Source organism: Trichomycterus rosablanca, chromosome 8 (assembly GCF_030014385.1).
Source record: "Trichomycterus rosablanca isolate fTriRos1 chromosome 8, fTriRos1.hap1, whole genome shotgun sequence".
Classification (NCBI taxonomy): domain Eukaryota; kingdom Metazoa; phylum Chordata; class Actinopteri; order Siluriformes; family Trichomycteridae; genus Trichomycterus; species Trichomycterus rosablanca.
The window spans coordinates 32,310,575-32,598,932 of NC_085995.1; the positions used below are offsets into that span (position 1 = coordinate 32,310,575).

The 288,358-nt window shown below is 38.3% G+C and overlaps 13 protein-coding genes and 1 long non-coding RNA gene across 21 annotated transcripts; 6 read left to right on the forward strand and 8 right to left on the reverse strand.

The window, feature by feature from the left end:
* The first annotated feature begins 251 nt into the window (after positions 1-251).
* armc10 (armadillo repeat containing 10) lies at positions 252-9,402 on the forward strand. The gene is made up of 6 exons (XM_063000068.1): positions 252-555; positions 4,259-4,404; positions 5,067-5,201; positions 5,667-5,843; positions 6,137-6,208; positions 7,220-9,402. The coding sequence occupies exons 1-6, from the start codon at positions 303-305 to the stop codon at positions 7,469-7,471; spliced, it is 1,035 nt and encodes a 344-aa protein (XP_062856138.1). The 5' UTR covers positions 252-302; the 3' UTR covers positions 7,472-9,402.
* Positions 9,403-10,590: 1,188 nt separating this feature from the next.
* cax2 (cation/H+ exchanger protein 2) lies at positions 10,591-25,124 on the forward strand. Its single transcript, XM_063000069.1, has 19 exons — positions 10,591-10,661; positions 13,642-13,748; positions 13,862-13,970; positions 15,337-15,453; positions 15,552-15,613; positions 15,765-15,920; positions 16,705-16,890; positions 17,276-17,369; positions 18,276-18,417; positions 18,517-18,700; positions 19,084-19,183; positions 19,301-19,425; positions 20,063-20,100; positions 20,562-20,674; positions 20,789-20,931; positions 22,111-22,205; positions 22,727-22,805; positions 23,754-23,862; positions 24,410-25,124. Exons 1-19 carry the CDS (start codon positions 10,604-10,606, stop codon positions 24,481-24,483), a joined length of 2,091 nt encoding a protein of 696 aa, XP_062856139.1. The 5' UTR covers positions 10,591-10,603; the 3' UTR covers positions 24,484-25,124.
* A 614-nt stretch (positions 25,125-25,738) lies between these two features.
* parietopsin lies at positions 25,739-27,300 on the reverse strand. The gene is made up of 2 exons (XM_062999658.1): positions 25,981-27,300; positions 25,739-25,894 (listed from the first exon to the last, which is right to left on the reverse strand). Exons 1-2 carry the CDS (start codon positions 27,298-27,300, stop codon positions 25,739-25,741), a joined length of 1,476 nt encoding a protein of 491 aa, XP_062855728.1.
* Positions 27,301-32,392: 5,092 nt separating this feature from the next.
* On the reverse strand, positions 32,393-53,704 carry nt5dc3 (5'-nucleotidase domain containing 3). The gene is made up of 14 exons (XM_063000071.1): positions 53,361-53,704; positions 45,568-45,752; positions 45,307-45,381; positions 45,172-45,227; positions 43,310-43,400; positions 41,764-41,901; positions 40,270-40,330; positions 39,409-39,511; positions 39,154-39,255; positions 38,586-38,667; positions 38,358-38,444; positions 36,168-36,308; positions 35,887-35,951; positions 32,393-34,052 (listed from the first exon to the last, which is right to left on the reverse strand). Exons 1-14 carry the CDS (start codon positions 53,626-53,628, stop codon positions 33,800-33,802), a joined length of 1,707 nt encoding a protein of 568 aa, XP_062856141.1. The 5' UTR covers positions 53,629-53,704; the 3' UTR covers positions 32,393-33,799.
* A 1,202-nt stretch (positions 53,705-54,906) lies between these two features.
* On the reverse strand, positions 54,907-56,909 carry LOC134319082 (ubiquinol-cytochrome-c reductase complex assembly factor 6). 3 transcript variants are annotated; one of them, XM_063000074.1, is made up of 3 exons: positions 56,839-56,909; positions 55,227-55,370; positions 54,907-55,134 (listed from the first exon to the last, which is right to left on the reverse strand). In XM_063000074.1, the coding sequence occupies exons 2-3, from the start codon at positions 55,332-55,334 to the stop codon at positions 55,045-55,047; spliced, it is 198 nt and encodes a 65-aa protein (XP_062856144.1). In that variant the 5' UTR covers positions 55,335-55,370; positions 56,839-56,909; the 3' UTR covers positions 54,907-55,044. The 3 variants fall into 3 exon arrangements, with proteins under 3 accessions (XP_062856144.1, XP_062856143.1, XP_062856142.1); XM_063000073.1 differs by having other exon boundaries at positions 56,787-56,873; XM_063000072.1 differs by having other exon boundaries at positions 56,793-56,869.
* Positions 56,910-57,864: 955 nt separating this feature from the next.
* On the forward strand, positions 57,865-65,637 carry tdg.2 (thymine DNA glycosylase, tandem duplicate 2). Of its 2 annotated transcripts, XM_063000077.1 has the most exons (11): positions 57,865-57,963; positions 58,426-58,489; positions 59,297-59,478; positions 60,126-60,325; positions 60,548-60,617; positions 60,699-60,834; positions 62,213-62,295; positions 62,374-62,468; positions 62,562-62,733; positions 62,983-63,093; positions 64,337-65,637. In XM_063000077.1, exons 2-11 carry the CDS (start codon positions 58,434-58,436, stop codon positions 64,465-64,467), a joined length of 1,236 nt encoding a protein of 411 aa, XP_062856147.1. In that variant the 5' UTR covers positions 57,865-57,963; positions 58,426-58,433; the 3' UTR covers positions 64,468-65,637. The 2 variants fall into 2 exon arrangements, with proteins under 2 accessions (XP_062856147.1, XP_062856146.1); XM_063000076.1 differs by lacking the exon at positions 57,865-57,963 and having other exon boundaries at positions 58,066-58,489.
* A 3,984-nt stretch (positions 65,638-69,621) lies between these two features.
* LOC134319519 (uncharacterized) lies at positions 69,622-71,519 on the reverse strand. The gene is made up of 3 exons (XR_010013522.1): positions 71,380-71,519; positions 70,871-70,981; positions 69,622-69,908 (listed from the first exon to the last, which is right to left on the reverse strand). It is a non-coding gene; the product is annotated as an uncharacterized LOC134319519 (long non-coding RNA).
* On the forward strand, positions 69,921-76,918 carry tdg.1 (thymine DNA glycosylase, tandem duplicate 1). 2 transcript variants are annotated; one of them, XM_063000742.1, is made up of 11 exons: positions 69,921-69,964; positions 71,410-71,468; positions 73,015-73,184; positions 74,150-74,481; positions 74,593-74,662; positions 74,752-74,887; positions 75,229-75,311; positions 75,396-75,490; positions 75,585-75,756; positions 75,853-75,984; positions 76,456-76,918. In XM_063000742.1, exons 2-11 carry the CDS (start codon positions 71,410-71,412, stop codon positions 76,587-76,589), a joined length of 1,383 nt encoding a protein of 460 aa, XP_062856812.1. In that variant the 5' UTR covers positions 69,921-69,964; the 3' UTR covers positions 76,590-76,918. The 2 variants fall into 2 exon arrangements, with proteins under 2 accessions (XP_062856812.1, XP_062856811.1); XM_063000741.1 differs by lacking the exon at positions 69,921-69,964 and having other exon boundaries at positions 71,336-71,468.
* Positions 76,919-78,154: 1,236 nt separating this feature from the next.
* Positions 78,155-84,548, reverse strand: LOC134319518 (patatin-like phospholipase domain-containing protein 2). 3 transcript variants are annotated; one of them, XR_010013521.1, is made up of 8 exons: positions 84,316-84,548; positions 83,544-83,776; positions 83,296-83,361; positions 82,649-82,858; positions 81,423-81,483; positions 80,657-80,845; positions 80,427-80,534; positions 78,155-78,451 (listed from the first exon to the last, which is right to left on the reverse strand). XR_010013521.1 is itself a non-coding variant. In XM_063000744.1 (8 exons), exons 1-8 carry the CDS (start codon positions 84,494-84,496, stop codon positions 78,442-78,444), a joined length of 1,074 nt encoding a protein of 357 aa, XP_062856814.1. In that variant the 5' UTR covers positions 84,497-84,546; the 3' UTR covers positions 78,155-78,441. The 3 variants fall into 3 exon arrangements, 2 of the variants coding, with proteins under 2 accessions (XP_062856814.1, XP_062856813.1); XM_063000744.1 differs by having other exon boundaries at positions 80,427-80,550; positions 84,316-84,546; XM_063000743.1 differs by having other exon boundaries at positions 80,611-80,845; positions 84,316-84,546.
* A 2,106-nt stretch (positions 84,549-86,654) lies between these two features.
* Positions 86,655-96,278, forward strand: samm50 (SAMM50 sorting and assembly machinery component). Its single transcript, XM_063000078.1, has 15 exons — positions 86,655-86,786; positions 90,103-90,213; positions 90,389-90,490; positions 90,683-90,770; positions 90,850-90,956; positions 91,234-91,364; positions 92,567-92,654; positions 92,804-92,932; positions 93,036-93,107; positions 93,314-93,400; positions 94,091-94,161; positions 94,277-94,344; positions 94,759-94,905; positions 94,981-95,122; positions 95,978-96,278. The coding sequence occupies exons 1-15, from the start codon at positions 86,766-86,768 to the stop codon at positions 96,021-96,023; spliced, it is 1,410 nt and encodes a 469-aa protein (XP_062856148.1). The 5' UTR covers positions 86,655-86,765; the 3' UTR covers positions 96,024-96,278.
* Positions 96,279-98,339: 2,061 nt separating this feature from the next.
* cacna2d4b (calcium channel, voltage-dependent, alpha 2/delta subunit 4b) lies at positions 98,340-147,979 on the forward strand. Its single transcript, XM_063000747.1, has 38 exons — positions 98,340-98,452; positions 100,960-101,041; positions 103,098-103,214; positions 103,933-103,992; positions 104,287-104,449; positions 108,066-108,197; positions 108,319-108,379; positions 114,070-114,220; positions 114,315-114,389; positions 115,082-115,171; positions 118,532-118,645; positions 118,862-118,940; positions 119,308-119,441; positions 121,171-121,329; positions 121,698-121,772; positions 121,915-122,001; positions 122,191-122,262; positions 122,965-123,026; positions 123,787-123,854; positions 123,960-124,005; positions 124,686-124,783; positions 124,883-124,976; positions 126,044-126,136; positions 126,260-126,390; positions 126,996-127,064; positions 135,728-135,789; positions 136,287-136,301; positions 136,483-136,527; positions 137,107-137,169; positions 138,534-138,604; positions 139,088-139,163; positions 139,533-139,585; positions 139,664-139,719; positions 140,798-140,818; positions 141,570-141,687; positions 142,602-142,717; positions 143,835-143,917; positions 145,796-147,979. The coding sequence occupies exons 1-38, from the start codon at positions 98,340-98,342 to the stop codon at positions 145,886-145,888; spliced, it is 3,297 nt and encodes a 1,098-aa protein (XP_062856817.1). The 3' UTR covers positions 145,889-147,979.
* A 2,596-nt stretch (positions 147,980-150,575) lies between these two features.
* On the reverse strand, positions 150,576-206,590 carry met (MET proto-oncogene, receptor tyrosine kinase). 2 transcript variants are annotated; one of them, XM_063000745.1, is made up of 21 exons: positions 206,331-206,590; positions 201,791-202,968; positions 187,449-187,640; positions 183,286-183,420; positions 181,745-181,924; positions 180,932-181,092; positions 179,786-179,888; positions 179,297-179,433; positions 178,932-179,096; positions 178,117-178,222; positions 169,806-170,024; positions 167,328-167,474; positions 163,790-163,946; positions 163,253-163,393; positions 162,661-162,894; positions 159,857-159,937; positions 156,411-156,592; positions 156,161-156,270; positions 155,381-155,546; positions 153,658-153,794; positions 150,576-151,895 (listed from the first exon to the last, which is right to left on the reverse strand). In XM_063000745.1, exons 2-21 carry the CDS (start codon positions 202,958-202,960, stop codon positions 151,685-151,687), a joined length of 4,134 nt encoding a protein of 1,377 aa, XP_062856815.1. In that variant the 5' UTR covers positions 202,961-202,968; positions 206,331-206,590; the 3' UTR covers positions 150,576-151,684. The 2 variants fall into 2 exon arrangements, with proteins under 2 accessions (XP_062856815.1, XP_062856816.1); XM_063000746.1 differs by lacking the exon at positions 163,253-163,393.
* A 19,717-nt stretch (positions 206,591-226,307) lies between these two features.
* On the reverse strand, positions 226,308-243,703 carry cav1 (caveolin 1). The gene is made up of 3 exons (XM_063000079.1): positions 243,630-243,703; positions 242,687-242,854; positions 226,308-228,469 (listed from the first exon to the last, which is right to left on the reverse strand). Exons 1-3 carry the CDS (start codon positions 243,660-243,662, stop codon positions 228,128-228,130), a joined length of 543 nt encoding a protein of 180 aa, XP_062856149.1. The 5' UTR covers positions 243,663-243,703; the 3' UTR covers positions 226,308-228,127.
* A 6,798-nt stretch (positions 243,704-250,501) lies between these two features.
* cav2 (caveolin 2) lies at positions 250,502-258,421 on the reverse strand. The gene is made up of 3 exons (XM_063000080.1): positions 258,238-258,421; positions 256,004-256,191; positions 250,502-252,443 (listed from the first exon to the last, which is right to left on the reverse strand). The coding sequence occupies exons 1-3, from the start codon at positions 258,379-258,381 to the stop codon at positions 252,293-252,295; spliced, it is 483 nt and encodes a 160-aa protein (XP_062856150.1). The 5' UTR covers positions 258,382-258,421; the 3' UTR covers positions 250,502-252,292.
* Positions 258,422-288,358: the final 29,937 nt, after the last annotated feature.

Sequence of the window (288,358 nt, forward strand, 5' to 3'; positions counted from 1 at the left end):
GCGACGTAAACTCAGTGAAACGTTCCGATTGGTCAGTGATGCAAGGAATTGAAATCGGTTGCGTGTCAAATTACACGTGGTTTTCTTCACCTAGTGCACTATAGTAATTCAAGGGGATCACAGTCTGCGTTCTATGTAGTGCAGTAACGTAACACGGAAAGCGCTAATTAGAATACGAACAGAGTTTAGTACCTTGAAACTAGTGCGCAGAAATGTAACCAGTTATGGTCTTTCAGAGCGAGCTTTTCTTAGAAGAAACTATAATTTTATTATTATTCATGAATTCTGGCGGTTATTAGAGGATGGGAGAAGACGGTGTGCTACAGCGGCTGTGTAATATGAAGGCTTTATTGGGCATTTTAGCAGGAGCGGGAGCCTCGTACGGACTGTATAAACTGTTACTGCGCAGCCGCAGTGAGAATAATGTGAAGAGAAACAGAAGGAAACATGAAGAAAGTGTAAATATACAACCAGGGACTCTTCTCTCCAAAGTTTCTGCTTTTAATGTCGTTACTAATACTGTTAGTATGAATCTGACAACAGAAAGGACCTCAGGTAAGCAGGATAAATTTCTCTCCAAGGCTGGCTAATGTGCATATACCTAACAGGTGCAGGTTCTTCATTCTAATTCAGGTGGTGGATCAAAGACAAATCCTAAGTAAGTTTTATTGGGCTGATTGCCAGTTTACATATTTTATTAATTGTAAGATAGATAGATAGATAGATCACTAGATCACTATATTAATCCCAAAGGGAACGTCAAGTATTACAACAGCTCAAGGTACATCAGAAAAAAAATATTAAGTGAGTAAAAGACTCAAGGTACATTAGAAAATGTATTAAATAAGTTAAAGGCTAAGTTAAAAATTATTAAGTAAGTTAAAGGCTCAAGGTACATTAGAAATATTAAGTAAGTCTTACAGTACAATGCAAGTAGGTAATAAATATATATATATATTTACATTTTCAGCATTTAGCAGACGCTTTTATCCAAAGTGACTTACACAATGAGCTGAACACGATGAGCAATTGAGGGTTAAGGGCCTTGCTCAGGGACCCAACAGTGGCAACTTGGTAGTGGTGGGGCTTGAACCGGCAACCTTCTGTTTACTAGTCCAGTACCTTAACCACTGAGCTATCACTGCCCATATTTGCAATATATATATGCAATATGTGATATAATAGACAAATTATGAAATATAAATTAAAAATACTTCCAAAATTAATCTTTTTTTAATTTTAAAATGAGGCAACTAACAAAGTTCTGAAGAGGCCCAATTGTGGGTCTAAATTGCTGGTTCATCGTGGGCGGCACGGTGGCTAAGTGTACTGTGGTAGTACTGTCACCTCACAGCAAGAACGTCCTGGGTTCGATCCCCAGGTAGAGCGGTCCGGGTTCTTTCTGTGTGGAGTTTGCATGTTCTCCCCGTGCCTGTGTGGGTTTACTCCGGGAGCTCCAGTTTCCTCCCACAGTCCAAAGACATGCAAGTGAGGTGAATTGGAGATACAAAATTGTCCATGACTGTGTTTGATATAACCTTGTGAACTGATGAATCTTGTGTAATGAGTAACTACCATTCCTGTCATGAATGTAACCAAAGTGTAAAACATGACGTTAAAATCCTAATAAACAAACAAACAATTGCTGGTTCATCAGGAACACAAACTGAAAATGATATATCGAGTCTCATCATGATTTTAATAGTGAAATCAGCATAAAAGAACAGTGGTCAAGTCACAGACAGGAATAGGCCGCCACAAATGCACCATTACAAAAATAAACACAATTAAAAAACACCTCTATATTGAAACTACGAAAACTGTTTTTAATTACTTATTTGGTATTCGTGGCAGGACTAGCTTTCTTATCTGCCTTTTAATATCAAACTATTTCACAACGCAAACTTTATTTGAGGAGCTCAAATCTTGGACCCCTGAGCAATTACTAAAAGTAAAATAGGGTCTCCGTAGCCTAGTGGTTAAGGTACAGGACTAGTAATCCGAAGGTTGCTTTTTCAAGCCCCACCACTGCCAGGTTGCTGCTGTTGGGCCCTTAAGCAAGGCCCTTAACCCTCAGTTGCTCAGACTGTATACTGTAACTGTAATGTAAGTCGCTTTGGATAAAGGCGTCTGCTAAATGCCAAAAATGTAAATGTCTCAACATTACTAACATTACTACAGTGTATCACAAAAGTGAGTACACCCCTCACATTTCTGCAGATATTTAAGTATATCTTTTCATGGGACAACACTGACAAAATGACACTTTGACACAATGAAAAGTAGTCTGTGTGCAGCTTATATAACAGTGTAAATTTATTCTTCCCTCAAAATAACTCAATATACAGCCATTAATGTCTAAACCACCGGCAACAAAAGTGAGTACACCCCTAAGAGACTACACCCCTAAATGTCCAAATTGAGAACTGCTTGTCATTTTCCCTCCAAAATGACATGTGAAATGTCGTGTTACTAGGTCTCAGGTGTTCAATTTAGTAGTACAGCTCTCACACTCTCTCATACTGGTCACTGAAAGTTCCAACATGGCACCTCATGGCAAAGAACTCTCTGAGGATCTTAAAAGACGAATTGTTGCACTACATGAAGATGGCCAAGGCTACAAGAAGATTGCCAACACCCTGAAACTGAGCTGCAGCACAGTGGCCAAGATCATCCAGCGTTTTAAAAGAGCAGGGTCCACTCAGAACAGACCTCGCTTTGGTCGTCCAAAGAAGCTGAGTGCACGTGCTCAGCGTCACATCCAACTGCTGTCTTTGAAAGATAGGCGCAGGAGTGCTGTCAGCATTGCTGCAGAGATTGAAAAGGTGGGGGGTCAGCCGGTCAGTGCTCAGACCATACGCCGCACACTACATCAAATTGGTCTGCATGGCTGTCACCCCAGAAGGAAGCCTCTTCTGAAGTCTCTACACAAGAAAGCCCGCAAACAGTTTGCTGAAGACATGCCAACAAAGGACATGGATTACTGGAACCATGTCCTATGGTCTGATGAGACCAAGATTAATTTGTTTGGTTCAGATGGTCTCAAGCATGTGTGGCGGCAATCAGGTGAGGAGTACAAAGATAAGTGTGTCATGCCTACAGTCAAGCATGGTGGTGGGAATGCCATGGTCTGGGGCTGCATGAGTGCAGCAGGTGTTGGGGAGTTACCTTTCATTGAGGGACACATGAACTCCAATATGTACTGTGAAATACTGAAGCAGAGCATGATCCCCTCCCTCCGGAAACTGGGTCGCAGGGCAGTGTTCCAGCATGATAATGACCCCAAACACACCTCTAAGACGACCACTGCTTTATTGAAGAGGCTGAGGGTAAAGGTGATGGACTGGCCAAGCATGTCTCCAGACCTAAACCCAATAGAACATCTTTGGGGCATCCTCAAGCGGAAGGTGGAGGAGCGCAAAGTCTCGAATATCCGCCAGCTCCGTGATGTCGTCATGGAGGAGTGGAAAAGCATTCCAGTGGCAACCTGTGAAGCTCTGGTAAACTCCATGCCCAGGAGAGTTAAGGCAGTTCTGGGAAATAATGGTGGCCACACAAAATATTGACACTTCAGGAACTTTCACTAAGGGGTGTACTCACTTTTGTTGCCGGTGGTTTAGACATTAATGGCTGTATATTGAGTTATTTTGAGGGAAGAATAAATTTACACTGTTATATAAGCTGCACACAGACTACTTTTCATTGTGTCTAAGTGTCATTTTGTCAGTGTTGTCCCATGAAAAGATATACTTAAATATCTGCAGAAATGTGAGGGGTGTAATTACTTTTGTGATACACTGTATATTTACTTTAAGACTGGTTTATGTTTGAGGAAAATCTCACAAATGTTTCTACTGCCAATATAGTTTAAACCCATAATGGTGGGCAGCACAGTGGCTCAGTGGGTAGCACTGTCACCTCACAGCGAGAAGGTCCTGGGTTCTTTTTGTGTGGAGTTTGCATGTTTTCCCTGTGTCTGCGTGGGTTTTCTCTGGGGGGTTTGCAAGTGAGGTGAATTGGAGATACAAAATTGTCCAGGACTGTGTTTGACATTAAAACTTGTGAACTGATAAATCTTGTGTAACCAGTAACTAAAGTTTCTGTCATGATTGTCATCAAAAGTGTGTAAAACATGAAAAGTGTGTAAAAAAATGTACAGAACCAAATGCATTTTAATGAGGTGGTCATAATTCCACAATGTATATAAATAGACAATGCAAACTGTTATATGCATTGTTTTTTGTCTTGACCTTTCTAGGTGAACTTCTTTCCAAATCTCCAGGTAGTTTGGAGCCTCGGCACCTAGGCATGCTTCTTTCTCTTTTGCAGAGCAGCCCGAACCCAACAGAGAGGCGAGAAGTCCTTGTTACTTTAGGAAACTCTGCTGCTTTCACAGTAAACCAGGTGTTACATCCAACACTTTAGACCTACTACTGTAGAACTGTGTATGTGTATCCATTTAACAAGCTTTTAATTTATAGTTTGGCTGGAATTTGTTTTGACCCAAAACTACCATTACCCCAAAATTCATTGCATTGTTCTTTAGCTTAGCATAACAAATCAGGTTTGTGTCAACTCAACATCTGATCCTAATACCTAAGCAGCAAATTCTTATCATTTTAGAATTTACTGATAACTAATCCCATACACCAGCGGTCCCCAACCTTTTTTGCACCACAGACCGGTTTCACATAAGATATAATTTCACGGACCGAAGGGGGCAGGGGGATTTAGAATTGAATAACTATAAAATGGAAAATCATTGTGAATCCTGAGCTTTTTTCGCTGCAACGAGACGTGATTGGGGACAATAACACCCGAAGAGTATTGAAAATGTAATTTCTCTTGTAGCGATCTCTAATTATTTAGTTTTTCTTGGTGGCCCGGTAATAAATGACCCACGGATCGGTACCGGTCTGTGGCCCGGTCGTTGGAGACCACTGCCATACACCATAAAGCAACTGTGTGCTGTGTACTGTTTTAAAACACTTTGTTTGAAAGCATGATTTTTATTGAGTTTACTGTATGAAACAAACTGTTCCTTTGCTACCACTTTTTTATTTCAGGATCTTCTTCGTGAATTTGGAGGCCTTCATATTATTGCTGGCTTTTTGTCTGACCCTGACCCTGAAACAAGAGTGCAGACACTAAACGCCTTGAATAATCTGAGCATGAATATCCAGAATCAAGAGCACTTGAAGGTGGGTTTTCTAGTGTACTAATATATGACGTACAGCCATATTTGGCTATTTTTAGTAGTGGAGAATAGTTTCTGACGTCATTGTTTTTATTCTTGACTACTCCAGCCTTACTTTCCACTTTCTAGCTTAACAACAGCCCACTTAGCCCATCCTTACCGGTATGCCAGCCTGATTGCCGGCCCATCTAGCTGAAGTAGCTGAGATTTCCATGACTCAGTCTTATGCAGCATAATGTGACTGTTCAGGTTTTTTGTTGAATTTGGCAAGGGACCACTGTTCTGTGTACATTTTATGGGTGTAGTGAAAGGCTTATTTATATGGTCAGAGGTAAGTTACTAGCTATAGTCATTCATAATGACTAGCAGGGAGCTTTTTACACCACAAAACAACTGTCATGGCTTACAAAATTGCATGTAAATATTTACCTTCATCTCTAACAGTAAATGTTATCTGTCCTCTTTTTAGGTCTATGTGCCAACAGTGCTGGAAATGATTGAGATGTCTCCAGTGAATTCGGATCTTCAGCTGGCAGCACTGCGACTACTGACGAACTTGACTGTGACAGATAACCATCAGCATCTGTTAAAGAGCTCAATTACTCTCCTTCTATCACTAGTTGTAGTGGGCAATGATGCACTTCAGGTACTTAAATTTAGTGAATGCAAGGTAGAAACCTTAAAAAGGGTGCCAGTCCATCATAGGGCACACACACTTACATTTATTTACTCCTTAGTTTGGACAGTTTACTCTCTGCGTTTTCCACTACTCCATACAGTAATCCATACTTTCTACTCTAGTGAAAACATTGCGTAGCGTGATCCTCCATAGAGTGCCCACATAAAGTGTAAAAAAGAGAAAATTTTATGTAAACAGTTTCAGTTCACATAAAAAAATTGTGATTGTATTTGTAAATATATTTTCACCTTTGCCTACAGATCCAGGTTTTGAAGGTTCTAGTGAATTTATCATCTAATCCAAATATGATTGATGACATAGTACAAGCACAGGTAAAGTATAAAAACTCGCCTACATAAATTAATATTTTTAAATGATTTTCCCTGTCCAATTGAGACATGCAATGTAGGGCACATACAATGATAAGTCAAAACATTAGGACCACCCACCTAGTATGTTGTCGGACCTGTAGCTTAATGGGTGCAGTCAAACAAGATCTAATTTTATGGGGCGAACCAGCTGTAGTACCACTTACAAAGAATTAGGAGACAATGCCACAAAGGTTTTTTTTTTTTTAATTATGTCACCACATCTGTATCAATTTGGGTAAAAAAAAAAACCCTTTTTTTTGCCATACACAAAGCTGATCCATATATGAACTCGCCTTGTGCAGGTGAAAAAATGCAGTCGGCTACTGTACACGTGTCAGTCTCACTCTCCTCAGTCAGGGCGGGGATCGGCACAAGTAGAGAGGAAGCATTATACAATTGGGTAATTGGATACGCTAAAAATGTTGGGAGAAAAAGGGGAGAAAATGCATAAACAAAATAGGTTTGTTTTCAGGTTTGTTAGCATAAACAGTTGAACTTATTATTTAAAGGTTGCAGATAATTTTGCACAAGGGTGGTATGGGTTTAAATAATCTAAAGTCATTTCATGTTACATATATGCAGTAACAGAGGAAAACAGAAATGGAGTTATTACTTTTTTCACTTTGTTTTAGCTTCTTTATCCCTTTAAGCACCTTCATAAAACTAATACATACTGAGAACTAAGGACTTCCATAGGTCGGAAGGACGTAGGATTTACGAATTAGGAGGAATCAGTTAAAGTAGTGAGATGCACCCAACACTGCCAAGATGACTGAGTTTCTTTAATGTTCATTTGAACATTTTTGCTTAGACATTTATATCCTTAAACATTACTAACTGCTTTTTAGTTTGAAATAACTAACTTTTAAGATCATATGTCTTAACAATGTCATGTCACTCAACAAAGTCATGTCATGTAATTTGTGCACGAACAACATTTCATTAAGTTTAGTTGTAATTTTGTTTGTACAGGCTCCTGCTTCTCTGGTGCTCCTCTTTGATTCCTCTACAAGCACAGAAGTTCTGCTCCGCCTGTTAGTGTTTGCAGGGAACTTGCTGGCCTGGAGACCATCTGCACAGGTGGCTGAAGCTCTGAGGAGGCGACCAGACTCTCTGTACTGTGTGCTGCTGGACAGCTGCTCACAGTTACACAGCAGACTTCCTCTACTCCTCTCCCACAGTGATGGAGAGGTCAAAACACAGGTGGCACGGCTCCTCACCTAGCCTAACCGCTAAACATCCCTAGGATATCCCTTGCCTGACCAGTGCACTTAAAACATATGGGTGTTTCTCCCAAACCAGTTATTAATAGATTAATATGGGTCTATATAAAGTGATACTTGAACAGAAATCTTTTTCAAAAGCTTTAGTATGACTTTCAAGTTTTACAGTAAAGCTTTTTCTGTATTGTCCACAGATATCATAGCCATTAGTAGCCATATTCCAGGAAATCTTGCTCTGTTGGGCAGGAATTTCAATCCTGTCTCCATATCACTCAAAGCAACACCAGGCAATCTTGGGTATGTGAGCTTATTCGAACTGTTATACACTGAAACCCTAGCCTGTTTTGAATTAGGGATTACTGAACACTTTGCTTGTTGATATTAATAATAGGGCAAGTTTTAGCCTAGTGGTTAAGGTACTGGACTAGTAATCAGAAGGTTGCTGATTCAAGCCCCACCACTACCAGGTTGCTGCTGTTGGGCCCTTGAGCAAGGCCCTTAACCCTCAATTGCTCTGTATACTGTAACTGTAATGTAAGCTTTGGGTAAAGGCGTCTGCTGAATGCCGAAATTGTAAATGTAATAAGGCCAACATGAGTTTATCTCCAAATTCAAAGCAATGGGCTTATCAATACTAGCTTAGTGTATGGAACTTTGTTATCTCAACTGCCCCTTAGTTCGGCAGTCGAAAAGCAGATGTCAATTTCTAAATTCTAAACCAGGTTTCTCTGGCAGCATTGGGCTTCCTGGTGCACCTTGTTTTTTTTGTGCAGACACCAAATCCCAGCCAGTACAAGCAGTGTATTTCAATCTTTGTGTATGTTTTTTGGTCAGGAGTATTAAATCACTATTTTACTCACATACAAATGTGGATAAGAGCCCTGAACCAAGCTAGAAAAATGGAGCCCATGTGCTTAGTCAAAAAAATGCAGTTGCGCTACAACCACTCCAGATGTAAGTAAGACCAAAAGAGTTTAAAATCGATGTCACGTATAGATGCTGTCTAATAGTATTAGTACCCTTCACTGACTGTAAAACTAAGGCATTCTTCTTTGACAGTGCATAAGAAGTAGTCAGCGAAGCATGTTGATCTACCCATCAGTGTTGCATGAGCTACAGCTGAAGCAGTTAACTGTCTTCACTTGTTGAAGGAAGCATGTACCAGACCTGACCCTCCCAGACTGATAGCTGTTGTTTGACAGGGTGAGGTAGGAATTTGCAATGACTAAACTGGGGGAAATAGTTTAAAATAAGCATAGCTTTACTGTTAGCTAGAAGAAAAGGTTTCTGTGCCAATTAAAAGAGAGTCTTTTTTGGAATTTACTTTAGTGCCTGTACCACTCAGGCTTTGTCACAGTGGATGGTGTTTGCTTAGTGAATGCCCTTTAAGAGGTGTCTCACATTTCCCCACATTTAAGGCTCACATTTCCACTGCCAAAATATTTTATACCTGTGAATGTTTCACTTAAGTTCCATAATATACAAAGTGCTTCCTTTTCTGGTCCAGCTTAAGAAAAGACTGTACTGTGTGGTTGCTAATGCACTGCCTTTGTGACAGACGTCAGACAGGTTTAATTTCTCCTGTGATATTTCATATTTTTTTGCATTTTATGAAAAGTGTTTAACCTTATGCTGCGATATGCAACTTATGTAATTTAAGGGCTTTTTTTTCTTGTAACTGTACTTCCAAAGCCGGAAATAAATATGCATTGTAGTTGTGTATTTCAATGCATGTATTGTATCTGCTGCTGCCTCTGCTAGTAGTGTGTTGTGTTGTGCGTAGTATCTGCATACAAATTCAACCTAATTTTTTTGACTTTTTAAAAAGAGAATTCTTGTAAGCTTTTAAAATTTAAAAATGGATTGCTTGCTGTTTTGGTGATTTTAATTTATTTTTACTAAAATGTAATAAAGTGTTTAAAAATAAAACTTGGAAAGATAATATGAAAAATTCTAGTTATTCTCCAAATATTAGCTAACAGTTAATTGCATGTGGCAGGTATTATGATTTGTGTTTGGATATGCCACATCCACAAGAATACAGGTACAGTATTTTTATCTCTGCATTTTGGCCTCACACTCACATTAAATACATGTTTTAGGTCAGTTGTACAGATGTGTTTGTAAGTGGAGGAATTTAGTCAGTACAACGTCACATTCTGGCAGTGTCTAGGTGTTTTTAAACCATTTTATGGGGTGGCATTGTGGCTCAGTGCGTAGTACTGTTGCCTCACAGCAAGATGGTCCTTGGTTTGATCCCCAGGTTTGGATGTTCCGGGTTTTTTCTGTGTCTGCGTGGGTTTCCTTCGGGAGCTCCGGTTTCCTCCCACAGTCCAAAGACATGCTAGTGAGGTGAATTGGAGAGAATTGGAGATACTAAATTATCCATGATTTACATTAAACTTGTGAACTGATGGCCGCTCAGGTGGCACAGCGGTAAAAACACACGCTGGAACCAGAGCTGGGATCTCAAATACATCGTATCAAATCTCAACTCTGCCTGCCGGCTAAGGCTGAGTGGCCACATGAACAACGATTGACCTGTTGTTCAGATAAGCTGGATGGAGTCTCTCTCTCATGACTGGTGCAATTACGACCTCTGCTGGCTGATTGATGGCGCCTGCACAGAGATGAGAAAAGCGTGCTCAGGGCGTGTCTCTTCGTATACAACGCTGAGCTGCACTGCACTGCACTGGTCAAAGTGTAGGTGATAAGATGCATACGGCATGCTGCCCACGTGTCGGAGGGGGGCGTGGGTTAGCTTCGTTCTCTTCAATCAGAGCAGGGATCGGCATTGGTGGAGAGGAAGGATGATGATTGGAAATGCTAAAAAGGGGAGAAAATGCATGAATAAAATATATTAAAAAAAAACTACTTGTGAACTGATGAATTTTGTGTAATGAGTTACTACCGTTTCTGTCATGAATGTAACCAAAGTGTGTAAAACATGACGTTAAAATCCAAATAAATAAATAAATTAAACCATTGTTTGACCTGCCTCAGGCTTTAACGCTATTAATTGATAAACTACGTTTCCCATAATCCTTAGCTTAGCGTTTCAGCTCGCGCAGTGATGGACGGTCCTGAAATCACATGACATTTGTTACTGAAGCCGGAGAAGCGCAGTGCTGAAATGTTCTCAGATACACAAACTCGGAAAAGAACAAGAAGCCTTGACGACGGAACTCAGGGTAATTTTTACATTATTGTTTACATAAAGTGATACGTATTTTTTGTGAATGACGACATTGTTTTAGTATGTTAACCTGTTTCAGCGTGACCGTCTCACAAACCGCATACTACCATACTAAGTAGTATTAAAAAGTAGTACGGTTATATGGTAGGTTACATTACGGTGTGCAAAATACATACATACTATGTAGTGTGTTAGTATGATTTTTGGGTCGCAGCCACTGTTTCCATCGATGATGCCCATCAGGTGAATAACAGAAAGCCTTCAGCAGGTCAGCAGGTGCATTGTGTAATAAAAACGTATATTAGAGTGTATTTTATTAAACAGTCACCACCAAATGTACACATACGTTGTATTTGTTAATATGGACAAAAAAGTTTATATGTAGAAACATGCATAAGTTCTAGATATTACTGCTGCAAAAATGTGAAAAAAGGCTCACTTACAAATTACACCTGGTTTAATTATACAACATTGGATGGAAAGATTTTCCTCAGAGTATCAATGATGGTGAAGATAAAGAAGCCTTAAAAGTTCAACACATAAATTAATGAACCATACTTAAATAAAATTAACAGCTACAGAGCCATATAAACCATTTAAACCTTCCTGTTAATAAATTGGTTTGATAATCTGTAAATGAAAATTTCACTTGACCAAACCTTACCCAGACAGGTGCACCAAAGCAAGATCTAACAGTGTTTATTTAGACCAATGATCGACAAATAGAGCCTTTTGGCAATAATTCAGCTTGTTATATTGAAGAGAAAATGTACATTACACGTCATTAAAGAAAACATAAATAGAACTGTGTACCAGGATGTATTGTGGATACTTGCTGTTCTTCAAAAATTTAAAGCTATTTGCCAAGAGGAACTGGTCAAAATGGAACTACAATGCTGCTGTTTCCTACTCTGATTGTCTTGGAACTTGATTACCAACTTGGACTTTTGCAACAAAGTGCTAATGTTTTTTATGTGAAGCTTGTAAGTACTCCCTTTTAAAGTTTTGGTTTTTGAACATATCTTCATTAATGCATTTACTTAGTACATATTTTTTGTTTATATTTGTAAATACAGTTAAATGTGTGTGTGTGTGTGTGTGTGTGAGAGAGAGAGAGAGAGAGAGAGAGAGAGAATTTAGAATTCAGATCTGTTCACTGTAGTTATATTAAGTAAAAACACATGTTTTTCTCCCCTGTATGTGTTAGACTGCGGTGTTAGATTAGCAGTATTTCACATCTCTGTTCTGAAACCTCAAGTCTATTTACAGTTCCTCTGTTTTTTTCCTGCCTGTCCACCATTAGCATCTGAAACCCAGAATAAATAACAGTGGTATTAACTAAGAGAGGTCCTTTCTGTGTGGAGTTTGCATGTATTTTTAAACGGTCACACCACAACACTCACCAATCTGCTACATACATGGCTGCTTTGGCTGCTTTAAAAGGGATTAGCCCTGTCCAGGGTATATTTTAGGATTGTGTTTAAATTCCCAGAGGTTTTAGGCCAAGTGTTACTAAAAGAGTGAACATACTTTTTAAATGTAGATTTATTTTTCATAGAATTTCAGGTTTTGTGGTGGAAATTTACATGAAATGTAAACACTACCAAGACTTGAATGTACTCATGCAAATACTTTATAATTCACTGCAGATATTTTATAATTTATTTTGTCTGCACTCACAAGACTCTGGGAAACTGTTTGCCAAACCCATATAGAAATTGGAATAAGGTTTTATTATTAATGTGCATTTATAATTCATGTTATAAATTAATTATTTCATTTTGTTATTAATATTACTCAACATGTAATGTCACTTTTAAATAAATAAAACAAAATACAAAAAAAACCATTCTGAATTGGAAATGTTTAAAAATAAATGCTTAAATACTTTAAAACAGACATATGTTTGACCTTTGGCTTTGTATTTCTTGTCTTTCCATTATACGCTCTTATTTATGTTTACTACAAATTTTATTTAAATTTTAATCCTTTATTTATATTTTTTGGTAGGAGTATACTTATTGAATTGTGAATAAATCATTTATAAATGTCAAATTTATGCTTTATTGCACAAAAAAAATTGTGATCCTTAAAGTCAGTGGTTCTTTTCAGCAACTGCTGCTTTCCTTTCTTTCTCCAAACCTGTGTGACTGGGTGATTATTTTTTATTTTATTAGTTTATTTTTAAAACTGACTCTGACTAATGTAGATATTGTTTAGACACTGGCTTGTGAGGAGGTTGCAGGAAAAGTTTTCTTCTGATTTCTGTAATGCAATTCCACTCCGTTGTCTGCTAATTTTTTCTGAACGGTTTTTGTTGCCAAAGGTGAGTTTTGTCTTGCTTGTCTGTCCAACAAAGGAGGAGTTCTACTTAAGTGTTTTCTTTCTTGCTTTGACTTGCTTTGCATAAGTAAGAACTTATTTAGATCATAAATAATATTAGTACTTTATTGCACATAGTTTATTGACAACATATAAGCCTTGACAAGATATTAAAGCTCATCAGTTTTAGTTATTCATATAATAATTTGTTCAAATGTGTTGTTTAATCTCTACCTGACTCAGAGCTTCCACTGGACCAGAATAGCCAAGGTTTTGTTGGTGGTAGAGGTCATCACCCAGACTCCTGTTGTGACCGGTTGTGTAGAAATCAGCAGAATGTTAGAACCCCTGACTGTTACCTGCATTTGTCCCTGCACACAGATCTTATTCTCTGAATTTCTCCAATTTGCAGTTTTTCTGCTGTCTGTCACCTTATCTTCAACTATTCATTATTTTCCTCTTGTTCTAAATACTGAGGTTTTCTTCTTTCAGTGCTGGTACTGGTGTTCATTATGTCAATTTACTGGTCAGATATTTAAAAACAACTATGAGAATTACTTATCTGGGAAATTAAATTAAATGGTGTGTAATTCATAAAACTGTATATTAATGTTATTTATTTGATTAGTTATGGTTATTGTTTTCCTTTGTAGATGACAGCACACACACAGCTGATGAACTATGGGAGGAAGTCCCATGTAAGACCACTATAAGTGCAGAGAATGAGGTCGAGGCACAGAAACTTGCTAATAACTACAAGGTAAATATGAACTAATTGCATTTAGGATTAGAGTATGAGTATCTGAATAGTCACTAGAGTTGTCTCACTTTTTGACATGGATATTTGTGTCTGTGTGATCCTTCTTGGTCTAGTTTGGATTTAGAAAGTGGAAAAGCCATGTGACTGAGCGACCTTTTGAAGACAGATCACAGATAGTGAAGGAGCTTTACTCAGAGCTCAATGTTATTAAACCACATACAGGTCAGATTCACTTACTGAATGTAAACCTAATGCAAGTCAGATTTATACATTATAATTAATCCAGAGACTTCTCCATAACAGTTCTAATCCAACTGCGTTCTAATCTTGCGTTTCTGAAGTAGTTCATTGTGAATGTTTAATGTATGTTTTGGATCAATGTACTGCTATAAAAGCCATAATTGCTTTCCCTTGTTCCTTTGATATTTTTATAGCCTTTTTGTACTTTGTAGTAATCAACTATCTTTATTAAAGAGTCCAGAGGTGTTAAGTTTTAGCACAAGGTTAACACAGGTAAACATTAATAGGACATATTATAATATACACCGATCATCCATAACATTAAAACCACCTCCTTGTTTCTACACACATTGTCCATTTTATCAGCTCTACTTACCATATAGAAGCACTTTGTAGTTCTACAATTACTGACTGTAGTCCATCTGTTTCTCTGCATGCTTTGTTAGCCCCCTTTCATGCTGTTCTTCAATGGTCAGGACCCCCACAGGACCACTACAGAGTAGGTATTATTTAGGTGGTGGATCATACTCACCACTGCAGTGACACTGACATGGTGGTGGTGTGTTAGTGTGTGTTGAGCTGGTATGAGTGGATAAGACACATCAATGCCGATGGAGTTTTTAAACATCTCACTGTCACTGCTGGACTGAGAATAAGTCCACCAACCAAAAATATCCAGCCAACAGCGCCCCATGGGCAGCGTCCTGTGACCACTGATGAAGTTCTAGAAGATGACCAACTGAAACAGCAGCAATAGAAAAGCGATCGTCTCTGACTTTACATCTACAAGGTGGACCAACTAGGTAGGAGTGTCTAATAGAGTGGACAGTGAGTGGACACAGTGACTGATCCACTCATACCAGCACAACACACACTAACACACCACCACCATGTCATTGTCACTGCAGTGGTGAGTATGATCCACCACCCAAATAATACCTGCTCTGTAGTGGTCCTGTGGGGGTCCTGACCATTGAAGAACAGGGTAAAAGCAGGCTAAAAAGGTATGTAGAGAAACAGATGGACTACAGTCAGTCATTGTAGTACTACAAAGTGCTTCTGCATGGTAAGTGGAGCTAATAAAATGGACAGTGAGTGTAGAAACAAGGAGGTGGTTTTAATGTTATGGCTGATTGGTGTAAATTTTCTTCAAATATGACATTACTTGGTATTGAATGAAGTAACCACACATATATTTTACAAGATCTTTACAAAGGGTGCCAATAATTTCTGAACTGACTATATTAGATTATATGTCATACATTTCAATGTACAGTACATATAATAATCACATATAATGAGATTTTCCACTGTTAATATCTGCTTTCCTCTCTTACTCTTTTAACAGGATCTTTATTTACCTGTGGCAATTTTCTGTATGTGCTTTTATTTGGTTGGTGGCTCTCTCTTGTGTACGTTCTTATTGGTATACTGATGTTCATCACTATTATTGGAATTCCTCATGGTAACATATTGTTATACAATCATTATACTTGTATACTGTATTATATACATTGATATTGTAATTTTCTACTTTAATATCACCTGTTTTTGTCTTTTCAGGAATATTGTGTTTCAGATTGTCCTGTTATTTCCTGTGGCCATTTGGAAAAGCAATACAGAAGGTTCTACTCCAATGACTATTATTTAAATAGTGCAAACAAATGTCAGCTGAATGTTAGCTTGTTTTTCTTAAAACATGGTTTTAAGAAGAGTGTTAAATTGTGCAATAGTGTTTAATTATTCACAAAGTTTTTCTGTGTGTTTTTGTTTCAGGCGAGCGAATCACTATCAGGTCTCGGAGTTAAACTGAACAGTGAATCTTCATTAGCTGAGGAGGATGAGGGAAAATCATCCTCTCCACTGCTTCTATCTACCACAGTGGTACAGAACATTGAGGAGTCGCCCAGACCTCCAGAGCAGCAGTACTGGGTAGTGTTTTATAGCTATGCCAGTTGAGATCAAAAGTTAGAATTTAAAATGTAAAGTTAAATAAATAATCTGTATAAATAACTAAGTACAAAGCACAATATTAATCTTTTTGCCAAAGTTGAAAAGAAAACCCAAACGTAACAGTTTGGAGTTTTTTGGCTACAAAAAGTATTTTAGAAGAAAAATGTGGTTCCTTTAAACCCAGCATGCCTGTTGTCATGCATGGTGGTGGTAGCATTATGCCTTGGAGTGTTTTCCTGCCAGTTTAACTTATGCATGACAAAAAATAGACAGAATACTGAAGAAGGAAGATTACCTTAAAGTTCTTCCATTTTGGATGCAATTGGCGTAGTGTAATTTGGCATATAATTTATTATAGTAGACCTGTTTAATCCTTGGCTGCCAGTTTCTGTCCATGTGGAGTTTTGCATGTTCTCCCACTTTGGTTTCTTTATGGTTCTCTGGTTTCCTCCCACCCCCCAAAAACATGTGCAAAGTGAATTGACCGCTCTAGGTCGAGAGTATGTTGAGCATTGATCTTGATCATTATAAAACAGTTCAATAAATCAATAAATCTAGATGACAGTGTATTGCAAGTGGGAGTGTGCAATTTAAGGGCAAGTTTTTCTTTTTTCTTACTTCTAACATCTCACCCATGTGGTATGGCAAGTTTTGAACTGAAACCTTGAGAGTAAATTGAAACTGTGAAACTTTGTGAATCTGGTCAGTTAAATTAAAATAGGCATAAATGTGGTATAATTCTGTTTTGGTGTATATTTTTCAGAAGCAGTTGAGTGTTTATGTTTGGCTGCTGCTGGGATATCCTCCTCTGGTAGTTATTCATGGTGTGCAGTTTCTGCTCTGCTGGCTCCTGGTTTTTACGATCCCTGTGGCCAAAATGAATGTCCGAACCTTGAGCACTGTTCTGCTAATGTCCCCGGATCAAGTTCTAATTACCAAGACCACTGGGGTAAATCTTCCATCAAACAAATTAAATGTTATACACTATAATAAACTGTGTCAGAGTACCAAGCATTGTCAGTACACATCTTGCCTTGTAGTGTTTTTATAATGGCATGTCAACATTAGACTACTTTTATATTTAATACTTAAGGATGATGTGAGATAAAGTGTGAGTGTGCAGACATTGCTAAATGAGGTAGAAGAAACATTAGTTTTATTTGTATGCATAATTGTAACCCTGTACCTGTAACATTGTTCCAGTTAAAAACTAAAAGGCAAACATTTGACATTAAACAAGATGTTTTGAAGCGGGAAAATGTGTGAATATGATTTATTAAAATGAAATAATTAAACCTTTTATTGTAACCTTGTTTCTTTTTATTATATCTAAGGACAGTGAGGGCCAAGCCATCCTGTGCTGCTACCATGCAGTGAATATCTACTACTACAAGTATACAGTTGATGGGATTAATGTTTTTGCTGTCAGTATCCTTTTTATTGAACAGGCACATACACAACTGAAGCTAGAAGATCCAGTAGCACTGGATGCTTTAGACTAAGCCTTGTGTTTTCAGTTTTATATAAAGTGTTTTTTATTAGTAGTAATTAAGCATTGGACAGTAGCAATGCTACACAAAGTAAAGTTATTGGTCATGGTTTAAACGTGATGAGTTTAAACAAAAAAAAAAAAGCTTGTGCTAGCCCACCACTGCTGGGATCAGGGTTTTAATCTCAGTTGTGCTATCAGCCGCTCGGGCGACTACATCATTTACACAGGCTACATGATTGGCTGTGTCTGCAGGGTGGGGAGATGGATGGATGGGGGCATTGTCCAAGGTATTCCTGCTCTGTATCCAATGTTTCCCAGTTGAACTTGACTTACTGTACCGGACCTGCTGAACCGAAATACCAGTTTCTACAAACGCCTAACTGTAATTTTTAAAACTCTTACTCTGTTCCACTGACCATGAGTGCAAAATATACTAAGTTCTCACATAGGCAGGTTTATTAAAGCTCTGCTTGTTTTAGCTTGTTATTGTTCACAGTGGATGTAAAATGCAGCTATATTTTGTAGTAATTGACTGAATTTTATGCGTATTTCTTAACCTTGTTGATGAATGATTTGGGGACTTTGGCCTTTGCGTCACCTTGTATTTATACCTGTGTAAAACAGAAAGCCGTATTTCCCAAGCAATCAGGTGACCTTAATTAAAGTACTTAACATAAGTTCGAAGTTTATTTGGCACATACAGGTCAAGTATTTAACGTCATGTCACTCATCTTCTTGACCATAAAGTATCTTAATTACTCATTTACAGGTAGAAAGCAGTAGAAATGTTTGAATGAATTTGTTTGTTCATGTTATTTTCCTTAGATAACTGCTTCTTCTAGATCTCGTCCCCCTAGTTGTCGTCTCGCTTATAATTGGCTATACGGACAAGAACAACCGGTTTGCCAGTCCCGAGGTTATGTTTGCTCTGGCAATAGGTTCAATCATCCCACTGTCATACTATATTGGAATGGGCATAGCTAGGTAAGTAAATGCACTCATGCGAATTCTCACCAGGTTTTCACACTGCAGCTGAGCCAAGCTGATCTGAAATTGACTTGACCTGCCTCTGTTTGTTTGCAGTATATCAGCTCAGAGTAACTTTGCAGTTGGTGCTGTGGTTAATGCCACTTTTGGCTCCATAACTGAGCTTACATTTTACATCACAGCCCTGCTCAGAGGACATCGGCAGAGCAACAAGTGTCTTCAGGAGATAGTAAAGGCAGCACTGACTGGCACACTGCTTGGATGCATCCTTTTTATCCCAGTAAGTGTGCAAATCTAAACGCATCCCCACATAAACCACACAATCTACTTTATACACAAAAAGTGTATAAAGCTCTGATATAGCAATTTTATTACAAATTAAGTTGGCATGAGATTCCCGTTTTTCACTGGGTACTCTAGTTTCCTTCTACCTACCCCCCTTAAAAATTACATAATTTGTATTGGCTACCTTAAATTTTCCTGTATATGAGTGAATATATGTGTGTGTGTTGCCGTGCAGTGGATTGCTGCCCTGTTTAGGTGGTAAGCCCACTGTGACCCTGTCCAGGATGAAGCTGCTAATGAAAATAAATAATGATTAATGTAATACATTTTCATGCATGTCTCACTATGCTTCTCTGGCACACTTTACTCCACTTGCAGGGGATTTGCATGATTATTGGGGGGATAAAACACCGGGAGCAGAGGTTTAACAGTCGGTCAGCAGGGGTCAGCTCTTCTCTACTCTTCATATCTATTGGAGGTGAGTATTTTTTCTCTCTCTCTTTTAATCTCTTTTTTTTATTCTTTTATTTAAAACAGCACATTTAAACTGTATTGATCAAACTATTCCTCTGATCTGTTTGCTTTTTTGTGGCAGGTGTTTTTGCACCCACACTGTTCTCTAAAGCTTATGGGAATCTGGTTTGTGAAGACTGCACTAACTACACTGCATCCAGCAGCAGCAATGGCACCTTTACATGCAGAAACTGCCACTACGACCTGGTAAGATGCTTTTAGTTAGGATACTGTCATGTTTATATGTTTTACTACCTTACAATAGTAGCAAAACAATTTATTTTCATTGTTTTACCACTGCGTAATCCTGGCCTGGGTTGTGGGTGATCCGTTTTTCCCGGAATCACTGGGCGCAATGCAATAACACACTCTGTACAGGGCACCAATTCATCGCTGGGCCTCTGCCATTCCCCACTCACTCAGACATAGCCAATCTTGCCTGTTTGCAGATGCCCGACCAGCCTATAAGGCAGCTGGTGTTTCAAATTCAGCATCCCAGTAGTAGTGGACTAGCATAATTTACCACTGCACCACTTGAGCCCCCTGAGCAGAAACACCTTTTTAATGTCAGCACAGATTGGTAATGTTACCTGAAAGAAATAAAAATAATTTTTACATTTAATTCTGATATAATGTCTCAGATTAAATTGCATTTCCTGTTTTGAAAGCAAATGTTTCAGTTCCACAGTGCTGTGGCAATTAAGTATAACATGGACAAAAAACCCACAATAGCAGTGACTACTACTGATAGTTATTAATTAGTGAACTGATAAGTGATCCTAGCCCTGGTTATTTGACATTTCTGTTAACATTATGCTTAATTCTGTCTGTATGACTTTTTCAGAGTGAAAACAACTACAGTCTGTTTCATAGCCATATAGAGTAAGTAATGTCATTCTTTGTACCCTGACTTATCTGTTTTACATTAAACATTTTGTGATAAAGGACACTAAGGTGGCGCGGTGGTCTAATACACTAGCCTACCACCATGGAGAGTTCAGGATCTCAAATTAGATTTTTTTCCTTTAGAGAAGGATGGAACATCAGAGAGAAGAGACATCAGCCGTCTGGCTGAGTGGTGGAGAAATAAATAAAGCAGAGCAAGACTCTCTGTATACATTGCCACTGTTTGTGAACATTTATTGTAGTTGTTAAGACGTGGCCGTAACCGCACATATGACGGAGATGGGGGGTGCTAGTGTGTAACTCTTGAGCATGAGGGTGGTACAAAAGACAGAAAATGAGTAAAAAAATTTGAAAAATGTGGGAAATGCAAAGAAGAACATAGAAAAAACAGTCTAGAATAATGCTGTTTAATTATTCATTGTTTTGTTTTTTTACAGACCACTGGTGTACACTGTGTCAGTTTTACTGCCCGTGTCCTACATAATTGGCCTGCTGTTCACTCTGAAAACTCACTCGCACATCTATGACATCCATGTTGCTGATGGAAGTGGTAAGATTGGTTACCAATGTGAAGGACCGATTCGATTAATCTGATTCTATATTGCCTACCTCCCATGCCATCATGGAGAAATCACTGAAAAGGTACTTTGTGTGTGTGTGGCAGGAAGCCATCCTGGTGCTGTGGCGCACTGGTCTCGTTGGAGAGCGATGCTCATCCTTATCATCGCCACAGTGCTAATGTCCGCCTGTGCTGACCTCATTACCGAGCACATCCAGCCCATTCTCACCCACCCAGGCATCTCTCAGGTATGCCCCGCATGCAGTTACACACCCAGCACATCTAGCTCAATGTATTGCAACATCTGATTGGTAAATTTGGCAATTTCAGCAATGTTGATTGTTAACAGGTGCAAAACATTAGCCATACAGCCATGCAATATCTATAGATGAACATCATTTACGGTTGATTATTGTAAAGTTGAAATGTCTAGTAGCAACAACAGCTTAAGTGAGAACAAATGAGACCACATAGTGCTAAAATGCACATAGTGTAAAAAATGTTTTAGCCTTGCAATAATAGTAATAATAATTTCAAATTATATAGTGCCTTTCACATACCCAAGGATACTTTACAATGTAAATATTAAAGGAAGGAGCATATAACATCAAAAAAAGGAAAAAAAACACAGCAAAACTAACACGGAGAAAAAAAAGAAGAATAATGTGCAGTAAAGAAGAAAGTTTTTATTTAACCTTTGAAGGAGGAGGTGGAGGAACAGTCATAAAGTGCGGTTGGGACAGTAAGGTAGGAAGGAGCAAGGCCATGAAGGGCTTTGAAAGTAAGCAAAATTATTTTGCAAGACTCACTGCCAGACAAGTTCCAGACTGTTCCAGACTCATCATCATCAAGAGCTTTATTTACTGGGTGTTTTATTGCTGTGCGGCCACACACATGCCTAAGATCATTATTCACAATCTCAAGCGTTAGCTAAAGTGGGGTAAAGCACACCACTATTGGACTCGCTGTCTGGTGGTATGAAGGATGAATATGGGTTTGGCTGCTACCAGGTAAACTTATCTGGACCAAATGCGTAGTTCCAGTTACAAAGTTCTGGTGGAGGAGGGATAAAGGTGTTTTACTGTTTAATGGTCTGTGCTGAGTGGAAAACCTTAATTCTACAGAATAAAGTGACGTTTTAGCACACAGTGATGTTTGGGGAAGGTCTTTTTTGTTGCAGCAATACAATTTTCCCATGCATAAAGTAAGTTTGATAAAAATGGTTTAAACCCCTTCACACAAATACCGGACCTAACCCTAAACCTTTGGGATAACCTAGGCCTTATTGTTCAACACCAGTATTTGAAAAACACCAGTAACTTTCCTAATGATGGCGAAAGCTGAATTTAAGAGCCGACATTTAGTGTTTTGCCTCCTCTTTAACTTTGCCTGTATTTTTACTTACTCCGCTGTATGTGTTGTATCAGTATTTTATAGGTGTTACTGTTTTGGCTATGGTTCCTGAAATACCTGAGATAGTTAACGGCATACAGTTTGCTCTTCAGAATAAAATCAGCTTAAGGTGGGTTTTCTACACATACACACATTTAAACCCCTAATACACACAGTCTGTATCATGTCCACACTTGCCGTGCAGTTAATTAGAAATCTAAAGTCAGAGCACACAAACACTTAAATGTGGTCCAACCGGACTGCTGTGGCTTTTTAAAAAAAATCTATGCTTTACCTATGCATACGAGAATTTACATGCAATTCACACATGTATGATGTGGGTCAGGTGTAGCGGATTTAGATTAAAATTGCTTGTTAAAAAAAAGCATAATTAATTCTCAGGAATGTCACCATCATGAATTGGCCACAGTTGGAGTTTTCCAGTTAAAACACAATATTTAAGCCTCTCTGTCTCACACACACACCCATACTCACACTTAGGGCAATTTTAATAGCTCCAATTGCCCTGACTTCGTGTCTTTGAACGTTTGGGAGGAAAACCAGGGAACCTGGAGGAAACCCACATGGTAGCAGGACATGCAAACTGACAGTGAAATCAAACCCATTAATTTTATTTGTGTTTTTTTGCAGTTTAGAGGTGGGGAGCTGTATTGCTGTACAGGTGTGCATGATTCAGATTCCCATCCTGATCCTGTTCAACGTCTTTTATGTAAGTCACTTTAATGCACATTCATTTACAGTGAATGATTACAATTGTATAAATATCTGTTGCTGAATATATTGTAAATGCTGGTGCTCAGGTGGCACAGCGGTCTTTTACCCTAACCTGGGTGCTAATTTGGGTAAGCTGTGTTATTGGTCAGGTGCCTACACCATCTACACAGACATAATTGGCTATGTCTGAGAGGGGGATTAATGCTACTATATAATTTTGAGAGCTTTTTGGAAAATATGAAACATGGAGAAAAAGACTGAATTATAATTATCCTGTACCTCACTCGTTGGATCGAAAAGCAAATAAAGATTTTTGCCATGTCTGTCTCTTACTCTCCCTCTCAGTTACGTGAAGGCTTATTTTTACTTTTGCATGAGCCTCTTCGAGCAAACCTTTTCTACACACGACAAAGTAATTCATGGAATTCAGTTGCATTCAGTTGAATTCATTTTACACTTTTTATTATCCTTGCCTCAGATTTATACTTGCAATAATTGTGAAAGTATTTGATAGCTTGCACATTTAGTGTAACAGAGTGGTGGTTGGGCATAATTGAAGGATTAGTTAAACTTGAGTGATTGTTATAATCACAAATTCCCAAAGAGACCAGTTTGTCTATAACAGTATTACTATAAATTTGATTATCCTTTTTATTTGAGTAATTAATTTAATATTTAAAGCTGAATTACTAGTATATGAGTATTTAAAAATAAATTTTGGGTGGGTCAAGTAGCCAAAAAACCCAATCCCAGACACACTAAAAATTATGACAACTGGATAAATCTTCAGAAAACAATGAATAAAAGAATACCAGAGTCATTTTAGGCACTAGTTCTTCAAACCATTCCACTGACCTGTTATAGAGAATGCATCAGTGCTTTTACTATTTAATTGTAATGACCTGTAAACATATTATTGAAAGGATTTTCTTGTCTTAAACAGGATGTGGGTTTTGTGCTCATCTTCAGTGACCTTCATCTGTGGGCGAGCATCTTCAGCGTTATTCTTGTCAACTACATCTTAATGGATGGGAAGTCTGATTACTTTCAAGGTAAAAAAAAATTATAATAGTAAGAGCAACAACAACTCTACATGTTATGTCTCAGTCTATATTAATCTACTTCATAAAAGTTAAGTTAGTGTAATTGTTTTATCACTTGATTTTTTAAATTATGAATATAAAAAGTACATGTTTACAAGCATAAACAGAGATCATTTCCCACTCCTGGTTCATTTAATTATTTATTAATTTATTGCAATATTAGACACACTAAGTGGTTTCAGATCTTCATTCAAAATGTATTATGAAACAAAAGAAACATGAGGTAGCATAAAATGTAGTTATGTAATGATTATTTTATTCACTAGAGAAAACGTTGCAACATCAGTATCACCTGTTTGAATGAACGGGTAAACATAATAACTTATTGGTCCAACTTTAGACACACCTGTAACCAAACACTTCCGATAACAGATCATGAGAAAAGAGAATAAGAAATTTAAGAAAACTTGTTTTAAAAACAAAATAGTAATATGCAGATTGTGTCAGTTTAAATTTTTAGCTCTGAGTCTTACACTCTTTCTGTCTCTTTTTTAAGGTACAGCTCTGGTGGTGGTGTATCTCATTTTACTTGCTCTCTACTTCTTTGCTCCTTCACCAGCAGGTTGTTAATAGGGTGAACACTTGACTGTTCTTGCCAGGTTCTGTTCTGTTTTATTGCACTAATGGTACTACACCTAAAACTTCCATTAACATGCAGCAATGTTTTTATTATGCTTATTTATTGTAATATAGTCATATTACTTATATTTCGACTTTGCTGTCTGATGATAAAGCTGCTTTTCTTCCAGTTTTACTAAAGTTGAGAGGGTAATTTTACAATTCTGTAGTGTTACTGTGAGAGGTGGTAGTACAATAGACAGACCAACATAAATGCACACATTAATGGCAGGTATTTAGCATAATTTAAAGATGCATTCAGTGGTCTATAAGATTATAACTTGTTGGGCTTCATAATCCCAATCAGGCACTTTCAAAGATGAATGCTTCTAAGTATTTTAAAGTGACATTTCTGTCAAATGTCACCACGGACATTTATGCCAGATGCAAACTGTAGTGTACTTGTATTGACCAAATATCCAAGATAACCGTGTTGTATACAAGAACCTGGTTTTGCTAGGTCCTGTTCTCCGATCAGAATTTCTGAGCTTTGTTGTAATATAATCTTATGGACATACATGCATTCAGATGTTGCTCAAAACCTGTATTTTTTTAACCATTACATTTACAGCAATTACATTCTAATTTATTCATCACAGCACACTTTGTGTCAGATTTTTCTTTGTGTTACAATACATTTACACCCCAGTAAAACAATAAGCTGTGAATGATGATTTTTGCTTGACTCAGGAGGTTCAGACATAATTAAATTCAAGCTGCTAAATACACCTCCTTCTAAATATACCTCTAACAGAATCAACCCTTATGATGACTGAGCTCAGGTGTTTTAGCCACACCCATAGCTAACTGCTGTCTTCTTCTTCTTATGACTGCTCCTGTTAGGGGTCGCCACAGTGGATCATTCATTTCCAGCTTAACCTGTCCTGAACATCCTCCTCTTGTCACACCAACCACAACATCAGCTCCTGACTTTACAGGTCTTCTAAATTAGCACAAATACAAAATTATGTGGAAAGTCTTCCCAGAGGAGTGTATTCATATGAACTCCCATGCCCATGATTTTAGAATGGAATGTCCAAGAAGCTTTGGTGTGTTATATATCTGGACATATAGTGTTTTTCAAAAACAGGTACAGAATGTACACAATTAAGGCCATGTTGAGAATACTAATCCAGTCTTCTGCCCTATTTTAATGGACTTTTTGTATGGAATTTTTCTATGGTTGACCATTAGATTTAATATGGTGTTAAGGTTTTGTACAACATACTTTACACCTCATCTTTAGGTTGAAAAATTCAGTGCGAAACTGAGGGTTCACCGCTGCATAAATGATTGGATTGGTCAGAGATGTCATACAGGCAATGGAGACAGCAAGAACTTCTAATCCTTGAATAATCTCCATCTGAAATATGAACATTGATAAAATAAGTGCCAGATTACCAAATATACAAATTTTCAAGTTGCCATGAAAAGATAAATCAGACTTACATCTTGACCCTGGTGTATGTTTATAAAGGCATTGTGGAGAATTGTCCCAATCAGTGGCATCCAGAAGAACAAGAATGTAAATATAATATATCCTGAGCGCTTTGCCAGTTTGCCCTCTTTTTTCTTCTTGCCTTGTTCTCTGTTAGCGAGGGATGGCATCATGCAGACTGCCCCCATTACCTCCATGGTTTGATCTGCTGGAGCGTTCTGATTGTCTGCAGCTGGATCTGATGTTCCAGCAGATTTTGAAGGGTCACCGTGATTCTCAGATGGATTCTCATCTGAATTTTTATCTGGGCTGTCATTTGGAGCATTACCTGTTTTCTCACTGTGCTCCAGATCTATCAGTTTAGTTGTGTCGGGGTGCAGTTCAGAGACAAATGTGACACTTGGTTGGTTGGGTTGATCAAGCCTTTCTGGTGTCTTCACGTCAATGATATTTGTGTCTACAAAAACAGGCTGGTTTTCAGCAACAGTCTGTATCTCTAGAGCTTCGGTACATGGCTGGATTTTAACTGCAGACATATTTAACTCTTGCATCATACAGGGATTATCAGTCTCATTTGGTGCAGCAGGTTCAGGCACAGTTTCTGTAACTTTTTTTTGGTCCTTCTTGGCTTTTGAGGCAGACAGAGGCAAAACACCTTTGTCAAAAATCTTCCTGTTGTGTGTCCTCACTAGGATAAATATGTGAGAGTAAAAGCCGATGATAAAAGCCAGACATGCAGACCAGACTGGTAACAAGATGTAAAATCCAAACGAGTCATAGGTCTTCAACTCGTCTATGCGCAGACCTTTACATCGGATGTAGACTGGAGAATCTTTTGTAAATGTGATGCACAGACCTGACACAATAAAGGCTACGGCCCAGGTGAGAGGAATCCATGCCTTGACCCGCTTCCGCCGCTCGGTGGATTTGAACGGATTCGCGATGGCTTGGTGTCGTTCAGCGCTAATGCATGCCAGAGTCAACAGCTGGACACAGCTAATGAGGGAAAATGACATCACCTGGGCATTGCAGAAGAAGTCCCAAATGTCTCCAGATATATGTCCACTCAAAACAACAACTAGGAGCAACGGACAGTCAGTGGTGCATCTCAGAAGGTCAATCAAAGCAAGGTTAACCAAAAGGGCATTGGTGGAGGTCTGGAGGGATTTCTGGTAGTACACCGCATAGGTGACGAACAGGTTGGCCACAATGCCAATAAAAAATGTTAAAAGCAACACTGTACAGCTGGTGATCAGAAATGCTATTTGGAGGTTATTTTGCCATGTATTTTTATTCACATGTCCCCAAATATAAGTGAAATTATCATTCATTTCCATATAGCATGAAGTGCAACAGCACTGGATACTGGCATACCATTTATCATTACTTATCTCTTGCTGCTTGACTTAAATGTCTTGTTTTCTGCAATCATTGTTAACAAAAAAATCTTAACAATACTTCTGGGTACTTTCATCTTCCAGTATATTAAGAATAACAATATATTTTAATGTTATAGATACTTTGCTCTGAACAAAAAAGTGTAGGAATTGTCAAGTCTTGGTGGTCAGTCACTGAGGACTGAGTCACTTGTAGGATTTGTCTCTGAAATAAAATTCACACCATTCAAACAGCTAAATTAAATAAAAACTAAAAACATAATCACGTTCATACATTTAAATTTGCTAACTGAAGTAGTAACTGTATTCAACTGGTGAAAACATATAAATAAAACAATAAATCCTTGTCTACGTTATATCAACACATACCTCCAATTAGGTTCAATATCCCAAAGAGTACAAGATATATACTGTATATTTTTGTCCATAATAGTTGCTACACGATTTGTCTGACTTTCCTCCCAATTTTTCTTTCATATTCACTTGGTAAAAAAGACAAAAGTCCAATCATCGTTCCACCAGTTGGGTCGTGCGTCTTTTGAATGCCTGCAAAAGCAGACAGCATCATTTTAGCACTGAAACTCCATGACAACCGCACTGCTTACGTTACTGGGCCATTTTTCAATTAACACCCTGCCAGGGCCCCGATCAGCTGGGAATTGTTGTTTTTATAACTTAGTTCGTTAGCAGCAGACATTTAGATGTATCCCGGAGCAAACCCAATTATACACAGAGGGGGTCCTTTTGATTATAGTCATACTTTCTTAGGTAGGGCATTGTCAGGTGGTTATGAAATACAATGAATATGAGATGAATGTATTAGATAGCATCACCTGATGTGTAATCAAATGCTGTGTTAGCAAAGTTATTCCTGCTGGCTGATCAGAGTTTGATCCTTGGCTCCAGTCACTGTCTGTGTGTTTACTTTGTTCTTTTATGTCTGCATGAGTTTTCTCCAGGAAACTCCAGTGTTCTTCTAATCGCCCCAAACTTAAAAAGTATATTGGTTAATTGCCCCAAAATTGTCCACGGTTTGATTGAGTGAGTAAATGTATAAATGTGTGATGCCCCTTGCTTCCTGTCCATAGTGGGGTTTTTTCAGCATTGTGCCAATTATAGTCATTTTGGTAGCTTTAGCAAAGTACTGCATGGGCGGCCCATTTTTATCATCATCCTTATACACCGATCAGCCATAACATTAAAACCACCTCCTTGTTTTTACACTCACTGTCCATGTTATCAGCTCCACTTACCATATAGAAGCACTTTTAGATTGCCCGATTGCGTAATGCCTTCTCTCCACCAATGCCGATCCCCGCTCTGATTGAGGAGAACAAAGCTAACCCATGGCCAACACGTGGGCAGCAGCCGTATCCATCTTGTCACCTACACTTTGACGAGTGCAGTGCAAATCAGCACTGCGTATGGAGAGACACACCCTGACAGCACTCTTTTCCAGTCCCTGTGCAGGTGCCATCAGTCAGCCAGCAGAGGTCGTAATTGCATTAGTTATGATAGAGTCCCTATCCGGCTTTAATATCCCACCCCTGTCTGAACAACAGGCCAATCGTTGTTTATGTGGCTGCATAGCCCAGCCGGCAGTGTGGCATTCATCCTTATTTTTAACAGGTATGCCATTAAGTGCCTTGCTCAGGGGCCCAACAGTGACTTGGTTTCTAGTCCAGTACCTTTATTGCTTTTTTTTCTTTGTACTTTGATACTGATGTGCCAAGATAAAACATACAAAGCTTTCTTGAAATGTCATGTTTAATTAATAAATCACAAATCTAACATCATATTAAGATCACAATAGAAATACAGTAAGCCATGTCAAAACAACTACAGCATTCTATTGTCACTGGGATTTGTCCATGACACTGACCTGTTTTTATTCTACAATACATTTTAATTTTTTTTTATGACATTATAAAACCTGATTACATTACAATGAACAATTTGCTGGTCACTGAACTAAACAACATAGCAGCCAGAGAACCTAATACCTTATAATCCTTTATAATAATAACATAAAGCTGATACAAGCAATAAATAGCTGGTTTTATATTATTAAAAGTACTTTGTTGAAAATAAACACACAGCATCAACAACACAAAGCATGTAAACGTGATAGTAAGGTTCATAATATAAATCGACAATATGTACACTCACCGAGCACTGTATTAAAAACACCTGTATAATACATTCATGCATTTTATTAATTGGCCAATCATGTGGCTGCAGTGCAATGCAGAAAATCATAGACTTGGGTCTGGAGCGCCAGGTTATGTTTGCATCATCCATCAGAATGTGGAAACACGACAGTGGTATGATTGTTGGTGCCATACAGGCTGGTTTGAGTATTTCTAAAACTGCTGATCTGCTGGGATTTTGGATTTAATGCACAACAGTCTCTAAAGTTTTCTTGTTTGTTTGTTCATTAGGATTTTAACGTCATGTTTTACACTTTGGTTACATTCTTGACAGGAACGGTAGTTACTCATTACACAAGATTTATCAGTACACAAGGTTATATCGAACACAAATTGTCTTGGACAATTTTGTGTCTCCAGTTCACCTCTTTTGCATGTCTTTGGATTGTGGGAGGAAACCGGAGCACCCGGAGTAAACCCACGCAGACACGGGGAGAACATGCAAACTCCACACAGAAAGGACCCAGACCGCCCCACCTGGGAATCGAATCCAAGACCTTCTTGCTGTGAGGCGACACTAAAGTTTTCTTAGAATGGTACAGTAATGCAAACTCAACCGAGAATGGCCAGCACTGGTTCCAGCGGACGAAGGGCTACAGTAACTCAGATAAGCACTCTGTATAATTATGGTGAGCAGAAAAGCATCTTAGAATGCACAACAAATCAAAGCTTGAGGTGAGATGGGCTACAACAGCAGCAGATCACATCAGGATCAAAAAGTTGAGGCTGCAGTGAACACAAACTCCCCAACACTGAAGAGTTGAGGACTGGAAAGCATATTCTGATCGGATAAATCTCAATTTTTACTAAGGCATACAGATGGTAGGGTCAGAATTTAGAAGCAACAGCATAAATTCATGGACCCAACCTGCCTTATGTCAAATGTTTAGGTTAGTAGAGGTGATGTAATGGTGTGGGATCGTTTTCTTTTACTTTAGGTCCATTACTACCATTTAGTCAATACTGTTGCTGACCATGGGCAACTCTTCAAGGCCATAAATTACCAATCTTCTTATTGCCATTTCCAGCATGATAAGGCACCTTGTCATAAAGCAAAAGTAATCTCAAACTGGTTCAAAAGACGTGACATAATTTGATGTTCTTTAGTGGTGTTCCCAATTACCGGATCTGAACCTAATAGAACAGTTGTAAGATTCACAGGATAAAAATGCACCTAGAAAATCTGCAGTAACTGTGTGATGCAAACACGTCAACTAGGACCTAAAATTCAAAGGAATGTTTCCAACATAAAATTCATGTCATGAACAAACTGAAACTGTTTTGAGGGCAAAGGGAAGCCCGACCCCGTATTAAGATAGAGTTTGAAATAAAGTGCTCGAGGAGTGTACATGTATACAGCTTGTAACTCATTATAATTTGTGCGTATTAACAGTGCAATGTAAAATGTTGAAAAAGATAGTTGCTTTAAATGTTACCACTGCAGTAAATGCAATACTAATGCTAATTTCTGACCACTTTGGCAGTGTTACGTTGTGTAATATATAAGTGGCTGTGATGTCTATCAGATTCTATCAGGTTTACTCTGAATCATACACAGAAATATTCTTTTACCGGGCACTTAGTAATTTTGCTACTATAACACCTAATAAAACTGATACGGATTAAAAAATTGGCGCACATTCTGTGTGGATAACTTAGCATGTTCTGTACAACACTATTATTACTACAACTGTGTGACTCTCCCTCATACAAACAGTTGTATGCAAAGGTTTGGGTATGCCTGGACAGATTACATATTTTGTTCATTTTTTTTAATACTTAATATTGGATTCAAAAGTCATTTAAATAGGATTCATTTTGGCATAAGCAATAATTTGGACAACCTTTCAGTTTCAGTTATAGAATCTTAAAACTTAGTTCAACTATTAGCCCCCAATAAAGTCCTAGTAATAAAGTTAAGAATTGTTACTAGGTAATGTCAACCTATGACAATTCCAGAGCATAATAAACACCCAACTCTCCTAACCCTGTGCTGGCACTCAACATCCATGGGTTCCTCAATGCAGAGGACTAAAACATTTACAAATTGATGTCTACAAAGCAGGGGAAGGTTATAAAATGTATTAAAGCCTTCTGGATCATTCACTTCTCAAAATGTAATTAGGAACTTGCATTAAAATGTAGCTGTGAAAGTAAAGGCAAGATCTGAAAGACCAAGTAAACGCCCAGCTGACACAAAATACATGTTCTACAAACATAATCTGCATGAAAGAGGAAAACGCATCTTTGACCTCATTTAAAAAAAAAAAAAAAAAAAAAAAAAGACCTCTAGATCAGCCAAACACATTAAGTGCTGTGGGCTAACAAAAGAATGCATTACCCACTGTTAAGCATGTTAAGCAGTCGAAGTGCTCCAGTCAGCCAAGAAACTGAAGCTAGAACAAGACGGGTTTCTACAAGACAATCACAATAAACTACCTGAAGAAAGAGCATTTGGAATGACCCTTACAGGTCTCTGAATTAACAATCTGCAAGCGGTCTGCAAGAAAAGAGGGTGAAATTTAGTATTACCTTAGTACAATAGTAGGGTGTGTTTTGCATACGCCAAAATTACTATATCATGTAGTATAGTATAGTAACTTAAACTTCATAAAATTTAAATTAACTGTGAATTATCAAACAAATGCTGCTGAGATTGTTTTCAGCTTTTACTTAAAAAAAATAAACTAAAAACTTGTAATCTAAGTAAATGAGGGTGGATTGAGCAAAAAGTTTAAAGTTAATGATATTTTGTTATTGATTTAGATATACATACAGTATGATTTACATATGTTTGCAGTGGGGAAAAAATCCCCCTCAGGCTCAAACTTTTTTTTTTAATGGTTTTTATGGAGTTTTATGGTTGCTTATTTCTATGAATTCTTAATAGCTTTTAAACCCTAAACCTCTAGCAGAGCACAATTCATAGGCGGTACCAGAAACAGTTTGCATAATTGATTACAGCCTTACTATGCTAACCATTAACTTTAAGTTTTAAGCGCAAATTGTGATCACCGGCATTGTGCTGTGCTAAGATTCAGACATAGACTTCAGAAATGCACTGAATAAAAAGCAAAGCTTCAGGGCAGGGTTCGGCATAGACAGAGAGGAAGCACGATGCAAATTGAACAATTGGTTGCACCAAAGGGGGAGAAAAAATGGGAAAAAACAAACAAAAAACAAAAAAACATGTACTTTGCAGAGTGGTGTCCAAAGCCTAAAGGGTCATCTTATTAGAACATTTGTCCAGATGGTGAAACGATCTAAGAATCATCAAAAAATAAGTCTGCTATTCACATTTTCAGCATTTAGCAGACGCTTTTTATCCAAAGTGACTTACAGTACTGTGATGGTATATTGTCTAAGCAAATGAGGGTTAAGGGCCTTGCTTAAGGGCCCACCAGTGGCAACCTGGCAGTGGTGGGGCTTGAACCAGTGACCTTTCAAGTTAGGGTACAATTGCCATGTCCACAGTCACTGTCCACAATTAAGCAAGCTTTACCTCACAATAGGCTTAGGGGTCTGCAGTGCAGGAAAGCCCATTAAGAATCTGTCAATTGAGATCAATTTCCTTGCAGCATAAGGTAACAGTTCAGGTTTTCTTCCTGACCTATAGCTGTAGTCAGTCATCAATTTGAGGAAATATGAAGCCATGCCACAAAGTTAAATGGCATTACAGAACTTTCTAAACCGCTAAATAAATCCCCACTAATTAGGTGGTAAATAAATCCCCTTTGTAATTAGGAAGGTATTTCTCCGTTTGTTTGTATTGTTTATTTGCTTTTTCAAATTAAAGGTGTGTGTTCCAGTCAATAAAACAACTGAATCAGTGAATTCCCAAGAGTGCCATAACATACACGTGTCCCTTACAAGTGTATGTAAACACATTTTTAATGTACTAAAGAACTACAGCTTGTGGACATGATCCACAGTTACAGTACTATAATTATTAAACACTAAATGTTGAACACTGTGACAATTGTACAATTATGCAACTGTCTACTAAAACTGATCCCTACCATCTAAAAAAGGAACATGCAAAAAATGGTAAAACCTTCATTACTACTTTGTTGGATGGCCGTGTCATCACCAGTACGATTTGAAACCATGACCACGTTTATGTGGCTGAGCTGGTAACAGCAGCAGTGCTGCAAATGTTCTGTAATATACAACAACAATAATAATAATAATAACAATGTGTATTTTCTCTTGCTTTACTTCGATCACGTGTGCTGGTTCTGGATGGGCGTGTTCATGGCTCCTGTGTTGTTCTGCTCTGGCCACAAGGCTGCTTCGTGCTGCAGCGGGGTGCGGCGAGGGTAGAACGTGTGCTGCAGGTCGTAGTTAAGAAGGCAGCTGAGGGAGGCCATGTAAATGTCCGCAAAGCGAGATAGACGACGGGAGAAATATGTGGGGTTGTGATAGGTGCGGAACAGACTCCCGAACTGAGAGTTGAACATGTTTTTCGCCTGTGACCTGTGAGCAAGATCACACACAAACAAAATTTATAAGTAAATGTTTCCAAACTCTATGATATAATTATATACAATATAAATGTATATATTATGTAAGAGATAAGATCCAATGAAGTATTCTGTCATCAGGAATAACAGACGTGTAAAAAGTTGAGTCCTGTTTCCTTTGCAAAGTCTATTATTTTTAGAGATGGAAGGATCGATCGGCTATGTATCGAAATCGGCCGATTTTTAATCAAAATATGCGATCTGTCGATTTTTCCTAAATTCAGCAGATCCGATCGCGTGATATACAAAGATCACCTCCATGTTAAGCTTAACAGCTCAGTGGATTGATACAGACTTTGAGCTAAAAAGCGCCAACCATCGCATTTCACAATCTAAAATAACATCATTAACGTTGTGCGTCATACATACGATGCAATTTTGCTGATTGAAATATTTACTTTAAAAAGATAATTCAACCCAATCCCATCTGAGTCGATTCTATGAGCACATTATATAAATTCGTGGTTCACGTTGGTAAATCGTAAGCGGTTCTAGCTTTTGATGTAGATGAGAACAGAAAACGTTACAGAGCCGATCAGAGGCAAAGTTTATTAATAACTAAATTCATTCGTTCAGGATCATCTGCTCTGTCTGACAGAAAACGTTTAGCTCCATAGGCAGAACGAGTCTGACTCGGTTACCGCTCTGTGGTTCAATTAAGCTTTTTAATTAAGCTTTTTATTGTAAGAGAGTCACACAAAATGTTCTGTAGTAGCTGGTGTTTATTTAAAACCACAACAATAATTAAGAACAGTAAACACAGAGAGATAACTGAGAGCATAAAATGAACCGACTCTTAAATCAACCCCCCCCCCCCCCCCCCCCCCCCCCCCATGGGCCGATCGCCCTGAAAGGAGATCGAATTCGGTGCCAAAAACCCCGATCGGTACATCTCTAATTATTTTCTTATAACAAAAATGGAGGATTTAAGAAATGGAGGTTTTGTACATCTGCTTCATTATTTTACTTTAAGAAATGTGAGCTTTAACATGGAAGTTGCTATGGTTCCGCATCAGTACTTGACAATGTGGTGTTCAGCTTGCTTTTTTCAATCTAGTCATATCAAATTACTCGATTGCACTTCATCTCTACTGATGCCAACTTCCACTCATGATCGAGGAGAGCCGTGACTAACACAGAGTCTGTAACAGAGTCTGTAACCATGTACGGATGTAAATTTTGCCTATTTCTTTTAAGCGATAACCAAATATCATTAGTCAAAATTAGAGCATTTCATCAAAATTTAACACACATCACTAAGCCTAATAACAATGAGTCTTAATAATTCATTTGATGAAATATAATTCATTTGAGTAACTCAGTAAATGTGGCAGTAAAGTAGAACAGTACAACGAACATAAACCCAGTGAGCAGAACCAGTTAAGCATCATGAACGTAGATTTTATTTAAAGTTGGTGAACAGTTCATTAATAAACTTGCAAATTAAGATATTAAAGGTATATTACAGCAATTCCTGACAACAATAGTGTAGTTACACGTCTTAAGAGAAATTTTATATTAAGCTTTTCCTCTTCTATTGTATTGATTTCTTGTTTTTTAGTGGTTTTAATCTAAATTAATTATACATTTTAACTTTATTGGCATGAGTGAATGTTAATCTACCATTTACTTTATTAACAGTTGTTATAAAAAGTTGTAACTTTTGACTAGGTCGACCTTTAAACTGCACCACTCTAAGAAATTAATACACACCTGTCGGCCAATCAAAAGTAAGGATTTTCTTTGGCCATACTCTTATAGTAAACACAAATTTGCTGTTTTGTTACCTCATATCCTCCCTCTCTTTGATCCAGTGCTGAATCACTTCCTGTGAGGCTGCATCTCGATGAACCTGCCACAAACACAGTGAAAACAAATCTCTTTATATCTGTAAAAAGGCATGTTTATTTGTCATGATCAGATTTATAAACTGTGCCTCAAGTTTATTTTATCTATAACAATAATATATCTGAATAAAGCTGTCGTGACTAATTAAATATATTATAATGATAATATCTGATACCATTACAAAGTTTAAAAGAAAGATAGAACCTCTTAGTGCTCTCACCTGCATCTGTTCTAACAGGTTGGTCAGACTCTGTAGCCACGTCATGGTGTGCACATACTCCTCAGTGTTCATTATCTTGATCTCCTTGCGTAGCTCTGGGATAATGGCTCCCGTCCTCCAGCCATGCTTAAGGGTCAGGTCCTAAAAAACAGAGGTACATCATTTGTTCTAATTCTTCATTCACTATACGACATCAAGGTTCTGATGCTAAACTGATTTCTGACAGGCTTGCTTTGTGATGACTTTATTCTGGCCAGGGTTGCGGTGGGTCCGGTTGCAAACAAAACACTGGGCATGTGGCAGGAATACCCTTGACATGGCTCCAGTCCATTGGCTAAGTTCCATTGGCTAAGAGGGAGGAAAGGTCAGACAGGCCACTGAGATATATGAACTGGTTCGGGTGCCTCTATGAGTGGGGGTGGGTTGTTACATAGAACGTAGCATGGCTAACCATACACGATATGTGATCTGTGAGCAGGTTATAAGAAGCAGCAGTTTGGGTAGCTACAGCTATATTACAAATCTACACCAGCTACCCAGCACACCTTGTGTTTAACGGTTAATGACTAATTGATGGTTTAACGATTAATGGCTAATTAATATTTTTGCTGTTTTGTTTTTGACCTTACATAATGCAGTCAACAATGCATAACAGAGTATTTCTTATTTATTACATTAGGTTCACAATTAACATGTTACCCTCATAACTTTGTTCCTTCTAACACTAAGCCAAATTGCCCCACACAAATCTCTATTTTTTAAATTGCCAAAGTTAAAAGGTATTGAATTAAAAATAGACTGTATCCGGGCTATAAATATAAAAAACTAAAACAAACAGAGGTTGGGATTGGCATTTAAAAATTTTTTAAAAAAAGGCAAGGCAGCCGCTCAGGTGGCGCAGCGGTAAAAAAGGCACGCTGCAACCAGGGCTGGATTCTGAGTACGTAGTATCGAATCCAGCTCTGCTTCACCGGTTCGAAGCTGAGTGGCTGTATGGGCAACGATTGGCCGGTTGCTCAGTTGGGGGGTGGGACAAAGAACTGGATGTGGGTCTCTCTCTGTCAGAATGCGATTACGACCTTTGCCGGCTGATTAGAGGCGCCTGCACAAGAGATGAGGAAGAGTGCCCTTAGGGTGTGTCTCTCCGCATGCAACGCTAGGTCTTGCCAAACTCATCAATGTGTGGGTGGCAAAAATGCATCTGGCTGCTGCTCATGTTTCGGAGGGGATATGGGTTAGCTTCGATCTCCTCGGTCAGGGCAGGGTTTGGCATAGGCAGAGAGGAAGCACGATGCAAATTGAACAATTGGATGCCCTAAAAGGGGGAGAAAAAGGGAAAAAAAAAAAAATAAATAAATAAATAAATAAATAAATAAAATAAAAAAGGCAAGGTACACAGTAACACCCTGGACGGGTCGCCAATCCATCGCAGGGCAGACACACATACATACATACACACACACACCCATTCACCTATAGGGCAATTCAGTGTCTCCAGTATACCTGACTGCATGTTTTTGGACTGTGGGAGGAAACTGAAGCTCCCGGAGGAAACCCACGCAGACACGGGGAAAAAACAAAAAGGACCCAGACTGCCCTGCCTGGGAATCGAACCCAGGACCTTCTTGCTGTGAGGCGACAGTGCTAACCACCAAGCCACCCGTCCACAATACAATACAGCAAAAATCTATACAATAGAGCAAAATAAATACAGTGATATACAATCTGATAACTTAATACCACTAGAATGGGATGAACATTTGGGAAAAATGCAAAAAAACGCATTAAAAAGTGAAGTGGCAAGACCCAGACAGAAAGCTATTTAATGCATGATGTATAAGAATCTGTTTATGGTTCCAATTAAAAAATACTTTACCTGGATAAGCAATTAAAAACTGGATATAAAGCTGTTAAACATTATCATTTTAAAACTATTACATGATGTACAAATATTTCTTGTATGTAGTGAAGTAATTACAAAAGAACATTTCAAATATTGCCATGATGTATAGTGAACTAAAAACAACAAACATTTTATTTTTAGATTCAGAATAAATGTTACCTTATATGTATTCTGTTATGCCGCCAATATTTAAATTAGGCCAAATTGCAACCTAATATAAACATAGAAGCTCAGGTATTTTAGTACTGTGGATGTTTATAGATTATGTATGTGAAAGCATTGCTTACAGCAAGGTCACTGTAGATGTGGTCTCCAAAGTACAACACCTTCGAGCCCCTCCAGCCAGTCAGTCTCAAGAATTCATACAGGTTTCCCTACAAAAACAGGAAGAAAAGCCTTTAATAAGTGTAACTGTCTAAAAAAAACCAGCAGCAGAATGTACAAGACAAGCGACAATATGCAGGACCCCTGACACTCTTGTCATTTTTAGGTTCTGCTTAAAGAGCACACTGCACCTGTTTATAAATCTGCCCCTTCTTCAGGTGGTGAATTCTGTCCCATAGCAACACTCCTTTATCAGTAACTCGTCTGAAAGGCCTGTAGGAACAGACACACAAACAATAGCCATGGCTTAGCATTGTTACATGAAACTGCTACACAAAAAAAAAAAAAAAAACTCTTGTTATCGAATGTTGTTGTTTGAATCTCAGCTCTGCTACCAGCAGGCTGGGCGCCTATACGGACAATGATTGACTTGTCCGAGGGTTTAAATGCCACAGGGGAGTCCTCATAACTGCTGCATTACGAGCTCTGCTGGCTTATCAATGCCGTCTGCACAGAGGTGGGGGGTAACAGAGAAAGTAGTGCAGGTGAAAACAAGTGGTTGACTACTGCACACGTAATGAAGGAGGCATGCGATAGTTACAGTGTGGGTCAAGAACTGCAGAGGAAGCGAAATGTGATATGACTATAAAGGGAGGAAAATTAGGAAAAATTGGGGATAATGCTTAACGAAATCTATCTATGTCTGATTTACCACTGTGAACGAGATCTGAATTACTCACTGCAGTTTCTAAAACTTACTTTCTCCGGTCGTTAAAGAAACCTGGCTTGTCTGCTTGCACTATGACAATGTCAAATAGGTCCCGCCAGTCTTTCCCCACAATGTAACTCATTCCCCGATCTCTAAAGTGGGACACAAGCACAAACACAACACATTTAGCTTCAGTCAGGTTAATGAGAAAAGCAAATATACAGAGTGTTTTCAAATACTATAAGTGTTTGTTCATGTCTTCATGCAGAAATTCAGAATGAAAGATGTCAGGGCTTTGTACTTACACAAAATCAAAGGGACTGTTGGTAATGAGAAACATTTTTTTTCCATTTGCTAAAAGCTTTTTTAGAACAGCTTGGGTCTGTTCACCGTAACAGATATACTTCTCTGAAAAAATGTAAAACAAATATCAGTGGGGCACATCAATATCATTATAGTTAAATCAGGTAGTATTTCACAGGTAGTCAAATAAATGCAATAGATGTAGTATTTCACACCCAACAAATATATTACCAAGAGATACAAACTCATTTCCATTCATACTCAATAACTTATATTTTGTAAACATAAACACATTCTGAATTTGATACCTGCACCAAACTTAAAAATCTTGGAACAGGGCAAAAAAAAGTTAAAAGTTTATAGAATAAGCAGGTGAACTGGTAACAGGTGAGGACTCTTTGCAAGCAAAAATGGATTGTAGGTTTCAACTCTGTGCTAAACATCTTAAAAAAATTGAAAATCATTTCAAAAAGAACATTTATTAATGCAAAATTGCAAATAATTTAGGCTTTCACCATCTACCATACACATCGTTGTCTTAGAATCTTAATCCGCGAGGGCATGACTGGAAACCTCTTTTAAATAGCCCTCAGGAGACATTACATGAGAAACTGTTCTATAATAGGATTTTCACCTTGCACCTTGTGTTTGCTTGTAGCCAAAAAGCACACTGTGTTAAATCCACATATATTTACATCCAATACAACAAGAGCTTTTTAGACAAAAGTGAGCCATGACACAGTGCTCCTTCACAAGCTATATTTTAGCAAAATGTACTGTTTTGTATGCCTAATAAAATATTTAAAAAAAATTCTCTAATAAAAAAATACACAATTCAACCAAAAAGTAATCTTTTACATTACCAATATCTGCTTCCACCGCTCGATACATTATTCCCTTCACATGAACGTCTCTTATGGCCTCCTGGAAACAGAAATAAACCAGATACAAAATATCAATGGCAAGAACAAAAGACCAGTGTTTAGCATCAAAAGAAGCAGAGCAAACATGGCAACCCTTTTAGTCACCTTTGTGTGTGTCCTCTAATTAATTTACATTCGCCAAAGTGACAGCTCTGGCACTTTTATTCTAAGCAGAAAGAAAACAGCAGTGCCAATAAAGCCTTGATTAATAGTCTTACCAGAGCACCACACTAAATTTAGTTTGGAGCCCCTATGTCTGCACCATACACTCCCTATGTATGATTTTCTATGCTGTAATATCTAAAAAAAATATACAGTATTTACTTTAAATTTACTGCAGACACTTTTAATCAAAGCAACTTACAATTATCACTGAATACAAATCAAACAGTGGCGGTGGGCTTAAACTGGCAACCTTCTGATTATTACTCCAGTATCTTACCCGCTGAGATACCACTGTCCACTTGTACCATAGATATACTTGATCTCATGAAAAATGTATATAAACTCAACCTAAAGAAGGGAATATATTTGATTTAGTTTGAAAATATTTACAATCTCTCAGCAAAGCTTTTATCAGTGACTCTAAATGAGATTTAAAACATTCTGTGTTTAAATGTAGGATTCAGACACCTCATTATTAGTTTTAAATGTTAGTGCCCCAGAATGCCCATGAAGGACATACAACTCCACAGCTTCACTGCTGGACCCCTGTGTTGTATTTAATTTTTAATAACTGCTTAATTCTGGGCACTCGGTGGAGCAGAGGTCTATTACATTAGCCCACCACAGTTAAACCTGGATCGGCTGGCCGGGCATCTACACACACGATTGGCTATGTGTGGGGGATGGGCATACTGAAGCCCCAAGATGGATTGGCACACGTCAAAGCTCTCACTATCGGCCAATACTAATACAAATCGGATACAAATCTGACTTTTATTCTCATTGTAACAAAGCCTAAACAGGCTGTGATTTAATTTAGGTAAAGGTAAAGGTAGAGCTGAATCATACATCATCACACATGTTCACAGCATAAACACTGATGTTCAGTATTGAATCAGGACATCCCTAATTATGCACAAAACACAAGACAGTTTTGGTCTTTTTTGGTTGCCAGGTGTAGAATCAAGTGCACTCTAGAACTGCACTTAAGCTGGTCAGTCCTCAGTCTTTTCTAAAGTATCACCCCTCACCCTCAGTAGACGCAGATGGTGCTGGCAGAAATGCCAATCTAAAATTAGATCACTGCTGTCCGTGTTAAAAAAACCCAAAAACATTCAAGGCTGTAGATCTGTTCACACAGACAGAACGGTTCTGTTACTATGAGGACAATTTTTTTTTTTTTGTTTGACATTATGCATTGATTCCACTGATACAGATTTTGTACACTGTGTATAAGAACAAGGTTTTATACTGTTCTTCTGGTCTAACCTTGACATCTTTGTAGAGATGCACAGGCTCATAATCGATGTTGTGCTTCATAAAGTAATCGTTTACACACAAGAGCAGGGTCATCTCAGGAAGGGAGAAGATATCCATGAACTGTTTCATAGTGTGTCCATGGGTACTCTAAAAAACAAGAAAGGCTATTATTCAAAATAAAATGACAAAAAGTGTATAATCAGAAGATGCATTACAATTATGTTTTTTGTACAAATCATTTTATTTATAATGAGAAATAGTGACTAAAATGAAGCAATTTCCTTTTTTTAATACCATTGCTAATGGCTATGTAGAGCACCCAGTGAGTGATGCCAGATTCATTTTTAAAATTGTTTTAGGTTTGCTTGTACCCATGTCCCAAATAAAGCTGAATTAAAAAATGGAAAGACATCTATAACCATTAATGCAGCAATACAAAAAGCTGAATTTCTAAATTAAATTTTTGCCAAGCATTTTCATTTTGGTGCATCACTTATCAGTTAAGAAAACCAATAATTTAACCAATAATAAATAATAATACCTACTGCAATTTTCTCTTGCTCAATAGAACAAACAGCCTAAAACATCTGGTGTCCAAGTCTGATTTAGTTTTTATAACTACTAGTTTAGCATCAATTTAATAATATGTGTATAAAGATATAGGGGTGCCACTCCACCTTCCAAAAGGGCACATTTAACTACTTCAATTTCAGAGAATGTAGGATTCCACTAAACCACAGTAAGAGCCATTATCTCCAAACAGATGAAACTTGGTCTAACAGATGTATTTAGCTTTCTTTACGGTAAGAGTCCAATACTCTACAGTACAATAAAGAGACTGTAAATCTGGTGAAGGTCACTAGAGGGTCAGTCAATAGTAATTTAGTGACCTTTAGAAAAGGTGTTCATAACTTTAGTTTTTTATGTTTTAGCCACAGTGTTGTTCTGCCTTGGTTACACCTCCAATACTGGGTGCTGTTACACATGGCACCTCTGTCATGAAGCATATAGAGCGAGTCATGTTTGATGAGCTGCAGGGAATGCTTTGAAGTGTAGTTCAAAAAGGACTACACATTAACTCCACTTTGCCTTAGCCCCCAACCCCCCCAAAATAATCTAAAAATTAAAATGTAAATGTTACTTCTGTCACTTCCTGAAAACAATAACAGAAACAGCAGTCTTTGTGAATGAAATCCACTTAAATCCCTTTCAATTACCAAATTTAGTCAAAAGTAAGGTCAGATGGGCCTGTTTAGTATTTTGATGCCACATAACATGATGAGATGATAGCTGCTTGTGCATATGTATCTCTGCTCATTCATTTCTGATTTCATTTTATTTATCAGCTGTCTGTATATTATCTTTTAAGCTATAAAAAAGGCCAGATATCAAACATCCTGGTTTAGTTCTTACTCTAACTACTAAAAGGGGACAAAGTACATAAACTACATTAGTGATCAAACAGTTGTTTTAAAATCACTCTTACCGAACAGAAATTAGAAAAGGTTTAGCTATGCAAAACTTTAGAAAATCCCAGCTCATGTAAATCACCAACCTTGCCATAAAAGTCACTCATAATCTCTAGAGGTACATGGCTTCCTTCATACATAGCAATGACTTCTGTGTCTGGTACGGCGTGTAGACCCCTAGAGGAGAGCAGACACACATATATACACACACACAGATGCATTCCATTATCACACACACTTTACAAACCACTCCACACTTGTTAAATAATAAATTAATAATTAGGACAATTATAATTTTAATACATCTACCATAGTACTAAAAATCGGGAAAGAACTTCATCTATCTACACTCTCTGACCACTTTATTAGAAACATCACAGTGATTTAGGTATATGACATATCATTACTTAACTGCAGCATATTTGACATCTGCCTGTATATGCTGCATATCTCGTTTTACCACAGTTTAAAGAAGATCTATTGGATTCAGATCTATTACAGATCTAGTTGAGATTCTGTACTAAGATGCACCCATTTAGTGTGCAAGTTAGCTGCATTTTGCAAAAACAAAACCCCACTTTCACTTCCAAACCCCAGTGCAGATGGCTGGTATTTGTTGCTATTTGCAAGGTTAAAGAAAAAGACATCTGGAACATTATATGGTCAGATGAAAAATAAATAAAAGAAGTTATCTAGTCACTGTAACCAAATAGTAGTCTTGTAGAAAGAAGAAAGAGAAATTCAAACCCAACAACATTGTACCTACTGTGTAGCACAGTGGTAATGGTTTTTCTGCTTTATTTAGCTGCTAGTGGAACTGGCATGCTGTATAATAATTAAAACACACTACATTATGTAGCTTAACCACATATCTTCAGCCAGGAGCTGATACCTTGGATGTACTTATGTGTTCCAACATTACAATAATCCAAAAATGTGTTTTGTCGGAAGCTTATTGATGGCAGTAAAAAATGGCTGGTTATTTATTTATTTATTAGGATTTTAAAATCATGTTTTACAAACTTTGGTTACATGCATGATCGAAATGGTAGTTACTCATTACACAAAGTTAATCAGTTCACAAGTTTAATGTCAAACCCAGTCATGGCCAATTTAATATCTCCAATTCACCTTACTAGCACATTTTTGGACTGTGGGAGGAAACCCACACAGAAACGGGGAGAACATGCAAACTCCATATAGAAAGGACCCGGACCTCCCCACCTGGGGATCAAACCCAGGACCTTCTTGCTTTGAGGCGACAGTGCTACCCACCGAGCCACCGTGCTGCCCAGATAAAAAAAAAAGTTATCTAGTCTCTGTAACCAAACAGTAGTCTTATGGAGAGAAGAACGAGCAATTTAAACCCAACAACATTGTACCAACTGTATAGCACGGTGGTGATGCTTTTATGCTTTATTTATCTGCTAGTGGAACTGGCATGCTGTATAATAGTTAAAGCACATTAAAGAAGTTAGCTTAACCACATATCATCAGCCAGGAGCTGAAATCTTGGATGCAACTAAGTGTTCCAACATTACAATAATCCAAGTAAGTTTTGTCGGAAGCTTACTGATGGCAATTAAAAGTGGCTGGTCAAGGTAAAAAAAAAAAGCTAAAGGACAACATATTAGGTATTTTTCATTGCATCTTCTAACCTTTGTATATCTTTGTAAACCTCAGTTTAAGGCAACCCTTTGTTTACAGATAGCGAAGAGCATTTCAGTGCCTAGTAACAGTGTTCTTACAGCTGAAACCACTTACACTGCAAGCATACTGTGTTTACATTTCCGTGTGAGAAACACAATTTAAACTAAATTTCAATAAAAATTGTAGTTTCATTGAACTGTGTTGTTGAAAAGTTATGATGATAATGATTTCTTACATCTTAATAACACATTTGCTACCATCCTAAGACACAAATTGCTGTTGTCCATTAAGAAGTTACCTGTACACTGTTCCTAGCTGGATGTAATGAAAGGCATCTATCTTCATCAGTAACGCCTGAAAAAAGGGACAGTGATACAAATGACCAGCCTACATTAAACTCCTATCCAAACAAACTGCAAGAGGAGCCACACACCTTCTGAACATCGTAATGCAGCCCCCGGACCACGAAATCGGGGATGTATTTATAGTCCATCAATCCCTCAGGATACTGCACCAAAGACAAAAAAGAAAAAGGGATCAAACAGATTTATTATTTGATATTTTAATCCTATGAACAAAAAACATTATTATTAAAAAAATTATTGGTGCCCGTTCAATATAATTACAAATACATATTTTCTTTAAAGCGTACAAAAGAATACAAACACTTTCATTTCCAGACTTAGTCACTGACCCTGTGTTGCTGGACGAGAATGTCTCGAGCAATGTTGAAAATCAGAGTGTGGAGATGACTGGAGTAGAAGGCCAACGTGTAATCGTAGTCAAAGCCATAGATCTCAATATCCTGCAAGCTCATCTCATTGTTGGCGAAGATGGTATCCGGGTTCATAAAGTTGTTTGAGATTACTGGAATTAAGTCTGAGTCAAAAGAATGACAGCAAGAAACAGAAATGCATGAACCAAAATGGCAATATCAAATCCTAGCTTTGTCTTTAACAGCATGCATGAATTAAGAAAGAGTTTAGTTTTATTATAATATATGTACACTAACCTTCAGTTTGTTGTTTAGTTTTATTATAATATAATATATGTACACTAACCTTCAGTTTGTTGTTTAGTTTTATTATAATATAATATATGTACACTAACCTTCAGTTTGTTGTTTAGTTTTATTATAATATAATATATGTACACTAACCTTCAGTTTGTTGTTTAGTTTTATTATAATATAATATATGTACACTAACCTTCAGTTTGATGTTTAGTTTTATTATAATATAATATATGTACACTAACCTTCAGTTTGATGTTTAGTTTTATTATAATATAATATATGTACACTAACCTTCAGTTTGATGTTTAGTTTTATTATAATATAATATATGTACACTAACCTTCAGTTTGTTGTTTAGTTTTATTATAATATAATATATGTACACTAACCTTCAGTTTTATTATTAGTTTTATTATAATATATGTACACTAACCTTCAGTTTGTTGTTTAGTTTTATTATAATATAATATATGTACACTAACCTTCAGTTTGTTGTTTAGTTTTATTATAATATAATATATGTACACTAACCTTCAGTTTGTTGTTTAGTTTTATTATAATATAATATATGTACACTAACCTTCAGTTTGATGTTTAGTTTTATTATAATATAATATATGTACACTAACCTTCAGTTTGTTGTTTAGTTTTATTATAATATAATATATGTACACTAACCTTCAGTTTGTTGTTTAGTTTTATTATAATATAATATATGTACACTAACCTTCAGTTTGTTGTTTAGTTTTATTATAATATAATATATGTACACTAACCTTCAGTTTGTTGTTTAGTTTTATTATAATATAATATATGTACACTAACCTTCAGTTTGATGTTTAGTTTTATTATAATATAATATATGTACACTAACCTTCAGTTTGATGTTTAGTTTTATTATAATATATGTACACTAACCTTCAGTTTGTTGTTTAGTTTTATTATAATATAATATATGTACACTAACCTTCAGTTTGTTGTTTAGTTTTATTATAATATATGTACACTAACCTTCAGTTTGTTGTTTAGTTTTATTATAATATAATATATGTACACTAACCTTCAGTTTGATGTTTAGTTTTATTATAATATAATATATGTACACTAACCTTCAGTTTGATGTTTAGTTTTATTATAATATAATATATGTACACTAACCTTCAGTTTGATGTTTAGTTTGGTTATATATAATATATGTACACTAACCTTCAGTTTGATGTTTAGTTTTATTATAATATAATATATGTACACTAACCTTCAGTTTGATTTTTAGTTTTATTATAATATAATATATGTACACTAACCTTCAGTTTGATGTTTAGTTTTATTATAATATAATATACAGTGTATCACAAAAGTGAGTACACCCCTCACATTTCTGCAGATATTTAAGTATATCTTTTCATGGGACAACACTGACAAAATGACACTTTGACACAATGAAAAGTAGTCTGTGTGCAGCTTATATAACAGTGTAAATTTATTCTTCCCTCAAAATAACTCAATATACAGCCATTAATGTCTAAACCACCGGCAACAAAAGTGAGTACACCCCTAAGAGACTACACCCCTAAATGTCCAAATTGAGCACTGCTTGTCATTTTCCCTCCAAAATGTCATGTGATTTGTTAGTGTTACTAGGTCTCAGGTGTGCGTAGGGAGCAGGTGTGTTCAATTTAGTAGTACAGCTCTCACACTCTCTCATACTGGTCACTGAAAGTTCCAACATGGCACCTCATGGCAAAGAACTCTCTGAGGATCTTAAAAGACGAATTGTTGCACTACATGAAGATGGCCAAGGCTACAAGAAGATTGCCAACACCCTGAAACTGAGCTGCAGCACAGTGGCTAAGATCATCCAGCATTTTAAAAGAGCAGGGTCCACTCAGAACAGACCTCGCGTTGGTCGTCCAAAGAAGCTGAGTGCACGTGCTCAGCGTCACATCCAACTGCTGTTTTTGAAAGATAGGCGCAGGAGTGCTGTCAGCATTGCTGCAGAGATTGAAAAGGTGAGGGGTCAGCCTGTCAGTGCTCAGACCATACGCCGCACACTACATCAAATTGGTCTGCATGGCTGTCACCCCAGAAGGAAGCCTCTTCTGAAGTCTCTACACAAGAAAGCCCGCAAACAGTTTGCTGAAGACATGTCAACAAAGGACATGGATTACTGGAACCATGTCCTATGGTCTGATGAGACCAAGATTAATTTGTTTGGTTCAGATGGTCTCAAGCATGTGTGGCGGCAATCAGGTGAGGAGTACAAAGATAAGTGTGTCATGCCTACAGTCAAGCATGGTGGTGGGAATGCCATGGTCTGGGGCTGCATGAGTGCGGCAGGTGTTGGGGAGTTACATTTCATTGAGGGACACATGAACTCCATTATGTACTGTGAAATACTAAGCAGAGCATGATCCCCTCCCTCCGGAAACTGGGTCGCAGGGCAGTGTTCCAGCATGATAATGACCCCAAACACACCTCTAAGACGACCACTGCTTTATTGAAGAGGCTGAGGGTAAAGGTGATGGACTGGCCAAGCATGTCTCCAGACCTAAACCCAATAGAACATCTTTGGGGCATCCTCAAGCGGAAGGTGGAGGAGCGCAAAGTCTCGAATATCCGCCAGCTCCGTGATGTCGTCATGGAGGAGTGGAAAAGCATTCCAGTGGCAACCTGTGAAGCTCTGGTAAACTCCATGCCCAGGAGAGTTAAGGCACTTCTGTGAAATAATGGTGGCCACACAAAATATTGACACTTCAGGAACTTTCACTAAGGGGTGTACTCACTTTTGTTGCCGGTGGTTTAGACATTAATGGCTGTATATTGAGTTATTTTGAGGGAAGAATAAATTTACACTGTTATATAAGCTGCACACAGACTACTTTTCATTGTGTCAAAGTGTCATTTTGTCAGTGTTGTCCCATGAAAAGTTATACTTAAATATCTGCAGAAATGTGAGGGGTGTACTCACTTTTGTGATACACTGTATGTACACTAACCTTCAGTTTGATTTTTAGTTTTATTATAATATATGTACACTAACCTTCAGTTTGATGTTTAGTTTTATTATAATATAATATATGTACACTAACCTTCAGTTTGATTTTTAGTTTTATTATAATATATGTACACTAACCTTCAGTTTGATGTTTAGTTTTATTATAATATAATATATGTACACTAACCTTCAGTTTGATGTTTAGTTTTATTATAATATAATATATGTACACTAACCTTCAGTTTGATGTTTAGTTTTATTATAATATAATATATGTACACTAACCTTCAGTTTGATGTTTAGTTTTATTATAATATATGTACACTAACCTTCAGTTTGATGTTTAGTTTTATTATAATATAATATATGTACACTAACCTTCAGTTTGATTTTTAGTTTTATTATAATATATGTACACTAACCTTCAGTTTGATGTTTAGTTTTATTATAATATAATATATGTACACTAACCTTCAGTTTGATGTTTAGTTTTATTATAATATAATATATGTACACTAACCTTCAGTTTGATGTTTAGTTTTATTATAATATAATATATGTACACTAACCTTCAGTTTGATGTTTAGTTTTATTATAATATAATATATGTACACTAACCTTCAGTTTGATGTTTAGTTTTATTATAATATATGTACACTAACCTTCAGTTTGTTGTTTAGTTTTATTATAATATAATATATGTACACTAACCTTCAGTTTGATTATTAGTTTTATTATAATATATGTACACTAACCTTCAGTTTGTTGTTTAGTTTTATTATAATATAATATATGTACACTAACCTTCAGTTTGTTGTTTAGTTTTATTATAATATAATATATGTACACTAACCTTCAGTTTGTTGTTTAGTTTTATTATAATATAATATATGTACACTAACCTTCAGTTTGATGTTTAGTTTTATTATAATATAATATATGTACACTAACCTTCAGTTTGTTGTTTAGTTTTATTATAATATAATATATGTACACTAACCTTCAGTTTGTTGTTTAGTTTTATTATAATATAATATATGTACACTAACCTTCAGTTTGTTGTTTAGTTTTATTATAATATAATATATGTACACTAACCTTCAGTTTGTTGTTTAGTTTTATTATAATATAATATATGTACACTAACCTTCAGTTTGATGTTTAGTTTTATTATAATATAATATATGTACACTAACCTTCAGTTTGATGTTTAGTTTTATTATAATATATGTACACTAACCTTCAGTTTGTTGTTTAGTTTTATTATAATATAATATATGTACACTAACCTTCAGTTTGTTGTTTAGTTTTATTATAATATATGTACACTAACCTTCAGTTTGTTGTTTAGTTTTATTATAATATAATATATGTACACTAACCTTCAGTTTGATGTTTAGTTTTATTATAATATAATATATGTACACTAACCTTCAGTTTGATGTTTAGTTTTATTATAATATAATATATGTACACTAACCTTCAGTTTGATGTTTAGTTTGGTTATATATAATATATGTACACTAACCTTCAGTTTGATGTTTAGTTTTATTATAATATAATATATGTACACTAACCTTCAGTTTGATTTTTAGTTTTATTATAATATAATATATGTACACTAACCTTCAGTTTGATGTTTAGTTTTATTATAATATAATATATGTACACTAACCTTCAGTTTGATTTTTAGTTTTATTATAATATATGTACACTAACCTTCAGTTTGATGTTTAGTTTTATTATAATATAATATATGTACACTAACCTTCAGTTTGATTTTTAGTTTTATTATAATATATGTACACTAACCTTCAGTTTGATGTTTAGTTTTATTATAATATAATATATGTACACTAACCTTCAGTTTGATGTTTAGTTTTATTATAATATAATATATGTACACTAACCTTCAGTTTGATGTTTAGTTTTATTATAATATAATATATGTACACTAACCTTCAGTTTGATGTTTAGTTTTATTATAATATATGTACACTAACCTTCAGTTTGATGTTTAGTTTTATTATAATATAATATATGTACACTAACCTTCAGTTTGATGTTTAGTTTTATTATAATATAATATATGTACACTAACCTTCAGTTTGATGTTTAGTTTTATTATAATATATGTACACTAACCTTCAGTTTGATGTTTAGTTTGGTTATAATATAATATATGTACACTAACCTTCAGTTTGATGTTTAGTTTTATTATAATATAATATATGTACACTAACCTTCAGTTTGATGTTTAGTTTGGTTATAATATAATATATGTACACTAACCTTCAGTTTGATGTTTAGTTTTATTATAATATAATATATGTACACTAACCTTCAGTTTGATGTTTAGTTTTATTATAATATATGTACACTAACCTTCAGTTTGATGTTTAGTTTGGTTATAATATAATATATGTACACTAACCTTCAGTTTGATGTTTAGTTTTATTATAATATAATATATGTACACTAACCTTCAGTTTGATGTTTAGTTTTATTATAATATAATATATGTACACTAACCTTCAGTTTGATGTTTAGTTTTATTATAATATAATATATGTACACTAACCTTCAGTTTGATGTTTAGTTTTATTATAATATAATATATGTACACTAACCTTCAGTTTGATGTTTAGTTTTATTATAATATATGTACACTAACCTTCAGTTTGATGTTTAGTTTGGTTATAATATAATATATGTACACTAACCTTCAGTTTGATGTTTAGTTTTATTATAATATAATATATGTACACTAACCTTCAGTTTGATGTTTAGTTTTATTATAATATAATATATGTACACTAACCTTCAGTTTGATGTTTAGTTTTATTATAATATATGTACACTAACCTTCAGTTTGATGTTTAGTTTGGTTATAATATAATATATGTACACTAACCTTCAGTTTGATGTTTAGTTTTATTATAATATAATATATGTACACTAACCTTCAGTTTGATGTTTAGTTTTATTATAATATAATATATGTACACTAACCTTCAGTTTGATGTTTAGTTTTATTATAATATAATATATGTACACTAACCTTCAGTTTGTTGTTTAGTTTTATTATAATATAATATATGTACACTAACCTTCCGTTTGATGTTTAGTTTTATTATAATATAATAAATGTACACTAACCTTCAGTTTGATGTTTAGTTTTATTATAATATATGTACACTAACCTTCAGTTTGATGTTTAGTTTTATTATAATATAATATATGTACACTAACCTTCAGTTTGATGTTTAGTTTTATTATAATATAATATATGTACACTAACCTTCAGTTTGTTGTTTAGTTTTATTATAATATAATATATGTACACTAACCTTCAGTTTGTTGTTTAGTTTTATTATAATATAATATATGTACACTAACCTTCAGTTTGTTGTTTAGTTTTATTATAATATAATATATGTACACTAACCTTCAGTTTGTTGTTTAGTTTTATTATATTATAATATATGTACACTAACCTTCAGTTTGTTGTTTAGTTTTATTATAATATAATATATGTACACTAACCTTCAGTTTGTTGTTTAGTTTTATTATAATATAATATATGTACACTAACCTTCAGTTTGTTGTTTAGTTTTATTATAATATAATATATGTACACTAACCTTCAGTTTGTTGTTTAGTTTTATTATAATATAATATATGTACACTAACCTTCAGTTTGATGTTTAGTTTTATTATAATATAATATATGTACACTAACCTTCAGTTTGATGTTTAGTTTTATTATAATATAATATATGTACACTAACCTTCAGTTTGATGTTTAGTTTTATTATAATATAATATATGTACACTAACCTTCAGTTTGTTGTTTAGTTTTATTATAATATAATATATGTACACTAACCTTCAGTTTGTTGTTTAGTTTTATTATAATATAATATATGTACACTAACCTTCAGTTTGATGTTTAGTTTTATTATAATATAATATATGTACACTAACCTTCAGTTTGATGTTTAGTTTTATTATAATATAATATATGTACACTAACCTTCAGTTTGATTTTTAGTTTTATTATAATATAATATATGTACACTAACCTTCAGTTTGATGTTTAGTTTTATTATAATATAATATATGTACACTAACCTTCAGTTTGATTTTTAGTTTTATTATAATATAATATATGTACACTAACCTTCAGTTTGTTGTTTAGTTTTATTATAATATAATATATGTACACTAACCTTCAGTTTGATTTTTAGTTTTATTATAATATAATATATGTACACTAACCTTCAGTTTGATGTTTAGTTTTATTATAATATAATATATGTACACTAACCTTCAGTTTGATGTTTAGTTTTATTATAATATAATATATGTACACTAACCTTCAGTTTGATGTTTAGTTTTATTATAATATAATATATGTACACTAACCTTCAGTTTGTTGTTTAGTTTTATTATAATATAATATATGTACACTAACCTTCAGTTTGTTGTTTAGTTTGGTGATAAACAGACCACAGCCGGTCGCTGGTGTTTTCTCCCCCGGTTGTGCTGGAGCTCATGCCGGTCGCAGACTGATCCTGTCCTGTCAGGACTGGTTGTCGGGACGCGGGGCGACATGTCAGCCAGCGTGAGACCGGAGCTGTAGCTCTAAATCCAGAATAAAAAGCTTTAGGGTTAATAAAGAAGCTTCCAACACTGCTCCGGGTAACAGTGAGGCGGGAGAGGGGTAAAGACCAGGCCGGCATGTTAGTGTAGGTCAGTACTGGAGCAGAAACTCAGAACTACATGTGGTGAGAATAAATAAACCCAACGGTCCTGGTTACAGCTTTTATACCAACCACAACCTCACTCACTCTCACACTCTCACACTCACTCACTCACTCACTCACACTCAGGACTTCCGCTTTCACACTCTCATTTCATAATAAAAGTTATTTTATTAAATAATAAAAGGTATTTTACATTACCGTAGTAACTAGTACAACAAAATTATTTCTTCACATATCCCAGCTTTTTGTGTCAGAGTGCAGGGTCAGCAACGGCGCCTTTCTCAAGGGCCCAACAGTGGCAGCATGGCAGAGCTGGGATTCGATCTCTCAACCCTTTGATTGATAGCCTAAAGCTCTACTAGGCCACGGCTATCCCTACATAATAATAACATAACATAATAACAGTAACCAAGTAATAACTGTAACATAGTCTGTTATAATAAAACGCATTTTCTACATGTCTGGGTCATCTGTTTAGAATTAAAATAGGAAAGAGCATGTAGGTTGCATGAAACAGTTGAATAGAAACAGCAGGCAGGGATATAGCCTGGACAGGACACCAATCTGTCACAAGGACACTTATGCATGTATAGGGACAATTTAGTGCATTCAGTTCACCTTCTCTATGTTATTGAACAGTGGGGGAAGTACTGTGTGTGGATACTGGGAGAACATGTGAAACTCCTGTTACCTGAAACAAGCGGCAAACCTAAGATTTTAGGAATGTGAATTGTGGGTGTTAATTTGGTCAAAGTGGATGTTTTTCTATTTATCAAGGTGTTTCCCTTTCAGACTTGCCAGTTACTTTGTTGGCAAACCTGCTTTTCTCTTAAACCATGATACTGAGCTGCTCAGTCCGGTCTGTTTATCCTCTGGTGTGCAATGCACATTTATTTTTTTCTGAGAACTCACCTGGTGTTGCAGAGTGGATTGACCAAAATGCAGCATGATGGCCTGTTTCCAGAGCAGAGTCTGCCCATAAATCCACGTTGTGCACAGGCTGCGCCAGTTTATATTCTTTGGGGTTGGAATAAATCTAAGCTAAACTGGATTAACATTTGTACTAAACTGTGTTATTTGGAAAAAAACACTGCCACACCAACTACACAATTCGATATTCATCAGACCATTTACCACTATTATAAGTCTGTTACATATGACAGCTGTGAACAAAAATGTCAAATGTATTAAGTAGTATTTACTAAAATGGCTTTAATTATGCATTGATATATTTAAGAAAATGAAGGCGTTACAAATAACTTAATGCTTTTATTTTAATTTATTTAATAAAAAACAATTACTCCAGTGTGACCAACCTACTCATAATATGTTTACAACATGATGTTTTGTTTACATATATACAGATACAGTTCTATAAAAAAACTTTTAGCATCAGTGTTTCTCTGAGGCTGGCTGTCTTGCTTTCAATCCAAGAAGTTCAGTCTGCAGTTCTCCAGGTTTTGGAGGAATATTGGGGATGCTCTATAAGACAGGAACACAAAATTATTATGAACCCAAACTGGAAAACTAAATACTATTATATTTTACATATAAAACATAAAACGCAGTCTTACCAGATCTGGGCGGTAATACTGATGGACACACTCTGCGCCAGCAAACATGGATAATATGCTGGCACCAAACATTTTTAGATAACGTGGCCAGGATACACCAGCTGGCATCTTTAGAGCAGGGACAGCCAACAAAAGCAAACACACCTGTGAAGGAAATACATAATAACTGGTGGTAAAAAAGGTCAACATTTAGTCTATTACTACAGTGTAAAAGTTGTCTTAGGTAAAAAAAAGAAAAAGAGGTAGTGGAAAAAAACTTATCCTAGCTATGTGTACAGCTAAGACGAAGCAAACCGAAATTCAACCTCTTTGTTTATCAGACAATAATCATATACTTAACATACACGTACAATTTACTTGCGTGTTTACTTATGTATTAACATAGCAGATTCCTGAAACAAATAATGTAACGTCACGTTTTACACACAGTTTAATGTCAAACACAGTCATGGCCAACTTTGTATCTTCAATTCACCTCACTTGCATGTCTCTGGACTGTGGGAGGAAACCGGAGCTCTCGGAGGAAACCACACAGACATAGGGAGAACTATGCATATGCAAACTCCACACAGAAAGAACCCGGACCCCACATGGGGATCGAAACCCAGGACCTTTTTGCTGTTTGGTGACAGTGCTACCCACTGAGCCACGATGCCACTCCTAATATGCTTTTGAATACATGTACTGTAGACAAACGTTCAAGTTTCTAATTTTGTACTAAAGGTGTGTAAAATGCGGCAAATATTAATTGATCTTGGCTCCAAACAACAAACTACATGTACAGTATAACATGGGTGCATGGGTCCTTATCATGACCATCAGGAGAAAAGTAAACAACCCAGCCCAACCCCTCAGTGAACAGTTAATTGAATCTAATCTAATGACCCATTGGTATTGTCAGAAACTGAGATTTCACAGTTGTTTTGGAAAGATGAAATAAGTACAATACTTGACTGGCTATGTTGTACACAATTAACAAGCGGAATTATGTAGACACCCCTTTGACAATTTTGGTGTAAACTCTAATGGCCTGCACATTGCCCTGACCTCAACCTTACTGAACAGTTTTCTGACAGATTTTTTTGTGCACAAATTCCTGACCTCACCAATACTCTCTGACTAACTGGGCACAAATTCCCATTAACACACTCCTACATATTGTAAAAAGTCCTTCCAGAGGAACGTGAATGCTGAAGTTTTGAAACTAGTACGTTAGTGCTGTTTACTGTTACTGTAATCACTCCACTATGACCTCTAGCGTTTCCAACCTCAGAACTACATAACACTGTTCATATCTGAAAGTAAGTTTTTAAGCATATTATATAATTAATTAAATATATAATTCACAAATTATACATTAAATTAAAAACTGACCGCATATACCAGATACAAACAAACATAATCACTACTGTTACTACCTTATACTATCTTATAACCATGTGCAGCAGTGACATTCACTGGTGTCAGCTAGCTATGTAAAGCCTATACAGCACGGTCTCGGTAAATGCGTTAACAATACCTTTATCCTTATTTATTTATTAGAACATAAATTAAACTTACATTAACCTTTTAAATAGATTTGTCAGTAATAAGACAACCACAGTGAACCTACGTGTTCAGACTACTAGCTCCATGGTATCAAAATCAGAAACGCCGTAAGAAAACTGTTTGTCCCATATCTCACACCGTCTTTTTGGTAATTGGCTTTGTCTCAAATCACAGTATGTAGTCTATTACAATTGAAGCGGAAAAAAAGCAAAGATTTTCGGACTATCTAGTGCACTAAGTATGCTGTTTGAGACACATCCAACAAACACCCAACGCGCCTGTATAAAAGAAAGGCGACACCATTTTATGAACAACGGGGGTGTAGCAGGGCTTGAGCTCTAACTCAATCGTTTAAAATGTTATAACGAATGTTTACATTTTTCGTATGCTTTTACACAAGCAGAAAGCGATTCTTTTCTGACTGTTTAGTCGGCTTTGATATATTTACGTGGACTAAAGAGCAACAGAAATTGACTTGTGATTTATAACATCAATACATACAGTACATCATAACATACACAACAGGGGGAAGTTATATTACACTATTTATTATACAAGCAACAAACCAGCACATGTTTATGCACGATTACTGTTTTGTTTTCTAAATTTTATATGTTGAATTTTTTGTCCAGAATAATTTTGCTTATTTAAGTACGGCATGACACTGCCCAAAATTAAAAACACTTGACCCTTTAAAGTGTAAATACCATAATATTGTGACTTCATGCATTTCAAAGCTCTTCAAGTAAAACGCGTTTTATTATACACAGAAACAGGTAAATAAATATTTTACAAGCAGTCAGGCAAATGATACATTTACAATCAGTTTTACAGTTTTTAATACATTTAAGACGTTTTACAATCAGACATGTAGTAATTGGCATTTTAAAACTAAGCATTTTTTGCGAAGGAAAAGCTAAATTCACGTATACCAATAATGATACGTTCCAGGCACTTTATCATTATTGTTATTTATTTTATTATTCTTATTCTTATTATAACTGTATTTGCCATTGTAATTCGCCTTGTGATTTAGGCTTTTATTTTGAAATGTATATCGCAGGCTTTGTTTCTTTACTGGAGTATCAACACTGATACACTGGTTTGGTGAACCTTTAACATTTTATTTCTCCAAATTTCTTGACTTCAGTTCAGGAAGGTTTATTGTAATAAACGGTTCATTCGACAGGTAAGTTTATGTTGATTATTAAAATAAATAAGGCTTGGCTCTGTTATTGTTGGGTCACTGTGATATAAAAACTAGCTGCGTCCCAAACCTCATATACAATTTTGCTATCTATATATCAGTAAATGTTAATGGTACCATACTAACCATGGTAACATACTATTAATGACCTTTTGTGAGGTTTGAGACACAACCATAGAATGTTATTTAAAATGAATTTAAAAGAATTTGTATTTCAACAGTGTGTACAAAAGTGTTACATCCATACCCTGGTCAGTCCTTCTGGTTAGTTGTGGCTGAAATACATGAATTTAAAAATTAGAAGGATGTACCGATACCTTTGTCCAATAGTGTGCAATGCAAAATGTACTATACTTTGTGATGCATGCTAAGAAAATTTATAAAAACTGGTTACAAAATGCATGTAATGTTTGACTTAATATACCTTTATTCTGTTACATGTAGCAGTTCAGATGGAAGACAAGCAGTATGATTCCCATATGCTTCCAGTTGATTCATTTCAGCATTGGTGAGTGAATAAACCATAAACATATTTACAGTTACAGGTACTTAAAGATATAGACCAACTATTTGACATTTGATATTTAGATATTCATGTACAGGATACTTAATGTAAATGTTAATGCATGCCTAAAGTCATCCAGACACTGAGCTTCAGGAAATGTTCACGATAAATATTAAAATGCGCAACAAATGAGTGATGTTGACCGTGATGTGGTTTTTAGTGTTTGTTTGTTTATTTGGATTTTTAACATTCATGACAGACACACAGTAGTTACTCGTTACACAAGATTAATAAATTCACAAGGTTATATCGATCATAGTCATGGGCAATTTTGTATCTCCAGTTCACCTCTGTCTTTGGACTGTGGGAGGAAACCGGAGCAACCGGGGGAAACCCACACAGACACATAGCATGTTCTTTTCCAAAAATCAGTAACAGTAGTGGACACAAGTTTACTGAAACTTTCAGAAAGTTACCTGGTTTGATCAGTTTCTTCTCTGACGTGCAGGGTCAGAATTTGGCATAATCAGCATGAATCCATGAACCCAAGTCAAGCTTCTGCTGATGTTGTAATAGTGTGGGGTAAATAGTTTTTGGCCGCCCAGTACCAGCCAAGCATTGTTTGAATGGCAATGCTACAGTGTATTGTTGCTATATGTGCAAATCATTTACTAAATGTCCTTACACTGCATGTGGGAGTGTTCCTTTAATGTTTACAATTTTGGGATGTCATATTACAGCTTTTGGTTTGACTGATTGCAGTCTTTCCAAACCTCCTGTCTGTTTTTGTTCTTGATTGTTTTCCTGTAGGTATCACTCCACACAGGAGCAGTTTCAACCAGAGTCAATACCTCAGTACAGTCAGTTGGTGAACGCTGTTAATTATCAGCAGGAAGACAGAGAGTATGGCATCACAGATGAATTATCAGTCTATAAGGATCAATATCCACCTCAAAGCCAACTTCATCATCAGCTGGCTACTCAACACACAGGTACATCCTTAAAGCCCCCTGCAGCTCAAGTGTTTTCATGCATTAAATTACCTAATAAATGCAGAAAATCACATTTTGTACAAAGCCCTGTACAGGGTGCTTAGGGTTTCCCACGGTGACCCTGACCAGGATAAAGCAGTTGAGGACTTTAATTCAATTAATTCAATTAATTATCAGTGTCATTTTCAGTATTTATTAATATTACTGTTAATATTAATTACTAACTTTAATATTAGTAATTGTGGATGCTCGGCTGGCGCACTAGGCCACTACTTCTGGAATCCAGGGTTCAAATCCGGCCAGACATCTACGTACAGGCAAGATTGGCTATGTCAGGAATGGCCGAGTCCCTGCAATGGATTGGCATTCGGTCTGGGGGTGTGTTGCTGCATTGCGCTCAGTAATTCCTGGGAAACCAGACCCACTGTGACCCTGACCAGGATTAAGCAATGGTAAAAAAAAATCTCAGATCAGCAAACTAATCTATAAAATTTGTTTTGACACAACTGTGATAAATAGCTAAGAAATCATTCACTTTGTTTTAGTTATAGGACAGAAGCCTGAATCCCTACTAGTATTAATGCTGTAGTCTTTCACACTCTATACTCAGACTGGTGTTTAATGTCACTTTTATGTGTCTCATGTAGCTCTTCCTTTGACTCCTGAGAAAGGAAAGAAACGTGGGCGACCAGTGAAACAGAAATCACAAGCGAAGGACCAGGTGGATGCTGAAGACACTGTAAAAAAAACCAAAAGAACTCTGGACAGATTTAATGGCATGTCTGTGGAGGAGGTCATGGCCAGGAAACTGCCAGACATCATCACCTTTAACTTAGACATTTTGATAGTGAGTGTTTGTATGACCAATTTACGTACACCTGTTGTATTGGTATATTGCTTGATGTGTTAATGGTACAATAATCACTGGATCGTTTTCAAACCAAAGTCATTACAGAAGAAAGAAGTTTCGAATATAAATCTAAAAAGGTGTCATTCTGATTTGAAAAATGTGTAGCCAGCTGGACTCAAGATGCATTCATGAGATTGGTTTATATATCATATTTTGCAGATTGGAATCAACCCTGGACTAATGTCTGCCTACAAGGGACGACATTACCCAAATCCAGGAAACCATTTTTGTATGTATCATTATGTACGTATGTACCTGCTTTTGTAGGATTATTTGTATCATGAAATTGACTCGATATTCTGTCTCACAGGGAAGTGCCTGTTCTTATCAGGGCTTACAGAGCAGCAACTGAACTACATGCATGATCAGAATCTTCCAGAAAAATACAGCATTGGGTTTACTAATATGGTAGAGAGGACTACACCTGGTAGCAAAGACCTGTCAAAGTAAGAGCATTTAACTATTAATAGAGGTCTTGTATCTAAGGGATTCGTAATTCCCTTTTGCCCCACATAATCCAGGACATAACTGCTAAACGTTTATTGGTAATATTCTTGCTCTGCGTCATTCACACTGCACTCATTTGCACTTTCTTTAAAAGTCTTGATGCAATAATGTTACCCATGACAAATCCCACATTCACTTGATTTAATGGAATAAAATATCTCAAAGACTGGTGTTTACCACCCATCCCTTTTTTAGTAGTTGACATAGCAGATTATTCTGGTCTGCAAACCTGATTTGGTACAGTTTTTACTCCAGATGCCCTGACATAACCCTCTTTAATTCATCCAGGCTGGGGCCGGCACTGAGAGATCAGTGACAAGTGCACCTCCCATTGGTTATGCAGTTAAGCCAAAAATGCATAACTAAAGAGCACCAGGCAACCCTGACTGGAGTGCTAATCATAAAACAGTTCTACCTTGTATTCAGTTTGATGCTAACAGATTCAACCCCTATGGGCTTTAATGGTCATGCTACATCAAATGTAATTTTATATAGAGTCTTTGGGCTATCAACGGAAAGGTTGTGGGTTTAAATCTTGGCTTTGCACTGCAGGCACTGTTGGGCCTTTGACAAGACTTTGACTTAAACCTTTCGTCTCCAGGGGCGCCGTACAATGACTGACCCTGTGCTCTGACCCCAGTTTCCAAACAAGCCGGGATACACACAAAAATTGTATTATACTGCATATGTATAACAAATAAAGAAATTTTGATTGCCCTAGATCAAAAAGAAAGTGGTTACACCCGATTTATTTATTTTTATTTTATTTATGCATTTTCTCCCATCTTCTCCTGATTTAGCATAGTCAATTTGTGTTCCACTGCTGGAGGATCCCTGATTGCTGTCCAGGTGGGTATATTGCTGCTCATGCCTCCTCCGACCCGCGTGCAGCCTTTAGCGGAACCATTTTTCACCTATGCACTCTGCACAGGCGCCTCTCTATCTGCCAGTCAGAGTCCTTTCACAGCGTTTTGAAGACCCCACCCACATAGTCCAGTCATCCCACCCTAGCAGAGACGTGTCTGCTGCAGGCACTGCCAATAGCACTACACTACACTACATAGCATCCAGCCGACTGGTGGCAACGTCGAGTTTCTGAACTCCTCGGTCGCTGGTGTGTTAGCGGAATATCTTGCTGCACCACCTGGGCGCCCACCTGTCTAATTTTAAATACCTTGATCTAGTAAATGTTTATGTTTTTATGTTAATAAAAATATTATTTATATTGTTTTGTGTTGTAAAGAGTTTAAGAGCAGCAGGGCTCTTAACATTTTGGGCTTAACATGAACCAAAGTAAAGCTATTTATCTGTTTTCAGTAAAGAGATAAGAGAAGGTGGTAAGCAACTTCTGGAAAAGCTGCAGAAATACAGGCCACGTATTGCAGCTTTTAATGGAAAAGGTAAGACAGCTTTACTGTCATATTCTCTTCAACTTTGCCCTTCTATCCTTTGTCAAAAAAGACCTGTTTTTGTTTTAGGTATTTATGAAACATTTTGTAAAGAGATTTTTGGAATAAAAGCCAAAAACTTAGAATTTGGACTGCAGCCCTACAAAGTTCCAGACACAGAAACGGTAGGATCCTTAAAACTCATTCTTTTCTAGTTAATGTCTTTATAACCATTACGTTTGGTCATGCTTATATGATCTTTTTGTACACCTGTGCAGTTGTGCTTCTTGATGCCATCCTCCAGTCCACGCTGTGCTCAGTTCCCTCGTGCTCAGGACAAAGTTCATTTTTATATTAAGCTGAAGGAGCTCAGGGACCAGCTGAGGGGTGTGGTGCCCAACCAGGAGATTGAGGAGACACAGTACACATTCAATTTGGACATGGCCAAAGGTAACACTGCAGAGGCTAACATAGCAAATCTAAAGCTTACTGTATTTATGTGTGCATAGTTGAATGCTTTTCCCTTTATCTTATGGTGCAATCTCAAGTCAAAATGAAGCCCACGCACATTGGTGCAAACCAAATGTAATACGTCATTGTTGTTCTAATCAACTTTGATTTCACCAAAATTTTCCTACGTTACTGACTTGGCAGCAGATTTTTGAGTAACAAACGTTCATATTTATGTTCTCATTACAGATGATGCTAAAAAGATGCCAATCAAGGAAGAGCAGCATGACCCAGCCTATGAGGAAAGCTCTACCAGTGGAACCCACCAGTCCTGCAGCCTCTATCCTGCTAACAAACAAGGTGATCATTAATGTCTTTTTACAACCTAACCACATTTTAAGCAGAATCACCTAACAGTATATTCAAGCTCCAGAAATACACAAGAGTAAATTGCTCCTAGTATTATTGGAAGATGGCAAGGTTGAATCTTGACCATGCAGCAGCCTTCGGTAAGGGAAGAAGTCATTTGTGACTGGGAATTGATGAGAGCATTGCTGGCCTTGCTATTTGGTAGCAAAAATGGCATTGTTCTCTTACAGATGTGTTGAGCAGCTGCATACAAACCTAAGATCACCACATAAAATGTCAAACATCTACTGGAGTAGTGTAAAGCATACCACTACTGGACTCCAGAGGTGGAAAAAAGCTTTCTTTGGAGTAATGAAACATGCTTCAAAACCTGGCAGTATTGATGCTGATATTGTCAGATGCCAACAGGACCCTGTCTGCCTAAATGCTTTGCTGCTAGCTGGAAAGTTATTTTGTAACAGTAAGAAAAAATGTTTAGCTGCTCAGGACCTTTTTATCCTGCTCAGGGTCATGGTTGGTCCTGGACAGGGCGCCAGTCTATCGCACTACGAACACACTTTCATTTACTTAGTCACAACTGGAGCTCATTTAGAGAAGTCTGTTTTAATTCTGCATGTATTAGATAGATAGATAGATAGATAGATAGATAGATAGATAGATAGATAGATAGATAGATAGATAGATAGATAGATAGATAGATAGATAGATAGATAGATAGATAGATAGATAGATAGATAGATAGATAGAGAACTTTATTAATCCCATAGAGAAATTCTGTTATTACAGCAGCTCCAGGTACATTCAAGCAAAAAGTATTAAGTACAAAGAATTAAAGGACGCAAGTAATGTTGTACACACTATGTAATTGAATAAATAGAATAAAAAATTAAGTATGTCATATAAAAAACTTAAGAAGTATCCTAGCATTAAATATTTTAAGATGATATATGTAATATGTGATATACTAAACTGTTGTAGTGGTAAATAACAGTGCTAAAACATGCTCCATGACTCTGTCCTGATAGTAGTTTAGTGTTCAATGATGTCCCGAGCTAGTGAAGCAGGTGTAGGGAGGTGTAGGGAAAGCAGAGTAACTCATTGTATACTTACAATGATTTTTTTACACATTTAGCAATGCAGAGAATGGACAAAATTGCAAATATTACTGGGACTAGATAAATCTTTGTGCATCAGGACTCTTATGATGGATTCTGTTTTATTCTTTATATTGCAGGTGTCACAATTTCAGAACACTCCTCAACTATGGAGTCAGTCAATTCCAACCAGTGGACAATGCAGCCATTCGCAGAGCAGATTCCAGACATTAGGTATCCCAGCACCAATGGGACAACACAACATTATTAACCTGTTTAAGGAAGTGCATTATAAGTTCTTCTGAACTGCCTCATTTCACTCTACCAAACTTGAAATGTATGTTTTTATTACAGTTTTGTCTACCTTTTATCATGCGTCCCAAAGCCATTCCAGTTTAGACTTTTTAGGCTATTTTTTAAAATATGAATGTTGTTGTAAAGAATGCTGTTTTTATAGCAGAAACAGTTTGTAGAATAAGCAACAAATCCCACATACTCTACACTTGGAAGGCTTTAGAAGCCTACTAAATGGGACCCCAACATTTGAAACATTTTGCAAGTTCCAACACTCACTGCTGAGCTTTAACTTCTTTTGGATACAAACTGTTGGACGCTGGATGGATCAGTATTCCATGGTGGAGCAGCTGTACATCACATGCACTGACAAGCATCCACTGGACTACAATATTGCCAGATACAAGCAAGTCCCCATCTGTCTGAATGCATGCCTTTATGCTTAGTGTTAGCTGGAAAGTGTGATGGATGTGAAAAGTTTGGGCACCTCTGGGTGAATTACATAAAGTATTTTGTAGATGTTTTTATAAATGAAAAGAAGTTAAAGCAATGTTCACAGAAACATAGTCAAGCAAAGAAAAACGATTCTGATGTGTACATATCTTACACAGAATTTTTTCAGCACAAGCTCATTTCAGTTTTAATCCTTCATGAATGTCAAGCATGGTTTGTTCTACTTGCTCAATACCTCACCGTGAACCATGTTTCTTGGTGCTTATTTATGACTGTTACCTAAGTTTAATGGTGTCTTTTATTATTTTGCCCTGTGTAACACTAAGACAAGGGGATGGAGCCATGTTACTGTACAGATCATCAGCCAAGGTTTGTTAAAGCAATGGGCAACATCAAAACCTTGCTCCAGTGATTTGAAAGGCTATTTTTATGTTGTAACTGAGCATTTACAGGACTATTTATTGAAATTGTTTTGAAAATATTTTTACAGTGGTTAAGCATGTTTACATTACATAGTCATGTGAAGCTTTTTATATTTATGGTGTGATTACTTTGGAATTATAGACTTTTGATGAAACTAAGAGCCTTTTTGTTTGTTTTTTATTAACTGGGATTTTTTTTATCTTTTGTTTTGTGTTAATAATAATTAAGTGATCAAGAAAAAAGGTTAATAGAATTTGGGAATTTGATAAAATAAATAATGAAAAATATACAATTCAAATAAATTGTAATATTCTATTAATGTCGTTTTTTCTTCTTAAATTACATTGTTGGTTCTCTTTTTTTATTTTGCTTTATCTCTGAATCCAATAATTTCCATGTTTCTTAATCTATTCCTTAAAGTGTAACAGTTGTTTTTGGTTATTCGTAATAGCGAACAATATATTACAATGTAACAAAATCTTTTTAAAACCATTATAGAGTAAAATAAAAAGAAAACCAGATCACTGTATATATCAAGCAGGGGGTGACAAAGGAGGCATGGTTTATCAGTAAATAAAGAATGTTATATTATGTAGTGCCCTTAATTACAGTCCAGTAGCTCTGAACCTACCACAAATGCCATTTTTCTGAACATTTGTTTAAGCAGTCGAACAATTGCTCACAAAACTGCTTGACTATTGCTATTTTATTGATTAAATGTTAAGTTTACAATTTTTAGTATTTAGCAGACGCTTTTGTCTAAGCAAATGGTGGAGGGTTAAGGGCCTCGCTCAAGGGCCCAAGAGTGGCAAACCCTGCCAGTGGTGGGGCTTGAACCAGTGACATTTCAATTACTAGTCCAGTACCTTTTCAATTACTAGTCCAGTACCTTAACCGATTGGCTACAGCGATTAATATGGGCATTAATATGTACGGTGTCATATTTTTGCTTTATTATGTTTTACTTGACTGGTCAATTAAGAAAAGACACGGAAAGTATTAGTCCGTCTGTCATTTCTTTTAAATTTGTATTTTATGTTAATGTCAAACCACTACAGTACTTAGTCCCAGTCAGGGTTTCGGTGGGTCCAGCCTCCCCGGTATCACTGGGCAAAATGCAGTAGCACATACTGGACAGGATGATAATAATAATAATAATACATTTTATTTATATAGCGCTTTTCAAGATACTCAAAGACGCTTTACATAAGACAAATAATCAAAACAAATACGTACATACACCATACAAATCATAGTACAAAATCAAAATAGTACATCAACATCAAGAATAATTAAGATAAAAACAAAGAGAGCAGCATAAGACAGTTCATTAAAAATTAGCTAAATTATGAGAGAGAACAACAAATATAGAACAATTTCTTAAAATTAGACAGAAACAGGACAGATTTACATGCAATCAGGAAACTGAAAACTTTACAAGTTTTAGGATCTAGGACTTCACATTTCTGTCGTGATCTAAGTATAAAAACTATTAAAAAGAATAGCAAAAATAAAAGCATTTATTTTGTGTTGTTACAAGTTAAATGCCATATTGAATAGATGAGTTTTGAGAAGTGACTTGAATTTGGACAGGTCAGGACAATCTCGTAGGTGTTTGGGGAGAGCATTCCATAAAGATGGAGCAGCTATGGAAAAGGCCCTGTCACCCCAGGTCCGGTGCTTGGTCCTAGAGGGTATGGACAGTAGGTTAGCCTCAGAAGAGCGAAGGCTACGGGAGGGAATGTGCTGATGGAGCAGGTCGGTGAGGTAGGATGGGGCCTGATTATGGAGAGCTTTGTGAGTGAATAGAAGAATTTTGAATTGAATGCGTTGAGCAACGGGAAGCCAATGAAGTTTTTGTAGAACAGGTGTAATATGATCACGGGAGCGAGTATGAGTAAGGAGGCGAGCAGCTGAATTCTGGATATACTGAAGTTTTTTTAGGATTTTGTTAGATGTACCATAAAGGATGCTATTGCAATAATCAATTCTGGATGTAATAAAAGCATGAATCAAGGTTTCGGCGGCAGAAAAGGAGAGTGATGGACGTAGACGTGCTATGTTTTTTAGATGAAAGAAAGCAGTTTTGGTGATGTGATTTACATGGCGGTCAAAAGAGAGGTTGCTATCAAAAATTACACCAAGATTTCGGATGTTAGAAGACGGAGACAAAGTGTCATTATCAATGGTAATTTGAAAATTTTTTGTGGTTTTTGCCAGGGTTGTAGGACCTACGATGATCATATCTGATTTTTCACAGTTTAATTTGAGGAAATTAGCTTTCATCCACAATTTCATTTCAGTGATGCAATTTGTCAGAGTGGAGTGAAGTTCAGTATTAATGGATTTGGAGGAGATGTAAAGCTGAATATCATCAGCATAGCAGTGGAAATGTAAACCATGCCGACGTATGATGTCACCAAGGGGGAGCATATAAAGAATAAACAAAAGGGGACCTAACACTGAGCCTTGGGGAACGCCTTGGGACAGTGGAGCAATGGCAGAACTACAATTGTTGATATTAACAAACTGTTGTCTGTTTACGAGATATGACCTTAACCACAAAAGGGCAGTACCAGTGATGTTGACAGAGGATTCAAGGCGGGACAGAAGAATGGAGTGATTAATGGTGTCAAAAGCTGCAGTAAGATCAAGGAGGACGAGAATATTAATTTGTCCAGAGTCTGAGGAAAGAAGAAGGTCATTTGTGACTTTGAGGAGGGCTGACTCAGTGCTGTGCTGGGGGCGGAAACCAGACTGAAATGATTCAAATAGATTATTGGAATTTAGGTGATCTTTGAGCTGTGAGGCAACAACACGTTCCAGTATTTTCGACAGAAATGGAAGATTGGAAATGGGCCGAAAGTTACTCATAATGTTAGAGTCAAGTCCAGGTTTTTTAAGTATGGGAGTAACAGCAGCCAATTTGAGTGATTGAGGGACTGAGCCAGAACTAAGAGAGGAATTGATTATCTCTGTGATAAGTGATGAGATAACTGGAAAACAACCCTTAACAAGTTTTGATGGAGCAGGATCCAAAACACAAGTGGAGCTTCGCATCCCTGTTAAGATCTCAGATAGGTCCAAAAGAGACACAGGTGAGAACTGAGACAGAGGCTGGGTAATAAATTGAGATGAGATAGGCGGAGAAACAGAGATGACAGGGGAAACTGTCAGAAAATTGTGGATATTCTCAACTTTTGTTTGAAAAAATGAGAGGTAAGAGTTACACTTGTCAACTGTAAAGGAATTGGTAGTATTGTCAACTGGTTTGAGAAGTTTATTTATTGTGGAAAAGAGAGTCTTAGGATTTGTTGATCCAGCATGTATGAGTTCGGAATAGTAAGTGGATCGGGCTGCCGTAAGAGCGTCTTTGTAATGTTGAAGATAATCAGAATAAATCTGATAATGTACTGTTAGACCGGTTTTCTTATAAAGTCTTTCAAGCTGGCGTTTACGGGATTGATGATGGATGATGGTCCATCGAACCCAGGACCTTCTTGCTGTGAGGCGACAGTGCTTCCCACCGAGCCTCCACAAATACTGTATCCTTTATATTTGTTGCATATTATGTTTGTTACATATTTAACAAAGTCATAAACTGACATACATAGTAAACTCACAAATGTGGTTTTAGTAAAAAGGTAGATATATTTTATTTCAGACTATGACATCTTTAAGCTCATAAATGATACAGTTTGCATCTTGCAAACAGTTTTAGTGAGGGTTGCCTCTACAATCCTAAGCGATGCTTCAGTAAATGTTACCTCATTTTTCCATTCCCCCCATCCTAAAAAAGCCTGACTTGGCAACCCAAACCGTGAGCTGTTTTTTTCGTTAAGGTAAAAAATAGCAAAAATTGTTATTATTTTTATTTTCATTTTGTATTAACACGTTTTAATGATTTAAGCACGTGTATCTTATATTATTGCTTATTGGAAATAATCAAGTTAAATAAAAGCAAGATTTAGGCTATTTATTTTTTATCAACGGTAGCGTTACGAAGGTCTGGGTGTAACTGCTTGTGGTGAGGCAAGGAGCACAATGTATGGTCCTTTGTAGAGGCCCAAAATATGTAGCCGCACGCCTGCAGAAGTGTAATATGATGTATCAAAACATTAAAAGTACATTATTATATCTTCCAGCCCTACACACGTTAGTGAGCAGTAATATTCGCTATACGGGCTGCTCGAATGTAACTTTATTATGAAGTGTTTACAGAAGAAGCGACGGCCAATGAGAGTCCAGCTTTGATACATTTAAACGTCAAACTGAAAAGGAGGGGGGGTATGGTGGACAAATACAAAATAAAATCTTAAAAGAAAAGGAATAAATAAGCTAAAATATACATATGTGGAGCATAGTACAAGCTTATTAATAATAAATGATATTTATGCAGATAATTCGGTAGTGTTTGTAGAGTAAGTAGTGCAGCGTGAAGTCGACACCCCCTCCTCCACAGTTGTTGGTCTATTCCAGTGCCGGATTCGTTGCTGGCTCGCTGCAGCATTGTCGCTCTTTGTTGCTTTTATCTGTTTTTTTCTAAAGAAGAAATAATTTTGATTGGATTACTATTATTCTACGTTTACATATAAACGGTATGTATAATATCACATGTCACACATTTTTATCAAGTAATGGAAGGCTTTTTGATATCCGTGAAACGACACAACTAGCTAACAATTGACATTCATTCATAAACCATGAAATGTTGCCTTCCAAAGTACAAACTACTAAACTAAATAGTATGTAAGAATAGTAACATTATATTACCAGTGTAGAGTATGAGTACGCATACTACTTAATATTGTAGTATTTGCTTTGGTACTCTATCATTTATAAGAAAACACCGTATTTAGCTAATTAGCCCCCAATGCTAACTATTGCCAAGTGCTTTTAGAGAAGTTTTCCAGTCGAAAAACTAAAGAAATAGGATTAATTGGATGTTTAAATCTGTGAACATTTGTTGTCTAATAAAAACTATTTTAAAATCCATTCCATTCATGTTTTTGAACCAACAAACCTAAAAAACAATTCAGCTAGCCCTGTTCGATTTTATAATTTTGGATTCGACTCTGAACTCGATTCCTTATGTTGGGAATCGGTGGTTTTTCGATTCCCTGTGAAATATTAGTTATGCACAGTGCATAGATCATGCACATTTGTAACAGTATGAATGATACATGATCTTGACACATACATGATACATGAGTTTGACTTTTCCATGTATATGTTACATCTTTGTAATCTTTCTTCGATTTAAAAAATGCCAGTAGGTGAATTGGCTGCTCTAACATGTAACTGAATGGATAACGTGTAATGCCTTGCAAAAGCTATCCAGGAAGGGTGTTTAGGGGAGCCACAGTACCCACTGCAACCCTGTTTGAGCAGCTTGTAATTTGGGTGCTCACAACATGGGGTCCTGTAGACCTGGGTTCGCTTTATGTAAACTGTGACTAGCTTTACGTGCTCTCTTCGTGTCTGCATGCGTTTACTTCAAATACCTTGGTTGTTTTATTCTACATGCAGAAGGTGGATTGGCTGCTCTACGTTGTAAGTGATGGATTGGCTCCATGTCCACTGTGTGTTCCTGTCTGAACCTTACTAGAATGCAGCTGAAAGTACAAATGTATAATCTGATATAGCAGTAAAGGAACAATGCTCAATTTCTCCAACACTCTGTGGTATCGACTCAACAGCTTGGGAGTCGACTCGGCATTTGGAGAATCGACTCTCAGCCGTAGTTTAGCAGTCTACGAGTTCAATAGAAATGCAAGAATGGCAACCAAGCCGAGTAGTTAACCAGCTGGATGTATTCGACCAACTACCTAATTTCTAGACCAAATTGGTTTTATTTTCTATATGTATATTTCTCGTTTGTTTATTTTTTTTTGTTTTTCCCGTAATTAAATAAGTATTAAATATTAGTTTTTGTTACTAATTAGGTTCTTGATAGACTGGTTAGACACATACTGCTTTATCAAAGTAGCAAGCATTAGTTATTTAAACTTACATAAACATGAATTTTGATTTCTCAGTAAAGATGGATGAAAGAAGTTGCGGATCTTTGCCTCATGTCCCCTCGGATTATGTCCAGCACTGGTGAGTTAAACTCCCTCTTTGTATCAAATGGCGCCAGAACTGAATTGTAACTTGTTGCCAGCTGTATTTTTAAGCTTTCTGATGGAGCTTTGCACTGAGATGAAATTATACTGACGGCGATTACCAGCCTGTGGTCGGTGGCAAATACCAAACTGTCTGTACTCATTAAAAACAGACAAGACCTAAGAAAAAATCATTTGTTGTTCTAATCAGCTGTTCTCTGCCCATTTGAGAACTATACATGCTGATGTGTTGGCCCTGTAAACTAGTGTATTCAACTGTATATCATATAATCATCATTTGGCTACAATGATTGTCTTATTTAGTTAATTAGTTATGTACAAAATCCATTAGTTGCAATCATTTTAGATAATTGTGATTGTTTGGGTTTATCACACTACATTGTAAAATTGGTTTTACGTATGCTTTCTAATGAGTTGGCAAACCAAGCTCATCAATTGTTTTATTAGTACAATAAAATGACTGCTTTGTTGGTTGAGACCTTTAAACTATAAACCACAATGACTGTTGTTTAGTACACTTGTGGTTTCTGAAGTTTCCTTTGAACAATTATCATTTACATTAGTCTTATTGTTACATTTACTATCACCTAATTATTATTTTCAAATAATGAAATTACTATTTGGTAGGGATGTAATGATACACTCTACCCACGATGCGATATGATTCCCGATACTGGGTTCACGATACGATTTTTCCCCCGATTTTTTTAAAACAAAATGAAATTGAAGACAAATTATGACAAACTTTCCTTTTATTATTTCTCTTTAAAATAAAATAAAATACTGTTTTTGTGCATATCTTTTATTTATCTAAATAATGAATGCCCTTTTATTTCTGAGGTAGGTTAACTATGCAAAACAATGCTGGTTTCACTTTTTTGTGTAAAAAAAAAACAATAGCGCCTGTGCCCTCTGTTGTTTAAAGTGAATATTGATTTATCTTTATTGAATAACCGATTCAAATCGTGGCACATGTGCACCGATTTTTAACTGTCTTGTGGTGCATCGTTACATCACCACTATTTGGTAATTAAAAATGCACATTTTGTCCAAATTCATTTAAGCAATAGGTGACCTACTTCCAGTTCTGTAGACCAGAACTAGTTCAGCAGACAAAATGCATATTTTACACAAAGTTTGTCAGCAGCAGTTTGTCAAAGTTTGTCAGCAGCTAGCAGACCAGTATGACTGACTAACTAACTATGCTAATTCCTGAAATCTTTTTTTGCTTATATATATAATAAAAATGTGGAATAGTTTCTCTGTTCATTAAATTAACAGCCTGATACTTAGTAGCAAGCAGGCTTAACTAATTGCACTTTAATTTGTTACTCACCAGCAACTTTATTCCTGTTTTTTGTTTGGTTAAATACTTGTTTTTTTGTGACCTTGTTTGAAAATTCTGTTTATATATATCTTGTATTGTCCAAGTGTCTTTAGTATTACCATAGGATGTTTTTGCCATAATGTTTGCCCTTATCTAAATGTAAGTATTTCTGCTTAATTTCTTTTGCATTCTTCAGGGTTCAATCAGCACAGCAACATCTTCAAGCCCTCCATGCACAATATTCTCATATGGCTAATGGTAATGGTGCTCCATTCATGGAGGGAGTTGGAGAGGAGGGCATGATGCATGAAATGCCTTTTCAGCCACAGCCTGCTGCACAGATTCAGCCTGTTGCTCCCCAGCAAGGTATGAATGAATTAATTTTGCATATGAAGTTATTTTTACTTGAACTGTTAAAGGGGCACAGGTCAACATGTCATTGTTTTTACTATTGCAAATACTAGTGGAGAACACAGTAAAACAGAATTGTTAAAACAGTTAGCTAAAATGAAGTAAATTATGAGTTTGAGAAAACTGTCTAAAACAGGGGTGCATTTTAGGTGGTTTGTTTATAGTTTTTTTCTGGATTCAGGTGTTACCAGTGCTTTTTGATATTGATGCTATTTGGCTGTTTGAAATAAAATTGCCAGGAAAAAACACAACACCAAAAAAGTTTAGAAGTGCTAACCAGACAGAACTGGCATTTGGTATGAAATGGCCAAACCTGTTCAGTGTATCCCTTTCCTGTGCCAGTGTTACCCAGTGCAAACAGACCCATCATGGCCCTGAGCAGGATAAAGATGTTAATAAAATGAAATGAAAAACAAACCTAAAAAATTTTGTGTCGGTGGCATAAAGCACAACTGCAGATAGTTAATTAGGTTATGGGTGACTGGATACAAAAAACTTGTAGGGATCTCCTGATTTCATTTTTACATTTCTGATATAATACCAAATGTATAAGAGATGGCTAATAGCGTTACTGTTGTCCATAACCAAGCTTACTCTCTGCAGTAAGTTACCTTACACCAGTGGTTTAACACTGTTTATAATCTGTGTTGTATTGATCAAGATCACATTCTGTCATAATATAAAATACATAAGGAGGATTAAATCTGAAAAAAAAAAAAAAACGCCAAACCAGACTGACACCTGTCTCATGCCATTATTTGCTCTGATGATAAAACATACAATGCATCTCTAGCCATGATCGGATTTGAGTGCATTTTTGGCTCACTGTTAACTGAGATTTTAGATGTTTACAGTAACTTTTTGCATTGCTGTAGAAGGGCAGATGAGTATTTCATAAATGTACACACATTTTTTTTTAGCTCCTGCTAAAGGAAAGAGAGGCAGACAAGCACCCAAAGAGCCCAAAGCTCCCAAAGAGCCCAAAGCTCCCAAAGAGCCCAAAGCTCCCAAAGCACCAAAAGAGCCCAAAGCACCAAAAGAGCCCAAAGCACCCAAAGCTAAACCAGGTCCCAAGCCCAAGAAAGCCAAGGTGACCAAAGAGGGAGAGTCAGGTGAAGGTGCACAGGAGAAGATTGATGAAACTTTTAAGAAAGTTAAAAGGAAAGTGGATCGATTTAAAGGCATGTCAGAGGAGGAAGTCATGAAAAAGACCCTGCCAGATATCCTTACTGATAATCTAGATTATGTAATTGTAAGTATTCATTTTAATCTGGTAAACTGAGTTGTAAAAAACGTATACAGGTTTAATGCCATAATATGCAGCTAGATTATTTTTTTATTGCGCTTTCTTTTGTCCACGAAGATTGGAATCAATCCAGGATTAATGGCTGCCTACATAGGAAGGTGGTTCCCTGGACCTGGAAACCATTTTTGTAAGTTTAATACCAAAGCCTTTCAACCCTCTCAGTTCTCATAATGCTTCAAATGACATTTGTAATCTTGTTTAATTTCTTTGTTTAAGGGAAGTGCCTGTTTCTTTCTGGCTTTACTGAGCAACTGCTAAACCACATGCATGACCAGACCCTCCCTGAAAAATACAGTATCGGATTTACTAACATGGTGGAAAGAGCGACACCGGGCAGCAAAGACCTCTCAAGGTATAACTGCTGCTTAGCTACATGTGTTTACATTTACGCTGGTAGCTATCTGTATTCTTAATATCTGATTTCCACTATTAGAAGGGTCTTTATTTAGTCATACAAACAAAGTACTACAAAGTCCTAGCTTAGAATCTAAAACTAATTTGGGAACCCAATAGGTGCCTGGATTTTATTTCAATAAACTGCTAATTACACACATTCTTACTGCTTATCTAATTAGCATTGTGGTGGTATAAGTTTTTGTTAGTAGAGCAAATGCTAGCTTTAAAACTCATCTGCATCCTTGGATCCAAAGGTAATACATGTAAAACTGACTGTTCTTTCCATTGTTTATGCAGTAAAGAACTTCGTGAGGGAGGAAAAATTTTAGTGGAAAAGATTAAGAAGTTCAAGCCTCTCATAGCAGTTTTTAATGGAAAATGTAAGTGTGATTATTGAATATTAATTACTTTCACACGTGTGATAAACATCAATGTTATGCTAACATGCCTTCCTTTGAACACAGGTATATATGAAATGTTCTGTAGAGAGATATTTGGAAAAAAGCCCAAAACTCTAGAATTTGGCTTGCAGCCTCACAGAATTCCCGACTCGGACACGGTAGGACCTGTTTTTTTAAGATTATTAGCCTTATTATGCATGTCCCTTGACAAAACAAACATGGCCAACCTCTAATCTCTCGGTGGGTCTTTAGGCTCTGTACCTGATGCCCTCGTCAAGTGCCCGCTGTGCGCAGTTCCCTCGAGCTCAGGACAAAGTGCACTTCTACATCAAGCTCAGAGAACTCCGGGACGAGCTCAAGGGAGTGGCCAAACCCAAGGAAGTAGAGGAAGTTGATTACAGCTTTGATCTCGGCTTGGCTAAAGGTGAGTGGTCACTATTCGTTAATTATCCTCTGTGCTTTGTGTATATCTGTTTGATCTACGTTATTAATGCAATGCTGTGTCCGTGTGCTCCTTCAGAGGATGCTAAGAGGATGGAAATTAAGGAGGAGCAGTATGATCCTGGATATGAGGCTGCATTTGGAGGGGCATATGGGGAACCTGGAAATGAGGAACCCAATGGCCATTGTGCTTTCGCTTCTGGAGAAGCAGGTCAGTAGCATTTTTTGCTGTTGAGTTTCTTAAGCAGTGTAATGTAACTCATTTTCTAAGATGCCAAATTACCTATAAGTAATTAATTACCTGTAAATTTAGATAATCAGCCACATTAGCTTTCTATACTCACTCAGCACTTTATTAGGCACCTATAAGACCATCCATGATCTTTGTGGGTATACAATTACTTACTGTAGCACATCTGTTGCTCTGTACACCAGTACCCTATTTATCAGTCAAAAAGCACCCCCCCATAGGTCCCCCACTGACAAGATGGACCATTCTCAGCACTGCAAAGACACTACCGTGGTAATGACATGGTAGTTTGGGTGTAGCAGAACCAGGGACACCAAACATATTATTGTAATAAATGTGTAAATCACCCCACTTCCCCACAACAAAACCACTACATTAAGGGTAAACGAGTAGCTGATATAAAGCTTAATGACTGTTTTTCTGCATTTCTAGGAGCGTCAGTCACAGAGCCTAGAAATTTAAATGCAGCGGGTCCGATACCAGACGGCCAGTGGATGACCAACTCCTTTGCTGATCAGATTCCTGAGCTTGGCAGCTCTTCACAAGCTAAGACTGGAGCTGTATGAAAAGGAGATGACATTAGGGACTTGCACACTCAGCTCCTGTGTTCATCCACAACTCAGATCCTGATCAAGATCCAGAGCCTCTCTGAGCTTCTTCCAGATCAGAAGCCCTCAGTGAGATCACTTCAGATGACTATATTGATGATATATTTGCATCTGTTACATTGGGTACTAAGAATGTCATCCAGCAGAATAGGATACTGAGCGTGATTTGAACCATGGAGACGACTACACGAGCGAAGTTGGCTGCTGCTCTCTCGAACTGTAAACTGTACCTCAGTTCTTCAACTGAAGACTTAAATACTCTTTAAATAAAAGAGAAAAAAATAGAACTTTTCTTTTGCAATTCATTTGACGTAGACATTTTAGGAAGTAGTATTTCTATAAAACGGGGCATCACATGCATATGATGTCAAATGTTTCTTTTTGTTTTGTGTATGATGAGCATTGCTGAAAATGGTTTAATGTGATATCAGGTTTAATACTGATACTAAATCAAAAAAGTATGGTATGTACAGAGAGGTGACGAAAAGGGAAAATTAACATCATGTGCCTAAATAAAGGGTTGGGTCATCTCGTCATAGATGATACAAATTTATCAAACTGGGCTGGAGAAATGAAACACCAAGTTTTTCCAAAGGATTTTTCCTCAATTGGTCGTTTGAAATATCTCCTTAAGGTGTTTAGCTGAGTTGGGATCTGGTGACTGCAAAGGCTATATCATACAATTGACATAATTGTAACATTTATCAAATCATTTAGTGTTCCCCTATGTACTGTGGATGGGGCATCCTTTTATTATGGAAAACCCACTTTAAAAATGTGGTGTATTCATTTGCAGTAATAATAACCCCTGAAGGTACAAGTAGACCCAAACCATACAAGCAAAATGCATTTGCTTCTGTTATGTTTCTGTGGGTTTTATTCTTTTAAATTGTCATCCATCTGTAGTTTTAATTCTTTAGATTTTTTTTTTCTTGTGCAAAATGTTTGCAAATTTTTTCATTTTTGCTGACATACTTTACTCCCTTTTATATAGAAAGATAGTATAATAGTGAAAGTAGTAGATGCAATTGTTAAAATATTTGTATTCAAAGCAGTTATGCCACCATTATTTCCAGGGCATATTTTAAAATGTATTAAAAACAATCATGTGACTACTGGTGGTGTCTAGGAACCACTTAGCCTACTTCAATTCTGTTAAACCAATTTTATGACGCATGGTGCTATGTGAATTTTAAATCTGCTAAATTGTCAATATGCTGTGGTTTTACTGTTTATATGAGATATTTGGTGCTACTTTTTTTTTTTTTTTGTAAACATGATTTACATTAGTTTTTTCTTTTTGTTTATCAAAAATTAAAAATTCTGTTTTTAATTATGAAAGTGATGCTTTCACAGAGTTCTTTAAATAAAATGTGGATTTGTCAAACCACTGTTCACAATTCCAATCTGTGTCAGTCAATTTCTGATATGTTTTAGCTCAGAGAAGTCTGGAGGATTTCTGGATGTTGTTTATAATGGCTTTCACTTTTCGCTTAACTTGCATTAGTAGATGCTGCCACAACTGAGTTTACTGATAAACCCCATATGTCATTTATTATAGAATCATGTCAGTGGATCATGCAGTGCATGAGGTTAAATGCTTGAATTCAAATTAGATTAAATAAAAATATAAAAACAAGGTAAAAATAAAATAATTATTTTCAGTCTGTGGTAGAATAGAGTCTGATGATGAGTTTTTAGACATTGTAAGTGCTGCCATTGAAGATTCCCATCACGTCCAGCAAGAACAGTTTTGATGGCACTGCAGCCTCAAACCTTTGGGCTTCAGCCTCGGGTGAAAAGGTTTACATCAGAACCACCTTGGTGTAAAAAACAGAAGCTGTAGTTAAAATTTTGAAAGCAAAATGTTTAATAAGAAGAAGTCAGTTGTGCAGAGTTTAAGCGTAGAGCTAGAAGTTAACAATCATGAGAGCTCCTGGGACATCAGCGTCCACCAGGTTGTATGAAAGCATAAGTGGTCAATCATAATCACTAATGAGGATTTTAACGTGATTAGGATTTTTCATGTTTTACACTTTGATTACATTTATGACAGGTACGGTAGTTATTCATTACACACAAGGTTCACCAGTTCACAAGGTTATATCGAACACAGTCAGGGACAATTTAGTTCCTCCAATTCACCTCACTTGCATGTCTTTGGACTGTGGGAGGAAACTGGAGCACCCGGAGTAAACCCACACAGACACGGGGAGAACATGCAAACTCCACACAGAAAGGACCCGGACCGCTCCACCTGGGGATCGAACCCAGGACCTTCTTGCTGTGAGGCGACAGTGCTACCCACTTAGCCACTGTGCTGCCCAATATGAAAAACACCATCATGGTTTTAAGAGAGAAGCAGATTGCCAACAAAGGAGCCAGCAACACTGGGAGAAAGTAACTGTGAATGATCAAACACAGTAGGCATTCCGATTCATCCCTAAGGTAAATGTGTTTTCTGAATGTCATTGTAGAGACAGTGTTTCCAGAGAGTATAGAACTTCCAGACAGTATGGAACAGAGAGTTGCAATAACAACAGACAGATGTTATAAACTTCAGGACTCCATCAAATGAGCTTGTTTAGCAGTCACTCAGGTTTGCCCAGGGCAGAAATTGGAGGCACTAAGGTGTCATTTGACAATAATGCCAGATTTAACATCACTTAGCTCTTAAGTGGGACCCATTCTACTACCAATTTTTGTCTATGGATGTTGCATGGCTGTGTATTGGATATTATACAACAGTTAGTTCCGACCTTACAATCTGATTGGTTGAGAAGCGTTCTAACCGTGCTGATATTCGTGATAACAGCACGACCTTTTCACACCACAACTGTATTACTCCGCTGACGCGTTGCCAGTAACGACAAGCTTCATGCATACAAACGCGCACGCAGGCGACACAGACTTTTTTCCTGATCGCATTTTAAATCCGTTATCTGATATACAATCTAGCGCACTGTGTAGGGAACATAACCAATTGTCTAATTCACTATCTAGTGCACTATGTAGGGAACATAAATCCGTGATCTGATACACAATCTAGTGCACTATGTAGGGAACATTAGTGTGTTTGTGACGCGAACATTTAGCTTTATAGCCCAGTTAGCAGCTCCTAAAAGTTCTGTTATCATCCATATCCTTTGGTGTGTGCAAGAGGTATTTTATTTCTTTTTTCCCTTCGGAGGTTCTTGCCGTTTTCTTCTTCTTGTTCTTACCTCCCTGAAATGAGTTTTTGCAACTTGGGATGTCTGCTTTGTAGTGTTAAACTTTATATTCGTTATGGAACTACTTTTTGGCAGAAGGTATTGTCAATATTAAAGCATATTTATTATGAAATTCAGGGCTTATTCACGATAACACACTCCGTCTCGTGTCCTATTGCTTAATCATACACTTGTTAGCAATAGATTTTAATAAGTAAATCAACTGATTAGGAAATAAGACGTTCTTTTAGTTCATTTCATTTTCATGCTTTACCACTATTATACTGGACAGGGTCACCATGGGTCCGATTTTATCAGTTGATGAATCAGTGAGCACAATGCAGTAACACACCCTGGACAAGACACCACTTTATCCCAGACATAGCCAATCAGGTCTGTATGTAGATGTGCAACCAGCCAATTCCAAGGATCCTACCATTAGTGAGCTAATGTAATTTACTACTCAACTGAACCCATTCTTTGAGCCATGCTTTGTATTTTGCTTCTCATTTCATTCTGAAAAACTACCCCAAAGCTGAAAGAATGACATTTTGAGTTTAATTGATGGTTAAAGAGGCCATCTTACCTCAGAAGCGTGTAGTAGACCATCTCTACAGGTAACAGACACACCATAAGTATGTATGTAATCAACTTCACTACAAGTAGTTCATGCAGCCATCCATGTTTCTTCCTACTGGTGTTGCAAAAAACTTTAGACATAATCAAAATTACATTTTGCCATCAAGCTCTATTAATAATTTGTCACTTACATAAAGTACCATGGTGCAATCTGAACGTTTTCCACACAGAAATTACCTTTCCGGACAGACTCGGGTAGCACATTATTCTGTTGATCCAGTTCACAGTTCTGTCCTCTCACTGATTTGGGCTTCATGACTGTGTCATTGCCATTGTAATTTGTGTAGCTGTGTGTACTGTAACCACTAAATGAGGAACACATGTACTGTGTTATGAGATCAGTCACAGGTAATTCTTCTATTAAATCTGAAAGCAGAATATCAAATATTCTGTAAGCACAAAACATAAAAAATACAAATATTTAGTAGCTGAAATTATACAGTATATGGACAAAGATACGTATGTGGACACACCTAATTAATGAGCCGTTTCACCTATTGCTAGGTGTTGAATAAAATTGCTTATTTTAATAAATTATATGCTTTGTTAACTGTTACTTCGAGTCATTTGAGTCACTTGTTTATGGAAGGATCTTTTGCCTTCTAGCATGACCGTGCCCCTGCGCACAAAGCAAAACATGGTTTGATGAGTTTGCTGGGAACATCCAGTGGCTTTTACAGATCCCTGGCCTTAACCACACACCTTTAGAATGATTTGAAACATCCACTGAAAGGTATGCTTTTTTGTCCCACAACATTGCCTGATTCTGAAATGCTTTTATGCCTAAATGGGCACTTTTGAAAATCTTGTTTAAAACCTCCATAGAAGTGTAAGCTGTTATAGCTACAATGAAGGGAAACTTCATATTAATGCACATGGTTTTAAAACAGGTGTCCATATACTGTATTTATACATCATTTTGTTTTATGTTAATAATGCCCACCATTTTTCCTCAAAAAATGTACAGCATCCTTGTATCCATTTTGACAAAGCTCAGCCATAACCTGAAAAAATAAGATGGCACTTCTGTAAACCAAATTCAAAATATGTTTTTAAAGGGGCTGCTGTTAGATGGCTCATTCAGAACATATAGGCCTAATTTATTCATTGTTTGTTTTTTCACCGCTTTATCCTATTCAGGGTCACGGTGGATACAATTCACATAGGTGAAAAGTCACCAGTCCATCATAGGGAAAACACACACACACATCCAAGACAGTTATAGTAACTCTGATTAACCTGACTGCATGTCTTTGGGAGTAAACCCGTGTGGACATGGGGAGAACATACAATCTCCACACAGAAAGGACCACCTATCAACAGAACCCTTCTTGCCATGAGACGACAGTGCTACCCACCAAACCACTATGCCGGCCATATTAGCTTTATGTGATACTTAAAACCTCTTGGATAGTCGATTCTGATTATACATGGAGGGGGCCATCTATATTGTGTATATATTTACTTCAACTATACCACAAACATCTCCATTTTCCATCCTATGCATCCTTTTTAATTCTGCCAAAAAGCACAGTGATTCATTTCATTTCATTTTCATGTTTTACCAGCGCTTTATCATGGGCAGGTGCGATGGGTTTCCCTTTAATCTCTTGGCGCAATGCAGCCAACCCTGAATACCATGAAAAATAGATAAAGAACTTTAAAACTGTGAATACATCAGAGGGACCCCTGTAAATTTAGAAAAGTAATAATAATTTAATGCAGCAAAGAGTTCATTCTTGCTTTAGGTGTTTTCAATCTGCTAACATTTACATTGGCCTTTTACATAGAGATGTCCTTGGATTGCCAGAAATTTTTGACAAAGTTATGCACTGCAGAGGGTGAAAGACCACAAAGATTTGCTTGTTAAGGAGCATTGTTCTTTAACTGTTGGCATAGCTGCAAAATATTAGTAGTCTATTAGAAGTCTAATTAGACAGGTTTTTCATGTATTTATTAACTATATAGTAAAAAAAAAAAGATTATTGTATTTGGAACTGCATTTAAAAATAGAGCTGCATTTATTAGCATGTTAGGTAAAAGATTATTTGGCCATATAATTGTTACATATAATTGCTTAAATAACTAACTGAAAAAAGGGCATTTCTAATTTGTACATTCATAGATTGAAATGCACATATAGGCTATTAAACAACAATTAGTGTTTACCTCAAGGTTTGGTGGAAAGAATGCTTGGATGACACGGTGCGTATTAGCAAAGTTGATCCGAATACTAACATTGCTATGTCGCAGCTCATGAAAATAGAAGGGGCTGTCATGTGGGCAGATATCGCTTTCACCAGAGAATGGTGATACAGTAATTGTATTCTTCAAGGTAAAATAGGGAAGGTTATTACTCAGAGCTCCATCCACATAGCGCTGAAAAGAACCAGACAGAAAACGGACTTTTAATCAAATAAAATGTTAAATACATTTACTTATGAAAATGAGCATATTTGTTGAACTTTTCTTTTCCCCATGACAAACCAAACACTTCCTAATTATTGAGTGTTTTAGCCACAACCATGTGTAAAAATGTATGAATGTTTCATCAAAGTGAAGTTCATAAAAACAGAGTTTGATGAGTGTGGCGTGAAAGAACTTTAGATGCCTTTACAGTGTTTTGACCTCAACCCCAATAAACACCTTTGGGATGAACTGTCATGATAATTGTGAGCCAGGCCTTAGTCCAATTGTTTGGAATGGGATGTACAACAAGCTAACAGTCATGTGTCCACATACATTTGGCTACATAGTGTATGTGCTGTAAATTGTAGTCATTGGGAGGTAATTTTTTTTCTTTAGGTTGTACTTACAGTGCCATGATAACTTGGTGGCACCACTCCACAGTATACAGGGAAGAAACAACTACACACTACAGCCTGGACAAAATAATAATAATAAAAAAATTATTATTTATTACATTGTACTTTTGATGTAACATTAAGTTAATATAATTTAGTTTTTTTTAATATATCATATATCTAGCTTATTTGTTAACAGTGAATAGATAGTAGATTGAACAATTCTGGAGTATGAAAAAATCAGAAAGCAGTACGTTTACCTGAATGAGATCTTCCTTACTAGTAAACTCAGATACCAGCACATTCTTCCCATCTGAAACGCGGGTTAGTGACAAACACAGTTTCCCACTGGCAAGAAGATGAGCATTATCAGGCAACTCTCTGACCAGGACCTTCTGGGTTAACTTTAACAGGTTAAAGGAGGGATGCATAGCACCCAGAATTCCCTTTCGAGCCTCTTTGTATAGTTCCATCAGATTTTTACAGCATTTTGCTTCAAAGTAAAAAGTCAGTTTATTCACACAATATATTTGGTTGGACAGACATGCATTATGCTAAAAATAGGAACTAGGCCTACTACACAGTAACACTGGACTTACAGTATATGACATGGGAGTGGTGGACAATAAATTGACAAAATAACGTGCAAAATCAAAAATTCTTTTTAAACTTATATTAATTACGAATGTATTTAAAATTTGGATCATTATTTTGTCAAAAATGAAATCTAATGCAGGAAAAGAGAAAATGAATGAAATTACTTCAAAACAGTCTTGGAATGCAAAACCAATACCTGGCTGGGGTGGCTAGATTTCAGCTGTGTCAATATACAGCTGTTTATTAATAATTTTGATATCCCTTTATTTATTTTATTAATGCTTCTACACTCATGATCAGTTTCACTTGTTCACTAGTAGTCTTGGTAAAACTGCAAATTTTAAGTAGAATGTATCTTACATTGTGTTGACCATTAAAACATTAAAAATATAAAATGCATTTAATAAATGTAAAAGGGAAAAAAATCGGACCTACCCGGTGACATTTGACATGCAATCATAGCTCCAATTAGTGCCCCAGATGAAGCACCACAAATTTTACTCGTCCTTTTTACCAGATGAGGAGCTCGTTCCAACAGACAACTGTACACTCCAAAATAATAAACTCCCAGAAAACCACAACCAGCAAATGAAATATTCCACTCTGAGTAAAGCATGTTTATGTGATTATGTGAAGCTATAGACAAATAGACTATGAATCAAGGGAGAAGGTCAGTTCTCTTCCTAATCTCTGCAATAACGCTTACGCAACCTGCTGTAACTGTAAACTTTAAACCCACTGTAAAAAAAAAAACATTACACACAGATCCACATGTGCAGAGAGGTGAGTCTTAAACAGTAGTCCGAGCACTTGTGTGTAAAGATCTGTAGCTCAGCTCCCAGTTCAAGTTAAGCATCAGTTAATTGGATTTAAATTACATTTTTAACCCACAGCATCAATCAAACAGTGGCGTCTTTGTCAATTATCGGTCAACTGATTAATCATTGACATTCATACTGTTCTTATTCCCTTTAAAATAAGATATAACTTTTCAAAATGAATTATTAATTTTTAGTTTCATCTGAAGTGTCAATTTAATCTGTAGGTACTCCCCCCCCTTTTCTCCCCCTTTAGCGCATCCAATTGTTCAATTTGCATCGGGCTTCCTCTCCGTCTATGCCGAACCCTGCCCTGACCGAGGAGATCGAAGCTAACCCATATCCCCTCTGAGACATGGGCAGCAGCCGGATGCATTTTTGCCACCCACACATTGATGAGTTTGGCGCCACCTAGCGTTGCATGCAGAGAGACACACCCTAAGGGCACTTTTCCTCATCTCTGTGCAGGCGCCTCTAATCAGCCGGCAGAGATCGTAATCACATTCTGACAGAGAGAGACCCACATCTGGTTCTTTGTCCCACCCCCCAACTGAGCAACCGGCCAATCGTTGCCCATACAGCCACTCAGCCTCGAACCGGTAAGGCAGAGCTGAATTTGATACCAGGTATTTAGAATCCAGCTCTGGTTGCAGCGTGTCTTTTTACCGCTGCGCCACCTGAGCAGCTAATCTGTAGGTACTTTAAATGAAACAAAACAAAGGAATAAAAATGAGCTACAATAAGCTGCGGCAGCAGTTAAAAAGAGAAGCACAAGCCCTTTTAGGTTATCCAATTAGGGTCGCAGGAGGTGCTGGAGCCTATCCCAGCTTTTCAGTGGGTGCAAGGCACACAGTAACACCCTGGATGGGGCGCCAGTCCATCACAGACACACATACACCCACACACACATACACACACCCATTCACCTATAGGGCAATGACGTGTCTTCAATTAACCTGACTGCATGTATTTGGACTGTGGGAGGAAACCGGAGCTCTCGGAGAAAACCCACATAGACACAAGATTCATCAGTTCAAGTTTTTAATGTCAAACACAGTCATGGACCATTTTTTGTATCTCCAATTCACCTCACTTGCATGTCTGTGGACTGTGGGGAGAAACCAGAGCTTCCGGAGGAAACCCACACAGACACAGGGAGAACATGCAAACTACACAGAAAGGAACCGAACCGCCCTACCTGGGAATCAAACCCAGGTGTTGCTGTGAGGCGACAGTGTCACCCACTGAGCCACCGTGCCACCCTAGGGATGAGGAATGTGTGACATTAGTTTAAATAACTTTAAGTAAGTATAAGGAATTGACTCAAAATTCTGTTAAAATACTTAAATGTTAAAAATAGTAAACGTTACGTATACCGAAATAGACCTCTGAAGTTCTCCCTATCAAAATCTTTAAAATCTAAATTTTTTAAATACAATTTGGCACCAAAATATGTTTAGAATTTTATCTACTTTATAAAAACATACTGTCCATTTTACACATCTCAAGATGTTTTTTTCTTCCAATTTTTGGAATACAGTATAGCAATAAACATCATTGCTTCTTCATCATTTCCTGTGTATTAAAATATTATTTAAGAATTAAGAATTGTTTAAGCAATTTCAGTCTTGCAAATGTTACATTGAAAGTTCACTGGGGTTAACCATTACAACTTACAAATACTGAAACATAAAAATAACAATAATAAACAAATGCAAACACAACTAAATAGAATCTAACACACACATCAATATTTCCTATGTTCTGCTACAGAGCACACTCAGTGACCGGATCAATAATACGTTTTTAAGATTCACAAAGTGTACTAAATAGGGTGAATAAACTCCCAATTTAAAGCCTACATAGTGCGTTATTATAGGGAGTATTGAGGTATATGAGACACAAACAGGACCTCATCGTTTACAACGGGGGCGTGTCTTAACAGTGTCATGGCGCCCTTTATGTGAACGGCTAATGTGTTAGCAAAACACCTGTGAAGTTTGAACCCAGCCGATTAGAAAGTGCTCGTGTTTTCAGACACGTTTGAATGTTAACGTGTTTTTAAATATGGGGACCGTTCATGCGAGAGTAAGTTTTTATTGAGTTATTTCTGTTCGAACAGTTAAAGCAATGACCTCTGTAAACTGACAACTGCTGAACTGAAGCTCTGTGTGAGAGGTAGAGCTAATGAGACTCACAGTAAATAAACTGTATATAAATAAGTTTACATTAATTAGTACAGGTGATTTATACACTGCGCATATGAAATATTTACTATAAACTACATACTGTACCAAGGGCTTGGCGATATATGATACAGATACCGCGATATAACATAAGGTCACGATGTTCCGCACACTGCAGGCTCACCTCAGAAGAACTGATGCTTTTAATCTCTGGACTGATGTTTTGTTTGAATTTTAATTTTAAATTATAATATTATTATAACAATAATTTTCGATTATTTAAATTAAATACATAGATCATGATTTTGTGGCTGTACCACTGTATGGAACTGTTAACTGGAATTCATACATGACTGAAAGTCTTGCTTTAATTTTCTTTTATTAGTTCATATTAACGTATTACTTTATGCACGTCTGAGTTATGATGGTCTTTGGGATTCAGTGATTTCTTCAACTGTTATCTATTTTGTAAATGAAAGATAAAAAAAAAGGCAATTCTATGTACGTAGCATATAAAGTCTCCTAATTCCTTGTGAACTTTTCAACATGAAAATGAGCTGGTAATACAGCGGGTGAGGCTGGTGAGGCTGTTGTCATTAGGAATCTACTACAGACTTCCTTTCTCATCTCATAAAGAAATTCTTTTTATTGCGACAGAGATGTTCACAAGTCACAAAATACGAGTCCGAGTCGAGTCACGAGTCTTTAGGCTAGAGTCCGAGTCAAGTCACGAGTCTTTAGGCTAGAGTCCGAGTCAAGTCACGAGTCAATATAATATACACAAAACATATATTGCAAGTGTAGCATAGAAATAAACAAATATTATGTAAGTTCAGATAAAAACAACAACTAGCGACTGTATTTTGCCGTTTTACTTTGTGCCTTTACTTTCCTAGGTACCAGTTAAAAGCTTAAACTGGCATTTTGTTTTTATTGCAAATCACGGCACAGCGGCCAAAATCCCAAACACAGCAAAAAAAAAATTCATAATACTGCTTACCTGTTCTTCCAGATGCTATTAAATTTATAAGCATGTGTCCCATTAGGAATATAATCTGTTATTTTGTAAATGTGCTTATAATTAAAAACCTTCAAACTTTTCCCGTTGTGAAGTAAAACACGAACTCGTTAGAAAGCCAATCAAGCGTTTCATTGACAATCATCTGTGTGATGCTGCAAACTAAAAACATGCAAATAGCAGCATTTCTTACTAACAATTACAATCGGAAGGTCTGATTGGTTCTGGAAAGCGGTTCTTAGAATCATTAGCGCCAATTCTGTAGGAGTGTTCCATTCACATTATCTGTTACTGTGAAGTGCACTACGTAGGGTATTCCACCATTTTAAGTAGGGAGCGACGCTTCATCACTACACTGGAAGCTGGCTGGAACATTTACCCATTGCGTGCGTTGCGGTTTAAAACGGCCTGAGCGTTATTAGAGAGCAGAAACTGCCATGATCAGAATGATGTCGGTATATATATATATATATATATAATTGTCACATGTAACTAATGTTGCTGACTTTGGTTGTCCACAAGTCATTTTATGCAATTCACGAGTCCGAGTCGAGTCTGAAGTCGCTGTGTGTGCGACTTGAGACCTACAGGGGTTGGACAAAATAACTGAAACACCTGTCATTTTAGTGTGGTAGGTTTCATGGCTAAATTGGACCAGTCTGGTGGCCAATCTTCATTAATTGCACATTGCACCAGTAAGAGCAGAGTGTGAAGGTTCAATTAGCAGGGTAAGAGCACAGTTTTGCTCAAAATATTGCAATGCACACAACATTATGGGTGACATACCAGAGTTCAAAAGAGGACAAATTGTTGGTGCACGTCTTGCTGGCGCATCTGTGACCAAGACAGCAAGTCTTTGTGATGTATCAAGAGCCACGGTATCCAGGGTAATGTCAGCATACCACCAAGAAGGACAAACCACATCCAACAGGATTAACTGTGGACGCAAGAGGAAGCTGTCTGAAAGGGATGTTCGGGTGCTAACCCGGATTGTATCCAAAAAACATAAAACCACGGCTGCCCAAATCACGGCAGAATTAAATGTGCACCTCAACTCTCCTGTTTCCACCAGAACTGTCCGTCGGGAGCTCCACAGGGTCAATATACACGGCCGGGCTGCTATAGCCAAACCTTTGGTCACTCGTGCCAATGCCAAACGTCGGTTTCAATGGTGCAAGGAGCGCAAATCTTGGGCTGTGGACAATGTGAAACATGTATTGTTCTCTGATGAGTCCACCTTTACTGTTTTCCCCACATCCGCGAGAGTTACGGTGTGGAGAAGCCCCAAAGAAGCGTACCACCCAGACTGTTGCATGCCCAGAGTGAAGCATGGGGGTGGATCAGTGATGGTTTGGACTGCCATATCATGGCATTCCCTTGGCCCAATACTTGTGCTAGATGGGCGCGTCACTGCCAAGGACTACCGAACCATTCTGGAGGACCATGTGCATCCAATGGCGGTGCCGTGTATCAGGATGACAATGCACCAATACACACAGCAAGACTGGTGAAAGATTGGTTTGATGAACATGAAAGTGAAGTTGAACATCTCCCATGGCCTGCACAGTCACCAGATCTAAATATTATTGAGCCACTTTGGGGTGTTTTGGAGAAGCGAGTCAGGAAACGTTTTCCTCCACCAGCATCACGTAGTGACCTGGCCACTATCCTGCAAGAAGAATGGCTTAAAATCCCTCTGACCACTGTGCAGGACTTGTATATGTCATTTCCAAGACGAATTGACGCTGTATTGGCCGCAAAAGGAGGCCCTACACCATACTAATAAATTATTGTGGTCTAAAACCAGGTGTTTCAGTTATTTTGTCCAACCCCTGTACTTCACTATTGTAAAAAAGCTGAGGTTCTTTAAGACTGCAGTAATCAATTAATTAACAATCAAATTTGGTTCATTTACATTTACTTTTTCAGCATTTAGCGGACGCTTTTATCCAAAGTGACTTACAGTACTGTGACAGTATATTGTCTAAGCAATTGAGAGTTAAACAGTGGCAACCTGGCAGTGGTGGGGCCTGAACCAGTGACGTTTCGATTGTAGTCCAGTACCTTACCTGCTAGGCTACAACTGGTTAATTGGTTTGAGTAGTTAAGGGGGCACTTTCACACAGGCAGTTGGTGTCGAAGTAAAATAAGGTCTTTTATAAGTTTATTTTTTATTAATTATCCACTTTTTCTTCCCTAGAGTTTGGACCCTCTTCCCATGCAGGGACCGGAGCTCGGAGTGCATGCTGATGACCTGGATGTTGTGGAAGCAGAGCATGAACCTCAACAGGAGATTTTGGAGAACAAAGATGTGAGCCTACTTTATTTGACACTGTTTGTTGTTTAATACATTTTATTCACCACACATTGTGGTAGCTGTTTATAAGATCTGTAAAACTCCAGTGTCACTGCTGATATCAATCAAGATACATTAGATGCATTTTTACCAAAATCCCTGACTTTACAAAACTCTTGTTCTTGTTTAGGTTGTAGTGCAACATGTCCATGTAGATGGCCTTGGAAGAACAAAGGAGGACTTCTTAACGTACGAAATCGCAGATGTCTTCAGAGCCAAGAACTTAATTGATGTGAGTGCTTTTTAGTCATCATGGCAGTGATTGTCAATCCCAGCTCTGAGGAGCTAATCCTAACATTGTACGTAAGCTTATGAGTGGCTCGATTATTAGTTAAAACCTTAAACTGTGTGTAAAATATAAAGAATGGAGTTGGAGCTAATGACGGTATAGAATTAAAAACTCGGTAGTTTTTATGTGCTTCAGGTGATGAAGAAATCGCATGAAGCCAGACAGAGATTGCTGCGAATGGGAATGTTCAGACAAGTGGAGGTTGTTATTGATACCTCACAGGGTAGGTACATTTCACAGACAGGTGTTATTGCTAAACCTATCAACTCTTTTAAACGGATTGCTAATGCTGCATGTTGCAGGTCAAGATGCACTGCCTAATGGGCTGGATGTGACATTTGAGGTAAAGGAGCTCAGGAGGATGACTGGAAGTTACAACACTATGGTTGGAAACAATGAGGGAAGCATGGTAAGTTAAAAGCTTGTGTGATATATTGACACAATCTTACATTGCCACGATACTCATTTATGGTTATTTTGACTAGATTGTATTGCTAAATATATTCTGTCTTTGTTTAACTTCACATATGATGAAGCATAAAATTCCTGATACTTTCTGCTTACATCTATTTTTAGCTTATAATTAGAAAATTATGACTTATGATTCTTAAGAAAAATATTAATAATGAATGTAGACAAAGTTAATTACAGGAAAGCATTCACCATTGTTCTTTTTCTAATTTTAGGTGCTTGGTTTGAAGCTGCCAAATATTTTTGGCCGTGCTGAAAAGGTCACTTTTCAGTTCTCCTATGGTACAAAGGAAACATCCTATGGTCTGTCCTTTTTCAAGCCCCAAGCTGGACATTTTGAGCGCAAGTATGCAAATCGGTCTTGCTACCATCTGTTTTGTTACTGACAGCTTAGATTCAACATTTGACAAATTCTTTTTACATGGTTACAACCTATCAAACCTATACAAACACATCTCTGCATTTTTTATTTACTATGCTTTATATTTAGTATACTTTACTAAATGAAAAAATAAAGGTAAATGTTGTACTGTTAAAAATGTCTGAGCTAGTTTGCTATTTAGAAAGCATAGAGAATGAAGACAGACTGGTGATACTAATAAAACTGAGTACATGCAGGAGAATCATGTATCTAATTTTAAGGGCCACATTTTTAAATTTCATGTCTAAATTATGCAGTACTTTGACTCACACATCAGTTTTTTGCTACCCATGCCTATGAATTACCTAAATGCCTATTTTATTGATGAAAATGTTGCAAGCCACCCGATCAAAAATCAAGTAACTTTGGTCTAAACTAGGTCCAAAAGTTTTACTATACAAATATCAAGCTCTTTATTTCTATTGACTAGGGCTGGGCGGTATGACCAAAAATTTGTATCACGGTATTTTAAGATTCTGCCAGTTTCAATGTATGTTTTTTTCGTTGTATTACTGGGACTTTTTATATGTATGTGGCTTATTCTACTGTCATAAGTACATAGAATATAAAAAGTTTTAAAATCGCCATGTATATAATGAAGGTTTTGAGTACTACAAGCTTTGCTTGGCCCCACAAAATGACACAATATATGATGGAATCAGTATGCATGAAACTGTTGCAATGAATACAATTTTTATAGTTTTTTAAAATATTTAAGTATTGTACAATAACCTTAGCTCTCCCCTTAACAAATAAAACGGCGTTTGTACAAACACCACTGTACAACTTGATCACAGGTTTGTTGTACAAAAGTAGACAACTTTAAATATCACCGCCTTAGTTTGCTTATAACATTGGAATAACGACTAACATGAAGTATTTTTGTCCCGTAAGACATACCTGGAGTCCACTGTTTTAATTATTGCTCTGAAAGCTTCTTTCTTGACTGTCTTTAAAGAAATATTATATGATTTGCTGCCTACTGAAGCGTACAACTGTTGTATTAACTATGTTACGGTATGGCGGTATTTGAATAATCCATACGGTTTAAGGAATCAAAGACGGTATACCAAATGTACCGTCATACCGCCCAGCCCTACTAATGACACTCAGTTTTGGTTTTGTAGCTTTTCTCTGAACCTGTACAAAGTTACAGGACAGTTTCCCTGGAGTTCACTGAGAGAAACTGATAGAGGTATCTCCACAGAGTTCAGTGTAAGTGTTTTTCCTTGCTGTTACTTGTTACAATTATTTGCTTTATGGGCATCATTTTCTTTTTCCTGTAATAAAAAAAATTGGCATATTTATTCTTGGAATACATCACACGTCATTCTTTGAAGTTTTGCTTCTGTTTCGGTTATCAGTTTCCCATCTGGAGGACGAACCACACGCTGAAGTGGGAGGGTGTATGGAGGGAACTCAACTGTCTGGCACGTACCGCTTCATTTGCTGTCAGAGAGGAGAGTGGCCACTCACTTAAATCCTCTCTTGCGGTATGTTGCTTAATTTTCATGTGTCCAACTGTCTTGTTAGTTGCCGATAATTTGTGGATCTTGTGGGTTGAATTAAACTTTGTGACTGTTTTTCTTCCTTTAGCATGCAATGGTTATTGACACCCGCAATTCTCCTATCCTCCCTAAGAAAGGTGCCTTACTAAAGATCAATCAGGTGAGTCGCTGACCAAATACTCTGCATCCTCTAGAGTAATTAAATCTAGCACTCCAGTGACTCAGCAGTAAAATACGTGAGCCCACTACATCTGTCATCTAGGAATAAACTGGTGGTAAAACATGAAAATTAAATAAATTGAAAAATGAAATAAGTAAATAAAAAACACGTTGTGCTTGTATTAAACCAACTTTTTGGTCTTTCAGGAATTGGCAGGATACACAGGTGGAGATGCCAGCTTCTTGAAAGAGGACTTTGAAATTCAGCTCAACCAAAAACTTCTCTGGGACTCGGTGAGAAGCGAATGCTAGGACAGCTTTATTCATCAGACAGCTTACAGGCCAAATGTGGTCTTTTCTGGTGCTTTACAATGTCCACAAACCTGTAGCTGATTATTGTTTTTAATAAATGTAATAATAGAAATGTAAAACCTTAAAAATATTAAATGCAAGGGCTCACAAACAAGCAACATGTTACCAGGACTATGCATGTTGTTGAAACTATAAGCTTTTACCTTATTGCTGGGGGTTCTAACCTCTGACAGTCCATCCTGGCTGAGAGATGGACAGGCACTGCTCTCCTCCAAACTTGCTGACCAAGAACATTAGCCATAGCTTGCTGGATGCAGTTGGCTGGCTTCACATGTCTTGAAGGAAGCATGTGCCAGCCCTAATCCTCCTCAGTTTGTGGGGTTAAAATATATAAAAGAAGTAGTTTGTCAGAATAATAATTTAACATACGATTTACAGTGTAGTGGTAGTATGCAATTCAGAACAGCCAAATTGGTGGTCATTGAATGACATGATTGTCATAAAAAAACCCATAAATTTCCATGTTTCTAAGCCTTTAGTTGTGTTTCATTATGGTATTTGTTTGATAGATGTACTCAGTTAACACAGCTTCTTTGGCAGAGTTTTTGGGAGCATTTCTTTAGTCTTTAGACTTTATGGGTGCTTATTTGTGGGCTATTCTCTTTGCTGTAGGTCCTCTCCGCCTCTCTGTGGGGTGGTGTGCTGCTTCCCCTTGGAAACATACGTACATCCATAGCAGACAGGTTAGTGAATATAAATCTGCTAATATATATATTTTTTCTAAAACAGATTACAATTTAGGTGTGTACCTGTAAATATTCATTAGTTCTGTGGTCTTTGTTTGAATGTAAACATCAGATTTTATCTGGGAGGACCCACCAGTGTAAGGGGCTTCAGCATGTACAGCATCGGACCACAAAGTGAAGGTGAGAAATCCAACACAACTCCCACACACAAACAAACAGTTGCACTCTAATACGAATTCTGTCAGACCACAATATTAAATATTAAATGTAAGTTTCACTAAGCTGAATAATGTATTTACACTTGACATGTTTGCACCCTAGTATGCTGTTTTACTGTCAATAATATGATGAAACCAAAAAGAAAAATATTTGTGTATTTGTGTTTATGTAAAATTAGTAAATTCTTGGGATTTTTAAGCCTCTTGCATTGTTACTTGCATTGTATTTGGTCACCATTTAAGTTGTTTTGGATAAAAGTGTCTGATAAATTCCAAAAATGTGAAGTGAATAAATACAGCTATGTTCAATAGAGTCTGGCTACAGACATGCACGCCACCATTTCTGCGAAATTAACTGTTTTACTCTTAATGGCAGGGGATTATCTGGGTGGAGAGGCGTACTGGGCTGGTGGGCTCCACCTCTACACTCCTCTTCCCTTCAGGCCAGGCCGTGGGGGCTTTGGAGACCTTTTTAGAACTCACTTCTTCCTCAACGCCGGAAACCTGTGTAACCTTAACTATGGTGAGTTGGTCAGTTAGATGCTCTTTGGCGGTCTGACTTGTGAACCAGGTCTTTGACTCTAGCTGCTGTGTGTAGGTGAGGGACCTCAAGCCCACCTGAAAAGACTGGCTGAATGTATCCGCTGGTCATATGGAGCTGGTATCGTGCTGCGGCTGGGAAACATCGCTCGACTTGAGCTCAACTATTGCATTCCTATGGGTGTCCAGAGTGGAGACAGGTACATGGTTAAACACTACATCTTTTTAAGTGGCACTCAGGTGGTGCAGCAGTAAATACCACCAGACCAGTACTACTGAGGTCCAGGGTTACTGGAATTACTTCTTTTAGTAACCCTTGTTCTAAGGGTTATGCCTTTTGTGGTGGTTCTTGTAGTATATGCAGTATCTGGACAAACTGCCTCTAAATATAGTTTTTTCCCATCATTAGCAAGGACTACCTTTTTCATTTATAGTGGGCACAGAGAACTCACCATTCTCAAGAATTTGAGACGTGCCATAAATGTAAATAATGAAATAAAACTTTGTGCACCACCAAATTAATAGTCAAAGCTTTTGCCTCTAGTGGTTGCAGGCTAACCACAGTGATCTTGTTTTCCTTTTATTATATAGGTGTTGTCTATTTAGCAAAAAGTCTGCCATGTTTTCGTTTGTGATTAGGGTATCTCATGCCTCTTCTGACACACGTCGCTTTTTTTCACCGGCCAGAGACAATTAACACATAGTGTAAATATGCTATGTATTTGGTGTATTTATTCCCCACTCATGCCGGCCCCTGAAACAGACACTCAGTCACTGTTGGTAGATGGCATCCAGCCTTTCCTCTCTTGGGTACGCCGAACCACCGAACCTCATTGTTAGTGTATTCGACTGCTGCGCCACCCGACCAATGCATCTCTTCACTGTGTTGTGTAGATCCAGCAGCTTCACACTGTTTTACACAACTAGCTGATCAAGATATTGCCATTTTTCAGTTTTTAAGCGCTACAGTAATACACCCACTGTTAACACTGTATATAAATGAGTGATTTGCTCTTAACGTATCATGGACATATTTCTGTGTCTTTGTATTTTAGGATATGTGATGGAGTGCAGTTTGGAGCAGGTATTCGCTTCCTGTAACAGCTCAAAGAAATTAACATATCAACTTTGGACATAAAAGGGCTTTTACATGTTTTACATTGAGTGGAAACTTTATGCTTCAGTAGTTATTTTGACACCAGAAATCTGTGTTGGAAAGTAGTGTAAAAAACATCACTGCAGATAGATTGAGGTAAAAAGATGAAAATAACCTGTCAGTGCTCTTATGACTTGTCATATTTATTTGTTTGGTCAGCGGAAAAGTAAAATAAAATGGTTCCTCCCTTTATAAAAGTCTTTCGTGTTAAGTTTTCACTTCGGTGCAGAGTATTAATGCCATCTGTCAGCTCTTTTCTATTCTGCCTGACTACGCTCAGTGATGGCACACTGAACATCTGCTCTCGTTATGTACTCAAGGTGTGAACAGTTTCTTTTTTTTTCTCTTTTTTTTTCTGTATGTCGAAGATAATTCTATCTTATTGTCTTTCTGGCCACATTGAATGCAGGCTGTGTGCAAAATGGGAGCCAGATTTATTAAGAATTATTAGCTGTAGGTATTTTAGCCACACCCATTACTACCATGTGTATTAATAAATTATGTAGTTTCATTTCTAAATAAATGGCCATGGTTTTGAAATGGAATGCCCAGCAAGATTATGTCCAGTTGTCTAAATACTTTGGCCATGTGTTGTATATCACACTGCTGGTGCTAAATGAAATAATTCACATTAATCCTACCTTATAATTTGCTCTCATAAGTATCAGCCTGGCTCTTCTTTGTGTGTCATTGATTAGAGGTTTTCTAGCTTTGCTTGATTACCCCAAAAATCCTGTTTTAAACTGTCTTTAATCTGTACTTCAGCACCTCGGCTGCCCTTTGCTATTATTTTTGTAGGTCACTTGATGTTATCCAACAGTTGTTGAGTGACATTTATTCATTTATTTTATTAGAATTTTTTACAGGGCAGCACGGTGGCTAAGTGGGTAGCACTGTCGCCTCACAGCAAGAATGTACTGGGTTCAATCCCCAGGTGGGGCGGTCCGGGTCCTTTCTGTGTGGAGTTTGCATGTTCTCCCCGTGTCTGCGTGGGTTTCCTCTGGGAGCTCTGCTTTCCTCTCACAGTCCAAAAACATGCAGTCAGGTTCATTGGAGACACTGAATTGCCCTATAGGTGAATGAGTGTGTGTATGAGTGTGTTGATCTAAGCAACATGGCATCCCTTTATCAATAAAGCTAGATTTTTGGCAGGTAATAGTAATTTTTTTATTACAGTTTCTTTCAAGGTTCTACTTGCACTGTATTTGCCACCCACCTGGTCTTATTGCAAAAGGACAGTAATGCCCACAGCAGTGTTTTTTGTACTTTTCGTCATTTAACAAGATTTGATTCAGGTAACCATTTTATCAGTGGCCTAATTTAGTAGAATGAAGTCTGCTTGTGTTGGAATTTAACAAACAACAGGCCTCTAATATTTTCTGGCCAGCTGTCTCAAGCTTTGTTTAAATTCATAAGACTTTTCCCCTGCCTCTGGATACCTCACCACCAGACTGACGGATCCAATTTTTCTTGAAGCCTCCACAAATCACCTTAAAACATCTGCCTCAGCAGCTCAGCTTTTCCCTCTAGAAGGGTATGAAATTGTTTATTGGTGCCTGCGAGCAGGTACCCACTAGATGTCCTTGTTCCTTAGTGAGGCTCAGCTGTTTACTCTGATTGGATGGTTGAGATCCTGCCTCTCGAAATCACTGTTAATCCTCTTAGGACCCACAATGCTCTAACTCGCCCAATCCTCTTCCTCTCTTTTTTTATCCCCCCTCCCTCTTGCTTTCCTTCTACCATCCTCCCTTTCTCCTGGCTCTGTGAGAAGAGTGTAATCCAAGTGGATTATGAGCAAAGCGGTGGATTGAGTCTGCTGGAACTGGGACTACCTTGCCTAAATGGTTCAGTGATTTTTTTTGGTCTGTTGCTCCTAAAAATTATGAGGATGCCCATTTGCATAAGGATGTAAGCTTGTACATCCCAAGTAAATTACAACCTATTTTTTGCTGTTTTATATGAATTCTTGCTCTTTTCATGTCACATTTTCACAATGAAGAATGCTGGACAGGATTTTATGAAGCAAAAGATCAGTCTGGATCTAACTTCCCAAGAAGAAGCACCTGTCCAGGACTTCAGCAAACCATAGTGGTAGATGATCTGGAGACCAGAAGTGGAATAAAATCTTAGTTAACATGAAACTTTGAAATAAGAGTCAGTATGAGGTTTCGATGGAGTTAGTGAGGCTGGCGGTTCCAAAGGACGGCTGATTGATGTAAACGATTTGGTGGATTTAGACCACAGGGTGCTCCACTGAGATTATGGGCAGCATTGACTGTTTCAGAACACAGACTTCATGGGTCACGCTGTTCCTGATATACTCGGGCTGTTTCTGCCTCCTGACTGAAGCCCAGATGAAGATTCCACCAGAAACGTAAGATAAACAAGGTCATGTTATTATTATACAGACATTTATTAAGTGGTTATGTGGCTTGTATAAAGAAGTGAAAATGTGGGAGTGACTCTTAGGGCTTAGTGTAGGCAGGAGACATTTGGGGACCACCCAAGGACAAAAACTGGGGGATACTGAAATGTACTTTATTTGAAGCATTGATATGTATTTTATTTAAAAATATTTATAAATGCTTATACACCAAAGAGAAAACATTTTTTATTAATATAGTGACAGTAAATATACACTATATGGACAAGTATTTGGACACCCCTTTTAATTATTGATGTCGTGTTTCAGCCAAAACAATTGCTAATAGGTGTAATAAATAAATTATATAATTTATTAGGAAAGGCCTCTAACTGTTACAGCATGACTGTGCCATTGTACACAAAGAAAGGTCTATAAAGACCTGAAAAAGCTTGAACAGCTTTGGAATGAACTGGAGCATCAATTAAGGCCTTCTTGACCAACATCCGTGCCCAGTCATACAAGGGGCTCAAATTCCTACAGTTATACTACAAGTTTTATGAGAAGCCCTCTCAGAAGAGTGGCCATTGGTGTATCTGAAAGGATACAATTAATACCATTTTTTTTTATAGAATGTCCAACAAACTCTTGGTCAGGTGTCCTAATACTTTTGTCCATGTAATGTATCAACTTTACATTTACTCACATATTGTTTTAACTCTGTTCTTATAAATAAAAACAAAAGGTGTCTATTTAAAACAAAGCTTGGGTGGCGCAACGGTTTAAAACAGTTCCGTCTGCTAAAGTATTTCATCGATGTGTTTATTATCACATCTGGAAGACATAGACATGCTAGTAAAATAGTATATTACTATTTGTGTATTTATTTGCATTTACCTACTATGGACAGAAGGATGAATGAATAAACATCTAAATAAACACAGTTTTGATTTTTATTAGACAGTAAATATTTATTCAGATTAATCTGTCAACTTGTAGTCACACTATTTTACCACACAATTAATATAAAATAGTTAAAGTTCTTTATTACGAATTTACCAAGTAAGAGTACAAGCACTTCAAAGTACAAAGAAATACAAATATTTCAAACTGTTAAGTGAATGTACTGTACTACTCACATATGGTAAGGGTTTATAATGACCCTCCTCTACTACCAGTAGCAGGAACACTCCAGAAGCAATCCCTGACAATACTCATATCAGCATTTTGGGCTTGTACTAGACTTTAATTTGATTTTAATTTGTATACCCTTTATAGTGTTCATTTGAGCTTTGTGCCTAGTATGGGCTTATTTTTAGTTCAAAAACAAAACATGCCTGTGTAAATTCAGTTTCTCATGGGACTTCGACATCACAAGCGGGAAAAGAGACCGGTGCCTAGAGACAGATGCCTCTTTTATTCTGTTTATAAAAAAAACAATGTGCTTCAGGTTGTAAAGCGATATTAAGTCAAACAAACAAAAACGATGAATCAGATCAGTATATTTGTGTTCATGTTGCCCCTATGGTGCCATGTTGGACATTGCTCTGGTTAATGATACTGGAGATCAGCCAGTCAGTCAAGCTGGCACACAGAATGCCATATGGTTGTGCACATGAAGACAGGAACTTCATACTAACACTCGTGATGCTTTGGTGTGCTGTTTTTGGTGCACCAGGTCAACAACAACCATATCAGTAATGTTAAGACATTAGTGAAACGTTTGGGTGAATGAATACTCTGACATTTCCTGGGCTTTTCAATCAAGTTTTGGGAGTTTCAGAGAGTGAATTTATTAAAAGTAATACATAACAAAAACAAAAATTGATTAAATAACTGTTTTTATTTATTGTACATAGTTGTACCCAAAACCACAGGAGCTCTACAATAGGTTGGGTTTCCCAATATAAAGTGACAATGTCTTAGTAAAACCTCATCTTCCAAGGGCTGGTGGTGCTGCTGGTTTTTAATTAAGACTACATAATTATAAGCAAGCAACACAAGGCATATATGCAACCTTTTAAGGTTGCCAGTTCTTTCAGATTTCTCCAAGTTACAAAACTTATAATGTAATAATTAACAGCATTTATGAAGAAATATCAGTGGCATATAGACACATTAGGGTGTGTCCTTGAGCTTGGAAGCTATATTCTGCGATGGATTTGTGCCCTGTCCATTCCTGCCTTGTGCCCAATGTTCCTTACTGGAACCAGACCCACTATGACCCTGTCCAGGATAAAGTAGTCTTTTGACAAATTAAACTGGCACTATATGCTAGGAAGAATGACCCTGACAAATGGGTTGAAAAAAAACATTAAGGCTAGTATTGACACTAATACCCAGTATTGGATTATTGAATCTCTAGTTATCATTAAACCATAATTACTAATAACACTTTTGAGAATAATAATACTTTTCTTTCTGCCGTCTGTTTGGCAGCCATTTGTTTGATTAATTATTGTTTTTAATCATTTTATTGCATTAAGAATAAAGACCATGATCATTTTTTTTTCTCTTAGTGTTCAAAAGTGGGCCAACAGCATTTCAGAACAGCTAAACGCAGTTGCTTTGAAATATTCGGGAGCTGCTCTTCTACAAAAGGTAAATAGTGTGCCTATGAACTAATTTAATTATCACTCAAGGTCATGTTGTTACATCAGCTGTAACATCTGGTGCACAGCGAACACAGTGAATGTGTAATGTGGGTCAGTAGACCTAGCTTCTGTTTATTCTAAGTTTTTACCTGGGCCTGGATGATACATGAATGCATTATTTATTAAAGGTCAGTTAGATGAGGTCAAACCAATTTATAAATTCACTATAAGGCCAAAAGTATGTCGACACCTGACCATTTTTCTCAGGCATAAATATAATAGCCTCTGCTGCCGTAAAAAGACTTTCCACAAATTTCGAAGTGTATTTGTGGGAAATTAAGCACAAGTAATCAAAATTGGTATTGATGGAATCAGGCACTAATGTTGAATAACAAGGTCTGGCTTGCAATTCACATTCCCTCTCATCACAAAGGTGCATGCCACTAGAATTCCTTTTACACAAAAAAAGTATTTTTCACATGAAATAGAATAAAAAAATTTGATTTATAAGTTAATATACTGTAATATACTGTAATTTTTATTTTTAAAATAAAATTAAAATGACTGACAATATGACACTCCTGAACTAGCAGTTAAGTCCACTCTTCTTGAACTGGTGCTTTTTCACAACTGTAAGTTTTATGACCTTTAAGATCAGGACTTCAAGCTGGCTACTTCTACGTTCTTGGGTCTTTTTGTTGTCATTTGGGTCATTATTTTGTTGAAGAACACATGACCTTTAACTAAAACACATGCCTATTGTATACCATGAGGAGGGCTTTCTGTTGTGTTGGGATGGCTTCTAAGCTCTTTCACTAGAGATTTTAAATCTGTGTAAAGCATAATCAAATAAAATAATTCTCATTTTGGAAGAAATGTATAACTCACAGTCAGATGTCTGTGTTCCAGCTGCGGCATGATAATGACCTAAAACACACCTCAAAAACACCCAAGAATAAATGGGTAACAAACACTGGATTATACAAAGAGTCCTGACCTGATTCCTATTAAAATCTGTGAAACGCACAGTCATAAAAACACTCTGAGTGTACAAATCTCTACAAACCACTTTATGTATTGCTTTTAAAGGCTGTGCTACAAAATATTATAATAAGGGGACGGTGACTAATATTGGTCAAAGGAAAATTATTGTTATTGTTAAGCATTGTAGATGTTGTGAAATTATAATTTTGGCCATGACTGTACCTGTTAAGAGTATAGAGAATTATTACGAAATGCTACAAAACTAATCTAATTTGGAGTGTGTGTCTTATATGACAGATTGGCAGAATATTTTGATTTTAATATTTAAAAGCCACTGTTTTACACCATTCTAGCAAAACATGTTTTCATCTAATATACTGTCTGATTAGAAACACTCCAAATGTTAATCACTTAATGTTTAGCTCTTTTTTGAACCTGTAAATAAATACTCCATATTTTATGTACTTGTAAATACTCCATTTATTTGATCTGGACAGTTGTTTACTTTTCTTAATCATGTTGCTCGAGAGGATTTGATAAACCAGAACCGTTGTAGTTAGTGATTAAGGATATTGTTTGTGCTTGTTTCAAATGGTACAATTAATCCACAGATTAGGTCAGACAGATTAAAAGTAGATATGAGATTATTTCTATGGCATCTATTTTAGTCCCACTGAAATAACATCAAAATTTAACTGGTAAAATCTATTTTCAATTTGAAATGTATTTATTTACAATTATACATTTGGCACTAAATTTTATTCAACTGAAAAAAATCAATCTAATCATATAGTAGAACATTTGATGTTCTGAATTAAATTATTGTAATGTTTGTACATTGTCACTGTATTATAAACATCTGTGATAAATGTGCATAATCTACATGTTCTGTCAAGAAGTATGCAGACACTCCTTCTGATTATGGAGTCTTTCAGTGTGTATAATTCAATTTTATAACATACAAATCCCATAGTATGTTTTTAATTACTGTCTTGCTGAAAGACAGACTTTAAAAATGAAATGTGCATAGAATGTTTTAATAAATTAAATATGTCTACCACTTACATTGCTTCACCCAGAAACTCAAAGATGTGGAGCCCATTATCCAGATAAAAGAGGTAGATGGAGCTGAATTGGTCCAGGAATTTTCTGAGGAAATTGAGATGATGTTGGGAAGCAAGATGAAATCTGTTAAGGTAAATCATTTAACTGTGAAAGCAGTAATAAAGTATAATACATGTGTAAAAGGTAAATATGTTGAGGCTCATATACTGTTGCAACTAATAATGTTGGTGTGGCACAGCTCCAGAGACCCATGTGATTTATATTTCCCCAAAATATCAGAGTGTAACTAAATATGGGTCAATATTGAGTCAATAATTCAATAAACTGTCTTCCTGTCCATGGTGTATGTTTATCATTAATGTTTACTGTACATTTATTTTATCACGCCACCTAAAGCTTACAATTTATTTAGGTTAAATCCACTTTAACTCCTCAGTAAATACACTGAACAAAATGTTTAGAAATACTACTACTATTAATAATAATAATACTAACAATAACAATAATAATAAATTATGCCAGTATAGACTACTGTCTTTTAGAAGATCAATAATAAATAAAACTGTATTTGTAATGTAGGGTGTGCTTGTTCTTTAATTTAAATGGGTAACTTTGTAGTATTACAGGTAGTCTGTGGTAATTAAATTGATCAATTAAATTGATTTAATAATTGGTTGTAGATGTGCTTGTGGATGCTGGCACTGTTGTATGCATACTCTGACTGTAATAGGAACATTGTATAATCTGATGATTTAACTAAATAAACTAATAAGCCAATAAACTTGTAAATAGGGATCTTAATATAAATTTAATAATTAATTGATGTGTCTTAATGTGATCTCTTTGCAGAGACTGGCAGATACAGTGGAGGATGCAGATTTATATCATGAGTTTAACTCCAGTTTAGAGGTAAACCATCACTGTGTGACCGTGTGAGCACAGAATTTATTCACTGTAAAACAGCCATCCTGTAAAGCATATACAGTTATACAATTGTTTCAGTGTAGGCTTAAATCATTTCTTCTTTATTAAATATGCATATATTAATGAATGCAGGATGTATTATTTACAAGTGGAACTAGATGCTTGCAAATAATGCTAATCTTGAACTTTGTATCAATAAAACCAGAATTTTTGTACATTAATGGTCCTTATGAAAGATTTCCAAAGATGACATTGACATTCTTATTGTGTTTTTATCAGTTTGATTATTTTAACTCGCTGTTAATAAACACGATGGACGAGGAGAGTAACTACATTGAACTTGGTGGCGAGTTTCCACTGGAAGAAAATGAGCATTTTAACAATCTGCCCGTCAACACTTTAATGAGTGACATCCAAGTGCCAACTAATGTGTACAACCAAGGTAAGAGAACATTATACACTAATGCTCTTTACTTCCTCCTGGAAATATCAATTAAGTTGGCGTCAATCTCAATCCTTTATCTTTGATATTAAGTAACAGCAAAAATTTATTGCAATATGTTTCCTTTATTACCCACAATAAATTACATACAGTGGTGTAAATGACACTATGATAACCTTTTTATCTGATCGCCTCTGGTATTGCATGTTTGTAAGATGAAACCATCTCATCATGAAACAAAACATGATATTACAAATGGAACTTCACGTCAAGCATTATGTTATTTAATTAGGAAACTAAGCTAATTTGTAAAAGTGTTGCACTATATTTAGCAGCAAAGACTGCAACTAAACACTTTCTATAATGTGATTGTGTCTTTTGTTTAACAAAATCGCTTGTAATCGGACACTGCTAGGATTCCAGGCACGAGCTGCTTCTTTTAAGTCTGGCCACAAACTACTATAAATCTTTTATTTGGAATAATAGTAATTCTGTTTCTTTTTTTATATGCATTTTCTCCGCAATTTGTCTTTCGCTGCTGAGGGATATCCAATTGCATCCAACGAGAGCACGTCGCTGTACACGCCTCTTCCGACACGTGCACAGCCCTCCTCTTCTCGCCCCCGCCAATTAGGGTCCTCACACAGCGTATGAAGAACCACCCACCCACACATAGTCTGACCCCCACCCTGCAGATACAGTGGCCAATTAGTATCTGCTGAAGACACTGCCAATTATGCCTGCTAGATGGCGCCTTGCCGACCAGTGGCAACACAGTTTCGAATCGAGGAGTTCAGAATCTTGGTGCTGGTTTGGTAGTGGAATATCCCACAGCGCTACTGTCTTTCTGTACAACATAATTATCCATCAGCTTCAGCTCACAGACAGATTACCTAACTTCTGTTTTAGAAATTTTATTTAGTTTGTTTTTATAAATAATATAATTCATTGTTTCCTTAATACCGGTGGGTTCAATATTTAAAATGATGTATTTGCTTTTCACCAGACACAATGAGACCCTTGTTGTCTATGAATTTCCAATTTTAATCACCTGTCCAACAAGTATGAATGTATTAATTTGATCCTAATCTCGTTCACAGTGTGACTTCTGTATGGTATAAATAAATATGTTATGATTCTGTATGACAAATAAATAAACAAATCCTTAACTGAATATTTTGAATATCTAAGATACTTTTTGTAATTTCCTTATCCTTTAGACTCTACTTGGACCTGTGTTTTTTTTACTTGGACTTGGATACTGAATTCTGTATGATTTGTTGTACAGTGGTACCTTGTAACTCAACGTCCCCTAAACTCAAAATCTTTGAAACTCGACGCCCTTTGTAGAGAAATTTGTACCCTTAACCTCAACGTTTCCCTTAAACTCAACGTGTTCAGTTTGTTTCTTAAAAATTTATTTCTTTAATTTCAAATTAACAATGAACAGTCACTTTGTTCAGCGCTTGGCTTGAGTGGTGCAGTAAAATGTCATCAAAGTGTGCATATGAGACGAATTTGCATTTGTGTGGAATAACCATCAGATTCACTCTGAAAGCGTCCACAGGTATCTGTGTTTATCTGGATTTCCCTCACTGTTTCACTTTTAAACTTATGTTATAGCTTGCGGTGCTGAGAAACTGTAAGAATCGGCTTTTTATTTTAGTGTTTGTATATTATATTTGTATTATTTTCAGTGTATAAGTGTCAAAAACAACCCTATTATTTTACATATACAAATATACAGTATGTAAGTCCATGGGACCATGGACCACATTAACAGGTTTCCCATACATCCTTATGGGAAAAATACCTTGAAACTCAACGCCTTTTAAACTCAACGCCACTCCCAGAACCAACTGATGTTGAGTTTCAAGGTACCACTGTACTTAAATTTTTGGCATTCACAATAAAATATTTCTTTAGGAAAAAAGATACCATACCAGAGTAAGAGTTCAAGTCTCAAAGTCCCTTTTTAATTCACCTAATTTTGACTTGGATAGGTACATACAGTGGGGTCAAAAAGTATTTAGTCAGCCACTGATTGTGCAGGTTCTCCTACTTAGAAAGATGAGAGAGGTCTGTAATTGTCATCATAGGTACACTTCAACTATGAGAGACAAAATGAGAAAAAAAAATCCAGGAAATCACATTGTAGGATTTTTAAAGAATTTATTTGTAAATTATGGTGGAAAATAAGTATTTGGTCAATAACAAACAAGCAAGATTTCTGGCTCTCACAGACCTGTAACTTCTTCTTTAAGAAGCTCTTCTGTCCTCCACTCGTTACCTGTATTAATGGCACCTGTTTGACCTCATTATCTGTATAAAAGACACCTGTCCACAGCCTCAAACAGTCAACCATGGCCAAGACCAAAGAGCTGTCGAAGGACACCAGGAAGAAAATTGTAGACCTGCACCAGGCTGGGAAGAGTGAATCTACAATAGGCAAGCACGGTGAGAACGGTGAGCAAAAATCCCAGAAATACACGGAGGGACCTGATGAATGACCTGCAGAGAGCTGGGACCAAAGTAACAAAGGCTACCATCAGTAACACACTACGCCGAGAGGGACTCAAATCCTGCAGTGCCAGGCGTGTCCCCCTGCTTAAGCCAGTACATGTCCAGGCCCATCTGAAGTTTGCCAGAGAGCATATGGATGATCCAGAAGAGGATTGGGAGAATATCATGTGGTCAGATGAAACCAAAATGGAACTTTTTGGTAAAAACTCAACTCGTCGTGTTTGGAGGAAGAAGAAGAACCCAAGAACACCATACCTACTGTGAAGCATGGGGGTGGAAACATCATGCTTTGGGGCTGTTTTTCTGCAAAGGGGACAGGGCGACTGATCCGTATTAAGGGAAGAATGAACGGGGCCATGTATCGTGAGATTTTAAGCCAAAATCTCCTTCCATCAGTGAGAGCATTGAAGATGGAACGTGGCTGGGTCTTCCAGCATGACGATGATCCCAAACACACCGCTCGGGCAACGAAGGAGTGGCTCCGTAAAAAGCATTTCAAGGTCCTGGAGTAGCCTAGCCAGTCTCCAGACCTCAACCCCATAGAAAATTTGTGGAGTCCGTGTTGCCCAGCGACAGTCCCAAAACATCACTGCTCTAGAGGAGATCTGCATGGAGGAATGGGCCAAAATACCAGCTACAGTGTGTGCAAACCTGGTGAAGACTTACAGGAAACGTTTGACCTCTGTCATTGCCAACAAAGGTTATGTTACAAAGTATTGAGTTGAACTTTTGTTATTGACCAAATACTTATTTTCCACCATAATTTCCACCAAAATAAATTCTTTAAAAATCCTACAATGTGATTTCCTGGATTTTTTTTTTCTCATTTTGTCTCTCATAGTTGAAGTGTACCTATGATGAAAATTACAGACCTCTCTCATCTTTCTAAGTAGGAGAACCTGCACAATCAGTGGCTGACTAAATACTTTTTGACCCCACTGTACTGATATTGGTACTGAAAACTGAGGTTATTTAAATAAATATAAAATGTTATTTAATTGTCATTCAATTTAAATATGTTGGTTAAATGGGAATAACATTACTCTCTCTTTCTCTCTCTCTCTCACTTGCTCTCTCTCGGATTTCACTAAAGATCCAGATATTCTTAATGGCGTTTACATGTCTGAGGCCCTAAATGACGTCTTCAGTAATAACTTCCAGAGGGATCCAACTCTCACCTGGCAATTCTTTGGCAGCTCCACTGGTTTCTTTAGACTCTATCCAGGTACAACATGGTCACACTGTATTAAGGTCTCCAGTTAAGCCATAATTGTCCATGTACGCTTGCCACTACACCTTGTACTAAACCACTGATATATGTGTTTTTGTTTACCTCTCCCCATCAGGCATCAAATGGACTCCAGATCCAAATGGAGTGGTTTCCTTTGACTGTCGGAACAGAAACTGGTGAGAGGCTGTGCTAATACATACGAATACGAATGCGAATACCTTTATTGTTATTGTACAAGTACAATGAGATTCAGTGTGCTCTACTAAAGTAAAATATAAAAATATAAAAAAAATATACAGTGTATCACAAAAGTGAGTACACCCCTCACATTTCTGCAAATATTTCATTATATCTTTTCATGGGACAACACTATAGACATGAAACTTGGATATAACTTAGAGTAGTCAGTGTACAACTTGTATAGCAGTGTAGATTTACTGTCTTCTGAAAATAACTCAACACACAGCCATTAATGTCTAAATAGCTGGCAACATAAGTGAGTACACCCCACAGTGAACATGTCCAAATTGTGCCCAAAGTGTCAATATTTTGTGTGACCACCATTATTATCCAGCACTGCCTTAACCCTCCTGGGCATGGAATTCACCAGAGCTGCACAGGTTGCTACTGGAATCCTCTTCCACTCCTCCATGATGACCACCTTCCACTTGAGGATGCGCCACAGGTGCTCAATTGGGTTTAGTCCATCACCTTTACCTTCAGCTTCCTCAGCAAGGCAATTGTCATCTTGGAGGTTGTGTTTGGGGTCGTTATCCTGTTGGAAAAGTTTTCGAAGGGAGGGGATCATGCTCTGTTTCAGAATGTCACAGTACATGTTGGAATTCATGTTTCCCTCAATGAACTGCAGCTCCCCAGTGCCAGCAACACTCATGCAGCCCAAGACCATGATGCTACCACCACCATGCTTGACTGTAGGCAAGATACAGTTGTCTTGGTACTTCTCACCAGGGCGCCGCCACACATGCTGGACACCATCTGAGCCAAACAAGTTTATCTTGGTCTCATCAGACCACAGGGCATTCCAGTAATCCATGTTCTTGGACTGCTTGTCTTCAGCAAACTGTTTGCGGGCTTTCTTGTGCGTCAGCTTCCTTCTGGGATGACGACCATGCAGCACTGACAGGCTGACCTCCCACGTCTTCAACCTCTGCAGCAATGCTGGCAGCACTCATGTGTCTATTTTTTAAAGCCAACCTCTGGATATGACGCCGAACACGTGGACTCAACTTCTTTGGTCGACCCTGGCGAAGCCTGTTCCGAGTGGAACCTGTCCTGGAAAACCGCTGTATGACCTTGGCCACCATGCTGTAGCTCAGTTTCAGGGTGTTAGCAATCTTCTTATAGCCCAGGCCATCTTTGTGGAGAGCAACAATTCTATTTCTCACATCCTCAGAGAGTTCTTTGCCATGAGGTGCCATGTTGAATATCCAGTGGCCAGTATGAGAGAATTGTACCCAAAACACCAAATTTAACAGCCCTGCTCCCCATTTACACCTGGGACCTTGACACATGACACCAGGGAGGGACAACGACACATTTGGGCACAATTTGGACATGTTCACTGTGGGGTGTACTCACTTATGTTGCCAGCTATTTAGACATTAATGGCTGTGTGTTGAGTTATTTTCAGAAGACAGTAAATCTACACTGCTATACAAGTTGTACACTGACTACTCTAAGTTATATCCAAGTTTCATGTCTATAGTGTTGTCCCATGAAAAGATATAATAAAATATTTGCAGAAATGTGAGGGGTGTACTCACTTTTGTGATACACTGTATATAAAATATATAAACATACAAGTAGTTATAAAGTATATAGCAGTATATACAATCAGTCCAGTGGGGAAGTGTGCAAGGTGTGTAATGCTACATTTTACACATAAACAGGTGTATGTATAAGTGTACAATGAGAGTTTGTGCATAGAGGTAGCAATAGAGGATCCCAGAAGTAGAGACTCCCGGTTCCATGTAAGGTGTCCAGTGCAAAGTACAAGTACCAAGGCAATATAGCAATGGCATTAGCAATGCCATTTAACCATTAGCAGCTCCGAATATTTTAAAGTGAGTGATGAGCAATAGCGACATTAAGCCATTAGATATACTATATGGCCAAAAGTATGTGGAAACCTGACCATAAGCTTGTTGGACATCCCATTACAAAACCAATTAGTTAATATAAACCTCCCCCAGCCTTTTTTACAATTATGACATTGTGACACTAGATTTTGGAGTTTGTCTGTGAAACTTTGTGCCCATTCAGTCAATAGCTATGTGAAATCAGACATTGATGTTGGTCAGGAAGAAATGGCTTTCAATAGCATTTTTATTCATCCCAAAGATAATAGAGTTGAGGTCAGGGCTCTGTGCAGGCCCTTGGATATCCACTGTACTAAACTCATCCAACCCTGTCTTTATAGACCTTGCTTTGTGCACATGGGTGCAGTCAGGCTTAAACAGATATGGATCACATAGCGTATAACTAGGGCCCTACTAAATTCTGCCTAATTTTACGGACCTCATTTTTAAAAAATAACAGATTCATGGATTTTTAAAGAAAAGTACCACATTTTATGGCAGTTATTAAATAATATACATAAATCGAATGATAGAATAAATGTAAGCTACAGTACACAGCACAGCCTAACTTAATAGATGAAAGATGAATATTCTCATCAGTGAGATAATCACGTGTGTAGAGGAACACAATTTTTCTTTGATTATGGAATTACTGACAAAATGCACTTAACACGTAAACACATACATCAAACATTGTCAGCACACTACAGCACACTAACTTAATTTCCGTAGGATTGTTAGGACCGCCTCATATTGCGCCTTATATTTCATCACTAAACACAAACCTTACATTTTTTATTTCATGGCAAATTGCATATTACATGGGAAACAGCTCATTTCACTGTCTGTGTCGCGATTAGGTAGGGCCTTATGTATAACTTATTTCATATAACTGATTTAATATATGTGGTTAGCTAAAGGTGTGGTTGCAACACCTCAACTCAGTAATTAAGAGGAGAGTGTCCACATACTTTTGGCAATAAATGTATGCCATACTACCTGTTCTCATTATGTGCTCATCATGGTTATAACAGCTAATTAATGAGTGCATAGGTTTTCAAAACATTAGCTGCTTTAAGGAGTGGTAGCCCTTCCAGAAAGGCCCTGATCTCAAATAAAGACTTTAATCCGATCCTTAAGAGGTTAGCAGCTCAATAGCCTTGTTAGTGTCACACACATGGGCACCACATGCTGAATTTTTATACAGACGAATACATTATACTAGTGCTATTAAAAAAAAAACAAAAAAAAAACTAAAACAGCCTAGTGTTTAATTAATTATAAGCATTTCATGATTTACAAGGGATTACAGGGATTCTCAACTTTTTTGGCCAGGGTTAAGAGTTTAAAATGTTTGCAGCCCCATTTACATTTTATATTAAATTTTCGGCATTTAGCAGACGCCTTTATCCAAAGTGACTTGTACTGTGACCGCAATTAAGGGTTAAGAGCCTTGCTCAAGGGCCAACAGCAGCAACCTGGCAGTGGTGGGGCTTGAACCAGCAACCTTCTGATTACTAGTCCAATACCTTAACCGATAGGCTACAACGGCCTTCACATATTGTTTGTTATTTACATTTTCAGCATTTAGCAGACGCTTTTTATCCAAAGCAACTTACAGTTGTGACAGTATACAATCTATACAATTGAGGGTTAAGGGCCCAACAGTGGCAACCTGGCAGTGGTGAGGCTTGAACTGGCAACCTTCTGATAACTAGACCAGTACCTTAACCACTAAGCTACAGCTGCCCCCCACTCCATGATCCACAATCAACTCCTTGATCCGTGGGCTATTTTTTAGTACAGTACTGTGAATAAGTGTATAATGTGTTATTTATCTTATTTAAAATTTCAATGTAGGTCATAAGTATTGTTCATGTAGCAGATGTGTTATATATGTTATAACTGTGAGAGAAGCTCTAAATAATATGATTGCAATTAAAAATAATAATAAAAAATTCAGTCAGAAGTCAGAATCACGTTTGAGGTCTTTATTGATGAATATGTGAAAACCCCAGCTCTTGTTTTTATACTTAAATGTGAACATATAGTCTCTTCAAGCATAAATGAGGATATATAAAAAAAAAAACAGAATTGACGGGACTGTAATTACATTAGTACTTTGTTGCAAAGCAGAAGCTGCCAGTTACAGCTTTGAGACATCTACAAAACAAAATAATTAGATTTTGCAGCAATTTGATTCAATTTTGGCCTGTTCCTTATGGTAAACCATTATTCATTTTCCAAATTACAAAGATCCCTCTTATGGACATGCAAGTTTAAAACCCTCTATAACTCCGAGGGTAGCACTGTTGCCTCACATCAAGAGGGTCATAGGTTTCATATCCAAGCAGAGGGATATGGGTCCTTTCTGTGTGAAGTTTGCATGTTCTCCCCGTGTCTGTGTGGGTTTTCCTTGTGAGATCCTTTTTTCCTCCCACAGTCCAATAACATGTAAGTTAGGTGCACCTGATGGTGTTTGACATTGAACTTGAACTAATGAATCATGTGTAACCAGTAACTAACTACCTGTCCTGTCATGAATGGAACCAAGTGTAAAACATGATGTTAAAATTCTAATAAACAGACCCGCTCAGGTGGCGCAGTGGTAAAATACGCTAGAACACCAGAGCTGGGATTTCGAATACATCGTATTGAATCTCAGCTCTGCCATCCATCTAGGCTGGGCGGCTATATGAACATCGTTTGGCTGTTGTTCATACAGGGTAAGGGAGCCAGAGAGGGACCTCATAACTGATTCAATTATGACCTCTGCTGGCTGGTTGATGGCATCTGCACAGAGTAGAGGAATAATGCTGATCAGGGTGTGGCTCTCCATGCACAGGGCTGATTCGCATATGAACTCGGCTGGTGCAGGTGAAAAAATGCAGTCGGCTACTGTTCACGTATCGGAGGGGATGTGTGTCAGTTCGCTCTCCTCAGTCAGGGGCACTGGTCAGCACCAGTAGAGAGGAAGCATAATGCTAAAAATCGGGAGGAAGGCCGCTCAGGTGGCACAGCGGTAAAAACACACACTGGAACCAGAGCTGGGATCTCGAATACATCGTATCGAATCTCGGCTCTGCCTGCCAGCTAGGCTGAGCGGCCACATGAACAACGATTGGCCTGTTGTTCAGATATGGGTGGGATTAAGTCGGATAAGGTCTCTCTCTCTCATGACTGGTGCAATTATGACCTCTGCTGGCTGATTGATGGCACCTGCACAGAAAAGAAGGCTGTCAGGGTGTGTCTCTCCGTACACAGTGCTGCGTCTTAGTGTAGGTGATAAGATGCATACGGCATGCTGCCCACGTGTCGGAGGGGGCGTGGGTTAGCTTAGTTCTCGTCAATTAGAGCGGGGATCGGCATTGGTGGAGAGGAAGCAAGACGCAATCGGGCAATTGGATGCACTAAAAGGGAGAAAAATGCATAAATAAAAAAAATCGGGAGGAAAAAGGGAGAAAAAATTCAAATAAACAAACAAACAAATTCCTCCATAAACATTTAATTGTGTCCAAAATCAGAGGATTGTCTAAGTCATGCCAGCACCTTTTTTCTTCTTTTCAAAAACACAGCATTGAGTTTTTTTGGCTTTATATTTTGAGTCATTGTCTTGTTGAACTACATTTCTACAAAATTTTAATGTTGTTAGAGATGAAGCAAGTAAAGCAGATGTCCAAGTAAAGCTTTAGTCTAAGCCCTGTATGTGCACAATCATGGTATTATGGTGCTGTGATGTGTCTGTAACATGTCCCTTACTGCTACAGGTACATTCAGGCCGCTACATCTCCAAAAGACATCATCATTGTAGTGGATGTTAGTGGCAGTATGAAAGGGCTTAAGCTGACTATCGCTAAACACACCATCAACACCATCCTGGACACTCTGGGAGAAAATGACTTTGTCAACATTATTGCTGTAAGTTATCTTAGTCCATTTTTAACTATCTCTGTGATGGACTGTGAGATGTTTTTTCTTCATGTTTAAGTTTTTGGTTTTCTTTATCTTGCAGTATACTGATTATGTTAGCTATGTGGAGCCCTGCTTTAAAGGTACACTAGTGCAGGCAGATCTGGACAACCGAGAGGTAAACATTGTTTTCTACCATATTGTGTCCAACAAACTCATATTATTTAGAAAGGGAAGTGGCTGCTTGCTGGGGTGGGCAGACTGTCATCACTCTCTATTTTATCAAACTCTCATCAATCAAGTCAAAGCTAGTCAGACTAGGGATTTTGAAATAAGGTTGTACATGACTTCTTGTGTCTTTGAGGAAAACAGCTAGATTCTGGTAGGCTGGTAGCTGGTAGCCAAATGAATTAGTTAAAACAATATACACTATATGACCAAAAGTATGTGGACACCTCTCCTCCACACCAATTGTTAACAGATTGTATAATATTAATTATACAAAATAAACAAAACATGTTTTAAACTTTATGTAATCAGTTCATGCAAGGCCCTTTCCTGTTCCAGCATGACTGTGCCCCTGTTTAGGTCAGTGTGGCACTGCATGTTGATAGCAGGCAGAGCTTGGTAAGCCTGACAGGTCCATTAAACAGAGATGGTAATGATATCACGTCTGCTCCCTGGCCTCCTCAGGAAGTCTCACGATGGGATTATGAAATGTGGCTAATTTTGTCTCTAGAATGCCCCACCAGACAAATGACACAGCAAGAAAAGAAACAGGAAAAAGGCGGAAAAGTAATAAACAAAAACAACGCTTTACTGTTTTATAAGAGAGGCCTAATTGACTGTTGACCTGTTTTGCAATTGTAGCATTTCAAACTGCTTGTGGACGAGCTGCAGGTTAAGGGTGAGGGAAAAGTCAAGAAAGCCATGAAAGAGTCTTTCCGGGTGCTAAATGAGGTTAGTACTGTACATTTATAAGTACATATTAAAAACCTACATCTTTTCCATCTGTATTTAATTGAAAACAGTACAAAGACAAAATACTTAACATTTTAACAAATCAAGTTTTTAAATATATACACGTTTATGCAAAATTTATTGGCACATACACTGATCAGCCATAACATTATGACCACCTCCTTGTTTCTACACTCACTGTCCATTTTATCAGCTCCACTTACCATATAGAAGCACTTTGTAGTTCTACAATTACAGACTGTAGTCCATCTGTTTCTCTACATACTTTTTTGGCCTGCTTTCACCCTGTTCTTCAATGGTCAGGACCCCCACAGGACCACCACAGAGCAGGTATTATTTAGGTGGTGGATAATTCTCAGCACTGCTGTGACACTGACATAGTGGTGGTGTGTTAGTGTGTGTTGTGCTGGTATGAGTGGATCAGACACAGCAGCGCTGCTGGAGTTTTTAAATACCGTGTCCACTCACTGTCCACTCTTTTAGACACTCCTACCTAGTTGGTCCACCTTGTAGATGTAAAGTCAGAGATGATCGCTCATCTACTGCTGCTGTTTGAGTTGGTCATCTTCTAGATCAGGGGTGTCAAACTCACGGCCCGCGGGCCAGATCCGGCCCGCGAGAGCTTAAACGACTGTATGATTGTTGTTTTGGTTCGAGTCGTTACAGAGACGCGCTTATAATTTAATGCGCTCCTGCGCCTTTAAGAGACAACGTGACATCGTAGTCATGGCAACTAACTTTAACCTTCGCTAAGAAGCCATGTGACTTTTACGGCAAAGAGAACGCGGGGTAGCGTAGTCAGTGATGTAAACAATAATAAATAAATACAAATAATTATATTGCAATATAATACCCAAGCATTGTCTGTAAGTAGTGGCGTTTATATTCTCATTTGTTAGTAAATGTTTAGTGAGTATATCACAGCGCTTTAGTTACAAATTTACCGTAATTAAATACTGTTGTTACGTTACTATAGCAATTAGTATCTTTACACACAATTTTAACTCGTTATTTTACGTTTGGTTAAATCTCATATTGTACCAGATGTAACACTTGACTACAGCTGTGTGCTTTTACTGTATTAGGTTCTTTATTGTTTTTATTGTTTGTATTTTTACTTCATTCTGGTGCACACAGTGTATCACACAGCTGGGGAGCAAATAAACCGACTGTATTCTGAAGAGAGCTGTCTGTCTGTCTGTCTGTCTGTCTGTCTAGCTGAGCAAGGGGGATAAACTATTAGTGAGGGCAGAATGATTGTCTTAAAAATACGCTGTAAATTCCTAAATAAACTGCATCTTTCAAAATGCATGCTGATTTTGTGACCTGCAAAGTGACACATCCCGCCAGTAGATGATGTTACACATATTTACACATGATCCTAAAATGTACAAGAAGATAATTAAGAAAATTAAGCATGAGGAGGAAATTTAATGAAAGTGAAAACAAGTTTGTGCTTCAGGAAGAGAAACCGGTGTGTCTCTTGTGTTATGAGGCCGTGCCTGTGGTAAATTAGGACAATATTAATGCAGAATTCAGCCTCCAAGAAAAACAGCAATGTGACTGCAATCACAGCAGGATACGTTACAATCGGCCCTTTGAGGGCACCATAATGCTGATGTGGCCCTCGGTGAAAATGAGTTTGACACCCCTGTTCTAGATCTTCATCAGTGGTCACAGGACGCTGCCCACGGGCGCTGTTGGCTGGATGTTTTTGGTTGGTGGACTATTCTCAGTCCAGCAGTGACAATAAGGTGTTTAAAAACTCAATCAGTATTGCTGTGTCTTATCCACTCATGCCAGCACAACACACACTAACACACCACCACCATGTCAGTGTCATCGCAGTGCTGAGAATGATCCACCACCTAAATAATACCTGCCCTGTAGTGGTTTTGTGAGAGATCTGACCATTGAAGAACAGCATGAAAGGGGGCTAATAAAGCATGCAGAGAAACAGATGGACTACAAAGTGCTCCTATATGGTAAGTGGAGCTGATAAAAATGGACAGTAAGTAAAGAAACAAGGAGGTGGTTTTAATGTTATGGTTGATCAGTGTATTTTACATTAAAAAATGTGATGTGTGATGTTTAACCTATTAAGTCACCTTTCCTTTAAAAAACATAATTTAATCATTAAGGAAAGCCAAAGGGTAGATTTCTATTTGACATTTTTGCTATTTAAAACATTTTAGCTGCTTGATCGTCCATGGTTATATACTGCTCAATAAGAGACAACTATGGACTGCAAACAGGCCAGTCTAGCATCTGCATTTTTATTATGAACTTAGTGTTTTATCTTGTGCAAAATGTGGCCTGGTATTGACTTGTTTTTGCTAAAGCCAGCAGGAATGACAGCATATGGTGCATCAATTAGGTATGCATGCATCAGCATTACTGGTGCCTTCACTGGTATGCAAGTTACCCAAGCTATTGGCACTAACTCACCCCCATATCATGACAGATGCTGTCTTTTGAATGTGTCAAACCATAGCACACATTTCCACTTCGCAGCAGTCAATCTTAGATGCACCCCAGATAAGTCGGCTGCAAATGATTAAACAACACTTCACAGCAAACATTTTAAGTGTCTCTGTCATTTACATTTATAGTGTTTACCAGATGTCACTGCGGCATCACACCTAATTGAAAGGATCAGTACAAGAAGAGGATAAACCTTTTTAATATGTTACACCTTAAAAAGATAAAGAGGCTTGTATTGCCTAGTCTCCTGACATAAATAACACTTTTTTTAACACAATTTATGGAGAAGTTTAAAATTCCAAATCCATTAGAGGGACCCCTGTACTCTTGGAGGATTAAAGTCGATTTGCAGAAGGAAATGGGACAAAACTAACCCACAATACCTCAAAAAAAGCGACTTATTTCTTTTCGTAGATGTCACAAAGCTGTAATCTTTATTTGTTTTGCATAAATATATTTTTCTTTGTTAATGCTTTTATGATTTTTGTCCATATTTATATGTACGAAGTCAAAAGACTAGTCTTTCCAGTATTTCCATAGCTTTAAAGTGAATACAGGCACTGGTGGTCTATTAAATAAGTAAAGATTTGGCAGAAAAATCAAAGCTATTTATTATTCAACACTGTTTTTAATGTTTTATGGTACATATTTTATGGTAAGGCGTATACTTTAAGGGGTATTTACAAGTTAGTACACAGTCTTTTTTACTCAAAAGCTCTTAATGTGTCACTCTTTTCCTTTCTGATAAATGCACACATAAACACGCACACGCACACACACACACACACACACAACACACAACACACCCAACCACCCACCCACACACACTCACACATTCTCACCCTCTGTGCCCAGGCCACAGTAAATGGGCAGGGCAGCTTGTGCAATCAAGCCATCATGCTCATCACAGATGGAGCCATGGAAGATTTCCAGTCTGTATTCGAGGAGTTCAACTGGCCTGAGAAGAAGGTAATGAACAATCTGTTCTGATCACATAAATACAAGGAAAAGTGATTAATAACTGCTTAAAATTGCTATGTTTTCTTATTTCGGCATTTAAATCCTTCATAACATTTGTTATTTGTTTAAATAAATTGTTATGAAAGGAAATAAACATTGTATTTAATTGTAATATGAGTTACATTTTTCCCAATCTTATATTTTAAAATTGTCTTGTGTCCACAGGTGCGGGTTTTTACCTATCTCATCGGCCGTGATATGACCTTTTCTGAAAATGTGAAGTGGATTGCCTGTAACAATAAGGGTGAATTTCAGTCTCTGCTAAAGAAAGTTATGAAATAATTGGTCTGAAAATTGGACTACCCCACATCCTACTAATTATAATCGTTATTAAGCTGTGGTAGCTTAGTGGTTAGTGTACAAGACTGCTAATCAGAGGGTTGCTGGTTTAAACCCCGCCATCACCAAGCTGCCACTGTTGGACCTCTGAGCAAGACCCTTAACCCTTCATTGTGTGCATTGTATTCAGTCAGAACTATAAGTGGCTTTGGATAAAGCACATGCTAAATGCAGCCAATGTACATTACAGGGAAAGTGAGTACAGGACCATGTGTGAAATGCTAAATGTTCTATGTACTTTGTAATTAGAATTGTTTATGTTCTGAATGCAGGGTACTACACTCACATCAACACACTGGCTGATGTACAGGAAAATGTGATGGAGTATCTTCATGTTCTAAGTCGGCCCATGGTCATCGACCATGACCATGACATCATATGGACAGAGGCCTACATGGACAGTGTGGTAGGAGCAGATGCTGCCTTTCCATTTTAGAATAAAGCTTAAATGGTTTGGTAAATTATTTTTGGAATGTACACTGTCTCAAATTATCAGATGCATTTAACCCCTGCAGTTACTGTTTGATTTATTAACTCACCCCCCTTCCATTGAGATTGTCAAGTTTTGACCATTTATTCATTGTCGGTTTTACCACTGCTGTATCCTATTCAGGGTCACTGTGGGTAAAATTCACTGGGTGAAGGGTAGGAAACACCCTGGATAAGTCAGTAGTCTATTACAGGGAATACATACACACAGAGACACCCACATTCACACCTAGGGCAATTTTAGTATCTCCAATTTGCCTGACTGCATGTCTTTGGACTGTGAGAGAAAACTGGAGCTCCTGGAGGAAACCCACGAAGACATGGGGAGAACATGCAAATAGCAAGGACCCAGACCACTCCACCTCGGAATTGAACTCAGGACCTTCTTCTTCCTATCAGGCAAAAGTGCTACCCACCGAGTCACAGTGCCATCCAGGTTTTATGTGGATTGGCTACTTAAAATTACCCCTAATTGTGAAAGTGCAGATTTGTGGACTCCGGCAGTAAAACGGGGCACAGTCAAGGGTTGATAATCATCCTGCGACTAGAATTTCCAGGATTGCTTCTAGATTTGTAACAGCACTGACCAGTAGCTGAATGAATGAATGAATGAGTGAATGAATGAAATATATGAGTTTATGTACAGTGTAAGGCATTGCATCTGCATTTTAAATTGAGTTGGACTGTGTCCAGTGCATGTTGCTCTGATAATCCTCATGTCATACTACTGTCCTAAATTGCTTTTTATGCTTTCTATCTGTCATCTTTATTCTTATCCAGCTTCCAAACACTAAAGAGGTAAACAGATGTAGCACAGTACACCGGTACAGAGCTGCTCCAGTCTTTTTTTATTATGTACTGAAATACAGTCAGATTTCTAGTCCTTGTTAGTGTGATTAGATTTAGACTCACTGTAGTCTAGCAAATCAGACATAGTTGATAGTCTTGTCTGTAGAAATTGGAATAATGGCTTAAGACTGATAAGTACCTCTTTTATAGCGTCCTCTGCTGTTCATTGTGTAACATTGCAGACAGATGATCTCGTTACATGATTGTCATGTCATTAGTGGACTAGTCTCACAGGGCCAGTCATTATCTTTAACCAGATTATGTCTGCAAAAGTTTGGCTATGAACAAAGCTGAAATAATGAGTATCTACACCCACAATTTTTTCATTTTTTTCACAAACTCCATACTCACTGGGTATTGCCTTTACACTTAGCTGGCATGTTCATTTGTCATTTTCAGCCATAAAAGCTTACATTTAAGGTTAAAACAGATAGACATTGTTTACACAGCATGCTCAGATGATTTTCAGGCTGTGTTTCTGCTGCATCCTTTGTGCAACATAATGTGTAACTATACTACTGCTAGTGCACTAACAAGACATATCATTTACACCCAATAGGAAGCAGTTGAGAACGCGTCCTGTTTCAATCACTGCCATTTGTTTCCTCAGGAGGCATGAGTTGCTCATTAAATTCAACGTGTACCTTTATAGTACTTAATTTTCACCCACATGTAAGCCAGATTTTCTCTTCAAAGCTCTTCAAACTTTAAATACAGATTAAAGACTGGCCCTTACATGACAAAACGTTGATCTGTAGCCGAGAGATGTGGCTAATCATTTCTTATTTGTCCCATAGTTGTTTAACAGCATGGCTCAGAGTTTGTTGCTGATGACTACGGTGGCAATGCCTGTGTTCAGCAAGAAGAAAGAGACACTTTCACATGGTATTCTGCTAGGAGTGGTGGGCACAGATGTTCCTTTACTTGAGGTCATGATGATGGCACCTCGATACAAGGTACAATTAGGGTTTGTTTGTTTGTTTATTAGGATTTTAACATCATGTTTTACACTTTGGTTACATTCATGACAGGAACAGTAGTTACTCATTACACAAGGTTCTTCAGTTCACAAGTTTATATCAAACACAGTCTTGGGCAATTGTGTATCTCCAATTCACCTCACTTGCATGTCTTTGGACTGTGGGAGGAAACCGGAGCACCCGGAGGAAACCCACGCAGACATGGGGAGAACATGCAAACTCCACACAGAAAGGACCTGGACCGCCCCACCTGGGGATGTACAATTAGGGAAAATGCATTATGTTTGTGCTAACACAAAGAGTCCGGTAATATTGGTGGTGGTAAACAGGCACATATCTTTCAGCTGGGAGCTCATGGCTATGCCTTCCTTATCACAAACAATGGCTACATCCTGGCACACCCTGATTTAAGACCTCTGGTAAGTATTTCTGAACTTGGTTAATGTTTTCTCATCCAAGATAAAATCAGCCTTAATAATTTATACTCAAGTTTTAATACTCAAATGTATAAGTATCAATAATAATATAAATAGTATTGCTATTTATATATTTTCCCCACAGTATAAAGATGGAAAGAAGCTAAAACCCAAACCAAACTACAACAGTGTGGATTTGACTGAAGCAGAATGGGAGGACACTGAGGATATAGTCAGTCTTATACAAATATATAGTTAATTTTACTTTTATTTGTAACCAAATGCCAAGTAATCATAACAAAGTCTCAGCAATGAATATAATTGATGGCAATAATTAATCAAAAGCAGATACAGTCATGCTCACTGACAAACTGACTGCAAAGTCAAAGCTTTTAATGTAGTATGTTTCTGTTTTGAACAGTTAAGAACATCAATGGTGAAAGGACAAACTGGGACTCTAACTTTAGATGTCCGGGCAGCCGTGGATAAAGGGGTGAGTCCCTGTTACAATGTTTAGGGAGACTATAAAATAATGACTATAATTTCAAATCATGAATAATATGCTTTAAAGTTTTAGTTGGTTCTCTGGGCTGGTTTAAAATATAAACACAGCATCTTAAATTTAACTTGAGGCATGGTCTTCTAGATCTTCAGGATGACCGCAACTAATACAAATAAAAACTGAAGAGTGGTCTTTTGCCAAAGTCAGAACAAAACCAAAATGCTGCCATAAGCTAACAGACAATGTACCTGGATGGCCAGATGTAATCCAGGAACCACTGAAAAACATCTGCCATAAATTAGAGGCTGCTTAAATATGGGTGACACAATCCACATTCATGCAGGCTTTAGACTGCTACTAGCTGAAAGGCTGCTGGTATTAAAGTCAATAGTCAATGGTTAGTGGGTCAGCCTGTACAGACACAGCATTGATTTATTAAAAATGTGCATCTGGATAAACATGTCTGGATCACTTGTGGATCGACTGATGATAATCCTAACTGGTACTGGTTATTCTGTATTGCAGGGTTTTTCAAACCCTGGTCACGACAGAAAAATTTAGAATAAAGATTTTTCTTACCATATTTATACATTTAAACAACAAATAAAGCACTGTTAACTTCTTGCCTATTTATTCCTCAGAATGAAACAGTTAATTTTAAGGATGTTGTTTTGATATATATTTTATTTACAGAAAAGGCCCTTATTCCTCAAAAATAATTATTTCTACACAACCATTAATGACACACCATTTAGGTAAGTCATGCGAATCATGTTTGTCATGAAACCACTGTTATTATAATATATATCTAATTTTATGCTGTTTCTTTTTAACATGTTTTGTTCCAAGTTTTAAAATTATTTAGTGGGAAAATTTGCAATGACAGGGGCAATCTGAAAGAGGCGATTCATTCATTAATTCATTCATTCATTAATTGTCAGGTTTACGACTGCTTTATCCTTTATACATTAAACATATGTAGGAAACACCTCAGACAAGTCACCAGTCCATCACAGGGCAAAAACACACTCATAAATTCTAATAGCTCCAGTTAGCCTGACTGCATGTCTTTGGAAATGAGAAGTAGGCCAACTGTAGCTCCTATTGGGTGCAAACCAGAGGACCCTGAAGAAACCCACACAGAATCAGGGAGAACATGCAAACTCCACACAGAAAGGCCCCTGGCTGTCAGGTCGTGGAATCAAACCAAGGCTGTCTTGCTATGAGGCAACAGTGCTACCCAGTGTGCTGCTCTTTAAACATTATATTTAAGTTATTATTTGTTTCATGTCTTTAACATTTAAGGCTTAAAAGTTTCAAATACAAGTAATGTTGGAAAAAAAATAAAATAAACACTAAAAAGCAATCACTTGTATGATGTTCTGAAAGAACTGTATAATTGAGACAGACCTTACAATATGTCTGTAGGTGTTTATTATAAATATTATAAATAAATCATGTATTAGGTTTATTTTTAATGTTTTCATGACAGTCTGTTTTGTTTTGTGGTTTCAGTTTCGGGATGGTGCTGACTCAAGGTTATGGACAGTACCGTTTTGTGGGAAATGTTTCTATTGAAGAAGGTATGTATATTAAACATTAACCTAAATAAAAAAGAAGTGAAATCCTAACTTTTTACTAAGATTTGTTTACATTTTAAAATTGTTTTTGATTTTTTTTTCTCGCAGGTCTTCATGACCTCCAGCAGCCAGATCTCACCATAGCTAATGAGTGGTAGGAAAATATTTTTCAAACCAGTCTAAAAAACATACAAAAATTTATATTTAAAAGTGAGGTAATCTGGTGTAATGTCGTGTACTATTTCTCTTATTCTGCATTTGTGAAAGGAAATTTCGAGAACTGGGTACAGATTAATGTTGATTCATGTAAAAAAGAAGTAAACACAACCTTTAAATCAAGCTTGTGGGCCCGCAGGCATAGTTGATGATAGTATTAAAATAAAGTTATATTTTTATATTTTTATAAAGATCAATTTTTTCTTCGTTTCCCACAAGTCAAAAGACATGAAGTCAAATCAATTGGAGTCACTAATGGTGTTAAACTAGATATGAGTGTTTGCCCTGTGATGGACTGGTGACCTGACTGGGATGTTTCCTGCCTTTCAACCAATGAATCAGTCCCATTGCGTCCCTGACCAGGATAAAGCAATGATAAAACAGACAGTACATGAATAAATAAGACACTATATACTAATATGCACTGTGAGATCTGTTAATATATATATACTAGAGCACCCTGCTCTACAGCCAATTCAAAATGCTAAAAAAAAACACTGGTTATGTGAGAACTATGTGATTCTTTACACATGGATCTGCAGAATCACAGTAAACTAAATGCTGTATATAATATCTATATACCTGCGTTACATTAAGAAGAATGGTTTTCTATATTAGGACCTACTGTGAGACAGATATCGACCCCCATCATCGTAAACTCACTCAGCTGCAGGCTGTTATCCGATACCTGACTGGAAAAGAGCCCGAACTGGAGTGTGAGTACTACATGACTGGACAAATCTATTAAAACAGAATTTAAAAAAAATCCTATTTAATTAAAACATAGACTGTTGTGTAACATATTTTTTCTTTAGGTGACGAGGTTCTGCTGCAGCAGGTTCTATTCGATGCGGTTGTAACAGCTCCTCTGGAGGCTTACTGGACGACACTGATGCTGACTGAACCCGGGTGAGGTACATTTCTGAATCACTTGTGGTTTGTTGGACATCACTGATGCTTAGGTGGTTTTATTAAGCTTTGCCAAGCTCTGTGACCTTTTTTTTATAAACCTATTGTAAAAAAAATAGGTGCCAAATGAGGTTTACTAAAGTATACCAGTGTTTACCAAAGTAAACCAAAAGTATGTGGACACTTGAGCATGTGCTTGATGGATAATTACTATCCTTGGGCAGTAATTAAGATTTGTTCTCCATTTGTGGAAATAACTTTCAATATTTTGAAAAGGCCTTTTACAAGAATTTGGATTGTGTCTGTAGGATTTTGTGCCCATTTAGACAAAATAAATTGTGTGGGATCAGGTACTGATGATGGTCAAGAAGGCCTAACTCAGAATAAGTGTTCCAATTTATTAATGTTCAGTGGCTTAAATGTCAGGGTTCTGTACAAACCACTGAAGTTTCTCCACACACAGTTATCAAACCATGTTCTTTTGAATCTCACTTGTGCACAAGGGACAGAGTCATGCCCCGTTTGTTTTATTTGATATTTAAGCTACTATTAAATTAAACCCTTTACAAACAACAGTGCAAATGAGACTTTAATCCAAAAATCCACAACAAAATGTGCTAGTTACTGTTTTTAGCAGTTTATCAGTAATGGGGTAACTTGGTTAATGTGAACAAAGAGTTTATCATAAACTGCATCCTATATACAACTGAAATGTAGAATGTGCATGTCCACATATTCATAATACCACTGGTAGTTGTTATGTTTTTTTTCTGCACCCTTGTCGAGTCTGCAAAAAAAAATCACATAAATGTGATGAAATAAACTGCTTTGAATTTACAATGATAATTGAGAGTACGATTTTAAAATCCAGTAAATACACTCATTAGGACTGAGCTAGCCAGTTATTAAGATGCTGTTAATAAGGGTTAAATGCTGAAATATTTCTAGGTTATTAATTTTGTTTTCCTATGAACATAGTTTGTGCTAAAAGGTTCATAAGTACTTTAAGCAAATGTATCAATGCAATGTAAGTTTTATTTTTTCTGTCCCTTATCTATCCCCTGCAGGGTGGAGGATGGGATGGACACTGCATTTTTGGGGACCCGTTCAGGCTTAATGCGGGTCACCAGATACGCTGGCTCTGAGAAACGAAAGGGAAAGTGAGTAAACCTTAAATATAGTAAATCTGTTCTTTGCAAGATTAACCATACGCTGAGTACCTATTACCGACCTGCAGTGCTTTACTACCCCTCATGAAATATCTATAAAACTACTGCTTGCAGAAACTTCTTGACTTCAGCTGACAAGGTGAATCTTTTTACTCTGGACCACCACCCTCTCTGGTACCGCCTGGCAGTCGAGAGCAAACCAGGACAGTTTTATTACTATGTACCTGCCGATGACGTCAACAAGGGTACTTTAAAAGTTTACATACACTTTTTTGGCATATCCACTTAAGTCAACATTAGTGAGTTTGATTATAGACTATAGCTTGTTACTTCTTTGTGCCCACATAAATAGGGCTAGTTTAATGACACCTATTGGATAAACCTACAAGCATCACAAGTCTAGAACTTTCTGTTTATGGACAGTTGTTGGTACACATCTTAAATGCTCTCTGAGAGGTCCCTGGACTTTACTCTTGTAATGCTTGCATATTAATTCTAATAGGTGCAATCACACTAGTTCTATCTTTCGTTTTTTGAACGTTTATATGGGCACAGGGAGGTCTCAAGTAGTCTTGAATTTATGTGGAATTAGCAGGTCATGCCACAAAGTTAAATAACATAAGATTACATTTCTACACTACCAAATGAATAATGCGACTTGTCTGCAAGTCTGAATAGATAGCCAAAGCCCTGCGCTGGATTGGTGCCCTGTCCAGTGTATTTCTGCCTTGTTCCCAGTGTTTTTTAATAAAACTGGACCTACTGTGACCCTGAGCAGGATAATGCAGTAGATAAAAATGAAGATCAGTATAACTCAAAACATGTGAGTGATATATTGTCTCTCTTATAGGCAGGAACATGGTGGTAGCTGTCACATCTGTAATTGTCACTGACAAAAAGAGAACTGCACTGGCTGGAGGTACGACTTTCACAAAATTCATTTCTTGATTTATTTAAAAATATTTTTCAACATACACACATAGCATGTATAAGTTGGTACATCATGTGACCAAAACTATGTGGACACCATTTCTTTTTATTAAAGTAGATAGTTCTTGGTAGCAGTATGGGAAAAGTCTATTTTCTGCTCTATTATGACTGCCCTTGTGCATAAAGCAAGGTCCATAAAATGTGTTTTGACAAGTGTAATTAGAGCCCTAAATAGCACAATTCTTACAGACTTTACTAAAAGGTTGTTATAGGTACAAAAAAGGAAGTCAAATCTGTATTTATTGTCCAGGGTTTTAAAATTGGATGTGCAATTAACGCATGGTCAGCTGTCCACATACTTTTGGCCAAATAGTGTGTGTTTAAGTGCAGCTACTGCAGTGATCATAAAGAGTTTAGGTTAAATTTGTATTAACACTGTGATATTACCAAGGGTACTGTATATGGGGTAAAAATCCTGGGCCTGTGACTGACTGAGGGACCTTGTCAAAATCTTTTCTTTTTCCTATGCTTTTCTATCTCTTTTAAATGGAATTTAACTTCAGTTTAATATTACAGCACAGTGCATGTGAACATCGGAAGGCAGAAACTGTGCACTTAAAAATTAAATAGCCAAAATCAAACTGTCACAACAAGGATTTAACAGGAAAAAGTTAAAATGAAGCAAGAGAAGAAGAGAAACTTTGACATGTCGCCATTTTTAATGTTTTAAATCAATTCTAATGTACAATACGTTTACAGTGGGAATTACAGTGTGTGGAAATTAAAAGCAACCTGAATACAACCACCAGCATATAAAAGACAATGAAGTTCAGGGACTGCAAGGTTTTTAAAAAAAATGCATTTTCTCCCTTTTTCTCCCAATATTTTTTAGCGCGTCCAATTTTTACCCAATTGCGTTATGCTTCCTCTCTACTGGTGCTGACCCCCTCCCCTGATTGAGAAGAGTGAACTGACACACGCCCCCTCCGACACGTGAGCAGTAGCCGACTGCATCTTTTCACCTGCACGAGGCGAGTTCATATGTGGATCAGCTCTGTTCACGGAAAGCCACACCCTGATCAGCATTATTCCTCTACTCTGTGCAGGCACCATCAACCAGCCAGCAGAGGTCGTAACTGAATCAGTTATGAGGTCCCTATCCTGCTCCCTAACACTGTATGAACAACAGCCAAACGTTGTTCATATAGCCACCCAGCCCAGTCGGATGGGAGAGCTGAGATTCGATACGATGTATTTAAAGTCCCAGCTCTGGGGTGCTAGCGTATTTTACCACTGCGCCACCTGAGCAGCTGACTGCAAGGTTTTATGGCTACAATAATTCGTTTTTATGTCATTCTTTTCTATACAAAGGAAGTGCCAGAAAAAGGTGACAATATATCAGTCTAAAAAGGTTCACAAAGTGAGGACTACACTAAACCACAGCGAGAGCCAATAACTCCAAGTAAAAAATATAACCATAACACCATAGGTTATCTAAATATTATAAAATAGGTCTCAAGAAGGAAACCACTGCTAACCAAGGAAAACATCATTGCTGTTTTGTGACTTTCAAAAATTTGCCTAGATGTTCTATAAATAGAAATGGCAGTAGTAGTGTAATAGTTTGGGGGTACTTCGCTGCATCAGGTCTAGGGCAACTTAACATTATCGAAGTAATGCTGAATTCCACTATTTGTTTTTTTTAAAGGCAAAAAGATGTTAGCCCCCTTTCATGCTGTTCTTCAATGGTCAGGACTCTCCCAGGACCACCACAGAGCAGGTATTATTTGGGTGGTGGGTCATTCTCAGCACTGCAGTGACACTGACATGGTGGTGGTGTGTTAGTGTGTGTTGTGCTGGTATGAGTGGATCAGACACAGCTGCGCTGATGGATTTTTTAAACACCTCACTGTCACTGCTGGACTGAGAATAGTCCACCAACCAAAAATATCAAGCCAACAGCGCCTCATGGGCAGCGTCCTGTGACCACTGATGAAGGTCATCTGTTCATGTGTCAATAGCAGCTAAAGGTGTAATTAAAATTTTAAAATGGCATAATGACAGTCCTGATTTGAACCCAGTTAGAGATGCTGTGGAGAAACTCAAGGTCTAGACACTTTAGATATGCACAGTGTGGTCAAAAGTATAGAGTTAAGGAGTATGCTTATGCTTAAGTATATGCTTTTAACTTTAACTTTGTGGCAACAGGTTGGGGTCAGTAAAGACATGGTTTATGACTTTAGAGGATCTCCAATGACTACAATAGGATATCCTATTGTGGAGATTTTCTAAACCAAAGTCACCAAACCATGTCCTTATAGGCCTACCAATCTCGTGGTCTTTCCAAAAACTCAAACACAAACTTCTGGTGGAAGCGCTATCCATTCTGTCAGCTCCTGTGTCTTTGCTCTTTTATTCAAATCAGCTTTTATTTCATCCTCGTCCTTTTCCTCCTGCTCTACCTTGGGCTCATTTTCCATCAGTGGCCGCTGGGTGAGCTGCAGACTCTGTTTCAGTAACCCCTGTTGATGCTTGGCTGCTAGCATGGCGTAGATGCAGCCATACATGGCCGCCACCACCATCATGAGCCACACTACACCACACACCAGCCTGGCCAGCACTATGGTGGTGGGCGCTCGGCGCAGGTTCATGGTTCTCGGACGCTGCTCGAGGCAGGCTGTTGCTGAGTCAGCGGAGACCAGTAGACCCTCTGCATTGTCAGTACAGGTGGAAGGTGGGTTTCTGGAGTTTAGAAAGGGAGGTTCAGAACAGTGTTTGAACATCTCAGTGGGGATACTGCGGAGATCTTGGCCATGAAGGACAGCAGGAAAGGAGCACTTGATGGCATCCACATATCCGCCTATAGAGACAGAGAGTAACAGAGATGACTGTGGTCGTGTTCATTATTAACCCAGTTTTGCTGTTTTACCCTTTTTATATAATTGTGGGTGAATAAATGAGCAAGAAGCAATGCTTTTAGACTGATGTACTACATTTTACATTAAATTATACATTTTACCATATGTGGGACATGTACAAAAACACTGAGCAGGCCTTTTTGATCTAGAATTTAAAGACAAATTTCTCAATTTCAAGAGGAAAAGATCTAAATGACTTTAATTTTCTAATACAAATACCCCAACCCTGGGCATTTGTCTACAGAGATGGGGAAGCACATAGCTCTTTTGGCTTTTTTTTGCTATGGGGAATATTTTACTGGCATAATATACACTGATCAGCCATAACATTAAAACCACCTCCTTGTTTCTACACTCGATGTCCATTTTATCAGCTCCACTCACCATATAGAAGCACTTTGAAGTTCTACAATTACTGACTGTAGTCCATCTGTTTCTCTACATACATTTTTAGCCTGCTTTCACCCTGTTCTTTAATGGTCAGGACCCCCACAGAGCAGGTATTATTTAGGTGGTTGATCATTCTCAGCACTGCAGTGACACTGACATGGTGGTGGTGTGTTAGTGTGTGTTGTGCTGGTATGAGTGGATCAGACACAGCAGCGCTGCTGGAGTTTTTATATACCGTGTTTACTCACTGTCCACTCTATTAGACACCTAGTTGGTCCACCTTGTAGATGTAAAGTCAGAGACGATTGCTCATCTATTGGTGCTGTTTGAGTTGGTCATCTTCTAGACCTTTATAAGTGGTCACAGGACGCTGCCTACAGGGCGCTGTTGGCTGGATATATTTTTGGTTGGTGGACTATTCTCAGTCCAGCAGTGACAGTGATGTATTTAAAAACTGCAGCAGCATTGCTGTGTCTTATCCACTCATACCAGCGTAACACACACTAACACATCACCACCATGTCAGTGTCACTGCAGTGCTGAGAATCATCCACCACCCAAATAATACCTACACTGTAGTGGTCCTGGGAGAGTCCTGACCATTGAAGAACAGCATGAAAGGGGGCTAACAAAGCATGCAGAGAAACAGATGGACTACAGTCAGTAATTGTAAAACTGGTTTAAATGTTATGGCTGATCGGTATAGGTCCATTTGTTCATATTTGGACTGAAATGTTTGACTGCACTCTCTACTGCCATCGTCAACATACCAAAAATATACTTTTCTAAAATACCTCTGGGATGGATTAGCATAGGCATTGCAAGCCAGGCATTCTTATCCAACATCAGTACCCAACCCAAATTCTTGTGGAAAACCATACCAGATAAGGAAATGCTGTTACATCTACAAAGGGGGGTCAACTCTGAATGAAAGCATATGGTTTTAGAATAGAATACTTCTGACCAGTTAGTGTAGATTTAACAATACTCTGTAATTGTACTTGAATAATATGGCTTTTCTTAAAAAAAAAAAACTTGTGCTGGCTCAACATCTTACTAAGACACTTTATTTTGATGAATTCCCTAAATTGTCACCTTGTGTACAGAGTGATAAAATAGACAGAATAAAAAAAATATGTGGATAATTCCATTTAAGACATTACTAACCTCTATATAGCATCCATTCCAACCAATGTCTAAATGGCATTAGGGTGCAGCTGCAGTTCCACTGGTTTCTCTCTAGCAGAAGGATTTGTAACACAGAGTTGGGCTCCAGCATTGATCTCTCAAGCAAGCTCAGCTTGTTACCAGCTAGTGAGAGCCACTCCAAACCCTGCACTCCCTCCAGCATTCCTGGGTTCAGAGATGTCAGGTTGTTGAAGGAAATGTCCAGATGCTGAAGTTCAGGCAGATTCTGAAACAGTTTGGGCTTAAGTTCCTTTAAACTGTTGTTGCTTAAAACAAGCTTTCTGAGGCTGCTAAGGTCAGAAAAGAGATATGTTGGAAGATTCTCCAAAAGGTTGTTGGAAAGGTCTAGAACCTGCAGGTTGCTTAGGTGAGAGAAGGTGGAAGAATGGAGGGTGAGTAACTGGTTCCTGGAAAGATCTAGTTGAAGCAGGCTGGTGAAGTTGGTGAAGGCTGTTGCGTTTATTGTGGTTATGTTATTTCTGGAAAGGCTGAGGTTTGTGATGTTAGATGAAATCTGGTTCAGTAGCCAGTCGAAGAGCAGGAGGTTGTTGCTGCTGCAGTTGGTGTGGGTGATGTTGCAGGTGCAGATGGACGGGCATCCGGCCAGTGATCTGCACAAGCTCAGAAGGGTCAAGATCACCACATGAACTACAGGAAAGAGAAGATGATTTGAAAATGTTAGTTGTTAGAAGAAAATGTATGGAGTAAAAAGTGTATTGAGAGAATATTTACCATTGATGTTCATCCTGGTCCTCAGAGCAAAAAACCCAAATTTATATCATAGTCATCATAAAGGTTCCTGTAAAAATAATACTCCAGTTGAGGTAAAGATGTAAGCATTCCCTGTAAGCTTAAGGGAATGTTTTTTTTTTAAAGCAGCATTTGAAGTGAAAGATACAGCACATATTCGGGTGTTTAGGAAAGAGGCTGAGTTTAGCGTATGTTCATACGTGCATATGAGTGTACTGTGTCTAAAAGCAGCCCTGAGGCTTTTCTTTTGTAAAAGCTTTAAATAACAGTGCAGTGTACCCTGCTAAAATAAGGTTTTTTTTTTAATACAAATTTCAATTATAGGGGAGTTAGGACACTATCTGGAATGCAAATAAAAATACAAAATTTAGTAAATCCACTTTTACCTTATATAAAACAGTAAAAAGACAAGATTAAATGTTTTACCCTATTAACTTTTAAAATTAATGCACACAGCACCTTCTAAAAATTGAGACAGGAGCAGTTTCAGTAGGAGCATCATAACATAAAATAAAACAGGTTAGAATTATGGTTGGATATAAAAAGCAAAATTTAAAAATGAGCATGAATGCCTGAAGGAGCATGAATGAGTATGTATGGGTCAAGTATTGCCTCTTTGTCAAAATATTATTCACAAATGATTCATCTCTTTCAAAACAATTTAATTTAACATGTGATTGTAGAGATCTTTTACCCTCTATAGGACATAATATTATCAGAAGATTTAGGGTATCCAAGGAAATGTATGAGAGTGTGTGTAAGGGGGAATGTGAAAACCAGTGCTAAACCACTGCTTAATGTTTGCGACCTACAAATCCTTAGACAGCACTGTGTTAAAAACTGACATGCTTACATGACAAATAGTAAACATAGTTGGTTGCTGCTTCCAAAAATGCAAATGAAGACTGTACTATGCACAGATGAAGCCATATGTCAACAATATTGTTGCGTCCCCACTGAAGGGCGGCAGTCTAGGAGTGGAGGGTGGGAACAGTAACAAATGTGGGTTGTGTGGATGAAGATGTTGAACAACCAGTAACAAGACCAGCACAAATGATAAAGAAGGTTTTAATGAAATAACAAGTCAACCACAACACCATGAATGCAATCAACTTCTCTGAGCTTTACTCTACCCGAAACAGACTGATGTACAGTTTAAACATGTGTTGTTTGATAAGTCAACCTTTTTTAATTGTTTGTGGAAATTAAGGAAATAGTGTTGTCTGGGCCAATGCAGAAAAGGACAATATAAAGTTCAAAAGCCAGATCCTGTCATGTTATGGGATGTAATAGTGCCTATGGCATGGTGAGGACCCCATTAATGCTAAAACATTTTAAAGCAACATATCCTGTCTTTTTTAGGGACATCTACAATTATTTTAACATGTCAACCCAGCACACATTCTGCTGTTGTTACAATAGCATGACTGCATAATCAAAGGGTGCAGGTGCTTGGCTGGCCTGTCTGCAATCCAGACTGGTACTGAAGTCTCTTACAGTTATGTTGCTAAGAACTAGCATAAGCGAAGTGCCTATATAGTTGTTCTATGAATGAATCTTTTTAATTATTCATGAATTAAGTAATAACTTAGTTTTATATACATTTAAGAAAGTTACATGGCATCCAGTCTTTTTTGGCAAACTGACTTCTATAAATTGCCCCTATTGTGTGTGAATATGTTACCATGTGTTGCCTTGCTCAAAGTGCCTCTTAAGCACCCAATGGTCTCAGGTGGCACTTGATCTACCGTGACTCTAACCGGGATGAAGCAGTTAATGAGTTGGTGAAAATGTATGAATAATTTTTTCCCTATATGGTCACCACATTAAAGAATTATCTCCGAGCTGAGAGTGGAAGCTTAATCAGAAAAGAAATGGTGACATAATCCATAACAAAAAATCTCTTAAATCCCACAGTCCAGATCCTAAAGATCAGTTAGTTTTAGATAGAAGCCATACGAATCTCCCTGTATATGTTTGGCATGGTTGTACAATATTACCATTTAGAGCATAAAACCTTATTGCAAATGATTTAATTTTGCAACAATGTGGACTTAAAAACTCCATGAAGACATATTTAGATTTTGAAAATAATCACAGAGTAAGACAAAGAGAAGAGAAGGACAAATAGAAGAGAAATACAAATATAAATTGTGAAATTTACCTTGCTCAGCATTCATTCTGCACTAAACCATGTATAGGGCTGCATGAGGATTCTCAGAATACAGAAACCATGAAGATTTTTACCCCATCAAGCTAAGCTCTCTAATGTGTCCCGTTATCCATCAGGCTGTATTAAAAATGTCTGTGCCTGCCCATTTATTAATGAGAGAGAGGAAGAGAGGGGGAAAGCTAGTGAAAGAGAGAGAAAGAGGCAGGAAGTACCATCCTCTTTTTCTGGGTTGCATTTTTTTTTTTTAATGAATAAAGATCTTTATGGTCTAACGTAATTTTCTGATGCAGTAATTATACTCTGATGAGCCAAAATATTTGGAATAATCCCCTAAAATGTGCATATGTTCATAATTATTGGATATGTCACACTCAGGAATATATTAAATAATGGGCTGATGGTAGTTGCCCGTTCACATGTTGAATAAAGCAGATATGATCAGGCATAAACACCTGAGTAACTTTAATAAAGGCCAATTCCTTATGGTCAGATAAATGGGTTGAAATATCTTCAAAGCAGCAAAGGATTCTCACAGATAGCTGTGGTCAGTACACACCCACAGTGGTCCAAAGAGGGTAAGCCACAAACTTTTGACAGGTCATTGGGCAACAAAGACTTATTGATGCCAAATGACATAACGACTATGGCATCTGTTATGGACTTACAGAAGTTCTAAACATTATGACAGTTAATCTTATTATTTATGAATTTACTACAATAAGGATTCCCTACCCTTGTCCTCCACCCATTCTCCTACCCTGGCAGACGCTACAGAACCCTGCACACGAAAACCAACAGACCCAGTAACAGTTTTTTCCAAGTGCCATCAAACTTATTAATAACTATAACTAACCTGTTGTTTATATCCCATACTACATGCCTCACTGCACTTTACATATACTGTATTGTATTATACAGTCATTTCATTTGTAATTTTTGTTATTTATCCTAGGCTATTTTTTTATTTTTTGTATATATGCAAATTTTACTAGCACCTTATAATTTGTACAATGTATGCTTAGCGTTTTGTATACTGTATTGTCTGTATATTGTAGAGAGCTACCAACAGCTGAAAACAAATTCTTTGTACGTGCAAACATGCTTGTCGAATAAAGCTGATTCTGATTCTCATATGAACTAAAACTACTATTGCCTGCAGACTGAATGAAATAACCATACTGTTTGTGTTCGAATGATTTACTCACAAAGTCTTATTTCTTCTTCCTTGTTTAGTCATTGGAGTTCAAATGTCATTGGATCTACTGGAGAAAAAATTCTTTGCCACAGCAAAACAGGTAAATGATCCTGTCTGATTAAGACAATTAAGCTGTTAATAAGTAGGTGTCTTGAAAGAGTTGAAACAGCTAAACAGTAAATAATAGGACTGTCCACAGTCTTTTGGCTACATAGTGTATCTATCTGTCTGTAATAATAATAATAATAATAATAATAATAATAAAAATAATATACAAATACTACTACTAATAATAAAAGTACTACAACTAATAATAAAAATAATAATTATAATAATATTAATAATAATAAATAATAATAATAATAATATAAAAATACTACTACTACTAATAATAAAAGTACTACTACTACTAATAAAAATAATAATAATGACAATAATATTAATAAAAAAAAAAAATAATAATAGCCTGTAATAGCCTGTATTCATAGCTACAGACTGGATGTGTATGATGACATTTTAACAGACACACATCAGTAACTTTTCAAGTAATCATGTTACTAATGTATTCCTTTTTTTCCTAACTTCTCCCCTGGGCAGTTGAATGACACAGATGTAAGTATCCATCACAATGTAAATGAATACCTTCATGTTTTAGGATTTCAGTTACTGTTTCAGATTGAGTAAATCTGATTCAGAAAGGTTAAAGATATAATGTAAAAAAGCTAAGTTATTTTATAACTTTAATAATATTGTTCATGATGAGTTGTGATGAAGTTCCTTTTTATTATTGTAGTGCAGTAGTGTGGAAGGACTGTGTCCTCTTAGCTGTGAAAGCACTGTGAGTACATTTTAATTTGTCATTCTTTAGTGCATCAGCAATTTGCTATGATGAACTGACTGAAGCATGACCGATTGATGTGTTGTTTATATTAATTAACACAGAATAATTGTTTAATGTTGAAGAAAATAATAATGTAATGAAATGCCAGAATAATGATGATAATAGTTTTAATCAGGAAATATTTAAATAGCAGAATATGCTAGAATTCCTTTTATCATACCTTTTAAATTGCTCCGGGCAATGTTCTTGATGCTGTTACTATTACAGGATGTGGTAATATCTGGTAAACACATTAAAATCAAAGCAAGTGTCAATTATGCCTGAGAAAACAGCCTAAAAAAAACACTGGTTTGTGCTGGATGTCTTGTTCTTGAATTCTTCCTGACAGTAATGACCTCCAACATGGTGGATTTCTGTGTTAAATGACTAGCATTAGTGTTTGGGAGTCAATAAGTAATTAAATGATCTTAATCTTTCTGTAGTTTGCCTGGTAACAGATTTGCAGTTTAAAAGTGCATTGAATAATTAGGCAATTCATGTATTTAATTGCTTTCATTGGTTGATTGATTTTGACAGGATATTAATTGTTACCTGGTGGACAACAATGGCTTCGTAGTGATCTCTAAAGAGAAAGGGGATGTGAGTATGAAGATCTACATCTACTAGCTGTATAATCTAAAATATAATATATAAAATATAATATTTAGCAATCTTAGTAGATATTACATTTGTTAACATTTATATTACACTTGAGTGTGTGTAGATCAACATATCTATTGGGATCACATTAAGCAGTAAGCATGGGATTACTGCACATATGTGGAGTTTAATCCCAAATGAATGTGTGTAGCACATCTTTAGCATCGTGCATTAGCATGTGTGTCAGTGTGTATGGTATTGAAGTAGGTCATGCTTTAACACATCATATCTGATAAGATAAAACAACATAAATTAATCTTTGAGTCAATACTATTAAAGCATTTTAGCTCCATAAACATCTGTTCCAGGATACCATGCCACACATCTGTATTTACACTATTGCTAAATCTAGCTAAATCTAAATGTGTGTTCTATAAGTGAATCTATGCAACTTAATCCGCAATAAATAATCACATGCTAAACAGAGCAAAGTGGTTGTATTAGAAAGACTATGCGCAATGATTATATACACACAGATATACAATCACAAAATACTGTACATGCACTCACTGGCCACTTTATTAGGAACATCACATTAGTCCAGAGTAAGACCCCCTTTGGTCTCAAAGCTACCTCAGTCCTTTTATTCTGCACATTCATTGTGCAAATTGTCTTTTTAATCAGTTGTAGCCTAGTGGTTTAGGTACTGGACTAGTAATTGAAAGGTTGCTGGTTCCAGCCTCACCACTGTTGTCACTGTTGGGTCCTTGAGCAAGACCCTTAACTTTCACCTTGTTTAAACAATATACTGTCAAAAACACGGTAAGTCACTTTGGATAAAAGACGTCTGCTAAATGCTGAAAATGTAAAATGTAAATCTAATCACATCCCAAAGATGCACCTTTGAATTAAGATCTTGTTCCTGTGAGGTCATAGAAGTACACTGAACATATTGTCATCTTCATGAAACCAGTTGAGGATGATTGCACTATCCTGCTGGACATAACTATTAGAAGAGGCCAATTTTTTGTCATAAAATTATGTGCATGGTCCACAAAAATATTCAGATAAGCAGTTGCATTTACACTGTCTTTGCTATCAGGGAGCCCAATGCATGCCAAGAAAACATTGCCCACACAGTACACCACCACAAGCTTTGACACAAGTGTTGACACAAAGCAGTTTGGCTATATTAATTAAAGCTGTTAACATCAAATCTTGACCTGTTACTATAATTATATGTATTGTGCTGCTGTCACATGACTGGCTGGATTATTACATGATCGGACTGGTGTACGGGTTTTGTAAGGGGAAATGAAGTAACTGGTCATAATTTGTTGCAATATGTGTCCTATTCCTCACAGGTTGGAAAATTCTTTGGGGAGGTTGATGGTTCAGTAATGGCCCATCTTCTCAAATCAGGCTTGTTTAAAAGGTAACTAATTTTTTTATATCGCTGTAATTCAGAAGTAATGCTTAGAATAGATACAGTTTCCTTTGTGCATTATGGTGGCCAGTTTGATGGCTAGCACACGCCTTCTCGTGTGACGCCACTGGCCGTACCTTCACACCACATAGCAAGATAATCAGCACAAATGGAGGACCATGTTCCTCCAATGCTTGTGCCAGCACCAAGATGTGAATTCCCATTTGACCTTCCCTCCTTCAGCCACAACCAGCTGTGCCTGTTAAGACTGAGTGGTGTACTAGCTTACCAGCCAATCATAATGTGCTTTTATTTTATCATTTGACAGAACCCAAACTTAAGTCACATTTTAAGGAAAAAAAAAACACATATTAACATTGGGTGCCCACTAGGTGAAAAGTCACTTGGTTATGTTTTTTATTCAGTCTATCATTTAATGAACTGTACATCTGTAACAAAACAGACACTTATTTATTGTACTCTGATTCCTAGGGTGACTCTGTATGACTACCAGGCCATGTGCAAGAACAGCCACCATCACTCCAGTGGAGCTCGACCCCTGCTTAGTGTATGTGTCCCCAAATGCTCCAGAAAATGTATACTTTTATATGCATGACCTAGGAAAGCCATTCATTTTCTTTCATTACCAGTATGCTATAAGCTTACATTTCAAAAGTGAGATTGATGGTTGTGCTGAAAATGAATTAACTTGTAGGTGGTACATATTTTTAGCTCATTATCTGAGGTACATCCTGTCAGGTGGTTGGAATAATTTTACTTAAAGTTACTGACTAATAATTAGGATGAGGTTTTACTTTGTTCAGGTGTTTCAGCACATGCATAGATTTAACAGTATACATGTTGAATACATGGACAAAAAGACATTAATATTCATTAACATTATTGTTGACTGTCTAAATGATTTATTCTTTTGTAGCCTTTCTTTGGCCTGATGGCAGCAGTCAAGTGGCTTTTCTCAAACCTTATGCTGTAAGTTCTTATTCAAGTTTCTTATTCAGCATAAAGCAGGTAAATCAATTTTTCTAAGATACACTTTACTGCCTGCAGGTTTTTGTTGGAGTTCAACATTTGTGGACTGTGGCATAACGACTATTTTGTAGACGGTAGGTTAAATGTGTTTCATTATACTTCTTTTCAAAGGGAAGAAGATACTTTTTACATATGTTGGCTAAACATATGTAGGTACAGTCAGCATGACTAACAGCCACGTTCAGAGTGAAGTTATGTTCCTGTAATACCTAAACTGCATGCATTAACTTGACTTAAGTACCATCTGAACAGTCATGTTTGCACTTCAAACATAAAGTATTGAGTACAGCACCCATGATTATGGTTTCCACAAACATGTACTATCATGCCTAGGATAATAAAAAAAAACTACACATTAACTAAGGAATGCCAACATTTTTAGAAATATTGTAATGTTTCCATTTCAGTTAGACACTTAAGAAAAATAGTTCTTATATTCTTTGCATTTATGGTAACAGTTACTATATATGGTTCTAGATATAAACCAGATAAGTGTGAGGTACACTTCAAAGTACTAGGTAATTATGGGATGGTACACCATCATGCTACCCAAGTTTGGTCATTACCTAGAATCTCTGAGACATTTTAGTGTAATTTAATTAGACTATTTGTACTTACCATCCTGTTACCCAAGATAATTCATTACTACTTTAGATTTTGTACCTCACACCTCGTACCTGGTTAATACCTAGAACATAGGGTACTGTATAAGAAAGTGTTATCGCATTTATTTATGCCTTTCACACTAGATTCAGCTGTGCTTTAAGATTCAGTCTTTAAACCAAGATCTGAATCGGTATTGTGCTGCCGACTCTGATGTAGAGTAGAGTAGTCTATACTGCATTAGTTTCAAACTAAATAATTTGCAATGCTATTCTAAATGTAAGTAACTTCTCTCATTTATTGATAGCAGTTTGTTTGTAAAGGACTTTTTAAAATCAATCACTCATAACTTAAAATATGTATTTCATCATCCTCATTCAACCATATAAACCAAACATTGTTCTTAAGTGCCTTCATAAAACCAGCATGCTGTATTAATTCCCCCATCCAGTCTGTCTTTGTCATTTAACATCATTTCTCCATGTTCTCACCATCATGGCTGTGTTGTGCCTGTACCACCGCTTTGTCCCATCTCCCTCACTGTCTCAGCCAAGTCTGGATACCATACCTGTAAGTCCATTACACAATCGTGCACTAATCTTAAGTTTGTGTGTTGATGTGTGAAGCTGAGTGTGAATGCTGCATGTACTAATCTTATCTTTACTATTTTTTCATTTTCCCCTTGATTTTCTGTCATCTATACTGGCTTGTTTAACATAGGATTTAGGTCACATGTATTTGATGGCCGGTTTTCCGGATGGCCAAATGCAATCCAAGAACCTATTAAATCATAATTAAATACTTTTATTAGCCATATGCAGGGTAATAAAGAGTTTGTATTAATGTGGTGCCATATACAATTCAAAACAGTATATTATATAACAGTAACAGTGCTTAGAACACTGCTCTCACTCTCCACAGTCAAGCAAGATTCACATGTTATTAGCCTAAAGGCTGCAGAAAAGTGAACCATATTAAGCCAGTGATGACATAAAACTCACATTAGACACTGCAAACATTGTCACTTCTGTTCTAGCTGCTTTTTATTTGTAAAAGTTCCTTTTGCACATACGTGTTCTAATTATTTGCTTACAAGTGTATGTAAACCTTTACATCTTTCTTATTTACTTGGTCTGCTGATATCTGCTGGTAATGCAATAGTGTGGCATGTTGCACTTTTTTGGTTCATTTGACCACAAATCAAGGACCATTTTCATTTAATTTTCAAGCTAATCAGATTTTAATAATCAATCAAATATTAGAAATATTAGAATCATTATGTTTTAGGAAGACTGATCATTTGTTAAATGTGGTCTCACAGCACACAAACAGAAGAAGGTGGATTCCCTGGTGCCCTGTAACACAGAATACCCTGGATTCACCTATGATACCACCATCAGGGAGACCAACAGCATCATTAAATGTGGTCGCTGTCAAAAGTGAGTTCATGAACTGAGAAAGTTTCCATAACAGTTTCAGATGACATTTTATAGTTTGTTTTTCATTATGAGTTTATTAGGTATTTTATGAACTATATAGATACTAACTGTAAACAATAACTGACTGTAGCCCATATAGTGCTCTGTATACTTTATCACAACTCTCTACCCTGCCTGTTAATTGAAAGACACCCCTAGTGACCAGATATGTTTTGGGTGGTGGATCATTCATACCATTGCAACGCTCCTTCCTTGATAAACTTATACCAGTACAACAGTTACCATGCACTGCTAAAAAATTTTCACCACCCAAATAAAGGGCCAGTAAAGGGTTCTATTTTTGATTTGTCACTCCATGGAACTTTGTCCCAGAAGTCTGCAGGTCTATCCAAATTCCTTCTGGTGTATTCCAGTCGACTCTTCCTGTGCTTTTTGCTCAGGAGTGGAGTGCATTGTGGAGTCCGGCCATGAAGTCCTTGGTTCTTAAGTGATCTTTTTATGGTTGCCACAGACATTTTTGTTCTAATGAGATTGGTAAGAACCTCTGAACGAAATTTAAACTTTGTCCCACAGCCAGGCAGGTTTGCTTGATGCGCCATAGAACTGAAACTTCCTTTTTGGGGCAATAAGATGATCTCTTAAGTGGCAGCGCATTGGTATTAACATTAAAATGAATAATGCAAATTATCGAAGGGGGATAAGGTCAGGGCTCTTTGCTGGCCACTGGAGGCACAGTCATTATGGAACAGGAAAGAAATAAGTTTTTACATTTTACACATTTTACATTGACAGTTGTGGCTGAAACACCTGAACTCATTCAATTAGCTGGGTTGTTCACATACTTTTGGTATGACAATCTTTACTGTCAAGTAAATGTGTGCTTAAAAGTTTCATTTTCTTTTTGTGTGTTGCAGGATGTTTGTGCTACAGCAGGTTGTGAACAGTAACCTGGTGATGCTGGTGGTGCAGGCAGACTGTGACTGCTCACGTCAGTACTCCCCCATCACCCTCACCCCAAAAGAGGTCAAATATATCCTACCCAGTGCTTTACAAATGCCTGTGCGTTGGTTTTTCGTCCTGTGAAAAAATGACCCTGCTCGTCAGTGTTGTCACACTGAATAATTTCCGACCATTAAACAGAATTTAAGTAAAACAGATTTTGTAAAACATAATCACATTTAAAGGAACAAAGTTATTTAACACTCAAACTTTGTGAAAAAGTGATTGCCCCCTTTACCTAATAAGTGGTTGCACAACCAATAATTGCAGCTAAATATTTTCTGTAATTTTAAATGAATCTTTCACATTACTGTAGAGTTATTATACTTTCTGAGTATGAGTTGTCACTAAGTGGAAAACTTTTAGGAGGCAGGTCCCTTCTGGATGGATTCAATACTGTTTCAAGTTTCACAGTAAGGAAAAGATGGCATTCACTGTGGTATGGTGGAGACCTAATGCTTCTGGAACTGGACTTCTTCCAGATTAACATGTCTTAATAGCCTTTACAATTTTCTTAAATCATGGCATAGAGCTCCAGTAGAAACTTAAGGATGACTGTTTCACTCTACAAGGCTGCTGAAATCAAGCCTAGTTTTAATTAATGATCTAAATTGACTTTCCAGTTAAACTGGTTTATTAAAGGCGCTAGGGTGATGGAGCGGAAAATTTTGCTAGCCCGTCATCGCTGGGATCCAGTGGTGGCACTGGCCAGTTAGGCATCTACATACAGACATGATTGGCTGTCTGAGGGAGAGATGGGGTGGCTGAGGGCCAGTGATGGATTGGTCGATGGATTCCAGGGAAACCACACATGCAAAACATGAAAATGAAATGAAAAATTTATAAAATAGGGAACATTTGGGTGCTGGCTAACTTTTTTTTTAACTGTAATTTTTTCATTTTTTGTGTCATATGTTTTATCATCTGAAAATTTCAGTGTGAGAAATAAGCAGTAACAAAGAGCATTAAAAAGTTCATAATTATAATTTTTTACACCATTGTACATTTTGTATGCCTGTCTATTTTTTATTACCTAAGATTATATTCTTTTGGCCTTTTGTGGCATATATTTTGTTGAGTGTAAAACGTTTGATTCCAGTGGACTTTTTGTTTGAGGATAAATGGTATTTCACTTAACATCTTCGAACATAACGCCACGGTGAAGTGTAACAGGATGAAATCACAGAAGATCCGCAGACGCCCTGAGTCCTGTCATGCCTACCATCCTCATGTAAGCTTTATTACTAACCATTCATTCATTTTTTACAAATTGCTAACCAATGCTATTTACAGTTGCAGCCACCAGGTCCAGTGCCACCCTAAAAAGGGTTGCCAATTTTCACAGGGCAATACACACTCACACATGCATGAAATAAATATACTTGTATGATAACACTGTAATAAATTATGCTAGACTTAGTATACTGTAACAAAAATATATAAAAAAAATATGTAACACCATTATTAAAAGCAATTCTTTATAATTCTTAAAGGTTTTTACCACAGATTAGATGCCCACCTTTAAACTGATACTGTGTAGAATCAAGCATTAATCTTGTGTAGGACATGCAATTCTACTGGTTTACCGTCAGATGGCGCCAGATATTAGTTTTGACAATCGGTTTGTACAGTGCTGTAAAAAGGATCTGCCTCCTCCTCAATAATTTTTGCTATTTTTGTGTATTTGTCACACTTGTTATATGTTTCAAACTTTCAATAATATACAAAGATTACCCACGTAAACGCAAATGTTTTTTTAAAAGGTGATTTTAAGCCCTACCTTGCGGAAAAGGGGGTCAGGGGATATGTTTTCACAGCACTGTATATGTACATACACTGTTCAGCCATTACATTAAAACCACCTCCTGGTTTCTACATTCACTGTCTATTTTATCAGTGCCACTTACCATATAGAAGCACTTTGAAGTTCTACAATTACTGACTGTAGTCCATCTGTTTCTCTACATATATTTTTAGCCTGCTTTCACCCTGTTCTTCAATGGTCAGGACCCCCACAGGACCACCACAGAGCAGGTATTATTTAGGTGGTGGATCATTCTCAGCACTGCAGTGACACTGACATGGTGGTGGTGTGTTAGTGTGTGTTGTGCTGGTATGAGTGGATCAGACACAGCAGCGCTGATGGAGTTTTTAAATACCGTGTCCACTCACTGTCCACTCTATTAGACACTCCTACCTAGTTGGTCCACCTTGTAGATGTAAAGTAAGAAACGATCACTCATCTATTGCTGCTGTTTGAGTTGGTCATCTTCTAGACCTTCATCAGTGGTCACAGGGCGCTGTTGGCTGGATATTTTTGGTTGGTGGACTATTCTCAGTCCAGCAGGGACAGTGAGGTGTTTAAAAACTCCATCAGCATTGCTGTGTCTTATCCACTCATACCAGCACAACACACACTAACACACCACCACCATGTCAGTGTCACTGCAGTGCTGAGAATAATCCACCACCTAAATAATACCTACTCTGTGGTGGTCCTGGGAGAGTCCTGACCATTGAAGAACAGCATGAAAGGGGGCTAACAAAGCATGCAGAGAAACAGATGAACTACAGTCAGTAATTGAAGTGCTTCTATATGGTAAGTGGAGCTGATAAAATGGACGCTGAGTGTAGAAACAAGGAGGTGGTTTAAATGTTATGGCTGATCATTGTATGTATTTTTTGATAATGATGATTATTAACTGCAGACTAATTTTTGTCTGCTTATACAGGGTTATTTTAAACACAAGTATAGCAAAAACAGATCTTCAAAAGTGGATCAGTGATTTCCACTGGTCAGGAATCACTTGGGGACAGTTCTAAGCAATGTTAGGTCTCAAGATTATCTGTACAGATTATCTTTTTCATGAAACAATGGTGAATTTCCCCCTGGTTACTGTGGGGTTATTCATTCGATCCACTTGTTCATTTAGAAGTAAGGATGAGTACAAGACAATACAAATGATTCATCATAACAATTCCATCCTACCAGGGGTGGTCTATCCCAGAATGACAATGTACCCTTTGTCGGGAAACAAAAAGGACTGCGTTTGATGCTTTTTGTGAGTGAGTTGTTCAATAATCTAGATATCTGTGTTCTTTATAACAGGAAAATGCAAAGGACTGTGGTGGAGCTTGTGAGATTTCCATATCGGTGGCTCTCTTCTTTATTTCTCTGGTAATATCACTGGCACTTTGCTGACGAAGAAGTACATCCCTCTGCTACATGCACTACAGACACTGACTGCTAACTACCAAAAAAAACTTTGGTTAACGGTGCACCTCCATGGATCAGCAGCCATCGATATTTACAGTTAGAGACTGTGGGTGTCTGTTCAAGCAAAACAGGCTACTTCATGATGTTACCAAAAAGCCATGAACTATTATGAACTATGCTGTCTGTGGAATGAGCTACAGATGCACATGCCAGCAGAGAGAATTGTGCAAAACAGGTTGAAAATAATTCTTTAATAATAGAAACTGTATTAAATAATAAAATGTTTATAGTTCTAGTAATTCAACAGTGATAGCCATTTATTACTGTTCATTTCTACCATCTTTCTACTATCTTTCTCAATAGAGTTGTGAAATAACTTTAGTTTGGGAATAGGACACAGCCAAAACTCTCCCCAATTCCAGCTGACTGTTACACCTAATGTAACTGTTTACTCTGAGTTGACTGTTTTATTGAAGTGGTAGGAAACCAAAATACACTGAAGAGTGCCTGAACTCTGCTGGAATATGCCCTAAACGGGGTGTCAAACCATAACAGAGCAGCACCCATTCACTTGTTCACTCATTTATGTCGACCCTGATCATGAATAAATGTGGCAGTAGGAGCACACACCATGAACATGGTGGTGAGTTTATCAAAGTTAATCTACCCAGTGTCATGTATTTGGTAGGTATGCATTTTTGGGTGTTGGGAGTAGGGGTTAAATGTCTGTTGGAAACTTTCCGAATACATCCACAAAGTTGAATCAGTTCATCTGGACACAAGTTTGTTGTAGAGATACGTTTCATCACTCATCCAAGTGACTTCTTTAGTCTGAGCTGGTGGTGAATAACCCCAACCTTATATGCAGTTAATTTGCATAACGACTGATCATCGCCCGTTGCAAAACAATGTAACCAGTGATCAGGTCCATATACAAATCACAATGACCATTAATTACAATGGCCCCAATCATATGTGCTATACCCCAATCATATGTGAAAGGCACGCATGGCCATTGTAACAAACTTGTGTCCAGATGAACTGATTCAACTTTGTGGATTTATGTACCTGGATTATTGGGCATGCATCAAGAGGTTTCCGAATACAGTAACTTGAGGATCGAACCAGGGTCTTTGGAGCTGTGTGGCACTAACACTAACTGATGTGCCATCCAAAAAAGTATTATGTTGTATATAGGAATTTTTATAATTGAAATGTTTTTTTTTTTTTTCAAAACAGTGGCTATCTACTTCTTATCAGAAATGATCAAAACTCCATGAATGTCTTTCAAAATGAAACAGAGCACTCAAAACCATGTTCTCTCTTCTCAAAAATGAATCCTTCCACCAAAACAATATGCACAGCTATCATTTGCTCATCTTTTATTGAACATTAAATAAACACTTGATGAATTTACTACACTACCATCAAAAATGTTCATCTATGTTCTGGCTTCATGAGGCCATGTTACATATTGAGATGCATACAAGTGTGTGGAAATAAATGTCCCTTTTTCTCATTTTGTTTAAGTGTAGAGTTTATGGTTCCAGAATAGCATTACAATACTATTAAAATTTACATTTGCAGCATTTAGCAGACGCTGGTATCCAAATTGACTTACAATTATGACTAAATACAATTTGAGGCATTGAGGGTTAAGGGCCTTGCTCAAGGGCCCAACACCGGCAACTTGGTGGCGGTGGGCCAGTAATTCCTGGTCCAGTACCTTAACCCCTGAGCTACCACTGTCTGACAAAATTCTGATGTTTTATTGAATGAGCCACCCAAGCTACATTATGTACTACATTACGTACGACTGGGACAGTGGTAACCTAGTGAGTAGGGCTTTGGGCTATCAACTAAAAGGTTAAGAGTTCGAATCCCAGCTCTGCCATGCAGCCACTGTTGGGACCTTGAGCAAGGCCCTTAACCCTCTCTGCTCCATGGGCGCCGTACAATGGCTGAGCCTGTGCTCTGACCCCAGCTTCCAAAACAAGCTGGGATATACGAAGAAAGAATTTCGTTGTACTGTACACCAGTATATGTATATATGACAAATAAAGGCGTTCTATTCTATTCTATCTATTGTACATGTATATGCAACACGTGTTACCTATTTTACGTAGTATGTAGCAAAACTCACCTATGTAGTAAATTTCACCAATGTACGTGCAATTGGAAACACTACAATGTGTTCAGGCGATCAGATGTTGCTCCATATTTTTGTTTAACACCTGTATAAATTACTTGAGGTCTCTTTTATACATTGAAAATGACGGGTGGAACATGAGTGAGACTATCTGGTAATGGTGTTGCATTTTGAAGTCCAATGTATCTAGGTGACCGAAGTGTGCAAAATAATGCTACTTGTGTTAAACGATTTTTAATATTTAAAGGAGAAAAATGGAATTCTGTTTAAGACTTTAGCAGTTTAGAGGTTTTCAGAACTTTGTGCATAGTTCCATTTTTGTGTGTAAAAATGGGAAAATCTATAAACGAATAGTCTTGGAGAACCTAAGATCCTTTTCACATTGACCACTAGATGGCAGTCTGCATGCTTATCAAATTTACAGGCCAATTATACAAGCATTATGATCAATGACACATCCGCCATGAGACCAGAGTTTTCATTCAGTTACTGGTTAGCTGAGTGATTGTTGTCTCATAATTTGACCCTCAATATGACCCTCCTATTTTCTCTTTATGAATCAGTGTTGAGTAATGAAGCCTCCAGTGCTTTATTGGAAAAAGATAATACTGGAAACATCTTCAGCCAAATCCCTACTCAGTTGTGAAAGGAAGGTCAGTTCCAGTCTCCCCTCCAATATCCAATAATAAGAAAATACTAGAAACTGTAAGAAGTTTAAATGCTGTGTTATGGAGGAAAGTTCTGAAAGTGGTAAGCGTGCACATACACTGATCAGCCATAACATTAAAACCACCTCCTTGTTTCTACACTCACTGTCCATCTTATCAGCTCCACTTACCATATAGAAGCACTTTGTAGTTCTACAATTACTGACTGTAGTCCATCTACATGCTTTGTTAGCCACCTTTCACCCTGTTCTTTAATGGTCAGGACTTTCCCAGGACCACTACAGAGTAGGTATTATTTGGGTGGTTGATCATTCTCAGCACTGCATGACAATGACATGGTGGTGGTGTGTTAGTGTGTGTTGTGCTGGCATGAGTGGATAAGACACAACAGCGCTGCTGGAGTTTTTAAACACCTTACTGTCACTGCTGGACTGAGAATAGTCCACCAACCAATTATATCCAGCCAACAGCGCCCCATGTGCAGCGTCCTGTGATCACTAATGAAGGTCTACAAAATGACCAACTCAAACTGCAGCAATAGAAGAGCGATCGTCTCTGACTTTACATCTACAAGGTGGACCAACTAGGTAGGAGTGTCTAATAGAGTGGACAGTGAGTTGACACAGTATTTAAAAACTCCAGCAGCGCTGCTGTGTCTGATCCACTCATACAAGCACCATGTCATTGTCACTGCAGTGCTGAGAATGATCCACCACCTAAATAATACCTGCTCTGTGATGGTCCTGACCATTGAAGAACAGGGTGAAAGCAGAATAAAAAGGTATGTAGGGAAACGGATGGACTACAGTCGGTAATTGTAGAACTACAAAGTGCTTCTATATGGTAAGTGGAGCTGATAAAATGGACAGGGTGTAGAAATAATGAGGTGGTTTTAATGTTATGGCTGAAAGTCAGCTAATTACAAAAGAAAGAAAACGTAAGAACCCGTGAGAAGAAACCTGTGGGTGAAGCCAGCACAAGGTCATAAGTGGGTGGAACCAGTATACTATATAACAGGAGAAAGTTTCAAAAGCAATCCCTGCACATACTAGTGTATAGAAAAGAAAGTCCTTGAAGCTGTAAAAGGAGTTCATGTACATGGAATTATCACAATATAAAAGGGAAAAAAAGTTATTAAAGCTGTAAAGAATGTGCCCATGAGTTTAACAAGGAGGCTATGTGAAAGCAGGAAGTTCTCGAGGCTCTCAGAAGAGTGTTTGTGGGCAGAGCCAGTACAACATGTTACTAGTTTGGAGTTCAAAATCCAAGCTGCAGCTTATGCCTATTTCACATTTTTCTCTCGCCGACTGATCGCCGCTAAATGTGGCAGCTTGGGAGCAACTCGGCGTTCGCTCGTGGATCGAAACTCGGCTCTTGATCGCTATGTGTGAACTGCTCAACAACTCGATCCGAGCGGCTCGCCTATCGCTCGGCGACTGAAGAAAGATATGTAGCATGCTAGATATTTGGGTCAGTCGGCTGACTGGCAGTGAGTGTGGTGTCGACTTAAAAGACTCCCGAGTGCAAGAGATCCAGTTGTGTAGTGTGAACTGTACAGCGACCCGGCAACACTGAAAGTCGTGTAGTATGAACTAATAAACAAATGAATACAGCTTCACAATCATGTGCTATCAGAACACAAGGGAAACATGAGGGAAATTGAAAAGCCTGTCTAGGGAATTGTGTATACAATGTCAAGTCTACCAAGGGCAAATAAAGGTCATGGTCAGAGCAGACATCTAATAAGAAAACAGATAAAGAACAATGAACCATTTGTCCCGTACTAGTTAAAAGGTCATCTGCACCATAATAATCCTCAGTCTGTTGTTCCTTCATTATTAATTCTGCACAGAGAACCTGATGACAGAGTTTTATTTAACCAAGTCACATAAAGGAAATATTATTTGTACCACATTCACTTAGTGACCACAAGGAGGAAATCGGTACAAACTGGAACAATACAGTGACAAACAGTTTACACCAAACAGGTCTACTGCTCAAGAAGAAATCCAATTAAAACAAGCTGATTTTACATTGTATGTATTCGAACGCTACATCAGTCTCTATGTACAAAAGTATTCTACAGCAGGTCAGACAAGAGGAACTGAAACTATTTACATCCCTCAGTGTATCTCTGAATCACATTCACTGACATCTATGCTACAGTCAAATGCTATTTTATACAAATAAAGCATGACATAATTCTTCAGGTTCATCAATTGTGACTGTTGATCATGTTATCGGCTTATATAATGAAATGTTTCAATATTTGTAATATCATCTGACGTCTGGCAAAAAGAAACACACTTCTTTACATTTTTAACTTGTTTAACAGGTAAATCTTAAGGATTGAAAAGTTCAAAGCTTATTTACATATTTCATGACATTCTTTTTACATGTAACACATCCAGTGTTCTGTCCTGTCCAGTGTCCTGTTCTGCTGCTGCTATGCACACGTGTACAATGTAGCAGAATGCATTCTCACATCAGAACTTTCAGCCAATCTTGGCTCAGCACTCTAGACCTTACAATGAGTGTCTAAAATGCACAGTTAATCAATGCCCTTAAACGATTTTATTTCTGCCATGTTTCCACTGACGCTAATAAAACACACTTAGGTCGAAGATGTGTCAAATTAAACTGTGGAACAGTGTGAAAAGTGTGCAAGTGACCCTTAACTCATCTTCACAGCTTCGCACAGAACAGTGAGAGTGAGAGTACATTTGGTCTGCGCTCTTCTGAATTCTTTAAACACAGGGAACTAGCGAGTGCCATTGTCTCTGAGAGTCCAGCAGTCTGCGTGTCTCAAATTAAGTTCATATCAGCAGCTCTGGCTCACAAAGCTAGTTTCAGAGGACTGTATGTACAGTGAAAAACACAATCAGCTCGGCCTTGGACATCTTTTCTCCTTCATTCAGAGTTCAGCGCAGGTCAGTCTTTCTGTCTGTCTGTCTCTCCTGTCTCTCAAGTGCAGCAGTCCCGGTCCAGCTGGCTCTGAGATGAGATGAGAGATGGGTAGGGTGTCATCTTTTCAATGTTGACGTACGTTGTGTTTAGAAGGATGTAGTGCTCTCCGCTGAAGCTGGAGAAAATGGCTGAGATACGAGAGACCAGCTCAGAGAACGTGGGTCGCCGCTCGGGTTTAGGGTGCCAGCACTCGATCATCACATTGTAGCTGAGAATAAAACAAAAGAGATGTTTCACACTCGATTCAGAGGTAATGAATAGCAAATGAGCATACTGTTGCTCATAAAGTTTGTAGATGTGGCTTACTAATGAATCAATTCTACTGTAAAGTTGCACAGAAACAAGCAGAAGGGGCCCTACTAAAGAGCCCAATATCATCTTATTAAAGTGAAGGTAGCGCCGTCTACAGGATGGCACCTTTCCAAAAGCTTTTTTATTATTATTTTGAAACGTCTAGGAGCAACACCAGCTCTGCCATGAAGAACCAGGGCACACAAGCTGATAGAATAGAAATAACAAATAATGAAGGGTGTAGCAGGGAAAATGATCCATTTATTGTTGCAACATTTACTACAGAGTTCCATATCAGCACAAAATCTAAAGCAACTCAGGATTAATTTACTCAGTAACATTTTATTGCACATAAACTTTATGTCATGTAGTGTATGTAATGTAATTCTGTTTAAACAAAGTGTCCATCAGGTCAGTCAAAGACATTCTTTAAGGAGTTTTGGCTCTACTGGTTACAAGGTGGACTACAGCAGCAGAATGTGTCCTGTTTTTTAATCATAGTATCATACAATTCTATTTTAAGATGGAAAAAGGTTATGACAATTGCAGGGACCCTGAACTAAACATGGGTCAGCAAATACAGTAAACATTTTTTCCTTACAATATTCTTCAATGATCTTATCAGTAAAATAATAACTCAGAAATAGAAATAGCAGTGCATCATGTTCTCCTCAGATTTAGTGTACCAGTTTCCCTTTTCACAAAAACACTTATTTGTTTTCCCCATTCACTGTAGGCTAATGAAATATAGAAAACAACAGAATATGAGTGACAGAATGTCCTCTGCTCTTTTGGCCAATACAAATAAACCAGTTGTGGAATTCAAAGATGAGTCTTGTTTATTTTGACACTAGCAGCATGTATATCAGAAGTGCATTTCTTTGTCTTTTGGCTGCTCCTGTATTTAGGAATTGCAACGGCGGCTTATTTCGGTCGGCATATCTGATCTGGCACTGTTTTAAGCCAGGTGCTCTACTTTTGGGCCCCTTAGCAAGGCCCTTAACCCTCAACTGCTTGCACTGTAATTGGCATTAGTGGCTTTGAGTAAAAGGGGTCTGCTAAACGATAAAAACGTAATAATAATAATAGCCTAGTTTTGTGCTGAGCTTCTTGTTTGTTCTGTCTATACAAAACTTCTGAAGCCAAAAGAATGACCCATAGTGAATGACCCTAACAGTTCAGACATTGTCACATTCCACTGCACTAATCTAAAAGTAGCTGGAGGAGGAGAATTCCAACAGATTGAAATAAAAGTCTGTCTGATCATCCTGCAGCTTCAGTGGGGAGGAGATGTCTGACCATATCTGATATTGTTATTACATAGGAGTTGAGCATGTCTGACAGCATTTGAGAGTCTGTTATTATATAGGGAGTGCTGACCATGAGTGTATCTGTTACTCTGCCAGGGTCGCTTGCTGTGGGAGTGTTCTTGGGTGAGTGTGTGTACACACTCAGATCACAGCTGAGCAGTGTGTGGAGGGCACTTTGAGCTTCAGTAGTCATGTGCAGCTGAGTTGGCTAAACCTCTGATGAGCTACTACCAGGTCACTGAATCAAACGGAGTCCAACAAAAGCTCTTTGTTTTTGCCTTCTCATCCAAAGCTAATGAGAGTACTGAGGCATGCTTCCCTCCTTCTCAAGTGTGAGACTTTGTGGTGTGTGTGTTTGTGAGTACTCACAGGGCATCAGGGCAGAACTCTGGCTGCAACAGTCGACGTCCTTGTAGAAGAAAAACTGTTATGTCAAACGAGTTCACGTCTGAGTAGGGCGGAGCTCCTCGGGTCATAAGTTCCCATAGCAACACCCCAAATGACCACTGTGAGAAAGAGAGAAAACATCAGTTATATCTGTGTCATCCTCACATCAGATAACTGGGTGTAGTTTTAAAAGAACAATATGTAGTCACACAGCAAATACTGATCGTGCTACACCTCTCTGATCCTTGCCTTTGATATTCTCACTATAACCTCATGGCTTCATTGAAGTAATCTGTTATACTTCCACCATCCAGAAAAGTATTCCATACTAAACTGTAGTAATTAGGGAGTCTAAAGCCACTCTCTGAAAAAGTGACATTTTACTCTTAATGATTTCACATTTTAACTACATTTTCTGTTGTTTATACCCAAGGTTAAAGACTGCACGTCGAGACTGCTGTGCCAATAATGCTGCTCCTGCTAGATGTGACGGAAACCTGGCTTGTTTGCACCAAAAATGTCAAGAACTCACTACGGACTTGATCACAGACAAATAATAAAAATAATCCAATTGTTTTTGCTAGTTATAACTTTTAGTTTAATTTAATTTTGTGTATGTATGATTTGTGTAAATCCTATTTATTTCAATTATCCTCCAGACCACCCAAGGAGGATGGAGGTCCCTGCTGATTCTGGTTCCTATCAAGGTTTCTTCCTGTATTTTTAAGGGGGGTTTTCCTTGCCACTGTTGCCCTCGGCTTGCTCAACAGGGGTTTTTGGTCTGTTGGTCCTGGATTCTGTAAAGTTGCTTTGAGACAATGTTCATTGTAAAAAGCACTATACAAATAAATTTGACTTGACTTGACTCAATATGCAACTGAGCAGGATCACCTGTTCGTAAAATATTGAATTGACAATTATGCTAAGATTTTTATTGTATGTGAGTATTGAATCACTGTTATTCCTCTTTTCTTAGTACAGGCAACAATTCATAAGCATCCACTGCATCTATTCTTATCTAAGGAATGCTTTTTTTTCAGTAATTACGTAAGGCTTAAAGACTTGACATACATCAGTTTTTGTACAAAAAGGTGCACATAAATCAGAGTAAATCCCATGCCTTTTTAGCCTGAGCTGGAGCTTAGAAGACAGTGAATATTTCATAGCATACTTGCACTAGTTGCTGTAACTGACATGTATGCACATGTGTGTAGTTAGTGCAGTGTAAGTAGTCTAATGTAGAACATTAAGTTCTGTATAAATAGTTTACACTGAACTAACTGTTTTTAATTTAAAATTCACGCTTGTTAAGTAAAACCCTGGTCTGGTCAAGAAATGAAACTGCCAGCCCTTTAAGGATCATCTCTTTAGAGACTGTTGATTCACATTCTCATGAGTCAGTATGTTAGATAAAATTAATAAGGTGTACATTAATAGTAACAAGACACATTAATGGTCAGTAAATAATATTTTGACTTTTGCTATTCAGTTGCATCATGTTGCACTATGTTAAACATTAGTGAATTCCTCCATCCATACCAAGCTGTAGTACAGAGATTACTGTTAATTTCTAAATAATGTCAGCATTGTAGAGTCATTACAGTTAATACACTCCTAATACAGTTAGGAGACAGAATAGTAGCTACAGTATATCTGTAAATGGTCAAATGGCTTAATCAGATGTGAATATAAGTGAGCCACTCACAACATCAGACTTTGTGGTGAACTTGTGGGTCTGCAGACTCTCTAAGGCCATCCATTTAACAGGCAGCTTGACTCCACTCTTATTGTGTACGCTGTAGTATTCTTTATCATACACGTCTCTGGCCAGACCAAAATCAGCCACCTTTACTGTGTAGCTCTCATCCAGCCTGCAGAAAGAAAAAAGTGAAGAGGTTTGTTTCAAAACTGATCAAAATGCAAAAATGTTGGAATAAATAATGTTATTGATTTTTATTTTATTATGTGTAAAATGTAGTATTTAAAATTGTAAGTACATGAGAGATATTCATGCTAATGCAACGCAATGATTGTATTGCAGTCAGAAAAATAGAAATGATATAGTTTATGGTGTTGGTTTGGATGAACTCCAGCGGCCTTAATTTTCTTCATCAACTGCTGGTTGGGGTTGTGGCGGGTGTGGTTTTGCTGGTAATCATTTGGCGCAACGCAAAAATCCCCTGTAAAAGGTGCCAGTCTACCGAGGCCATCCCAACCCACACCCCAATCTTACCCCCAGACACAGCCAACCATGTCTGTGTAGACCCCTGACTGGCCAATAGTCGATAGTCAACTGCTTCACCACCATAGCACCATATGGAAAATATCGCACTGATAATTATAAATGTGCAAAGTTACGAAAAATAATGTGCATACTGTGTAATTTTTTTAAATAAAGTAGCACGCAACTGATATTATTTGGTGCAGGGCATAAAAATATAAAGACTTTTTACAAAGTGTTCAAAAGGTAGGTTGATAATCTTACATGCAGTTCCTAGCTGCAAGGTCTCGGTGCACAAACTTCTTGCTGGCAAGATACTCCATGCCTTTAGCCACCTGCAGGCCAAAACCCATGAGGTCCTTCACTGTGGGGTTCTGCTGGGAAAAAACAATAATCTCTGAGCAAAGAACTATTTATGTGTGTTACCATTTCTCAAACCATTACCAAATATTACAAATCTGAATGTACATTCTAAAGCATAAAGGATTCTAATTTACAGTTAGAAGTAACATACGTGACTCTCATCTCTGATGAAGTTGCGCAGGTCTCCGTGCTTCATGTAAGGCAGAACTACTAGAGGAGAGCCTTCAGTGGGCAGACAGATCCCCAGGAGAGACAGCACGTTGGGGTGGCTGAAGTCCTTCATAATGATTCCTTCCTTTAAGAACTGAGACACCTCTTCTATATCTGTGATACCTGCAGTCGGGATACAACAGGATTCTTTTGTTGTTTTGTGGACACCGGACATGTTAATGTTGAACAAGTAGAAGCATTATTGTAAGACTTAGGGGAGGGAACCGGAAGCCTATGGAGCCTAGCGTGGCTCTCTGTACTCCATACAGCTTTGTTTTGGGAAAGAGAATTGCTCATTTTGAAAAATTTGTAAGACTAAATACACATCATTTTCATTTAACTTAATTTTCATCAACCATATCAACCATTTTATCCTGGTCAGGGTTGTGAGGGGGTATAGTTCCACCTCAAAACAATGGCCACAAGGCAGGAACACTCTTGACAGGGTGTTAATTCATCGTATCGCATTAAAACAATATTTTCTTTTTCTCTTAATTCTTGTAAGTATTTCATTCAATTAAATTCTGTATTTTTGACTATTTTCTGTAGTTTCTTTGACTATAAGAAACACTACCTCAAATTCTTAATTGCTCCATACAAAAGTGTAGAAGAAATAAAAACAGAAATAAATAAATTCATAAACTAATAATACACCACAATACAACGAACTAAAAAAAAGGAACATTAGAAAGTAAAAGTCAAAAAGGAACATCAATTTGCAAGTTTTAGTTAACCCTACCAAATCTCACTGTTGGTTTTGTTTAACAGAGTAAGAAAGACACATATTTGGCAGCACAAATCAAATCTAATTATTAAATTAATTGTGCAGCCCTAATAACCACTATTGCCACAAACCAAATGAGGTTCAATCCAGTCAGTGCAAATACCATCAGTCCTTACACTATGTGTGACATATGTCACCCCTGAGAATAACTTTAGAGATGAGAGTTAATCTAGTGTAACGTGAGCCAGCCATTACTGGATGCATTCTGACTCTCTCTGGGCTTGCCCCTTTCCCCTGTCTCCTCTGTAATCTGGTTTGTAGAGCTTTTCCATTTAGAGAAGATTAAACAGCTGTTTAGTCTTCCAGTGGGAGAACAACATGCCAGAGCTGAAAGCAAAAAGTGCACAGCCACCACGAGCAGAGCTGGTGTTCACACAACAGATGGGTAAACCCAGGACTGCTATGATCATAGTTTCTGTAACTAAGATTAGGAGAATACTGACATTAAATCACATCCATGCATGATAACAGCTATACTTAAGCACAACAACACAGGATTAAAGTAAACAGAATTACAACCACAGTAGAAAATTCAACATAGAAAATTCTCAGTTTTCAGCCTGAGAGTAAGAGCCATGTAAAAAAGACAAAAAGCTGCACTGTACTGAACTAGAGCAACTGGCAGATGCCCTAGATTGTTCCTTATAGTCCAAAAGTGAAAACAAATGGTAGTGAGATGTGCAAAGAGGAACAAGCACAGTGAACAGGTCATACATCTCCTTAAGTCTCAAAATGACATGTTATCCGATTAGGGGCAACTCTAATGTGATATGTTCACTAGATGGCTTATTCATCATCATCATTATCGTCTCAAAGCTCACACAGCATATTAAAAAATCTTATAACATTTTAACCATCCATCACCAAACCCATGATTAAAAATGAGCAAAGGTGCAAGCAGAAAGTGTCAAATATACTGTATATAGGAACTAAGCAATACTTTGCTAAGGTAATTTATCATTATTTTTTCTTCCTTCTAACAAAACACTTCCTATGTAACAGCGATGTAAAAACTCTTAGCCATGTAAAACGTCATCACAGTGAACTGATCTGAACCACATCTAAAGAAACAATAATTTTAGTCATGACTCTGTGTGGAGAGAGGAGGAAGGACACAAGTGCACAAACTCTTTAATTAAGGCAAGACCCATATTCATCATCCAAAAAGAGATGAGAACAGGAAACAGGAATATAAATCAAAGACTGGGACACAAAACAGACACATGAAATCAAAATCAGTATACACAAACATGCTTGGCAATAGTCGATCAGGAACAAAGGATCAACTAAGGTATTATTTACATGGAGAACTATAGGGCACAGATATTGAAAACACTTCAATTCCAGTTCATTCAAGGCTGGGATACCCTGCCTGAGTAGCAATCCATCACTGGGCTTAGGCCACCATCTCAGATATAGGTAATCATGTCTGTGTAGATGCACGGCCAGCCGATAGCACCTTTGAGATTCAAACCCGGATTTTTATTATGGTCGGCTAGTGTAATAGATTGCTGTGCCATTTGGGCTGCTGTGTATAAATTACCAAGAGCAAATCATAGACAGGGGACATAGACAGGCCGGAGGAACACAGACAGAAAAAAAAAAACATAGTGGATGGGGAGGTGAGGGGACTATAGGGGAGACCGGGAAGGATGTTACATTAGTGCTCTTCTGTTCAGAATAGAATAAAAATTAGAAACACTACAACTGGTTTGGAGCTGACTGAGATATTGAAAAGGGCATACACTTATCTACAAAATTATTCATAGCCTTGGAAACGATGGTTAAATGGGGCTATAAAAATGTATTTCTGTTTAAGTGTCTATAGCTCATTTTTATTTTACTAACAATGTGACAGTAATTTTCATGTGAGAAAATAACCATCCCTTATTAAAAAATAATTCAACAAAACCATGAGTCACTATTATCTGCACCCCTGCAGCAAGTATATTGTTCCTTTGACTAACAGAATAGCACAATATGAGTCTTCCTCTTACATGAATGAATGATTCCATTTGGCTGCTTGAATTCAGGATGGTCACACCACAACAGATCATTCTCTAATCAGCATATTTGATTAGGCTTCTGATTTGGTTTTACACCGAATGCCCTTCCTGACACCTAATTATCTGGGCTTGGGATGAGCACTAAGAGATCACTGATGACGTCGGGGACTCTAATGAAAACCTTTAATCCAAACAATGTCTAGTGTTAAATTCCTTTAACAAAATTAGATCAATTAAAAAAACCTAGATGGAACACACAAGAGGGAACGCTCCACTAAAACAAATGCCAAGCATGAAGGAACAGCTTAGAGGCCCATGGGTCAACATGTTAGTAGTATATTGGGTTGCACTTAAGAGCATTGTCATAGGATTCTCCCTTTTTAACTTTGTGCCCAGCTAGAGCTGTAAAGTCACACAAGCTCACACCTCAAGAGCCTTCTCATATAATGTAATAAAATACAAATATTTGAATATAGAGCTTCCTGGCCAGTGTGGAGATTGTGCATGCCACAAGATTCAATAGAGCAACAGGGTGTTAAAATAACAACATTTAAAGAGGGGGGACATAAAACAAACGAAAAACAAAAACACACTCACGGTTTAGAGACTTGACTGCACAGTGCTGTTTCTGGCCATCTGGTTCCAACAGAGTCCCGTGAAAAACACAGCCAAAGTGTCCTGCCATTTACAAAGAGGGGAAACAAAAAGAAATGACATGAACGTCAATCTATCAAAACTTTTTTTTTAAAACCATTTTGTACTGTTCACATGACATGACTTTTTTTTATTTAGGTTTTTACAATCCGGAAAAATAAAGATAGATGAATATCCAATGCTGCACAAGTGCAAATGACTGCAGTGTGGACAGAAGTACAATGCCATGAAAATATTTCTCTCAGTCTTCTAAAAATCTCTTTCTCAATCTATTTCTTAAGCTCTTTCACCACTGGAAATAAAAACAAACTTTCCTGTGCCAGCATGACTGCCGCTTTCACAATGTCAAGTTGATAAAGACATGGTCTGATAAGTTTGGGGTCTGATAAGAGCTTGACCTTAACCTGAAAGAACACCTTTGGGATGAACCGGAAAATCAGTGCCTGACCTAATAAATGCTCTTTTGACTTAATAAGCATACATTTTAACAGACACACACCAAGATCTCAATATAAATGCCCATGATTTTAAAATAGCTTATGGCCAGGTGTCTACTTAACATACAGTGTAATTAAACTGTTAACTTTACCATTATATCATTTTAATGCTATTTAGTGTTACAATGAGACTTCTTAATAACATAACCTTACTGCCAGGTGTAGTTCAGATAAGGAAAGGTTCCTCTTTTAAGCCTGGTTGCTATAAGGTTTCTTCTTTAAGGAATTTGACTTCACTGTTGCCTGTTGCTTGCTCAGTTGGCTCACTGTTAAGCAGTTGTAAGACACCTTTCTAATTAACACTCAGCCTTTTATTTTGAGCAACCACTTTACCCTAATTAGGCTTGCAGTGGGCCAGGGTCTACCCATAAATACAGAGCACATAAAGGGAATATAACCTAAAGTTGCACAGGCCTGTCACAGAGAATCTCACATTCATCTATGTGCTCATTCACTCACACCTAGGAGCAATTTAGAGCAGGGAATCTACCAGTGTGCATGTTTGTGAACAATGGGAGCAAATAAAAGTACTATGAGCCAGCCCAGGCAGACTATAGAACTTGCCAAACTCATCACAGACGGCAAGCAAGGTTTAAACTTAGTCCCCGGGACCCTAAAGCCGTTTTACACACACTACTTGCTGCTTTGTTAACACAGGGTGTAAAATCATATATTTGAGTAATTGGAGGCTTTGAATTCAGTGCTTAAACTCAAAGTGGCTGATACAGAATGAATCCAACTGCTAAAAATAGTTACTACTGTCCCGAATATGTTGTGATCTGTGTCTGGAGTGCAGCACACAACAATGAACAGCAAGCTACCATTAGACAATCATGATGTAACATGCTAAAGAAATATGGGAGTGTGTTTAAAAATATATGGGTCCTGGGCCCTGGGTTTACTTCTCAGCTTCAGTCATTGTTTGTAAGGAGTTTAAATGTTCTCACCATGTCTAGGTGGATTTTCTTAGGTATAAATAAGTAAGTGCTGGCCTACGATGGACTGGTAATTTGTCCAGTGCCCAGTGTTACAAGGTGGCACCAGTCCGATTGTAAACCTTATTTATGCAATGATTAATAAAATAAATAAATAAATAAATTCTTTATAGGCAAAGCTGGCTGGGACTGCCTGGTATTTAAATAGAAGAACTTAAAATGTACTGCACCTGTGCCTATGAATCAATTCTGATCATGTCTGACCAGGATCTTTCCAAGCTTGCTGTGACTCAGTCATTTAATGTATTGTGATTAAAGGTTGAACTATGGGTTTTGAGGGTTGCTGTCTGCTAAAATAATTCTCTGGAGGGGAGAGTAATCTCTCCTGTGAGCTGCTATCACGTCCTCCCAGATGGCAGTCGAGTCAGATTACTACATGGAGCCTCGAGACACACAAACAAAGAGCTGGGAATTGAACACGGGAACAAATCCCAGTGTACTCCACTAAGCACCTTAACATATACCCAAGAAACATGCTTAGAGTACAAGCCTACTAAACCACATGCACACACATATACAAGGTGTCTGGCTTGCAAGGCAGGTTTAGGGGGTTTTGTGCATGCTGGTCGAGTCCTTTTTTTTGCTTTTGCTTTATCTCCCTCTATCTTATGTTAACTGATAGTGGTATAAACTGCTAGTGATATAATTTACTGTGTGGACACTTAGTGTCACCCTGATCAGAACAACTGTAACTTTTAAAATGACCTACATTCCTAAAATAAGCCCTTTATTTCCTTAAAATATAATAATAATTGTAACCACATAATACACAACTGGTGTGTAATACTGATATAAGATATAGAATTTCCTTCCATGAACATGATCATTTTAAAGCATTGTGAGTCTGAGTTGGAAAGCTTGTGACACTGTGAATGTAAGACTACATGCAGGTAACAGTGGCCATACTAAATTGAAAAAAACAAAAAAACCCTGCTAGTGTGGCAAACAAAACAGCATGGAAAGGGAATTCTGGTAGAGGTTAATATTTTCTGAGCAAGTGCAACTATATAATTAAATTTTGTGGTAATTTTTGATACAATACTTCAGAGCTCAGAGTTTGATCCAATATCTGATACTGAGGGGGTGGCACAGTAGCACAGCATAGATTTTTTATTGTGTTGGTTGTTCTAGCAGTAGCAGTAACGAGATTTTCCCTAACATTTCCATAATGTTTTAAAATACCAACTATCTGCCATAATAAAAACAACAGGGTGAATTTATATCACTAGTCCAGTTTGCATAATTGGCATCTCACCTCTTCCAATAATCTGATTAACGTGTAGTAGCAGATCTTCTCTGGCGATGACCACATGCTGCACCTCCTTTAGGAGTTCAGGGTGAAGGCTGGCCAGGTCTATAGGTGCAGAACCAGGCAGCAGCGGTGAAGATGGGTCTCCTTCAGCCCCCAGCATGGACGACAGGTCCACATGTGCATGGGCATATGGGGTAGGACGACACGACTCATTCGGAGACATCGGCAAGTTCTGGTCTGTGAAGAAATTGGGTTGAAAGGTCTAAGGTCAATCACAGGCTCAATGAATCTTTGAGACTACAAGGTCAGCTTAATGAACTCAGCTGTCTGGGAGGTCAGGTAATTACAACAACTACAAAGAAAAGGAAGAAACTCGAGAACTGGATTTAGGGATTAAAGGCTGAAAGAGAGAGTTTTTACTCCTCTATGAGACAAGGCCTTTAGCAAAGTGCAAGAGAGCATGCAGCAAGAGTTCAGGAGAAAGGAAATGGTTGGTGCTAATGGAAAAGTCCATGCTGGAGCCAACATGAGAAAGAAATGCTCTCTGATCAGTATAGTCATTTTGAGCAGGAAGCAGCATGGCAGCAAAACGTACCCTCAAGCAAAGTGGTTCTATAGTCCAGAGACTCATGAGACACCAATTCATTAGTGGGACTGACACTCCTCGCGTTTGCCAGCATGTCCAAGTGTGGAATGTGAGCGCGGCCGTCATACCAAACCATCCCCACAGCTAAATCTACACGCAGATAGAGAGAGGGAGACAGACAGAGAGAAAAGAGGTTTAAAAAAGAAAATGAGGACAGGCCGCTTCCCTATGTGCTCTTGCAGTACCAGTTTGGAACAACCCAGAAATCGCTGCTTTTCTCTTCTTTACTCTCCCTCTCTCAAAGGATTACACACAATATTATCAGATGGTCCACCCATTTTACAATGCATTTCCCATCCAGAGTGAATTGGAACAACATATGAAGCAGATATCAAACAATAAGCATTTCTTTGCAACCCTGGCAAAGAAAAACAGCATATGCAATAAAAGAGAATATGAATATGGTATTCTCCGCTTGCTTGTAGCAATGGCAGGTTTAACAACGGCTGCTGTCTGTAGTGTGATCAAACCTACATACATACATACCGTCAATATGCTTCTTCTTTTTAATCCAAGCAAAAACTGCAAGAAATAAAATGAGCAGGACCGAAACACACACAACGCCAGCAATCAGTGGCATGTAGTCCTGTTCCTGTGCGAAAACCACACGACCCAGAATCACTGAGGATGAGGCCTGCATCCACTGCAACAAACAGAATTACACACATTACATACATTTTTAATGTCAAACAGTAAACTTCAGTTTGTTTGAGGATTCAAGCAATAAACAAAAATGTGCTAGTGAAATTAATAGTCAAATCTTAGTTAGGGCTTCCTCTACAGGCTGAGAATCCCATATTGCTCAAATGGATTATAGCCACAGCTTACTTCATGCCTCGTTAGAGAGGAATGGGCCTCAAACGCATAACAATGAGTGGCAACTTATCAGCTTTCACTGCCCCAGATTGGAGCCTGATAGCAGCTGCATGACTCCATCCCTCTTCAATCATCGCACCTCTACACACCCACACTACAACCTGTACTATAAAACATGTTATGGTTGTTTTTGCCAGTCATAATTTGTCAAATAAAAGAAGATCCATTGTTGAATTTCTTTCCTTTCAGGTTAAATTTGGCAGTCCCTATCCAAGGTTATTCTTGTGGAGCTTTCCAATCATCAGTTACACCTCAACTATAATGTTTCCTGTCAATCCTAATAGATTTTATAACGGCACTTACTGTCAGGTATTACTGACCTCTTAAGTAAACCTTCCTCTGTCTGTAAAAGAGGTGGCTAGTCACTGTGAATAAGTGAATGTTAGAAGCTGATGTTGAAGGCTGTGAATTTACTATCAGGGGACTGACAGGATGCACAGTGCAAAAGTTATAAGCAATAGGACCTTGTAGTGTCTAGTAGTTGCACAGCTCTTGTGCTTCTTGCTCTAAATGTAAGATTTTGATTCTGTACTGAGACCAACTGCCGTGGAGATCAGCAGCGTGGTTCAGTTATGGAATCATGTCCTTCTGCCTTCTCAAATATGGCCGGCAGTTGCATGGAGGCGCACATGATTGGCGTGTTAGTTCCAGTAAATAACAGTCACCTGCACCCTGATGAGCATTAAGATAGATAGATGGATGGATGGACCAGTTTTCAGTTCTGCACTATCCCTTATCTAACCGTTTTTCCACTGCGGCCTGCAAATGTTTTTGTGTCTTTTATTTGTTACTTGTTTCCATTATTTTGGCCACTACAATTATTACTATAATTAGTGTTAGTGGCTATCTATCTATCTATCTATCTATCTATCTATCTATCTATCTATCTATCTATCTATCTATCTATCTATCTATCTATCTATCTATCTATCTATCTATCTATCTATCTATCTATCTATCTATCTATCTATCTATCTATCTATCTATCTATCTATCTATGACCTGCCTCATTATAAATTCCTGCTGAGCCTAGTAGTTCTATGGAATAACATGCTCCAGAAAATGTTTAAGCCAGTAAGAATGAAATGCCTCCAGATTAAAATGGTTTGTAGCCTCTATTGTAAAACAATGGTTATTAAAGCTTTTAATACATAAAGTGGATTTTTAAATAATTAAGACTTTTTCAGATCCAAAGATACCATGTGTGACAGGTAAGATAGTACAGGGTAAGAAAGATAGATATACTTTTACTTTTAACTTCCCTACACCCCTCCTGAACCACTACCACGATGAAACTGATCACACTTAAGTAAAAAAAAAAAGTAAGTGTTTCTAAGCTTCAGCACACCTAATGCAATACATGAGGCCTAGTGCATGCTATTACAGTAAAAGGAACTCGGAATAAGACAGTGCTGTTAAGCTCAGGCACAACAAAATACTTCCCTGGTTAAAACTATTAGAGCATCAGTCTATCTAATATGACATAAAGAAAAAGCATTCATTCACTCAGAAATCACTGTAAGCGGTAGAGCAACACACACACACACACACTAGCAGAAGAGGAAATTGGATTAGAGTTAGAGGGTCTGTCACATCGAGGACACAGTTATTGAGTTTAGGCTGGGATGAGATTTCTCACACAGTGCCCCAGTGATGGGGTCAGATTAGAACACGATGTCACACTCATGCTAAGACTCACTACGCATCAGACTCCACTCAGCATCATATCAGATTGTCTTAGGCATGGACAGGAACACTGTCTCACAGAACTAATAGTAAATGTAAAGGAAATACAAGCCACCTTATCAGTGTTGGGTTCTGGGTTCATAAAACATCAATAAAACACAAACATGAAAATAATATCTAATATCTTACATGAATGGATTTATTTTTTTGTTGGTTCATCTGTACAGTCTCTGCAACTTATTGAGTGTTAATTCGCACCAGGGACACATGATTCTGAAACCTGGGTCCCATGCTGGTCATTGCGCCAGAGAGCATTTTACACTCATACTAAGTTTAATGCATTATTAACAAATTACAAATCTAAAAATCATTTTGTACCAGATTTAAACCCTGGATCCCAGAGGTAGCGGGCTAGTTAATTTACCACTGTGCCACCTGAACACCTGTTTAGTACTTATTTATACACTGATCAGCCATAACATTAAAACTTCCTTGTTTCTACACTCACTGTCCATTTTATCAGCTCCACTTACCATATAGGAGAACTTTGTAGTTCTACAATTACTGACTGTAGTCCATCTGTTTCTCTACATATCTTTTTTAGCCTGCTTTCACCCTGTTCTTCAATGGTCAGGACCCCCACAGGACCACCACAGAGCAGGTATTATTAAGGTGGTGGATGATTCTCAGCACTGCAGTGACAATGACATGGTGGTAGTGTTTTACTGTGTGTTGTGCTGGTATGAGTGGATCAGACACAGCAGTGCTGCTGGAGTTTTTAAATACCGTGTCCACTCACTGTCCACTCTATTAGACACTCCTACCTAGTTGGTCCACCTTGTAGATGTAAAGTCAGAGACGATCGCTCATCTATTGCTGCTGTTTGAGTTGGTCATCTTCTAGACCTTCATCAGTGGTCACAGGACGCTGCCCACGGGGCGCTGTTGGCTGGATATTTTTGGTTGGTGGACTAATCTCAGTCCAGCAGTGACAGTGAAGTGTTTAAAACACCATCAGTGCTGCTGTGTCTTATCCACTCATACCAGCACAACACACACTAACACACCACCACCATGTCAGTGTCACTACAGTGCTGAGAATGATCCACCACCCAAATAATACCTGCTCTGTGGTGGTCCTGGGTGAGTCCTGACCATTGAAGAACAGCATGAAAGGGGGCTAACAAAGCATGCAGAAAATCAGATGGACTACAGCCAGTAATTGTAGAACTACAAAGTGCTTCTGTATGATAAGTGGAGCTGATAACATGGACAGTGTGTGTAGAAACAAGGAGGTGGTTTTAATGTTATAGCTGATCGGTGTAAGCTAAACACAAATAAGAAAGTTCTTGAAAGTAGAAGACAATGTTCAGCAGTGGTCGTTATAACAATCTCAACCCAGTTCCAGAAAATGTACCGCTTATCTTAAGATAACTGAAATTGACAATGAGAGCTTTTCTAACCTCCACCTCGAGCTCTCTGGTGCCAGAGTTGAGCTCAGAGGGCACAGTGCACTCCAGTGTGTTTCCCACCAGAGCCACGCTCTCACAGGAACGATTTGACACCCGCAACACCTCTCCCTTCACCGCCTCCACATCCACACGAGGCACCTACAAGCACAAATTGAGAGAAACCTATAAAGACATACAAATGACTCCACACACAGAATTAAAATCTTCCTAATGTCTTACTTACTGCTCAAATTATATCAATATCCAAATTATATCATGAAGTTGATATACTACAATCTACCAGAACATCAGTGGGATTTAGAGCTAAGAGAAAAAGAGAATAAGAGAAAGTGAAAAAGTGAGCTAGATGACATGAGATGACAGAGCTCAAATCACACTTTAATGTGACCGCAGTTTGTGCTCGCAGCCCGTATGGAATTACAGTTGTGTACTAAAACTGTAGCTAGTTACCCGAGCTGCACCTGGTACCTTCTAGGCCTTCTTTAGGCCCTCCAAATGGTCAAATTAATCAACCATAAAGCTGTCAAAAAGTTTGGGACTTCAGTACCAAAATGATGAATATTTTTTTTTATAAAGAGGGATTGCTTGTCAGAACAAAGAAGAAAAAGGAGGGACATTATAGGATATGCCATTCGATTCCTGGCGTAATGGGTTTTATCCTAATGAAAACGCTACTGTGCACAGAATAAACTGTCATTCATTTTTCTGGTGGACTGTATTCCTAAATAAATGATATATTTTTGATAAATGATACCTAGTCTGCTAAAATGAGATGTCAGACTTCAAAACCTATTTGAGGCCAAAGCCAGAGTTGCCAAATTTGTTACAAATGCAGTTCAGTATTGTGTTCAACGTGCAGGCAGAAAATTTACACCCATTTTTTAAATCACTTAAAAATAATCTGAATAATTTTTACAAATTGCCCAAACTGCAATCTAGTAAAAAAAAAAAAAAATGCCCAAAACTTGTAGCAAATTACACTTCCTGTAAGACACTTTCTGCTGGCCTTATTGTACAAGGGATCTTCAAAAAGTTTCCACACTTATATATTTATGTTGGAAACGGTGAGGGTGGGAGGAGTAGCAATTGGTCGTGTCTGAGAGACAGAGAGAGAGCTTATAGTCTGGATTTAGCGCCATCTGATTTCCACCTTTTTGGACGCTTAAAGAAGCTTTGATGATGTGAAAGCAGCGATGTGGGAGCATCAGTGGCTACTCGCTCAACCAAAAAAATTTTTTGCTGATGGCATTAAAAAGTTGGTACGACACTGGGAAAAATGCATCAGAAAGTGACTATGTAGAAAAGGGATGTAATTCGTTTTTGAAATTCTTAATAAATAGAGTTACAAAGTGCAGAAACTTATTGAAGAACCCTTGTATTATTGAGAAGCGCTTTAAGATAGAGGTTTCATTTCTATTTGATTGGTACATTTAGTGGTAATTAACTGCTCCCAAATGACTTTGTACCCAGTATAATATACTTTGTATATCCAGAAAGAGACAGAGGGACAGAATGAGAGAGTGAGTAAGAAAGAGCAGAAGGCAATAAAGAGAGTGATCACATTCCTTGCATGACAGCATGGGCTTTGCACATTGGACACACTGTTCACTTCTGCACCTGTTCCCATACAGTAAAAATCAACTAAAGACCTGAGAGGAACAGACTGGCACAGACGCATGCATGGACACGCAAACAGATTTCTGGAAGACCCTTTAAAACCCTTATACACCATAATGACAGTACATATTCATACAGTACTAGTTTTTAGAAGCTGCATTGGTGGGCACTGAAGGATGGCACTGTAACAATGCAATCACACCATGAAAGAGCAGTTAGCTCAAGCTGTCAAATTTTGTTTTCATATTTATGGAAATCTACCATTAAATATATCTCTTGGCATGATTTCAGTAATGCAACATAATGAGATCTCAAATAAATGCTTTTGGTTTTATTCATGCTGAATGTGGCCAATCAGTAGGGCTGTTACGTGTGTGTGTGTGTTTACATGGGCTTGACCAGCATACAGGGAATTTAATTCTAGACTTTCACACAGTAGAAAAAAGCACCCTCTTCCTCAACAGCTGCACTTAACCAGTGAGTGGCAGTTTAAAAAAAATCCTCCTGTGTTTCATTGTTTGAAACGTTCAGAATTCACTCAGTTTCCGACGCTAATGTGAAGGATCTCGCCATTAATGTGTCAATGGCTGGAAGCCTGAGAAGCTCCAAACAATGAGAGAGATGAAGGGAATATGGAGGGTCAAGACTCAGCAGGTTAGCAATAGGAAACAAACTGCCTTTCCTGTTTCTCAGTATTATAGTCTCCCATTTTTCTATATGCAAAGAACGAGTGATGATTTGGTGACTGTGTGTTTATTTGTGGCTTTGTGCAAGATTTAATAGGGCTAAAATTTTCTCTGTTAGTGTATGTAGGTGGAAATGCGTGTGTAGTAAAAAAAACATTTGACTTACTTTAATTTCTAGTACACTCTTACTTCCTCTAGGAATAAGAGTGGGCTTCTGAAACTCCTCAAACTTCGGGTCTTCCACATAGGTCATGTCAAACTGTCGCGTTGAAAAGCCATCAAGCACAAACTTCATCTTGGTGGCAACCGGAGGCCGAATGTTTAGGCCCTTCAGGGAGGGAGTGATGCACACAATGGCCAATTTGTCTTCACCCTGTGTGCATGTCTAAACATGGCAAACACAAGCAACACTGTCAATCTTTCATGTCCAACTCACATCCTGGCAAATTACAGTCATTAAAGTCATTACAACATCAAGGTAGGGGTCAGCGTAGTTGTACAATGAAACCATTAAGTATCAGAAGTGTTATGAAATAAATAAGGATACAGAATTGAAAGGCTTAGAACTTATATTTAGCTTTGGTTACTAAATGGTGCTGCTTACAAATGCTGTAAAACAGCCATGATGACATTGCAAACCACCTAGAAACCTAGAATACAACAGATACAGAATTTAAAAGAACACTAAAGCTTAGTGGATTACGCTACAAACCAGTAGTTTTGCATAGATCATTTATAAGACAAGTCTTACTCACTGGAGATGCCCAGGATATACAATATTGTCCACTGGCTGAGATGTCTGAGAAGGACAGCACTAAAAACATAGCATAGCTAAAAGATGGTTCTATGTTCTATGCAAGGTGAGGCGCTATTATTTTTACATATTCCATAAAACTTTGTGGCTGTTTATCACTCATTACTTTACAATTAATGCTTGGGCTGGCTGAATTCACAGATGAGACACAATCCTGACCAATCCATAAAACGGTATGGCTATTTTAATTCTCAGACTAGAATAAATAACTCCATAGATAATGAATGTGACATACTAAAACGTCTTTCATGTGATAGGAGTTTTGCGCTTTGTTTACTGTCAGGCTGGGTGCATATTGCTGCTTACTGCAGCCTTTAAGCCTTGAGTGTGATAAATGGCAAAACTGCTTTCTGCTGACTGTGTCATGGAGTGTCAAGCTTGAAAACAATACACAGTTTTGATGGCCATAAGATCATTTTGCATTCATGCTGTATGAATGCAGTGAAAATGCATGGTAAATATATAATGGGCAGAGGGGGCGTGTGTTAGTCACGGCTCTGCTCGGGTCAGGAGTCAAGGTCAGCGGCAGTAGAAAGGATGAGAAATGCTATCAGGTAACTGGATATGACTAGACTGGGAGGAAAATTGGGGGTGAAATGCATAAAAACTGAAACCATGGACATAAGTTCAACTGCTGTAGGGTCACTTTAAGTCATAGATTAAGCTGCTGCCCAAAACAATTACCTTCTTATCTTTGTTCATATTTGTGTAGATTTTAGGCATTTGGTCCTTAAACCAAAGCATTTAAAACAAGACAACAAGACAACAGCCTGTCAAATAATAGCACAGAAGGTGGAATTTTAATATTACGTCTACATATAAAATAAAGTAACTTATGTGTGTTACATATTTGCAACATACACAGATAGGCATAACATTATGACCACCTCCTTGTTTCTACACTCACTGTTTTCACCCTGTTCTTTAATGGTCAGGACTCTCCCAGGACCACTACAGAGCAGGTATTATTTGGGTGGTGGATCATTCTCAGCACTGCAGTGACACTGACATGGTGGGGGTGTGTTAGTGTGTGCTGTGCTGGTATGAGTGGATCAGACAAAGCCATGCTGATGCAGTTTTTAAACACCTCGCTGTCACTGCTGGACTGAGAATAGTCCACCAACCAAAAACATATCCAGCCAACAGCGCCCGTGGGCAGTGTCCTGTGACCACTGATGAAGATCTAGAAGATGACCGACTCAAACAGCAGCAATAGATGAGCGATCATCTCTGACTTTACATCTACAAGGTGGACCAACTAGGTAGGAGTGTCTAATAGAGTGGACAGTGAGTGGACACGGTATTTAAAAACTCCAGCAGCACTGCTGTGTCTGATCCACTCATACCAGCACAACACACACTAACACACCACCACCATGTCATTGTTACTGCAGTGCTGAGAATCATCCACCACCTAAATAATACCTGCTCTGTGGTGGTCCTGTGTGGGTCCTGACCATAGAAGAACAGGGTGAAAGCAGGCTAAAAAGTATGTAGAGAAAGAGATGGACTACAGTCAGTAATTGTAGAACTACAAAGTGCTTCTATATGGTAAGTGGAGCTGATCAAATGGACAGTGAGTGTAGAAACAAGGAGGTGGTTTTAATGTTATGGCTGATCAGTGTATGTTATATATAAACAATAAAAACATGGCCTTGTTGAAAGCGTATACACTTTTCAAAATGAAAATTCATGCCAGAACAAACACCACTGTGCTTACATTTTGGCATTATCATTAAGCATCCCATCATGTGAATCTTTATAAATCCAGGTGATGAAAGCTTATGACAATGCTAAATTAAAATAAGAATACACTCTGGAACCAGATAAGAATGCCAACTTGCTTATGTTTAGCTTCAGCAGTGTTGGTATGTGAATGATAATCTTGAAGAGAACAGGGATCTACTCAAATGTGTGAGTTATCATTTGGAAACATTGCAGATGTCAAGAGTGACCTCATCCTCTCCAGTCTCCATGATACCTTTTGTCCACAATACACTCCCCTCAGCTCTGCCTATCCACAGCATGTCTGTCATCTATCTTTTACTCTTACTTGAAAGAAATGTTTTGGTTTCTCACTATGTTTACACAGCCCTGGGGCAGCATATATTAATCCTTTGATTCGATCGTTTGCAAACATTTTATACACTCTTTTTTTTTTTTAATTAGAGTGCAGTGTGTATGTTTGTTTCTGAGTTCTGAAGCTGTGGCTGCAGGATTGCACTGAATATCTCAAAACAACTTACTACAGATACAAATAAGCACAGCAGTGGCTGAACTCCCCACTGAGAGCGAGATCTTAGCAAATATTTGAAGTGTGGTTGGAACCATTAATGTACCATGTTTATCTACCCCACCGAACAAACATGACCTTGAGTGGAGCTTAAATGTAGACAAAGTCCAGTACAAATCCACTTTCATAAAGACATTTTTTTCATTAAGGACAGGTCTTTTCTTATCCATGCAATGACTGAAACAAAACAATATGACCAGTTTAAACTACAGCAAAACTATTTTTTGCCTAACCAGAAAAGTAAGTGATCAGCCAAGACATGTTTGCTGTATAAACCAAGAACTAGTTCAGATATGCACAAAAGCAATACATGTTGCTGTCAAAGAAGCTTTTAACCAGCAGATTATCATTGTGCTTACTGCATGTCTAAACCAGAAGACTAAAAGACAACTAATGCTTGGTGTAGAAAAACCATTTGTATATGCACACAATTTCCACACAATATTGGAACATGACTGCAGGAATTAACTTTCATTAAGCAATCAATCATTATGTCAATTTTAATTACAACACTATTTTGGCTAATAAGACCTAATTGGCAGTATGCGTTTCAATTCATCCCAAAGGTGTTGAATGAGGTTGCTGTCAGGGCTTTCTGAAAATTTTCCACACCAAAACATTTCTTAATAAGGAATTTCTTGATTTGTACAAGAGACACTGTCATGCTGAAACATGAAGGAAATGCAATCAGATACAATAAAGCTTAAATTAACATTTTATTTTGACTGGAACTAAGCAGCCCAGCCCCAACTAGTAAAGACAATTCTATCTCCACCAAACTTTAGAGCTGACATTATGCTGGAGGTAGTATTTTCCAAGCACTTTATTTACAAGATTTATTTACAGAATGCATTTCCACATAAGCAAAGTAGCATTGTGCTTTAGACCACATGTACAACAGCTCCATGATGAAAACCAAATCTTTAAATCTTTGGAAGAATAGTTTGTGTGCTAATTCTGTTTCCAGAGGCAGTTTAGAACTTGCTAGAGTGCTGAAAATATGGACACAGAATTTCATGTGCTCTGCAAACCCAAGACCCAATTCTGTCAGCTTGTGTGGCTTCATGGCTGAGCTGCTGTTCCACTTTAGAGTAAAAGCACGTACTGATAAGTGGAGCAGCTTTAGCAGGGTACAAAATCTACAAACTCACTTGTTGGAAAGGTGGAAGCCCATGACAGTCACTGAGCTCTTCTGAATGACCCATTCTATACCTGATGGGTAAGGGTAAATGTTACTTGGGTAAAGTTCCTTTGAGCAAGGGTCTGTCTGAAAACCTAGTGAGCTCTCTACATAGACAGCAAGTTCTAAGATGCCTTAAAATGCTGCTTACCAAGATGCCTTATTCTAAGCAATATTCTGACAGAATAACAAGGGAGCTCAATGTGCTTCCTTACCTGTGAAGGCAATCCCAGCATTCAGTGCAGCACAACTTTTCTCACAATAAATTCTAATATGGCAGACTTATTTTCAAATGCAAGTATTTCTAAATAAAAAATAAAAAATAAAAAAAAAGTAATTTATTTGCAAATTTGGATTTGTCAGTGACAATGCATACCTTTTCAGTATAAGGAGGGAGATGTTAGCTGGCATGCTAGTAGGTTGTATTGTCTCAGATGCTTGGTTTGTTAGCTTAGTAAGCAAACAAACCAAGCTGGGGCGGGAACAGCCAGTGACACAAGGGTCCAGGGTAGTGCTTCTAAATAACCTGCCTTCTAAAGTTCAATGTCAGTTAGAATCCTCTCTACTTTAATTAGGTAAGTATTGGGCAGCAAGACAGCTCACTAAGTTTTCATTTGCAGTGAGAGGAGGCAAAAAATAACCAATGGTCCTTGGAGCTATGCAGCGCTGCATGACTGTGCTGCCCAACAAAAATATTGAGGATTTAGGCTGTAGTATGGCTGAAACAAGTATCTTCAAAACCATTTTCATTATTCTTTGTTGAAGAACAAATTCCTCAATGTACTGGTTTAGGTGAGAAAAAATTGTGATTGGACTTACCAGACTCATTCTGGTACAACATGTTGCACACAGACGGCCTGCATTGGCTTTCTCTTTGACAAAATCAGTGATTTATTGTGGAAATGATTACATCTCTCAAATGGATTTGTGGTTGGGTAACAGCTGCCGAAAAAAGAGGCAAAAAGAAACAGATACTGAGACATCTCAGATTTAAGCCGACAGCTTTCATAGTCTTCAGGAGAATTATATGAGAAACTTTGTCAGAATGCGTAAAACTGTCAATGTAAGAAAACACTTACAACACCAACAGATGCAAACTGACCATAACGTTACGGATTCTCAGATCATTTTCTTGAAGTGTAGCCCTCAACTACCCTGGTTACACTATTTTATATATAAAATATATATTCACAAAAATCAGACAGAAGATTTGAATCTTTGAATACAGAAGAAATCTGAGACTTGTTCATGTACAGTATCAGAATGGTAATTTGTCATGCTGCTATTTATGGCTAACTAGCTTACAAGTGTCACAGGTAGACACGTGAGATTTTATTAGGAAAGTTTTAATCTGCATTTCTTTCAATTTGCATAGTGGCATTCCTAGCAATTAATGCAGACTGTCAAAATAATCCATCACAGTTTTCTATTACTAACATTGACTTAATTATCAAAAATAAGATCATTCTGTAGCTAGAATTGCCAGATTAATGGGACAGTCATACATTTGCATATCAAACAGTTTTCGATTTCGATTGCATATTTATGATAGTGTACACTCTCAGCCAAAATGGCCTAAAATACTAAAATAATAATTTATTTATACTGAATCAGGCAGGATGCTCAAGTTGCATAAAACTTTCAACATAAGAAAACACTTGCAACACCAACAGATGCAAACTGACCACAACATTACGGATTCTCAGATCATTTTCTGGAAGTGTAGCCCCCAACCACTCTGGTAACACTATTTTATATAAAATATATATTCACAAAAATCAGACAGAAGATTTGAATCTTTGAATACAGAAGAAATCTGAAACTTGTTTGTAGTGTACACTTGTTAAGTTATACATTTGCATATCAAACAGTTTCGATTGCATATTTATGATAGTGTACACTTTTTAGCCAAAATGAACTTTAGTATTTAAAATGGCCTAAAATACTAAAATAATAATTTATTTATACTGAATCAGCCAGGATGCTCAGGTTGTGCGGCAGTAAATTATCTAGACCACCATTGCTAGGATATATGGTTTAGGTCCCCAGAGGTGCTGTCAGCCTGTCAGGTATCTACATAAAGACATCATTTGCTGTGTCTGAGGAAAAAGGGGGCTATGGGAGTGGAAAAGGGCCTGCAATGGACTGGTATCCTGTCTGGGATGAGTAGAAGCATTGTGCTCATTGGTTCCAGTTGAGTCGGACCTGCCTTGACCCTGACCAGGATGAAGCAGTGGTAAAACATGAAAATAAAATGAAATACAAAAGTCTCTTTTTTAAAAATACAATTACTAAGTGCGGAAGTACATTTAATACCAGTATCATCCATCATGTAGATGTTTTACACAGTAGATTAAAGTTAAAGAGTTCCAGACATGCTGCAGATATAATATAATAAATACTGGACTCTACTATTTTTTCTACTGCATCATCATGCTGTTCTTTTATTTAAAAAATACTACATAGAACTGTTAAGAACCCTGTAAACCTTTAATATGATTCATAAAGATTCACTTATGTAAATGTTTATATATTGATAATTTATTATTTAAGTACATCATTTACAAAAAATTAAAAAGGCTTGAGATTAAAATCATTTATTTTTAAAATGAAATCAAGACTATTTTATGTAATTAACGTTATTGGGGTATTTTTTGGGATTACAGTATTGTCTTTGTTGTCCCTGCTCCTGCCCGCACTGACTGCAAAACTATTTAAGTTCTCTTCCTTTTAAATGATGCATTTAGCAACAAGCTGTAGCGTGTAAAATCGTCTTTCATCTTGATGGGAACGCCAGGACCGGCTGAGCCCTGGATATAGCTGAAATTGCAGTTGAAGATATCAAGAAAGCTCTTGAGATTTTCCCCACTTATTTTTCTGGGGGTTTAAAACTCAACAGGGCTCTTTATTAAATTTTGTCTTAAAAGCTTTTCCTGTGTTTTTATATTAGGAAGCTTCTTTTCACATACATAGAAGTCCTGTCATCAACCATAACCAAGCTCTATTCCATACGGCCCGAAACTCAAAACCCAAAACCGCATTTCTGTTTCCGCTATTGCCGAACGGACCTCAACAGTAACGCATGACAGATCTGCTCATGTTACGTGACTGAGGCTGATTTTGTACAAGTCAGAGTTAAAACCGGAAAATCAACCCCCCTTGCTCCTTCAATAAAGTAGCACATACACAATACAACAGTTGTTCTTTAAAGTTTAGTATGGGAGTATCAAACTCCACACTGCTTAATGTGTAGAATTTACAGTGCAACAGCTGAGGAGCAATTCTAAATCACTACTTTCCCAGTGTTTTTATTTGTATTGACATTCTGTCTGATATTTGTCCAGTGTAAGGGGATCATGAGCATCTGATTAACTTATATATATGATCTTATATATAATATAAAAAATGAAATATTTATATTGCACTCTGGTCTGAATACTCACTGCACTCTGGTACATTTTTACTGCATGTCATTATTTGTAACATGTTGTATAATAAAGATAATACTGCATGGTTTTTTATTAGCAATTATAGGTTTAATAAGTAATTTTTAGGTTTAAAAGTATAGCCATTTTAATAATCATAAGATCAGAAATTATGACATCATAACAGCTATAGTAAAGCAGCAAAATGGAAAAGAGGAATGGTTTAAAATCTGTGTGTTTTTGGTCTATTATTTAAATGATGTGTTAAGATTGATAGTTTTCAGTTTCCAGTACTGCATTGTAAGCAAGGCCATTGAATCAGTTTAAATCCTCTTTTGATCTGTTTATATAAACAGTGCTATTGTGCATTTTCACTAGTTGTTACTGGGAATTTACCTTTTTTTTGTTTTGTAGTATTTTACTTACTTTAATGCTGACATAACATACAAGATATTATGTGTTCTTTCATATATCTCATATTTCAAGTCTCTCATATTTAGATGATTTGTTTTTACAGCTCAAAACTCTTTATTTGAAATGTGTACAGTGGTAATAAAAGAGAAACACTGTTGATTAAACAGACTGACTTTCACACAGATGTGATGGCTAGATGTAGCCTGAGGCATGTATTTTCCATTTCCTCTTTACATCCATACCTTCGGCACCTTGTTTTTTGCTTTATTACCCCTACAGTGACATTAATAAGTCTAACATCTGTGTGATATGTATGCTGGATAGTGGTTGGGTACATTTATATGAACTTACCACATAAACCTCTTTGTCTTTGGTGAACCGGGGGCCGCTGAGGACCATCTGAGGTTGCATGGCTGAGTGAAGGTAGACACCAGATGCTATCACTGTGCTGCCTCCGCTGTACATACACACACATACACACACACTAACAGAATTAACAGACCTGCTGTCAGAAGCACACTTTTATACACATACACACCACCTGCCAGCATAACAGACTTCTAATACCTCCCAGTGCCCAAATCATTCACTTCTCCTTATCCTCCTTACGGTTCATTCACTCTCCTTCTCATTCTGTCTTTGCTCGTTTCTTCTCTTTATTTACCCCTGGAGTTTTTTGTCTAATCTGTAAATTACTATCACATCTATAATCTGTATTAAATTTCCTCTATAAACCTGTTTCTATCAGCCAATTGTCCACCTGTTTCCTTTAAAATTATGGTCAGTTCTTGCTATCCTTTATCATTCTCACTTCTATCTTTGCAGCAAATAATCTGAACCCTTTCCTTCTCTGCTCTAGCGCATCTCATGCTTTTTATTTGACCCCCGATCCAGTTTTATAACCGGTATCATTTTGCACAATTACTCCTAGCCTTGGCAAATCAGCTGTTAATTTCAGATGCATTTTGAGCCAAAAAAGTGGTTACACTAAGGCACAGGGCATAAACTGTAAACACACATTATCATAACTCATACACTCATCAAGCTTTCTAAATATTCTAAACATATGTTTGCAACAGTGGACACAGTAACAGTGGGACATTCATTTGTCAATGTTAATACAGCACTGTGGGTCATGTGAAATATAAGTGATATGTAAGACAGACCTGATAAAGGAGCGTGTGGGCTGGACACTGTGGATGAGCGGGTCCTCGTTATAGGTGTAGTTGGCAGGAGCTTTGTAATTCACTCCATCGATATTCACCTGCACCTTGTGTTGGGAAGGTGAGTCTTGAGATGGAGTCTGACATGTCAACATAGTGGCAGATGCTCTGTGGACAAAAAGCACACACACACACACACACACACACACACACACAAACAAACACACACACAAACAAACACACAGAATAATGACTTTACAGACGTTGACTTTAGTAAGAATATGATAAAAAGTAAGAACAACTAAACAACTAACAACTAAACAAAGACAATTGTGTATTATGATTAAGTTCACAGTGTTTTGAATCACCTCTGAATCACACAGACGGCACCTCCAATTGTCGCCTTCTGGGAGTTCCCGCTGTTTAAGTATGAACCCCTAATGGTCATTATGGTTCCTCCAGATCTGGGCCCAAACTCAGGAAAGATTTCTTTAATAACAGGGTTCTGCTTGGGCAAAAATCATCAACTGATATAAGGCCTGGTACCAGTGCATCAGTAAAACAACATAAACTGTTTACTAAACAAAAATGTTGAGGTAATTAAACATTTAATTTCATTTTCATTAGCACTTCATCCAGGGGAGCACTGGGCACAGGGCATAAATACCCTGGACAGGGTGCCAATCCATCGCAAGGCTTTGGACATCCCCCCTTCAGAAAAGAACAATCATGTCTGTGTAACAGTAGGTAGGCTAGTGTAACAGACCACGGCACCACCCGAGCACTTGCTGACTAAACAATGTAATTTAAAATAATAAAGTGGATTTATAAAACATGAATAGTGGATAAATGCTTACCACAAACAAGAAGTCCTTATTCTGTCCCTCTTCCTCTCCGCTGCGTACCCTGACCCAGTGATCGGAATTGGACACGTTCACATGATCTAGCCCACAGACCAACCTAAACACAAGGACAAAAGCATCTTCCACAACTTTTGACAATAAACAGGCTGCAGTTTGTATGGTGTAAGCAGATTATTAGCACAGACTAATTTGTTCATAACGACTGTACTATTATACACAAGCCACACAGGAGCTATTCTTTCAGCAAAGTTTCCCGTTATTTTGAAACAATAGGGCGGCTGTGGAGAGACCTGCAGGCAGAAATGTTTGTGTGGAAGGTTTGATGTCTGTGTGTTGCAAGGACAAACTGCACAACAAATAATTAGATAAATAAAGTTTTAGAGTTGAAACAGTGTTGATATCTTAAAAACTGCAGAAGAACAAAGATGAACAGGTCTTATAATGGGTGGAATAATAACAATAGCAAAAAAAAACTTTTAAATAACAATAGTATGACTTGTAATTTATTGTAATCACACTAATAAAAAGTTTAGAAGCAGTGCTCACCTAAAGATGGATTTAATAATGCCTATGAAGGAAATTAACTGATCTACCATAGCCATAGATGACGTAGGTTTACAAAATGAGGATTCCACTGAATTAAAAATATATAATAAAATATTTAAAACCAATATATAATAAAATAAAATAAAAATATGTAATTTATTAACTAAATCTATTTTGTTAGGATATGAATTATCCACCCACCACTTATCATCTCATACACTGAACTCAGATCCTTAAATTGACCTAAAAAACATGGGAATCAGTGCATTTCAATTAAAATTGAAGTGTTCTACTTAGACCACATATTTGCTTGACTGTGAGAAACCATGCTAACAGAACATATTTCTCCATTCAATAAGCAACTAGAAATCTCATTTTTATTAAATGCCCCAACCTATTAGTAAATAATTTCCATTAAAACTTAAGTAATGACATGATAACTCTGAGTGTCCCAAGTGCAATGCCTACAGAGATTCCCTCAGTGTTTAATAGAGTGAAGCAGCTGAACTCACAGAATATGTAAAGAATTGTTAATTATGGTGAAAACAGATTAGAGTTCGTTTTCCTAAAACAATTCTCTCCCAAGTGACTCACCGATGACTGCTACTTTCCTTCTTGTTCAATCTGCATTTTGCTCCAGCCACATCAATCTCAATATTCTTGGAGTCAAATCGATCTTTCTTACTAAATCCGAAGTTCTTGCCACAAATTGTGATGTTAGTGTGGCCTCTCAGTGGTGCAGTGGCAGGAAAGATCTAGAGAAAGCAAAAAAAGGAAAAAACAAACATTGTTTGTATTGATTATTTTCAGTCCAACATGGTATAAAATAAAAGGCTGAATGCCACCATCTGATTTGTTTCGCAGTGTGAGTAGTACAAGAGCAGTGAGATGTCACAGTGGTCACCAAACTAAATAAACTGTTTGTTGTTCCCAGTGTTTTTGTTCTTTGTAAAAGAGGTTGAAAACAATGCTATTGGAGTTCTCTGTTGGCGCAGCAGTCTAACACGCTAACCCAGAAATGGTGAATAATGGAGATCAGTGCATGACTGCACATGAAACTGATCCCTGTATGAACAGCCCCCAATTTGACCCAATTTTATACTTTATTTTATACTCTACAGGTGCTTACACTGTCCTCTCACAGCTAGGACATCAATGTACACATAAACTTAGATCAACAAATGAGTATGTCATCATATTACCAATAAATTAGAATCTTTAAAATGGGGCTAAAGTTCTTAATTGCATCAGCGGTCAAAATACATAGTGTTTAAAAGAATCAGATCAATAAAGGTCAGAGTTTAGTTTGTGGTCGGCTTCCTTCGAAAGCACTTATTCTATTATCTTATTGCTGCTGTCTGCCTTGTATCAATGGCAATCCTGTTTGTGGTCAAAAAGGACAGTTACCTCAGAAATTAAAAGGGGGCAGGAACCTTGGCTCCAGTGGGAATCAGTGCACTGAGGTGAGCGAGAGCAGAGTTTGCTGTTCCTGCACCATCCACAGCCCATGAAGGCAGGAGAGAGTAGACATGAGCTACAGTTTATTAACTGCTCACATCCGGGCCCGATAACAGGAACCTTGGATACCTATCAGAAAAAAAGATCCAGAAAATTGTGATATATACTTTTCTTCTCTATAAATTATCATATTAACAGTAGCATAAACAGACAAAAAATAGGTTAATAGACCCTTTGGAATTACTTGAGCTCAACATGTAGTTTTATCTTTATCTAAATGATAATACTAGACTAATGACACACAAAATTAACAGAGCAATGTTTAAACATAAGCTAATATAATGTAACTCCATGCTTATCCTGTTAGTTAGCCAAAAAAACTATTTAGCTACCAGTCTTCTTCTTTTTCGGTTGCTTCAGTAAAGGCTTACCACAAAACATCCTGAACATCTTCCTCTGTCACACCAACTACCTGCATGTTCTCCCTTACTGCATCCATACACCTCCTCTTTGGCCTTCCTTTCCTCTTTCCCCATAACTCTCATCCCCCCTGTGTACAATCTTACCTCCCTAACTAGAAACAAAAATGTGTCTTCTAACTTTCGCTAGAATTGTGGATAAGGCTCTATTGCAGTATGCCTAAAAGTATTGATGGAAAAGTAATGAGTGAGTTTCTATGTTTTTGTCTGTAAAAAGTCTTGTTCATGCTGTTCTCAGTGACAAAAGGCTACCAAAGCTTTTATTATGGCAGGTGACACTTGTTTACAGGGATAGTAGATATCTCTGCTTGTGATATCTCAAAGTAACATAGATTCCCAATTATCAATATGTAGAGCCCTTCTAAATTCACAGGAAAACGTAATTAATTTAATAGACCTCATTTCTCAAAATTCACAGATTGCACGCATTTTAAGGAAAGTGCCACATTTTACAACAGTCATTAAATGAAACTCATAAATTGAATGATAGAATAAATGAAAGCTATTAAGCGACGGTGCGAGGCTCTGTCTCGTCCGTGTTTTTACACACATCCCCTCTGCATTCACAGAACTGGTTGAGAGTTTTCCAATCTCAGTTACCCAAGTAGTGTTTTTAGCTGCTTTGGACTTCGACATCTTGGACATTTTACTAACCGATTGCTAATTGAATTGCTGTAGGATTGCCAGGACCGCCTCAAATTAACCAGTGAGGCACTTGAACGCTAGACAGATGAAAACACAAACCTTGAGGTTTGAATTTCACAGCAAATTGCATATTACACGGAAAACAGCTCATGTCACGGTCTGTGAAACGATTTTCACGGCTGTAAATTAGGTAGGACAAAAATTATTTGGATTCATTGTAGCTGAGTAAATGTGGCTCAGCCACCGTGTTAAGCACTGCCTTTCCGATAGCACCATTTTGCTGTTTTCAAATGTCACAGTGACACATTACCAGTAAGAAAACTCTGTATCCCTTATACATGTTTCAAATATTAAAGATCTTTTTACCTTATTTCCAGTGACCAGCAGTAAGGAGGCGTCTGAGCTCTGTGCAGACAGCACTGCTACTTCTGATGACACGGGGTGCGTGTCCAAAAGGAAGTCCACATGAGGCTCTGTGTTACCAAATCGGGAAACCACCACCTGCATAAGATGCAAACAAACAATACGGGTGACCTCCTACATCAAGGGCTGTTGTAAAGAATAATGGACTTAATGCTAAATGTTACCTATTTATAGTAAATGACTGCATGCTATGTTATGTAGATTTGACGACGGAACTAAAGATGAGTCATTTTTGTTGATGGTTGTAAATAGAAAGTTGTTATTTAGGCATATATATTTAACATTGTAGTTCATAAGATATAGTTTAATTATTGTGCACTGTTTTTTGGACACAAAACAAATACGTATTTCATCTCAGGCTAAGTCAGAAATGCACATTAAATCTCCATAAGTAGGTTGTAAGAAGTAAAACTACAGCTTAGACTGAAGTTTTCCTCAGAGAAGAAGCAGAATCCAAAAGTTGTGTAATACAGAGTCATTGTTAAAAAGTGTGTGTGTGTGTGTTGGGGGGGGGTTTCGTTTGCTCTGGATCTTGTAATACCGTCTGTTTCTCCTTCCTTCAGGGAAAGACGACAGATTACAGCATGACGACTGTGGCTGATAGTAGAAGCAGACAAAAGCCATAGCCTGGAGTAAGAGAAGATGGAACGGCTGCTGCTGATGTGGCATGTTGGGAGGTGTCAGAACACTAGTTCTATCTTCACACACCTGGATTTACATTTATCATCCATGGTTAGGCTGCAATTATAGGCGTCTAAGGTAGCCTCATACTGAATAGAGCATTGTAGCGTGTGCTCTGGTAATAGAAGGTATATGCGGCTTGTTTTTTTCACACACCTGGGCTGAGTATATGGTGGTGTGTGGTGAGTTTTATCTGTACAAAGCATGTGCTGATAAAGAAATTGTGTTTGATACTTTCTATAACTGTGCAGAAAGTATGTTCTAGAGGCATTTTTTGTAAGTAATTCTGACTCAGGAGGGTACTGTGTTAGCATTTAATCCATATGGCAGTGCAAACAATGCTTGCTGCTTTGAAAGAGAGTCAGCTTGGTGTTTGTACAGAAAGAGAAAATAGGCCATTAATAAACATTTCTGTAAAAGAATGCTGTGGATCAGTGAAAAGTTAGACACAACTATATATTATATTTAATTATATTTTCATCAACCGCTTTATACTGGCCAGGGTCATGGCGGGTCTAGTTCCATCAGGAAACACTGGGTGCAAGATACTGGACAGGGCATACATTACAGGGCTTTGACCAATTGTCTGCAATTTCAGCCATACAAAATTACAATAGCCCACTACCACTGGGACCCAAGGTTTGAACCCCCAGTGGTGCTATTGGCCAGGTGGACATCTACATTTACACATGATTGGCTATGTCTAGAGGAGGGGTGTCTAAGGCCCCACTGTGGATTTGTACCAGGAAAACCAGACCCACTGATCAGGGGTCAATCCTCTGACCAGGATAAAGCAGTGGTAAAATGCAAAAATGAATTAAAATAAAATTAAGTGACACGTTTCAGAATTTGACATAACTAAAAGCCAGTAAGCACATTTTTATCATTGATCATGTCAATTCCTTTGTACAAGAGTTCAGATGTCCTTAGTGTATCCTTTCTGTTAAAACACATGCTCAGAAGACTATTAGAATGTGGATTTGATCTAGTCATCAGTTATTTACTTATTAGGTTTTTAACGTCATGTTTTACACACTGGTTACATTCATCACAGAAACGGTAGTTACTCATTACACAAGATTCATCAGTTCACAAGTTTAACATCAAACACAGTCATGGACAATTTTTTTTTTTTATCTCCAATTCACCTCACTTGCACGTCTTTGGACTGTAGGAGGAAACCGGAGCTCCCGGAGGAAACCAAATGTTTAGCATTTTTAGCAGACTAGGAATTAACCAGTCCAGTCTATTCTTTTTCTCTCCCCCATTCTCTATCTTTCATGGTCCTTGAGTGGGACAGCTGGGCAACTGCTTGCCCATTCCCAGGCCTCCACATTGAGACAAAAGAGGAAGGAAAAAGCATTGGGAAAAAATGTAAAACAAAAAAAAAGAAAAGAAAAAAAGAGAATGAACGACAGCTGCATGAGTTTTAAGAAAATGTTGCGTGAGGACGTGTCAACGGAGGCCGGTGCTTACTATTAACGCTCCGCTCTACAGCTCCACTACATTTCTGTGCAGCTGTCACCCTCTCTCTACGCTACTCATTTCTCAGAAACTCTTATCAAGTTACATAATATGCATCCAAGTTCTAAAGGGGGGGGGGGGGGGATTTGCATAAACAACAAATAATATCAGTTTCTTAATTTTGTGTACATGAGTTTGTATGGACTAGAGATGTAGGACTGTATTTTTTAAATCAGCTAGTTGGTGGGTAGTTCAAACAACAACAATCAACAAGTCAATAATTGATGGGTCTGTCTCATTGCAGCCTTGAATAATATATACATAATATATAACATACACAATGAGATGCTTATTTAGGTAATGTGTGGACATGGGTAGATCCAGACCCACCACACCCTTGACCCTCATAAAGTTGTTGATGAAAATGAAATTAAAATTAAACTACCTAGCTTGTTTACTAAAATATTTTTTGTAAATGTCATATGCTTTATACCAGTATGTGATATGCAGCATACAACATGTACATGTGATGTAAACATTACTCTAGCAGATATTGTTCATAAAAATATTATTGTAATTTAATCGGTAATAAATAGTTTACTGATAGTAATCAAATAGTAGTCAGCTAATCAATAGTGGTCAACTAATCAATCACATTCCTAACAAAGGCAGTGGCATTTACTTAAACCCTGTAGATTACAGTACAGCCCATTCTGTCAGTAATAACTAAGTATATTTATTTGACCAGATGAGTAATTGGTGGGCCTTTTCACTAAGGTAGTGCAGGTTAGATCTAATTGTGGAGCAACAGGAAAAGAACTAAACTCCAGCCTGGCACTGTAAGCTGCAAATATTTCCAGGCCATTTTTACTGGTCACGTAACAGCATCCTGCCCATTAACAGCATACACAATGAAAAGAGGAAATAATACTGGCCACTGTACGATTCTAGCTAATATTTGGAGAGCCTTTGAGTTTTGATATGGGAATGATTTTGGGAAATTAAAGCCCTTGACACAAACATGTACCATACCTGTCATCAGAGTCATTTTAAAGTCCTACATATGATGGAACAATATGACAACAGGATATTATTATTATCTTTATAGATTTTCTGGTGTTCACTGCAACAGATTAGAAATTAAAATCTATTTTTATTCTGTGTATTTAATTCTCTTTTGCAAACCTTAATTAATACTGTAATACATATTTTGTATTATAAAGATGTCTTTATGTAATACTGCATATTTTTGTATTTTTGCCTGTCATGATTAATTAATATAAAATTTTAATGCCTGTTGCCATTCATGTGAATATTAACATATATACTTTATATTTATTATTTTATTCATTCTTAAACTGCTTTATCTTGGTCAGGGTTGCAGTGGGGCCAGTTTTACCAGGTTACACTGGGGATAAGGTTGGAATAACCTGGACGGGGCGTAAATCCCTTGCAGGGGGGACATATATTATGCAAAAGTGTAAAAGTAACCTATAATAATCTATTCCATTAGTTTTAATAATGTAAATGCGGATGAAGAAAGCAGGAAAATAAACTACAGTGCTCTGAGTAAGAAAACATTATTAATGCTAATGATTAACTGATAATAATGGCTACTGGCTATAGTTATTGTCTGCATGTGATGTAGTAACGCAATGTATTGTAATTTTAATACACACAACAATCAATAGTTAGAGAATAATTTTAAAAACTTCTAACAATAAATAATAAAGGGTTAAGCTGTAAAATTACATGATAACAAAATATAACCCTTAGATTTCAGGTATGTAGATTTCAGGAAAACAGATTTCAGAAAGAATTTTTACTTAAAGAAGTGTCCCAATACTTTTACAGTACTCTCATATCCATTTTTCTGTTTAGTTAGTCTATTGCATAGAGGTGCAAAAAGATTATTATATTGTGGAATTTCTATCTTTTTATCTGTTAGTCTTTCTCCTCACCTGAATGACTCTTCCATCTGCAGTCCCCAGTGTAGCAACCGTGTGCTCCTGCACAGGCATGACAGCAATGGAGGTGAGAAGAACATTTCTAAAGCGGCCATTGAACCAGTCTTTACGGGGATGTGTCCTTGTAACCTCCAACCTGTAGCCCTTTTCATGTTTCCCGCAGCCAAATGAGTCAGCATATGAGCTCTGAAAAATATCAAACACCAATCTGTTAGACAACCGTTGCATGCTCTTATGCACAAGTTAAAGGACACATTGATTACCTAACAAACTTTGATGATGCATAACAACGATTTAATAGGGTCATGCACATTATATATTCTGCTACACAAGTCTTAGCCTGAAAGAGCTCTCTTACTGATTTTCCATGCCAAATGTGTTTAATGGTTGAGACCGCTTAAGGAATTAAGCCAGTATGTTCAAAAAAAGCTCAGCATGTGGGCATGTAGTGGTAAAATAAACTAGCCCACTGCCTATGAGATTCGAACCTCAGTCGGCGTCTACACCAACATGATCAGCTACATTTTAGGATGGGGGAGGTTGGGATGGCTGAATAGCCTTGCCACTGGGAGGAGCACTTGTCAGTTAGCTCTCAGTGCCAGTCCCAAACCCAGATTAAATAACAAGGGTTGTGTACGGAAGAGCATCTGGCATAAAAACTGTGCCAAATCAGGTATGCTGACCAGAATGATTCCCTGTGGTGACCTCCAAAAATACAAGAGCAGCCAAAAAAAATGTAGCTCAGTATGTCTTGTTGAGAAAAATCAGTGTATGATGGAGATTAGCTGTATATCTTTTTCAATGGTGCTCAAATCTTCCCTGCCACAGTCAGATGGGTGCACTCACAGATGGCAGAAGTTCATGAGAAACTGGAAGGAACTATCCTGCTGCTTCGCTAAAATGTTCACTCAGTCCAGTTTTCTTTGGCTATGACTCTCACAACCTGTGGGTGATCTAGTGTTTCTTATATAATTCTAGAGAGTAACATAAGGCATTCCGGCTTTTGGATTATTTACTGAGCAGCTTTTGACAAACTTGTGGAAAGTTAGACTCTTTCACTGCTGACTACTACTAGAACTGAATGTCATGTTTACTTTGCACAAGTCCAAACCACCTGCCATCAAATGTGGAGAACTGAGAAGGGGAGGGGGTGAAGGCTTTTTTCTTGGTCAAGCTAGCACAGAAACCCAGCGTGACGGCCAAGGAGTCATTAATAATTAATGAAACCAGACCCTGGCACAAGAGACCTGTGACTAAAGGACCCAACCATGTTCTGTGAGCAGGCGGTTAATGATTAAGAAGGGGATCACACCAATTTAGCTGGTGTATTGTTACATTGTAGAATGGCAGTGGCAGGCAACAAAACTGAAAAACATACAGACTGACAGGTTCAAAAGGCCAAAAAAAAATGCTAAGTTCACCCCGTGCCAGCCAAGCAGCATTGAAAGAGAGGAGAGAGCTTTAATATTGAAGGCCACAAGTGCCTATAGAACAAATCCCTTAATTCTTTACAGAAAGTTTTCTTCAACTCTCTGTTAGGGTGAGTAAGACGTATGAGTCACAGTCATGACTTTACTCAGAGCAAAACTCAGCTTCATTTCAGGGCATGTCTCAAAGGAGAGCTTTGAAGCAGCAGAGAACAATGCAGGCAGGTGATAAATCAGGCCAGGAGAGCACCAAGCCCTGCTCTCATTACCAGCTTGAGTGGTCTCAGTGCCAGGCAGGGACACACTCATTGTACCCACGTCAGGTCAGTGGAAGGGAGGCTGAGTTCAGTGAGGTGTAGAACTGAAGCGCTGCTTTACCAGATACAGCATGATGGTGAAAGAGATGGTGGAATGTGCTCAGTGGACAGTTCAAGCTTTGGTGTGATATGAGGTGGAGAGAGACACAAAGGAGGAGGTGCACCAAAGCCAGCCAGTGCAATCACCCTCCGTGGACAGACTGCTTTGATGTGGATTTATTTTCAGCATGTTTGCTTTGTGCATAGTCCACCATACAGAAAAACCACTGCTTATTTGCTCTTAAGACATAAATGTATAAAAGTGTACTGAAATTCATTAAACATTCTTTGAAGTTTGGCTTAACACCCCAAGATAACATGCCAGTGCTAAAAAAAAAAGTTTAAACAGAGTTATCAGTTAATATAAACTAAACCATTCTCTACACAACTGAAACTACCCCCCAAAAAGTGTTTTAAGATAAAAAAGACATATGCGCATATTAACTGATGCACAATTTGCACAATAGCAGCATTTAGTTTTGTCATGTTGTCATGTTTTACACTCTTCGGTTACATTCATGACAGAAATGGTACTTACTCATTACACAAGGTTCATCAGTTCACAAGGTTATATCAAACACAGTCATGGATAATTTAGTGTCTCCAATTCACCTCACTTGCATGTCTTTGGACTGTGAAAGGAAACCAGGAGCACCTGCAGGAAACCCACGCAGACACGGGGAGAACATGCAGACTCTATACAGAAAGGACCCAGACTGCCCCACCCGGGGATCAAACCCAGGACCTTCTTGCTGTGAGGCGACAGTGCTACCCACTTAGCCACCGTGCCGCCCAGCAGCATTTAGTAAATACTTCATCTTGGTTAGGATAAGAGCCCATCCTGGAAAGACTCCTGTAAAAAAACTGCATTTTCACAAAACTCAACATAAGGAGCATAAACAACCTTATACAATGTTTTTTTTAGAAAGCATAGCAGCTTGCCATGATTTTAAAATTGCAGGAAAACCCTGAAAACAAACTGAAGTGGGGTCAACTTGAGAGAGTTTCCAAAGGAATTAAACTCTAGGAAACAATCAGATAAAAAAGATAAAAATAAAGAGCATTCCACCTTAAAGAAAATTAAGGGCTGAAATGAAATGAAAATGCTAAGCAATGTTTTGACAGGATTCAGGAGCTATTCCACTGAGACTTACTCCACTAAGTCGGGTCTGTCTCAAAGCACCCAATACGGAGTGTTCAACTTTCCTAAAGTTGAAGGGTTATGTGTGCTTTATAAACAGTCTTACATGGCATTTTTTACCTCATTATTTTCATGTGGTGTTTATCGTTTATTACAAACAGACAGACAAAAAGCTCCAAAAAACAATATCAATACAAAGCAAAGATGTTGTCCTTTGCTCTTTTTGAGAGCTCACATTATCACTTCAATATTACAAGTAAATTATCTTTTGAGCATTAAATCTTCAAAATTCTGTCCTGCAGCAAAGTGTTATTAGCAGGATGAAAATCAAGAGCTATGATAATGTCACGGCACCATAGAGGCTCCAGTTTAACGTTTAAAGTCATTGATATTGTGCCCAGCACAATAGTGGGGTGATAAAGTTACTGAGACCGAGCTTTGGTATTTTACAACTTTATGGCCTTTGGCGTCTCCTCTGTGAGGCCTGATCTGAGTGTAAGGAGATCTGTAGGCAAAAAAAATGTCACCCCCACAAATTCATTGTTCCCTCTGAGGCTGAGCTACAGTAAAGTGAAGATGCAATAGCCATGCACAGTTTTTTTTAATTGCTGGAGCACTGGAGCTCAACACTTCAGTCAATCAGCTGCCCTGAGGCTAAAATAACATGGCATTTTGACCCAGGGCAGTTCACTCTTTTGTGTGTGTTTGTAGTACTAGTGGTTGGAAGAGGTGCTCAACCTGCATGTCTGTAAAGCACGCAACATAGCAACCTGACTCTGGTGTTTGTGGAGTTTCTTAGATTACTGGGTCATGGGGATCAGCACTGTGGGGTAATTAGAGAAGCTGGAAATAATGTCAGATTAGAGCTCAGCACCGTGCAGTGGTCTACATGCAACCTGACAAGACATGCTGTGCAAATCAATATAAGGCAATAAAGTAAATAATACTACAATAAGATAAACAATACTTCTTCTCAGTATTGGTTGTATTTTTTTCCCTTGGTTGCTCCCATACTAGGGGTTGCCACCTTGACACACCATTTGAACCCTGGATCTCAGAGATAGTGGGCTAGTGTGATTTTACTGCTGCACCACTTAAGCATGTATGCATCCTTAAAATATGGTGCATGGTGCAACACTAACATAAATGGTGGTGGCAATATAGCATCATGTAATGTGACAACAGCAGCAGATCAAACAAGCTGTGCCTCCAGTGTTTGAGTATCTTTTTAGCATGGTTTTTTAAACTCTTGTTTCTATTTAACAAAACAGTTACGGCGCCCCTGTGGCGCAGCGGGATATTCCGCTAGCACACCAGCACCGAGATTCTGAACTCTTCGGGTTCGAAACTCGCCGTTGCCACCGGTCAGCTGGGCGCCATCTGGCGGGCATAATTGGCAGTGCCTGCAGCAGATACTAATTGGCCACCGTATCTGCAGGGTGGGGACCGGATTATGTGTGGGTGGGATTTTCATACGCTGTGTAAGGACCCTGATTGGCAGAAGAGGCGTGTACGGTGACGTGCTCTCCTCGGATGCAATCGGGTATCCCTCAGCAGCGGAAGACAAATTGAGTGTGCTAAATTGGGAGGAAAATGGGGAGAAAATGCATTAAAAAAAACAGTTACAATCCCACCACAGAGGTCAATGATTAAGATCTTTTAAAATAAAAATAAAAAGTTTTAAACATTAAGCTAAAAATCAGATTAATTCAAAATCAAATCTACATCACAATAAAATGCCAGTATACTTCCTAAATCCACTGCATTTAGCCTCGGCGTAGACCAGTGATCATAAAACTGCAATACAAATAAAGGATACTAAAATATAATCAATAGAACGGCAGCAAGCAAGAAACCACTGCAAGAGAAACAGCCACACTCATGTCATTTTTATTAAAGTACCTTAATAATACAATAAAGAGAATGTAAAATCATTTCTCCGTGAGTTGAGATGTTTTGGGATTTACAGTAGGACTGTTATTCAAAATACTGAAGCAGGTCCACATCAGGATAGCTCAAATTAAACAGAATTAAACACTTGAACCAAACAGAGATGTTGTGGTAAGAGGTTACACAGCGTCCATTCCCCAAATCCTCTAATTTATTGCAGTTTTGCAAAGAATTGTAGGCTAATATTTATCCACAGAAGAAGTAAAATTAAATGATAAAAAGTGTTTATTTGCAGTCATTGCTACTAAAAGTGCTGCAGCTGGTTATTAAGTTAAGGTGAGAATTAAATGCACAAGGTTGTTGGACTTGAATGTGTTTTCAAAAAAAACATGGCGCTGTGCAGTAAAACACTTCATGTAGATATAAAGCTCCACTGGGATCCTTCAGGCTTCAAGCTTGACTAATGCTCAAGTTGTTTTCCTACTTCTTGACAGAAAGATCAGTCAAGTGACAGAGGTTTCCAGCATATTTATAGAAGCACTTGTAAGCCATGTACACTCATTCACTTAGGGAAGGCACAAATGAAAATGGGATAATTTAGTGTCGGAATCACTTCATACAGCCAGTCTCTCATCATTTACTGTTACAGTGTGGATCTATTCGAAACATTTCAAAAAAGGTCTATTCGTTTTAGCAGACAACATGAGTCACAGTTTAATGAGTCTTTCCATCAACAATCACGTTAGAACATAAAGCCAATATGGGCGGCACGAGGGATGAATGTAATTTCATTAAAGAGCAAAAAGCATGTCTAAAAAAACATGGCACAAAAACGACAATAAACTTATGACCCTTTGTAAAAAGAACTCCAGCACTCAATAGTAAGAAATATTAATGGGAAAACATCCATATGTCCAGCAGTCCTGAACAATCAGTTTCACTTTTAGTGTGAGGACTATGAAGATTTTTTCTCTTTGATGATCTCATCATTTTTATGTCTGATGGTGCAAAACTGTACCAGTGACTAAACAATCCAGACATGCATTGCATTTTCAGTTTTTCAGATCCTGCAGAAATCTGTTTTTAATTGTGCTCCTAGAAAAGGAGCCAGAAAACATGACATTAACCATTACTCCAAAAAAAGACCACACCAGAGAGCCTTGCTGTTTCTAAGGACTACTCAGCACCCTTCAAAATAAACACCAAAATGTCCAAGAGTAATAACAGAGCACAAGAGTCTTGAGTTCGAGTCTTAGTGGTGCCACCAGTCTGACCGGGGACTCAACAGACACAACCAGCCATGTCTATGGAGGAAAGTGAAGATGGGGAAATCCCAATTGCTGACATTGCAAGAACCGACCTGTGCCCAGTGTAGCATGTGGCTTTACACATTTGAGGATGCTTGTGGTAGCCTGCGGCCCTTTTTTGGCCTGCGAGAGTGTGGTACAACCAGTAGGTCATCAGACCGCAGAGTAACTGAGTATATCCATATTGAGACAATGCAAAAAGGAAAAAAGAGACAATAGATCTCAGCCTTCTACTGTTACTGGGTAACTGAATATGACTAGATTGGAAGAAATAGGGAAACATGCAAAAACAGGCAAAAAGACCTGACAAAGAAATGTTATGCTTTGTATGGTGTTGAGAGACACCCTCAGTATGCTTTTAAATTATTTTTTTATCAAAGGCACAACAGGTATCTTTTCTTTAGATGCAGAACTCAAAACTAAGTGTGGCAGAAGTGTGTGTTTGTACTGGACAAGACAAGATCAGTTCAGCAAAACACAGCCTGGGAGGAACCAACTTGCTGTGAGCAAGAACAAACAACATTTCCTCCACACGCCTTTAAAGGCCTGTCAAAACACGTCTGCCTCAGGTGTGATTTAGGGAGAAATCTAATATATTCTCTTGTAACATTGTTGTGTTGTGAAGAGTTAGTTAACACATTTTGATTGGTAGCATACAAAGTTACTGATGTCACTGAGTCAGAACAGAATCCATTAACAAAACTGTTATTACTGACAAAATGCTATGTGATGTGTACATTTGAAAAAGTAAACAAACTATAAGTCCAAACAGTTGTCGACACCTGACACTTAAACTTTCACATTTTTATGTCATAGGCAGCACTTGGATTAGACTAGTATATCGGGGGGAGGGGGGCAGGATCCAGCTATTAAAGGTGCTTTCTTTGTAAATGTATCGATATCTGAATCTGTCATGTCTGTTTTCCTTCTTCTCCCCTAAGAAAATTACAGAGTAAATTACCTACAGTTTTTTGGCACACTTTTAGTGGTTGTCTAATAATTTTAATCACATCTTCTCCCATTCGTGAAAAAAAGTATTTTAATCACAGCTATTTTCTGTAGTTAGCAAGGTTAGGAAGCTAAACCTGATACAAAAATAACCAAAAAAGGACACCTTAAATAACAGCAGGAAATTTTCTCTTATTTATTTCCCAGAAACACTTGGCATAGGGGATGAACAGGGGTCTAATCCATCACAGGGTGACAAACATTGACTTAGTGACTCACTTTCATCTAGGTGCAAGGGGAAACTGGCATATCTGGAGGAAACCCACACGGACACAGGGAGAACATCCACAACCATATCCTAAGCTTGTGCATGGCTGCTTAGTAATAGAAAATTCTATTCATTAAGGTCCTGACAAACTGTTCTTGTGCTGTTGTTTCAAAAGCCAGTTTAGTGGTAGTGAGTGCTGCAATGGAGTTCAAACAAGTGCTACACACATCAGCACTCAAAATTGCAGTTCTTCCAGGCATTTGCTTTTTTGTGAATTTCTTATATTATTATTTGTTAAATTATGGTATGTGTATGGGTACAAAATATGAGTACAAGTAGAAGCTCATAATGTTTATGCTATACAAGTTAAACACCAGATTAAATAGCCATTACACTAAGTGTTAAAATGACACAAACACTGCTACAAATTGTGACCAAAGCAATGGATTATTGTGGAAATTTTTCACACATTAAACAACTGGCACTCCGTGCCATCATCTTTCTTGCACTTTGGAGTTCTTTGGGGAACATTTTCAGAATATAGCATTTTTAAAGCACATCTGTTTTTGTCTTTAAATGTATGGGCATGGATCCAATGTCGCCAAAAGCTGGAGCAGATGGCTTGGGTTGCACACCCTAAATTAAATTAGAATTTTACATTTCTACTTTTGTTTTATTGCATGTGTTAGAAGCAGGCGTTTGAAGTGTTTGAAAAAAAAATCTAGATTTGCAAATATGTGAAACTAATGCCACATTTTGGATTTATAAACCACAATGTACAAATAGCTCTGCCCTAAGGGTGCACTGGTAGTTTTTGTGTCATTGTTCCTCTGCTTAGTGTCAAATGAAAAACAAGACCACACAAAAGGACCTTTTGATTACAAATTTAGCCACTATCCACAGCACCACCATGCCACCCTAATCAATTTTTACAAAACATAAATTCTTTGAAAAAATAAAAAAACAAAAATGAATAGTAAATGCCAACTGTACTTAAATACAGTAATTAGGAATCATCTCTTTTAAAACAGCATTAGTTTAGTGCATCCTTGATATCTTTTCTAAATGCAGTTATAGTATTGCCCATGTCAAAATGCATCCCTGCTTTTAAAATATCAGAATTATTAATATTGCAGAAAAAAAGGTACTGAAAAAAAGAATTTAACAGTGTTCCATTGTTGTATTGCTTAGTCCTATTCTGTTCCATTAGTTGACCAAACAGGATCTTTTCATGCTCTACTAAAACCACAAAGCTAGACAGGGTGTCAGATGAAGCTCAATCTCTTTTCACAGTGGTGAAAAAAGTGATTTAACTAGCTGTGTCCACTGTGGGATCTTTCTTATAAAGACTAAGTGACACTCTGAAAGAGCAGACAGGAATGGCACAGATAAGGTCTTATTTGCTGTTAGCATTGTGTGTGAGATCAGCAGGTGATAAAAGTGAATAGTATGTCTTCCCCCCCTTCGTTAGTTGAAAACACATTCATTCGCACAGGATCAGACAGGCCCATTGTGTGGGCACACTATTAACGTCACACTGAAGCAAACCAGCAGTGACTAAGTGGTAAAGGTAAAAACAACGGCTTCATCTTAAAGCAAAACCTTCGCCTTAAAGCTGGGCTCTAAAACACTTTTAAAAACAGTTGCATAAGCAAATCCTAAAACCCGGCTGGAATAACGATTGTTGAATGTTACAGTAACATTGCTTAGGTTGATAGAGTTGCTGTTCTACATCGACTTGGAGCTTTTGTAGCTTCAATAAATGGCAACTAGACAGCGCCTGTGTGTGTGGGCATACACAAAAGGTAGATGAAGCATAACTGAGAGCTTTACTGAAATTTACAATCCAAGAAAGCAGGAAATTAGCGAAGGGAGAAAAAACGAGGAAGTGGTATTCATGGCAAGTGCTATAGATTAACAAACGTGCCTGTGGGCAAGTGACTCATCAAGACTTCTTGACAGCTTACGCATGTACCTGATCTGAGACTGACAGAATTCTAGTGCTGGGAGGCAGAATAAAAAGCATATAGATGTAAATCTGAGAAAAGACGAGATTCTCATCTGTTAACAAGTAAATTGAAGGCTGGTCTGTAATTAACAGCATACCTATACATGGTATATTAATAACAACACGAAACACGGTTGAACGCCACCCAGTTAAACGTCTTCAGACGACAGACTGCAAGCGTAGACGACTTTTTATAATTTACCGTTGTATGCTTATCTGCTTTATGGGTCCTTTTATATCTCCTCACCCCACTAAACAAACACAGACAGTGTATGGATACACAATATTTATAATGTTTATTGATTTTTATCACAATATTGACCACCTGTGCAATTCTAATATAGCCAAAGAAAAAAAAAAAAACAGGCACCATGCCAAAACTGATGGACGAACCAATCAGGCCAAATACTTCAAGCTTCAAAACATTGGAAATCAATGTTCATATCTAAAATCATATACATAGTTTTGTTCCTGCATTCTATCAAAATCACACATGGTGACTAACAGACCAATACAGTTTCTGTTTAGGTCCAAAATTAAACTTTAAGTAGAAGTGATATTTGACACACCCAGCTTTATACCAGGTAGTCATTGCTTTTTGTCTGACATCTTTAAAAATACTGACAATACATGATATTGTATGCTGTTGCTCAATGTATGCTCTTAACAAAAGTGTTTTAAAAATAATGTACAGGTTTATTTAAACTATTAAACACATTACAGTTCAAACTAGCGTAGCCAATCCTCCATTTGCATTTCTTACAAAGAGTTAAAGAAAGTGGGGTTCAAACCCAAAACCTCAAAAACCTGGTGCAGCACTCACACTACCTATTGAGCTGGTAGATTGCTGGAATTGTTTTTAATTCCAAATGTTTACATTTTTGATGATACACTAAATAGTATACAAAAGTATACAATTGATTATAACCCAAAACTGTGGGCATTTATATGGTGTTAGCCCTTCTTGCAGTACATAAACTGATTTAGGATATAAGTAATAAAGCAAACCAGGCCCACAAGAGTGAGCAGACACCTCAGCACAGGTGCTTAAGCTGAAAGAGAAAGAACATGCACCTGGGCACCAGCTGCCCAGTCTCCCCCTGCTCTCATTTATAGTCTAGAGTCACGCATGGGCATCTGTCATGGCAGTGCAGTGCAGTGAACATCAGATCACTGCAGGAACCTGACTGTGAGAAAACATGCAGCTGCATTCATCCACCTGCTCTCCTGTTATAGCTGCTGCGCTCTGTATGTGTGAGTCAATCAGTTGGACAGGTGTTTTTAAGTGGTAAATAAAAATCTCTCCCCTCATATAACTAAAAAGCAGTCCTTCAAACATTCCTGCACTTGCATCTTTATTCATTTTATCAGACATGCGTACACCTTATCAGGTACGGAAAGGCTGGCAGGATACAACAGGTATGCTGCCTTTTCTCTATGATTTTGTTTCTCTGCAGCTAGTTGGGGGAACCTCCCTCAACCGAGCTCTGACCTACGAACGACACTGGGTTTCGCCACTATGTTCAAACATGAACATGATCGAGCAACTACACACACGCGCACAGGCTGCAGCTTGTTGCCAGTGGTACGTGCCAGCCCTAGTGTACCTAAAGACACTGTCCTTAAATTATCACAAAACAACACAGTGTTTACTTAAATGGAGTGTCAGTTTGCACTATGATTTACAAAGAAACATAAAATCAATATACCAGAAGTGTTTGTTTCATTAGGTTTTTAAACACACTACCCAAATACATCCTCACTTAGTCATCAGAGCTGTTAAAATTAAAATAACTGTCGATCAAAAAGTTCTTGGCCGGAATGATATAAATGGTAATCAATCAGGCTTCAGATTCAATTTAAAAGCAATCAGCATTTGCCTCTTTCTCTAATCAATCCTAATCAGATCATAATTATGACTTGAAATGTAGCTGTTTATTTTTAGTCCTAAGTGCCCTGTTCTGATTGGTCGAAGTATCAAGTCTGTTTCATTTTTCGCATTTAACACAGTATGCCTCGATTACTAAACAAATTAGACTTCTACATATGTCTGTTCATATTTAATGCAAATATTGCTGTGCAACAGCAGACTGCAATCAATAATTTGAAGAGGCGCTTGTTTTCAGTAATAGGACAGATCCTTTTAAGCACCCGCAACATTTATCTGCACTACTATTTAAAAGCCTTTACAACCATCTCTTAGAAATCCATGTACCCAAATTAAATAACCAAGCAGCATGGCTAGAGTAGAGCTTGAGTGTGACTGCAATCTTTTTCAGTGGCTCTAGTTCCAACAGATTTTTCTTTAACAAACATTTTTTTTTTTTTATCCTAAATGTAAAGAATATGAAAGGGCCAAACCAAACTAAGCAGCTACCAGATAATTTAGGCCCTCATAAAATATTTAAAAAAGAAATACTTATTCAGTATTATTCAGCAAAGAACTTGTCAAGATGTAAACTATAAAGTCAAACCTGTCTATTATGCTAGCCCACCACTACTGGTATCCAGTGCTACTGGCTGGCCGGGTGTCTAAACAAACATGATTGGCTGTGTCTTGTAAGGTCGAAGCCGTGCAATGGATTGGAGCCCTGCCCTGTCTAGTGTGTTCCTGCTATGTGCCCAGTGTTCTAATGTAAGCCCCCTTTTACATTCAAACCTGGATCTCAGCAATAGTGGGCTAGCGTAATAGACTGTTGAGCCACCTGAGCTCCATCTTATATAATATAAACCGCCATCATCTAGGCATCTTTAATTGAAATGCAAATTTGCAGCCAGTCAGCTTAGTAAAGCCTCTTAAATGCTTCACTATTAAGCTCAGTTTGGCACAAAGATATTTGGGATCACACGTTTATAGCAACATCTTGGCTGGTGGTTTTCACTCTGAACATGGTGTAGAATTTTGGCAAACAAACTAATTATCAATTAATGTTGAAATGAGACTGACTCTAAAAGCAAGTCTTGTTAAGTTTAAACAGCATCATTAACAATACAATCCTCTCTGGAAAAAATGAATAACATCCTTTTCTTTAACAACCTCATTGTTTACATCTTAAGTGTAAAACTGTGGCACAGTTTTGATAATGGTCAAAAAGATAAAAACAATTCAACACCTTTTTGTGACACAATGGCTTTGCTTTAAAGCCTTAGGTAAAAAGCTCTGCTCTGATAAGTAGTGATAAGAAAGTTTGTGCCCATGTAGCATATGTTAGGTGTGAGGTTATTAACTTAACTGATGGCACCAAAAACCGACCACTCCTTTAAAACCAGTAAAGCTGTTTTACGTGAACACTGGAACTGGAGCTTATTTAAACACGGGCATGAAGGCCTGTCTTTCTTTATCTTCTCTTTGGGGTAATTAATGGGACAGGGCACTTATCTGGTGTCATTAAAAGCGATTTTGGCTGTGGTACATACAAGTAATGAAAACTGATAGAAGCAGTGTCCACACTAAGCGGATGACAATGTTTAGAGCAGGAAATACGTGAAACTAAAATATTTGAGGTAGTTGAATGGAGCCAACAGGTTTTCCGATATGATAAATTGGAAGCACTTTGTAAGTTTGGACAGATGAAGCACTAACGTACTGAGGGATTGTAACAGACAAAGCAGCAGAGAGGCATGAAACAGAGGGAACCAACTTCAGTCTGGGTCCATATGAACTCAAGCAATTTAACAACTGCCAGACACAAAGGACACCTGTTGGGTGTTTGAGGTCTCCACAGAACAGAGATTCAGATAAGATAGCAAAGACAGATTTACAAGTCTGGAGAACGGTCATCTAGAGTCACAATGGTTCAAATAGCCAAAGGCAAACAAATAGCAAACATACTTTGAGCTGTAGAATTTTTTTTTTTTTTAAAGTAACTGGTATGTGTGTCGAAGTGTAGGTAATAACAACTCCCTCACACGACCAGTCATGGTTTTGTAATGCAAAACTGCTTACTGGTTTTAGATCACAAAATGAATGTCATGTGCTGATAACAAATGCATCATTCTAAGTGGCATATATGAGAATGCTGACTGGAACTAAGTTATGACCCTGGAACTTGGGCTGATGTTTTGCCAGACTGCTTTAGCTCTGTCAACATTTATCACAGTTCACAGAGCTCAAGGTATGTACATCTGAATAGCTCTACATGCTTATTACAATCCATTTGCATTCACATTTTACCATGCAGATCATAGTTGAAATCTCTGCGGCCAACCAAGCATCGACCGACCAACCTCTACACAGAAATGATTAACTATGTCCGAGGATAAAGGGGGAAGGCAATAGCACTGCGATGGACAGGCGTACCGTGCAGGGTTTTCCTGCCTTGCGCCCAGTGTTTCCAGTGGAACTGAACCCACCATGACCTTGATCGAGAAGAAGCAGTTGATGAAAATGAAATGGAAAAAAATCAAAAACACTGGTACAGTCCTGCTCTGCCATAAACTCTGGTTTGCAATATCCCTTAATTTACTGACAGGCTCCTCAGAGAGTCATCAGCAGCTCAATTCATGCTATTATTGATCACCACAATTTACTGATTGATCCAGTCTGTGGTGATGGATGAGAGGTCAGCTCAGTGATTTATAGCTATGAAGCAGTCAGAAGATGAAGCAAGGCGGTAATGAAATGTCCAGCTTATAGCTTATAATGTATTTACAAAAAAATAAATAAATAAAAAATAAGTGAGATAGATATTTCTCTTGTGTGTACGTTTGGTTGGTGCAGTGGTCTTTTATGCAAACCCACAACCACTGAAATCAGGGTTCAGATGTCAGTGATAATATCGGCCAGCTGGGCACCTACATGGAAATGATACACTGTGGCACCCTGTCGGGCTACATTAGCTTTATAGGTTTAGTGCAAAACTAATGATCACCTGGACATATTCACCTGCATTTAGTAAAGGTAAAACTGTAATAGATAAAACACTTGTGACCAGAGGCATATTTGTATCTACATCTTATTTTCAAACAGTTAAGAATAATCTGATAATTACCTGATTGTAGGACTTCATTTCAGCTCCAGATAAGTGGTACAGTGGCTTGGTGTGACCCTGTTGCATAAAGTCCCTGAAGAAGTTGTTGATTTCAGCAACAGAGATCACGCACACTGTAGAACTTGCTGTGGGCTCAGGTGAGTCATGTTTACTCTCAGCAAATGCTGCAAACAGCACATCATCTCCTTCCTTGAATCCCATCTTTCTGCGCAGGTCGCTTCCAACTTTGGCGACATGTGCCGCCTGAAGAACATTGAACACTGTCTGTGTTGACCGTTTTCTCCTCCCTTTCTCAGAATAAATGCACTCAAAAGGCATTTCTACGTAATGTAGAAGCTCCAAGTCAGAGGAGCACATCCGCACAATGCGTGTATGGAAGGCTTTGGAGCTGCTGCTTTCTCGCTGCACGGTGAGAAAGTAAACATATGAGCCACTGTGAAAGGAATAGACATAGCGCAAAGGATAATTCCCATGCAGTCCTGGTGCCAGGTCCATATATGACTGTTTAGAAACAAACTCAAAGCGGTCTTGTGTTTCCCACATCTTTCGTACTGAGATTGTATGGTGAAGACGAGGAGATGATAGGGATGGGTCAAGAGGCTCCGAATTGGCTACAAAGAACCTCACAACACCACCAACTTCTACATTTACAATATGGGTTCCTGCAGAGCCAACGACATACTGGCTGCCATCTTTGTTATGTGAGCGCATGCAGTTCATGTCTAAGCCTAGCTGACCGTCTTCTAACAGGTGGCTGGTGCAGACGCCATTCCCAACTGTGCCGCAGATGAAGAGCTCAGGATCGTAGTAGGTCTCCATGAGCAGAGCAACGCTGGTGTTGTTAGCATTGCGTGGTAGCTTTGGATCTTTGCAGCCTTCACAAGCACTGCACTGGGGGCTCTCATGAACAGGTCCAGTTTTATACTCATCTATTTTCTTAAGTTCTCCAGATAAGGCATAGATCGTGTTAGTAACACCCAAATATACAGATTCATTGAAAACTAATAGTTTTTGCACAGGTGTATCTGCCACAAAGTGGGGAAGGTCATATGTCACAGAAAGATTAAGTTTGGAGATTTCTCCTGGTTCTCTGCATTTGCCAAGTACCTCCAGCCACAACGTCTGGAGAAAGATTAGAATATATGTGGCACCATACAGGGTTGTTTTCATTGTGTTTCCTAGAAGGCAAAAACAGAGAGAATTGACATTAAAAACTGAAGTATGTGATAGAAAGTCAACATTCTATTATTCTGATATATAAATATCCCATTAGAAAATTAAAATTCAGCATGCACACAAAATCTTCTGGGGCTTGTACTGGTAAAAAATACATCTGTACTTCCCGCACTCTAACCACAATGGCATGAGATCACTTGCTGCTATTTTAAACTGAGATGTATAACAACAAAAAGCTGCACTTAAAACAGGCAAAGTGCCTGCAATTCACCACAGACTACATGGTGAACCGCTGTTAACATAATGGGTAAATTTGAAATGTCCAAAAAGCATTCATGTGGTCTTGCAGCAGTGGAAATGAATCAGTGCATCGGCAGCCGACTGAGATTGCACCACAACGACAAGGCTAACTTTAGACAATCCTCAAGGGAGCGGTTGAAAAACTCAATTAAGACAGGCAGGCTGCAGACACTGGAGAGGTGATTTATCTTTGGTGGGCTTAAACACTTAAACAAGGGGTTTGCTTTGAAGAGGAAGGCAGAAAGAGAGAAGAGCAGACCAAGCTGTCTACTTTTATCAAAGCCAAGAGAAAGGATTCACTGTCTTTATCTGTGCCTCACTAAAAGTAAACAAGAGTACCTACAGAGAAGAAAATATTTGCCTGGAACTGTATGCGTGTTACAAAGTAATTGGCATACAGTTGATCCGTCACTTTTTCTAACCTGTTTTGTTTACTAATCTGTTTTGTAAAGATCGATTTTATGTACTACAGGCTGTACATCTGAAACCACCTCAATCACAATACAGTGCAATACCTAAGGAGTTTGCTGTCATGTCCGAAAACATCAAAGAAACACAGATAACTCTAACAGCTTATGGAGATCAGTCATTAGCTTTCATCCAAATTAATTTTAAATGAATTTAGTCACAGGATATACAGGTCCATGTAGTAAAATCTGGTAGAGTACTGAGAATTTCACCCACAGAAATATGCAATCATGCTAAATTTGATGTAACAAAAATATTCATGTTGTTCACGCAAATACATTTCCCCTACTTCATTGATTTTGAGTGTGGATTAGTATGTTGTATGCATAGATTGTCATTGTTTCCAAGTTATTTGAGCTGGTCCATGCAAATTCCATTTTAAATTTTATATTTCACATAATCTTTAATCCTTTAAGCTATTTAGCCACACAAGCTATTTAAACACTAAAATAATCAGGCAGATTTTAAGTGTTTGCTATATTAATTTTACTTAAGCAATATGCAAAATATATTTTATCTGAGCTATACGCTATGGTGGTGGTGTGTTAGTGTGTGTTGTGCTGGTATAAGTGGATCAGACACAGCAGGGCTGCTGGAGTTTTTAAATACAGTGTCCAATCACTGTCCACTCTATTAGACACTCCTACTTAGTTGGTAGACGATCGCTCATCTATTGCTGCTGTTTGAGTTGATCATCTTCTAGACCTTCATCAGTGGTCACAGGACGCTGCCTACACGGCGCTGTTGGCTGGATATTTTTGGTTGGTGGACTATTCTCAGTCCAGCAGGGACAGTGAGGTGTTTAAAAACTCCATCAGTGCTGCTGTGTCTGATCCACTCATACCAGCACAACACACACTAACACACCACCACCATGTCAGTGTCACTGCAGTGCTGAGCATGACCCAACACCTAAATAATACCTGCTCTGTGGTGGTCCTGGGAGAGTCCTGACCATTGAAGAACAGCATGATTGGGGGCTAACAAGGCATGCAGAGAAACAGCTGGACTACAGTCAGTAATTGTAGAACTACAAAGTGCTTCCATATGGTATGTGTGTAGAAACAAGAAGGTGGTTTTAATTGTATGGCTGATCGGTGTACTTACATGGAAGTATAAAACATACATTCAAAAGGGTCTGACTACCACTTATCCAAATAAATATGGTTGACATGGTGGTGCATTAGAGTGAGTGTCACCATCTGATGATGTAAATGAACACAAATGGAATGTGAAATTGAAAGGCACACTAGCTTTCTCTTCTTAACCCTTTCTTTTATGTTAGAAAAAAATTACATCCATAATGTTATGGGTCAGATTGACCCACAGAGTTTAATGGGGTCTGTTTCTTGAAAACCTTATTGTGGGCAGGAAAAAGGCAAGAGACATTTTCTTTCCTTAATCTGTTAGCCGTTTTGGATGTTTTCCCTATGTCTGCATGTTTTTTTTTTCTGGTCACACTCCGAGATAGATGCAGAAGGTGGAATGCCTCCTCGAAAGTGTTCCTAAATTTAAGTGAAGGCTGGATTGACACCCTGCAGATACTGGATCATTGTCTCTATCAGCAGATACTTACTAGTCAAGTATTTCAAATGGATCTGGACATCCTAACCTGTGCCATTTCTAAGAAAAAAAAGGGTTGGTTGTACCTTTAAAAACAATCTGCTTGTATTGCAAGTTTTGGAAGCAACTTTTTGGATATGCAGTCCAACTCTATCGGATATACAATGTATTGCATAAGTAGTATAAATCATTATTTCATGTGCTATGTTGTACATTCAAAGCGTTATCAATTAACACCCATTTTCAAGATTTATGAATGATTAATGAATAATTAATAATTTTAGGCATTTAATGAATAATTAGTGACACAGATTTGTGACAAAAAATTTTTTTTTTTACTTCAAGGAAACCAACATTTATTTACAACAGGTTACCAGTTTACTTTAAAGTATAAAAATGAAATGTGAACACATTATTTATTATAATAACAAAGCAACAGGCGGCACTGTGGCTCAGTGGGTAGCACTGTCGCCTCACAGCAAGGTGCTGGGTTCGATCCCCAGGTGGGGCGGTCTGTGTGGAGACCGGTCTGTGTGGAGTTTGCATGTTCTCCCCATGTCTGCGTGGGTTTCCTCTGGGAGCTCCGGTTTCCTCACACAGTCCAAAGACGTGCAAGTGGGGTGAATTGAAAATACAAAATTGTCCATGACTGTGTTTGACATTAAACTTGTGAACTGATTAATCTTGTGTAGTGAGTAACTACCGTTTCTGTCATGAATGTAAGCAAAGTGTGTAAAACATAACGTTAAAATCCTAATAAATAAACAAATAAATAAGAAGGCAACGGTTAACACTACCATACTAAATAGTAATAGTATGTAACAGTAAAATAGCATATGATATCAGCGGTAGGGACGACAATGCCTACTACATAGTACACTAGTATGCGGGTTTTGACGCAGCCATAGCAACGCAAACTGGCAAAGTTTAGTAAAACGGAAAAACAAAAGCTACAACAAAACCAAAACATACGCTTTTACACTCAAGCAAGTTTAATTCATTTAACAAATAAAAAACAAAGAAAGTCGCTTACCTTTAACCTGTCGACGACAGAAAGTAAAGAACAAAAATCACATTTTAAACTGTCAGGCGACACAGACACGAACGCGCTCGAGCGCAGAATAAAGTTTCTCTCAGAGCTGAATTCTCCTTTATAAACTCAGAGAAAATAGCAAGTAAACCGCACAGAATGAATGAAAAACCTGCCAGACTCTACAGTTCAGCGGTCAGTGTTTAAAAGTTCGCTTAAATCTTATAACCCGTTAGAGAAACGCTGAGCAGGATAAACTCCCTCAGTGAGAAACACAGACTGAGCCGAACAGAGCAGCGGATCCACCGATGTGCGCGAGGCTTCAGGTGAACGCGCACTTTTCCACGCTAGGTTACGTCATCAGCCGCAGAGCTCTCTAATTGGTCGATGCACACGTGCCCGGTCGTCCATATAAACCTGAAGAAAACAGCGTTCATTGGACCGGTCGACCTTCTTCCAATGCTCACATGTCCAGTTTAGATGTGTGCCTATTGTAGGTGCTTTAGATAGTGGACAGGAGTATGAGTGGGTAGTTTGGCCTGAGACTACAAGTCATCAGGAAGATTCGACCATTTCTCTCCATGGAAGCCACTCAGATTCTTGTGCAGTCACTTGTAATCTCATGGCTGGACTACTGCAACTCCCCCCTGGCAGGAGCTCCCATGTCTACTACTAAACCCTTGCAGCTCATTCAAAATGCAGCTGCTCACCTGGTTTTTAACCAGCCCAAACACTGCCACATCACCCCACTGCTGCATTCTTTTCACTGGCTTCCTGTAGCTGCACGCATTCAGTTTAAAACACTGATGCTCGCCTACAAAGCCAAAAATGGACCAGCCCCAAGCTACCTTCGTGGTCTAATCAAACCCCGCTCTGTACCACGCAACCTCCGAGCCACTAGTCTCGCTCGACTTGATCCTCCATCCAGGACTAGAGGAAGACAAGCATCAAGGCTTCTCTGTACTGGCACCCAAGTGGTGGAACGAACTTCCTCTGTCTGTCCGAGTCTCTTGCTGTCTTTAAAAAACTATTAAAAACCCACCTTTTTACTAAGCACTTAAGCTGACTTGTACTTACTTACTAACACTCTTTCATTTCTTTAAAAAAAAAATAAATAAAACTTTGGTTCTAACAGGGTTTTAGCAGATTTGTGTTCTTGGACTGTTGTTTACTTAAACTAGAGTAATGAAATGTTTACTATGGAAGCACTTCTGTAAGTCGCTCTGGATAAGAGCATCTGCTAAATGCCGAAAATGTAAATGTAAGTGTGACCATATTTTGGTTTTCAAAAAATAGGACACAGGGTTTGGTGTTTGTTTGTTTATTAGGACTTTAATGCTATGTTTTACACACTTTGATTACATTAATGACAGAAACGGTAGTTACTTCTTACACAAGATTTATCAGTTCACAAGTTTAATGTCAAACACAGTCATAGACAATTTTATATCTCCAATTCACCTCACTTGCATGTTTTTGGACTATGGGAGGAAACCGGAGCTTCCGAAGGGAAACCCTGGAAACCCACGCAGACACGGAGAGAACATGCACTTTCCACACAGAAAGGACCTGGACCGTTCTACCCACTAAGCCACCGTGCCGCCCACGTGATCTTAAACGAAACAACGTTTCTCGGACCAGTCAACCCTCTTTCATTGCTCCAATGTCCACCTTAGATGTGTGCCCATTGTAGGTGCGGTAGATGGTGGACAGGAATAAGAATGGGTAGTTTGACTGGTCTGTGACTACAAGGGTGACCATATTTAGTTTTTTTTTTAGAAATAGGACACTTTGCCAGGTGGCAGGTTTTGGTGAATTGGCAAAGTAATTTCATGTAATTGGTGGCACCATGGCAATGTGTATTGCCAAAAGGGTTTAAAAATTTGACAAATGCGTCAATAACCATGCAACTATGTTACTGAACTTTAATAAATGTACAGCTACTTTTTCAACAAGACAACTAACAAATGCAGTTTTATGTTTTGCTGAACTGGCACCTTTATTTAACACTGACACATACTGTATGTGTCAGCTTTGCAGGTCATGCATTCTGCTTCCCAAAGGATCCCGACTGAGACAAAAACACAGATTTTTGTGCGAGAAGGCGGGACCTTACGAGAAAAGTAAAATCAGTGCGAAACATGCAAAGAATAGCGTGTGCAGACTAAAAGAGGACATATGGGGCAAGCCGTAGCCTAGTGGTTAAGGTACTGGACTAGTAATCTGAAGGTCGCTGGTTCAAGCCCCACTACTGCCAGGTTGCTGCTGGTGGGCCCTTTAGCAAGGCCCTTAACCCTTGATTGCTCAGACTGTATACTGTAACTGTACTGTAAGTCGCTTTGGATAAAGGCGTCTGCTAAATGCTGAAAATGTAAATGTAAACGTATGGTCACCCTAATGACTATGCAGCCACATAAAAAAATTGATCCATGCGTGTTGTGACACATTCATCACCACAATTAAAACGATAAGCAATCTGAACAAGTAACCCTTCTGTTGGGCCATACGGGACGCCATAGCCTTCGTGTCACATCAGTGAGTCTTGGCTGCCCAATGACCTGTAAGTGGTTTGTGGCTTGTCCTCAGATCACTGTCAGTGGGTACTTACCAAGGCTGCCTGAGCCCCAATTGCTGTTTCTGAGATACTTTTACTCTGGTCGTAATGATTTGGCTCTTATCAAAGTAATTCAGGTTTTTGTGCTGCCCATATCTGCTGCACTCAATTACCAACATATAATACACCCATGTCAGTGACATGCACAGTTTTTACAAAATAGGCACTGTCATGCACACTTTCAGGGGGTGGTCCTAATGTTTTGGCTCTTCGGTATACACTCTTTGCATTAATATTACTATGCACAGACACACTTTTACAATATTACAAGCAATCATACAAACCCGATTTACAAAAATGTGGGACATTTTGTAAAATGCAGTAAAAACAAGAATCTGGTATTTGTTAATTCCCTTAAACCTTATTTAACAGGCAAAAAGTACAAAGAGATCATTTGCAATGTTTTCATTTACCGTCAGTTAGCCTATACAGGTATATGAGTTGTGTTTTGTGCAATAAGTGGTAGGCAGTTGTAATTACTATTATTTTTAAAAACAGCTTGGCCAAATGCAGAAAACCTTATGGATATCCTTTCAACGCATTTTCCTCCCAATCTAATAGTATTTTGCTTCTAATGCTGCAGAGATCCACTCCTGACCAAGGAGGGTTAAAACCAACACACACCCCTTTCGACATGTGTGCAGTAGCAGACAGCTTTTTTCATCTGCACAAGGTGGGTTCAAAAGGGGATCTGCATCGCGCACCAAGAGTCAGCAGTTATTAGGTATATGGCCTCCCTCCCTCGGACGAGTTAATGATTATTTGCTTAAGCACCCAGCCAGCCATTGGCAGAGCTGAGATATGAAGTTGCAATCTTCAATCATCACACTGAAGAACTTAGTTAAATGTATTATGTCATATTTAGTAATATAATGCCACCTTTTCAAGTCAGTTTATAACATTCTGCACCACAAGAGCTGCTGTCAGTTACAAACAGCATGTTAAGAGGTGAACAAAGCATTAGTCTATACAAACTTACAGAACAGAACTGCAATGTGCTGAAGGTTTAATTGCCCAAACACTCACTACAAAGTTCTTAAATGCCTAAATCTCTATAAGTTTGATTTTCAGCCAAGCTTGACTAATGTCACAATGCCATATAGCTTAATTTGTTAATTGCCTGAAAAACTATTGGGTACCATAGTGCTTGTGACTGATCTGGGTTAGGCTGCCGTCCAGTGAAAAAATCTCAATAATACAGTATACGTTTAATTTCTTGTAAATGAAAAATGCCCTTTTGTGTTTGATGACAATGGCACTGTGTACAAATTAAGATCTTAATGAATGGAAATGGTTTACTGAGTTTACTGAGTTTAGCTTTAAAAAACCTCACCCCAACACCATTTGACACCTTAGAGGAAATTTGAAAAGGTTACTGAAACCCAGGCTTTTTCCCAAATTGACGGCAGTGACCATGGTCATGTTTATTATTCCAGTGGATTATACCAAAGCATTACTTTACCAACTGTTGTTCAGGTTGCTTTATGTTACAGTTTCTTCAATGGTACGATGCCACTGGATGGTCAAAATGGTGCTGTATTGTTGGGGGTAGTCATGGCAGCCTGAAAATGTACCTTTTGAACCAGTGTCTTAAATCTCCACCCTCCTTTGTTGTGTTTAGTAAAATGTTTAAATGTGTGCCTGTGTGGCTTCTTCACTGTGTGATCTTTTTAAAAACAAGATCAAAACAGCTAATAGTGGCTTAATTACAGTAAAACAGCAATTTAAACAGCAATTTATATTTCTCCATGTACAAACCTTTTATATAGACTTTATGTACCAAAAATGTTTGTTTTAGGCTGTTCCTAAATGCATTTCTGAGGAAGCATATCTAAGCATATACAGTGCCTTGCAAAAGTATTCAGCCCCCTTGAACTTTTCAACCTTTTGCCACATTTCAGGCTTCAAACATAACGATATGAAATTGTAATTTTTTGTGAAGAATCAACAACAAGTGGGACACAATCGTGAAGTAGAACAAAATTTATTGGATATTTTAAACTTTTTTTAGAAATAAAAAACTAAAAAGTGGGGCGTGCAATATTATTCAGCCCCTTTACTTTCAGTGCAGCAAACTCACTCCAGAAGTTCAGTGAGGATCTCTGAATGATCCAAAGTTGACCTAAATGACTGATGGTGATAAATAGAATCCACCTGTGTGTAATCAAGTCTCCGTATAAATGCACCTGCTCTGTGACAGTCTCAGAGTTCTGTTTAAAGCGCAGAGAGCATCATGAAGACCAAGGAACACACCAGGCAGGTCCGAGATACTGTTTGATACTACAAAGTATTAACGCAAGGGGGCTGAATAATATTGCACGCCCCACTTTTCAGTTTTTTATTTCTAAAAAAAGTTTAAAATATCCAATAAATTTCGTTCCACTTCACGATTGTGTCCCACTTGTTGTTGATTCTTCACAAAAAATTACAATTTCATATCGTTATGTTTGAAGCCTGAAATGTGGCATAAGGTTGAAAAGTTCAAGGGGGCTGAATACTTTTGCAAGGCACTGTATAAATGGTTTTCCATTGTTTCTCAGCACAAATAGATGTGTTAAAATTATTGTACAGTGCCACAACTGCAGGAGATAGAAATGGGTTTTTGGAAGAAAACACACAAACACACACTTTTCTAAGCTGCCAGAGGTCCTTCTAAACAACGTTTTTTGTCTTTTCGTCCATTGCCCCAAGCAAAAATGTATTGACAAAACACTGCCTAATAAAAAGCAAATTGAACCATTTAAGCAATAAAGTAAGAAACAGAATGATTACTGCTCAGTTAAAGATCTGTTTGTTACAATCCGTTCTTCCTAATAATGTGTTCCAGACTGCTGGACAATGAGTGTGTGTTGCAGTTGTAAGAAGTCCAAGGAGAGAAAAAGAGGGAAAGGTCAGTGCCAACCCTTAGCCAGCTACTAATCAACAAACCTCATGAGTGATGCATTCAGGAGCTATGACACACTGGACAAATATGATTCACTTATTCACCAACACCGCACCACCTGTTTCTGCCTGCATTTTTTCTTTTAAAGCATGTTTCCTGTTTTTCAGCTCACATTTCACACATATTTGGATTGGCTAAATTGCTGTTTGTTTCACAACTGATTTGTCTCTATCAGATTTTATTTATGCACCATTCGAGCTTAGTTTAACCAATTTTATTTAAGCCCTTGTAGTGCCATCTGGTGGTAACATTATGGCTTTCCACCTGATTTTTGAATGTGTCTGGGAATTTGTGCCCAATATAGTCAAAAGAGCATTTGTGTGGTCAGGCAAGATGGCCTGGCTCGAAATCAACAATCCTATTCATCTTAAAGGTGTTTATTGGGGTTGAGGTCAGGGCCAATTCCTTGACACTTATCAAACCATGTCTTTGGGTGTGTTCGAAAACCTAGTGAGCTCTCTACATAGGCAGCATTTATGTCATCCTACGCACGCTCCCGAGAAATAAGCTGTTCAAAATCCTAGATGCCTTAATATGCTCACTACTAAGGTATCTTAGCTTAGATATCTTAAAATCCTAGATGCCTTAATATGCTCACTACTAAGGTATCTTAGCTTAGCGGTGGAGGCAATCCCAGCATTCAGTGCGGCACAACTTTTCTCACAGAAAAAAAAAAAAAATGAGTTATTTTCAAATGTAAATAAATTATTATAGATTTTTAATTTGTATAAACTTGCACAAGTGTTTTTATTTGCAAATTCGCGTGAATTTAATCGTTTTCGGTACACGAAGGGAGATGTTGACATGCGTCCCGTGGACTTGCATATATTTAAAGCTCATAATTCAGCTCATTGTGTAAGTCGCTTTGGATAAAAGCGTCTGCTAAATGCTGAAAATGTAAATGTAAATAATGGGGTTGTTTTTGACATTTATACACTAAAAATAACAGAAATATAATTTAAAAAAAAACACTGAAATAAAAAGCTAATTCTTACAATTTCTCAGAACCTCGAGCTGTCACACAAGTTTAAAAGTGGAACAGTGAGTAAAATCCAGATAAACACAGATACATGTGGTTGCTTTCAGAGTGAATCTGATTATTCCACACAAATGCAGTTTCGTCTCATATGCGCACATTGATGATGTATTACCGAACTGCTCAAGCCGAGCGCTGAACAAAGCGACTGTTCATTGTTTTTTTTTTGTTTTTTTTTCTTTATGCATTTTCTCCCCTTTTTCTCCCTTTTTAGCGCATTGCATGCATGATTGCATCATGCTTCCTCTCCACCAATGCCGATTCCTTCTCTGATTGAGGAGAACGAAGCAAACCCATGCCCCCCTCCGACACGTGGGCAGCACATCTTATCACCTACATTTTGATGAGTGTAGTGCAGCTCAGCGTTGTGTACGGAGAGACACACCCTGAGAGCACTCTTTTCTCATCTCTGTGCAAGCGCCATCAATCAGCCAGCAGAGGTCGTAATTGCACCAGTCATGAGAGAGACACCCCATCCGGCTTAGTCCCGCCCATCTGAACAACAGGCCAATCGTTGTTCATGTGGCCGCTCGGCCTTAGCCGGTAGGCAGAGCTGAGATTCGATACGATGTATTCAAGATCCAGCTCTGGTTCCAGCGTGTGGTTTTACCGCTGCGCCACCTGAGCGGCCGCGACTGTTCATTGTTAATTTGAAATTAAATAAATACATTTTAAAAAACAAACTGAACACGTTGAGTTTAAGGGTACAAATTTCTCGACGAAGGGCATTGAGTTTCAAGGTACCATTGTATGTTCATTGTTCTGAAGTATTTACTAATGTAATCTCATCTAAACTTAGAGTAATGCTATTTTATTATTGTTGATTTTTTATTTCTTTTTTTTTCTTCTTTTTTATGGTCAGAATCTCCACTTGACTCAGTGGCGATTTCTCTAAGACTGCAAGGGAAGCTCAGCTTCCCCTAAAATGTCAAAAATTAAATGGTCAAATATGTACAGTTGTGTTAACATTTCATTGACTACAAATGCGTTAGAACACGTTCATCTCGAAGACGAGGTCGTTCAGAATCAGCTACTTATCACAAATCGACTGACTCGATTTTGTTAACTCCTGTAGCGTCAATGCATTTGCCCGTAGAAGCTGAGCGTCTCTTCACTTCAACGGGACTGCATGGAACGTTTTTTTTCATTGCTTCGAAACACGGCGGTCATTGGATAAATGCCACGATTTTGTCCCTGGGTCTGGACGGGGGGCTTCTGCAAGATGATTGGAGGATCAGTCGAAAGGCTGAATCCCGTTTTGATTGACAGCTATTTTGAGATCTACACGTCACTTAATCACTGGGAGCTTCAGTCCCATCGCGGATTTTGTGAGTGAAGTCGAAAGACAAACTGCAACCCATTTCTTGGTATTTGCTTGGTGAAATTACTTGACCATTTCCATTGTTCATTGTGTAAATAAAACACACTCATAGTATTTGTTTCAGTTTAACATAATTTCAACATTTCCTTGTTTGAGTTTAATATCGTTTCGTTAGTTCGTTCAATCAATCATTCATACTGTTGGCTAGGTCGGAGTGAACTAGCCAGCTAGCAAGGTGCACACGATGGCAGACAATGCTAATATTGTCGTCCTGATTTTGGCAAAGCCATTTGATAGTCTTCCTTATGAGACGAAAGTTAAAATTAAACAGCAGGGCAGATCAACACCTAAGATTGATTTGGTGCAAAAAGTAAGTACAATGGGCCAAGGCCGTCTAAGCAGCCTAGCTCTGCTGGCCATTGAGAGGACACTGGTCAAGTCCCTGGAAAGGACGCCTACTTGGTACGATAGGATCACAGGCCATTTTCTTGAAAAGAAACGGAGGGCAGAATTTATGTATTAATAAATTGACAAATTTTATGATGTAAGCCGACAATGAGCTTCCCCTCTTTGAAAGACCAGCAGCCGCCACTGACTTGACTATAAGAAAGAAAACAACACATCATCTCCCCCCAGACTGAACAGTTCAACTATAAATCAAGTGGACTAATTTAACCACTGAGTTTATGACCTTAAGGTCAATACACTCAGGTTAACTGCTGACCAGCCTGTTCTGCTACTGTAAACTGTAATTAATGATTGAATTATTACAGGCCAACTGTGGTTCATTCAGCGGACAAACTGTCCATCAACACAGCAGTGATAGAGTTGTTCGCTTTAGCAGTCAATATTCTTGTTACTTACTTATTTAGATTGGCAGCTGACATGCCAGCTCTGTCCATCAAGTCTGGGCTCAAGCCTTTAGAAAATAGTATCTAATAAACAACGTCATAAATATCTACAATTAATACAAAGTTATACGTATTTAAATCAACAGATTTGAGATAGAAATAGATAAAGAGAGATTTCCTTTGAATATAACAATGATCACTAAGGTGACCATTTTGGAGCAGCCTCTAAGCCAAAGTCCATGTGTCAAGTTTGCTTGATTGTGGACTGTCATCATCTGTGTTCCACCAGTTTCTAATCCATGGCAGATCTGTTTTAATGGTTCTTGGATTACATCTAGCTACAGTAGACCCTTGAGTTATGAACAGTTTACCATATCAACATTTCGATCTTTTTCAACTTGACGTACAAACAAATTTCGGATTACGAACAGAAGTTCACGAAAAACGTGATGTCACGAACAAGTTGACTCAAACCGTCTCTCTCTCTATATATATACACAGTAAGCGAACATTTGGACAGCGGACGGTGTTTTCTTTATATTTTGTAAAATTCAATATTAAAATGGCCTCAAAGAAGGTGCAGAAAAAATGAAAAAAATCACTGTTTGTTGTGTTGTATAATTACTCCTGCCAGTAGCTGTCACTGTGTATCAGACAGCAGGGACAGTGAGTGAGAGAGAAGAAGGAATTCGGCTCAGTAAAGTATTCTTTCTTTTGTGCAGTTACACCTTCAAAATACAACACTATTGAAATAAAGAAGGAAATAATAGAGAAATATGAGAGTTATTGTTGTTTCTGGTAGATACATTTTATATAAAAAGAAGGAAATTTATTATGATGCGTAGTAAAGCACATGTACTGTACTGAAATGTGGTGTGTGTTATGTACAGTACTACTGTGTATTGTTGTTTATTATTGTTTATTACAGTAATATCTATTCTATAATTTAAGATTTAGGAAAAAATATACTTGTATTTATAACAAATTAATTTGAGACAATTTAAGACATTAGAAAAATTAGGTAAGGGGGTGGTTTGGGAGGTCTGGCACGGATTAATTCTATTTACATTATTCCTTATGGGAAAAATAAGTTTAACTAACGAACATTTTGACTTAAGAACAGCCCTTTGAAACCAATTAAATTCGTAAGTCAAGGGTCTACTGTATTTGGACTTTTTTCCCTCAGCATAAGGTGAGAGTTTGGGTTTTCTTTGCCAAATAAACCACTTTTCCTTGAACTTGGTACTCACAGACAGTTGTTTGTACAGAAGATCGTGTTGCCTGAACTTGCTTAGAAATGGCTTTAAGCAAAACCTCTCTAATTGCTGTGATCTGACCTATGTACAAAATCTATAGTCTGGTTATGAAATCTGTTGTAATAGGTTACACATGATGAGAGAGAGGTGAAACACCACACCTGCAGGAATGAAAAAGAAGCTTTTTTTCTATTTTATTTATGCATTTTTTCCCATTTTCTCCCAATTTAGCGTAGTCAATTTGAATTCCTGATTGCAGTCGAGGTGGGTATATTGCTACTACTGCCTCCTCCAACTCGCGCGCAGCCCTTTGTGGAACCCTTTTTCACCTATACACTTTGCACAGGCCCCTCTCTATCTGCCAATCTGGGTCTTTACACAGCGTTTGAAGACCCCACCCACATAGTCTGGTCATCCCACCCTAGCAGAACCATGTCTACTAGATTATGCAATTATGCCTGCTAGATGGCGCCCAGCCGACTGGTGGCAATGCCGAATTTCGAAAGTTTTATTTTTTTGTAAATTCCAAATATGATTTCTGCAATCAGTGTTCCAATTAAGCTCAACCTTGTATAAAATGATTAAGGAGGTGCTCCAAACCAAACTTGTCAAACCATGTCTTTTTGGACCTTGCTTACTGCGGAGTCTAGACCACAATTCAGTAAATAAAACTGTATTTTCTGTAATACAATCTACTCATCTACAAGGTATGCAGTTAGTAGTTTCTAGCATTCTGGTGTTCACTGTATATCTATTAGGGTTCCAGGAGATTAAATATCACTGTAGTGGGTTTAGTGCTTGAGAGCTCTTAGAATCATTAAACCAGACTACAAAGCATTGAGCTGTGTCAGAAATAAAAACCTCTTGTTCATTCTTCAGCTGTTTTACGTTCCAACTGGGAGTCATGTTCCTTTCAAATTAGCAATATGGAAAAAGTCATATTATATACAACACTACAAATACAATCATGCAAAATTATAAGCCTTTATTTTAGAATGTTTAAAATACTTAATAGAGCCGTATAATGTGCAGTGATGTGAAAAGTAATGATGCTATTTCTGACAGTTAGTGCCCTAGTTATTGCATATTAGTCACAGTAAATGATTTTTAATTAAACAGAATATTATGTAATACTGTATTTGATATAATCCACCTGTGTAAACCATAACTTTATTTATTCAACACTTCAATAAATGTAATTTGGTTACCAATTAAGCTACTTAAAAATCTTATCACTTTAAAGGTTTTACTGGAACACTATGCTATGGTCCCAGAAAAATCCAGAAAAGCTAAGAGATTGGTAAAATGTTTTGCCTAGTATGAGTAACCAAGCTTTTTCCAATGCTCCAGAGTGCTAAAAAAACACAGTAAAAGTTATTTTCTCCATATAGAGAAAACTTGGAACAGTTGAGAATTTACCTACAAGGGTTTGGCATGCTAACATTTCTCTAAGGGCTCAGCAACAGCTCATTCATGATGCCACTTGTTTCTTATGTAACTGTTAGCAACGGACATGGTTGAAATACACTATGTGGGTAAAATCATGTAGGCACCCCTAACAGCCACACCCATGGCTAACACATACACCAATCAACCATAACAATAAAACCACCTCCTTGTTTCTTCACTCACTGTCCATTTTATCAGCTCCACTTACAATATAGAAGCACTTTGTAATTAAAAGTACTGACTGTAGTCCATCTGTTTCTCTGCATACTTTTTTAGCCCCCTTTTATGCTGTTCTTCAATGGTCAGGACCCCCACAGGACCACTACAGAGCAGGTATTATTTGGATGGTGGATCATTCTCAGCACTGCAGTGACACTGACATGGTGGTGGTGTGTTAGTGTGTGTTGTGCTGGTATGAGTGGATAAGACACAGCAACGCTGATGGAGTTTTTAAACACCTCACTGTCACTGCTGGACTGAGAATAGTCCACCAACCAAAAATATATCCAGTCAACAGCACCCCATGGGCAGCGTCCTGTGTCCACTGATGAAGGTCTAGAAGATGACCAACTCAAACTGCAGCAACAGATGAGCGACCGTCTCTGACTTCACATCTACAAGGTGAACCATCTAGGTAGGAGTGTCTAATAGAGTGGACAGTGAGTGGACACGGTATTTAAAAACTCCAGCAGCGCTGCTGTGTCTGATCCACTCATACCAGCACAACACACACTAACACACCACCACCATGTCAGTTTCACTGCAGTGCTGAGAATGATCCAACACCTAAATAATACCTGCTCTGTGGTGGTCCTGTGGGGGTCCTGACCATTGAAGAACAGCATAAAAGGGGCTAACAAAGCATGCAGAGAAACAGATGGACTACAGTCAGTAATTGTAGAACTACAAAGTGCTCCTATATGGTAAGTGGAGCTGATAAAATGGACAGTGAGTGTAAAAACAAGGAGGAGGTTTTAATGTTATGGCTGATCGTTGTAGATAAAATCAATCAGAGAAAAAAAATTAAATGCTTTCCATGAAGACATAGTTTGACCAGTTTGGTTTGGAGGACCTCCTGTGGTGTCAAAGAACCCTTACTTCAAACCTACTAAACACCTTAGGAATAGGATGGAATGTTAAACAGGAACTTTATCAGATCTACATTATAATCAAACCCCCCGTGTTATCAGATCTACATTATAATCAAACCAATCACAAGCACAGTTGTTCAGACATGCATTTAAGAAGAAATTCTTATGAACACTTTTCCTGCTGGGTGCCAATGACAGATCTGATGATGGTATTGATGGTGTTATTGTAGCATGTTTCCATAGTGATGTGATTCAGTGTATCTAGAGGGAAGAACACCTGGTGGTGAAGTAAAGTGAAATAAATCAGTCCTTTCTTGGCTGAGTATCAAAATCCATGTAGCTTTATTCATAACAACAACCAACCTCAGACATCTGACATCTGACATCTGATCCAAAGGGGCCATAGTTTATACAGAAAACCTAAGCTTAGAATTGTCCATTGTGACCAGGCTTAAAGCAGACTTGGGTAAAAATACAACTATTTATATACAAGAAATAGTTCTAAAATCAACCTAAATGAATAACACACAGTTATGCCTTCATTAAACACATCAATTATCACTTCATAGTCCAGGTTGGAAAAAGTATGTAAAACCCTGTAATGAATAGCTGGTAAAACCTCCTAATAATTATTCCTATACCTGCTGTTAGATGGTTAGAAGACATTTTCTTGCATGAACAGCCCCCTTTCCAGCCATACTGCAGTATCTTAATTACGTTAAGGTCTGGACTAGCCATTAAAAATACCAATTTGTCTCATTTTTGTATTCTATTATGTCATGTGAGTTGTATGACCATATGGAACTTCTCTTAAGCCTAAAGTATTAAACCACTACCATGATAGGTTCTCTTGATGACTAAAAGCTGTCCAAACACTATGTTAGCACAGCAACCCCAACCCTTGCTGCTCAATCCAACATGCTTTTCAGCTGGAATGGTGTTTTGACATTGATGTTGGCATTGTGCGTTCCTGCCTTGGACCCATGAATTAAAACTTTCACAACAGGCCACTTCTAGAGTGACACCAGTGGTGATTTTTCTCCAATTACAAACTTGAAATGTATCTTATTGTAGACTGATGAACATTTGTGGCAGTATTAGTGTTAGCCAAGCAGTTAAGGTACTGTACTAGTGATCAGAAGCCCCACTGCCAAGTTGCCACTGTTGGGCCCATGATCAAGACCGCTAACACTCAATTGCTTGGATTGTATTTGGACACAATTATATAAGGCTTTTGACAAAAGCGTCTGGTAAATTTGGATCTTTTCAATTGACCTACTCTGAGAAGTCGAGTATGTTTTCCTTAATGTCTGTATGAGTTGTCTTTGGATATTCCAGTTTTGCCACCTAAAGCTATGCATAAGCTAAACTATTCTAAATTGTCTTTAGGTATGAGTACATTGTGAATTATACAGTGACAATTGGGGGAGGGGCTTTATATATTAGCTAACTAACAACCCCCTGTCTTGTTTTTTTTTTCTTTTGGGAATCGGGGGAAAGTATTAATTAGAATGGTCAGAACCCCTCTCCTCACTACCCTGTAATTCGAACAATGGGTACGCAACGCATGAGTGAGTGTCACCCTTCCATGTTCTCAGCTTATGCCCAGTATTTCCAGTGGTGCTAGACCCACTGTGATCCTGACTAGAATGATGGGTCAGCAGAGATAAATGAATGAGTACCTATGACTGTCACTGTCTGACTACTTATTATATCTAATTGATATATGAGCAGAACAGCTGTAGTGATGGGGAAAGAGAAACAAGTGTTCACCTCACCTATAAATCACTCTTCCACTGATACAGACTTGAAGGGTGATGTAATGGAGAAAAGTGGTGGGTGACGTAATGTGGAAACATGGAATAAAAACACAGTGATCATGTTACATTCATTCATCATAGCCAATGCAGTTGTAGTTTAAAGAAACGTTTATTTAAACAGTTTTCCTTTTACTCCAAATGTAGTCAAGCAGCCAAGGTATGATTAGTATCAAGTTGCTTTTGTTGGCGAATGTTGCTAACGAGTAATGGAAGCTTGTAGCTACCAGTTTTTTATCATAAAAGCAGCAAGTCAGTGTTATAAAACACCTGCCATGAAAGACATCTTTTGTCATGCTGTTAGCACATAAATGTTTAAATAAATGTCAGAGTAATTATATCCTTAAATAATTTACCAGGTGGCACAGTTAGGGGAGTGAGTGTTGCACAAGCCAGAATAGTTTTTTTCATGACTTTTTTTTAACTTCTAAATGTCCAGTATTGGACGCTAAAGTAAAAAGTTTCTATACATTTGCAGGAAACATAATGTACAGTACATTTATAAAATATTCAGACTTTTAAAGAGCCCAACCTTGAAGAACCCAACAGTTTAAAGAGCTACAAAAGTCATGTGTAGAGATAGGAGAACCTGTTGAATGGACAACCATCTGTGCAGCACATTATACAACAGACCTTGATGGCAATGACAAGACAGAATATGACTGCCCAAATACAGGAATATCCTTATAAAGAACATCCTACAGGGTGCACATAAACTCAGACTGGAGCAACAGTCCACCTTTAAACATGACAATGAGTCTCTAAATGTCCTTGAGTGGCCTGACTTCAACCCCAAAGTACATCTGTGAAGAGAACTGAAAATGGCAGTTCGAAGACGCTCTCCATCCAATCTGACTGAGCTTGAGAGGATCTAATAATAACAATAAATAATATGTTGAATTTATATAGAGCCTTTCACAATCCCAAGGATGCTTCACATACATGAGGAGGGGAGAGGAAAAAAAAAGTCAAGAAGTGATAGTGGGAGAGAATTCCAGAGATAGGGGGAAGCAGCACTGAATGATCTGCCACCCACAGATGAATTTAAATTTAAGTGTAGTCAGAAGTCCAGTGCCAGATGATCTGAGGGTGCGGGAGGGACGGTACAAACAAAGCAGCTTACTGAGGTAAGAAGGAGCAAGACCATGAAGAGCTTTAAATGTTAGATTTCATCCGTCAGATCCGGCAATGAAGCTGTTGAAGAACAGGTGTGATGTGTGCAGTGTGCTTGGTGAATGTGAGGACTCTCGCTGCTGAGTTCTGGATGTTCTGAAGATGGTTAAGCAGTGTAGCAGGTAGTCCATAGAAGACACAGTTGCAGTAGTGAAGACGAGAAAAAAATGAAAACGCTGACCCACATTTTAGCATCAGTGTCAGAAAGAACTGAGCGGAGGCGTGCAATATTACGCAGATGAAAGAAAGCAGTCTTGGTGAGAAGTTTAAAGTGGGGTTTAAATGTCAGGGTGGAGTCAAAGAGAATGCCAAGGTTTTTAACAGCTTGAGCTGACCTTATATGAACACCATCAACCACAATAGTAAAGTTGGTGAATTTCACTAGCTGAGTTTTTTGGGCCTACTAATAAGCCAGAATTTAGTTTAAGGTAGTTCTTATGTAACCATTGCTTGAGGGCAGTAATACATGCACTTACACACTGGACAGGTGTTATAGATGGAGCTATACAAATATAAATCTGAATATCATCAGCATAGTAGTAAAAATTAAGACCATGATCTTGAATAATCTGGCCAAAAGGAGAGATATATAAGATAAAAAGGAGGGGACGTGACATGAAAGAAAGGATAAACTGCCCAAATCCAGGTGTGCAAAGCTTGTGGAGATATATCCACGAGGACTTTCTGTATCAGGCCGTATTTGCTACTAAAGGGGTGATGTCCATATATTGTTGATAGGGTGGAGGAAAAATTTCGTAAGTTTAATTTTAGCATGTTTTTACTTTATTTTCTGCTGAACCACCCAACTGCCTCTAAAATAAAATAACTTCATTATTGCTGTAAACATTAATTCTACTTACCTCAAACCAGCCCCTGACCTTAACACTATAACCACCATGCTTCACTGTCGATATAGTGTTCCTGGATTGGAATGGGTCACCTTCTTTCATTTAATCCTTGACTTCGGTTACTGTATGTAAAAAGTGTCTCATAAAACATGCAAAATATGGATAGGCAACTTTAATTTTTCTTTAGGACTGAAAAAAGCAAGCGAGTTTATATGTATGTGCTGCCGTGCAATAAAGGGGTTCTCCTGTCCAGAATGAATTCCTACCTACCATTAGTGTTTCCAAATGGTAATATACACATTGCCATCAAAACCACAATGAAGCACCAAGTCCAGATTCATAAATTAATAACAATGTACGTGTGAACCTGGAGCTGTTTAACACCAACACAGCTTAAGCTCCATCATGTCCATTTATATTATTGTTGGTACTACATGCAAACACCAGGGGCCGCTATTATACAATGAAACATCATAACACACCTAAACAGTTCAAATCTACGACCAGTCGTATTTAGGGACTAAGAGCTAGACAATTTGATAAGTCATAATTAAAAATTCAAAGTTAATTATGAGTTTTTAAAGTGCCACAGAAAGCCCTGTCACAAATATTAATGACATTATATATTATGCTTTATACAGGGCAGCACAGTGGCTTGGTGGTTAACACTAACCTCACAACAAGAAGGTCCTGGGTTTGATTTCTAGGTAGAACAGTACAGGTCATATCCGTGTGGAGTTTGCATATTCTCCTGCGTCTGTGTGGGTTCCTACCACAGTCCAAAGACGTGCATTTAGAATTACTAAAGTCCCCCTAGGTATGAGTGTCTGAGCATTTTCTGCTTCACAATGATAGGAAGAGCCGACATCGAAGGATCAAAAAGCGACTTCTCTATGAACACTTGGCCGCCACAAGCCAATTATCCCTCTGGTAACTTTTCTGACACCTCCTGCTTAAAACCCAAAAAGCCAGAAGCATTTTGTGAGCATTGTGGGCCCACTAAATTTGACCCACAATGACCTCGAATAGGATAAAGTGATGGTAAAACAAACCATGAATGAATTATGTTCTATACATTATATAAACTTTGTGTATGTGCTCCAATTATTTAGTCTAAAAAAGGAACAGTTGCAGATTGTTTTAACTGTACAAGCTAAAATTCTTTCAAAAACACAATCCTCATTTCAAGCATGCATTGTTTTAACTCTTGTATGTCTACAAATTTCCTTAAGGCAGGGTTTTCAGACGGACAGATGGACGTGCAGGCCACATTTCTTGGTCTATTATGACTACGCATTACTGCATACATACAACCCATGAGACGTCTCTGTGACTAATTATTTCTGAAAGAAAGTATGCTTTTTGAGTTCCAGTGTTCAGCAGTTGGTTTAAATAGCCTACCATTTATCATGCAAGTCTAGAATGCCTTATTAGATTTGACCTTAAAAGTGCATTACTGTGAAGCTGTATGACTCAAAAAATCCGCTCCCAAAGCCATCTTAAATAGTAAGTAATGAACTTAGCCAAACTACACCGCAGAAGCTCCCTTTATGAAATTTAATAATTTTGTTAATGGGCAAAGACTGGATTTTAAGTGAGCCTAAGTTTAGCTTTACCAAGCTGAAGTTTACAAAGCCATGCAGGGCACAAAAAAGCATGTGCCATTTACCCTAGTGTAAGACTGCAGGCTGTAAGTATGTATAATATTTTTAGGCCCTTGGATCACACTGCCTGCATTATGGCTACATAATTTGTACCACTATAAGCAGAAGTTGTTTTTCAACTTCCTTACTGAGGAGAGCCTCAGACTAGCACCTACTGAATGCTTGTGACTTGAAATCAGGTGTCATGGTGATGAGCCAGCAGTTTAGCCTGCTGCACCACTCCAGGACTGTCAGTGTCAATATATAAGTTATCAAGTAAAGAGTAAATAGCATGCTGCAAAGACTGTTTACTTCATTTTGAAAATAAAGACATTATGTAAATTAATCAAAGGTGTCCAAACTCACAACTGGATATATCATAAAAAGTGTTGGTGTGGTGTAGATATACAATGTTAATGCAAATATTGCAATAATTGAATGTATGTGCCACATAGAAAATTATTATTGAGAATATACTGTTTTTTGATGTACCCATTAGGGTTTACTGCAAATACTTGCAAAAATATCTGTGCTATATCCAGGTAATATCCAGCAAAATAACACTTTTCAGGTCTGCAGATCAATATAGATAGTCATTAAGTACCATGTAGATTAATCTAAACTAAGGTCATTAAACTAAGGTAGCTTTGCATGCACAAAACTTCAAGAAAAGTTGTGACTGTATGTGATATAAAAAATAAAACTGAGGTAATTTGTTAATTCCATTTTACCTGTATGTAAACAGACAAGATATTAAGGCTTTGCATTACAGTTGCACAGCTAAATACTTGAATAATGGATGAATAGCAAGAAATTCCACTTTCAAATTAAATAAATGAGTTTTCAGTGCACATAAATTATTGCATGTTGTTAGAAGGAAAGAGGATGTGACACAGTGGTATTTATCCTGGTGTCCTAAACCTTTCTGGGTGGTGCAAGCATCACATTTAAAGTGAATGAATGTATGTTTGTTTATTAGGATTTTAACGTCATGTTTTCCACTTTGGTTCATGACAGGAACAGTAGTTACCCATTACACAAGGTTAATCAGTTCACAAGGTTATATCGAATACAGTCATGGACAATTTAGTGTCTCCAGTTCACCTCACTTGCATGTCTTTGGACTGTGGGAGGAAACCGGGGCACTCGGAGGAAACCCACGCAGACACGGGGAGAACATGCAAACTCCACACAGAAAGGACCCGGACCGCCCCACCTGGGGATCGAACCTTCTTGCTGTGATGAGACAGTGCTACCCACTGAGCCACATAAGTGAATGTATGTATTTACCAAAAAAACACGATTCCTAAGACATCGATACTGATTTTCATTTACAGCATGTTGCAGATGCTTTTAACCAAAGTGACTTATAATTGTAAATTGAGTGTTGAAGGCCTTGCTCAGGTCCCCAAGTTTGGCAACTTAGCAATGGTGGGGTTTAAACCATTGACCTTCCCATCACCAATCCACTAATGTAATCGCTGAGCTCCCACTGCCCTTATGTTTTTAAATGAATACTTAATAGGTAAAATATTTTCCAAATAATTTTGTTCTGTTTTTATTTGCATCTAATATAATGTCCTAACTTTTTTGAGATCCAAGTTAGAAAGGCAGGTATTTTATAAGCATTTTGCACAATGATGATTTTAAATGCTGTCTGCCTACACTGACATGCTCTTAATTCTTCTTAAAAACTAAAAGTTGGGTTAAATTAAAACCCTAAACTTTGTATGTAGAACCCTAAAGCAGGAATATTTTCCAGCAGTGTATACACATTTTATTGTATAAAAATATAAAAAACCCTTAACCAATAACCACCCAAAGAATCATTATGAATATTTCTTCTTAAAAGTGGTGTGTAAAACACAGACCTTTAAATTCAAGAACTTTCCCTCTAAAGTCAACACTTGATTGACAGAAAATAAAATACAACACGGTTTCTTTTCATGTTTTAATGTGCATGGCGTGATGTGTACAGTGAAAGCAGGGAGGAATTGTAAAAAAATACAGTCTCTCTCATAGTGAAAGGCTGAATCAAACACACAAAGCCAGCAGGTAGACAGCAAGGTAACTTAATTAAAATATAAAAGAAAAGCGCCCCATTTCATCAGAAGTCCCTGGGGCCGGAGACTTCAGCTTGTTGCCAGTCTTTACCAGTGTGTACGTTCGACAGTGAACAATAGAAAAGATATTTTTGCACAATGAAAAACACAGACATACAAGCCATGTCAGGATTCACCTCAGCTGGTTTCTAAACTGTTATGAACAATGTAAGAATAAGCAAAATATGTTAATATAAGTAAAAAAAAAGTACTTCATCTTTAGAGAATGGCAGGAAAAGCAGATTTAGCTAAGACTATGGTGCAGTGCTGTCATGCTCAAGCTCAGTCTTTACTTAGGCTCTGGGTTAAGCTAATGTAATTGGAATATTCTGTCATACTGTCGCTGAAAAACGTGTTCATCACAACAAGCTGTGTGATGTAAAGTCAGATGGGGTATCTTTTGTTAGCTTATGCTGACCGATTCACTGAGGTCAGCGGTTCTACCTCACGTTTGGATCATGATACAACAATGGCAGCATGCAGTGTCATGGGCAGTCTCAAAAGTCAGCAGGAACTCACCCACTTTATATTTTATTACAAAAAAACATCAAAATTTTATAAACGTAATAAAATCCACATAACAAATGTGAGAAAGGAAAATGTGAAAACGTTGTATAAATAGTTTGGACTTCAAAGCCACTGTCACACCTGCAGTCACACTAGAAAGTTGCAGAAACTTTTAGGGATCATAAAAACCAAGACATCTAGTTTAATACAGTTAGCAATTTAGCCATGATGTAGCATTTTAGCTGTTCAAATTGTGACTAGACTAGTCAATCAGATCTGGTCTGGTCTGGACACAACAGTAGTACATTAAAACTACTGTTATGATGGGGATTAGTATACAAAAGGTGAATAAAGCATCTATATCAAGTTAGCACAAAAGCATATTTATTAGTCAGTAATGCTCATTAAAGCTCACAAGTATGTAAAATTAATTTGCAAAGTATTTTATATGACAAAGTTTGCAGCTGAAAGTAAATGTGTTGACAAAAGCTAGCGTAATTGTACGTTAGGTTGGGAAGTTTTTTATTATTAAAAAGCTTTATAAAATGTCATTCTATCACATGCTTCAATTAGCACTCCATCCATTTAGATGGACCATCTCTATGAGGTCAATGCAGAAGAAGTTGTTTTATTGGTTGATGCATATTTGCGTATTGAAGTTCACAGAAGTTTGCAGATAGTCTGAACACGAAACCCATCACAGTAAATTTCATTCAAATATATGATTTTGTTTACAAAAGTGTTGCTGGCAAGAGGCTAGTGTGACTAAATACAAAAACTCCTGACAGAGTAAACAGAGGGACAAAAACACTAAAGATTCACAGCCTTGTCCCAGCAAGCAGAAATTAAACACAAGACAGGCTGGTATGTTGATCCATTATTAATAAACGCTAACAAATTACAAAAGAAATAATCTCTATTAACATTTAATAGATCCTCTGCTCCTGGTGAACAAGCCCAAACTGTATGGAGACAAAAAACAGACTGAGACTGTTAAAAAGAAGGCACCAAAGTAACCCGCCTCTGCTCTTTTCAAATAACCTTTTTAACATGAAGGTCATTTCTTCTCATTTCCACCTTTTTATTGCCTCCTTCTGAGTTTCCACCCAGCCCCCACCCCCCTGTTACTTCCTTCACTTCCTGCGCCCCTAAACCACCTTGGTGGTGGTGACTCGCACGTTGCTGAAGATCTTCCCGAAAGCCTCGTACAGCGGGTCGCAGAAGGTGTGCACGCAGATGGAGTAGACCTGGCTGATGCAGTGGATCTCAATCATGTAGCTCTTCACGCATGGCACCACTGCCCAGATGTGCAGGAAGGAAAGAATGGCAAAGAAGATGCCCCAGATCAGTGCCAGTGGGATGCCCACCAATGCCGTCAGAAGCCGATAGCACCAGTACTTAGTGACTGTGAATGTAGTGTAGCTGCCTTTCCACACAGTGTCGAAGCTGTAGGTGCCCGCCGGCTCAGCGATCACATCCTCAAAGTCCACCTGCACAAAAATAAGGGTTTTGGTTAAGTGTGATGTAACAAATATTTTTTAGGTTCCATTATGATACAGTATTCAATGACTAAACTGTTTATCACAGTAATTAGACTCATAACATAGCCAGCAGTTCCATAGCACCAGTTCAGAACTAAGAAACCAATTGTCAGACACCATGTGTGACTTGCCTAATTGAATGCATTTGTCGTAGGGGTGAAATTACAAAATCATCTAATGATTTGTAGCCTAGCATTAGCATTGTAGCTTTTCTAAAATACATTTAAATACAATTATAGTATCTTCTGTATGCCAAACATTAGTTGGATGGTGACTACATTTGGGTTAAAAGAGAAACGTAGGGGTGCTCAGGTGTCACAGCAGGATAATCCCCTAGCACACCAGTGCCGAGATTCCGAGTTCCTGGGTTTGAATCTCTGCCCTGCTACCGGTTGGCTGGGTGCCCACTAGCAGGCGTAATCGGCTAATGCCTGCTGCAGACAAAATTGGCTTCCAGTCTGCTGAGTGGGAAAGACTGGACTAAGGGGTGGGGTCATCAACGCTGTGTTAGGACCTTGGTTGACCAGGGCGCCTGTATAGAAAGTGGTGGAGCGCAGAGATTGGGGCGTGGCTCTCTGTACGCAAAGCCGACCTGACACTAAAATCCACTAAACTATGGGGGAGTAAGAAGAAGGGATTGGCGGACTGTCCACACGTCGGAGGGGGTGTGTGTCAGGCGAATAGCGAATTGGCTATGCTAAATTGGGAGACAAAAGGGGGTAAAATGCATTAAAAAAGAGAAACATATAAATATAACTGTGGTCCAGTTAATAGATTTGAGTTCAGTGTTGTAGAAACCTAATGACTGTGATGGCCATAGTATGTGATTTACATATATTTTATATGTATTAAACTATTTATTGACCTTTTGGGCCCTGTGGGGCATAGTCATTGTAAAGAAGCCCACTCTCATTAAAAATTGCTTAGATAATCAGTCAGAATAACCTTGCCCTGGGTTGGATTGGCGGCCTATCCAGTGTATTGCGGCTTGCGCCCAGTGTTTTTTTCTAGGATTAAGAGTATAATGAAAATGAAACCAAATAAATCTACATTAAAAGTATTAATAAATTAGTATTAATACTCTAGTATGAATTCCACAACATGGTACATGGTATATCCAGTCTTTTGCACCAGGCATTCCTTAAAGACAGGTCTATTACATAACACAGTGGTCTCATATGGTTATTAACTTAGACATGCACAGGGCTTTATCTACTGCAATGCACTTCATAAATCATGCCCAGGTTCAACAAGTGCCAGACACCAGGGACTAATATTTACAAAACGCTTTACTGTATAATCCTGTACAATCCAGCCAAGTCCGGAATGAACAGACCTAGAGAAGCATATGCTGTTCCCTGGCCCTGCTTTTACATATGAGCAAACTTTTTCTATTTTGGCCACACCCATTGCCAACAGGTGCAATCTTCTTAGATAAACATTGCCAGTCATTACTCAAAAACTTTGTATGAGCCTTGTCCACAATATGTGCTGTCATTGTAAAACTGGATAAAAGCAGGTGTTTCTATCTGAAGCAACTTACAGCTGTGACCGAATATAATGCAAGCAATTGAGGGTTAAGGGCTCAATAAAACTACATATGTAAAATAATATCATTAGGACGTCATAGACTGGGTTTTCGTGGCTTATAAACCACACCAAAGCCAAAATCCCAATTTAAATCTTGTTGACTGGAGTGGTGTAATACATTTTTATTGGACTAATGTTCATTGGTGAGTTCGTGAGGATGCTTGGAGAGCCAAAATCAGCTTATTAGAGCAATAATTTAAGATATACTTTATTTGTCATATATACATATACAGTTGTACAGTACAATGACATTCTTTCTTCGCATATCCCAGCTTGTTTGGAAGCTGGGGTCAGAGCACAGGGTCAGTCATCGTACGGCGCCCCTGGAGCGGCCACGGTTAAGGGCCTTGCTCACGGATTGATAGCCCAAAGCTCTACCCACTAGTCTACCACTGTCCCGGCTATAATAATCAACTTAGTGACAAATGCATAACAATAAATTATGGCTGGAGTGTTCTTTCATGGATTGAATTAGGTCTCTTAGTTCTAGTAAAGCAAACCTTAAGGGTACGGCATATTACATGGGAAAATCACTTTTCTTGGTTGAGCCTAGAAATGCCCACAAATTCCCACAGAAATACTTCAAAGTGGTGTGAAAAGTCCTCTCATAAGAGTGGCTGTTGTTATAGCTGAAACAATCACATAGAGGTCACTCTATTTTAACACCATTTAAATAAGATATTCAACAAGCTCATGGTCAGATATCTAAATATTTTTGGCTATACAGTGTATGCAGGGTCCATGAAGAAAAGACTTGCTGAGTTTGGTTGAAGGACAAACTAACCTGCATGCAAAGAACCTGACCTTAGTCCCTATTCAACGCACTAGCCAGTTCTTTTCACCTAACATTAGTGTCTGAACTTACAAATATTTTTCTGCATGTAAGGAAGCAAATACCTTTAACCTTGGAAAAGGTCAGGGAAAGAATTTATGGACCAACATCTGTCCAACTCATGGTTTGCACTGATGCCATGATGGTTCTGTTTTATTAGGATTTTAACGTCATGTTTTACACTTTGGTTACATTCATGACAGGAACGGTTGTTGGTACTCATTACACAAGATTCATCAGTTCACGAGGTTATATAAAACACAGTCATGGACAATTTAGAATCTCCAATTCACTTCACTTGCATGTCTTTGGACTATGAGAGGAAACCGAAGCACCCGGAGGAAACCCACGTGGACATGGGGAGAACATGCAAACTCCACACAGAAAGAACCCAGACCGCCCCACCTGGGGATCAAACCCAGGACCTTCTTGCTGTGAGGCGACAGTGCTGCCCACTGCCATAATGGTAATGTTGCTAAATCATCACATTTCCCTTTAACGATAACAAGATTTTGAATAAAAGCTTGCTCATTTTTTGGAGGCACTGCAATCTAAAATGGATAGAACTACACTTTATAAACAGTAGTAGTGGGCATCTTGAAGCTTGTAGCAACAAATAGTTCACAAATAGGCATCAATCCACAAAAGGGTTAGACTTTGGAAGAGTGGAAAGTGTAAAAATGTCATTCCAAAGGACACCACTCCCAACAGGATAGAAATTCTAAATCAAAATCTGGTAAATAGTATTTGTATTTGGAGTGACTTTTCTGAAAAAAGACAAGTGCATCCATACTTTGCCAGCAAAATGCACCAAAAGATACACTATATAGCCAAAATAAATGGAGTTATATCACTCAGGCAATCGCTCATTTTCTTAACCGCCAATCCAATTAGGGTTGTGGGGGTGCTGGAGCCTATCCCAGCTTTTTAGTGGGCGCAAGGCACACAGTAACACCCTGGACGGGGCACCAGTCCATCGCAGGGCAGACACACACACACACACACACACACACACACACACACACACACACACACACACACACACACACACACACACACCCATTTACCTATAGGGCAATTCAGTGTCTCCAATTAACCTGACTGCATGTTTTTGGACTGTGGGAGGAAACCCACGCAGACACAGGGAAACCATGCAAACTCTGCACAGAAAGGACCGGACCTCCCCGCCTGGGGATCGAACCCAGGACCTTCTTGCTGTGAGGCAACAGTGCTACCCACCGAGCCACCGTGCCGCCCTATATGGAGTTATAGAATAACGAAAAAAAACATGACTGAACACGACTCCTAACTGACTGCCTATAAATGTACCCATCATTCCCTGCTTTCCTCCTTGATGAGCCTTTGCACACACCTTCTCGCCATTTCCCTCACAGCCCATCATTTTTTGTTTCCTTAAATAGAAAATATATAATGGTTCGGCTGCCCAGCAAAAAGAGGCCACTATAAGTTCCCCTAACTTCCCTAATAGTCTACACAGTTGAAGGCGTGGCCTGCACTCGTAAGTATGAGCATTCAATTCCAGAACCATGGGCAATAAAAATGAACAGTTTAAAAAACACTGCATTCATTTGCTTTTAACCTACTGTCCATATGTTTTGAAATAGGGTTTGTACAAAAATAGAAAAACATAAAAAATTTAAACATCTGGGTTCATTGACCACATTTGGCCAAACTGTTGCTTTATCCAATGTTTGGGTCTATCTCCAACAGATAAAAAGACTCAAAAATAAAAGATTTTAGAATGTCAAATTGGTTAAAACCATCAAGACTAGACTGTCTGTACAGCAGATGAAAACAACATGGCTTCAAGGCTAACATCTGCCCACCCATTCATCAATCTGCACTACATCCCGCTGGACTCCCTGAATAGTTTTTTCCACCACGTTCAGAATTATGCGTCTGAACCAAGCTGCTGGAAACAAGTCTCAAGCTGTAAAGATTTTTCTCTTTATAGATGTAAAAAAATGATTCATCTGGTTTTAGTTCTTAAAGGAACACATTTTCTGGACAAAATTCTTTTCTTTTATTCCAGTGTAGCCAGATGTTGTGACTATAACACGTTTCCAAATGATTGCGGCTCTGCTTTGAAAAGTTAAGCAGCATGACTAAGATCTAAACAGTACTTATCCACATAACTTTCACGTTACTTGATTCGCTTTGATACATAAAAACGTGTTGAAAGCTGCTGCAGTGCCTGATGAGTGTGCAGTAGAGAAGCGATTGTGAGCTGGATGGAGTCTCCAGAGGAATCATGCTCCACTGTGCTATTAAAAGAAACACTTTTATGAGAGGAAAAATTCCTATTCCAAGAGAAAGCTGCATGTTGGTTTCAGCGGTAGTTGAACTCTAATGTGGATCTCCTATTTAGTTTAACCATTAAGAGACTATTTCAGATGCCTGCCTGGAGGACCACCCTATGTTTTCGTGTGTTTATGAAATAGGATGGTGGAAACGTAGATGGGAATTCCCTGCTTTCCTCAAATACGTGAGACCACAAGATAATACCCCTACAGTCACAAGGCCTGCGAGAGATGGAAACATGAAAAAAGACAGGCCACATATTTTTAGCATCCGAAGGTCTTGTGGTATCAGTTTATGGACGATCATAGGAGCTTTTGTACTCAGAAAGAGTGACTCAGAATCATGCCAGGCAGAAGGAAAAGGAGGAGGGCATCCCTTATCAAAAAAAAAAAATCACTTTTTCAACAAAATGCCTGCTGTTGTTTTAAAAAATCTATGCAAAACCTAGAAATGTATAATTTTAATTACGTCCACCATTGCTTTGTGATGGTTGGCTGCATAGATGGATCAGCTTTCTTCAATGCCCTCTGTCTCGTGCCATTTGAAGCAGACCGAATGTTGAATGTTGTCAATCCAACTCATTCTTGGTCTTCCTCCACACGTCCTGTCATAACACCACCTTTAAATTTGTCATGTGTAACTTGCAAGATTTAATGTGGTTCAAAAGTGTCTTTCTTTTTCCTATTTCAGTGTCCAGGCTTTACATACATGTGTGGCTACTGGCCAGACCAAGGTTTTCATCAGTCATAGCTTAGTGATGGGGCAAATTGATTGTTTTTTATATGTATATTCTTGTAAGTTTGATCATCATCGCCATGACCATTTGTATTTTTTTTTTCTCGCTCATTTATTGCTGCTGTTTGAGTTGGTCATCTTTTTGTTATGCATTTTCTCCCCTTTTTCTCCCCCTTTTAGCGCATCCAATCGCCCAATTTTGCATCACGCATCCTCTCTGCCTCTGCCAATCCCCGCCCTGACCGAGGAGATCGAAGCTAACCCACATCCCCTCCGACACGTGAGCAGCAAGCCGTATGCATCTTGCCACCCACACATTGACGAGTGTTGCACCACCTAGCGTTGCGTGCGTTGCGTACACACCCTAAGAGCACTCCTTCCTCATCTCCGTGTAGGCACCTCTAATCAGCCAGCAGAGGTCGTAACCGCACCATTCTGACAGAGAGAGACCCACTTCCGACCCTAGTCCCGGCCATCTGAACAACCGGCCAATCGTTGTTCATATAGCCGCTCAGCCTCGGTCAGTAAGGCAGAGCTGGATTCGATACGACATACTCAAAATCCAGCTCCGGTTGCAGCGTTTTTACCACTGCGCCACCTGAGCAGCGAGTTGGTCATCTTCTAGACCTTCATCAGTGGTCACAGGATGCTGCCCACGTGGCGGTGTTGGCTGGATATTTTTGGTTGGTCGACTATTCTCAGTCCAGCAGTGACAGTGAGGTGTTTAAAAACTCCATTAGCGCTGCTGTGTCTGATCCACTAATACAGCACAACACACACTAACATACCACCACCATGTCAGTGTCACTGCAGTGCTGAGAATGACCCACCACCCAAATAATACCTGCTCTGTGGTGGTCCTGGGAGAGGCCTGACCATTGACGAACAGCATGAAAGGGGGCTAACAAAGCATGCAGATGGAAAAGAAACAGATGGACTTCAGTCAGTAATTGTAGAACTACAAAGTGCTTCTATATGGTAAGTGTAGAAACAAGGAGGTGGTTTTAATGTTATGGGTGATTGGTGTATAGCCTAAACTTTAGTACAGGTGTCACCCTACACTTTATGCAAATTTACAAAGAACCTTCGCTCACAAACACATTTGACTAAAGAATTCATTTAAGCTTTTTCTAAATATGTTTTGAATAAACGTTTGTTCAGCAGCCTGACTGCCTCTGAGCTTTCATCATAAGATAGTTTAAAGTCAGAAACTGTTTTCTGTTCTTTTCTCAGTAAAGAACCATGTGTTTGAATTGCAGTCTGTGGTAATCGCCCACACTCCACAGATCCAGATGTGTAGACAGATATATATTTTGGAAATAAACATGTAATTACTTCTTTAATAAGCTTTTTGCCCTGTGTTGTGAGATCCTGAAGTTAAAGCACATTCCTGAAAGCAGGTTTCTGTTCACTAGCAAGGGTGCCACACAGAAGGAACAAATCTGAAATAAACTGACAAAGAGTCGACTGATTTTAAACGTTCATGCGGCATGTCAATCAGTCATTCTCCCACTCTCAACTCCACACCCTGGAAAACTTCTATAAAGAATGTTTGGAGTAAAAAACTGGCTGGAAAACAAGAAACTTGAAATATTTCCTCTCTTCTCAGGACAGCTGAAGCCATTGATTGCTGTGCTAGTTTCTGACAGATCATCCCCATACGTGATTGTCACAGCAAACGGTAATTGTCTTTGGACTTTTGCAGACAGAGGAAGAACATACAAACTCCATACAGAAAGGACCCTGGCTACTCAGCTGGGGAATCGAACCCAGGCCCTTCTTGCTGTGAGGTGACAGTGCGATCAGCCATAACATTAAAACCACCTCCTTGTTTCTACACTCACTGTCCATTTTATCAGCTCCACTTACCATAAAGGAGCACTTTGTAGTTCTACAATTACTGACTGTAGTCCATCTGTTTCTCTACATGCTTTGTTAGCCCCCTTTCATGCTGTTCTTTAATGGTCAGGCCTCTCCCAGGTCCACTACAGAGTACGTATTATTTGGGTGGTGAATCATTCTCAGCACTGCAGTGACACTGACATGGTGGTGGTGTGTTAGTGTGTGTTGTGCTGGTATGAGTGGATCAGACACAGCAATGCCGATGGAGTTTTTGAACCCCTCATTGTCACTGCTGGACTGAGAATAGTCCACCAACCAAAAATATCCAGCCAACATTGCCCTGTGGGCAGCGTCCTGTGTCCACTGATGAAGGTCTAGAAGATGACCAACTCAAACAGCAGCAATAGATGAGCAATCGTCTCTGACTTTATATCTTCAAGGTGGACCAACTAGGTAGGAGTGTCTAATAGAGTGGACAGTAAGTGGACACTGCTGTGTCTGAGCCACTCATACCAGCACAAGGCACACTAACACACCACCACCGTGTCAGTGTCACTGCAGTGCAAAGAATGATCCACCACCCAAATAATACCTGCTCTGTGGTGGTCCTGTGGGGGTCCTGACCATTGAGGAACAGGGTGAAAGCAGGCTAAAAAGGTATGTAGAGAAATAGATAGACTACAGTCAGTAATTGTAGAACTAGAAAGTGCTTCTATATGGTAAGTGGAGCTGATAAAATGGACAGTGAGTGTGGTTTTAATGTTAGGAGGTGGTTTTAATGTTATGGCTGATCGGTGTATAATATAATAGCTATACAGCTATTGGCAAAAAGTAAAAAAGACCAGGCACTTATTTATTTTACAAGGACAACAACTATGAATTATGTGATGCACTTCTGATGATGTAATTTAATCAGTTTTCATCCAAGAAAATGTAGTTTTTATGTTTAACTGTTGTTTATTGTTAAATTTGCTGTAGTTAGCATGCATTTAGCCTGTTTACTTGGCTAGCTAGTTTGAATGAAGTTCTTGAAAACAAGGCAGTTTGAAAAATGGGTGGAGTCACTGTTACCTGGCTTGACCCTGACCAGGATAAAAATGAAATTAAAAGAGGGACCATGTGGCAGGAACTTCAGTGCTCAGCTCTGTTATGATTGGGGATTGAGGGAGTGTTTTTGTGAGGGTAGCAACTCCATAATGACCATTTACGGTAGAAAATTTTTTTCCAGGCCTACTGCAAATCAGGCTGAATGAATCAGGCTGGAATCACAATGTGCAATAGAGTCACAAGTAGAATTTTACACACTCATGAGTTTCACAGCCTGGTGCCATGGATCCAAAACATTTCAGCAACAGCTTCTGGTGCTAATTGTTTCACTGACAATGTCACACGGCTGCAGAAGCTCGTGGCTTTTACTTTTGCTGAGTTGTTGCTTTCAAATGCTGGCTCAAACCTCCATGCTGCAAAATTGCAAGTGAATAAGCATGTACAGCTGGCTGCAAATGAGCCCTGTAGGTGTCATAATGGTCAATGATTTGGGTGCTTGCTCATGTGGTGGGTTACTTGTGTTGTGTAGTGTACGATGCATGCCAAACAACAGCACAGAGTCACCAGCCTAACAAAAAAGCATGTACTTCCTACATAAAGGGCACATACAGCTTTTTGTGTATGCTTTGTGAAATATTCCCCACATCTGTTCATGTAGTGGCCAAAAGGGCCACAACAGTGGTCTAACATTTAGTGCCATGTTAAGTTTTTGCCGCTTTAGGGCTGATAAATTAGACACAGGTGGCACACAATACAAACGTCTGTTTAATATGAACATTTTAGAAAAAAATAATGGATGAATACAAATGTATTACAATATCCCTATCCAACATCAGTAATGGTATGTTCCACCAATATATGCTTAAAGAAAATGGTCAGGACCCATAAGCATACAATTTGTTGATTAGGCACTACTGAACTAAGTAAAATGTCCATTTTATTCTGGCAGCTCTGATTGAGCATTATTTAGTCAGTGCAGTTGGTAACAGTAGTGATGAAGATAATGTGTGTATTTGCATACTGTATGCTTTGTTGACAAGGGGTTGCTATTTTTAGCATCTAAAAGGGGTCACACTAATTTAGTACAAAGCTACATTTACTTTACATGTATGGCATTTAGCAGACACTTCACCCAGAGCAACTTATAACTGTAAGCAAATACAGTTCAAGCAACTGAGAATAATGGGTCTTGCTCAGGGGCCCAACAGTGGCATTTTGGCAGTGGTGGGGCAACCTGGCAACCTTCTGATTACTAGTCCAATACATTAACCACTGAGCTACAACTGCCCAAAGCTAGAAACACTGAATACCTAAAGTGTTAGTTTGTTCCAGGCCTAAAAACATTATCCACTACTCTCACAGCTGTTAGGCTACAGCAGATGTTCTCAACCTGTAATGCCTGGGCCACTCACGACAGATGAAAGTGCAACCAGCAAAGCACCTCTATACTCTAAGCCTGCTATTTTTATACCTTAACTCATGTGTTATGTCTGCAATACTAGTTTCTGTCCACTGCTGTGGCTCGCTGTGACCCATCTGGTTTAGAACCACTGGCCTAATGTAAGGTTTAAAAGAAAGCATTCAATTGCTTTAAGTTACCTCATCTGAAAGGAACATGAAGAGTCTGCTTTTCTGTTTATAAATGAAAAAGCCCTCTCTTTTCCAATAACATTTTAGAAACATGCTTTCTCCACATTTTCCTTTTCGCTTGGCTTTTAGTAACCGTCTCAGAGGGTTTTTTCCAGCTTTTTAGCAAACTTCCACTGCTGTGCCGGAGACTGATTGAGCTCTCTCTCATGTCAAAGTATTCACTAGTGACTCCCCCTGGATGGTCTTTTAATAATCTACTTTTTTTTTTAACAAATGAGCTACATGTTACTAATATATAATGTTGTCTGTAGGGAGTTTAGTAGCAAGATTTAGTTTCTGGATTACTTGCGAAGCCTCAGCTGGCCGAAGTCGCTTCTTGGCTGCATTACTGTAAGAATGCAGCCAAGCCTCCTTGCAACCAATAAAGTACTGGTTCCCAACTCTAGCGTCACTGGAAGTTTTGAGTTGTATTTCCTGCTTGAACACAAATGACAGTGTGTGTGTGTGTGTGTGTGTGTTTTATTTTACCAATTTGGTAAAACTGTGGTGATGTGAGTTTTGGTGATGTTTGTGTGTTGGAGTAGATGTAAAATAAAAATTTGTACGTTTTTTTTCCGTATATAGGGCAATATTTTAACAGATGTTTTGAATAAAATGAATATAAACCCATTGTACTGAGAAATTGATGTTTTTCTTTGAACAATAATACATAATAAACTGTAAAGAAAACTGAATGGAACAAAATATAACTGGCTGGGCCAAATTTAACCTGTGTGGGAAACAGTGCGTGAGCCAACTAATCATCTAATTAGCTCCTTCCTTAGATCCTTCCTGAGTTGTTAAGGGAAGGAAAATATCAGGGGCAACATTTCATTGCAGAATGACTACTTTGGATTGTTCTGGAAATATGCAAGTGTGAGTTAGCGGGTGTTTGGTGCCATGAAATGGACCCATGCAACAAAACACAATTTGTTATGTCAATAATACAAAGGACAATGGTAGCTAAAGGGTTAGGGTACTGAACTAATAATCAGAAGGACGCTATGGGTTAAGACTCACCACTGTCAGGTTGCCACTGTAAGACCCTTGAGCAAGGCCCTACTTCCATTTACATTTACATTCGGCATTTAGCAGACGCCTTTATCCAATACATTATAGTTACAGTATACAGTCTGAGCAACTGAGGGTTAAGGGCCTTGCTCAAGGGCCCAACAGCAGCAACCTGGGGCTTGAACCAGCAACCTTCTGATTACTAGTCCAGTACCTTAACCACTAGGCTACAACTTGCCTAGTTACTTCAGTTGTATTCTGTCACAATTATTTACATTTACATTTTCAGCATTTAGCAGACGCTTTTATCCAAAGCGACGTACACAATGAGCTGAACACGATGAGCAATTGAGGGTTAAGGGCCTTGGGCCCAACAGTGGCAACTTGGTCGTAGCGGGGCTTGAACCGGCAACCTTCTGTTTACTAGTCCAGTACCTTAACCACTGAGCTATCACTGCCCTTATGAGCCACTTTAGATAAAAACAGCTACTTAATGCCCAAATGTAAACAGAAAAGACACATTAATCATTGTCTGCAATTACATGGATGACAACTAATCATCCATTTAAAATTCATAATTTTGACAAGCCAACTAGTGGACAGCTGGATATGTCGATCATAGTAAATATGCATGGGCAGCCATGCATGCAGAATCATCAAGCAGAAATGGTTGAATTCCCTAAAGAAGCGACATTGTTCAATGGACAATGAACTACATACATGCATACTTAATCCCTAAATTACATGTTTAATACTTGTCCCTAAATTAAATCATATTTTCCAATTTTTTAGCCAGAAACTTGCAAAACAGCAAACTCTAACCAGGTACTGACACAGCTGTAACACGTGCTTATCGGCCTAGTGGCTACATGATTGCTGACGTACCCTTTGCAGTGACCTCCCCAAGTATGGACTGGCTGCATCTCAAACCACATATTACTGTAGACTATTAAATGTTATAATGTACTACTTCAAATTGTTATTACTATTACTGTAACTGTACCATGAATAGTGGTTCATATGACATGGCCTGGGTAATCAATCACTAAATGTATTGTAGTACAGAATCAAATGTGAGTGAACCTGGTGCATGGTAGAATTGCTTAAATTAGTATTAGTATTAGTAGGGCAGTATATGTGGTTTTCTACTTTGCCATTCCACTCTATTCAGGGGTTTGGAATCCGGTATGTAGCCTTGGTGATTGACCTTTGAGTAACAAAAATCTTGGCGAGATGTTTCGTCAGCATGACTTAAGTATGAGTGAACTTGTTCCGAGTAAAATAAATGCATGAAATTTGTGTCAGAATTGCTCAAGTTTCCTGGAGAAATGACCTCAACTGGACTACGTGGCATTACTTACAGTTTATAAGTGCACACATCTCTGTGCTGGCTTCACTTACTGCATGGTTCGAATTCTTTTTGCCGAACAACTTCTGGTGCAGGAGATTGTTAAACCTGACATTTGTAATTTCAAAACTAGCCATGACTAAACATTGTATCTGGAATTTTTATTATTTATGCTATCATGTGCTTTAGCATGTGGCATCTGTTTACCACCGCTTTAACCTGGTCAGGGTCGTGGTGGTTCTGATTCATTGGGCAAAAGAAAGGAAACACCCTGGACAAGTCACTAGTCCATCACATTTACATTTTTGGCATTCAGCAGACACTTTTCATCCAAAATGACTTATAATATTGTGACAGTATACTGTCTAAGCAATTTAGGGTTGAAGGCCTTGCTGAAGGACCCAACAGTGACAACCTGGCAAAGGTGGGGCCTGAACCAGCGACCTTTTGATGACTAGTACAGTACCTTAACCGCTAGGCTAGCGCTGCCTACACAGTTTATAGTATTTTTTATTTTGTATATATGTGTTGTATTACCAAAGCAACAAAAGAAGCAAGAATAATATGGTGCAACTTGCTTGCTTGCTCTGTGCATCTACCATCAAAAATACAAAAATAACGTAAATAATGTTAAACTCTGGATAAATGACAATACATACTGATCATTTTTATTCATAAATGATAAATTCTAAATAAAGTACATGGCTAAATAAACCTGATTTCACAGATTTCCTACATAAATGATAATAAATTCCCTGATTAATTATATCTACAGTACAAAAATGGGTGACGAAATGGCTATGCAGTTACGCGCCAAGGTACCTGTACTGGTTTCTCTCACTGCATAGTCAAAAAAGTTTTAGCTAACAACTTGTAGTGTCAGTTTTATCCAACAATGAGCGTAATTTCATTCTGTATGCTTCACTGATTAATGTTTTTTATCTGACATAAATGTGGCCCATGAATAGTTTAAGAACACAGATTTATGTTAAACTAAAGGGGTGTTAATCTCTTTTTGTCATAATTCAAAAAGAACTCTTTTATCACTCAGTCCATTTTCAGTTCTACACTATAAAAGCTGGTGTGCACTATAATACTGAAAAACCACTTACATGCTTCTAAATGCACTGGTACTTTTACATTAGTGCAGTGTCTACAGTGTGTGTAATGTTCATTCGTTAACCAAACACAGAAAAGGACAAAGTGTTCTGTCATATTGTTTAGTGTACATGAAGTCCTTTTATTATGTCCATTATGTTTGATCTTAGCTTGTTTATAGAAGTGACAAAAGAGAATAAAAAGTATGAACTTTATTCCGCAGGGCAACCTGCTTCACTGTGCATATGCCTAAAGGTTTGGAAACAAGCTCAATTGTTCCAGATAAATAATGATAAATTTAAAAATAGCTGATAATAAATCTTGGATAAATAATAATAACCTACATTATAACATTGGGTGCAGCTGTGCAACCTGGTCCTGTACAGGTTATAAGTACTATATTGCAGCCAACACCTTCAAATTATAACCAGCTACTGACATACCTGATAACCCCCCTGACTTTTTCTTTCTTGACTTAATAATTCAAAATTTTATGTTTATACTTAAACCTGTTAGTATTTGCACACAAGTGGACTCAGACGTTTCTGGTTACCGAAGAGCTGTTCAAACTAAAAGCACCACAATATACAGATGGTTTGTATTGTATTAATATATTTAAATTAATTATTTGGCATATGGTCCATGTTAATTACATTTGATCTTAAACTTTATGTATGTCAATTACAAAAGATGAATGCAAAGCAAGTCCTACCTTAACTACATGATCATTTAAATGTTTGGGGTCCCGGTTGACCAGGTCTATCTCCTTAGTGTGCACGTCCTGCATGGTCTTCTCTTGGAGGCTGTCGCTGTCCATGTCTTTGTTGTTTGGTTTGTATATGTTCCCCTGTTTCCTGATGAACGGTGAATGGACGTATTCCTACACGGGTGCCAAGGAAACAGCACAAATGAGAAAAAGTGCAAATGAGATGGAAGAACAGGGAGCACCAAGGCGCATTCCCCTGGCATGGGATGGGTTTAAATGGGCAAGAGTACAGCACCACACCCCTTTTACTCTGGCTTTCCACCTCCCTCTCTTTCTTTTAGCAGAAGCTTGGAGTTTCACCACAAGGGGTCATCGCCAAACACCAAGCACGGATCACCCAACCCACCCAACGCACACCTTACACTACTGCAAATGTTAAAAATCGTTGGAAAGGAATTCCCTTTTTTTATTGCAAGTGTTTAATTAAAAAGTAAAAAATGAACAAATAAATCGACGTGCTGGATGCCATTGCGTGTTGACTCAGATTCGCCGTGCGCATACAAACTGGTTAGATGCGCATTACGCACAAACTGGCACAAAACTGGAACATCTCTGATAGTTTGCAAGGTTAAACTATATAACAGAGATGCTTTACAAGCAGAAAAACACTAATGCACTTTGTAAATGCACGATCTGTATTACAGAAAGGTGCAAACAAGTACGTTTAACAAATGGAAAGTGAAACGCCGAAGCGATAACGCACAAGAAATCGTGCCAGACTCATACCAAAGCGCAAACGCACCACAACCCTATTACTGCAAAAAAGTGCATTCCAAAGAGAACCCCCGATAAGATAAGAATCAGCCAAGATTTGTCCTATCAGCTCAAATAGAAGAAAACTATCTGGTATCTGGGTGAGGAAGAAAGAGCAGCTATCAGCCAGGCTTACCTCGGATTCTCCGTTTTTTGGACCGCCGGTCATACTGACGTGCGCGCCGCAGTGAGGATCGCACGAGTGCAGAACTCCACTGTACAGTCACTGTACAGCGAGAGAGGAAGCGCTGTGGGAGGTGCAGGCACCGGTGCTTCCCAAAAATGTGCACTTTACACACACACCGACACACGCACAGACACACACACAGGGACACACCCCTACACTGACTGCAACAAAATACCCTAAACACAGGTGTACATGAGTTCCACTAATGTTAATCATTTAATTATTACCGAAATCTAATCACCTAGATCTTTATCCTGATCAGGTGTACGGCGGGTCCGGATCTTTGTGGAAACTCGGCGCATACAACCTGGACAAGTCAATTATGAATAGCCAGACCACTTTCACCTACAGCAACAGCCAAGATAATGTGGTGTAATCACTCATTCATATAGTTTCACCGACCACATCGTGCTGGTCACGATGCTTGGTTGGCCAATCATAAGCACTCTATCCTGGTCAGGGTCATGGTGGGTCCTGTTTCACTTGGAGCAATGCAGTAACATTAGTAACCAGAAGGACGCTGGTTCAAGTCCCACCACTGCCAGGTTGCTGCTGTTGGGCTCTTGAGCAAGGCCATTAACCTTCAGACTGTATACTGTAACTGTAATGTAAGTCGCTTTGGATAAAGGCATCTGCTAAATGCCGAAAATGTAAATGTAAATGTAAATATCCATCGTAGTATCTCGGTCATCTGTGCTGGAGATTCAAACCAAGTGTGATTACTTATTTTACTTGATTAATAATTATTATTTTAACTAACTGCTTCACCCTGGTCATGGTCCAGGTGGGACCGTAGTTTAGCCAGAAACCCTAAGTACAAGATAAGGACACACTAGGACACTATAGACTACAGACAGGGCTTGAGACATCCTCTTTACAATATGTTTTAATATGTTCATTCCACAGTTTTGAACTAATTTAGTTTGGCTTCAGTTAAACACTGCGGGAAATGAAGATACATTGTGCATTTATTCATTGATCATTAGGGCAGTGGTAGCTCATGGCCACTGCTGGGCCCCTGTGCAAGGCCCCTAACCCTCAGTTGCTTGCACTGTATTTGGTCACAATTGTGCTTGCTTATTAGGATTTTGACGTCGTGTTTTACACTTTGATTACATTCATGACAGAACAGGTAGTTAGTTACAGGTTACACAAGATTCATCAGTTCAAGTTTAGTGTCAAACATCATCAAGGTCAATTTTGTATCTACAATTCATCTAACCTACATTATAGGACTGTGAGAGGAAGCTGGAGCTCCTGGAGAAAACCCACACAGGCATGGGTAGAACATGCAAACTCCACACATAAAGGACCCAGAAGAATCCACCTGGGAATCAAACCCATGACATTATATAAGTGTATGCTGTGGAAATGTCATAAATGTTAGTAACCAGTAATCTTTTATTAGTGTAGCTGTGGGACTAACACCACCTGGAAACACCGGACACGGAACTGCCTTAGACTTTGGACAAAGAGCATGGCAACACACACTCACAGTTTACTTGACTGGGGACAGTGACACCTGTGTTCCAATGGCTTTAATCTTAAGATTTCATTTATATCTGATCATCCAGACAGTAAAGGGACAGTTTTGCTTTTCTTTTTGATCTTGGCTATTAGACCACTCTTCCCTCTATAAAGGTTGTAGTTAACCTTGCCCTTTTTATATAAGCAAAGAACAGTCAACAGCTGTGGTTATAATCATCACCAATCACAAGACATAAGAATGTCATGCCACAAATGCTGTTAAATGACCAATTGTTATATTGAATACATCCAGGTTGCTGTATGTACATTTTGACATTGTAAGTAAAAAGTAACAGGTGACTGAATTACTGAAAGAATCATGTCATGTGATAATGAAAACATGTAAACATTTGTAAACATGCAATAGCTCAATGTACAGTAGATTACAGCTAACTATGAAGCATATTTATTAACTGAAATAATTAATAAATCTGTGCAGAAGTGGAGAAATACTAGGCCTAATACCATAAGAATATGGACATAAGTAAGTAAGTATAACTAACATCTAACAAATGTGAACATTAAAGTGTGTGTTTGGAAATGTGTTTGGAGTCTTCATCACTGGTGTTCATAAATTATTGCAACTAAGCGCACATGATTAAATCACTGGAGGTGTTTATTTATTACTGTATCACTGTTCATTTAACACACGTTAATTCCAAAAAGTAAAATGGTTGGAACACTATAAAAAGGTTAAACCAACACTTAACCCAAGCTTAATCCACTTAATACTGTAGGTATTAAATCAGGCTGACTAATAATAACCCCACCCATTTCCAGATCACATTTGTGTATTTAATCTTATCATACTTTACCTGGAGGTCTTTATTTTCTGGGACATGAGTCTTTAGGTTCTTGAGTGTCTGTGATTGGGGTAAACATCTGTACCTGTCACATCTGTGCAGATAAGTGCTGCTTAGTCATCTTACAGTTATGTTTGAGCAAAAACATTCACTATGGTATTGCACATACACCGATCAGCCATAACATTTAAACCACCTCCTTGTTTCTACACTCACTGTCCGTTTTATCAGCTCTACTTACCATATAGAAGCACTTTGTAGTTCTACAATTACTGACTGTAGTCCATCTGTTTCTCTGCATGCTTTGTTAGCCCCCTTTCATGCTGTTCGTCAATGGTCAGGACTCTCCCAGGACCACTACAGAGTAGGTATTATTTAGGTGGTGGATCATTCTCAGCACTGCAGTGACACTGACATGGTGGTGGTGTGTTAGTGTGTGTTGTGCTGGTATGAGTGGATAAGACACAGTAGCGCTGATGGAGTTTTTAAACACCTCACTGTCACTGCTGGACTGAGAATAGTCCACCAACCAAAAACATCCAGCCAACCTGGTCCTGTGACCACTGATGAAGGTCTAGCAGATGACCAACTCAAACAGCAGCAATAGATGAGCGATCGTCTCTGACTTTACATCTACAAGGTGGACCAACTAGGTAGGAGTGTCTAATAGAGTGGACAGTGAGTGGACACGGTATTTAAAAACTCTGATCCACTCATACCAGCACAAGACACACTAACACACCACCACCATGTCAGTGTCACTGCAGTGCTGAGAATGATCCACCACCTAAATAATATCTGCTCTGTAGTGGTCCTGTGGGGGTCCTGACCATTGACGAACAGGGTGAAAGCAGGTTAAAAAGTATGTGGAGAAATAGATGGACTACAGGCAGTAATTGTAGAACTACAAAGTGCTTCTATATGTTAAGTGGAGCTGATAAAATGGACAGTGAGTGTAGAAACAAGGAGGTGGTTTTAATGTTATGGCTGATCAGTGAAAATGTTAAAATACCACAAAGTTGACCAGTACTGTGTACCCGGTGACCATTTTTGTTTTCTATCCAACCTTGACATTAGACCATTGTTCCATTTACATGTAAATAAATTAAGTTGAACTATAGCATTATTTAAATTAACACAGGGGGTTGGTCACCAGCTATAGTCAATCTTAATTACTAAGAAGGAAGGAAAAGAGTGGAGGCTGGTAAGTGAGGAAGGGCAACTGATTAATACCGCCCATGTTTTTGGAATAGGAATTTTAAGAACCTCATGCTGAAGTGCCCACACATCTGATAGTGCATGATTCCAAAGACTTCTAGGACATACATGTTCCTACAAGTATATAAACTTTTGACTCTCACAAATTAACCTGATACCCAACATTAGGAAAAAAAACAACAAAATGAAAGATTCCACTCCAGTGTTTTTAAAGGCCCTGGCAGTCAGTCTTTACCCCCCTGATTCTAGTGCTTATACTATGCTTACTTAGAGTGCAAGAGCCTGGGACAGAAGTATGTGTTTTGAAAAACAGCCAAGTATGTTCTGTACTTACTGAAAATGAAATCATGTCATTACGACATGACATGCCAAATGAAACCAACCATTAGCTTGCTACTCCAGGAGACTGCTGGTGGAAATATTGAGGTATTTTTTTCCTAAATGAGGAATGTAATTGAGATGTCTGCTAAAGGATCATCTCAGTTCAAAGCCTGGAACATAACATCTGCCAGTTTGAAGTTTGTTCACATTCTTTTATCATTTAGCTTAAGGCAAGACATTGTTGGCATGGAATGTTGCCAAGACTTTTTAGCCAAGGGCAGTTGTAGCCTAGCGGTTAAGGTACTGGACTAGTAACCGAAAGGTTGCCGGTTCAAGCCCCGCCACTGTTGGGTCCTTGAGCAAGACCCTTAACCCTCAATTGCTCAGACAGTACACTGTCACAGTACCGTAAGTCGCTTTGGATAAAAGCGTCTGCTAAATGCCAAAAATGTAAATGTAAATGTAGCTTAACTTACAGGGTCTGTGAAAAAAAGGGATGAAATGTACCAGAACGCAAATATTCAGAACCTGTGTTCAAAATGCAAAAACTAATTTTAATTACAGCCATACCCTTGGGTCTGGCGGTACTTAAGAACACTGGACCCAGGCCAGAAATACACCCGGGACAAGATAGGACGGTATCTGTTACACCAATGCATATACTTACCCACTCACCAATGGGTAATTCAGATCAGCCAATCTATCTTCTGCATGTTTTTGAAAAGTGGGAAGACACTGGAACACCTGGGAGATACTCACAGAGAGAACTTGCAAAACTCCTGTCAGACAGTCGAACCCATAATGCTGTTGCACCTACTTTACCAGCTGTGTCACTATTCCACCCCCAGACCAGGGCACATTTTGAGAACACAGTATTTACAATACAGTTACTTTAACATTTTCAGAGAAATCGTGTCGTAGTTTAATGACACAAACACATTCCTCTCAGAGTGACAAATGTCTCCACAGTGCTCCACACAGGGTTGCCAGGTGCACGGTTTGGCCGTTGAATTGCGCTGCTCCAGATTTGCAAGTGCTTGGTAATTTCATGTTGAAATGTGATTTCTACAAGTGGTCCACTTGAAGACACGAAATTGTGAAATACTTCTGCGTGTTTGTGATTTTCAAATTCAGATATAGTATATGGTAATAAAATTTAACATCCTGATAGAATCATTCATCACAAATGAGTATAATTTAGACCCATTTGCATTTTATGAGTATGAGTATCAGTTGACAGTGACTTGAGGTGACATTTGAACCAGGTACTTAGGACCTCTGTTGCTACACCTGGAACTGTAGTGTGCATGTAGTAATGTCTAAAATGTCATTGTAATATTTGAGATGAAGTGTAAACACACAATTAGTCCAGTGAAGAGGGTTGCACAACTTCCCATAGCTCCCATTTGCATGCCCATAGCACAAGGTCAATAGTGTTTTGCTGGAATATTACTAATATGCTTTCCAGAATAATATACACTGATCAGCCATAACATTAAAACCACCTCCTTGTTTCTACACTCACTGTCCATTTTATCAGCTCCACTTACCATATAGAATCACTTTGTAGTTCTACAATTACTGACTGTAGTCCATCAATGGTCAGTACCCTTACAGGACCACCACAGAGCAGGTATTATTTAGGTGGTGGATAATTCTCAGCACTGCAGTGACTCTGACATGGTGGTGGTGTGTTAGTGTGTGTTGTGCTGGTATGAGTGGATCAGACACAGCAGCGCTGCAGGATTTTTTAAATACTGTGTCCACTCTATTAGACACTCCTACCTAGTTGGTCCATCTTGTAGAAGTTAAGTCAGAGACGATCGCTCTTCTATTGCCGCTATTTGAGTTGGTCATCTTCTAGACCTTCATCAGTGGTCACAGGACGCTGCCCAAGGGGCGCTGTTGGCTGGATATTTTTGTAGGGCAGCTGTAGCCTAGTGGTTAAGGTACTGGTCCAGTAATCAGAAGGTTGCCGGTTCAAGCCTCACCACTGCCAGGTTGACACTGTTGGGCCCTTGAACAAGGCCCTTAACCCTCAATTGCTTAGACTGTATACTATCACAACTGTAAGTCGCTTTGGATAAAAGCGTCTGCTAAATGCTGAAAATTTAAATGGTTGGTGGACTATTCTCAGTCCAGCAGTGACAGTGAGGTGTTTAAAAACTCCATTAGCGCTGCTGTGTCTGATCCACTCATACCAGCACAACACACACTAACACACCACCACCATGTCGGTGTCACTGCAGAGCTGTGAGAGAGAGTGGTCTTGTGAGAGACCTGACCATTATAGAACAACATGAAAGGGGGCTAACAAAGCATGCAGAGAAACAGATGGACTACACTCAGTAATTGTAGAACTACAAAGTGCTTCTATATGGTAAGTGGAGCTGATAAAATGGACAGTGAGTGTAGAAACAAGGAGGTGGTTTTAATGTTATGGCTGATCGGTGTATATCAACAATTATTAAAATTTTCAAATTCACAAATTTACATTCTCCAGGAATGCCTAAAATCAAACCTGACTGTGTTCATAATTGGCCAAACTGGTTGTTTGAATACTTTTTCACCAAAGTGATATGGGTGTTGGAAAACACCATTGGAAGACAATGAGTGTAGAAACAAGGAGGTGGTTTTAATGTTATAGCTGATCAGTGTATAAACGTATATGTTATTTTGAATATAAATATGTTACACTCAAATCATTTTTTTAGTTTAGTGGAACTGTTAAAGAATAAAGCAAAATGAACCTTTACCTAACATTCAGTACACCAACAGCTTTTAATCTATGAATATCTAATCTAGTTCTCCTCAGGCTAATGAGATAATACTTAATCAGGTAACTAAGACAAGCATTATGCCTACAGCAAAACAAAACCTAAACTGACTTATATTTGCCTTTCTTTATTCAGTCACATAAGCAGCAGCAAAAAGACAGAACAAAAACAAGAGTGTCACTTCAAAAACAATCTTTTATTCAGTGAACTGAGAGGTTTTCTTTAATAAGCTCTGTTGCACTCTGGATTTTTGCTACATTACATCACTGAATAGGGTGGAGAGAAAAAGAACACCTGAAGGGCTCATATTCCATTGCACAAACAAGCCTGCCTTTCTTTCAGAGCAGCTTTAAAAAAACTGTGCATCCAGAGCATGTTGCATTTCAAGTGCATCTGCAGGAATATATTAAGACTTTAAAATCAAGCAAAAAGAGATTTCGGAATGTTATAAGTCATATGAAAAAGCTTCAACATAATTTATCTCCAAAACATTCCAGCAGTATAAATATATAATAGCAATATAATGTTACATACTTGTGTTATTATAGTGTCAGTTTTAATCTAGGCAGAAAATACAAAAGCACTTTTATCCAACAAGAAGTAGTTCTCAATTTCTTGTGCTTCTTCTATGTGTACAACATGAACACATAATGCAGTAGCATGAATGTTAAATTACACTCTGGTATAAACATACCAACTGTTATTTAGTTAGGAGGTGTAATGATACACACATTTTTTGACAGAATACCTCTGATTCCAGTGATGCAAATTTAAGAAATAAAAATTTGGAGATGTTGGGACTTTATGATGTTTTGTTTTTTATGGATCAAAATTGTGCTTTAATTTGTATTTTAAGCATTGTCCCAATATATTACCGGTCGGGACTATATTATCGAAGTGCACGCTTATAGCACATTGGGCCTTTGTTTGTGTTCATTTCCTGGCATCAATGTGTTAAGGCATGACCAGTTGTTTGTTTGTTTGTTTATTATTTTAACGTCATGGATTTTAACGTCATGTTTTACACTTTGGTTACATTCATGACAGGAACGGTAGTTACTCATTACACAAGATTCATCAGTTCACAAGGTTACATCAAACACACTCATGGACAATTTAGTATCTCCAATTCACCTCACTTGCATGTCTTTGGACTGTGGGAGGAAACCGGAGCATCCGGAGGAAACCCACGCGGACACGGGGAGAACATGCAAACTCCACACAGAAAGGACCCGGACCGCCCGACCTGGGAATCGAACCCAGGACCTTCTTGCTGTGAGGAGACAGTGCTACCCACTCAGCCACCGTGCTGCCTGGCATGACCAGTACATTGGTTTGCTAGCTTCATGAAGAAGTAATTAGCACCAGGTTCTTTCATTATCACATGCCACAAACTTCATTGTAACTTTCCAGTGGTGTCATAAACCTAACACTAACACTTTTATGGGAAGGTGGGGGTCAAATTTAATGAAAACATTATTGCTTTTCTCTATATTATGGATAAAAGTTTTCTGTAACTCATGCTCAGTTGAATTTAATGCTGGCACTTCTGTACAGAAAATAAAAATATGCTTAATTTATTATTAAATCAGTGCATCATTACACCCCCTACAGTTACTACACAACATACAATACAAAAGCTTGTATTTATATTAAATGCATTCTACTAGAAAAACATTAACTAGTCAACCAGTTAACTAGTCGTCACCACTCTTAGTTGCAGTAATAGGATGCTATTTGTATCCTTCCATACATTGCATAGATAACTGTTAGGCTTTTTATTGCGTTTATTCTTTTACCTCAGGCCAAAGCAACCACACCTGAGCCAGCTGATCCTACAGCCTGCAAAGAAATGTCAGGTGCGATTGATCGGGTCTGGGATGAAGTCCAACTCAGCAGGAAAAAAAGCATGTCATGAAGAACATCTGTGCAGCTGGATGGGCTGGGCTGAGTGCCTCAAAGCATTTTAGTTTTGCACACGCTTTATGTTAATGGAAGACAGGCACCTGCTGAAGCTCTGGGTGAACGGACTCACAAACATATCTACCATGCTGGACCAGACCACCTGAATAGATGGGAGCACCAGCATGAAGCTCTGCACCAGCGGCATCACCAACCTGCATGTGACACAAAAAAGCTTTTATTGTACCATACAGCAGTTTCTTACTGACCACACAGAGGTCTTAATACTTAATAGTGCATTTCTACAGCGTTGTGCAAATGTCTAAGACATTACTGAAAAGAATTTCTGAAGCAATGAACAATTAAGTTAAAGGAACAATACAAATAAAAAAAATCCAAGACTGTGGGCTAGAATATGTGCCAATACAATCTGCATACATGTTGCATCTGACATATGCTTTAAATTCACTAAAGATGTAGCTCATCATCATATAAATAAAACAGTTATTAAATTGAATTATGCAATTCAACATGAAGTCACTGGTTCCAATAAACCACATTGTTTCCCTGAATGGTTTAAAAATGGTCTTCAATTATAACATTATAATACATTTTTATGAATAAAGAATCTATCTATGAGAATACAATGATGAATTTACATATAATTACATAAACATAATACTTTAGTAACATATTATTCATGTTAATATTAATTTTAATCTAATGTTAAAATTAGATTGAAATAGAAATTATATTATTAGATCACATTGCATGGCTGCTGGTTCAGGTTTAATATATTAATCTAATGTATGTAAAACATCCAAACCTTAATTTGGAAACCAATAAATAATTTTACACCCACAGTTACAAATGTACTCGATTCAGCAGGATACACAAAGACTTGGCAACTGCTTAGCAACTTAGCTGCAGATAATTTATATTTAGTTTTGGTAAGCAAAAAAAAAGGTTAAGTAGAGTAGGATAACCCCCTCCCAATTTAACCACTAATGAACATGACAAATAAGACTTATCAAATGTAGAGAGGTTTATATAATGAAGATGAAGGAGCCACTGTTTAGGCTGCACAATTATTGATTCCGGGCGGCACGGTGGCTCAGTGGGTAGAACTGTTGCCTCACAGCCAGAAGGTCCTGGGTTCGATCCCCAGGCGGAGTACTCTGTGCAGAGTATGCAGTCAGGTTAATTGGAGATACTGAATTGCCTATAGGTTCACTATAGGTGAATGGGTGTGTGTATGTGTCCAGGGTGTGCCTTGCGCCCACTGAAAAGCTGGGATAGGCTCCAGCCCCCCGATGCGACCCTAATTGGATAAACGGTTAAGAAAGTGAGTGAGTAAATGACTGATTCCCAATTTCTGATTGGCTGACATGTATTTTAAACCCTCATTACAGGAAAGCTCTAAAGCGGTTTACATTACAACAAGCGTTTATAACAGGGATAATAAATCCACAGATTTACGCTGCTAAACTAACATAAAAAGACAATAATATAATAGATTATAACCGTTTTATTCTGTTTTGAAAGTTATAAACCTTGGCAAGGATGAAATACAGCATGTTACTATTCAGAAACCAACAGAACATCAGAATTAACAGGCTAAAATAAAGTAAAAGAACTAACTGTAATACACATTTTCTAAGGATTTGAAAATAAACCTAGTACCAGGCTTTGCTACATCCCACAATATTTCTCCTAAACTAAGAGGTAATTACGTCAAAGATCCTCAGTATAATTTGATTTCCTTAACCTTTCAATATTGTATTAACTTGCTTTGCGTCATGCTGATCTTTACACCTGCTTTGTTTGTAATTTCCTTATAACAAGACACTTTATCTTTAACATTTGCTCAGTCTTGCAACACAAAACTCTTACCATGTGGTGATTGATTTATGTCTAACGTTTGTGTTGTCACTTGCTAATTAACACATAAAAGTAGCTGCAGGAATAAGGAATACCATCAGGATATTTTAAAAGCTACAGGATGCTTATCTAAGGTCAGATTAATGAGATCAAATTTAGCGTTAATGCATTTAGCACAAACAGCCCAGAACTAATACAGAACACTAATGGTGGAACTGACAGAAATACCTCCAGAGTTCCACACTTGCTCTTCTGAAATACTGAACCCCCTACAAACTGACTCCTGATTTTAAAACCTACTAAATCTACCCCTTTGTAAGAAGGAAGCCTTGCCAGGTCCCATATATCAAAACATATTTACTCTTGGGAACTGATGCCATATGAATTCATAAATCAAACTCATGAGAAGTACAGGCAACCACTGTTTGCATTTCTGGCATAAATGTGTCAAATGCAAGCAGGTCAACGGGGGGATACGTTCCCAGTTAGTACAAAGATTTTAAAACAATGTCAAAACAATATATATTTGTCCAGCATTTATGCCTAGAAAGACAACGAGGTTCTAAACCCAGTTTGCTTAGTTTATTTATCCATTCTAACTAACATTAAAACCACCTCCTTGTTTCTACACTCACTGTACATTTTATCAGCTACACTTACTATATAGAAGAACTTTGTAGTTCTACAATTACTGACTGTAGTCCATCTGTTTCTCTGCATGCTTTGTTAGCACTCTTTCATGCTGTTCTTCAATGGTCAGGACTCTCCCAGGACCACTACAGAGCAGGTATTATTTGGGTGGTGGATCATTCTCAGTGTGTGTTGTGCTGGTATGAGTGGATAAGACACAGCAATGCTGATGAAGTTTTTAAACACCTCACTGTCACTGCCAGACTGAGAATAGTCCACCAACCAAAAACATCCAGCCAACAGCGCCCCGTGGGCAGCGTCCTGTGACCACTGATAAAGGTCTAAAAGATGACCAACTCAAACAGCAGCAATAGATGAGCGATCGTCTCTGACTTTACATCTACAAGGTGAACCAACCAGGTAGGAGTGTCTAAAAGAGTGTCTGTGTCTGATCCACTCATACCAGCACAACACACACTAACACACCACCACCATGTCAGTGTCACTGCAGTGCTGAGAATCATCCAACACCCAAATAATACCTGCTCTGTGGTGGTCCTGTGGGGGTCCTGACCATTGAAGAACAAGGTCAAAGCAGGCTAAAAAGGTATGTAAAGAAACAGATGGACTACAGTCAGTAATTGTAGAACTGGACAGTGAGTGTACGAAAAGGAGGGGGTTTTAATGTTATGGTTGGTCAGTGTAAATAGCTGTTTTATCATGGTCTCACTAAAAAACAATAAGTGCAGAGTAGAAACACAAACTCGACTGAGCACCAATCAATCTCAGGGCAACACAAACACAAACACATACATTCACTGACTCACACATAGAGATAATTAATGGAAGCCAATCAACATTGGGCATGTTTTTAAAAAGTGAGAGGAAACTGAAGTTCCCAGAGGAAACTCATGAGAACACAGTGAGATCAGAGACAAGCTTTGATCCCAGGCTGCCTTTGAAACAGTGTGGCATTCACACATAAATGCCTCACCAGCATGTGAAAAATATCAAATGTGAAAACTAGATATGAACTATCAATAGATAATAGATAAACATAATATGCATAAAGCTTAATTATATTTTTATTTCTTCTTCCTGCCCTGATTCTGTTCCGTCCTGTGCTTTCTTTTGCGTAATGCCAGTTTTTATCATGGTGGCCAGCAGCCAAGGCAAATATGCTGCCAGTGTTGTGGTTCAGAAAATACATCCGGAACCTAAAAAAAAAACGTATTTAACCAAGTTAATGCTTTTCTTTTATTACCATATATGTATACAGCTGAGAATGGCGAAAACAAGGCCAGCCAGGAAAGCCATCGGGATTGCAAGGAGGGTCGTCAGGATCCGATAGAAGACGTACTTTATGAGCTCGAAAAGTGCATGGCTGCCGATCCACACCGAGTCCAGACTGTGCGCAGAGCTCGGTTCGGCTATAACGTCATCAAAGTCCACCTAAAAACAGAAAAGAGGGAGGTTATTCAGAAAGCTATGTAGTGGAGGATAGCATTACTATATAGAGTTGTAGAGTAGGACAAATAATAACATTGCAACATAATGTATTTTTAAAAGTATGAATATAATGAACATTATCAAGTGTGTTCTGTATTCTTTGCACGCTTACTTACTACAACAGCACTAACAACAGCAAATTTCATCAATGAGAAAATGCATTATTGTAAATTACTGATTTGTTGTTTGAGTGTTTCTTTAATCACTTTGAAAATAAAGGGTCAAACCCCCAAACCTAGTATTGTAGTATGAAAATATTACCAATGAAAATATGTGATGTATTTATTTGTCGCTTAAGGGTCTATTAGTCATTTAGTCTGCTTGTCTAGCACAGTAGTGTTCGGTTTGGGACAAAGCCAAGGTCAAATATGAATTTGCATTCTTTCAGAAATTCATTGTGGGGTTCCTGAAAATATGCTGGATCATAAAATACACACAGCAACACAGATTATTAATCTAGTGGTGTAGGAAATCCTATACTGTCACTTAAGTTTAGTTGGATTGACTAAGGGCAGTGATAGCTCAATGTTATGGTGCTGGCTAGTAATCCAAACATTGCTGGGTCAAAGACCACAACAGCCAAGCTGGGCTCTGTGCATGGCCGTTAACCCTTAACTGCTCAAATTGTAATCAATAACAATCATAATTGTAAGCTCTTTGGATAAAAGCTATTGCTAAATGCCATAAATGTGAAATAACTAGAGCTTGCGACTTCTCTGTGCCTGAATAAATAGGGCTAATCTTACTGCACCCATTAAAATTACATAAGAAAGTGGTCTTATTATCAAGGTTGGAAAGAATATCCAAAGTACTGGGGAAATTGTTTTAAAATCTTGAATTACCAAATATAAGCATTAACAGGAGCTTCTTTCCTGCACGGCAGCCTTTTAAGGCACTAATTAAGGCACTGGATAAGGAACTGGTCATTCTTGGATTGCATCTAACCATTAGATCTATTTTCTCTCAATATATGGTGACAGCTTGGATTTTCTTCCTGAATTTGCCAAGAGACCACTGTTCCATGTACTTATTAATGTGGGCTGTCAAACCATCCTTATTTATGCCGCTCAGGTGGCGCAGCGGTAAAAACACACGCTGGAACCAGAGCTGGGATCTCGAATACATCGTATCGAATCTCAGCTCTGCCTGCCGGCTAAGGCTGAGCGGCCACATGAACAACGATTGGCCTGTTATTCAGATATGGGTGGGACTAAGCCAGATGGCTGAATGATGGCGCCTGCACAGAGATGAAAAAAGAGTGCTCTCAGGGTGTGTCTCTCCGTACACAACGCTGAGCTGCACTGCACAAAGTGCAGGTGATAACTATCCTTATTTATTTGGGTACAACGAACTCATCAGCCTGTAGTCAATCATAATCACTAAAGAGTTATTAGCAGTCCATGCAAGAGTTACATATTACAACTTGGGAGTCTATATTGATGTATGTATGCATATTTTTGACCCTGCATATTTTTAGAAAACTCAAACAAACCTCAAGTTCATACATGTTGTTGATGGTGGTGATGTAAATAGAAGTGTGTTCCAGTATTGGTCTGGAAAAACAGCTCCATAAACATTTGGCCTATAACTGTATGTACAGTCGACTTCATATCACAGCATATTCCAGCACTAACTGTATGCACTAAAACAACAGAATTCAAAGTACTGTCTGGCTGTGTCTCAAATTCACTCTTGGACTTGACTGCGTACTTACAAATGTAATAAAAATAGTACACCACCAGCACTGTTCTTGTAAGAGAGGCTACCAATGCCTGCATACAACAAAGTATAGTAGTATGCCATTTGGGACACAGCCGATATCATTCAGCACAACATTAAAAGTACACAAGCTTATAACACGTCAAAATTCATAACGTAGCATAACCGAATTATAAAGCTTGGTATTATAGTGACGCACATCCTGTAATATAAGAGTTTATGATTAATAACAGAGACTTTACAGCTGTTTAAAGGTTTTATTTACTTTACCTGGAGGTGCGCGTTGATGTCGTTAGGGTCTCTGTCCGGTACCGCTGTATGAGGTTTTTGTTTAAGAATCGGATCGATGGACCGGTCGAAGACATCTTGATCCATAAACACACTGGTTTCAGCTCTCTCCTTCTCCAGTCCCATTCTGGTTTCACTGGGAAGCGGCGCGCTCTAGTTTTCTAAGCTGTGCTCGAGCCTAGTGCATCTGCAAGCACGCTGATTGAGAGAGCGCACGCGCCCCTCGAGCGAACCACCCGCCTAAAGCTCTAACCATCTTTATTAACTACTGTCTACAAACTACAGTATCATTAATCTTTCTTGCTGCCAAACACGTATATTTTTCTTAATGCTGAGGTAATAACTGTTTAAACGTACATGCATGAAAAACTTACCATGTGTAGTAAGAAGAAACAAGTGTTTGAAATTTGGTTCTATTTACATGTTCTCCCCATGTCTGCGTGGGTTTCCTACGGGGGCTCCGGTTTCCTCCCACAGTCCAAAAACATGCAGTCAAGTTAATTGGATACACTGAATTGCCCTATAGGTTAATGGGTGTGTCTGCCCTGCGATGGACTGGTGCCCCGTCCAGGGTGTTACTGTGTGCCTTGCGCCCATTGAAAGCTGGGATAGGCTCCAGCATAAGACAATGAGAGAGAGTGAGAGAGTGGTTCTATTTAATGCAGCTTAATTGCGTATAGCCACTTTCTATAACAAGATATATGTTAAAAACAAACCCAAATCAATACAGAGAGAACTAGACAAAAAGGGGTTGCCTGATTTACTATTATAGGAACACCACACTCACTGTAAAGTATGTGTTGTTGTAGGAGCATCATGATATGGGCTGTATTTGCTAATAAAAGCTTTGCAGTAAAAAAAAGTCCTTATTAGTATCATTTTTTGAAAACATTTGTTTGATATGGCTTATTATATGAAGGCATACTATTTTGTTCACATATTTGTTATTTGTAAGTAGTAGCCATTAACTGAAAGGGAGAGGGGGCAAATCTACCTGGGTGTGGGGGATTGAGGTTTCCTGCTATTCTAAAACATTTGAGCAAAATTTTGAGCATATTTTTGGGGCCATGTGTTATGTGGGCCATGTGTTCTGGGGAAAGATAATACAAAAGTTCAATGTTTAAAAGCACAATACTTATCCCACCAAAACCTCATTCCACCTGGTAAGCATGGTGTTGGAAGCATCATGGTTCTAGGTTGCTTTAGAGTCTGAAAAGCTTGGAATCAATGTCAGGGTAGTGTTCCATTATAAAAGCTCAAAGATGATCTATGGCTACCTATAATATGCATGGGGGAAATCATCCAGCTCATTTTGACCTTTTTCCCTCTTCCTCATGGACACTGTTGCCATTATACCAGGTACTTTGCCTTTAAATGCAAATCATGCACTGGTGTATTGTTATCTATGTTACAGGTGGCTTATTATTTCTTAACTGAACCCTTGAGTGTGTTTGGGACTACATCTTTGGAAAATGTTATGCAGTGGCATTGACCTGGTATGGGCAGTTGTGTGTATTAGCTTAGTGGATCTACCCCAACCCTAAAATATAAATTGGGTACATGTCTGGCCCTCCCCAATAATATAATTCCTCTTATGTCTTAAGGGTTGCCAGGTGTTTGTACCACTGTATTTCGCAGTGCTATCAGCTATCAGAAGGTCCTGGTTCAATCCCCACCACCTCCATGTTGCCACTTATGGGCCCCTGAGCAATGCCCTTAACCCTCAATTGCTTGTATTGTATTCATACACAATTGCAAGTAACTTTAGATAAAAGCATCAGCTAATTAGCATAAACATAGTCTTTCATAAATGTCCAGTGGGATTCAAATACAGAGTTTGGCTGGTCTATGTAATCGCATTGGCCTTATTTTTAGAAACCAGACCTACATTATTTTGGTTGTATGTTTGAGTTCACTGTCTGTCTAGTCTTTTTTTACTGATTAAGTATTTTTGGCCCACCTCCAGACTTCACAATGAGTGTGGTCTTCTTGGGATCATATACACAACCCTTCTTGTTTCAAACATGACATGGTGAATCACTTCCAACGAGTAAATTGCTCCAAATGTATTTGTCTGAATGCCATATGAAGATGTTTATGCATTTAGGTGCACATGTCAGTGCTTCTTTTTTATCACAGTAGTTTTGCAGAACAAAATTGATCTAATCATTCGTATACATTTAAAAATAACTTTTAATGTTGTCTCATGAATTACAGTGGTACCTTGAAACTCAACGTCAATTGGTTCTGTAATTGGCATTGAGTTTTAAAGACAAAGAGTTTAAAGGTGTTTTTTCCCATAAGGATGTATGGGAAACCTGTTAATGCGTTCCATGGTCTCACGGAGCTGCATATATTTTAGGCTTATGTAAAACAATTTGGTTGTTTTTGACACTTAAACACTGAAAATAACATAAATATAATATAAAAACACTGAAATACAATTGAAAACAGTTAAAAATCGATAAAAAATACAATAAAACCTGCTCTGTACCTTTACCTCTTTATTGTTTCCTTATGCTTCTTAATTGTGGCGATGCTTGATCTTGGAATGCCGTATTCCGTTTTTTGAGAATTGAGCTCTTTGTAAAATACAGATGTGCATAAAAGGTGCAAAATAACCTTATTGTTCTGGAAACAGTGTGGGGAGGGAGAGCTGAACAGACTTTTGTACTTAATGACAGCAAAGCAGAGAACAATCAGGGCTTGCAAAGAATTTTGGCTGAGTGAAAACAAAATGATGTGTGCAATCCTCTTGGATTAATAGTGAGCCAGATTTTGACAGCAAAGCACCAGAGCTAAGCACCTAAACATAACCCTGTATTTGTCTGTGTGTGTTTCCAGTGACCATTTTTTTTTTAAATGTCAATATTTTGCTTGTGCAGTATGTTTGTAGTCTATGGTGACTAATGGAGGATGTCAATATAAAGTCAGGATCATGTTCTTCACTTCTGTTCTTCATGTTCTAACCTTGTGCATTATCTTCTAATGTTGTTCTAAAACCATAACAACTAGCTGTGATCAGCTTAAACTGATGTAAAAGCTTCTGTAGATCATTTGATAACCTACTAAAATGTTTACTCTTTTTAAATAATCGTGGTTCAATATTGTTCAACAAAAATCACAAAAACATCAGTCAGGAAATAAAGTAGCAGCAATTTTATAATGCAGTGTTTCATAATGGGTTTTTATGTCTCACTGGAGAGCTTTACTGTATGCTTGTGTAAACATGCCCTTTTAATTTGCTATTTTTACTAGCTGGAGCAACTTTTTTGTTGCAAATGTTTACATTGACATTACATTTTTGACTTACAGGACTGTGACAGTATACTGTTTAAGCAATCGAGGGATAAAGTCCTTGCTCAATGGCCCAACAGTGACAACCTGGCAGTTATGGGGCTTGAACCAGTGACCTCTTGATTACTAATCCAGTAACTTAACCGCTAGGCTACAACTGTTTCAGAAATGTTGAAAGTGTCAGTATCTAAATTATGTAAAGATATACACTGGTGGGCTAGTGGGTACAGCTTTGTCTTTACCATGCAGCCACCGTTGGGTCCTTAAACAAGGGCCTCTCCCTTGTAGCTTCAGAGGTGCTGTACAATGGCCGACCAAACAAGTGAGATATGTGAGGGAAAATGATGTTATTGTACTTAATGTGTACCTATATATATTATAGCGTCGAGGCATGGACTCCACTAGATTCCTGAAGGTGTGCTGTGGTATCTGGCACCAAGATGTTAGCAGCAGATCCTTTAACTCCTGTAAGTTGCGAGTTAGGACCTCCATGGATTGGATTTGTTTATCCAGCACATCCCACATATGCTCGATTGGATTGAGATCTGGGGAATTTGGAGGCCAAGTCAACACCTCAAACTAATTGTTGTTCTCCTCAAATCATTCCTGAACCATTTTTGCTTTGTGGCAGGGTGCATTATACTGCTGGAAGAAGCCACAGCCATCAGGGAATAGCGTTTCCATGAAAGGGAGTACATGGTCAGTAACAATGCTTAGGTAGGTGGTACGTGTCAAAGTAAGATCCACATGGATGGCAGGACCCAAGGTTTCCCAGCAGAATATTGCCCAAAGCATCACACTGCCTCTGCCAGCTTGCCTTCTTCCCATAGTGCATCCTGGTGCCATGTGTTCCCCAGGTAAGCGACACACACGCACCCGGCCATCCACGTGATGTAAAAGAAAACGTGATTCATCAGACCAGGCCACCTTCTTCCATTATGCCGTGGTCCAGTTCCGATGCTCACATGCCCATTGTTGGCGCTTTCAGCCATAACAGTAAACAGTGAAACCTGGAAAACTTTAGCCAGAAAACTACATTTATTAAAATATTGTGCAGATTAAAATCCAGATATTCCTGTCTACCTGTATTAAACACAAGTTAGTCTCTTACTTTCTAGATGTCGTCTCAGTTACATGGTCTCAGTGTGTGGAATGCAGAGACAGACTTCCTCTATTTCCGATACAGATTAAATCAACAGTATCAGTAATGTCTTCATCAGCTGTGACTTCCCAATTGTAAACAATGTGTAATTTTGTTTAGAGCAGCTCTGTGAAACGAGTTTACTCTGTCAGGTATACACAGTGCCATATAATGTTCATAAGAAACAAGACAGAGATGGGGCTGTGAAAAGGGTCCTTATACACCAATCACATTTCCAAACACAATTGTGGGGTATTTTCTGCTTGTTCTATTTTACTAAACTATATTTTCCTGTTTAAATGGACACTTACTGGCCTGAACTGCTAGTTAAAACAAGCTTTGAATACATCAAATGGCAGCTCCGAATGTGAACAGTATCACTGAATTTTCTGAGCAGTTTGAGACCCGTAACGGTGTTAGTGATGCATAGAAAGGTGCTATTTCTGCAGCACTGGAAAATGAATAATAAGGATATGTTAGGGCAACAGTGTGCCAGTATACAGCATGTCCAAAAACATACTGCAGCATTACGCATGGTTCTGGCAGGAAATATTGAGCAAACTTACTACACAGGGTTGGGCAGCATACTTTGAAAGCATTTATGACTGAATAATCATTTATAATCTCTTACCTCTTTATTCTTGTCTGGTTATGCTGGATCTTTTGCCATCCTGTTGCCATAAAGTTGCCAAATTTTATGAATTATTTTATTTATATTTTATGTACACTGATCAGTCGTAACATTAAAACCACCTCCTTGTTTCTACACTTACTGTCTATTTTATCAGCTCCACTTACCATATAGAAGCACTACAATTACTGACTGTAGTCCTTCTGTTTCTCTGCATGCTTTGTTAGCCCCCTTTCATGCTGTTCTTCAATGGTCAGGACTCTCCCAGAACCACTACAGAGCAGGTATTATTTGGGTGGTGGATCATTCTCAGCACTGCAGTGACACTGACATGGTGGTGGTGTGTTAGTGTGTGTTGTGCTGGTATGTGTGGATAAGACACAGCAGTGCTGCTGGAGTTTTAAACACCTCACTGTCACTGCTGGACTGAGAATAGTCCACCAACCAAAAATATTCAGCCAACAGCGCCCCGTGGGCAAAGTCCTGTGACCACTGATGAAAATCTAGAAGATGACCAACTCAAACAGCAGCAATAGATGAGCGATCGTCTCTGACTTTACATCTACAAGGTGGACCAACTAGGCAGGAGTGTCTAATAGAGTGGACAGTGAGTGGACATTTAAAAACTCCAGCAGCACTGCTGTTTCTGATCCACTCAAACCAGCACAACAAGTACGTAGTGAAACAGATGAACTACAGTCAGTAATTGTAGAACTTCAAAGTGATTTTATATGGTAAGTGGAGCTGATAAATTGGACAGTGAGTGTAGAAACAAGGAGGTGGTTTTAATGTTATGGCTGATCAATGTATATGACAGGTAGAGCTAAAATACCTGAACTCAATGATTACCAGAGATTCCCACTAGCTCTTGGCCATATAGTGCATGTTTTACTGCAATGTAATTAATTTTTGTCTCATTATTTTTGACAAATTTTCCTTAATATAATGTAATAAGAAAGGACTCTCAAGGTCCCTAATTTTAAAATTCTTTTACCATTTTCTATTAAATTCAAGTTAGGCTACTCATCTTGTCAAAATCTTGTCAACCAATGGCAACCGTCTTTTCTAACAAATACAAAGAAACAAATTTTATATGTTTTATTTGCAGCAATAACCTCTTCACACGTATTATTTTATTATATATACTTAATGTGTTCTGTTTAAAGATCTTGTTATTTATAGAAAATAAAATTTACCTCTCTGCAGGTATGATTGTGTTGTGTGGCAGGCCAAAGATATGAATACAAAAACAAGTTTGGAATGGCAGAAAATAAACACAGTTTGTTAAAGTACTGATATGAAATTATACAAAGTGATTATGTGGCATCATTGCTGCTACAAATGGTGTTTTTTATTGGGACATTTAACAGAAGCAATCAGAAAGGTACAATTACTTTCTTATAGCAAAGTATAAAAACATTTGGTTACAAACAGAAACGTTTTTGGAATGGAGGGTGAGTCCTGACAAGTCTGAAACATTGTGTACTGAAAGACTGTCATGGTCACCCAACTAGTGAAAAATTCATCTTCTGTACATGACAGCCCCCTCCAACCATTTTCCAGCATAGTTTACATACAGAAAATGTCTCTCAGTAAATGGAATCATTAGACTTGTTGTTGAGCTGCTCAATAATTTAACATGCACTGTTTTCCATTACTGTACCAAGATCGCTTTGTTACATTCCTTTTTTTGTAAAGTTTGATTTACTGTAAGATATCACTGCATGAGGCCTTGATCTTTTTATGTACTTAATTAGAATAATGTACTGAAATATATAATATTCTATTAAAAATGCAACTACCTAAATTGGCATTAGCACTGTCGCCTCACAGCAAGAAGGTACTGGGTTCGATCCCCAGGTGGGGAGGTCCAGGTCCTTTCCGTGTGGAGTTTGCATGTTCTCCCTGTGCCTGCGTGGGTTTACTCCGGATGCTCCGGTTTTCTCCCACAGTCCAAAGACATGCAGGTGAGGTGAATTGGAGATACTAGATTGTCCATGACTGTGTTCGATATAACCTTGCGAACTGATGAACCTTGTGTAATGAGTAACTACCGTTTCTGTCATGAATGTATATATATATGATCCGACATCATTCTGATCGTGTCATTTTCTGCTCTCTAATAACGCTCCGGCCGTCTTAACCCGCAACGCAAGCAATGGGTAAATGTTCCAGCTTCCGGCGTAGTGATGAAGCGTCGCTCCCTACTTAAAATGTTGGATTACCTTATGTAGTGCACTTCACAGTAACAGATAATGTGAATGGAACGCGCCTACAGAATTGGCTCTAATGATTTTAAGAACCGCTTCCTGAACCAATCAGACCTTCTGATTTTAATTTTTAGTAAGAAATGCTGTTATTTGCATGTATTTTGTTTGCAGTGTCACACATGATTTTCAATGAAACACTTGATTGGCTTTCTAACGAGTTTGGAGGTTTTTAATTATAAGCACATTTACAAAATAACGGATTATATTCCTAATGGGACACACGGTTATAAATTTAATAGCATCTGGAAGAACATAAGCTAAGGTAAGCAGTATTATGGATTTTTTGCTGTGTTTGGGATTTTGGCCGCTGTGCCGTAATTTGCAATGAAAACAAAACGTATCAGTTTAAACTTTTAACTGGTACCTAGGAAAGTAAAGGCACGAAGTAAAACGGCAAAATACAGTCGCTAGTTGTTTTTTCTGAACTTACATATTATTTGTTTATTTCTACGCTACACTTGCAATATACAGTATGTTTTGTGTATATTATATTTTTATTTATTATTGTTAGTGAATGAAAACAGAATAATGGAATAACAATTATATACAAGAATGTTTTAATAGTAATATATTTGTCAATAATATAAAATAAAAATAAAACTTAAATAAGTACAATTGTAAAAATAGTACCTCACATTGCGGTTATATCAAAAATATTAATTTTGAACCTTCCTTCAGGTTAATGAATGCTAGGAGGTGAACCAAAGCATGGCACCAAACCAAACGAAAAGTGGAAAGACATTTGTAATTCCAGAGTAAGTGGATCAAAGATATGACAGAGTAGGATGGTATGTGAAACCACAAGACAAACATGCTCCTGTGCTTTATCCATGTAGGAGTGTATGCATGAGCTGACAGATCGGTATGAAGAACTTTTTTTCTCACAGGAGACAATATTTTGAAAGGTGTTGTAAGTGAAACAAATATATATAGGATCAAATAGGAATATGAATAAGAATTGTATTTGGATTAGAAAAGTCCATGTTGTATACCATCATATTTATTTATTCATTCATTCATTGTCTGCTTTACCACCACTTTATCCTATTCAGGGTCGTGGTGGGTCCGATTCACTAGACTAAAGATAGAAAACACCCCAGACAGGCTGCCAGTCAATCACAAGGCAAACCCAAACACACACACTTACAATCGGGGCAATTTAGGGGCTATAATTAATCTGACTGCATGTCTTTGGACTGGGAGGAAAGAGGAGCACCTGTAAAAAACCCACACAGACACGGGGAGAACATGAAAACCCCACACAGAAAGAACCTGTACTGTTCCACCAGGAAATTGAACCCAGGACCTTCTTGCTGTCTTGCTGATACAGTGCTGCCCACCAATCCACCAAAATATTCATCATAATACATATATATATATATATACACATTTTGAAATTATGGTGCAAAATGTGTATCAACTTAGTACTTGCTCTTTGTCATATATTTATTTACACAGTTTTAATTTGCAATTGCGGGCAACATGGTGGCTCAGTGGGTAGCACTGTCGCCTCACAGCAAGAGTGGGTTTCATCCCCAGGTGGGGTGACCCAAGTCCTTTCTGTGTGGAATTTGCATGTTCTCCCCATGTCTGCGTGGGTTTCCTCCGGGTGCTCCGGTTTCCTCCCATAGTCCAAAGACATGCAGGTGAGGTGAATTGGAGACACAAAATTGTCAATGACTGTGTTTGATATTAAACTTGTGAACTGATGAATCTTGTGTAACGAATAACTACCATTTCTGTCATGAATGTAACCAAAGTGTAAAACATGACGTTAAAATCCTAATAAATAAATTTGCAATTGCAGTTATTAAAATGACTTTCAGGCTTTGTGAATACACTTGTCTTGATTTCAGTGGTGCAAGGAATTAAGGACTGTCCTGGTTTTCCTGTTAAAAAAAAACACACTGTGTAAACAAAGCAGGTAGGAAACAGAAGGATATTACACTATTGCACCATCAGTGTGTAAATACAGAAGTTTGAGAGGTTGCCATGCTCTGACTGATAAGCACTGTGTGAATAAAGGCAAAGCAGTCAGACAAGTCTCTGGCACTGGAGACAGCAGCTGGAATGTCTGGCAACTACTGCTTGTGCTGTAAAATATTGACTTAGCTTGGCCTACATGGCGAGGCAAGCATTGTTTATATCATATTCTAGTTATATTTTAGATCAATGCTGATTTTTTCAGGCAATTGACTAGTTTAAACCATATGACCATAGCCAGTGTACACAATTTATTTCTTACAAATCAAGTCAGTTAGCCGAGACAAGTTTGGTGCATGAGGTTTATCTTTTTTATTTTGCACCAAAACTGTAATAAAAACAGATGTCTGTTTTATGTTTGCACTAATGATAACACGTTATTTAGCCTAGCAAACTTTAGAGGAAGAGTAGAACCCAAACTCTAGAGCAGACCTGGGCATTGTACGGCCCGCGGGCCACATCCGGCCCGCAAGACATCCCCAACCGGCCCGCATGAGGTTTGAGGCAATTAAAAATTAAATGTAAATAAATGTACATCAAACATGCAATATAACCGAATTGATTTTGACGGGAGCGCTGTGTTTTTAAATATCTGGAAGTTTCGATTTACGTACGCGCATGTGTGCGCGAGTGTATGGGGCTTCACTGTAATGCGAACAGAGCTGAGTGTGACTAATTGTGAAGTTTTTAACATTACATGAACTTCTGAAGTATTTATTAAGTCAGGTGTAACGCTGGTTAAGGATCCCAATTTAGGCTTTAAATCGCGGTACTAAACTGAGAAATACAAGAACATGAATGATGCAGAGCGTCACACCTGAAGCTTCACTAACTAAACTGCAAAAGCAACAAGGACTTTTTATAAAGTTTAACACATCCAGATCTGAAGCAGTCAGGACCAGCTTAGTGATTTTAAAAAGAATATCCAACAATAACAACGGACTGAAAAACAAATGAGGTAATTAGACTCAAAACAAAATAGTTTAAAAACCTGCACATTTTGTTCACATTTTTTTTTTTTTTTTTCATTTCTTTGTTTAAATAGTGAAATAATGTTGATGTTTTTACTCTGCTTCTAATTTTCTGATTGTAACATCTAAACATTAACAGCTTATCAGAACTGTACAATTTACTGCTTTTCATAAAGAGTGGGCAGTCGTCTAGTGGTTAAGGTACTGGACTAGTAATTACAAGGTCACTGGTTCAAGCCCCTCCACTGCCAGGTTGCTGCTGTTGGGCCCTTGAGCAAGGCCCTTAACCCTCAATTGCTCAGACGGTATACTGTAACTGTAATGTAAGTCGCTTTGGATTAAGGCGTCTGCTAAATGCTGAAAATGTAATGTAAATGTAAATAAAGAGATAAGATTAATATTGAGCAGAATTAAGTTCACCTTACTGGTCCGGCCCTCCACAACAGTCTCAGTTTCTTATGTGGCCCCTTGGAAAATTTAATTGCCCACCCCTGTTCTAGAGTAACTTTGGGTGAGCAGCATGCTAACAGATCACCTACAAGCTTCATGCAGCTAATCTAATAAAAGTTGCTAATATTCACTGGTTGATTTATTTATGTCTCCTAGTTGATTAAATAATCAAGGTGTTTGTTTGTTAGGATTTTAACGTCATGTTTTACACTCTTTGGTTACATTCATGACAGGAACGGTAGTTACTCATTACACTAGATTCATCAGTTCACACAAGTTTATATCAAACACAGTCATGGACAATTTAGTGTCTCCAATTCACCTCACTTGCACGTCTTGGACTGTTTTAGGAAACCGGAGCAAACCCACGCAGACATGGGGAGAACATGCAAACTCCACACAGAAAGGACCCGGATCGCCCCACCTGGGGATCAAACCCGGGACCTTCTTGCTGTGAGGCGACAGTGCTACCCACTTAGCCACCGTGCCGCCCAATATTCCCAAGACCCAAGGTGTCTAGACTCCACCTGAAGATTAAATACAGGAGCAGATCAAACACACTCCTGAAAAGTAAATGAATCAGAGGATCAGCCTGATAAAGTATGTGAATCTGATTATTGATTTTAAGAACTTCTGTCACACCCATTGCTAACAGGTGTATAAACTTTATTATATTAAATAAATGATGAGTTTTAAACTGTTTGCAAGCAGTTTGGGAAATGGCCTTTCCTGTTCTGGCATATCTGTGCCCATATCCAAGCAGGTTTATGAAGCCAGGGTTTGATGCTATAGGAGCTTCCATGGTCTTCACAAAGCCCTGACCTTAATTCCATTAAACACATTCAGAACAACTGAAATGTTCATGTGAGCCCAACCTTCTTGTCCAACATTAGTGCCTGAACTTCAATTTTAATGCACTTAAAAAAAAAAAACTATTTTGGCTAAATTCATACAAATTCTTAAAAATACAATTCAAAATCTTGTGGAGAGCTGACGTCCCACTTTATTCCAAGTATATCCAATAGGCTAGAGGTCAGGGCTCCATGCAGGCCACTGCAGTTCCTACACACCAAACTCATTAATCTATGTCTTTACGCACATGCTGAAACAGGAGCAAGAACTAAAGTTGAAACAAATTTGGAGGCAAGTAATTTATTGATTTCATGCATTTTTCGGCAATAGGTGTGACTGAAACACCTAAACTCAATAATTAGAAGAGGGAGTTCACATCTTAATCTGCACCGTAATCTGTATATTGTTTTTAGCTGTATATCTTGTTTATAGTACATTCAATAATATATTCAACTTCATAGATCTTGTTCATACCACTGCTATTTACCCACTGTAAACAATGTATATCATAGATACTGTATATCCTGCACTTTCTACTTATTGCACTTCTGGTTAGATGCTAAACTGCATTTCGTTGCCTTGTACTTGTACATGTGTAATGACAATAAAGTTGAATCTACTCTAATCTAATATACATACACCTGAGCTAGGAAAAATTGGCAGATAAGGACTCGAAAAATAAACGAAGAAGTGTTAATTCAGTGTTTGCGAGGTAACATTGATGAAAACATCCTCGACCTTAACTAGTTTACCTGCGCATTAATGTTGCTGAATTTAGGGAGTCAGCATATTCACATCTGCATAAAGATTACAGAATGTCGAATCCACACCCTACATTATGAATTGAATGAGAAAATCAAGCTCTCATCAAGACTCTTGGCTGATGTTTATGGAGAAAAATGAAGGAAAGGGGAGTGCCTTGCCTAAAAATAACCTCAACAGAAAAGCATTACTGTGGGAGCCTGTGGCAGAAGAGGAGCTGTGTGCTGGCTGATAGAGCGGTTGGAGAAAACGAGAGGGAGAAAATAGTGTTAGTGAGTAAGTGAGTGAGAGAGGTTATGCCTAATTAAAGGCAAAGTTAGGTATGGGATTCCACTCTGAGGAGGCCTTGCACTGAGTCACAGAGAGTGTTTGTTTGACCATGGCAGCCTTTTTGGGCAAGATGGGAACCACCTGCCTAGTCCCAAACTGAACTGAAATACAATCTTTCTAAACTCATCTGATCCACCAGTGGGTCCAAAATGAATCATATTTTAATATAAAATAGTTTCTGGAAAATAATAAGAAACATAAAGACACACTAGATGAACGTGTGGGCAGTCGTAGCTCAGCGGTTAAGGTACTAGACTAGCAATCACAAGGTTGCTGGTTCAAGCCCCACTGCTGCCAAGTTTCCACTGTTGGGCCCCTGAGCAAGGCTCTTAACCCTCAATTGCTCAAACTGTATTTAGTCATAATACATAAGTCGCTTTGGAGTAATTAAACTAGCACTATTTTATGGATACAGAAAAGTCAGCAGCTATAGTCAATCATATATTTATTCATGGGATTTTAAAGTCATGTTTTACATTCATGACAGGACAGGTAGTTACAGGTTACACAAGATTCATTAGATCAAGTTCAATGTCAAACATTGTTACAGGCAATTTTGTATCTCCAATTCACCCAACCTGCATGCCTTTGCACTGTGGGAGGAAACCAGAGACCACACAGACATGGGGAGAACATGCAAACTCCACATAGAAAGAACCTGGACCGCTCCACCTGGGAATCAAACCCAGGACCCTCTTTCAGTGAGGTGATTGTGCTACCCACTGAGCCATTGTGCCACCCTATAGTCAATTACAATGAATAATTTGGAGGCCCTGATACAACGTTCAATGACATTATAGAAATTTCAACATTAATTTTCACAAGAGAAATTTGCTAAATGTACATATTTGACCCAGAGATGTCCAATACCTACAGAAAACCCACAACACAACTTATGGACAGTTATTTTGGAGAGAGAGGTATTTAAACTAGTACATCAGTATATCAAATAACAGTTACAAAAATAACTAAAAGACTCCAATGAAATTCATGTCCCTTAGCAGTGTATATAAACTGTAGATTTTAACTGTTGGATCTCGGTTGCCATGTGACTAAACCAAACACTAGCAGACAGATGGTGGATGACTACAGTCATTATGGTTTGGAGGTTAACAGTGCCCAGTTCTTAGTGGCACATTCATAACTTTCTCAGGGTAGTTTTCCTTATTTGTGCTCGGTGAGTGCATAAGTACAGAGCAGCTTTTTTAAATGATGCATCACAAACATGTGATCTGGGTTTGTGTTTCCATCCTGCACTATTCCAGTGTGAAGCTACACTGAAAAGGTTGGGTGGGTGGCCGTAGTAGAAAACATTCTGAAAGCTTGTGTTCATTTTAATAGCAGGTGGACAAAATAACAGAAACTTTAACTTGAAAACTTAAGTGACTAAATCACAGTTTTGTTCACTGATGCAAAACTATACAGTAAAAAAAAGGATGTGGACATTTCTTTTTAAGAACATGTGCATTAATAAGAAGGTACTACCCCTTTGCAACTATAACAGCCTTTACTTTTCTAGAAAGGCTGTTTGTAGGAAACATTTGTAATGTCAGACGCTGATGTTGGACAAGGACAGGATCACAGTCAACATTTAAATTAATCCCATACATGTTTAATAGGTGAAGGTCAAAGCTCTGTTTAGGCTGCTGAAGGATTCATTCATTCTATATGGGCATTGCTTTGTGAACAGGGTCACAGTCTTCATCAAACTGTTGCCATTCATTGTTTGTCTGTTTGATGACCGCTTTATTCTATTTAGGGTTGTGGTGGGTGCAATTCACTAGACAAATGGTAGGAAACACCCTGAACAGGTCATCAGTCGATCACAGTGCAAACACACATACACACACACCTAGGGCAATCTTGTATCTCCAATTAACCTGACTGCATGTCTTTGGGCTGTGGAAAGAAACCAGAGCACCTTGAGGAAACCCATGCAGACATGGGGAGAACATGCAGAAAGGACCCAAATCACTCTACCTGGGAAGTGAACACAGGACTTTCTTGCTGTGAGGCGACAGTGCTACCCATCAAACCACCATGCCACCATTGCCACAAAGTTTTAAGCATATATTGTATTTTAATTGTCTTAAAATGTAACTCATTTAAACACCTGCTTGTAATGGGTGTTTACTGACATTGATATATGATGGATGATGATAAAATGTAATAACATGATAGTTACAAAATTCCAAAAGTAAATCCAGGACAATAACCACAGAAAAGATCAAGCTCTTATATCACCCCATCTTAAAAAAAAACTAGATCTTTGACCAGAAATTTGTGTCCAGGGCCAATGTACAGGTATGTCATTAAAGGTGATATTTCTGCATTTCTGGATCAACCATTTTTAAAAAATCTTAGACTAAATGGTAAGGAAATAGAAAAATGGTAAGGAAAAATGACCCACCAATGATGTGAATTCTTGCCAACAGCATAAATGTAAAATGTAAAATGTAAACTGGAGAGAAAGTCAGTGACCCAAAGCAACACTGCAGTTTTATTAATTGATATTAATGTTGACATTTTTAACTTTAATTTACTAAACAGACCTTAAAGAAATATGTAAATATTTAAAAGTAATAATAGTACTAAAACCTAAAAAGAAATATGTAAATATAAATGGTCTACGTTTTTTAAAGATAATATTTCAAAGGTTTATGATGTCCCACAAAATACAGGTAATAACATTAGTGGCATAATGGCTTTGGAGGCAAGTCTAACCAGCAGGTCTGAATGAGGTGTAAATGAGGCAACACATACCAGCACAACCAACAGCCACTTTGTGCTCCAGTAAAGCCCACTTCAACTAAACACATGTAAATTCCTGTGGTCATCTACATACTGGCAGGCACACGTTCACAATAATGTTAATGAAGAGGCTCTTGTTCCAGGTTGATTTGTAATGTGTGGATAAACAAGCTTCTGTTTTTGATTCTAACACAGTAAATAATGCTGTATTTTCTTAAAATAAAAACTTTATGTAGTGGTGGCACCAGTTTTCCCAGATTAAAATGCCTAGCAATGATGAATGATGGCTTTTTCTTGCTATTCTTTTTTATTTGAACACCAGTTCTATGAGTGGCAAAACCGTCAATTGCTTTTGACAGATGTTGATCACTGATGTCACTGATGTGGAACCTCAAAATTGCTGTACATCACCACTCCCCAGCTAACCCAGCAAAACTTTACTTTTCTCTTTATTAATAAAATGAATCAGATTTAATAATAAAGGTTCTTTGTCAAATCAATCAATACCAGTCCCACTTTACACTAATAATATACTATAAAGGGGATACAGATCTCTCTTAGTTGGGACATAAAGTATTCTTCAAAAAAATCTCCATGACAAACCAAACCTTCTGGACCACACACTCCCTGCAATTAATAATCTGACCTGAAGTTAACGAGTGAGTGAGTTTTGTGTGGGTGGATAGATAGCTCTGGGACTTCAACTGCAGCTCGTCTGATAAGAGCTGAACAACAGTACTACCTTTTGTTCCACGGCTGGAGACATAATGAAGATGTGAAAACAGATATCGGAAAAAGGATCACTGCATCCCATTACTAACAGTAAGAAGTAAACAAGATGATTATGGACGAGGACAAAGGGAGAGGCGCGGCTCATTCAGGAAGTTAACTTTTCCAGTGGTGGCTCGTTAGGAATGTGGCCTTTGTGAAACACAGGCTTCTTTTGTTCCTAAACACATCTGAGCTTTATGGTCATTTCTGTGCATAGGATAGTTATTAAAGCAGATGTTTACAAGTATTTTGTAGCTTTTCTTAAAGCTGCAATGTTTCATTGTTTATTCTTATAAGTGTGTGTGTGTAAATTAATAATAATGAGTAAAATGTCATCATAATTATCTAAATGATTTTTCCCTCTGGTGGCATTGTGAAGCAGCAGGTAATGTTGGTTCTTTTCACGTTCATGCAGGTTTGCGCCACGTGTTTGTTTTTTGCAACCTCCATAACAATAGGTCAAATGGCAACCCAAAAAAACTGTGTGTGATACTCCAGGTTTTCACCTTGCACAGGGGCTGCCCAGTGTTTCCAGTATAGACTTGGTAACAGTCATAGCCATTGTTTAAATACTATAATTTTGCTTTTGTTGTTTATTAACCATTGTAAACTAATATAAAAAGAAAACATATTATCTAACACATTTGTAGAAATTAGTAGTTTTTAATTTGATAAGATTTTGTTTTGGTTTACACATAGAAAACAGGGTGGACCAACTAGGTAGGAGTGTCTAATAGGATGGACAGTGAGTGGACACGCTATTTAAAAACTCCATCAGCGCTGCTGTGTCTGATCCACTCATAACCAGCACAACACACACTAACACACCACCACCATGTCAGTGTCACTGCAGTGCTGAGAATGATCCACCACCTAAATAATACCTGCTCTGTGGTGGTCTTGTGGGGGTCCTGACCATTGAAGAACAGGGTGAAAGCAGGCTAAAAAAGTATGCAGAGAAATAGATGGACTACAGTCAGTAATTGTAGAACTATAAAGTGCTTCTATATGGTAAGTGGAGCTGATAAAATGGACAGTGAGTGTAGAAAGAAGGAGGTGGTTTTAATGTTATGGCTGATCCAATAAATCCAATAAACCCCCTTGTACAGGGGCTGCCCAGCGTTTCCAGTATAGACTTGGTAACAGTCATAGCCATTGTTTAAATACTATTTCTGTTGAGTTAGTTCATATGAGATTATAGAGTGTCACATCTGATTGTGAGAAGACAAGCAACAACATGCTGGGCTTCATTCCTATTACAGCTAAAAATACACGGGAAAATGAGACAAACACGCCAAAAATCCAAAACAAATGAGCACATTACACTGGAACTCACTATCAAATCTCTTATCTGAATATAGCCTGTGTGTTTAATATTTGTTAGATGAATGAAACTGACAATAATTTATTGGCGGTTTATTGGATTGTAGAGTTGGTCTTCAAAAATCATTCATTCTTTAAAGTCACTCCAAAGACAAAGACACTAAACATGTTGTATATGGAGTGGACTGGCTAGAGAGTAAGTATATTTTTTGTTTCAGCCTTTTATTACACACACTGTGTAACCTTTGGATTAAACTGACGTTAAACCAAAAAAAAGCAAGAATGAAGCTCCATAAGGACCTCTGTGGAATTATAAATAGCCAGTTTTTAAGCCAGTTCTTTCTCTGTAACTACAACATTTCAATCAGATTAATTTAGAGACTCTGGCTGGAAAACCGGTGCTTTTAGAACCATTTAAGGGAATGTTTGGATCCTTAAGAGTCACAAGAACCTAGAAAAATGAATACCAGCCTCCTTAGGAAAATGATCTTGATTATGGGACCAAGTAACCACACTGACCTACGTTCAACCTCACAGTAATACTCAATCTATGTAATCTCTGCTCAGTCCAGACGATCTAATATGATACCTAATATGTGGTACAGTGAGTGTTACTTAAAGTACAGTAGTAACATTCATTGCCTGTTTTATCATTGCTTTATCCTGGTCAGGATTGAAGTGGGTGCAGTTCACTGGTAAAGAAACACCCTGGACAGGTCGACAGTCCATCACAGGGCAAACACACTCACACACACACACACACACACACACACACACACACTCATTCCCAAGGGCAATTTAGTATCCTCAGTTAACCTGACTGCATGTCTTTGGACTGTGGGAGGAAACTGGAACTCAAAGAGGAAACCCACACAAACATGGGGAGAACATACAAACTTCACAGAGAAAGGATCCAGACCGCTCCACCTGGAAATCAAACCCAGGACCTGTTTGCTGTGAAGTGAGCCACCGTGCCACCCTACTAAGCAACATAATACCCTATACACCAATCAGCCATAACATTAAAACCAACTCCTTGTTTCTACACTCACTGTCCATTTTATCAGCTCCACTTACCATATAGAAGCACTTTGTAGTTCTACAATTACTGACTGTAGTCCATCTGTTTCTGTGCATGCTTTGTTAGCCCCCTTTCATGCTGTTCTTCAATGGTCAGGACTCTCACAGGACCACTACAGAGTAGGTATTATTTGGGTGGTGGGTCATTCTCAGCACTGCAGTGACACTGACATGGTGGTGGTGTGTTAGTGTGTGTTGTGCTGGTATGAGTGGATAAGACAGATAAGAGTTTTTAAACACCTTACTGTCACTGCTGGACTGAGAATAGTCCACCAACCAAAAGTATAACCAGATGAAGGTCTAGAAGATGACCGACTCAAACAGCAGCAATAGATGAGCGATTGTCTCTGACTTTACATCTGCAAGGTGGACCAACTAGGCAGGAGTGTCTAATAGAGTGGACAGTGAGTGGACACGGTATTTAAAAACTCCAGCAGCGCTGCTGTGTCTGATTCACTCATTCCAGCACAACACACACTAACACACCACCACCATGTCAGTGTCACTGCAGTGTTGAGAATGACCCACCACCCAATTAATACCTTACTGTGTAGTGGTCCTGGGAGAGTCCTGACCATTAAAAAACAGCATTAAAGGGGGCTAAGAAAGCATGCAGAGAAACAGATAGACTACAGTCAGTAATTGTAGAACTACAAAGTGCTTCTATATAGTAAGTGTAGCTGATAAAATGGACATTTAGTGTAGGAACAAGGAGGTGGTTTTAATGTTATGGCTGATCTGTGTTTGTTTCTATACAATGCCAAATGTAGCTAATTTAATACCAGGTGATAATTTTAACTATTGTAACCATATTCATGCTGCCAAAATGCACATCCTAGTTATGTGTTTGATGCATGCATCTGTGATGCAAAAACAACAAGCTGTGCTTAACAAGCTTAAATAATCTGCAGTCTCATAGGTTGGCATACAACTCCAGTCTAACCACTGGCAAAGCTGAGAGAGAGAAAAACCAGGGAGGGTCTAAATTGCAGGTCGCTGTGGCAACCAAACATGGTTGGGAAAACATGGTAGATTCTTAGTGACCTGAGTGATGATTGCATACATTAGTGCATAGTTACACACAGTGCTAGACTCATCATTGTGGCTTTAAAAAAGCATCAGTAGAGAGAAAGCATAATGCAACTGGGTAGTTGGATACGCGAAAAAGTCGGGAAAAAAATGGGAAAAAATGTGTAAACAAATATACATATACACAGATCAGCCATAACATTAAAACCACTTCCTTGTTTCTACACTCACTGTCCATTTCATCAGCTCCACTTACCATATAGAAGCACTGTGTAGTTCTACAATTACTGACTGTAGTCCATCTGTTTCTCTGCATGCTTTGTTAGCCCCCATTCATGCTGTTCTTCAATAGTCAGGGCTCTCCCAGGACCACTACAGAGTAGGTATTTATTTGGGTGGTGGATCATTCTCAGCACTGCTGTGACACTGACATAGATAGATAGAGATAGATAGATAATTTATTGATCCCGAAGGAAATTAAAGCCCCAGTAGCATAATACAACAAATAATTAACAGTACAAAACAAAACAAAACAAAAACAACATGGTGGTGGTGTGTTAGTGTGTGTTGTGCTGGTATGAGTGGATAAGACACAGCAGTGCTGCAGGAGTTTTTAAACACCTGTCACTGCTGGACTGAGAATAGTCCACCAACCAAAAATATCCAGCCAACAGCGCCCCGTGGGAAGCATCCTGTGACCACTGATGAAGTTCTAGAAGATGGCCAACTCTAACAGAAGCAATAGATAAGCGATCGTCTCTGACTTTATATCTATAAGGTAGACCTAATAGGTAGGAGTGTCTAATAGAGTGGACAGTGAGTGGACACGGTATTTAAAAACTCCAGCAGCGCTGCTGTGTCTGATCCACTCATACCAGCACAACACACACTAACACACCACCACTGTGTCAGTGTCACTGCAGTGCTGAGGATGATCCACCACCTAAATAATACCTGCTCTGTGGTGGTCCTGTGAAGGTCCTGACTACTGAAGAACAGGGTGAAAGCAGGTTAAAACGTATGTAGAGAAACAGATGGACTACAGTCAGTAATTGTAGAACTACAAAGTGCCTTTATATGGTAAGTGGAGCTGATAAAATGGACAGTGAGTGTAGAAACAAGGAGGAGGTTTTAATGTTAATGTTACATGGTATGGTCTCCACCCAAACAAACCCCAATGGCTGTTTTCAAGTGGAACAGAAGTTGGTTCATGTGTTATACTAAACCACACTGATACACTCAGTCCGAGTGAAATAATCAGCGCTAGAGTTCATGATCCTGTATTCTTTCGCTATCCATCACCACTCTATGAGTACATAGACCCTGCTAAGTGATTTCTCAGGAAGTTATGCATGGTAGATAACAGACTGAGAGTGCAGTGGGGTGAGCAGTGGGGTGAGCACGCTCAGTCCAAACTCTGCTTCAACCTGAGCAGAGGTTTTGATTAATAAAGCTTGGAAAAAGGCCAGGAAATTACAGCTGAGCATGGAATTAGGACTTTATCTTCAGTCTCCAGGCCCTTACACCCAGGGGACAGAGTCGTGGATGCAAACAATGCACCACACCAAAAAAACAAAGACCTGGAGGTGTTCAAAACAACAGCAATGGCTAATCACCTTCCCATACATGGGACCACTGTACTTTCTGACAATAAAAGCCTGGCGGAAAACAGGAGCCTATAATAGGAGCAGAGTTACGTCTGAACACGGATGAGTTGTAAATTTTACATTCTTATAGATAATTTTTTGCTCTTCCTTTTGTCGAAATTCCGTACAGTAAACTACGCATATGTATGCTTCCTGCTCAGGTGCCCTGATGCATTGTGGCCTTGAGCGTGGCTATCCCACACAAAAGACCAGATCCCAAGGACCAAGCGTGGCTATATAAAGTCCTGTGCGTTAGAACTCCCTCGTTCCTCTGCCCAATAGTCTTCCCACAGCCGGTCCGCCAAGCCGACACACATTTTCCTGGCAGCAGTTCAGGAAAGTGCTGCTGCGCGCTGAAGGATGGAAACTTCAGGGCTGCCTTCGCCTGGATACAATAAAACACACAAAAACAGAGTGCTGAGTGATTCCTAATGAATCAGACAGGGTCTCCTTTATCGCACGGGACTCACTCTGTGGAATCCTTCTCTATCAGTCCTCCGTGCCCATTAGTCCAGTTACAGGCAGATGTGAAAAACACAAATTCAAACTCCAGCCTTTAAGACTCCAGGACATAATAACAACACTGAGCTAAAATGCCCATTTTCATACCTTCTCCCAGCCAGAGTAACACCCACCATCGCTGGCATTTTCATTCCTTGTTTGGTTTAAGTGAGTCATTCCTGCCTTGAAAAACAGAGTTCCCTTCTGTTTGTGGTTCTCAGAGGCCGCAGAGGCGCTCTCAGTCTGGCGTCACTGCTAACTTTCTCTAAAGGAGCAGACAGGAGAATGTCCGGAACCTGCACAGACAAAGCTAGCATAAACATCACACAGGAACGATTGATATATTCATGCGCTGCTGTAGAGAACCTGAACATGTCCTCGGACAGGCGGAAATGTCTTTCTGTGTCAATAAACACTGACATCTGAGGGAAAGCTTTAAGATCTGATGGCTGTGACGTGCCCCAAAAGATATCCAGTGTATAAAAGTCAGGAACCATTAAACACAAAACATTTTTGACCCTGACCCCAGGAAGGCTTATTATTTACATTGTTGTTGTTCTGCTCTTTGATGACAACATTTGGCATATTATGAAGCATAATGTCTTGCTGGAATTTGCTCTTTTATTAGCTAGCCACAGGAAATGTTCATACTGCCTTGATCTGGGTCATGAAAATAAACCATTTTTGTATTCATACAAATGTGGAACAGAAATTTGCACAAATAGCGCTTTTTACCAAAAGAACCCTGGTTCTTGAACCGGTTCTGTTCAGGCTTCTTCGAACCTTGGTGTTTTGTAGAGAACCGACCCGCGTTTCCAACAGTTTTTGGGAACAAGCATCAAAAGTAAAGAGTAGTAACATTATGGTGGAGGGTGTAGATTACCTGTGAGCATTTGTGCTTTGTTACAGATGTTCATTTTTATGCACAAAAAGCATTGCTCAACTATTGGTGATAAGAAGACCTAGACGTGTTTGTCACAGTTGTTGTTTTCTTTAGTTCATTGTTGAGCTGGGCGGTTCCTGAATCACCCGGGTTTATGATTTGAATCTTTGTTTTGAATCAGAAATCACGAGTCCGAGGTCTCAATTAACCCGGATCCTATGAGTCCTCTGACTGGCTGCTGCTAGGTACACAAGGCGAGTGAGCAGACTTACTGAAACACTGTGGACTCAGATGATTTGGCTGAACCGACTTCACTCCAGTCCGTGAATCTAAGTAATAAGTTACATATTTCAATAAACAAGTGGTTAAACACACTGGTGTTCGTTATGTGGCTGATTTTATGCACATGCTGTTATTATTATTATTATCAGTAGTAGTGGTATAGATTAGTAATGCAGTATATTTTCTTGTAAACAAAACAACAACAAAATATAGTTATATTATTATTAAAATGCAAATGCTTACAAGCTACTTTAGGACTGCACCACTTAATGAGTATCATAGCCCCTCCCCCATGGTAATTTATTGACTGATTTGGTGCCACTGTGTCTGCCTGACTGGGTCAAGTTACCATGGCAATTTGTTGTTGACCATTACCCTTGAACCCTTGATCCATTAATATACCAATCTGATTGGTAGGTGAGTCCACCCCCTCTCCCCCTCCTTGTCCCTATCCCCCATGATCAAGATTCCACGTAGAAAAAAGTGTCAACTTGTCACTGAGAAAAGAAGTGTGAGGTGCCAAGAGAATTAAGAGAGAAGGATTTATTTACAGAAGATGAGTGCATGGAACACGTGATATTTGGATGCATTTTCATGCAGTAAATCAATCGCAATCAAGATGTCAGTACAAGAGCCGCTCAGGTGGCGCAGCGGTAAAAAGACACGCGCTGCAACCAGGGCTGGATTTCGAAGGAGCGTCGTTTCGAATCCAGCTCTGCCTTCACGGTCGAGGCTGGGCGGCTATGGACAACGATTGGCCTGTTGTCCGGGTGGGGGGCGGGACTTGAGACCGTAGGGGATGCTCTCTCAGGAACGGGGCGGTTGCGCCCTCTGCTGGCTGGTTGGTGGCGCCTGTATGGAGACGGGAGGGGGTGCGGCGGAGTGTGTGATCCTCCGTGCACAGTACTCTGCCACGCTACACTCGTCAAGTGTGGGTGATAAGACGGTCGATTGGCTGTGCACGTTTCGGAGGAGGCGTGGAACGGCCTCTTCAGCCCCAATCAGGAGCAGGAATCCGCACTAATGAGAGGATGATAGATGGGATGAAATTGGACGCGCTAAATTAAAAAAAAAAAAAAAAAAAAAAAAAAAAAGATGTCAGTACAACTGACTCAAGTGAACCGGATCACATTACTGAGTGACTCAGATTAACCCGAGTCCATAAAATGAACCGAATTTACCACGACTAGTTTATTAATGTGAGAAGCGTTTTGCGCTTCGCTCTCACCGCGACCCTCGACGCAAATAGACGATTTGCTCAGTGCTCAGCTTGAGCGATAAAATATCACTAAAGTTCCACGACACAAACATCCATTTGTGTGAAATAACCATCAAATCCAGTTTAAAAGCTCCACATGTATCTGTGTTTAGCCGTATTAACTTCACGTGTGGTGGTTCTGCAGCTCGGGGTTCTAAATTCTCCTCTCGAGAAAGTCGAAAAAGCTTCACCTAAATAAAGCATAACGTGACTGAATGTACTAAAAATACAGAAATACTACATTTCTCTCCGTTATTACTGGTTATAAGTGCTCTGTACTGCCCAAATTCATCAGTCATTGTTTTAGTACAACAAGCCACGTTAAGCTTTATTTTTCACGTTAAGCATTGTTCGTACTGTCCGGGTCACTTTTACCACGTCATATCACACAGTTCATCTCTTTGAAAATATCAGCAAATATCAGCGACAAACTGGCTCAGAATTTAATCAGGTGAACTTTAAAAGATGAAAGTGCAGCACAAACGTGGTTTAGCAGCTTCTCGTGAAAGCACCCAAACCTCTACACTGTGACACGCCCACAGATGACGTCACGGTTCGTACTGAAAAACCAAGTATTTTGTGGTACCAGATTAGAACGCTAGTTTGCTGTCTGGAACCTCTTTTTTACGGTGGAAACACACAGAACCAGTTCAAAATCAATTTCGCAAACCGGAACAGAGACGGATCCGCGTCGTGGAAAAGGGGTAAAAGTGCTCATACAAGCAGTTACAAATTTGCATACTCACACATACAGTCATGGGTCACAATTGCACGGATTTCAGTGATTTCTGCAACTGTTCTTTTTCTGTGAATTAATGATCGGAACTTCAAATAAATAAATAATAAAAAAAAGTTTTATGGGTTTATTTTGGGCTTTAATAAATATAACAAAATCTGCCATGTTTCAGCATTTAAACAGTATTCTGTATTCTGTCATAACTGTAACTCACTTTGAATAAAAGTGTCTGTTAAACATCCTAAATGGAAATAATTGAATGAAACAATGTTCAAATAACTGTCAATCAGAGCCCAAATGCAACTACACTGAAGCTTTACAATGGATTGGTACCCTAAACCGATAAGGCATAACATTATGACCACCTTCCTAATATTGAGTTGATCCCCCTTTTGCTGCCAAAACAGCCCTGCAACTGTGATGCACTGTGTATTCTGACACCTTTTTATCAGAACCAGCAACAGTAGCTCGTCTGTTGGCTGTCCCCACACGGGACAGCCTTCAGTCCCCACGTGCATCAATGAGCCTTGGCCGCCCATGAACCTGTTGCCGGTTTACCACTGTTTCTTCCTTTGACCACTTTTGATAGATACTGACCACTGCAGACCGGGAACACCCCACAAGAGCTATCCCAGCTTTTCAATGGGCGCAAGGCACACAGTAACACACTGGACGGCTGCTTGCTGGCAATTGTAACAAATGAAACAAACTGAATTGGTCCTGTGGGTATTTATGCCTTGTGCCCAGTGTTTTAGGTACAGCACTAATAAAGAATGAATAAAATAATGGATTAATTAATTAACAAACTAAACAGAAGCCTGTCTAGGGTAAATTCCAGGCTTGTGTTCAGTGTTTTCAGGTATTTGGAAAATATGTCAGATTGTGGTGTGAATTCACACAAGGTAGCTGTTTAACAGCTGTTCAGTTTGGGTAGCTAAACACCTAAAGCTTTTATGGCATTGCTGCTAATGTATTTGACTTTAGAGCATAAGCTTGTCTTAGAGCCAGAAGTAAAATCCTCCATGAATATTATTTGACACACAACCGTTTACAAACCGTTTGCTTACATAATGGTTTGGCTTTCAAACTAGTGGAAATGCAGAACAGTTCTCGTTTCCTGGTTTCCTAAACCAGAACCAGCACCGTGTCAGAGGAAAAGTTGCAACAGTGTTTATTTCGGCCTGGATCCAGGAACCTGACATGAAGAGCACCCATTGTCAACACCATACACACAAGCTCCTCGGACTTACTCCTTCTCCAAACACTCAGCTCTGGCTTGACCAGGTTGCCGTGACAGTGCCGGATCCAGTACGTCATACTGTGGTGTCCCAGTCCTTCCTGCTGAGGTTTTCAACAGGATGCACCAACTGTGGCAAATCACATCTCTCTGATGTTTCACTGTACTGTATGGTTTACTAGCAAGCTGAAGAACTGCATGACGAAGCACTTTCAAGTGGACAATTTTGGTTCTGTTTTACTCTTAAAAGCCCAAGATGAAATCCCTGTTCAAATATAGTACTACTAAGCCTTTCAATTATTATATCAAATGAGCTGAAGATTTAAAGCCGCCATGGTACTTTTATTTGTGAACACAGCCTGATACTTGAATGGAAACACTTGTGGTAACAATTTATGGAGGACCCTTTGGCTGTACCCCTATACACAAAGCAAGGTCCACAAATACAAGTTTGGAGGAATTCCAGTTACCCTGACTTCAACCCTGCTGAACATCCTCAATGAACTGAGACCTTGGTGTCCAACATCAGTGTCTCAACCCATAAATAATGAGCACAGGGGTGTCCACATACTTTTTGTCATAAACTTTATGTTCTTCTGGTTTGATCGTATATGTTCATAACATTAAAACCACCTCCTTGTTTCTACACTCACTGTCCATTTTATCAGCTCCACTTACCATATAGAAGCACTTTGTAGCTCTACAATTACTGACTGTAGTCCATCTGTTTCTCTGCATGCTTTGTTAGCCCCCTTTCATGCTGTTCTTCAATGGTCAGGACTCTCCCAGGACCACTACAGAGTGGGTATTATTTGGGTGGTGGATCATTCTCAGTTAGTGTGAGTTGTTCTGGTATGAGTGGATCAGACACAGCAGTGCTGCTGGAGTTTTAAAATACTGTGTCCACTCACTGTCCACTTTTTTAGACACTCCTACCTAGTTGGTCCACCTTAAAGATGTAAAGTCGGAGACGATCGCTCATCTATTGCTGCTGTTTGAGTTGGTCATCTTCTAGACCTTCATCAGTGGTCACAGGACGCTGCCCACGGGGCGCTGTTGGCTGAATATTTTTGGTTGGTGGACTATTCTCAGTCCAGCAGTGACAGTGAGGTGCTCCAGTCATACTCATGAGGTACTCCACTCATACCAGCACAACACACACTAACACACCACCACCATGTCAGTGTCACTGCAGTGCTGGGAATGATCCACCACCAAATAATACTTGCTCTGTAGAGGTCCTGGGAGAGTCCTGAAAAGGAATTCCATTGTACTATACACCTGTGTATGTCTACTGTATATAAAAACTAAAGGGATCCTATTATAAAGCTCATACAGATACAGATACAGATACTGCACCGTTACCTTACTGTAAAATCGGCAACACATTAGACTAAAAAATCTTTCATCTAAAACTTTTCCCACAATATTTAACTAGCCATGTTCCTTTCACTTAAGAGTTTGATCAGCCTTGGCCATGTTTCATACAGACACATCAATAGTCATGGTGCCCCTCAGTGTCTAAATGTTTGCCATCCTTTCAGGTAATAAATTTTAGTAGTCCACAAAGAGCTCCAAGGAGCAGAAGAAGGCACGTCCTGGTATTTGGTACTTGGACAGTGCTAAGCACGCTGCTTGTGTACAATAAATAGCTTCTAAAATATCAAGTGCCTTTTTCTATAGGACTGTTGTGTAGGTGCATGGATGTGTGGTCAGTTTGAAGGAAGGAGAAAAACAGAAGAAAGAGAGAGGAATTTGTGCCCCACCTATCTAGTTATGTAACATCTTCCAGATGTTAATAAAACGCAGGTGCTTTGTTATAAAACAAAGCTTGATTCATATTGCCCCACCCCTGTGGCGCTGAGTATATTGTTTTTAATGTTTGGTGTAGGCATTCCTTAGATTCCATCAGACCAACCTAGTATCTTAGAAATAAACTACAAAAACAAAGCAAACCACTGTGCTCTTTATGGCTTTTTTATAGTTTATTATACTCTATGAACATATACTACATCTCTTTGCTAAAGGCTAAGGCTATGCTAGTGCTAGGGTAATGCTAAATCTTAACACTAACTTAGAAATACTAAGAACAAGTCCCTAAACTATTCTAAACATTTCCTACATGGTAACATTTTAGCTAAAGCTAATGGCTATAGTGGCGGCACGGTGGCTTAGTGGGTAGCACTGTCGCCTTACAGCAAGAAGGTCCTGGGTTCGATCCCCAGGCGTGGCGGTCCGGGTCCTTTCTGTGCGGAGTTTGCATGTTCTCCCCGTTTCTGCGTGGGTTTCCTCCGGGAGCTCCGGTTTCCTCTCACAGTCCAAAGAAATGCGTCGGGTTAATTGGAGACACTGAATTGCCCTATAAGTGAATGAGTGTGTGTATGTGTGTGTGTATGTGTGCCTGCCCTGCGATGGACTGGCGTCCCATCCAGGGTGTTTCTGTGTGCCTTGCACCCATTGACTCCCCCCACCCCCTAATTGGATAATAGGATAAGCGGATAAGAAAATGAATGAATGAATAATGGCTATAGTAATAAAAACGAAAGAGAACAGACCTATGGGGAAACAAGGACAAAGATAAGGGCATGACCAAGTACAAACAATAACAGACAGAACACCGACTACATCATGACAAGGAGGGTTTGATGTCACCCCACCCTATCCTATCTAACTTTCACCCATCTACTCTACATCCTGTGTACTAGAATACTACTAGCTGTCAAAAATGACACTGAAGCCGCTCAGGTGGCGCAGCGGTAAAAAGAAACGCGCTGCAACCAGGGCTGGATTCTGAGAAGCGTGGTATCGAATCCAGCCTTGCTTTACCGGTTCGAAGCTGAGTGGCTATATGAGCAACGATTGGCCGGTTGCTCATGTGGGGGGTGGGACAAAGAACCGGATGTGGGTCTCTCTCTGTCAGAATGCGATTGCGTTCTCTGCCGGCTGATTGGAGGCGCTTACACAGAGATGGGAGAGGGTGCCGTTAGGGTGTGTCTCTCCGCATGCAACGCTAGGTGGCGCCAAACTCGTCAATGTGTGGGTGGCAAAGATGCATCTGGCTGCTGCTCGTGTTTCGGAGGGGATACGGGTTAGCTTCAATCACCTCCGTCAGGGCAGGGTTCGGCATAGACAGAGAGGAAGCACGATGCTAATTGAACAATTGGATGCCCTAAAAAGGGGAAAAAAAGGGGTAAAAAAAAAAAAAAAAAAAAAAAAAAAAAAAAAAAAAATTGACACTGAAAGGCACCCAGGTGGCACAGCGGGATAATCCGCTAGCATACCAGCGCCGGAATTCTGAACTCCTCAGTTCGAAACTCGGTGTTGCCACCGGTCGTCTGGGCGCCATCTGGCAGGTATAATTGGCAGTGCCTGCAGAAAATACTAATTGGCCACCGTATCTGCAGGGTGGGGACCGGACTATGTGTGGGTGGGATCTTCATACGCTGTGTAAGGACCCTGATTAGTGAAAGAGGCCAATTCTGCACAGGCGAGAAGAGGAGGGCTGTGCACGTGTCGGAAGAGGCGTGTACAGCAACGTGCTCTCCTCGGATGCAATCGGGTATCCCTCAGCAGCGGGAGACAAATTCAGTGCGCTAAATCGGGAGGAAAATGGGGAGAAAATGCATTTAAAAAAAATTATACTGAATAGCTTAAAAGCCAGTAATCTAGGCATAAACTTAAGCTTTCAAGTGAATGTTTAGCCTAAGATCCACCCTTGTGGAACACCTGTCACTCTGCAATATAAGGACATCTTAACTGACATACTGCTCCTCAGTGACATTATTGCAACCACTTTGCTGTGCTTGTCTTGAGCTGTTGTACTAGCTCTACTACTGTTAGCTCTCCTCTTCTTTGTGAAATGCATCACTGGTGAAGATTAATGGCTCTTCACCAGGATTGCAAGCCTCATTGAAACTGT

What these genes read in the sequence shown, in the direction of transcription:
- armc10 (XM_063000068.1), top strand. Translation starts at nt 303, where the DNA reads ATGGGAGAAGACGGTGTGCTACAGCGGCTGTGTAATATGAAGGCTTTA. An exon ending in AGAATCAAGAGCACTTGAAG is followed by an intron (nt 5,202 to 5,666) that starts GTGGGTTTTCTA and finishes TCCTCTTTTTAG; the next exon opens with GTCTATGTGCCAACAGTGCT. An exon ending in ATGACATAGTACAAGCACAG is followed by an intron (nt 6,209 to 7,219) that starts GTAAAGTATAAA and finishes TTGTTTGTACAG; the next exon opens with GCTCCTGCTTCTCTGGTGCT.
- tdg.2 (XM_063000077.1), top strand. Translation starts at nt 58,434, where the DNA reads ATGGAAGACAAGCAGTATGATTCCCATATGCTTCCAGTTGATTCATTT. An exon ending in GCTGGCTACTCAACACACAG is followed by an intron (nt 59,479 to 60,125) that starts GTACATCCTTAA and finishes TGTCTCATGTAG; the next exon opens with CTCTTCCTTTGACTCCTGAG. An exon ending in CTATCCTGCTAACAAACAAG is followed by an intron (nt 63,094 to 64,336) that starts GTGATCATTAAT and finishes TTTATATTGCAG; the next exon opens with GTGTCACAATTTCAGAACAC.
- parietopsin (XM_062999658.1), bottom strand. Translation starts at nt 27,300, where the DNA reads ATGAATGATAATTTCACTTATATTTGGGGACATGTGAATAAAAATACA. An exon ending in ACATACACCAGGGTCAAGAT is followed by an intron (nt 25,895 to 25,980) that starts GTAAGTCTGATT and finishes TTCATATTTCAG; the next exon opens with ATGGAGATTATTCAAGGATT.
- LOC134319082 (XM_063000074.1), bottom strand. Translation starts at nt 55,334, where the DNA reads ATGCCAGCTGGTGTATCCTGGCCACGTTATCTAAAAATGTTTGGTGCC. An exon ending in AGTATTACCGCCCAGATCTG is followed by an intron (nt 55,135 to 55,226) that starts GTAAGACTGCGT and finishes CCTGTCTTATAG; the next exon opens with AGCATCCCCAATATTCCTCC.
- cacna2d4b (XM_063000747.1), top strand. Translation starts at nt 98,340, where the DNA reads ATGGGCAGCATTGACTGTTTCAGAACACAGACTTCATGGGTCACGCTG. An exon ending in AAATCAGGCTTGTTTAAAAG is followed by an intron (nt 138,605 to 139,087) that starts GTAACTAATTTT and finishes TCTGATTCCTAG; the next exon opens with GGTGACTCTGTATGACTACC. An exon ending in GTCATGCCTACCATCCTCAT is followed by an intron (nt 143,918 to 145,795) that starts GTAAGCTTTATT and finishes TCTTTATAACAG; the next exon opens with GAAAATGCAAAGGACTGTGG.
- cav1 (XM_063000079.1), bottom strand. Translation starts at nt 243,662, where the DNA reads ATGACCGGCGGTCCAAAAAACGGAGAATCCGAG. An exon ending in CAAAAAACGGAGAATCCGAG is followed by an intron (nt 242,855 to 243,629) that starts GTAAGCCTGGCT and finishes GCACCCGTGTAG; the next exon opens with GAATACGTCCATTCACCGTT. An exon ending in TAAATGATCATGTAGTTAAG is followed by an intron (nt 228,470 to 242,686) that starts GTAGGACTTGCT and finishes ATTTTTGTGCAG; the next exon opens with GTGGACTTTGAGGATGTGAT.
- met (XM_063000745.1), bottom strand. Translation starts at nt 202,960, where the DNA reads ATGAAAACAACCCTGTATGGTGCCACATATATTCTAATCTTTCTCCAG. An exon ending in CAGATGGAAGAGTCATTCAG is followed by an intron (nt 183,421 to 187,448) that starts GTGAGGAGAAAG and finishes CATCTTATGCAG; the next exon opens with GTGGTGGTTTCCCGATTTGG. An exon ending in GCCCCCTTTTAATTTCTGAG is followed by an intron (nt 181,093 to 181,744) that starts GTAACTGTCCTT and finishes TGCTTTCTCTAG; the next exon opens with ATCTTTCCTGCCACTGCACC.
- nt5dc3 (XM_063000071.1), bottom strand. Translation starts at nt 53,628, where the DNA reads ATGCCGGCCTGGTCTTTACCCCTCTCCCGCCTCACTGTTACCCGGAGC. An exon ending in ATCTCTACAAAGATGTCAAG is followed by an intron (nt 40,331 to 41,763) that starts GTTAGACCAGAA and finishes TTCTGTTTCCAG; the next exon opens with GAGGCCATAAGAGACGTTCA. An exon ending in AACAGTCCCTTTGATTTTGT is followed by an intron (nt 39,256 to 39,408) that starts GTAAGTACAAAG and finishes GTCCCACTTTAG; the next exon opens with AGATCGGGGAATGAGTTACA.
- LOC134319518 (XM_063000743.1), bottom strand. Translation starts at nt 84,496, where the DNA reads ATGCTTTACTCAGAGTGGAATATTTCATTTGCTGGTTGTGGTTTTCTG. An exon ending in TCTTTCCACCAAACCTTGAG is followed by an intron (nt 81,484 to 82,648) that starts GTAAACACTAAT and finishes TTATTTTTTCAG; the next exon opens with GTTATGGCTGAGCTTTGTCA. An exon ending in ACATTTTTTGAGGAAAAATG is followed by an intron (nt 80,846 to 81,422) that starts GTGGGCATTATT and finishes TTCTGCTTTCAG; the next exon opens with ATTTAATAGAAGAATTACCT.
- tdg.1 (XM_063000741.1), top strand. Translation starts at nt 71,386, where the DNA reads ATGAATTTTGATTTCTCAGTAAAGATGGATGAAAGAAGTTGCGGATCT. An exon ending in TGGACCTGGAAACCATTTTT is followed by an intron (nt 74,663 to 74,751) that starts GTAAGTTTAATA and finishes TCTTTGTTTAAG; the next exon opens with GGAAGTGCCTGTTTCTTTCT. An exon ending in TTTCGCTTCTGGAGAAGCAG is followed by an intron (nt 75,985 to 76,455) that starts GTCAGTAGCATT and finishes CTGCATTTCTAG; the next exon opens with GAGCGTCAGTCACAGAGCCT.
- samm50 (XM_063000078.1), top strand. Translation starts at nt 86,766, where the DNA reads ATGGGGACCGTTCATGCGAGA. An exon ending in AGATTTTGGAGAACAAAGAT is followed by an intron (nt 90,214 to 90,388) that starts GTGAGCCTACTT and finishes GTTCTTGTTTAG; the next exon opens with GTTGTAGTGCAACATGTCCA. An exon ending in TGTTATTGATACCTCACAGG is followed by an intron (nt 90,771 to 90,849) that starts GTAGGTACATTT and finishes TGCATGTTGCAG; the next exon opens with GTCAAGATGCACTGCCTAAT.
- cax2 (XM_063000069.1), top strand. Translation starts at nt 10,604, where the DNA reads ATGTTCTCAGATACACAAACTCGGAAAAGAACAAGAAGCCTTGACGAC. An exon ending in TAATTACCAAGACCACTGGG is followed by an intron (nt 16,891 to 17,275) that starts GTAAATCTTCCA and finishes ATTATATCTAAG; the next exon opens with GACAGTGAGGGCCAAGCCAT. An exon ending in GATGCATCCTTTTTATCCCA is followed by an intron (nt 18,701 to 19,083) that starts GTAAGTGTGCAA and finishes CTCCACTTGCAG; the next exon opens with GGGATTTGCATGATTATTGG.
- cav2 (XM_063000080.1), bottom strand. Translation starts at nt 258,381, where the DNA reads ATGGGACTGGAGAAGGAGAGAGCTGAAACCAGTGTGTTTATGGATCAA. An exon ending in ACATCAACGCGCACCTCCAG is followed by an intron (nt 256,192 to 258,237) that starts GTAAAGTAAATA and finishes TTCTGTTTTTAG; the next exon opens with GTGGACTTTGATGACGTTAT. An exon ending in CTCAGCTGTATACATATATG is followed by an intron (nt 252,444 to 256,003) that starts GTAATAAAAGAA and finishes TGTCACATGCAG; the next exon opens with GTTGGTGATGCCGCTGGTGC.